At 42.4% G+C, this 288,358-nt stretch overlaps 5 protein-coding genes and 1 pseudogene across 11 annotated transcripts in view; 4 read left to right on the top strand and 2 right to left on the bottom strand.

The window, feature by feature from the left end:
- Positions 1-68,129, bottom strand: part of myo6a (myosin VIa) — a 91,344-nt gene extending 23,215 nt beyond the window's left edge. For 3 of the 5 annotated variants that reach the window (XM_038962994.1, XM_038962996.1, XM_038962997.1), the window contains exons 1-25: positions 67,964-68,126; positions 47,950-48,084; positions 40,886-40,955; positions 40,555-40,628; positions 38,310-38,439; positions 37,198-37,303; positions 36,894-36,949; positions 36,708-36,805; positions 36,377-36,541; positions 30,384-30,464; positions 27,230-27,410; positions 24,470-24,614; positions 20,622-20,779; positions 20,272-20,363; positions 17,081-17,153; positions 8,774-8,901; positions 8,487-8,582; positions 8,012-8,182; positions 5,889-5,927; positions 5,499-5,592; positions 4,342-4,472; positions 4,109-4,186; positions 3,498-3,627; positions 2,179-2,269; positions 1,425-1,575 (exon numbers count right to left, since the gene is read on the bottom strand). In XM_038962994.1, coding sequence (XP_038818922.1) covers positions 1,425-1,575; positions 2,179-2,269; positions 3,498-3,627; positions 4,109-4,186; positions 4,342-4,472; positions 5,499-5,592; positions 5,889-5,927; positions 8,012-8,182; positions 8,487-8,582; positions 8,774-8,901; positions 17,081-17,153; positions 20,272-20,363; positions 20,622-20,779; positions 24,470-24,614; positions 27,230-27,410; positions 30,384-30,464; positions 36,377-36,541; positions 36,708-36,805; positions 36,894-36,949; positions 37,198-37,303; positions 38,310-38,439; positions 40,555-40,628; positions 40,886-40,955; positions 47,950-48,066 — 2,655 coding nt within the window. In that variant the 5' untranslated portion in view covers positions 48,067-48,084; positions 67,964-68,126. Of the gene's footprint in view, positions 1-1,424; positions 1,576-2,178; positions 2,270-3,497; positions 3,628-4,108; positions 4,187-4,341; positions 4,473-5,034; positions 5,175-5,498; positions 5,593-5,888; positions 5,928-8,011; positions 8,183-8,486; positions 8,583-8,773; positions 8,902-17,080; positions 17,154-20,271; positions 20,364-20,621; positions 20,780-24,469; positions 24,615-27,229; positions 27,411-30,383; positions 30,465-36,376; positions 36,542-36,707; positions 36,806-36,893; positions 36,950-37,197; positions 37,304-38,309; positions 38,440-40,554; positions 40,629-40,885; positions 40,956-47,949; positions 48,085-67,963 lie in introns of those variants that run through there. The other 2 variants (XM_038962995.1, XM_038962998.1) reach the window with 2 other exon arrangements.
- Positions 68,130-72,866: 4,737 nt separating this feature from the next.
- LOC120019638 (sentrin-specific protease 6-like) lies at positions 72,867-91,968 on the bottom strand. 3 transcript variants are annotated; one of them, XM_038962992.1, is made up of 23 exons: positions 91,645-91,968; positions 88,881-88,974; positions 88,339-88,405; positions 87,621-87,736; positions 87,326-87,481; positions 86,419-86,498; positions 81,558-81,658; positions 80,527-80,974; positions 79,928-80,178; positions 78,582-78,719; positions 78,379-78,412; positions 77,884-78,072; positions 77,481-77,665; positions 77,159-77,319; positions 76,868-76,984; positions 76,571-76,693; positions 76,283-76,375; positions 75,431-75,801; positions 75,161-75,252; positions 74,980-75,068; positions 74,752-74,820; positions 74,443-74,593; positions 72,867-74,020 (listed from the first exon to the last, which is right to left on the bottom strand). In XM_038962992.1, the coding sequence occupies exons 1-23, from the start codon at positions 91,670-91,672 to the stop codon at positions 73,790-73,792; spliced, it is 3,384 nt and encodes a 1,127-aa protein (XP_038818920.1). In that variant the 5' UTR covers positions 91,673-91,968; the 3' UTR covers positions 72,867-73,789. The 3 variants fall into 3 exon arrangements, with proteins under 3 accessions (XP_038818920.1, XP_038818919.1, XP_038818921.1); XM_038962991.1 differs by having other exon boundaries at positions 77,884-78,087; positions 91,645-91,966; XM_038962993.1 differs by lacking the exon at positions 88,881-88,974 and having other exon boundaries at positions 77,884-78,087; positions 91,645-91,953.
- Positions 91,969-110,169: 18,201 nt separating this feature from the next.
- LOC120019637 (filamin-A-interacting protein 1-like) lies at positions 110,170-134,810 on the top strand. Its single transcript, XM_038962990.1, has 5 exons — positions 110,170-110,601; positions 114,615-114,791; positions 115,339-115,517; positions 130,112-132,956; positions 134,128-134,810. The coding sequence occupies exons 1-5, from the start codon at positions 110,305-110,307 to the stop codon at positions 134,326-134,328; spliced, it is 3,699 nt and encodes a 1,232-aa protein (XP_038818918.1). The 5' UTR covers positions 110,170-110,304; the 3' UTR covers positions 134,329-134,810.
- Positions 134,811-146,002: 11,192 nt separating this feature from the next.
- On the top strand, positions 146,003-155,427 carry LOC120019533 (annotated as a pseudogene).
- A 324-nt stretch (positions 155,428-155,751) lies between these two features.
- On the top strand, positions 155,752-157,522 carry LOC120019546 (cytochrome c oxidase subunit 7A2, mitochondrial-like). Its single transcript, XM_038962848.1, has 4 exons — positions 155,752-155,848; positions 156,197-156,286; positions 157,044-157,128; positions 157,291-157,522. Exons 1-4 carry the CDS (start codon positions 155,831-155,833, stop codon positions 157,347-157,349), a joined length of 252 nt encoding a protein of 83 aa, XP_038818776.1. The 5' UTR covers positions 155,752-155,830; the 3' UTR covers positions 157,350-157,522.
- Positions 157,523-161,565: 4,043 nt separating this feature from the next.
- On the top strand, positions 161,566-250,606 carry LOC120019258 (collagen alpha-1(XII) chain-like). The gene is made up of 64 exons (XM_038962573.1): positions 161,566-161,635; positions 166,964-167,080; positions 167,353-167,496; positions 168,864-168,923; positions 170,169-170,429; positions 170,595-170,759; positions 171,336-171,509; positions 171,670-171,960; positions 172,075-172,677; positions 174,345-174,623; positions 174,751-175,026; positions 175,963-176,235; positions 181,909-182,178; positions 185,563-185,829; positions 186,517-186,709; positions 186,849-186,973; positions 189,286-189,432; positions 189,609-189,728; positions 190,281-190,445; positions 190,636-190,782; positions 191,559-191,698; positions 196,012-196,144; positions 197,864-198,009; positions 198,751-198,880; positions 199,478-199,614; positions 200,776-200,905; positions 201,495-201,634; positions 201,800-201,932; positions 202,066-202,086; positions 202,717-202,856; positions 205,076-205,205; positions 216,956-217,105; positions 220,181-220,303; positions 221,538-221,680; positions 222,821-222,950; positions 223,204-223,346; positions 224,068-224,197; positions 224,853-224,972; positions 226,607-226,753; positions 226,957-227,077; positions 230,687-230,832; positions 231,003-231,077; positions 231,957-232,096; positions 232,249-232,372; positions 232,660-232,803; positions 232,980-233,144; positions 233,277-233,315; positions 233,445-233,583; positions 235,623-235,765; positions 236,385-236,494; positions 241,679-241,837; positions 242,112-242,189; positions 243,819-243,905; positions 244,355-244,408; positions 244,821-244,916; positions 245,501-245,554; positions 246,850-246,903; positions 247,015-247,068; positions 247,442-247,513; positions 247,650-247,685; positions 247,780-247,846; positions 247,981-248,166; positions 248,854-248,922; positions 250,428-250,606. The coding sequence occupies exons 1-64, from the start codon at positions 161,566-161,568 to the stop codon at positions 250,604-250,606; spliced, it is 9,204 nt and encodes a 3,067-aa protein (XP_038818501.1).
- Positions 250,607-288,358: the final 37,752 nt, after the last annotated feature.

Below are 288,358 nucleotides of genomic sequence, written 5' to 3'. Positions count from 1 at the left end.
CGGTGATTGATTCGAAAGCCTTGGCCAGGTCGATGAAGACGGCTGCACAGTACTGTCTTTTATCGATGGCGGTTATGATATCGTTTAGGACCTTGAGTGGCTGTGGTGCACCCATGACCAGCTCGGAAACCAGATTGCATAGTGGAGAAGGTACGGTGGGATTCGAAATGCTCGGTTATCTGTTTGTCAATTTGGCTTTCGAAGATTTTAAATTTGTACAGCATTGTTGGCTAGGGGCTCGTAAGTAAGCATTTCACTGTAAGGTCTACACCGGTTGTATTCGGCGCATGTGACTAATACAATTTGATCATTAACCCTAACAATGCAAAAAAAGAAGTCAATTTAATATACATGGCTCTCTGAGACAAGATGCATTTCTTCTCAAAATGCAGATCATAGCCCGTGGACTGAGGCATCCTATTAAATCCAGCCTTGGCTATGATGAAAAATATCTCCCATCGTTAAAAAAAAAGCCACGATGCCAACGGGTAGAGACAGAGAGAAGGCCTGATTCAAAGGCCTGATTCAAATATCAAATATATATATATAGCTGCCAAAAAAAACATCAGATCCTGTGAATAAATAACAAACCCTGTATCATACTACTCACAAAATGAGAGAAAATGAATAACAGGGGAATGATTTACAGCAGTCAAAGCTGCCCTCATTTAAAAGTCTTAAGGTTCCCTAGAGGTTCCCCAAAAATTCATAGTCTGTACACTGAGCCTGCCATAATTGCACACCATCTGGCTGGCTGAAGCCTATTATTAACAGGTAGAGCTTCCCTCCAACTATCAACCATGTGTTAAATATTCCACACTGGGATGAATGTGTTATATAAGCGCTATGCCTGCATCCCAAACCGCACCCTATTTCCTGTATAGTGGACTACTTTTGACCAGGGCCGGTCAAAAGTAGCGCACACTACAGGGAACAGGGTGCTGTTTGGGACACGTCTTTGACGCTGAGCGGATTCGATGCACATACTGGCGTAACGACATTCAGAAAACAAAATGTTGAATGTAGAGAAATAATGAATTATGAAATATCTTGACGAAATACTATTTTTGGACAGGAGCATTTGGATAGAAGTTTGACATTCAAAGAAGGAATGATGAAACAAAGAAAGGTGAACGAACATGTCTGATGTCTGATCTCCCTTTACCAAACTTAAAACAGACTTGTTTTTGGTTTCTTAGAGAACTGACAAGAGGAGAAAGAAGGAGTTGTATAGAGGTCTTCAATGTCGAACGTGGAGAAATAATTTATTTGGAAATACAGAGAGTTTCAACTAACTTGACGAAATAGACTTTTGTTTTTGGATTCATAGACAAGAGGAGAAAGGGGTTATGTAGAAGTTTGACTAAAAAAGCATTTCATAGAACTCAGAGAGGTTACAAGGCTGGGGGTATCATCTCACAGACCTTGATTTTGATCATGGTTGCGTTGATGGAGGCATCCAGCTCCTGGATCTGCTTGCTCATCTCCTGTTTGCCCTCCTTCAGGCCGGCGATAACCTCGTTGAACTTATCCATCCTGTTCTTCAGGCTACGAACCTTCACCAGCCCATCGATCCTGTACCATACACACACACACAGTTAGTCGAAGACAGTTGGTTTTCAAATAATTACAAAATCGCATAGTAACCCCTATCGCACTGGCCTAGAGGCTCTGGGCCTGGTTGTATAAAACATCTTTAGGGTTTACCTTAAGGAATAATGTTCCCCTACCTAAGGGAATTGTTTAAGGGCATTGCATATAGCCCCTCAAATATCTCCTTAGGTACGGGCATACTTAAGGGGTTTTACGGTAGTTTGAAGGCATGTATGGCAGAAACTTCACCTTAAAATGTTTGGTGCAACTGACCTAAAGTTAAGGACAATTAAAGGGAAAAGAAAAGAGGAAAATGAACGTTGATTAATGTGCACTGTCCCTGTAAAAATAAACTCAAACTCAACTCAACTCAACTTAAGGTGTTTTATGCAACCGGGCTCTGTGGTAATCAGTACAGATCTCCTGGAGCTTTACAAAAGGTAATAAGACAGTCTTGTGGCACCAGCTGGTACAGATAAGACAGTCTCTGTGGAGATGCATGCATCATGTGCTAAGCAGCCTGGCACCCCTGAGCTGTGAAAGTGCAGTATAACGAGGAAGAGGGAGGTATTAGAGGATACCCACCGGGGCTTGTGCTTCCTCCTGCACAGCCACATGCGCACCGTCTTCTGCATCTTGATGCAGGCACTGGCGCGGTACATCATCTTATTCCTCACTGCGGGAGACATGGAGTGTGAGAAAGAGAAAGGAAAGAGAGGATGACAATGAGAGACCAGACATGTGGCGCACCGCTGCTAAATGAATATAGGGGACACGCTGCACAGTACACACCAGTGGTAATTCACACAGAAAGAGCATACGATATGGAAATGTTGCCTCAGTGAGGAGGTAAACCCAATGGGTCAAAGACTATGTGTGACTGAGTGTATGTTCCAAATAGCACCCTATCCCCTTATTAGTGCACTACTTTTGACCAGAGCCCTATGCACTACTTAGGGGATAGGGTGCCATTTGGGACACAGACACGGAGTGTAATATTGAGTACCATCCACCTTTTGCACTCAGAAGACTCAATTCGTCAGGGCATGGACTCTACAAGGTGTCGAAAGCATTCCACAGGGATGTTGGCCCATGTTGACTCCAATGACTCCCAGAGTTTTGTCAAGTTGGATGTTGGTCGGGTGGTGGACCATTCTTGACACACACGGGAAAACTGTTGAGCTTGAAAAAGCCAGCAGCGGTGCAGTTCTTGACACACTCAAATCAGTGCGCCTGGCACCTACTTCCCAGTTCTAAGGCACTTACATTTTGTCTTGTCCATTCACCCTCTGAATGACACACATACACAATCCATGTCTCAAGGCTTAAAAATCCTTCTTTAACCTGTCTCCTCCCCTTCATTTACACTGATTGAATTTACCTTGTCAGTCCATGTCACAGAAAGAGCAGGTGTTCCTCATGTTTTGTACACTCAGACAGTGTATACTGTCTGGGCAGGTAATAGATCCTACCTGAAGGACTGAGGTGAACGGTCTGCCAACACGTCCCCACAGCACGTTAGAGTAATGGAGGAAATAGCAATACCTTGGTCCAAGATGAAGAGGTTTAAAATGACTGTTTTATGAGGCGGTCTGATTATATCAGAGGACATCGCCACACAAAACAGATGGCCAGAGCCAGTTGGCGTTTTATGGTCAGAATTGGGTCGGAGCAACTGGTGCAAATCACTTTAAACCATTTGTCTCCTAAAACACGTGTTCACAAAGCATATCAGCATAGTCGAGCTGATCTAGGATCAGGTCCCCCCCCTGTCCATATAATTGTATTCATTATGACTTAATTGGGAAAACTGACCCTAGATCAGCACTCCTACTCGGAGACGCTTTGAGAATACAGGCCCTGGTGTATAATGGTGATGTGGTAGGTAGCAGGATGTTACTCACATTTGATGACAGAGAGGGAACACCACTGGACCTTCTTCCAGCGGCTGCAGATGAGCCACTGGTTGACCTTCTTGACCAGCTCTGCCAGGTGGTCTGGGTCGGACTTCATGATCTGATCAAACTCCTTAAACTGAGGTGAGGATGGATGGAGGAAAGAGGAATGAGACAGACACGGGTGAGGAGAGAGGAGAGAGAGAGAGAGAACAGAGCAGTCAAAGGCACTTTCCCCTCTAAAACAGCCATCAGTATGCGGATGTTCCCTGCTCAGCGGACATGACAATAGCGGGTGGATATATTCATTTAAAGCCATAACAGCAGTTCCTGTCTGGTCAGGGTCAATAGAGGATAACATATTGATTTACTCATACGCACCAAACTACAGAGCTTCAATGTGAAATGCCAAATCGCACATTTAACGTCACTGACTAATTCATCTGGTGCAGAAATTAATACCCACAGTGTTAGATGGTTTATTATCAAAATCCCTTTCCCCCCCTCACAGTCAAATGACTAATGCTGCTTCCTTTGAAGTCCATTCAGTCAGAGGAACATTGTAATGATGAGAACCAGCGCAATGACAACAGCACAGAGACAGCTCATGGAGTTCTCACCTTCCCAGGTCTGAAGAACACTCTGGTCAGCCCAAACTTGTAGTCGTTCTCGTTCAGACCCAGCGCTTTGAATAAAGCCTGCAGCGCAAAGACAAGAAGTCAATACATGTCATATCAACACGTCAAACTGTGTTTGTAGAGGAGCCCAGAGCAGGGCTCGTGTGTGTGTGTGTGTGTGTGTGTGTGTGTGTGTGTGTGTGTGTGTGTGTGTGTGAGCGCCATGAGGCGCTGACCTTGCAGAAGAGCCTTGGGTCAAGGCGAGTCAGCTTGGCAGGCATGTACTGCTTGTACATGTTGTAGAGCTCATGGAATGGCGCTCTGGAGGGGAAGCCTCCCTGCATGAGATCTAGCACAGACACCATTCCTACACACACAGACAGACACAGGGTCACTCCAGCCCAAAGAGAGAACTCAACATCTTGGCACTTGTAACTAATGGTAGATTTATTGTCGAAGGGAGAAAAAAAAAATCGAATGATATCATCAAATAACCTTAAAGGATCAAATATTGCATCACAAGTTGAGGAGTGACACACCATTTCAAACATATATTTATTGTAAAACCATAGTTAAAGCTTCAATCTTCTCCTGTTCAGTCAGAGGTCAATTTTAACACACATTCATTCTTCCCATGTTTCAAACTAACGTTTGCTGACTCCATTCAGTATAGTTAATGCACTACCATTTGTATTTAAACTCAGAGAACTGGCGCATAGTCTCTCCCTTTATCTGTGGGATCACTAACGAGTTTGTGTAGATTAAAAAATATATATATATAATCTGGCATCTCCAAGGATACAGAAGAAAGCATGTCAAATGCAGTACGCAAATTGACCAGGAGAATGGGAGAAACAGTAGAAGTAGAACAGCTCTTGGCCGTTGTCCCCAGCGGGCCCCCCAGCGGGCCCCCCCCCCCCCCCACGTAAAACCATCTAGGTCTAGGACGAAGAGGATTGCTGTGGAACAGGGCACTGTCAAGTTCAGGTCACTGGTAGGAACTTGTGATGAACAAGCAGAAACGTAGATGCTATACAGTAGCTCGTCAACTGTAATTGTGTGCCAATTTCTGGAGAGAAAAGAAAACCGAGTTTTCAATAAAGGCATGTAAATCACACTGGTCATTTTGCATTTGATCACTTATCTGGCAGATTCAAAATCCACATCTGTAGTCATGTCTCCCAGTGTAGTTGTACGCAAGTTAAATATAAACAAATGAATAATTAACGCTTTACAGTACGGTGGGGAAACTTCACGTCATCCATCACCAATGTAGAGTGTGTGTTAAATGGCACCCTATTCTCTTTATAGTGCACTACTTTTGACCAGGGCCCACAAGGAATAGGGTGCCAAGTTGATTAGTCCTTCTCTTTAGAACTATATATACACTGACCTGAGCACTGCAGCTGGGAGAGGATCTGGGCCCCTTCAAACTGGTGGCTAACCATCTTCAGATTGGGCTTGATACAGCGGATGAAACTGGAGCCCTGGGGGGAGGGGAGCGAGAAGGCTGTTAGCCATAAAGACCCTATTCAATTGAAGTGTTCTATATGCAATTTCAAGCTGTTAGCCCTGATAAAAGCCACACTGAAGATGGCCACAGCGCACTTCTTTGGTGACCCAGATTGGTTGGACATCGGCATAGGCCTCAGACTTACAAAAGAAAACATTTCCCTGGGAGATCGATAAAGTTATATTATAGGAGACCTGATCTCAACTCAAGTTAGATGCCCTGTGAGTGGGGTGAAGCAGTAAATCGTTTAGCACTGTAGTAAATACTAACCGTGCTGCGAAGCTTCTCCAGTAGAATGTTCAGCTGGGTCTGTCGAGGTAAAAGTAGAAAAGAAAATCTTTGTTTAGTGACACAGACAGGCCTGTCTAGTCTAACAACATGAACACATGCTTACTAAGGGTACTTGCTCGCTCGCTCTCTGCCTCCAGCGCACCTGTCCAAAACTCAAATCAACAGTACAGCCGTGAAAGGCACACGTTTTATTGTTGAAGCGCATTGAAACTAAAACAAAAAGAGATTCTGTTTTAATGTCATTCATGCAAACAGGTCCAAATACAACCCCGGTAGGACCACAGGAACAGAAGGACAGACACAGACGGAGGAACGCATGGTAGCCGACTAACCGTGCATTGAGGGATGGCAGACAGACAGACAGATAACCGCTTGCTGGCCCCTCTCGGTCACTGTTCTAGAGCTCTTGTTGCAAATCCCCTGTAATTTTCCCAACTGGTCCAGGTTTCCCAGAAATCCCAGTTCAAATTAATTCCTGTGTTTCAGGAATTATCCAACCAGTATTTCTGGAAAACCTGGGAATTTTGCAATCCTAGTCTGCAAAGAGCTGTGTTTAACAGACTGATTGCTCTAGGGACCAAGAGTGGGACATTAATATTCATACACCCGGCAGGATCGCACATCTCATATATTCAGCTGCTAACACTTTCTATCTCACCTTGTTACGCTGAGAACAGACAGGTACTAACCTGCATCAATGATCAGGCCCGAGTCAAGCTCAAAGACTTCTGATCTATATCACTATTTCTAAAGTAGCTGCCTTATTTACAGTAGCCGCATAATATTTACAGTAGCTGCTTAATATTTATAGTAGCTGCTTGGCAGGCAGTCATATTGAGTGAAACTGCCAACTGGAATGCACATAAGTCTTGTACTTGTCAGAATTTCAATGTGGCATCGTAATTGGATCGATGGTCATTGATCCTGTCAGTAAAGACTGATCTGATCCTACAAGCTATGGATCTCGCTGTGGTCTATAACAAGTTGCAAAAATATTGACACTACACTGGCAATACTGATATGAATAACATTACAATTAATTGGAATTGAAAGCTGCCAACATCCAGATATCATTAGCAAGTGTTTGCCGTGGGCTGAATTCAGATTCAAACCCAAAGTATGCGTGTTGTGTTGCAGGGGACAAATTATGGAGGGAGGCAGCACAGGGACAAGACTGGGGAGGGAGGGGACAGGGGGTGGCTGGAAGCGGTTAGCTGGATTATTCACTGATGCATTGTGGGATTCGTCACACACAACAGCACAAGACGAGTTACCTTATTTCCCTGGCTGTTTCTACGAGTCATCACGATTGATTTAACCCCCCCCCTACGTTTCTGCTTTTCTCCCTCTCGCTACACAACTTTAAAATCACAGCTATGATGGGGGGGGATAGGCAAAGGATGGAGACACAGAAGGAGGAGGAATGAAGAACAGAGCAGAAAGGGAGGCGGAACAGTGGGAGGGAGAGGCATTAGGAAGAACACCACAGGTAACAGGATAGAGAACATGAACTCTGTGGAAACTAAACGAAAGGTAGATTCAATCAGACAACACCATCAAAACACATTATGCAACCGAGAACCCTGTACAAACCCTCTTAAATTGCAATAACTTTTGGCAACGCTCTTTGTGCTCTTAACCTTTCTGCTTCTCTCCACTGTCTAGGTGCAGTGTAGTTCCGTGACAGCTAACAAGAACTGCCTATTAACATGACTAAATATTTCCCTCGGATTTCACTTAATAATAATTATGAATATAACAACACTTCTCACAGGATCAATATCACTTAGCATAGAGTAAGGAAGGACATGACTGTTATGACCATAAAGTAAACATATAGCCTTGATGCTACCGTTTTGCCTATAAAACACAGGATTAACATACATGAACATAGGCAACGGTGGGTGCATCCCAAATGGCACCCTATTCCCTATATGGTGCATTACTTTTGACCAGAGCCCTATGGGCCCTGGTCAAAAGTAGTGCACTATATAGGGAATAAGGTGCCATTTGGGATACCTACCATGTTAAGCAGCATAAGAAGAAAGTGTGGTCATAAAAAGCGTGGTAACAAAAAGCGTGGGATTAACATTCGTCCTCACCTTGAATTTGTTGCCGACGCTGATGAAGCTGAGTTTGCCGGCCTTCTGTTTAGAGTCCTTGGCGTTGTTGGAGTTCTCAAAGAGATCCCGGATAAACCGGTCTTTAGACTCACTCACCAGGCACTCCAGGGACATGTGCAGCGCGTCATTATTCTTCTCCACAAACTTGGTCTGCAATTCAGAGAAAATGTAAAACCTTGAAGACGCAGAAGTACCCCGTTCAGAAAAAGGCTACTCTGCTTGGGAAGATAAGTGGGGCACTTAAATAAAAATAAACATGCTTTGAGTTCCACCTGCTGGGTTTTGTGCAGGTTTCAAAGCAGGAGAATGTTTGGTTGGAGATGCTGCAGTAAAGGCCTACCACAAGGATATGGTGGATAACATAAATATACATGATAAAAATCATAAAAAAAGGTGTAATGTTTTTTTGCCTTCAGACATCATGCTGAGTCATTGTGTGTGAACCTGAACATACCGTCTCATAGCACACCGCTCCTGCAAAGTGTCTGACAATGAATCCCTCGTCATCCCTCACGTTCCTGTGGACTTGCAGCTTGGATTTCCTGGGCACCTGAGGGATGCATCACACACCATCCATTTTAAATAAGTGAAACACAAATACAACCACTGAAGCATGACCTTTCAAATGGCTTAAAGAAAGAAACACAAATGACTTTACAAACGCTAAAATGCACACGCACACACGTGCACTGCCTATAACAGACAGAAAGGACATGAATCCTGATTAATGTTAAAACTCACGGTTAGTCGGAAGTGGTTCTTGTGTTTGTTGTGTACAGTCTCTGCAAAGTGCTGGTCGCTTGGCTGAGGTAGACGATTCTCTTCATCCAGGATGTCCAGGATGCCCACCAGCTTGGCCTCCACAAGGTCTGTAAACAGAGGTCAAAAGGTCAAGGTATCCAAAATGACTATATCCATTCATCTATCAGTTTGAGCTATACTGTTGCTTCTTGTATTTCATTAGGGGTTTAGCCTTTGTATAGCCCAGGGCTGGATTACCAAATGCGGTAGTTCGGCCATGCCCAGCGCCACTTTTATGTAGAAGGACTGAGAAGCTCAGTTCTTGTGACTTTTTAAAAAAGGACATTCTACTACAAAATGTATTAAAATAAAATGATGCCGCCACAACCTAAAATATAATTTCCACCTCCCAAAATGAGCCCAATAAGAAATTGGTAAAATGACTAGTTAAAATAATTTTTACATATAGTACCATGCATATATATACACATACATCTCTATGTATCTATCTCAGGTCTGCTTTTTTTTTTTTTTTTTTTTTTATAAATATAAATTTTATCCCCTTTCCTCCCCAATTTTCGTGGTATCCAATCGCTAGTAATTACTATCTTGTCTCATCGCTACAACTCCCGTACGGGCTCGGGAGAGACGAAGGTCGAAAGCCATGCGTCCTCCGAAGCACAACCCAACCAAGCCGCACTGCTTCTTTAACACAGCGCGCCTCCAACCCGGAAGCCAGCCGCACCAATGTGTCGGAGGAAACACCGTGCACCTGGCCCCCTTGGTTAGCGCGCACTGCGCCCGGCCCGCCACAGGAGTCGCTGGAGCGCGATGAGACAAGGATATCCCTACCGGCCAAACCCTCCCTAACCCGGACGACGCTAGCCCAATTGTGCGTCGCCCCACGGACCTCCCGGTCGCGGCCGGCTGCGACAGAGCCTGGGCGCGAACCCAGAGACTCTGGTGGCGCAGTTAGCACTGCGATGCAGTGCCCTAGACCACTGCGCCACCCGGGAGGCCTCAGGTCTGCTTTTAGCAATTACCTGTAGCCCATCTGATAGCAACATAGTGGCTATAAATAAAATGGCTGAAGCATGGGGTTGCCTATCTGCATTTCCCCTATTGAACTAATCATTAGCTAGATCCCAAATGCGATTATTTAATTTGTTAGCATCTTATTGTTGATGAACTTGAATAAACGCAGTAAATCTATAATATAGGTCTACCTGTTACGGCAACTTGGGGTAACACGCCCCCAGCCTGTATCTCTCACAGAAACCACTTACATGTATATTTCAGTCATTTAGCAGACGTTCTTATCCAGGGTGACTTACAGTAGCAACTAGGGTTAAGTGCCTTGCTCAAGGGCACGTCGACAGATTTTTCACCTAGTCAGCTTCATTTCACCCCCCAACACATCCCCAGTTGCCATTACTCATGCTGAACAAAAAAATGTAATCCGTCTCATCACAAGTTAAGTCACTCACAAATACTTATTTATTTAAGGTAGGTTGGCGTTTAACCCCAATTCACCCTACAATTGACTCGTGTTACATTTAGCCCCACTCTCCCCTTTTCACTAGCTGCAAATTGTTGAGCGGTAACATGGTAACCAAAGACTGGACCTAATATTGTGTATAAGAGGTCCTATGTAAATAATATGTATATGTTAATATGTAATAATAATAATAATATGTAAATAATATTTGCTGGTCTGTGGTGTGTAATGAGGAGCCACAAGACACTGCACTTGACAAATTTATGAAATTGCTTACTCCAGTTACTAATATGCATGCAACCATTAAGAAAATGACAGTAAAAACTAAAATCCCCATGGATTGATAAGGAATTGAAAAGTGTTGACAGGGATGAGGAAAAGGAATGGCAGTCTTTCTGCAAAACCAATTGGCAAACCTACTGCAAATTAAGAAATCATGTGACTAAGAACAAAAAGAAACTACACTATGAAACAAAGACAAATGATATAAAGAATAGTAAAACGCTTTGGACCACCTCAAATGAAATCAGATGGCTCATTCATCACAACTTAAATATTTTTTTTCATGGCAAGATTAGCAAATAGGCATGACATGCCAGCAACAAATGCCAAACCAATCCAAGTATAACTGACCAAATTAAGAAAGACAAGCATTGTAATTTTGAATTCTGTAAATTGAGTGTGGAAGATGTGAAAAAAATGTACAAACTGACTACCAACTTGGATGGAAAATTACTGAGGATAGCAGACGATATTGCCACTCATACTCACCATCCAATCTAAGCTTACAAAAAAGTGTATGCCCTCAGGCCTGGAGGGAAGCAAAATTAATTCCACTACCCAAGAACAGTAAAGCACCCTTTACTGGCTCAAATAGCCGACCAATCGGCCTTTTACCAACCCCTAGTAGACTTCTGGGGGGGGGGGGGGGGGGGGGGGGGGAATGGTGTTGGACCAGATACAATGCTATTTCACAGTATCTAAATTAACAGACTTTCAGCACACTTTTGGGAAGGGCATGGCACTTACACAAATAATGATGATTGGCTGAGAGAAATTGATAATAAAAAGATTGTGAGAGCTGTTTTGTTATGGCTTGAGATAATGTGGATTGAGAGTTAGCCGTCTAACAGAACACATATGGTGTTCTTTAATGGTAGCCTCTCTAACATAATCCAGGTAGAATGAGGCATTCCCCAGGGCAGCTGTCTAGGCCCTTTACTTTTTTCAATCTTTACTAACGACCGCCACTGGCTCGGAGTAAAGCCTGTGTGATGTATGCGGATGACTCAACACGTCATCTACGACAGTGTGTGAAATCACTGCAACACTTAAGAGCTGCAGTCAGTTTCAGAATGGGTGGCAAGAAAGTTAGTCCTAAATATTTTCAAAAAACTAAAAGCATTGTATTTGGGACAAATCATTCACTAAACCTCAACTAAATCTTGTAATGAATAATGTGGAAATTTAGCAAGTTGAGACTAAACTGCTTGGAGTAACTACGGCTTGTAAACTTATGGTCAAAACATATTGATGCAACAGTAGCTAAGATGGGGAGAGGTCTGTCCATAATAAAACGTTGATCTGCCTTCTTAACAGCACTATCAACAAGGCAGTTTTGTCGCACCAGAACAACTACTGCCCAGTCGGGTGGTCAGGTGCCACAAAGAGGGACTCGGGAAAATTACAACTGACCCAGAATAGGGCAGCATGGCTGGCCCTTAAATGTACATGAAGAGCTAACATTAACAACATGCATGTCAATCTCTCATGGCTCAAAGTAGAGGAGAGATTGACATCACTATTTGTGAGAGGTATTTACATGTTGAATATACAGAGGTGTCTGTTTAAACTACTAGCACATAGTGCTGGGTGATATGGACAAAAAATTGCTTTATAAGTAGTGCATGACCTCAGGGTGGCAACATATACATTCTAAGTGACTTCAATGTCACACTAAAAGCATATCCCCATTCTGATTGTTTTATACTGTTCAATTCAACCCAAAATATATTTTTTAGCATTTTTATAAATTTCTGCATTTCCTGCACTCATTTGAGATAATTTCCACACTGCCATGTAGGGCTACACGATATGGGCAAACAATCTAAACCTTATTTTGAACCAAATGTTGCAATAGCAAATGTTGAGTCGTGGCTTAGGAAGGCCAACAAAAAAAATCTGAAACTTCCATCCAATTTCAACATTATCCGTCAAGACAGAACTTCTAAAGGGGGTGGAATTGCAATCTACTGTAGAGATAACCTGCAGAGTTCTGTCATACTATCCAGGTCTATACCCAAACAGTTCGAGCTTCTACTTTTAAAGATCCATCTCTCCAGAAATAAGTCCCTCACTGTTGCCGCTTGTTATAGAACCCCCTCAGCTCCCAGCTGTGCCCTGGACACCATATGTGAATTGATTGCCCCCCCATCTATCGTCAGAGTTCGTACTGCTAGGTGACCTAAATTGTGATATGCTTAACACCCCAGCCATCCTACAATCTAAGCTAGATACCCTCAATCTCACACAAATTATCAAGGAACCTACCAGGTACAACCCCAAATCCGTAAACATGGGCACCCTCATAGATATCATCCTGACCAACTTGCCCTCTAAATACACCTCTGCTGTTTTCAACCAGTATCTCAGCGATCACTGCCTGCGTCCGTGGTCAAACGCCCACCCCTCATCACTGTCAAACGCTCCCTAAAACACTTCTAAATCGACCTGGCCCGGGTATCCTGGAAGGATATTGACCTCATCCGGTCAGTAGAGGATGCCAAGCTGTTCTTTAAAAAGTGCTTTCCTTACCACCTTAACTTCTTGCGAATATAGGGGGTGCTGTTTCGCATTAGCATAATTTGCACTACAGATTAAACGGCTTCCTACTCAATTCTTGCTCGTACAATATGCATATTATTATTATTATTGGATAGAAAACACTCTCTAGTTTCTATAGCCGTTGGAATTTTGTCTCTGAGTGAAACAGAACTCAATCTACAGCACTTTTCATGATAGGGAGTCAGATTTCAAACATTTTGGCCACTGATCTGGAGTCAGTTTAAAGGTCCGTGTAAATGCTATGAAGAAACAGACACTTCTTACGTCTTCCCCTGGATGTCAGTGCGTGATGACGCTTTGAATGGAGTCGATTGCGCAATCAGGGGCTGTATAAAACAGCAAATACCGGAAGTAGCTTCCCTTTGCTGCCTGCGCCTTGCGCGCGAAGGACATCGGACTCGCCTCCTTCCAAGCGTTAGTTTAGCCAGTAATATTTCTCCGGTCATGTTTTTACCCGTTATAGGTGTTAACAGCATCATAAGGTAGTTAATTTGAACCGTTGTATAGCAATTTATATCCTTTTAGTGCGATTTTGAGGCATTGCTTTGTTGTGCACTTTGAAGCGCTGGGCACGTTTCGGGGTCCCGGTCGTACGTTAGTGGGCATTTCGACGGACAAGTGGACATCTTTCGACCAAAAGAAGATTAGACCCAAGAAAGGATTCTTTGCCCAAGATTCTGATGGAAGAACAGCTCACAGTAAGAACAATTTATGATGATAAATCGTGTTTGTCGAAAAATGTTAAACGCTTACGCCGCCATTTTGTTTTGTATAGCTTCGCTTGGCGCAACCTGTATTGAAAAGTAAGGATAATTTAAAAAATGTAAATCAGCGATTGCATTAAGAACTAATTTGTCTTTCGATTCCTGTCAACCCTGTATTTTTTAGTCAAGTATATGATTAGCTATTGATTAAACTAGATCACTCAAAGATGGCGACCGACATTTCCAGGCTTGTTTTGCTACTATTTTCATTGTATAACCACGGTTTTTTATGGCTAAATATGCACATTTTCGAACAAACTCTATATGTATGTTGTAATATGATGTTACAGGAGTGTCATCTGAAGAATTCTGAGAAGGTTAGTGAAAAAATTTATATATTTTGGCGATGATACGATATCACTCTCTTTGGCTAGAATCAGTGCTCGGGTAACGTTTGCATATGTGGTATGCTAATATAACGATTTATTGTGTTTTCGCCGTAAAACACTTAGAAAATCTGAAATGTTGTCTGAATTCACAAGATCTGTGTCTTTCCATTGCTATGTGCTGTGTATTTTTAAGAAATGTTTTATGATGAGTAAATTGGTAATACAAGTTGCTCTCTGTAGTAATTCTAGTCGCTTTGGTGAGATTTGTGATGGTGGCTGCAATGGCAAACTATGATTTATACCTGAAATATGCACATTTTTCTAACAAAACCTATCCTATACCATAAATATGTTATCAGACTGTCATCTGATGAGGTTTTTTCTTGGTTAGTGGCTATCAATATCTTAGTTTAGCCGAATTGGTGATAGCTACTGGTGGAGAGAAAAAATGGTGGACAAAGAAAAATGGTGTCTTTTGCTAACGTGTTTAGCTAATAGATTTACATATTGTGTCTTCCCTGTAAAACATTTTAAAATTCTGAAATGGTGGCTTTATTACCAAGATGTGTATCTTTCATCTGGTGTCTTGGACTTGTGATTTAATGATATTTAGATGCTACTATTTACTTGTGACGCTATGCTAGCCTATGCTAGTCAGCTTTTTTACTGGTGGGGGTGCTCCCGGACCCGGGTTTCTGAGGAAGTAGAGGTTAACAGCTTCTACCCCCAAGCCATAAGACTGCTGAACAATTAATCAAATGGCCACCCGGACTATTTACATTGACACACACCCCCGTTATTTCTTAATTCCATTCTTTTACTTTTAGATTAGTGTGTATTGTTGTGAACTGTTAGATGCTACTACACTGTCGGAGCTAGAAAATAAACATTTTGCTACACCCGCAATAACATATGCTAAATATGTGACCAATAAAATTTGACATCGGTATTGACGCACGGACCGGTTTGGGTTTTTACTTTACCTTCTATAGCGGTATTTCAATGTTTGGTTTGCTAAATGTGATAAAATAAACATGGCAGTGTGGCGTATTTATTAGGGATTCCCATTAGCTGCTGTCTTCCTGGGATCCAGCAACATTAATAAGGCAGTTAGATACAACTACAAATATTACATAACACTTTTCAAAACACATTGTGTCTGCCCTCAGGCCCCTACTCTACTATCACATATCAACACAAAATCCATGTGTACGTCTGTGTAGAGTGCGTGTGTTATGTGTAACGTGTCAGTTTTTATAGTTCACTCCGCTACTTGAGTCGTCTGTCTCCCCCTCTCTCTTTCCCCGCCCCTAGTCACTCAAGGAGCGCAGTTGTTGCTTGGACCGCAAGACCACTTGTCTTTCACTCTGCAGTCTGCATGGTCAATGCAGCGGATGCAACAAAGTGTTGACAACGAGGCTGCTTTCCACTTTGCATCTTAATATAAATCCACAAGGATTCTATAATTACACTATTAGTTTGTGTATCTTACTGTGTGCAAACAGTTTGTCGTTTATTAGCAAGTGGCGGCAGATAACCTAGTGACTAGAGTGTTGGACTAGTAATCGAAAGGTTGCCAGATCGAATCCCCGAGCTGACAAGGAAAAAATATTTGTCGTTCCGCCCCTGAACAAGGCAGTTAACTCACTGTTCCTAGGCCTTCAATGAAAATAAGAATTTGTTCGTATTGACTTGCCTAGTTAAATAAAGGTTGAAAAAAATATATTTAAAATAAGTTGTGGCTAAAATAAATCGTGTTAGCTGCTAATCGCAAGTAAGCTAGCTAGCTAATACATTTACTGAGACAGAGAAAACGTAGCTAGCTAATACAGCCAGGTACCAGTCAGCATTTTGTTTGTGCAACAGTATCTTCTAAATCAGACAGGAATAGGCAAAGCATGCATATTTTAGTTAGATCAAGTAAGAGAAAACATTAACGTAGCTAACATCTAATTAGGGTCCGCTGGGAAACACTATTCAAAGTGCCCATTATTATATCTCTAGAATTAAAATAATTATATATTTTCATGATTTCAACAGTTCACCCAAGTATTTTGATGTAAATCACAAGTCAAATAGCAATCGCAACATTTGTTTAAAAATAAGGCCTCCATTTTTTTTGCCCATATCATGCAGCCGTTCGTGGCACTGTGGACATGATCTCAAAACGAGAGCAAGAAATGCAGACATATGAAAATTACATTTGTTTGAAGTTTGATTTAACAGTATAAAACAACCAGTATTGAGAAAGACCCATTGAAATCAATGTATGTGTTGCCATGCTAAGGTCATGCACTACTTAAAGCAAATGTATAACCTGTTCTATTAAAAAACATAAAACTACAACAAAAAAAAGTGAAATATTGTGATATATTTTGGCTATAAACGCCCAACCCTATTTGATGGAACAGAAAGTAAAATGTCTGGTCTCAGAGAGTGAGTCTACAGGGCATGCTTTGCGCCAACGGCTTCTTCTCTTAAACGCAGACCCAATTCTATCTAGCGTTAACCCCGGTCACCTCCATTCCACTCTCTGGTATCCTGCCGCCGTACCCCACACATCTCAAACAGAGGGGTTTAGGTGTGCTCTGCAACATAATCAATCTACCTCCCATCAATTGCTTCATTTCTGTTGACCATGAAACATAACTTGGGGTCAGGGTCAAGAGTAGTGTGCTCAAAAGCGTAACCTCTCTCAGAGAAAACAGCTATTCCACCTTCCCACACATACGGAAGCCAAACCGATCTCCAGTCAGAAGAACATTGAAAGGCAACACATTGGGAAAAAACAGGGGAAAAACACTGGAAACTAGGCGGAGGACACTGTGTATGTCAAATGATGTGCATGTAATGATACGAAGACGAGACAAACCTATGCAGTCCTGATTGTCGACATAATGGACCTCATTTACTCCAAGACCCTCCTTCTGATACAGCTCTTGTTCCTAGAATTCAAAACAGAACGATTCCAATAACAAGCATTTATAATGACATTCAGAAAATAACTTTAGTCTGTTTACTTACACTACCGTTCAAATGTTTGGGGTCACTTAGAAATGTCCTTGTTTTTGAAAGAAAAGCTATTTTTTTGTCAATTAAAATAACAAATTGGTCATAAATACAGTGTAGACATTGTTAATGTTGTAAATGACTATTGTAGCTGGAAATGGCAGATTTTTAATGGAATATCTACATAGACGTACAGAGGCCCATTTTCAGCAACCATCACTCCTGTGTTCCAATGGCACGTTGTGTTAGCTAATCCAAGTTTATCATTTCAAGAGGATAATTGATCATTAAAAAAACCTTTTGCAATTATGTTAGCACAGCTGAAAACGGTTCTGATTAAAAAAGCAATAAAACTGGACCTTCTTTAGACTAGTTGAGTATGTGGAGCATCAGCATTTGTGGGTTCGATTACAGGCTCAAAATCAGAGGTCGACCGATTAATCAGGGCCGATTTCAAGTTTTCATAACAAAAATAACAATCCACGAGGAGTGCGTGGCAGGCTGCCCACCTGCATATTTAGTTAAGAAATTCATGTTAGCAGGCAATATTAACTAGGGAAATTTTGTCACTTCTCTTGCATTCAACGCAAGCAGAGTCAGGGTATATGCAGCAGTTTGGGCCGCCTGGCTCGTTGTGAACTGTGTGAAGACCATTTCTTCCTAACAAAGACCGTAATTCACTTGCCAAAATTCTACATAATGACATAACATTGAAGGTTGTGCAATGTAACAGCAATACTTAGACTTAGGGTTGCCACCTGTTCCCTTATAATATGGAACGGTTCCGTATTTCACTGAAAGAACAAAACATTTTGTTTTTGAAATGATAGTTTGCAGATTTGACTCTATTAATGACCTAAGGCTCATATTTCTGTGTGTTTATTATAATTAAGTATATGATTTTATATTTGATAGAGCAGTCTGACTGAGCGGTGGCAAGCAGCAGCAAGCATTCATTCAAACAAGCGCTTTCCTGCGTTTGCCAGCAGCTCTTCGCAATGCTTGAAGCATAGCGCTGTTCATGACTTCAAGCCTATCAACTCCCGAGATTAGGCTGGCAATACTATAGTGCCTATAAGATCATCCAATAGTCAAAGGTATATGAAATACAAATGGTAGAGAGAGAAATAGTCCTATAATAACTACAACCTAAAACTTCTTAACTGGGAATATTAAAGACTCATGTTAAAAGGAACCGCCAGCTTTCATATGTTCCCATTTTCTAAGCAAGGAACTTAAACTTTAGCTTTTTAACATGGCACATATTGCACTTTTACTTTCTTCTCCAACACTGTGTTTTTGCATTATTTAAACCAAATTGAACATGTTTCATTATTTATTTGAGACTAAATTGATTTTATTTTTGTGTTATATTAATTTAAAATAAAAAAGTCTTCATTCAGTATTGTTGTAATTGTTATTATTAAAAATATATATACAGTTGAAGTCAGAAGTTTGCATACACTTAGGTTGGAGTGATAAACTTTTTCAACCACTCCACAAATTTATTGTTAACAAACTGTAGTTTTGGAAAGTCGGTTAGGAGATCTACTTTGTGCATGACAAGTCATTTGTCCAACAATTGTTTAAACAGATTATTTCACTGTATCACAATTCCAGTGGGTCAGAAGATTACATACACTAAACTGACTGTGCCATTAAACAGCTTGGAAAATTCCAGAAAATTCTGTCATGGCTTTAGAAGCTTCTGATAGGCTAATTGACATCATTTGAGTCAACTGGAGGTGTACCTTGTGGATGTATTTCAAGGTATACCTTCAAACTCAGTGCCTCTTTGCTTAACATCATGGGAAAATCAAAAGAAGTCAGCCAAGACCGCCGGAAAAAAAAATTGTAGACCTCCACAAGTCTGGTTCATCCTTGGCAGCAATTTCCAAATGCCTGAAGGTACCACATTCATCTGTACAAACAATAATACGCAAGTATAAACACCATGGGACAACGCAGCCGCCATACCGCTCAGGAAGGAGACGCGTTCTGTCTCCTAGAGATGAACGTACTTGTGTGAAAAGTGCAAATCAATCCCAGAGCAGCAGCAAAGGACCTTGTGAAGATGCTGGAGGAAACAGGTACAAAAGTAACCAGCGTTATGTGAGATCTTCAGTTTCTTGGCAATTTCTCGCATGGAATAGCCTTCATTTCTCAGAACAAAAATAGACTGACGAGTTTCAGAAGAAGGTTCTTTGTTTCTGGCCATTTTGAGCCTGTAATCAAACCCACAAATGCTGATGCTCCATATACTCAACTACTCTAAAGAAGGCCAGTTTTATTGCTTCTTTAATCAGAACCACAGTTTTCAGCTGTGCTAACATAATTGCAAAAGGGTTTACTAATGATCAATTATCCTTTTGAAATGATAAACTTGGATTCGCTAACACAACGTGCCATTGGAACACAGGAGTGATGGTTGCTGAAAATGGGCCTCTGTACGCCTATGTAGATATTCCATTAAAAATCTGTCGTTTCCAGCTACAATAGTAATTTACAACATTAACAATGTCTACACTGTATTTCTGATCAATTTGATGTTATTTTTAAAAAATGGATATTTTTTTTTGTTGCTTTTCTTTCAAAAATAAGGACATTTCCAAGTGTCCCCAAACTTTTGAACGGTAGTGTATATAAGATTGGCCTCATTAGAAGAGAGAACAAAGCCTCAAATGTATTCAAATAAAGTCTATGAGGGCAGAAGCTTTGTCCATTATAGCTATCCAGCAATAATACATTACGTTAGCAAGTTCATTAATCTTAGAAATATCAAGGTTTCCTTTTGCTTGTTGCAAACATCTGGCCTCTTCCTCAGTTCATCTTTCCTAGATGTCTCGCATCCGCTCTCCTTCTCAGGATGCGTTGGAGAAGGACCCAATGGGAGGGTCATTCCCCTCGAACACAGTTGAGGAGGAGGCAAGGAGATAGGACGGTAGGAATCACAGAAAGGGCAACTTGAGATCGAGCTCTTGGGACAGCTGGGATGTCAACCAAGGAGAGAGGGGGCATCGGGGTCTACAGACAGACAGTGGAAGAAGTGCTCACCTCTTTCAGGATGCGCTCGTTGAAGAACTGCTGCAGCTTCTCGTTACAGTAGTTGATGCAGAACTGCTCAAAGCTGTTGTGTTCAAAGTACTCTGGAAGAGGAAATGAAAAGACATTAAAAAAAACACTTCGGCTGTAAACCACCACTGTCTCTGACTAATGAACTCTAGCATGCGTGTGCAATGTGTGGTTTGCGTTATGTTGTGTATAATGTCCATGGCGAAATGTCTGTTTGATGTCGTTTTTAAATGGACAATTAGGCTGCAAAACCATTTTCCGCCTGAGGGATAATAACGTTTACTACTGCTATCATATATCACGTAGACATTGCACATAGAGGCGGTACAGACCAAAGCCTGCGATATCCAGAACCCCGATGAAGTTGGCGGAGGAGTCGAAGGGGAAGCACTGGTTGACCCTGGTGACCACGTGGTCAAACAGCCGGCTGTACACAGCCTTGGCCAGGGCGTCCCGGGCGTTGTTTGCCTGCTCCACTTTCAATGGCACCCTGGGAGAGAGAGAGAGAGAGAGAGCACATAGTTCCTCCTTCTAGCACTGGTCCTCTGTAGCTCCGTTCGCGAGCACCATACTCTGCAACACCAGCATAGCGGGTTCGATTCCCAAGACCAACCATATCCAAAATGTATGCAAGCATGACAGTTGCTTTGGATAACAGTAGCTGCTAAATAGCATACTGTATATTATAATTGAATACTTGCCTTCTCTGTATGCAAAGTCAATTTAAGTATATCTAATCTAAAATCTACCATGGGGGAATTGGATTTGTCACCAGCAAAGAAACATAGCGCTAAGGCAACTACACGCATACATCAGAGACGGAGACTTGAGCAATGACGGCTGGTGTAATCAATAGCCTACAATTCATAACAGCGGCAGAGTCAGTTTAAATAATCCTACGCATTCATCACCGTGGGTCTGCAAAAATACTGAGGGTCTGCTTGGTTTCCCAAGCGGATAATTGGGTTATTGACATCTTGGGGAAAGAGTGATTGCGGTGTGATAAGGAGCCATGACAATGAGAGAAGGCATGAGCATCACAGCTCTGTGAAGGTATTGTGACGTCCCCAGAGCTCGGACTGCGGTCAAGTGCTCAGCTGAATAATCCGAGGCCACCGAGAGAGGGCTAAGAATGCAGGGGAGCGTGAAATGTACAACATGACTACCACGTGGACTTAAAAGTTCCTCGTCAAGCTTCACCTTCGCTTCAAACGCATCTTTATCATGCACTTAAAAGGAAAACTCCACTCAAAAACTATCTTTCGGTATTTTTCTTCATTAGTCCACAATGTTTTGCATGTCAAGTTTTCAAGCTATTGGACTTCAAGATGCAAAGTGTCACTTGTCACATCAAGATGATGTAAAATGAATCATGAGGCAAAAAGCATCATTGTGATTAAGTGGCAAGTGACACTTTCCTTCTAAAGTTGATCCTTTCAGGCTGGAGAGAACCGGGATAATGCTGTACAAGTAGCACTTAGCAGTTCTCTAAGTACTTAATGGCTATGTCCAAAAGCCACCTCTAATGTCTTGAAGTGAGAGTTGATTTAGAGATTCTCCTCACACACACACCTTCCCCTCCATCCCTCACACCTACACACAAACTCTTTGGGCAGGACTTATCCATTATCTCGTCCCCCCCTGTGGATCTCCATTTAGCACATCCCACAAGACAAGAACTCCCCATTATGATACCAGCATCACATCACCTCGTCTTACACCTTTGCCTCCTTAAGCTCTCAGTACAACTGGGCCCTCTCTCGCCCTCTCTCAACCACAAACCATGTTTCATTTATATTCTTCCAGCCAGTGAGAAACTACCGGTCCACAGCTAAAACATCTAAATACCAGGGTTAAGCCCTGGCCTCTCATTCACAAACCAAGAGGTATGAAATGCCAGAACACTAACAGCAGCGGGGATGTGTGTATTCCCTACGAAGCTCGAGGTTATCCACCTTGCTCAATGATCTCCACAAAATGATCTCCGGCAGCATGTTATCAGGAAGTTGAGGGGCACACATCTTATTTAAAATTACCGTTAAGAGTCTGTACTGCACTGTGCATATGGGTAAGTTGAGAGAGTGGACTGACCCCACCTGGCATCGCCGAGATGCCGAGTCCGTTAGTGAATTCACCATGGTGGGGTCAACATGATTAACATCTCCCCCCCCCACCCACTCTGCCTCGCACATAAACACCTTAAAAGCTAGTCCCTAAACAGGCTAACATTTAGATACGGCTTTCCCCCTTACATAAGTCATAAAAATAGGCCGCTTAGTGGTGGAGCCACAGACAGAGAGAGCCTGTTGAAATCCTTACCCACCCTTTATAAGTCTTAATGTAACTGTACTCACATTGCGATTGCTGCTATTAATTAAACAGAAATTAAACAAGCCACGGCACACCACTAATTAATTGCTTAATATTAAGCCCTCAGAGGGTGCGTCCCAAATCGCACCAGATTCCCTACATTGTTCTTTTCACCAGAACAATATGGGCCCTTGTCAAAAAATAGTGCACTATGTAGGGAAAAGAGTAGGACTCACCCATAGACACAGACAGGCCCGTATAAAGCAGCAGTTAAAGCTTAACTACTGTGTGAAAGTGTCTCTCTCTCTCCACAAATGAGACAAACATTAGTGAATGGACATAAGGGTAATTGCACATAGCGACTGGCTTGGCATTCAGCTTGGCGAGCTGAGGGAGCGCCAAGCTGCCCATACAACAATCACTGTCAGGCATAAGACAGGCTGGGCCACGGCTAAATGCACACAGGGCCTTGCCATAGATCAAGAACGAGGCATGCATCCCAAATGGTTCACTATTCCCTGTATAGTCCACTGCTTTTGGCCAGGGCTCATAGGGCTCTGGTCAAAAGTAGTGCACTACAGAATATAGGGAATAGTGTGGCATTTAGGACACATACAGGGACTAGGGAAGGGCCCGTATTCATTCAATAGTGGCTAGTTCCTGATTTTACTCAGAGGCACAGCACTACTGTTAGTGACAACTGCAGCACACACACACAATAGAAATGCTCACACACACGCATCTCTTGGTTCCTATGGTAACTGGCATGTGACCAGTAAGGCATTTGTTAACAGAGCATGAGTGCTAAGCGTGTGGACCTGACACCATCTGCACAAAGACAAGCCTTCCAATACAAATAGAAATATAGGCTAGAATCATCACCATATTGACACACATACTGTCTCACATCGGAACGTTTAGGAATTCAAACACGTGTCACATGCAATTAAAGAACACAGGCGCTACCTGTTATTTTGCCTGTCCTTTCATAAAAGGCAGTGCATGGTTCCCAAAAAACACCCTATAGGTTCTGGTCAAAAGTAGTGCGCTATATAGGGAATAGGGTGCCATTTAAGATGCACCCGCAGTCCTCTCTCCATGCAAGGCCGTTGAGGAGAAGGAAGTGACTTAAACAGAAATGCTATAGCGCTATACAGTACCAGGCAGAAGTTTGGACACACCTACTCATTACAGGGTTTTCCTTTATCTTTTACATTTTCTACATTGTAGAATAATAGTGAAGACATCAAAACTATGAAATAACACATATGGAATCAGGAAGTAACCAAAAGAGTGTTAAATCAAAATATATTTTAGAATCTTCAAAGTAGGCAGGCACCATTTGCCTTGATGACAGCTTTGCACACTAGGCATTCTCTCAACCAGCTTCATGAGGTAGTCACCTGGAATGCATTTCAATTAAACGGTATGCATTGTTAAAAGTTAATTTGTGGATTTGTTTTACTTTATTTCTTAATGCGTTTGAGCCAATCGGTTGTTGTGACAAGGTAGTGGTGGTATACAGAAGGTGGCCCTATTTGGTAAAAGACCAAGTCCATATTATGGCAAGAACAGCTCAAATAAGCAAAGAAACGACAGTCCATCATTACTTTAAGACATGAAGGTCAGTCAATCCGGAACACTTCAAGAACTTTGAAAGTTTCTTCAAGTTCAGTCGCAAAAACCATCAAGCGTTGATGATGAAACTGGCTCTCACGAGGACCATTTCATAGTTTTGATGTCTTCACTATTATTCCACATTGTAGAAATTAGTAAAAAATAAAGAAAACCCTTGAATGAGTACGTGTGTCCAAACTTTTGACTGGTACTGTATGTAATATGTTCTACAAGTCATTATATGGTGACTTACTTGATAACTGTTCCTTTGGCGCCCCCTGCTGTGGTGAGCATGACCCTGGAGGTGAGGCTGACTCGCAGGTCCGACTCCTCCAGACCCAGCAGCTCAGCACAGTACTCCACAGTCTGGCTCGACTGGTTCTTTATGGTGCAGCCACCTGGTGGGACAGACATACAGAGTGGTTACGTTGTAAGTAGCTCGTAAAGTTGTTAGTAACGTTGTAAGGATGACGTGTAGAATGTTGTGAGCGGTTAGGAAGAACGTCAGTGATTTTATTGAAGACTGAGTAAGCTCTGACCCTGGGTAAATATGCATACAGTGATTGCACATATTGTACATTACAACATGGTTTTGACATACATGACATGGATTACAGTTCAATACTGCTCATATCGATACTTAACATCCATTCCGGCTATACAGTCATTGATTCTGACAGACCGTCAATAAGGAAACAGCACGATCAAAGTCTAATACTCTTACTAGCTACGGGACTACTGCATTTTTTAAAGAACAAGCTACGTACAGCAATCCAGCTTCACCCTAGTCTGGTCTCAATAGTATTAGGACAAAGCATACAATCAAATCTCGCATGATTTATCAGCACAGACGTAACCTTTTTGCCAATCTATTTCATAATGAAACAGGCTCCATTATTCCTGGTGTCCATTTTCTGGACATTACAGGAAAGCCCCGTACCAACCACCGCCATAGATCTCTCAGCTAACCCGTTCCTGGCGATACTGTCTTCATTCTCTTATAAAATGGCCGTTTCCAGTTGCAGGTGGTTCTACAAAAACCAGCAAGGAGGTTCCTCGCCATCTTAGCTGCCCAAATCTAACATTTCCCAGCATCTTCGCAGTCGTTTCTATGCGACGCGGCCACGTGTAGAAGATGACACAGTGCGACCAAAACAAAGATCTACAGATACGTAAGAGGCAAATCTCAATGGATACAAAACATGGATTTAATATTTCAGAAAAATAATGTATATGTTTTTTTTGTAGAACCACATGCAACTGGAAACTGACATTTCTAAAGAAACTTTTTAAAAACCGAATCGAGAATGAAGAAATAAAAAAAAACACCAAAAACAGGTTAGTTGAAAATTCTATGGCGGTGGTTCGTGTGGGGCTTTCCTGTAACTAACACCCAAAAATCTTTGGTTATATCACATTATCTGGCGTACAGTCTGTAGATAGACAAGAAGCAGGATAGTGGGAAAGTAATGAGGGAATAAAATGGCTAGTTCAAGGGCGACACAGGATAAGGAGGACAGTTTTGGGACGAGACATAGGAGGGGATAATGGAAATTTTAGGGGCGACAGGAAGGAGGTGATAAGGATGTTTGGTTGGGGCAACACAGGAAGGAGGGGATAAGGGGTACAGTTTGGTGGTAACGATGGAAGGAGGGAGATAAGGGGGAGAGTTCTCCGTGCGACACCAGATGGCGCTTCTCTCAGGAGGAGCTGAGGCAGGATATCATGTGTTTCATGTCAGGGACAGGGAGCAGCTGGACGGTTCCCATCCTCATGATCATCATCTTCTCTGACTGGACTCTTTGCTTCAGTTCACAGTAAAAACGCACCACGGGAGACTCCCGCTGAGTACAAAGTACTTGTTTTAAAATGCTGCCATGCTGTGCCGCTCTCACTCTCACAGAAGGGGGAAAAGATGAGAATTGAAAGGCACTACGTTCGCGTTTCACTTCGATGTTCAAAAGGAATGGTCTATTCTCAAAATGTGACCTTCCTCTGGGTTGTCTGAAACAGCATGTTGTGTAATGTGAAGTCAGTGGGTGGAGGAGAGCCTAAAGACATTCACATCGTAATGAATCAGCCTTGCCAAACAAAATAATATACTTGCCCTAACAACAACAATAAAAATATGAGATTATTCTGTATGATATTATTATAACCGTAGGGTACTACAAAGAGCGACATTCACAAAGAGACATGTGAAACATTTCATCAATTAATCCAACGGCTTTGTATCAATAATAAATGAATGGGAGGAGAATGACAAGTCCCAAGTGTCCTTGTGTCGGTGGCTCTTTGATCGGGAATAAAATGAATTTCACAGACTACAACAAGAGGCCACACGGGCCTTTAGAAGAAAGCTGAAGATCAAAGTAATTGATCACAGAGCAGAGTTTCCTGGGGACAACAGCAAAATGGCGCACCTACTGCAAGGACACAAAAGATAGTTTTTCTGGTCAGGGCCCCTCATGATGAGTTCAGATTTTTTGTGGTTCCCCCCATCAAAATTTCCCATACCTGGACTAGACAGATGACTTATTGAGGCAACACCACACAATGAGGAAAATGCAAAAGGTGTCTGCCAGCTCTCTGACAAAACGCTACCACTTCCTCAGCATCCCTTAGACTTCTTGTCCTGTGCCCTGGTGCTTTACTCATATTGTCACTGCACTGAAAGAGAGACAGTGCTTTGTTGTTGTTTAGTGTACCAAATAGTGAGTGGGGTGATATACTCTGACATCTTATAAGCCAGCCATCTGTTAAGAAAGCTTGCAAACAAGCATGCAAAAAAACAATGAGGAGCGAGCGCGAGACCCGGCTCACATGTGGAAACTATAATGAGCGCTGAGCGAAAGAGAGGGAGGGAGAGAGAGACACCGAGACCCTGCTCACCTGATGTGGAAGCTATAGAGAGCAGTGAACGAGTGAGAGACAAAGCGAGAGAGTGTGAGAGAGAAAAAGGACAGTCAGACGAATAGAGACTGACAGAAAGACCGACAGACACCCTGCTCACCTGATGTGCTCCCTGCCTCCTCAAAGTCGATGTTGCCTAGGTGCAAAACCCCGGCCACCACTCTGAACAGGTCCAGCTTTTCCGTGTCATCCAGGCCGATCTTCTTCATGGCCCCACACATCCTGTTGAAGTCCCCCTGGTCGTCCAGCAGAGGGTCCTTGAGGGGCCCAGCTTTCAGGTGCTGAGGAACCATGGGGAGAGAACGGGTCAGTGGTCACCCTAAGTAGGGGTCAGCCTTTCTCTACAACCTTAACCCTTCAGAAGCCCAGCTTTCAGGTGCCGAGAGACCATGGGGAGAGGATGGGTCAGTGACCAGGGTCACAAGCTCTTTACAGAAGGGGTACCGTCTCAAAGATCGAAGGCTTGCATTGTAGCTGTGTTAATGTTGTGCCCCAACATCAATAAAATAAATAAAAACATATTACCCATAAAGTAATAAAAATACCATCCATTTCCCTCACTGGCAAGAGTTTCTTTGACTTGGTGAAAGTGTTTGTTTAGATCTGAGATGAGGCAATGCTATTGGACTTCGAGCTAATTGGGCTGATTTTTTAAAATGGAATTAGCACATTAAACCTGCATGGAAGATAAAGTACATAACATCTCCTGCGGTAGGAAGAGGAGCAAGGATAGTAAGGTAGAGACCACACCTGGAAAACCAGCAACACAAAGAAGAATGTTACAGTACGATGGTATACTTGGCATAGCAATAACAACATACAGTAGCTTCAAACACCAGATTAGAATGGCAGATAAACGGCTTTTATGATAATTGGGTTACCTAATATTAAACTGTTTTTTTTTTTAAAGATGTAAATTTGAATGGGTTCGTGGATAATGAGACACTAATAAGAATCCATCTCATCATTCAACTTAACTCTTGAATTCATTTTCATTAAAGGAATATCAACTGAAGGTGGTTGCACTAGTTTATGAATTAACTACGGCAATGAGTAATACTTTTCTGCATACAACACAGTACAGAGCAGACATTGCCTTGTAAACCACAACCATAAGTTATAGGAGTGCTAGTGTGTCAAAGCGGTTTATTCTTCTCTACAGTCAAATTGATGGCCTAAGGTGATAAGAAACCCAAGCCATTACAATAATGGAAACCAAGCAGTTTGTTAAAAGCACATTTGAGCACTTCATTCCCAATTATACAGTAGCTGCTTGGCTGCATTTCATGTACTGAGTAAAGTTCCTTGGCCACAAACTTCCCAGTAACTTTCGGATATCAACTAGAAGGATAATATTGCCCCGAGTTTATTTATTTCATTAGGTTTATTTGGCAGGGACAATGCACAACAAAAAAAATAAGTCTCAGCGCACTTTGAAATGATGCGTCCCACCAGATTTCGCTAATAGCTACTTTGCATCTGTAGTCCTCAAATATGCCATTAAAAAAATAAACATTGTACACTGACATTCTGGTCCAACTTTACGCTGGACACAAAATGTGGTCATTTTGACCTCAAGTCTTACACTCCAGAGAAAAATCCCATCATGCACTTAAAGAGAGAGAAGGCATGCAAGGAATCCACCACACTCAGCACCAATGTGAACCCAGACACAAAATAAGAAACTCCCCAAAATTCACATCATAATAAAATAGAAAGAAAATAAATAATCCTTGTAATAGCACAAAATCTATAATCACCTGATCATCCTGTATTATATAGAGCAGAAGCAGTGCAAAGAGACATACAACCTTGATCAACAACAGTGACAGTAAACAGTATAAAACGAGGGGTCCGTCCCAAATAGCACCCTATTCCCTAGTTAGTGCACTACTTTTGACCAGGCCTCACAGTGAATAGGGTGCCATTTGGAACACAAACAGGGTATGGGCCTATTATATCCACAGGCAATGAGCATAAAGGCCATATTCAGCATTCGTCATAACATGATTCTCTCCAATAGGCCAAACCCAGCATTTATCATGAACAGGTGCTTCCTGTGATCAAAAAAAGGTACAATCCTCCATGATCATATAACAAGCTACACGCCTCTCTGGAGACTGCCTTCTCCTGGTGTGAACCTAAAAAAAGGGGCCAAAGGTATCACCTACATGTACTGTACCTACCGTCTAAAAAGAGTCATCTTTAGACCATCTGCTTAGGTAAAACAGACGCTGAAAAACTCTGCCCAAAAAGTACTCAACATTTGTTTGCCTACGGTGTAGTTTTAACTATAATAATGGAAGTCATTCTAATTGTATGGTTTTAACCTACATGGTAGTATAACCTCTACTAAAACATACAGCATCAGCAGCACAATTACAAAACATGATATTATCGGATTGAAAACGTCCACGTTCTTTTCTCCCACATGGCCCTGACTACATAGAACGGATTAATCATCAACGTCCCTCAAGGGGAGAGCAAGAGAGGCACACTGTTGTCCAGGGCATTTCAGAATAACAATAATAATTCATTACACTTGTGAGTCCTGAAGGGGTGTTGCAATAATGGAGAACTTATGCATAATTAATCAAAGGGAGAAGGCAAAGCAAGGAACTCATTTCGACGGAGCATAAAGAATTCTCATTGATACGGTACTTTCATCTATTCATACAGTCCTCATCTCATTGGCTCCTTTCTTAAATAAATTGTTTGCATCACATCTCAGATGAAGTTTCCATAGGTGTATGTATGTATGTATGTATAAATAAGGGGGTTTATCTGACCAGAATGAAAATAAAACAATTTGTAGGCAACCGGTGGGAGTTCTAAAACTTGTAAAAAAAAATATATATTTTTAAGTGTCTTGTTCAGTAAAAAATGTTTATTTTTATTTTTAAATCACTACATCAGTGCATCCGCAGACCAAGAACAATGATCGTTATTTGACTGAGCAGGCCGTTTAGTAAAAGTAAAAGACATTTTGACAGACACAGCGAGCAAGATAGGGATGGAAGAGTACGTTCTGTTATTTTCTCTCAGCATAGACAGTCGTGCCTAAGTGCATTTCCAGTTAGTTCTGGAGATGAGAAACCATCTGTCATTAGACAGCCAAAAACTAAGGATCAGAGGGAGGATTTCCTTTGTGGTTGTCCAGATATCTGGGAATACCCAGAGTAGCTGAAGACAATCAATATGGAAGGTACATGAAGAAAGAAAGGAGAGAAAGGAGATTAAGACATGCACTGTACCTCTGGGCTCTTGCGGTTCTGAAGGATCTGTTTGTCTGTGTCCTTGTTTGCAAAGAAGCGAGTGCATCCTCTGTTCAAATACTGCAACACAGAGAAATATAACAATCAACAGAAGATTGCATGGATCAAGATACTGCAGTATGATATATATGCAACAATTTCAAAGACTTTAGTGAGTTACAGTTCATAAGGGAATCAGTCAATTAAAATAAATTCATTAGGCCCTAATCTATGGATTTCATATGACTGGGCATAGACCCACCCACTTGGGAACCAGGCCCAGCCAATCAGAATTAGTTTTTCCCCACAATGGGATTTATTACAGACAGAAACACGCCTCAGCACCCTCTCAGACGACCCCACAAGTAAGAAGCCGGATGTGGAGGTCCTGGGCTGGCATGGTTACATGTGATCTGTGGTTGTATAGCCAGTTGGACGTACTGACAAATTCTCTAAAACAACACTGTAGGTGGCTTATGGTAGAGATTCCTGCAGTCAGCATGCCAATTGCGTGCTCCCTCAAAACTTGAGGCATCTGTGGTGTTGTGACAAAACTGCACATTTTAGAGTGGCCATTTATTGTCCCCAGCACAAGGTGCACCTGTGTATTGATCATGCTGTTTCATCAGATTTTTTTATGCCACACGTCAGGTGGATGGATTATCTTGGCAAAGGAGAAAAGCTCACTAAGAGGGATGTAAACACATTTGTGCTCAATTTGAGAGAAATCTTTTTTGTGCATATGGAACATTTCTGGGATCTTTTATTTCAGCTCATGAAACATTGGACCAACACTTTACATGTCGCATTTATATTTTTGTTCAGTATAGTTATAACTGACTCTAAATCTATTGAATATCCCATCAACCTTGGTACAGGATGGTTTAAAATGATTGTCAACACATCAAACACAATGCATTAGCAGTAATATGGGAAACTATGACTTTTGAAAGCCATTGGTAAGTAACAGTGCCTAGTCAAAGTCTATACACCCCTTGAAAGGTCTTCACATTTTGCTGCCTTAAAATGACATTAAAACATTTTAAAATTAGATTTTTGTTCCTACTGATGTACACAACCTACTCCACATTTTAAAAATGAAAAAATAATTTTGAATAAGAATCTTTGCACAACTCTTAGGGCAAAATATATACATTGTTCTTATCAAAATTGCTCAAGCTCAGTACATTTGGTTAAGTGTCATTGATGACAGAACCATTCAATCATTGTCTCTGAATTTCAAGCACAATTAAGTCAGGCCTGAGACGGGACCAATCAGGAACACTCAACACATATAAAGCCATTCTGGTGTGTCTTTAGCAATAAAATGTGTGTAATTAGCCAGCTGAAAAATAGAACTCGATCCCAGGTTTAGGTATTCAGAAGACTGAGGCAGGATTTCCTCTAACTTTTTGTCTGGCCTTTGCTACTTTCATGTTTATTTTTATCCTAACAAACTCCCCAGTCCCTGCAGGAGATCGGCATACCCATAATGAAGTCCGTTTAAAAAAATATCTGCTCCAAATCACCCATTCTGTTTGCAACAAGGCTGTTAAGAATACTGCAAAGAAATTGACTTTTGGGTCTTAATTAAAAACAACAGTCTTGGGTCGAATCAAGTACAACAAAACAGAGTGAAAGACTCTGTATTTTCAAGTAGTGTGGCGGCAGCATCATGTTATGCATATGCTTGTCACTGGCAAGGAATGGAACGTTTGTCAGGATAAAATAAAATATGAAAAAGGAGCAAAGCCCAGGTAAAAAGTTTGAGGAAAACCTGCCTTAGTCTTCCGAAAAGCTAACCCTGGGATAGAGTTAAAAAAAATTTGTGGGACAATAAAAAAAAAAATATATATATATACACACAGTACCAGTCCAAAGTTGACACACCTACTCATTAATGAAATAATACATATGGAATCACGTAGTAACCACTTTTTATTTTTTATTAAAACATGTTTTATATTTTAGATTCTTCATAGTAGCCACCCTTTGCCTTGATGACAGCTTTGCACACTCTTGGCATTCCCTCAACCAGCTTCACCTGGAATGCTTTTCCAACAGTCTTGAAGGAGTTCCCACATGTGCTGAGCACTTGTTGGCTGCTTTTTCATCCCTCTGCGGACCAACTCATCCCAAACCATCTCAATTGGGTTGAGGTCGGGTGATTATGGAGGCGAGGTCATCTGATGCAGCACTCCATCGCTCTCCTCTTTGGTCAAATAGCCCTTACACAGCCTGGAGGTGTTGGGTCATTGTCCTGTTAGTCCCACTAAGCCCAAACCAGATGGAATTGTGTATCGCCGCAGATTGCTGTGGTAGCCATGCTGGTTAAGTGTGCCTTGAATTCTAAATAAATCACAGACGTTGTCACCAGCAAAGCACCCCCACACCACATCCTCCATGATTCACGGTGGGAACCACACATGCGGAGATCTGTTCACCTACTCCGCGTTTCTCAAAGACACGGCGGTTGGAACCAAAAATCTTCTTCTTATTGGTGTCCTTTAGTAGTAGTTTCTTTGCAGAAATTCAACCATGAAGGCCTGATTCACACAGTCTCCTTGGAACAGTTAATGTTGAGATATCTTTGTTACTTGAACTCTGTGAAGCATTTATTTGGGCTGCAATTTCTGAGGCTGGTAACTAATGAACTTATCCTCTGCAGCAGAGGTAACTCTGGGTCTTCCTTTCTTGTGGCAATCCTCATGAGAGCCAGTTTCATCATAGCGCTTGATGGTTTTTATGACTGCACTTGTAGAAACTTTCAAAGTTCTTGATATGTTCTGTATTGACTGACCTTCATGTCATAAAGTAATGACAAACTGTCATTTCTCTTTGCTTATTTGAGCTGTTCTTGCCGTAATATGGACTTGGTCTTTTACCAAATAGGGCTCTCTTCTGTATACCACCCCTACCTTGTCACAACACAACTGATTGGCTCAAATGCATAAAGAAAATAAATTCCACAAATTCGTTTGACAAGGCACACCTGCTAATTGAAATGCATTCCAGGTGACTACCTCATGAAGCTGGTTGGGAGAGTGCCAAGAGTGTGCAAAGCTGTCATCATGGCAAAGGGTGGCTACTTTGAAGAATTTAGATATAAAATATATTTTGATTTGTTTAACACTTTTTTGGATAGTACATGGTTCCATGTGTTATTTCATAGTTTTGATTTCTTTACCATTATTCTACAAAGTAGAAAATAGTCAAAATAAAAACCTGTAATGAGTAGGGGTGTCCAAACTTTTGACTGGTACTGTATGTCAAAGACACACAAGAATGGCTTTCCATGAGGTGTTGAGAGTTTCTGAGTGGTCCTGCCCCAGAACGGACTTCAAAAAATGTTTGAATATTGCTGTCCATCAATGACTCACCCAAATTGATTGACCTTGAGCAATTTTGACAAAAACAATGGATAAATCCTGCCCTAAGAGTTGTGCAAAGTTAGTAGAAGTTCATAAAATAATTATTACCGTTGTAATGGTTACGAAAGGTGCTTCCACCAAGCATTAACTCTGGTGAGAAGCATTGAGCAATAAAGACATTTGTTTTCTTTATTTAATTAGGAAATGTTTTGATAATTTTAGTTCAACTTTGAAAATGTGGGGTAGGACAAAAAAAAAAAAATCGAATGTATTCCCTTTTGAGGGTTCATGTGAAGGCTACAAAATGTAGCGATTGCATTTCCACATCACTGTCTCTCTATTTCCATGTAAGTCTGTGTGGCCTGCACAGGCGTTCCACATGATGGATTACACTTCGCTGTGAGCGGATTTGTTGTTTACTTGGGTCTTGATCATTCACCATTGTTCATGGCAAAGAGTGTATTTGGCACAAAATACGTTACTCCTCTCCGTAATTGCCTTCATGCGACTTTTAATGACTTCTCAGTCGCTTGCTCCCTTCCTGCCTGTCACTAGAGATACGGGCCTGATGAGCGCGACGACAACGTCCCAGGTGGGTAGGAGAGAATAACAAAACAGAACCCGGTTGCTTATCTTGTTTGTAGGAGACGAGTCATTTTCAGCTGGCCAGATGGAACGGAACAAAGACTTTAATTACAGAGATAGGCCTTGAGGAGGATTGTATGTCTCTCTCCTTCTCTTCCCTGTGCTCTACACTCCAGACAGGGCATATTCAGTAACGCAACACAAGGCTACAGAACATAACAGACATCTTACAAAGCTCCACAAAGTCCTGCTGCTAACCCCACTGGGTCTCTGCTGTGCACAAAAGTAATTGGTGTGATCAATAAATAAAATGACATTTTAGTTTCCAGATCATCAGAAAAATGGTAGGACAGATAAGACTATTCGAGGAAGCAAGGGACCACGGTCGAGCAGAAGTACCTGGCTTACGGCGCAGAAGAAATGCTTTCGCAGGGGAGAAAAATCACAGAAATACAGGGAAACTATGGCCATACGCAGTACGGCAAATGACACAAATGAGAGGAAGCTGAAGAACATAATTCTGACATGAAAGTGATGTCCAGCTGAAGAGAGGGGAGATGTAGGCTACCTTGGGAGCCACGCTGAAATGATGTGTCCGCAGCAAGTGATGTTGAAGGTACTGAAATCCCTTTTCCCTGCAACTTCCTTCCTGTCTAGCTGCTCAAACTCCGTTTCAATTCCATGCGTTGCTAATCTGCACTGGATGTGAAACAGAGCACATGAGTTGTCTGGGTGTTGTTCTATATATAATTCTATATAATTTCCAACGGTCAATAGTAATGTCCAAGTTGAATTGGAGATCACAAGAAATGTCACTGCATCCCTCAGTTTGACTATCTCCATTACAGTGGACGATGTTCCTGTCAGGAGCTGGAGTCAAAGCACTTCAACTTCCTGATCAACCACTGGTGGTATGCGGGGGCACTGCAGGTAGTCCACACATTTTTTTGATGGAGTATTAATGCTATTATGCTATTATGCAATTTTACATTACTTTTTACAATGACAATTGTTTATAATAATAATAATGCCTTTAATCTATTACATTCACTGATTAAAATATCTTGGTGGTCAATTTTACAAAATGTGGCAGTTGATCGCAATTTGGTGGTCCGCAGAACGGAAAAGGTTGGGAACCACCAGCCTAAAAGAGCCCTGGCAGGGAGGGAACTTTAAAAGAGGGGACCGATATTGGACAAAGCAGGAGGGGAGTTTGTACAACTTCCCTAAAAACCTGCCAGTTAACTACAACCTAATTGGGTGTCTTAAAAGTATCTCATCCCCCTGACAGGAACCAGACGGGGATCTTTAGACCAATGGTGGACAGAAATGGAAGGCACTGAGTTAGTACAACTTCTCGAAACACCTGCCAGCTAATAACAGCAGAATTGGGTGTCGATAACACAGTCTGAGGGAAAACCAGACAGAGAATGTTAAGGATGAACGATAATGGACAAGGCAGGAAGAGAGTTTGTACAACTTCTCAAATAATCTGACAACTGACTATAACAGAATTGGCTTTCCTTAATTAAAGCACAATGCAATGGATTGTTATATTTGTGAAGTTTATGGCATGAAAATAAGCCCTTCTTAAAGGATGGCTGAGAATGCCATCTAGTGGTCTCAGAGGTACGGCGCAACAATAAAAATTCATCCAAACATGTATCATGACTTGACATTTTCATAGCATCGTTTTATGTTAATCCTAAACACCAAAACGAGTGAGTTTCCTTAATATTTAATGAGGAGCTTTGGTACCCCCCGTTGAGCTGACTGCTTGGGGTGGAGGAGCCGAGTCCTCACTCCCTCACACTGATACGAGTGTCAGGTAGTGTTTGAGGGATCGCCCTTAGCAAGGAGCTGCGCAGATTCACTAATCTCAATCCCACGACTCGTTATTTGAGATGCAAGGTGATTTGTAGATCAGTGATTCTGCGGAGCTCCTTACTCAGGTTGATCTTCTTGAGCGCACACGCTCCAAGGAGCTAGCAAAGGGTGAGTGAGTGAGTTTTAGGCCGGCCAGTAGGCCCCACTTACCCTGAAGGCATCTGGGGATTCCAGATGGAACTTGGTCCTGATGTCCTCTGAGGCTCCGGCACACAGCCGGTAGAAGATGTGGTAGTTCCTCTCCTCCTGGCTCTGCTGGCAGATCCTGGACTTCTCCAGCAGGTAGTGGGACACGAAGCCTCCCACCACAGTATTCTGACCAGACAACACCGGTTCAATTAGTATCAGACGTAGCCAAAGCAAACGCTCAAAGTATTTGAACAATTTCAAATAGCATTTGAACACTATTATTATGGTGTTGTCTGATGATTTTAATGATCGTGAAATATGGTACAGCGGTATGATAGTGTTGCTGCTGTACCTTTCCGTTGAAGTGGATCTCTACAAACTTCCCGAAGCGACTACTGTTATTATTCCTGACAGTTTTAGCATTCCCAAAAGCCTCCAGCAGGGGATTGGCTGTGGGATTGAGGAAGAGAAATCAAAACACAAATCCATACAGTGTGGTATTAAGTCACGCTGCTGGGAAGTGAGATGTTTGATGTACCTTCAACTATTCTCTCGTCAATATCTTGACCTGTTCCATAAGACGTTGTTAAGTATCTACAGGGCAGAAGAAAAAAAAATCTGAGTTAATGTGAATACTCTGACTGCACTTTTTTTTACACAAACCAATAGAAAACAGCCTGCCAGATCAGACTGGGATACGTCCCAAATGGCACCCTACTCCCCTATATAGTGCACTACTCTTGACTAGTTCTGGAAAATAAAATGGTGCACTATGAGGAATATGGTGCCATTTGGGACACAGCCTGTCTGTTGACGATGCACAGAGAACGTCATAACTTTACCGGAGGACAAACTTGGTGTTTTCAGTCTTTCCGGCACCAGATTCCCCGGACACGATGATGGACTGGCTCATCTTCAGCACCCTCATGTCCCTAAAGGCCTTGTCAGCTGACAAGAGACATCCAGCCATTAGACAGTGTTAACAGTTTATTTACCCTCTCCGTTACCTCAGTGACACAAACAAAGTATCTCAATGGGATCATAAATGAAGTCTACGGTTTGCAATAGCCACGCAGAAGGTACAATGAATGCTCCTTGTACTTCTAAATGATTACAGTGTTCACATCAGTAACACACACACAACATAATCCAAATGGGATCCTCAAGATGGATGTTTGCATTAGCAAAGTCAAACTGTACATTGAATGCTCACTGGAAATAGGTAGCGAAATCACACTGAAAATATGCCAAGACACAGGAAGGCCAAAAAGATCATCAACCACCCGAGACACGGCCTGTTCACCCCACTATCTTCTAGAAGGCGAGGTCAGTATACAGGTGCATCAAAGCTGGGACTGAAAAACATCTATCTCAAGGACATCAGACCTAAATAGCCATCACTAGCCGGCTACCACCCGGTTACTCAATCCTGCGCCTTAGAGGCTGCTGCCCTATATACATAGAATCACTGGTTACTTTAATAATGGAACTCTAGTCACTTTAATAATGTTAACATACTGTATTCTATTCTACTGTATTTTAGTCAATGCCACTCCGACATTGCTCATCCTAATATTTATAAATTCCATCATTTTACTTTTAGATGTGTGTATTGTTGTGATTTGTTAGATAACTGCACTGTTGGAGCTAGAAACACAAGCATTTCACTATGACCGCAATAACATCTGCTAAATGTGTATGTGACCAATAGAATTTGATTTGACAGAGCAGAGAAAATTACTATAGACTGCCCTCTAGTGGACAGATGTGAAAGTGTAATGCATTGTCAGCCCAACAGTGGCACAGAGACATCCGTGTTTCTACGTCCCAAATGGCACCCTGTTCCCTACATAGCGCACTGCTTTTGACGAGATCCCAATGGGCCCTGGTCAAAGTAGTGCACGATATAGGGAAGAGAGTTCCATTTGGAAGTTCCTTCCTCCCTAGTACTCACCGATAGCGTAGACGTGGGGCGGCAGGGTGCCAAGGGACCTCCCATGGTACTGTTTAATGGTCTCTGGAGCGTAGAGTTTTGGGAGGTCAACATACGGGTTCACGGCAATCAGGATATTGGCTACAAACGTCTGGGAGAAAAAACAAAGGGAAACCTGAAGTCAGAAATACTCTAGCACAAAAGGTAGTTTTTAAAGCAAGATACCATACTAGTGCTGAGCGATTAGTGCTTTTTGAGGTCGGTTCAGTGTCGCACATTTCTTAAAACAATATAATGCACCATACATTATGTGGGTTGAATGATGTAACACAGAATAAAACAATTAGTAAGTCCCATGACGGTAGTGACTACCCATTACAGCTTTTCACTTATTAACCATCATTTATTCACATTACTTAACTATATTTTCTTAATGTATATTACATTTTGTTTTATGACTTTATTATTTCATTCTAAGTCAGCATCTCATCTCTATAGATTTGAGTAGTTCTTCAAAGTAAATAAGGCATACTGACTGCTGAATATCAAATCACTTATATCATGTATTTTCAGGTAGAGATACCAAGCAAAGCAACAGCACGTTCTGTCTCTTTTCTCCCTCTCCATGTCTGCCACACACAGACCGGACACGTAGGCATGCAATGGATTATGGTTATTGTAGTTAATATTATTTCCGCCATGTTGGAAACCACAACTCCTGACTACGTCGCACAGTTCAGACTTCAGATTTCTCTCTAGAGAAACTGCGCATTGAGCTCACAGAAAAAAAGAAAATAAATGGAATTCAAATAATTTAACCGATGTCAGTAAATTAGTCGTTTAAAAAGCAAAAAAAATGACCAACATTTCAGTTAATCGCTCAGCACTAGATACACAAATGCTTTTGGGGTGAACACTTCTGATAACACCCAGTTTTTCCTCAAGTACCTAACAAAACACAAGTCCCATCACTGCTAAAAGGAATTGCCTCACTGCATATCAGCCAAACACTTCCATAGAACACAGCAACCCGTTCAGCAGTTTCTCACTGCAGCCACTAGATGCCACCCGTTGGAAGACAAGTGTCCCATGACTCCTCTCCCCACCAGCTGGCATCCATGTCCCCCTGCCTGCCTGGTTGGCTGTCACCTCAGAGGACCTAATTAAGTTCAGTAGGGAACAGGATAGCGCTCCCTGGCTCTGCTCTGCTCCCTGGCCAATTACAAAGGGGTAGACAGGGGCCAGCAGGGAGACTGATGACAAGCGCTAGCTGTGTCTGCGTGTGTATATGTGTTGTGTCCCCTCCCTGATGGACGGTGTGAAGGCTTTGTCGTTGTCACTCTGGGCTGCCTGTCAGGTGTGCGTGCGCGTCAATGTAGCTGCCCTCGCTCCCATCAGCCACCTGACATGCAGCCCAGAGTGACAATGATAAGGCCGTCACGCCATCCATCAAGGAGGGAACACACCACAACACACACATGCAGTAAAGTACAGTAGGTGAAGAGAGACAGAAGTGGCTGAGGTGACAGGGCTTTAGCATGATAATGAGTGAGTGTTCTATCGGCCTTGCCCCTACTGGTTCAACCTGTTCAGCTGTTGGAACAAGACAGCAGGATATACACTACCGTTCAAAAGTTTGGGGTCACTTCGAAATGTCCTAGTTTTTGAAATAAAAGCAATTTTTTTATTTTTTATTGTTCATTTAAAATAACATCAAATTGATCAGAAATACAGTGTAGACATTATTAATGTTGTAAATGACTATTGTAGCTGGAAACGGCAGATTTTTAATGGAATATCTACATAGGCGTACAGAGGCCCATTATCAGCAACCATCACTCCTGTGTTCCAATGGCACGTTGTGTTAGCTAATCCAAGTTTATCATTTCAAAAGGCTAATTGATCATTAGAAAACCCTTTTGCAGTTATGTTAGCACAGGTGAAAATTGGCCTTCTAGGCAGAGTTCCTCTGTCCAGTGTCTGTGTTCGTTTGACCATCTTAATATATTTATTGGCCAGTCAGATATGGCTTTGTCTTTGCAACTCTGCCTAGAAGGCTAGCATCCTGGAGTCGCCTCTTCACTGTTGACTTTGAGACTGGTGTTTTGCAGGTACTATTTAATGACGCTGCCAGTTGAGGACTTGTGAGGCGTCTGTTTCTCAAACTAGACACTAATGTACTTGTCCTCTTGCTCAGTTGTGCACCGGACCACAAACTTTTGAACGGTAGCGAAAATACAGGTTATGTCTGTTATAAAGTACTTACATAAATTTTGTCTTTACTATACCGCACACGGACGTTGTTCAATAGAGTGGCTTCATTCAAGTACATCAAAGAACCTGAAAAACAACAGTAAATCACAAGCTGTCAAGAAGAGGATGGATCAAAATGGCATTCCTCAAACCTCAGTGGATTTTTTGGGGGTAACAGTTTCAGGGTTGTAATTCAGTTCATTACTATAGTATACTATAGTGCTGCAAAACCACTTAGGTGCCCATTAGGGCAACTTTATGTGATGGTAAGAAACATAAAAACCTTGTGCTGGAGACTGCAGACTTCTGCTAAAACAATAGCAGTGTTTGTGCTATAAACTCACAGTTGTCTTCCACATGTTTGTTGACATCATCCTCAGCTGGGAAAACTTGGTTGATCTGGGCCGTAAAGCTCTGTCAAAACAAGATGGACGTGAAACAGGATTAAATCTGTACAATTTAAGCATTTCACCATGCTGTTCTCTTTCTAATGTATTAAAAGTTGAAGAGTAGGTCACTAAGCACATAAAAGTATGTGGCCTAAAATACCAAATAATGCACAAAGGAGAGAGACACGAGTAAATAAACCCATGAAGTCTATATAAGTCAGTAACCTTTTCCAAGTATGTCAACGTGTTCTTTTAGCAATCCCCAAGTTTCCCAACGGCCACTCAAAACACTGACTGTTCAGAACGCCATTGCTTCAAAGGCCCGGGTGTATGCAGCAGTGAGTGACAAGGGACAATGAATTATTTGGAGAGGCAGAAACAGGATCTGGGAGTTAACTAGTGAGGTGCTGCGGAGTCTGACTGCAAGCTGCAGCCCCTCCCCTATTCAGGCCCATGGTTGTCGGTCAGCACCTCCACTGCAGAGGCCAGCCACCATGCATTATTCACCAGCATTATCAGTACACATGCATGGCCTAGGACAAACAATACTGCTAGCTACATGTCCCCATAGGCAGGGCTTGAGTTGTGAGGCTGGTGTTAGTGTGTTACTCATAGCATGTGTTTAAGGTAAACACATCTGGTGAGTACTACGGGTTATTTCAGAATCCTAAAAGCACATTGCAATTGCAAGTTAGCGTGACTCCGTATGTGAAAGCGCACTAGCAGTTTAGCGTAGTTGATGAGTTTCATTATTCAATCTACCAATATGTTCCCTTCTTTGCGAGGCATTGGAAAACCTCCCTGGTCTTTGTGGTTAAATCTACCTTTTAAATCCACTGCCCGACCAAGGGACCTTATAGATAATTGTATGTGTGGGGTAGAGATGAGGTAGTGATTCAAAAATCATGTTAAACACCATTACGTGGGGCGACGCACAATTGGCATAGCGTCGTCCGGGTTAGGGAGGGTTTGGCCGGTAGGGATATCCTTGTCTCAGTATGTAAAATGTTTAGTAATGAAATGTAAAAAATGTAATAAAATGTATGCACTCTACTGTAAGTCGCTCTGGATAAGAGCGTCTGCTAAATGACTAAAATGAAATGTAAATGTAAATTACGGCACACAGAGTGAGTCCTTGCAACTTATTAAGTGACTTAAGCAAATGTTTACTCCTGAAATTATTTAGTCCCACCATAACAAAAAGGGGTTGAATACTTGGACTTAAGACATTTCAGCTTTTAATTTATTTGGAAAACATAATTCCACTTTGACATTATGGGGCATTGTGTGTAGGGCGGTGACTAAACATCTCAATTGAATACATGTTTAATTCAGTCTAACAACAGATGTGGAAAAGGTCAAGGTGTGTGAATCGTTTCTGAAGATATGCAGTGCATTCATGTTCATGGAACTATGAACAAACACAGTGGGCTACTTGGCTAACCAAAGCTAGTGAAAGATGGCTGGCTGCACCTTTCTCCTTCTGCATGGATACATTCTTCTTACCCAATTCATCGACGCCAACTGCTTTAGCGCCTATTGACGACGGTATCTTCTGACCGGGGGAGTTTTGGTAAGAGCCCAGATGTTTGCGGTACACATTAACACGCACCACTTGTGTTTTAGAAACATAAGGAAGGTATCTTTCATATCAGCGAGAAAATTATATATTTTTTAAATATACATTTTAAAAAACCTTTAAATTACTACACACCTTTATAGGGTTAGTGTTCCCACATGGCCATATCCCAATGTTACAGCGCTTTTTTACAGGAAACAGATGGACACACACAGCCTTATGGGTCTGTGCATAACTGCTACAGTCAGTGTATCTTTTTTATTTGAAGGGTTCTTTCTCGCTGATGAAAGACAAGTGCCATATGTTGTTTCGAAAGCCGTGTCGCAAGCGATGATTATCTAAACATTAAAAGCTCATGTGAACTACAATCCCGGCGCTGAGTTAACTGGTGAAAACTGTAGGGAGAAGGCAGAATGCTGCCTGGAGTTGAGAGCTACATTCTCCTGGCCTGCCCCTAACACAGCACCAGCTAAAAGCCTTCTGCAATTTTACCTTGTCCATTCCACACGTGGCAAAAACATTTCTTCACCAGGGGAAAAAATGTACATGCTTAACAAATATTTTAGAAGTTCGTTTGGGGAACATCTGTGGGGTGACCTTAGACTAGTAAGCGGGTCAGGCGGGCTGCAATGTGTGTAGCTAGCGAGGCCAAGCCAGACATAGCATTGCGTCCCAAATGACACCCTATTCCCTACATAGTGCTGGTCAAAAGAAGTGCACTACGTAGGGGATAGAGTGCCATTTGGGTCAACCAGCTAGAGCCAGCTCCCTCCTGTGGGCCATGGGGACCTGTTGGCCTCTCCTCTTCTGGGCCAGCAATTTAGGTATCATCTCAATTGGCACCCTATTCCCTATTTAGTGCACTACTTGTGAAAGTATTGCACTATACAGGAAATAGGGTGCTATTTGGGATGTGTCCTTAGTGTCTCAAATAAAGGCACTGCAAGAAGGTGTTAAAACTTCCAAGAGTGGAGATGCCAAGGTGACGTACAGTCGGTTCATTCTTTCCTGCACTGGTATGTGCCACATTCTGGGCCCAAACTGGCAAGATTCCAAAGCACTGAGCCACGTGAGGTGACTGAAGGCAAGAGGAAAAGGAGAGGGAGGTGGGGAGGGACGGACGGTGAGGCAATGCCCCCTTGAATTTAAATACGTCCCTCACCCCTCCTCCCCCCCTCTCTCTTTTCACACACACCAAGGCAGAGCAAAACAGTGAAAAAAATGGTATCCCTATTCCCTTTATAGGGCACCAATTTCAACCAAGGCTCTAGAGTTCCATTGGGGACACAGGCCCAGTCTGGGACACATTACCTAACGTTGTGGGCCACAGAGTCAGCCATTGTGGCTCAGGCTGTGTGTGTGACACGGTGTCATGCACTGAGCAGCCCCTCTCTCCTGACATCCCCCCTCAGGGGTCTGCCAGGCTGCGTACGCCGCTGCTGCTCTGAGCGGGCTGGGTGTGGAGGAAGGGAGCTGTAGACTGGCACTAACTGGCTGCTGCAGGGACAGAAGACACATTGTGCCCCTCAGACTGCCTTTTACAGCACAGAACGGACCATAAATGCCAGAGAATGGACACATCCGTTACAAATGACTGGAACACACACACACACACACACACAGCTTCCTTCATAATAAAAGATCTGACGGAGTCTGATGATTTATGGGCCGGATGTAAACACTATAAGTGAGCAAATTGAGGAGGACGTTCACTTTATGACAAAGCCACACAAGGAAGTACGAGTTACCATAGAAACTGGGTTTCGCTAACATCAAGAGCTTTAGCGTAATACATTATCTAGTGAATTAGCAGTGACTGGTGGCTTCGAAGGGAAAGCCTACTTGACCAGGTAAGAGCCACTTTACCTCAGATACTGGGGCTTCATTTTGTACCAGTGGAGGAGGGTAGTATCTATAAACGACTAAACTACAGCCTACAGAGATTTGATGTTTCACTAGTATGTTGGCTATTGGAGGGTCTTCGTATCAAGATAGGTTTCCATTAACTTCTCCAGCGATTTTTGGTAGACTTTTAAAAAGTTAATAGAAAATAGATGCGACAATTGACTGTCGGTAAAAATTATTTTAAAACTATTTTACAAAAACCTTGCGTCAAATAAAAGTAGTTGAAGTGTTTCCATTAACCATTTATGCAAGGGATCGGCAACTGGTGGCCCCCCTTTTGAAAGCCCTCGGATCAATTCCCCGCCCCCCCCCCCCCCCCAAATAAAAAATATATACCCTACTTGACCAAAAGTATGTGGACATCTGCTTGTCGAGCATCTCATTGCAAAATCTTGGGCATTAATATGGAGTTAGTCACCTCTTTGCTGCTATAACAGCCTCCACTCTTCTGGGAAGGCTTTCCACTAGATGTTGGAACATTGCTGCGGGGACTTGCTTCCATTCAGCCACAAGAGCATTAATGAGGTCGGGCACTGATTTTAGGCGATTAGGCCTGACATGCAGTCGGCGTTCCAATTGAGGTCAGGGCTCTGTGCAGGCCAGTCAAGTTCTTAAAAAAAACAATCCTGACAAACCATTTCTGTATGGACCTCGCTTTGTGCACGGGGGTATTGTCATGCTGAAACAGGAAAGGGCCTTCCCCAAACTCTTGCCACAAAGTTGGAAGCACAGAATCCTCTAGAATGTCATTGTATGCTGTAGCTTTAAGATTTCACTTCACTGGAACTAAGGGGCCTAGCCTGAACCATGAAAAACAACCCCAGACCATTATTCCTCATCCACCAAACTTTACAGTTGGCACTATGTAGTCGGGCAGGTAGCGTTCTCCTGGCATCCACCAAACCAGATGGCGAAGCGTGATTCATCACTCCAGAGAGCACGTTTCCACTGCTCAAAAGTCCAATGGCAGCGAACTTTAGTCCACTCCAGCTGACGCTTGGCATTGCGCATGGTGATCTTAGGCTTGTGTGTGGCAGCTCGGCAATGGAAACCTATTTAATGAGCGTGTGTGGCCTACCCACTTCGCGACTGAGCCGTTGTTGCTCCTAGACGATTCCACTTCACAATAACAGCACTTAAAATTGCCCGGGGCCAGCTCTAGCATGGCAGAAATTTGACAAACTGACTTAAGTAGCATCCTATGAAGGTGCCACGTTGAAAGTCACTGAGCTCTTCAGTGAGGCCATTCTACTGCCAATGTTTGTCTATGGAGATTGCAGGTTTGTGTTCTTGATTTTATACACCCGTCAGCAACGGGTGTGGCTGAAATAGCCAAATCCACATACTTTTGTATATATAAAACATGCATATACACTGAGTATACCAAACATTAGGAACACCTTCCGAATATTGAGTTTGCCATTGCACACTCCCTTTTGCCCTCAGAACAGACTCAATTTGTCAGGGCATGGACCCTCCAAGGTGTCGAACGCGTTCCATAGGGATGCTGGCCCACATTGGCTCCATTGCTTCCCACAGTCGTGTCAAGTTGGCTGGATGTCCTTTGGGTGGTGGACCATTCTTGATACACACGGGAAACTGTTGAGTGAAAAACCCAGGAGCGTTGCAGTTCTTGACACAAACCGGTGTGCCTGGCACCTACTACCATACCCCGTTCAAAGGCACTTAAATCCTTTGCCCATTCACCCTCGGAATGGTACCCATCCACAATCCAGGTCTCAATAGTCCTTCTTTAACCTGTCTCTTCCCCTTCATTTACATTGATGAATTGGATTTAACAAGTGACACCAATAAGGGGTCATAGACTGACAGCTTTCACCTAATCATGATCTTAATGTATTGTATACACACACTGTGTGTGATAAAACGCTAGCCAACTTCTGTACATTTGACCTTATTTTAGTACGCCAAAAATGTAATACTTCCAGGTCAACTATAATATGAATACCATTGTAAAGCACAATTTCTCGCCTTCCCAGCAAAATAAATGAGACCTTAATGCTGCCCGTCTATGGAGGACTGAAAAAGTCAAAGGAGCTCAGCCAGGTCTTGTTAAAAAGGGCGGACGGGGAAGCGAAGGCTACTGAGTGATAGTAAAAAGGGGGGAGATGTGTTGTGCGGGGAAGCTTTTTTCCCCCACTGGATTTCTCCAACTTATCACCTGTAAAATGTAAATAAAACACTATAAAGAGATTCTATAACGTCTCATTACATACCCATTTGAATGTTTGTGTGAGTTTGAGTAGGGTGTTTTAGGTCGGCGCTAAAGTAATCTTCACAAGTAAACCGCGGCTGCCGCGGCTTTTGAGAGTCATGATGGCTCGCAGCGATGACACAAACATTTGACTATTGACTGAATTAACTATTGATGAACTCACGAGGAATTAACTCACCATTGATCATTTCTTGTTTTTATTCTGCGAGAGAAGCGTTACTCGTGGAAAGAGGTTGTACGGCACACAGCGAGTTGCATAATGCGTGCCGTACGTAAAGTACCGCGTCAGAGGGGTCCGTTTTCTCATAGTTTCTCCAATACTATTGGTCCATTACCATGTCAATCAACATTTGAATAGAAATGTAGTTTACACCCCGGATTTTGACGCCAACACAGTTTCTACAGTCCTATTAGTTTTCATTGCAGCCTTGTTTGAATGCTGTGGTTACGCAGAATGTATATGGAACAGTGTTAGGAACTCAGTTGGGGTCTCAACTTACTGCTGAGAGTTAGAATAGTAGAATACACCAAGTGCAATTTCAAAATTTGGTTGTGCATCAGTAGTTTCTCTTGTTATGTCAGTAATTGATAGTCACTCAATTAGCCTATGTCAGCTAACATTTTTTCTATAAAATCGGTAAGATATGATTTTGTTAGTCTTACTCATATGTTAATACCTGCAAACATTTCTCTACGCCCCATGGCAAAATGGGCACGCAGACCCGCTAGCAACTGCGGCCCCTCGAGATGAGTTCCGATTTTCTGTGGCCCCCATCAAATATTTGCAATTTTCAAAATATTACCAAGTTTCAAGGTATTGCCACGGTCTGTGCCATGGGGAAACTTGCACTCCTGTAGATCTGAAATAATTGAATGGTGGAATTTGCATCCAGAAAAGCAAAGCAATTCAGGCATTCTTGAAAGTCAGGACAAGATTTATCAAGCAGTACACCTTTAAAATAAATTGCAGAGTGGTCTGATTCATAAGTTATTCAAAAAACAGTTAATCAAAATTTATCACAATAGTTAGAAAAAAATCCACCTGTCGAACAGATAAAAAAATAAAATAAATTATTGATCTTTAGAGCATTTATCCTATAGCTGCAGTTACCAATAAACATGTCACAATGTTTTTTTTAGGGGGGACATTGCTTTTGTCATATTAACCTGGTGCAATAGAAACCTGCCTACTGATGACCACCACCACAATTACGCAAATTCTCTGTTCAAAATGTTATAGCGATGGACGTCTGTTTTCGCGAGGGTGTGTGTATATTTTCTGGACATATGATCGCCTACCTTTTGCCCCTGTTTCAGCGGCTCGATGGTCAAGCTGTTTGCTCCTATGTCCACTATGGTCCCCAGCTGGAACCCATCTGCTGGGTGGGGCGCCCACACCGGCTTCCCATCCTCCATTGGACCGCTTGAAGAGCACTGCAACACAAAAGGAAAGAAACAGGAGACCGTTAGAGGCCTGTTCACGTTCCTAAAGCCATGAAACATTTATTCCATTTTGAAGAACAAAAAACACACACTACAACGAGGAGTGGGAGGCCCCGGTGCACGACTGAGCAAGAGGACAAGTACATTAGTGTCTAGTTTGAGAAACAGACACCTCACAAGTCCTCAACGGGCAGCTTCATTAAATAGTACGCGGGTATACCAGTCTCAACGTCAACAGTGAAGAGGCGACTCCGGGATGCTGGCCTTCTAGGCAGAGTTCCTCTGTCCAGTGTCTGTTCTTTTGCCCATCTTTATCTTTTCTTTTTATTGGCGAGTCTGCGATAAGGCTTTTTCTTTGCAACTCTGCCTAGAAGGCCAGCATCCTGGAGTCGCTTCTTCACTGTTGACGTTGAGACTGGTGTTTTGCAGGTACTATTTAATGAAGCTGCCACATAACCAGCATGACTAAGTGTGCCTTGAAATCTAAATAAAATCAGTGTCACCAGCAAAGCCCCCCCACACCATCACACCTCCATGCTTCACGGTAGGAAACCTACTCCGCGTCTCACAAAACATGGAGGTTCGAACCAAAAATCTCAAATTTGGACTCAGACCAAAAGGACAGATTTCCACCGGTCTAATGTCTATTGCTTGTGTTTCTTGGCCCAAGCAAGTCTCTTCTTCTTATTGGTGTCCTTTAGTAGTGATTTCTTTGCAGCAATTCGATCATGAAGGCCTGATTCACACAGTCTCCTCTGAACAGTTGATGTTGAGATGTGTCTGTTACTTGAACAAATTTATTTGGGCTGCAATTTCTGAGGCTGGTAACTAATGAACTTATCCTCTGCAGCAGAGGTAACTCTAGGTCTTCCTTTCCTGTGGCGGTCCTCATGAGAGCCAGTTTCATCATAGCGCTTGGTTTTTGCGACTGCACGTTTTCCCATATTGACTGACCGTCATGTCTTAAAGTAATGATGACTGTCGTTTCTCTTTGCTTATTTGAGCTGGTCTTGCCATAATATGGACTTGGTCTTTCACCAAATAGGGTTAAATTTGGAATACCACTCCTACCTTGTCACAACACAACTGATTGGCTTAAAAGAAGGAAATAAATTCCACAAAGTAACTTAACAAGGCACACCTGTTAATTGAAATGCATTCAAGGTGACTACCTCATGAAGCTGGTTGGGAGAATGCCAAGAGTGTGCAAAGCAGTCAGCAATACAAAGGGTGGCTACTTTGAAGAAAATCTCATATATTTTGATTTGTTTAACTGTTTTTTTGGTTACTACATGATTCCATATGTGCCATTTCATAGTTTTGATGTCTTCACTATTACTCTACAATGAGTAAAACAGTAAAAAAATAAAGAAAAACCCTGGAATGAGTAGGTGTGGGGACCTTCATTCATTCATTCATTACCTCTATCCATTCAGCCCTGTGCCAAGAGCAGAGTCTGCTTTCCACATTACCCTAAAAGGGACTCACTATGATTCCAGAAATGTCCCTCTATCCAATCAGGCATAACAACACATCAGTCAAAGGTTACTAGTAACTTATTGGCTGGGCTGTAAAACTCACCTGCCCTTGTAAGTTTTACACAACCTCATGCTGATGAGTACTCTTGAGAAAGATAGGCTAACTCCATCGGAAATACTAGGTCTATAAAGACTTTTTTTCTTTTGTCTGTCCATAATATCTTGCTACACTTGGCCAATAACTCTTTGGCATCTGGCTAACGTCACTCTGACCAGTCTATTGAGGAGAAGGAAGTTATCCCAATACGAAGACACGTGACATCAGAGCTGATGATGCAGGATCATTTGAATTGCAAGTCAAAGGTTAATTCCTGAAACCACATCAGGAGGTGGCAGGTAAATGGAGTATTGCTACAGACCAAAAGGTTGCATATGTTCGAGTGACAGACAACGGTAGCATTTTAGCTAACCCTTTCCCTAACCTTAAGCAATCTTTAAGCAAAATTAACCCAGTTAGACATTACCTCAACACATACTACCACGTACTATACATGCCCGCCCACTGTTAAAACGTACAGCAAAGATTTGCTGATGCAGTACTCTAATATAGTCACATGAACCAAATGTGTTACTAGAACTGCCTGGAGGGTCGTTCCACCTCAAAAAACACAAGAAAGAAGATTGACCCCCACCATCTCAGATTGTTCCGAAATCGTTCTCGTTATTAGAAACAGATAAGATTCTTGCAGCATTTTGTTGAAATAGTTTGATCTGAGAAATTCATCTAATTGTTTGCACCCAAATTGGCACTTAATTTAGAGGATTCGTAATAATATTTCACTAAATATAGTACCTAACATCCGATTTGGACCAAACTTTTTCCTAACAATGACTTAGACATGAGGAATCCAAAGAAAGTCAAGTTACCCATGTAGTACGCAGCTGCGGCTCTGAATTTTGATTCTTCATCCTGTGTAAAATGTATTCAGTGAATTTGGAGATGTTAATTTGTTTATTTTTTCCCCTATTCAGAGAAATTATTAATTTAAAAGTTAGATTTGTCCCCTCCAACATTCTAATATTACCAGGTTCTGAACACTAGACGGCACTGTTCCTGCTATAAAGTGAAAAAAATAGTTTGAAGATTTCCCCCCCTCCCCCTCCCCCGCACACATTGTTAAAGTGATAGTTCAAACAAATTACAAAATAAGTATTGGTTTCCTTACCCTGGACAAGTTGACAGCAATCCATGCTTTGGTTGGGCACTTATCAAATGCTAACTTTCTGGCATTTGTGTCACAAATTCATTGCAAGTCAATGGTACCTAAAAAAGCGTCCTCACACTGTAAACTGCGTTTATTTTCAGCAAACTTAACATGTGTAAATATTTGTATCAACATAACAAGTTCCACAGACATGTGACTAACAAATGGAATAATGTGTCCCTGAACAAAGGGGGTGGGGGGGGTCAAAAGTAACCGTCAGTATTTGGTGTGGCCACCAGCTGTATTAAGTACTGCAGTACATCTCCTCCTCATGGACTGGCCCAGATTTGCCAGTTCTTGCTGTGAGATGTTACCCCATTCTTCCACCAAGGCACCTACAAGCTCCCTGACATTTCTGGGGGGGAATGGCCCTAGCCCTCACCCTTTGATCGAACAGGTCCCAGACGTGTTTAATGGGATTGAGATCCGGGCTCTTCGCTGGCCATGGCAGAACACTGACATTCCTGTCTTGCAGGAAATCACGCACAGAACAAGCAGTATGGCTGGTGGCATTGTCATGCTGGAGGGTCATGTCAGGATGAGCCTGCAGGAAGGGTACCACGAGGGAGGTTTTATGTCTTCCCTGTAACGCACAGCGTTGAGATTGCCTGCAATGACAAGCTCAGTCCAATGATGCTGTGACACACCGCCCCAGACCATGACAGACCCTCCACCTCGATCCCGCTCCAGAGTACAGGCCTCGGTGTAAAGCTCATTCCTTCGACGATAAACGCAAATCCGGCCATCACCCCTGGTGAAACAAAACCGCAACTCGTCAGTGAAGAGCACTTTTTGCCAGTCCTGTCTGGTCCAGCGACAGTGGGTTTGTGCCCACAGGCAACATTTTTGCCAGTGATGTCTGGTGAGGACCTGCCTTACAAAAGGCCTTCAAGCCCTCAGTCCAACCTCTCAGCCTATTGCGGACAGTCTGAGCACTGATGGAGGGATTGTGCGTTCCTGGTATAACTCGGGCAGTTGTTGCCATCCTTTACCTGTCCCGCAGGTGTGATGTTCAGATGTACCGATCCTGTGCAGGTGTTGTTACACGTGGTCTGCCACTGCAAGGATGATTGGCTGTCCGTCCTGTCTCCCTGTAGCGCTGTCTTAGGCGTCTCACAGTACGGACATTGTAATTTATGCAGTCCTCATGCCTCCTTGCAGCATGCCTAAGGCACGTTCACGCAGATGAGCAGGGACCCTGGGCATCTTTCTTTTGGTGTTATTCCAGAGTCAGTAGAAAGCCCTCTTCCGTGTCCTACGTTTTCATAACTGTGACCATAATTGCCTACCGTCTGTAAGCTGTTAGTGTCTTAACGACCGTTCCACAGGTGCATGTTCATTAATTGTTTATGGTTCACTGAACAAGCATGTGTTTAAACCCTTTACAATGAAGATCTGTGAAGTTATTTGGATTTTTACAAATTATCTTTGAAAGACATGGTCCTGAAAAAGGGACGTTTTTTTTGTTGCTAAGTTTATATGAGCATTTATACACTTCATGTCTAAATCATCCTAATGTATCAACAAAAAAAATTGATTGTGTAACAACGATGTTAGTTTAGATGACTTGGATATCAAGCGCAAAAATTCAAATCTAGGTACCATTTTCTTGCAATGAATTTGTGACACAAACGCTAAAAAAGTTAGCATTCGAAACAGTGTCCAACAAAACCACAGCATAGATTGCTGTCATATGAATCCTATAAATAAAAATGTGGGTGCTATGAAATAGCTTAATTTCTCAGGAATCAAATTATAATTCAACAGAATAATGTTTCTGTAATTCTTGTCTTATGTTTCCAACTACAGAAACTATTTCAGAAAAATCTGAGACGGTCGGCGTCATGGCTTGCTGAAATGACATGGAAAGACACTGGAGCCTTGGAGAGCCATGCAGAGCGAGGCAAGACTGAACCTGACACCCACCCACAGAAGCCTACACACTGCAACTGAACATCTGACAGTTTAGCTTCAGCAGAATTATTGAAGGTTCAACGAGCACCTAAAAATGCATGTAAGCCCATGTGTTCACAAGCAGAATTGTGGTCACATTGTAGCTCGTAGTCTAAAAATAAGGTCCCATGGCAAAGGGCTCTCCTTCTGTATGTGTCAGAGAGAGTCCCATCACAGGACTGACTGGCATACATCATGCACGCTCATTACCACATCCATTGGCATGTGAAATTAAAATCAGAAATGCAAACCAAGCACTGACTGCACATCTGCGAACGGCGTTTTCCCGATGCAGCTATTAATGATGGTGTGAAGGACTATCAGTCTAGCGTACAGACAACATGATAAATTGGGCAGATATCACATACGGCTGACTACAATTCCACCCTCCTGATAACTGAGGGGACAGTAAACACAGTGATCGAAGCCATCGGACTCTGTCTGCGCCCCAATACTTTATTTAGTGCCATTTGGGTCTCCGTTTATATGATGGTAACACAGAAATAGAGTCACGGCTGATCATGTGATTTCAACATGCCGTTCTGGAGCGAGTACGAGTTGCTACTCTATTCAGGCAATCAATTAAAAGATTTCTGAACGCACTTGAGGTATGCCAGTCAATCTTCACAGCTCACGCCATTGAGCGTCAATAAACTACTGTAAGGCACTCTGGCACATCTGAAATAGGTTGAGCAATGTGCATTTGAAGAAAATATGTTACCAATCCCTGGGCAGAGGAAAGGGCACGCCGAGACTTATTTGCCTGGCCTTGTGACAAGGGCTGCACCTTATTCCCTGTGTAGGACTAGTGCCTAGCCTGGCTCATATGGCTGTGGTGTAAAAAAAAAAATGGTGCACTATATAGGGAATAGGGTGCCATTTGAGATGCAAATAAAGTCCTGCTGTGATGTATTGCTGCATCATGGCAACTCCAGCACGGAGACCGGGCAAATGCCTGGCAACTAAGAGAAGACATTTTCACAGGAATTGGGGGGGCACGACACGCTGGCTCGACACACCTACTAGGACAATGCTTGCGTAACAAGGAGGTATTCGCTTATCAGCCCACGTCTTACAATTTACATAATAAGCAAAGAAATTTGAGGTAGACATCAAGGCCAGTAATTGGTTCTGACATGAACAACTTGAGCAATGCACGGCTCTTTTTCAGTAACATTCCCTCTTCAAAATATAGGCCTAACTCAAAGAAGCTCAGCATACAACATGGAAAATGACATGGGAACTGAAGGGTTGACAGCCTAACTAACTAAACCACAACACTTTGCTTTACAGTCATAATGAGCCGGAGTCGGGTACACTAGCAGCAACAAGGCGACATATGCACTACCGTCATGAAGAGTTAGCACAGCATTATGCCATCGTGATGAACCAGTTGCATCAGTGATTGTGTTGTGTGTCCGCGTGAAATGTCAGCTGCCCCAAAGTATCTTGGAAGCCGACAAACACAAAATGTAAAATCCTCAAAAAAGTTTTGGCGAGGAATCTGCACCGTTCTGCCAGAGCTTGGTGTTTATTATCAGATAACAAAATTTGACTTATTGGATATAACATTTTAATATGTTAGAGCAGCAGTTCCCAAGGGCCTCCCGGATGGCGCAGTGGTCTAGGGCACTGCATCGCAGTGCTAGCTGCGCCACCAGAGTCTCTGGGTTCGCGCCCAGGCTCTGTCGCAGCCGGCCGCGACCGGGAGGTCCGTGGGGCGACGCACAATTGGGCTAGCGTCGTCCGGGTTAGGGAGGGTTTGGCCGGTAGGGATATCCTTGTCTCATCGCGCTCCAGCGACTCCTGTGGCGGGCCGGGCGCAGTGCGCGCTAACCAAGGGGGCCAGGTGCACGGTGTTTCCTCCGACACATTGGTGCGGCTGGCTTCCGGGTTGGAGGCGCGCTGTGTTAAGAAGCAGTGCGGCTTGGTTGGGTTGTGCTTCGGAGGACGCGTGGCTTTCGACCTTCGTCTCTCCCGAGCCCGTACGGGAGTTGTAGCGATGAGACAAGATAGTAATTACTAGCGATTGGATACCACGAAAATTGGGGAGAAAAGGGGATAAAAAAATTAAATTTTTATTTTATTTTTTATTATAATAATAAATAAAAAGTTAAAAAAGAGCAGCAGTTCCCAAATTAGGGGTCGCCTGATAAGAAAATGAGGTTGCAGGAAAATTTCCCAAATCCAGAGAAACTAATATATATATATACACACACACAAAAAAACCTGATTGTCTTTGTATCTCAAAATCATTGTAAATGTGGTTAACCTTAATGAAAATTATTCAAATCTAAAAGACACAATTAAACCAACCAATGGGAATAGTCCACTTGACCATTGCCCTTGAATCATTCCCACAGTTCATGGCTAGGCTTGCTACGAAACGACCCACTATGACAGAGACTTTCATATTACTGCCCAAAATAATGTATGGGGAGGCAGACGGCACAGAAACTCACATCAATACTAAGGGAGGCTAAGACGCCCATGCATTGTGAGGGAGGCTAAGACGCCCATGCATTGTGAGGGAGGCTAAGACGCCCATGCATTGACTTCTGTTTGCTATACATGTCGGGGGATACTATTCACAAAGAAATATTGTTCGGTCTCACAATTCACAAGCATGAAACAGCACAGGGGATGTTCAGGGTGCTGCCTGGCTATATTGACGAAAAACAGATCCCATGGGGTTAAATGGTGGGCTTCCGCAACAGATGGGGCTCCATCTATGGCGGGACGGCGGGCCGGCATCTGCACTCTAGTTATGAATGGCGTCTCCCTCTGTCATATGGACGCAATGTATGATACAACGAGAGCAACTGTCGGCAAGAGCTGATCACAGAACTGAGATTTATTAGCTAGCTTGCTGTTGCTAGCTAATTTGTCCTGGGATATATAAACATTGGGTTATTTTACCTAAAATGCACAATGTCCTCTACGCCGACAATGAATCCACAGATGAAAAGGGTAACGTTAAACCGAGTTAGTTTCTAGTCATCACTCCTCTAGTATTCTTTGGACTTCATATGACGGTTGGCAACCAACTTTGAGGTGCATTACCACCACCAACTGGAGTGTGGACCTCAGTTCATCTTTCAATCACCCATGTCGGTATATCTCCTAACAACCAATGAGATGGCACGTGGGTATATGCTCCTAAATACCAATGAGGAGATAGGAGAGGCAGGACCTGCAGCATATTGAGCGTCTCAAATAGAACCAAGCACGCAACGCGGTCGGTGTGGTCAGCATGTTAGAATGTTTTTCCATTGACTGCTATAGCCTCAAAAAACAAAAAAAACATGGGCTGTTCATCACAAATGTCTTCATATTTTTGAGATCACGAGAATTTTTAGATATGAAAATTGGGTCGTTGGGAACCCCTGTGTTAGAAAGACCCCACAAAGATTCAGAACATGAAAATCATACGCATCTTCATAAAATGTATTGTATTACATAAAATATATTGTATTACATAAAATGTATTGTATTACATAAAATGTCATCACCAAAGCACGTTTTCACCCACTCTGGGCAGAGTGGGTGGACACGCTACTCTCCCTCTTCTGAGGATTCCACAATCTGACAAACAGCAGGAGGCAAATATGGAAGAAGAGCTTAGGAAGGATGCCACGAGGGGTGGGAGTGTGTTTGTGTGTGTATTTGTTTTGGGAGACATAGCCAAGCCTGTTCACTCTAAAAAAAAAAAAAAAAAAAAAAACATTTGGTTAAAGGGACAGTTCTGTGAAGACAGTTAACCAATGGTATTAATTTGAACGTTCAGGCCAATAGCAGCTGCTGGTTGAAGTTTCTTGTATGTATCTGAAGAGGAGCTGGAGTTCAAGGCAGACTGTAGCCTTTCCATTCTAAAGTAAGACACTGCTACCTTAGCAGAGGAAATAGTTGAGAGCAGTGTTTGAATGGGCTGCGAGTTATGCATGTTGGGGCCTACTCTTCACTCTGCCACAGCTGGAACAAAACAGAGGATTGTTGGAGTATTGTCTGGACTGTCCGCTGCACACAGAGCTTACTGTCATGGTAAAGCAAAGTCACGTGGTGAAGAGACAAAAAGAGAGAGGCTGCATCCCAAATGTTACCATACGCATTACTTTAGGCCAGAGACTAGGGGCCCTGGTCAAAAGTAGTGCACTATACCGAGAATAGGGTACCATTTGGGACACAGACAGCTTCTGAACACAAAACCCTGTGATAGGTTCAGAAACAATGGGCCTGGAGGCTGTGCTGAATGTGCCAAGAAGAGCAAAAGAGCTGAGCCTTCAAAGCCTTGTGAATCTGCCTGCAAAGCCTCAATTTCTATGACACTCAGCCTTCCTATGGTTATGCGTAGCTCTCTAAAGATAGCATATTACTGGTATGAACTATCGTTTCCTGTTTAATATGATTGGTTATCAGATATATCAATTATTGCAGCCTGCAAAACGTAAGCTAATGGTGGTATGAGCTCACAGTGGGAGAGGCCTACTCCTGCAGACTAGTGTGTACTTTAATACCATATGTCATGCTTAATAACTCTCTCTCAGTTAGAACTTGCATCACGGAGTAAGAGTCAGGTGGTGGTGGTTTGTCGAGACATGACCCATGTCCCAGAGAGAGAGACTATAAAAGTATGACTTCCCTGCCCTGAAGGGTGCGTCGGTTTGCCCTAGAACACAGTCTGTACATACCTGACAAAAACAGGTTTTGAAACTATAGAGACCTAATGATTTAAGTTAACACCTTTAGGATACATCTTGTTATAACTATGTAGGGAATTCAATTTCTCACTGTCATGCTCACGCAACAGAAATGTTTTTTTTCCTCAGACAGGGTTCCACCCATAGAAATAGAATGAGTAGAACCGGTTCGAAACCTCTAACCTTGGAAATTGGTCTGGTAAACTCATTCTAAGGTTCCTGACTCTGATGGTTCCTGACTGCAGGTCAGAAATAGGGCTTTCATCCATGCCCTGTTAACTGGAGCTGACATAGGCTCAGCAGGAGTAGTTCCCTGATCCTGGTTCCAGCCAGTCTGGTCTAGGAAGGCAATGCCTACGAGGGTCACACTCGCCAGTCTAGGGTTTAAACAAGGGTTTTAAACTCAGGAGGTAGCCAACAGTAACTGAACTTGGCCTGTATTACTGCTCCCGTTTAAATTTGACAACATTTCTCCAGTTTGTGTGCCCAGTGAGTGATTGACCCAGTATAGGCAACTGTACAAAAGCTGAAGCATTACTCTCCTAAAGCCAAGCCTTGCCCAAACTAGGAGTGTAAAAGGATAAGAAGATTACCAGCTTTTTGCTATTGAAGTGGACAGGAATCTCCTCCCCTCCCGAGTCCCCCCCCCCCCATAGACTCCATTTTGTGAACTCCCTCCCAGTCCAGTGAATTTGGTTTTGATGAGGTCAGCAGATGCAGTGAATCCAAAGCCTAACTTCAACCTACAACCCCTGTTACACAGCTTAAAGATTGACAAGAATCATCTTCCTCAAGTCTAACACCATTAAAAAGGTTCTCAGAGGGACTCTACAACTTAAAAGTTAAACATTGGACAAATTCTACAGGTCTAGTGGATCGAATCCATTCCTTCCTAATTCCTATTTCATACAGTTGTTTAGGGGTGTTGGGCATACAGTGCATTCGGAAAGAATTCAGACCCGTTGACTTTACACATTGTTACATTACAGCCTTATTCTAAAATGGATTATAATTCTTCTACACACAATACCTCATTATGACAAAGTGAAAACAGGTTTTAAGAAATGTTCAATTGAAAATAAAATTACATAAGTACTCAGACTCTTCACTCAGTACTTTGTTGAAACACCTTTGGCAGCGATTACAGCCTCGAGTCTTTTTGGGTATGAAGTTACAAGTTTGGGACACAGCTGTATTTGGGGAGTTTCTCCCATTCTGCTCTACAGATCCGCTCAAGCGGATTGTATGGGGAGCGTCGCTGCACAGCTGTTTCCAGGTCTCTACAGAGATGTTTGATCGGGTTCAAGTCCGGGCTCTGGCTGGGCCACTCAAGGACATTGAGACTTGCCACTTCTATGTTGTCTTGGCTGTGTGTTTAGGGTTGTTGTCCTGCTGGAAGGTGAACCGACACCCCAGTCTGAGGTCCTGAACGCTCTGGAGCAGGTTACCAAGGAACTCTGTACTTTGCTTCCTTCAGCTTTGCCTCGATCCTAACTAGTCTCCCAGCTAAATTGAGTCTCATAGCAAACGGTCTGAATACTTATGTAAATAAGGTATTTGTTTATTTTTATACATTTGCACAACATTTCTAAAAACCTGTTTTCGCTTTGTCATTATGGGGTAAATTTGTGTAGACTGATGAGGAAAAACACATTTAATCAATTTTAGAATAAGGCTGTAACATGACATGTGGAAGAAGGGAAGGGGCCTGAATACTTTCCGAAAGCACTTTAAATAACAATTGTCCAAATTCAGTCCAACTTTAATCCACAAAAAGATTAGCAAATGTTTTGCCCCTAATGAACTGAGCAGCATTTCTGCCTAAGCATAGACGAGAGGATTTGATCACCATTGCACTGCACTAGATCTAGGCTACATCCACTGGTATTATTGAAAAGTCAAACTGACTAAAGGGCCAGGGTGGCTTACAGATCACACATTATTACCAGAAATTAAAGTATCAGTAAAACAATGAAAAGGAGCTTAACATGTTCACTGTCAATTCACTTCTAATGTGCCCAGCCTTATGGCACCACAGCTTCCAGGAACATTTCAACTCCTCCAGCAAGAAGCCCAACACTATTCAATTTCATATTAAAAGTTCACATTCTCTTGTATTTTATTTCCAATCATGCTTCTCGAGTCGTGAGCCTTCATCTTTGATTCCATCGTCACATACAACGATTCATGCCAATCTTCCATTGACATACTGTATGCATAGGCTAATTGTGGTGCGAGTAACTCAAATAAGGATTCCGCTCACTGAAAACGAGACAGCACTGGGGCCCTGTCTGTGCAGTCGGTCTTTAGTCAACTAACCCCTAAGATAACTTCCTCTACCGCCAGTCCCTCGAGACACAGACAAAATCTCTTCCCCACAATCTTGTCTTTTCAGGCGTACAGTAATCTCTTTGCTGTGTGAACACCACTGATTATTCTACGTGCACATCCCAAATGGCACCCTATTCCCTTTAAAGCGCACTACTTTTGACAGGGCCCATAGGTCTCTGGCCATAAGTAGTGCACTAGGGTGCCATTTGGGACTCAGCCAGAGACTCTACAGACACCCACAATGAATAGAGGGGAAGCCTCGGTGGCGCCACGGACGGAAGACACTCCAATAGCAACAGAGGCACACTGCCGACCAAAGAACCAGGAGAGGAGTCCCCACTTCCCCCAGAGGCCATCAATCTTATCCAGCGAAAGAGAACATGGAAAACACATGGAGACACTGACTGAGCCAAATGGGCCTGGAAGGGAAACAGTGGTGGCCTCTCACACACACTAGGCCCAGGAAACCCAGACTGACAAACTCACAGTAGAGTCTGGAGGCCCCAAGCTGCTTATCCCACTGTGTTTCTTAGAAGCACTAGTTGAGTATCAGCAGCGGTACAGGATGGAGAGCAACACAGTGGAGAGCTAAGTTTAGTAAAAAGCTATACATGATTAAAAGCGATAGAGACACGTGAATAATGGATGCTGTAGCTAAATGCTGATTTAAATTTTTTTTTTTTTTTTTTTTTTAAAGAAGTGAATGCTGAATGCTCATCCCATGGGCGAGGCAAAACTTTCCACTACTCTATAGAACCAGAATGTTTCTGTGTAGAAAAATTGCCTAAAAAAAATGTCCCTCAATTAAAAGCAAAAAAAAAAAAGCACTGGTCTATTATTCCCTTTTATGTCACAGGGTTGGGATAAGGGAGCGGATGGAATAATATGGGTCAAAGTTCACCTTGAATAAGCTTTACCCATACATAGCCCACAAGACATGCCACCAGGGGTCTCTTCACAGTCCCCAAGTACAGAACAGAGGCTAGGAAATGCACAGTACTATATAAAGCCATGACTACATGGAACTCTTCCACCTTGAGTAACTCAAGCTAGAAGTAAAACCTGATAAATAATTTATTTTATTTTTTAAAAATTTTAATTGATGAAACACCTCATGGAACCACACGGACTGTGGGGAGACACCTGTAAATATTTTATCAATATAATGCAGTACATTTGTAATATTGGAGCAATGTAAACATGTATAACGCAATGTCTTGTATGATGTCTTGTTTTATTATGATGTAATGTTTTATTCCTATTTGGACCCCAGGAAGAGCAGCTGCTGCCGTGGTAGCTAACGGGGATCCTAATTAGGGTTGTCACGATACCAGTATTGCGATACGGGATTTTCCATGGCATAAGAGGAAAACACAAAGAAGACTAAACTCTTTGGTCTATTAAAGTACTGTATGCAAAATAACCCGGGGGAAAAAACGTGACTCAGGGTGACAACATAAGGCCGCTTGTTCCAACATTAGAACTTTTTCCTCAAGAAATTCAGTCCGCTTTATGTTTTGTTACCTTGCCACGATACCTCACCCCTAATATATACAATACTGAAAAAAAAATATAAAACAACATGTAAAGTGTTGGTCCTATGTTTCAATGGCTGAAATAAAATATATCAGAAATGTTCCACCGATACAAACAAATTCTCAAATTTTGTGCACTCATTTCTTTACATTCCTGTTAGTGAGCATTTCTCCTTTGCCAAGATAATTCATCCACCTAACAGTTGTGGCATATCAAGAGGCAGATTACACAGGTGCACATTGTGCTGGGACAACAAAAAAAGGCAACCAAAACATGCAGCTGTGTCACACCTCAATGCCACAGGTGTTTCAAGTTGATGGAGCGTGCAATTGGCACACTGACTGCAGGAATGTCCACCAGAGCTGTTGCCAGAGAATTGAATGTTCATATCTCTACCATAAGCCACCTCCAGAGTCATTTTAGAGAATTTGGCAGTACGTCCAACCGGCCTCACAACCGCACACCACGTATAACCATGCCAGCGCAGGATCCCCACATCTAGTTTATTCACCCTCGGGATCGCCAGAGACAAGCCACCCAGACAGCTGATGAAACTGTGGGTTTGCACATCCTAAGAATTTCTGCACAACCTGTCAGAAAACATCTCAGGGAAGCACATCTGCATGCTCGTCATCTTCACCAGGATCTTGACCTGACTGCAGTTCGGCGTCGTAACCGACTTCAGTGGGCAAATGCTCACCTATGATTGCCACTGGCACGCTGGAGAATGTTGTTCTCTTCACGGATGAATACCGGTTTCAACAGTACCAGGAAAATGGCAGACATGTATGGCGTCATGTTGGCGACAGGTTGCTGCACAATTTCTGAAAGCTGAAAATGTTCCAGTTCTTCCAGACATGTCACCTTCCATTGAGCATGTTTGGGATGCTCTGGGTCGACAACACGTTCCTGTTCCTGCCAATATCCAGCAACATCTCACAGCCATTGAAGAGGAGTGAGACAACATTCCACAGGCCACAAACAGCCTGATCAACTTTATGCGAAGGAGATGTGTTGCGCTGCATGAGGCAAATGGTGGTCACACCGGACACTAACTGGTTTTCTGCTCCACGCCTCGATTTAAAAACAAAAGAAGGTATCTTTGACCAACAGATGCATATCTGTATTCCGAGTCATGTGAAATTCATAGATTAAGGCCAAATTAATTTACTTCATAAGGAAATCAGTCAATTGAACTGTAACTGAGTAAAATATTTGAAAATGTTGCATCTATATTTTTGTTCAGAATAAATACCTAATGAGCCTACAGGGATGGCAATGGAAGGAATAAATAATACATTAATATATTACAAATGGAAACTCCTCATGCTTGAGTCAACAAGCAACTTTAGTCTAAACTCATAGCTTAGAGCACTAGCTGGCTGCAGACAGTGAAAAGAGAAGCAAATAAATTGATTTAATAGGCCTCTGTCTAGCCTGTGCGTTGTGGCTGTGTGTACAAGGCCTATTCAGCCTTGGGCACTGGTATAAAAACGATCAAGCTGATACTCAAATCACCAAATATTGCCGAGATAGGAAGTGTGTATCAGCAACAACACTAAAACATACATACGGGTACTGGGCAATTCCATGGTAACAGAAGGACAAGGAGACAGATTTTTACCTTACACAAAACATCCATGTAAAATTGACAAAACCACATTTTAGGTTAATTGAAGAACAGTGCATATCTCGTGAAAATCTCCCTCAGTTTCTCTGTGACCAAGTTGTCCAAAAACTCTTAAAAAAATGTCTACACTGAATTAAGATTGAAAGATGTCAGCAGAAAGAATGGAGTGTCAAATATGACACCTTGAGTTTGAAAAGAAATCTATTTTGGTTATTGAACTACAGTAAATGAAGTGGATTAACACCTGAATGACATCATGGGTCCCTGATGTGTACTATACAGAAATGCATACTTATTCAGGATGCATCACAATGAACACATATCTATAAGTACACAAATAGGTAGAAACATGCAATATCCTCCTTCTGCATGTTTGGGTATTATTTGACACATTGGCTATTATTCTAATTCCAAAATGAAACAAAATGTTGATGTTAGTTGGCAAGGGTCTTAACGTCAACATTATTGGGTTTAGAGGCATTTCTAATAGAAAACAGCAACCAGAAAGTCTTAAAAGCAAAGACCCCTTTTCCATCTGTTAAACCAGAAATCAAAATGGCTTTGCTTATTCAAAATCTTTAGATTGGAAAAAAAGTATACATGCCTTCATTTCTCATAGATAGACCCTTTGCTTTCATTTGACACCAAATTGTATGCTCTCTTATTAACTTCACGTTGGTGCTCTTGGGTCCTTTTACATGGAAATGGCCTACGTTAACTGTAGCGTGCACTGTAGACTAAACCATGTAGGCTATTGTCCTTACAGCAATAGTACAGACTATCTGGTACAGAGACACACAGATACAGAGACTAACGCCATTTCTGAGGGCAGCCTTGGCTTGAGGTTCCAAAGGTCAAAAACTTGTGATCTCTGGCATCAGGGACGAGGTATAATGCAATGTATGTTACACTACCTGCCTTAATTATGTCTGGGTTCATTTGCATGCGTGTTAGGCAATAAGGCCAAGTTCACAGCTGAGCTATGGAGGGAGAAAAACAAATGAACTGAAGATTCGAGCCCACTCCCAAAACGCAACAGTGGGATGTGGTAAAAGTGTCATACCAAATGTGCCATGGGCAGTACTAAAGATTCAGTCAGTACAGAGGCTCAGCCATTTGATTCAGGAAGGAAAGAAAGAAAACATTCCTCAATGGTATCATATAGATATGTGACAGATTGGGGGAAAAAAATTCTTAATTAGAAAGATGAATACAATTCCACGCTTATTCACAATGCGAATATGGTCATATTGCGTATGACCTCTAGGGGGCAATGAAGTTCTATCTACCGCAGTCAGTCTGAATCTCAAACTGAACAATTTGCCCATAAGCCCTTTATCGAGTGGGCACTTGCTGTTTTGTTCGATAGTGATCACTAGTCTGCAAGTGTTCTGGCCAAAATGAGCATGGAGACGATGCACACTTGATGTCCCAACTGCCACTTATCAATAGTTCAAAATCCATTCGCTAGCATTGTTTCCTGCAACCCGTTGTTGCATGCCTCACTCGCTATGAAACACAGATACTGGGGCAGAGAAACTCGCCCTGAGAAAGTTGTAAAGTATAAAATCGGTCACCAGTGATTTCATCAGCTGATTTAGTTTGCTGTAGCCTGTCCGCTGCTAGGTAGATTCCCTGACAAACACAGGGATGGAATTTTAGCTAGCTAGCCAAGGATGTTGGGCACTGCACTGATAAACAGCGTGTAACTTGTCACGTATTTACAATAGTTTAACAGCTTGCTGATGAAGTTGTAGACATGTTCGCAGCAGTCAGTCTGTACTTCAGCATGTTTCCAAAGCAACAATCGATACGTTGTAACATTGGGCCCGCTAAAAGCACAGGCAGCAGTATTGACTCAGGGCAGAGCAGGCTGTTCGCTGCGGTTGCTTGCTTTTCTCTGCCATTTTTCCAACGATTACGTGCGGAGTGCTTTCTATCCATGGCAAATCATTTGAAAGATGTCTCCTACTAACGTTACAGCACTGATGTGTTAAGTATTCACCTGTTAGTGGAAGTTCTGATAACTGCGCTGGGATTTTTATTTTGTGGAAGAAAAGGTTTTGGTTAGGGATTTTTTAAATTAACGTTAACATCCCAATTGCATTTAAAGGTGAATGTTTACACCCCTACACATCAGAACATACTTTGTTTTACGTGCTAATAGCACAACGAAAGAAAAACAAAACTTTCCTTTCACAGCTCCAACCTCCATTGCCCTTCAATCTACGTCTCTTGTCCTGCACAACAAAGCTAGTTTGGTGGACTTATTATGAATGTGTGTGTACGTACAACAGACACTAGTCAGACACAGCACCTGGAGGAGAGGCTCGATAGCCTACACCGCAAACTGTGTAAGGTGACACTCCTCATCACACTAAACTGAGACTTCAGTCTGATCACTGGGGCATGACTAATTCAGCTCACATTACACTAATTACAAAAGGTGATGGGGTCTGGAACCTTACATAGAGCATCATACCATCCAGAAACACGATCTATTTGCGCAGTCCCGTCCCCATTCTGTCATCACTGGCACCCACCACACTACTGTGGTGGTTAGCCTTAAATCTGCTTCGGTTATGGGTGGAGTCAATGGCTGCGTCCCAAATAGCAACTAATTCCCTATATAGGAGCACTACTTTTGATCAGGACCCCGGTCTAATGTAGGGCACTATCAAGGATGCAGCCAATGCCTGATGAAAGGGTCACAGTAACCCTGGCTGGGCCAATGTGTGGGATGTTGTTTTAGGAAAACGTCTCCAAGTTTCACAATCAACACAGTAATCAACGATGACAGTAATCAAATAAGTAACCAGTGAGATTGCATTTTACAGCCTCAAAAACCTTGTGTTTTATAGTGTACGCGCAGCACCAGTAAATCCAGAGGCCTTCATACAGGGTATGGCGCCATACCATATCTCAAGACCAAGATGTAAAAGTAGGCTACAATCATTCCAATCCCAGTTAAAATGAAACGGCTGTTAATAAGCATCTAGGAAGGTTGGCTTTAGGACCACACGGAGCATTGCCTGGAGAGAAGCTGCCAGCCTGCCACGCCTTTCATAAAAATTAAAAAATGCAGAGAAGGGGCCAGATGGCTGACCAGCAAAGAAAACTGTTTAGGCAGTGCGCTGATTGCTTGAAATTTAACATGGCATTTGAACTTGGCCTTGTATGCCTCATCCAGATGTTTTATGCACCGGTTACTTTCAATATTAATGTCAGCATAGGAGGCGTGTCCAATAGGCTAGTGGCTTACCCTAAAGTAAATTTAATGAAATGTGCGAAGATTTCCTATCTAATTACTCGTGTCTATACAGAAATAAAATAATTCAAATACTACACCAGAGAGCATGATTTGGCCACAGAGCATCATTAGTCTTATAAAAAGTGAGCTGTGGATTGCTTTAAGCGCGCAATTTGGGCAGCGCTCGCCACAAATCGTCTATCAAATAGCTGATTGTTGAGTTGCAGAGGTCAATGAAAAGCAGGTAAATAGGCCTAGCTCAATATTTTAAAATACAATTGTTGGAAATACTGTTTGCTGTAAGGAAAATACTAATCTGTCTCTAGTTATCTTACTTCTCAACTCCCAACTGAGCGCACAGTAGCCTATCTTATTGGCACCAGCGGAAAGCATCAGCCATATGCCAGGGAGTGCATGCATATTCACTGTCTTCATCATTGGATCAGTACCACTGGAACATTTCCCAGCTGAACTGACACCACTGCCTTCATATGAATCAGGTTAACTTTAGTGAACTTCTGAAAAATTGAGAATGGTTCTCCCCTTCCTCCTATAAGGAGCCTCCACTGGGTCTCGCCAGTATGGTCTTCAAAACAAACAAACAAAAAAACAGGTTAGTTCAGGAGCTGGGTGGTAAAGTGAGCATTTCCTGAAAAGGACTCTGAAGTTTTAATTCTCTCAACTTTTACTAGCAGGATGTCACAGGTACTACACCTCTGTGGCAAAAAGCAGCAGTATCACTGTGACATGACTCATACCAATTCACTCTCGTAAAACCAGTTAGGGAAATGACCAAAGATCATAGTGCCTCGAAAAACGATGACAAATAATGTTCTGTAGAAAACGTCCCTCCATAAACAGTGGGATCAATGGGAAATTGTCAACTTGACAGTTCTAGTTCTTTCCATCATCAGTGGTCTGTCTGGTCTAGTTGTCAGACACGAGAACAGCGTTGCTTAAACTGCACACACACTGAACTCTTATGTAATCATTAACAGAAAATGTAGAATTTTCAGGACAGTAGGCTACACATGTGAAAAGAACATAGGCATTAGTTGTTGCGACCATAACGAGAGCACGCACACCTGTGTGTCCATATATGACATCTGTTTCTATTTTCAACACTGTGTACTGTAAGATATGCGGGCCTAGGCCCATACTTCATTAGCACTGTGGGAAGACAATGAATACAAAAACCGGTACACCGCGGCCAGGGGACAAGTAAGGGTTCCATTAATCATCGAGTTGCGTTGATGCATGATTGACAGGATTATATTGGAATAGAACTATTCGTTGGAACGGTTATAAAACAACCGTCTGGCATCGCCTATAGTGCACGCTCTGAAGCTGGGAAACGACTGAACTGAAGAGTGGTGTAATGAACCTTCAGTGATTCCCACATTGTTCGGTCCTGGAGTGTTTGTCAAATGTCGAATTTTCCAGATATATGTTCATATCATTCGAAACCTGTAGTGTTTTCTGAAAGGGAGCATTGCTTTCAGCGACAATGGCAACACAATTCCACATTCCAAGATGCTGCGTTTACGGTTTTCGAAAGTAATGATACATTTGATGACAATCATCGCTTTCTGTGTTGACAGCCTCCATTGGCATCAATGTAGCCTGCTAACGTTAGCCAGCTACGGAAAACTACCACCATTTCCAAAGCTTTCAACAATTACATTGGATTCAGTTTGTGGAGGAAAAAGACAGTCGCGGACGTTACCTACCTCGTATGCGTTTCAACCTGTGCAGTCGGACACTTATTGTCTATAAAAAATGTAAAGTTTCCACGATAGACTGCCGGGTGCAGATCCAACCTCCGAGCTCTCCCAGAGCTCCCCTTCCTGCAGCAGCACCCTCCGACTCCCTCAGAAGTCCTGGTGTGTATTCATTACGGAAACCATTTACCGTTTAAGAACCAAACGGAAGCAAACAGAGCAAAACGAGAGTTTCTATTGGACAAATTCAAGTAGGTCCCGCCCGTTTCGTTTCGTTCGCTTCCGTTTAAGAAACGTTTTGCAACAGAATAGGCGGAATGAATACACCCCAGAGAATTGCTCGTGACGTCATGAGCATCACAAGCAGTAGCATCCATTGACCATTGGGAGCGCTTAACACTGAGTGTCAGTTGTACACATTTAACATTCTTCACCGAGTATACCAAACATTAGTATCACCTTCCAAATATTGAGTTGCACCCCCACCTTTTGACCTCAGACCAGCCTCAATTTGTCGGTGCATGGACTCTACAAGGTGTCGAAAGCGTTCTACAGAGATGCTGACCCAACTCCAATGCTTCCCACAGTTGTGGCAAGTTGGCTGGATGTCCTTTGGGTGGTGAACCATTCTTGATAGACACGGAAAACTGTTAAGTGTAAAAAAAACAGCAGCCTTGCAGTTCTTGATACAAGAACTGCCAGTGTGCCTGGCACCTACTACCATACCCCATTCAAAGGCACTTAAATCTTTGGTCTTGCCCATTCAACCTCTGAATGGCACACATCCACAATCCATGTCTCAAGGCTTAAAAATCTCCTCTCCTTCATCTATACTAATTGAAACGGATTTAACAAGTGACATCAATAAGGGATCATATCTTTTACCTGGTCAGTCTATGTCATCGAAAGAGCAGGTGTTCTTAATGTTTTCTATATCCAGAGTATGTATCCCTTAATCTTTTTTAAACTGTCTATGCATCTACTGTTATGTGGCTCAATAGCCATAATTATTTCCAAGCAATTATGCTGGGTTGCTAAGAAAAAGGAAGACAGACAGCATTGCAGACCAAGTTTCCACACAACACCACAACTTGGGCATCATACATTTTTGAGTGACCTAGTAACATTAAACTGGTGAAGTTTTCCCCCCTAAAGAAGTCATCCAATACCAGATTGAAAGGTGATACCTACATATCATTAGAGAATCACCTGAGAGGAGGCCAGGGCTACATCTGCTTCATGTTTCTCTACACACAGACAATGGGACAAAATGGTGCCTCAAGTGTACTCATATCACCTCACCGGTGGGTCCCAATAATGTCTCGTGTCTCCTGAATTGTTTACTACCTCCCATAATTCTAAAAGCATTGGATTGGTGGAGGCATTGGCTAGTGGTAGGTTCCACCATGTTTCTTATTCTACTAATTTCCTTTAAAGGTACAGGGAAGGGAACAAGTGCACACTTCGGGAGGAAGGAGAGCCTACCAGATGAGCTAAATTACTTCTTTCCCCCCTTCAAGGCAAGTAACACTGAAACATGCATGAGAGCACCAGCTGTTCCTTTAAACGGGTCAACATTCACAATGCCGCAGGGCCAGACGGATTACTAGGACTAGTACTCCGAGCATGCGCTCACCAACTGGCAAGTGTCTTCACTGACATTTTCAAACTCTCCCTGTCTGAGTCTGTAACACCAACATGTTTCAAGCAGACCACCATAGTCCCTGTGCCCAAGAACACTAAGGTAATCTGGCTAAATGACTACCGACCCGTAGCACTTATGTCTGTGTCCATGAAGTTCTTTGGAAGGCTGGTCATGGCTCACATCAACACCATTATCTCAGAAACGCTAGACCCACTCCAATTTGCATACCGCCCCAACGGATTCACAGATTATGCCATCTCTATTGCACTCCACACTGCCCTTTCACACCTGGACAAAGGAACACTTATGTGATGCTATTCATTGACTACAGCTCAGCGTTCAACACCATAGTGCCCTCAAAGCTCATCACAAAGCTAAGGACCCTGGGACTAAACACCTCCCTCTGCAACTGGATCCTGGACTTCCTGACGGGCCACCCTCAGGTGGTGAGGGTAGGTAACAACACATTGGCCACGCTAATCCTTAACACGGGGGCCCCTCAGGGGTGCGTGCTCAGTCCCCTCCTGTACTCCCTGTTCACTCATGACTGCACGGCCAGGCACGACTCCAACACCATCATTAAGTTTGCCGATGACACAACAGTGGTAGGCCTGATCACCAACAACGACGAGACAGCATATAGGGAGGAGGTCAGAAACCTGGCCGTGTGGTGCCAGGACAACAACCTCTCCCTCAACATGATCAAGAATAAGGAGAAAAAAAAAGGAGCACCGAGCACCCCATTCTCATCGACAGGGCTATAGTGGATCAGGTTCGAGCGCTTCAAGTTCCTTGGTGTCCACATCACCAACAAACTAACCAAGCATACCAAGACAGTTGTGAAGAGGGCAAAACAAAACCTTTTCCCTCAGGAGACTGAAAAGATTTGGTATGGGTCCTCAGATCCTCAAAAGGTTCTACAACTGCCTGGTATGGCAACTGCTCGGCCTCCGACCGCAAGGCACTAAAGGGTACATCACTGGGGCCAAGCTTCCTGCCATCCAGGACCACTATACCAGGCGGTGTCAGAGGAAGGCCCAAAAAATGGTCGAAGACTACCGCACGGCAAGCTGTACCAGAGCGCCAAGTCTAGATCCAAGAGGCTTCTAAATAGCTTCTACCCCCAAGCCATAAGAATCCTGAACATCTAAACAAATGGCTACCCAGACTACTTGCATTTCCCCCCCCCCCCCCCCCCCTTTACACTGCTGCTACTCTGTTATCTCTGCATAGTCACTTTAATAACTCAACCTACCTCGACTAACCCGTACCCCCTGGATATAGCCTCGCTATTGTTATTTTACTGCTGCTCTTTAATTATTTGTTACTTTATTTCTTTAGGTATTTTTCTTAAACTGCATTGTTGGTTCAGGGCTTGTAAGTAAGCATTTCACTGTAAGGTCTACACCTGTTGTATTTGGCACATGTGACAAATAAAACTTGATTTTATATATTTGGGACATAAGATATGGAGGGGAAAGCACACATATATTACACTCCACACCTGGTGAGGTGAGCTAGTTCATTGGCCACCTTGCATGATGTACATAAGAAATGCAAATTCAGGTTGTGCTGGAGGAAATGTGGTTTTGTCTGTCTATTCACCATCCCACTAGGGCCAGCCCTCATGAAAAACATAGCTAGCTGTGCAAACAGCATTATGGCCTATACACCATGGAAACTATGGTGACTGGCAGAATAGGTCTGGATGCACTTGACATTTCAGAGGGACAATAGATACTGTCCGTCACATTGGAGAGGGCAGTGCGAGGATGCATTGATACTACTTAAGCTTCTAAAATATTTACACAACATTGTCTGTGACCATAACCGCAGTAAAGACTTAAAAGGCAGCTCCAGGTTATTCACTCCTTGTCTGCATCCCAAATATAGTGCACTACTTTTGACCAGAGTACCATGGGCCCTAGTCAAATGTAGTCCATTATATAGGTGCCCTGGTCGGAAGTGGTGCACTATAAAGGGAATAGGGTGCCATTTGGAAGGTAACATTGGTTTCTAAGGACATGTTGGGAGGGAGGGTCGGAATGAATGCAACGCTTCTCTGAACTCAAAATGCTACACACGGAGAGGAAAGCCTCACGCTGCTATTTTAACATACTTGTTCTTCACATACAGTATATTTAAGATCATTATGATAACTGAAAAAAGTAGATACAAGATTTTTTTTAAAGACAATAAATAAAGCCTATGAATATGCCGTTAACTGCCAAAATAAAGGAAACACTTGAGTAAACGAGGGATACAAAGTATATTGAAAGCAGGTGCTTCCACATAGGTGTGGTTCCCGAGTTCATTGTGCAATTAAAACATCCCATCATGCTTAGGGTCAAGTATAAAAATGCCAAGTTGCCCATTATTTTGGCTACCATGGCTAGAAGATATCTCATTGACTTTGTTTGTCTCAGTCATCAGGGCCCAGTTTTTAAAAAAGTTATTTATCTGGATTTCACCTATTGGATAGGATAAAATACATAGAAATAGAATGAATAGAACCGACAAATAATTGACTTGGATGGGGACTCTTGTTCTATTCATTACATGTAATACTATCCGATAGGTGAAATCCAGATAGATATCTTTTAAAAACTGGGATCAGATCTCCACCAAATTGAACACTTACGGGAGATTCTGGAGCGGATCAACGCCACCACAATCAACGAAACACCAAATTATGGAATTTCGCGTGGAAGAATGCTGTTGCATCTCAGTTTCACACTTGTAGAATCTATGCCAAGGCGCATTAAAGCCATTCTGGGTACACTGGCGGCTCATGGTGGCCCAACGCCCTATTTAGACACTATGTTGGTGTTTCCTTTAATTTGGCAGTTACCTGTAAATGAAACTTTTTGAGCTAGGGTAATAGAAAATAAAATATTTTGAGCAAAGGAAGATCAACTAACTGTATATCGCTGTATTAATGACAAGACCCAATCATCCCTAAATGATGGATAATAGCAGTCATTTGTTCAAACAATAGAGGACAGACACATCTAGATGACCACCTTTTCATCCTATCAGCCCCGGGTCGACCAGATGATGAAACCTGGCACAAATGCACTTCTACAACAGAGATATTGAATATGGGATGACATCTCATGGAATTACATGAATTCTATCACAGTAACAGTGTCCCAAATATTTTACTAAAGAAAAGGTGCACTCAACTCATGTTTTATGCAGAGGAAAACCAACAACAGGAGGGAAGAACGCTGACCAACAGTATGTTATAAAAACTAAGGCAAATGATGTGCTCTTGCATCTCTGTTTAATGCTCAAGATCCATCCACTCACATAGAGACTTAAAAAAGTTCAATGCAGCCGTTTTTTTATCTCAATATCAAATCATACTTGGGAAACAAGTAAGTACCTTACTGTGATTGTTTTCAATTAAAAATGGTCAAAAAGCAACAAATAGCTTCTTAGCAAAGATCAATTTCTCAGGCAAGAATTTAGCTAGGACTATCTGGGAGGGGTCCGAGTGGGGAGGGAAAAACGGAAATCTAGCTGTGATGTCTTCATCCCATCAAACAGCTATTACACTAAAAGGGCATTATACAGTATTATCATACAGTATTATTCCAACCTCCTAGTGTGTAAAAATATATGAAACACAGGATAATCATGTTTTTGACTGCACTGGGCCTTTAACAAGTACTTGTTAAGCAATTCATGAGAGGTACTGGGATTTTGAAAATGATACTTTCTTCCAGACCGGTATGGCTATAAATGACAAATAACAGCAAGTTCTCTACACAACTCAGATGCATAAAAAATATGATACAAGAGCGGAACAGTATATTCTGCACCCGAAAAAAAGAACATCTATGAAGAAAACAGATATGGATGATGATCATCCATGTGTAGCGCGGCATCAAAAAAACAGTAAATCTCAAAGGCAGCAAAAACATCCAGCATATATACATGTTTTATTCAATACAAATGTAAAATGTTTTGTTTTGTTGTAAATGGAAGGAATAGGACAGTTAGGAAATAATGGGGGGGGGGGGGGGGGGTAATCCAGCAGCATGTAATCAGGCCTGGCCCTGGCAGCAGGAAGGCAGACGGACCGACCTCCAGGCTTGGCCAGGCAGCCCCACCCGATAGATAGGACCGTCATGTCAAAGTAAAAGAGAGTAGGTAGGTAGCCGTGTCAGACCAGACACTGCACCTCAGGGGCTGACGGGAAAGTTCTGAATCTGTATCTCTACACCTTCCTCTGTATCCTCTCCTCCCACCTCCTGTTCACCAGGAGAGCCTTTGGCTGAGCCCTGGCCTGCCTCCTTCTGTTGGGATTGGATCTTTCGAATGAGCTCCTTGATCTCCTCGCGTTTAGTCTTCATCCGCTGCTGCAGGAACCATTCCGCCAGGTTCAAGGGGAGATGAAAGCTGGCAAGTGGACTCTGAATGGAGGGCAGAAAAACGTAATTATTATGGATTCACTCCTAAGCAATGTCCCATCTATTTTTGGAGTGTTGTAAGGTAGAAAATGAGCTTCAAAATCAAGAGTCTATAAAGGCCTGGTTTGGTGCGATTGCTTTAAAACAGTAGCTGGTATCCGTATTTGGGATTCACTTCTGGTTAGCAGAGTCGGCTATCAGTAGTTGTTACAGTAAATCAATTCGGTAAACATTGCCAATCTAAAAATACAACCAATAGAAAATGAAAATGGACCACGTCTCATTATATGGCCCCAGGTGTCTGTTATTTTATACACTGCACTGGTTGTATTTCTCGCCGTGTGCATCCTAAAAATCGCACCCTATTCCCTATATAGTGCACTACTTTTGAACAGAGCCACTTTGCATTCAGCCTATGCTCTCACCTCGAAGAAGCTCTCCACATACTGCAGGATGTAGACTCCACAGTCGCTGAAGTTATCTTGCTGAGGCACACGTGGGTTGGAGCCCTTCATCTGATCCTTCCCAAAACTCCTCTGACTTCCTTTCCTCACCTCCCACTCCACCTCCAGGTACCTGCAGTTACACACGCAAATCACACAAACAAAAACACTACATTTAAATGGCTTGGGAAGGTTTGCTTTGGTGCGCCAATGCGTGTAATACTTAGATAACGTACAAATTAGGCAAACTAAATGTACAATATACAGAACAGTATGAAAGAATTGACTTACTCTCGTAATGTTTTAACTACTGAAGATCTGGAAGGGCCACGTAACGAGTCCATGATGAGAATGCAGGGCCTGAGAAAACAAACAAAAATCACTCAGCAAATGCTTAAACATTGTGATTCTGAGGTAAATATGAAATGGACAATCACCTCAAATCACACTAGCCACAAAGGTGTCAGGAGAGCAATATCGCCATCTACTGGCACAAGTAGAACATCCTCTCCTACTCACTGTTTACAGGTGGTGGGTTTGGAGGTACACTCCGAGCTCTCAGGGGTAACCGGGTCCTCAGCAAGTGCACCATCCTCACTGCACTCATCCTAGACAAAAGGAAAAACAACAACGTGACACATAACATTCATTTAACTTCCTCAGAAATGTCACCAAACAGAGAAGCAAATTCCACCGTTACCTGGCAGGAGCTTTGATCATCAGAAAAGGTATGGGTGTCATCACCATTGCCACCTCCTGATCCATAACACACACCGATTCTGTGCAGACCATCTGCAAAACATAATTAAAAGGCCAGTGAATCACAGATTCATTTCCCGTCAGTTCCCACACAGCTTCCAAGAAATCGCAATCAAAGTTTATTTGCCATATGCGCAGGATACAACGTAGTGTATTGTACACAGTGCAATGAAATGCTACTTGCAAGTAGTGACATCTGCCTGTGCCTTACCTGTGTACTGTGGCTGGGCGTTGACCTGTCCATTCACCCTGGCTCCAGAGGTCTTGGGAGGCTCTTGGCGCCCATTGGGACAGGTGGACACCCCCTTTGGCTGCTCGCTGTGAGAGTGTCTCCCCGAGGAGGCCTCAGTGGCACTGAGGGACAGCTTCTCTGAGGTGGCCACGGGTTCCTCTCTGTCTGGGGACAGAGGCTCAAAGTGGTCTGGCTCTGGAGACAGGGGCCGGCAGTGGTCAGGGGGGCTGCCCTGGGGGGCAGCCTGTGTCGGCCCTGGTGCTGACTCCGGGGCCTGGTATAGGGGGTTGGTCACAAACTGAGGGCCCTGAAGGCCTGGGAAGCAGATCACTGCTAAGTACCAGTGGGCTCTGAAACACATACAGCAATGGGTTTGGTTAAGAGAGACAGTTAGGTCTACCATCTTTGTCTATTATTTTGTATCAGTCTGTTCACCTTCATCATTGCACTTGAAACAAGAAAACAGTCAATTCATTTCCATGTTGAAATTTGCATCTCAAATGGCAGGTAGCCTAGAGGTTAGAGTGTTGGGACAGTAACCGAAAGGTTGCTTGTTCGAATCCCGGCAAGGTGGAAAAATCAACCGTTCTGCCCGTGAGCAAGGCAGTTAACCCCCACAACAACTGCTCCCTGGGCACCGATGACATAGGCGTTGATTAAGGCAGCCCCCCGCACCGCTCTGATCCAGTTGGGTTGAATGCATTCAGTTGTGCAACTGACTAGGTATCCCCTTTCCCTTCCTTATATAGTCGGGCTCCACTCAAATATAGTGCACTACATAGGGAATAGGGTGTAATTTGGGCGCAGCCAGGGATATTGAGCAGCACTCACGACTCGTTAATGGGAACAAAGATGAAGTCCTTCTGGAACAGGTCTACATGTCGGGTCCACGTCTTCACCCGATTGTGCTTCCTCTTCTGGATCCTGGCAAACAAGAGACATGGTTTACTGAATTCTGTCTGAAATGTGTTGCCCTTGCCTGGTCCCACATCAGTTTGTGCCGTCTCGACAACTAAAACAATGTTTGCCGTGATAATGACCAAATGAGTTGGCAAAACAGCACAAATAGATCTGGGAGCTGTCGGGCCGGCCGCTCTCGGCAGAGGAGAGGAGACTCACGTTAGGTTCGTGGTGTCTGGGATGCTTCTCCTCTCTCTTTGGTTGAGCCTCTTGTAAAAGAAGGAGCTGAACACGTGACTCCTTTGTGAGTCTTCTTTTTTCAACTTCTCCAAAACTAAATATCTAAAGGGAAGATGCACACAGAAAAACTGTTAATCCACTCTCCTTGTAAGGTTGGCAAAATTCCCAGTGTACTACAAATGCAGGCACTTTGTGTTTCTATAGAATATCAAACCTAGAATGTGACTTCAAAAAACAACAATGGGAAATATACAACGGAACGCGAAAGCCACTAACTTTAAATAAAAGTCTATGATGACGTCGTTTAGGAACTCTCCATCGTTAAGGCAGTGGAGGTCTTCGTTAGTCACCGACATGCCCCCCTTGGCTGGAGGAGGTGGGTACACCATCAACCTACAACACAACCATCCAATTACCATTAGGCACAAACACTTTAGAATGATACTTAGGAGGACAGGGCACACCGAAGTGAAATGGTTTACAACAGAAAACGAGTGTTAGCCCCTTCCTATTTCAGCCCATTTTCTTGAACATGACCCAGGTGTAGGAGATAGATAACCCTCGTACTTTACGATTGGTCCAGTGAAGGTGGGTTGGAGCTCAGCCATGTCATCGTCTTCATCATCGAAGAACGTGCTGGTCTGCTGCCGTGTGGCCATGCGTGTCCGCACTGTTGGTGGCGGTGTGTTGTTGGCATTACCGCCATTGTTGTCGTTATTATTCTTTACCTACAAGAAAGTGATGCAACCAAAATATCATGGTCAAGGGATTGTTTAAAAGAGACTGTTGAAAACCTGAAGCCAAGGAAAGGCAACACCGGCAACACATACTTTGTTTGCTAGTCTCAAAAGGCTCCAAGATGCTAATCTTCCACGGAGAGAAAGCCCACCTTTTCTTTTGTTGCTTTGTTGTAGTTGACCAATCTGATGTTAGCTTCATCAAACGGCAGTTTAGTGGGGAACTCGTTCAGTTTGTTGGCTCGGCCGATCTCCTGTAGAATCTCCTCTAGAATCATCTGCTCGTGCATCGACAGCCCGTTCTCAAAGATCAGCACGATGTACTTCTCGTCAGAGTCTGGGGTGAGTAGGGAGAGCAATAAGACTTGACATTTTGTTGACCGTGAGGTCACAGACTTGATTTAGCAAAAAAATATGTCATAGAAAGTCTTCTCCAAAACAGAGGGACAACGTTGACGAGTCTTGTAAACAAAAAACATATTCATCCAACTATTTTACAGACTACTGATGTTGCAACTGGCAAGGGTGTTTCACTTTTCGATTGGCATTTCTCACCGTTGCTGGCACAGTCGTACCACAGGCCTCCCTTGTCGCGGGTCATCTTGAGCTGGGTGCGAAGCCGCAGACATTCCTCTTGGGTGGTCTGGAAGAAGAGCACGGGTAGCTTCCTCACGCTGCACCACTCACAGCTGATAAGCCCAGACGCTTGCAGGCGCACCTTCTCCAGAGAATCCACTTCAGGGCCTGGGATACAAAGCACTAGAACATCACATACTGTTAGGTTTGCTAAACTTCAGTAACGTTTCCACAATTCCCAGGTTGTCCAGAAACCCTGGTTGGAAGATTCCCTGAAACAGGAGGGAATAAGCAGGAAATTCGGAATCCTCCAACTACGATTTCTAGAAAACATGGGAATTTTGGGAAATGTATTGGAATTATGCCACCCTTCATACTGTATAAGAGTGTGCGTATAATGCATCTACAACATTTTGTCATTGGAGAGCAGAGGGAAAAAATGCGTAAGACATTTTATGTTCTTATGTCTCTCACCTTCAGTTTCAAGTTGAATGTAATCGCCCGTAAACTGAAAGACAAAGAGATGGTTGAATGATACATTATGTCAGTAAGACAATTAGTATAAATAATTTCAGCTTTGACCATATTGCTATAGGCTATTTTTTTTGGCACGATTTTTGATAAGCACGACAGTGTCTGTACAGAGAGAGAACAGAGTACAGGAGCGGAGTACTTACAATGACAGGTTTGGTCACCATCCTGCGAAGAGTCCCTACTCTCACGCTCCTACAGTCCAGGATGATGCTGTCCAGCTTGTAGGGGGAGGTCTTCTGTTTTTTCCTGGGTGTAGAGTCGTCGGGTATTTGGTTTCCAAACTGAAAAACACACGGTCAGCCTCGAAATCTGCCGCCTCGTATCATTCATTCCTCTTAGGGACCAATCATGTACAGTACTCGTCTTGCCAACAATATCGGATTCTTCCTCAACTGGTCATTTAGATTCAGCTGCATAATTAGTTTGAAAGCTAAATGTCAGGAGCGGTATGTTTCTCAAAGGAAAACGATCCTGAACACACAAAAAGTAAATTAGGAGACATAATCGTGAGTTGTTTTTGGCCATTGGGAGTGGGACTATCTTAGTGAATAAAGAAACACAGAGTAATATAACTTGCTGCCAAGCAAAACAACCCACAATGTTACCTTGAGAGAGCAGATCAGGAACATTGAGTTCTCAAGGACATTCTGACGGACAGGGTCAATAAATCCAGACTGAAATGTTCCAAAACAGCTCACTATCAGACTGGCTCACTATAGCTAGGCCTGTGTACTAAATGTGGCCGACCTTTGAGAAGAGAACTGCGGAAACATCCTTGCGGGATCAACAACATTTCATTACGTATCCACACAAGTGCCATCCTATACACAGAGGCTGGTGCAGCACATATACACTACCACAACATGGGTACAAATCCCAGCCCCCGACACTACTCATTTCATGCTATCCCAGTCTGAATAAAACAAAAAAAATCATTTTAAATATATAGAGAGTATACCAAATATTAGGAACACCTTCCTAATATTGACTTGTCTACCCCTCCAGCCCTAAGAACAGCCTGAATTCGTCAGTGCATGGACTCTACAAGGTGTCGAAAGCGTTCCACATGGATCCTTGCACATGTTGACTCTAACAGTTGTGTCAAGTTGGCAGCTGGATGTCCTTTGGGTGGTGGACCATTCTTGATACACACAGGAAATTGTTGAGCGTGAAAAACTCAGCAGCGTTGCAGTTCTTGACACAAACCGGTGCGCCTGGCACCTACTACCATACCGCGTTCAAAGGGCACTTTAATCTTTTGTCTTGCCCATTCACCCGCTGAATGGCACACATACACAATCCATTTCTCAAGGCATAGAAATCCTTCTTCAACCTTTCTACTCCCCTTCATATACACAGATTGAAGTGGATTTAACAAGTGACATCAATAAGTGATCACAACTTTCACCTGGTCAGCCTGTGTCACGGAAAGAGCAGGTGTCCTTAATGTTTTGTACACTCAGTGTATCTCAAAGAAGCGGACACATACCTGATCTTTCATGCGGTTCCTTTTGGGTAGTGAGATTCTGCTGTCGACGTCGGAGAAGAAATCAGAGGTGATCTCCTCCTGCTCCTCTCCTGCGCTACTCTTCACTGCCGCCTCTACCCTGCCTCCGGAGGGCGCTGGCGAGGAGTGGGCCGAGTCAGCGGGCAGCGGGGAGACGCTGTCCAGCCTGTTGACGCTACCAGTGCTGCCGTCGTCTGCTTCATCCTCCTCATCATCGTCACTGGACAGCACGACTGGAACACACACACATTACAGACATTTCATGACTGAGAATGAGTCACTCGCTCCACCATAGTTGAATGTATTCTTTCAAGAAGAGCAGGAGATTTAGATTTTGAAAAGTGGCATTCGTTTGCAAACAAATGTGACCTTGTGTGAGAGAGGTAAGATGTACAGACAGGTGCTAGTGGTTTTGAAGTGTGTGGTTTACTAGCAAGAACATTCTGTACTGCCAATTTAAATGAAAACTTCCTGCACTACCTTACACAATGCAAAGCCCTGAGGTAAACCCTGACAATAACCACTGTAGGGAGATGCGAGAAGTGAGTACTTAGCAGGTTGGGATGGATCAGTAGACTTACTGGGGTCGTTGATCTTGTGTAGCTTGGCGGCCGCCGTCCTCCTGCCTTTGTTGGCGGCGACTTTCCCGGCGCAGCAGCTCCCCACTAGCCCAGCCCCCACGGGTCTCCCGTTGTGTGGCAGTAGCAGGCCGGCCCGGGTGGTAATGCGTACCGGGATGGGCGGGTTCATCACAGTGTCCACGCGCAGCGGCGGCGCCCTCAAGGTCGAGGCCGAACCGTAGAAGTTGTTCTTCCTCAGCTGTAGATTGTTGGCTCCTGGGGAGGGGTGCTGGTTGGTATGGGGGTGGGGTCGGATGGGGAGTCTGGGCGTGGGGGACGTAGGCTGGGCTGCAGGGGGGTGGTGGAGGTGGGGGGCCTCCAACGCCAAGGGGTTCCCGCAGTGTTCACACATGGTGCTGTTTTCACTGGATTTGCTACACTTCCCGCACACTACGTTTGGATGTAGGGCCTGCAAAAAAGACGAGAGACAATTTCATTTCAGCAGCAGATACATTCACATTCAAATACTTTGCTTTTCTTCTCAACACTATCTGTCAGGGGTATCGTCTTAAAACCTGTCTGCCCTTTTGGGTTGAAATGGTCCACTGAAGTGGAACTGTTACACATGCTTCTTTCTAGTCAGGTATTTATTCATCTCTGGCTCTAGGCCCAGCACTAAAGGTATGACTCAGACAGGAAGGAGCAGGCTGGATGGTTTGATAGTTGACTAGCAAGGCCTGAGAGAAAGGCCCAGAGGGAAGTAGCTGCCACTCCAGCCCAGCAGGGTCAGAGTCCTCTCATATGGAAAGGCTGCATGGTAAACACTAAACAGTCAAATCTAGATGACCACAGAGACATGCACTTACTAAGCAGGCACAGGTCCTTTTCCACCTTCAGGACCTATACATAAAGCATCTCAGAGTAGGAGTGCTGACTTAGGATCAGCCTCCCCCGTCCATATTAACATATCCATTATAATGTAAAAGCAAAAACAGATCCTAGATCAGCACTCCTACTCCGAGATGACAAAGTGTATAAGCAACTGCTCTTACCTCCTCGGTCTGAACCTGCAAGGGAAAGCTACAACAGCCCTCCGCCGAGGCTCTCCGACTGTGCTGCTGGACACGCCGTTTGATGCTCGAGTTGTCGTTGGCTATAAAGGAAACAAAAGATAACATGGAAAGGAAAAATATGACTTATCTGTCATATACAGTGTGCAGTAACAACTGGTTAAGAACCAGCCTCATCTTCAACACAAACACAAATTGCCAGAGTGGAAAAAATTGCCCTTGGGGAAAAGTTTCACATGGGTGCAGTGTTCCAATGTTCCAAGGTCACCTTGCTGCACCACATGTGATCATCATCACTCCCATAATATTTTGCTGTGCAGGAGTTGGCTGGCTGGGCACAGTGTGCTTTATTAGCCTGACTGCCTGTGTGTGCTGCTTTCCTCCCCATGCTCATTTGTGACCGCCAGGCTCTCTCTCTCCTTCCTCTCAGAGGAGCTTTGCAGGCGGAGTAATCTGTGAGGCCTGCTGCAATCCCCCTCTGGCAGACACAGGCAGGAGGCTCAGCACAGATCTGCTGCCCCGCAGACCCTACAGCCTTCACTGCCAGAGACTGAGACTGCAAAGCCACATCCAGACACCCTCTACCACCTAGTACCAAGTCCCACATTACATCACATTACATACACTAGCATTTACCCATGCCATCTTAGTACAGTACACTTTGTCCACATATAAAACCATGCTGGGTGATTCCATGTCAGGATGGTTTGGGCATCTCAGATTGTTCTAGCAATTCTCACACAGAAACTTGACATGCTTTTTACATTTGTATCACAAACATTTTGTAGAGAAAATCATGATGTTGGGCTGCATGAATTGTCCACCAGAGCTGTTGCCAGAGAATTGAACGTTCTTTTCTCTACCATATGCCACCTCCACGTCATTTTATAGAATTTGTCAGTACGTCCAACCAGCCTCACAACGTATAACCACGCCACCCCAGGACCTCAACATCAGTCTTCACCTGCGGGATCCTCTGAGACCAGCCACCCAGACAGCTGATGAATCTGTGGGTTTGCACAACCCGAAGAATTTCTGAACAAACTGCCAGAAACCATCTCATGGGAGCTCATCTGCGTGCTCGTCGTCCTCACCAGTGTCTTACCCGGACCGAAGTTTGACATCGTAGCCGACTTCAGTGGGCAAATGCTCACCTTCGATTGCCACTGGCACGCTGCAGAAGTGTGCTCTTTACGGATTCATCCTGGTTTCAACTGTACCGGATGGCATCATGTGGGCGAGCGGTTTTCTAAATGTCAATGTTGTGAACAGAGTGCCTCACGGTGGCGGTTGGGTTATGATATGGGCAGGCATAAGCTACGGACAACAAACACAACTGCATTTTATCAATGGCAATTTGAATGCACAGAGATAACGTGACGAGATCCTGAGGCCCATTGTCGTACCATTCATCCGCTGCCATCCCCTCATGTTTCAGCTTGATAATGCACGGCCCCATATAGCAAGGATCTGTACACAATTCCAGTAGACATGTCACCCATTGAGCATGTTTGAAATGCTCTGGATTGACGTTTACGACAGCGTGTTCCAGTTCCCGCCAATATCAATGCTGATACAGGAAAGGGCCTTCCGCAAACTGTTGCCACAAAGTTGGAAGCACAGAATCGTCTAGAATGTCATTGTACATTGTAGCGTTAAGATCTCTCTTCACTGGAACTAAGGGAGCTAGCACGACCCATTAAAAACAGCCCCAGACCATTATGCCTCCTCCACCAAACTTTACAGTTGGCACTATGCAGTCGGGCAGGTAGCGAATCTCCTGGCATCCGCCAAACCCAGATTCGTCCGTCGGACTGCCAGATGGTGAAGAGTGATTCATCACTCCAGAGAATGCATTTCCACTGCTCCAGAGTCCAATGATGGCGAGCTTTACACCACTCCAGCTGACACTTGGCATTGCGCATGGTGATCTTAGGCTTGTGTGCAGCTGCTCGGCCATGGAAACCCATTTCACGAAGCTCCCGACTAAAAGTTACTGTGCGGACGTTGCTTGAAGAGGCAGTTTGAAACTCAGTAGTGAGTGATGCAACCGATGAAAGACATTTTTTACGCGCTGCGCCCATCAGCACTCGGTGGTCCCGTTCTGTGAGCTTGTGTGGCCTACCACTATGCGGCTGAGGCGTTATTGCTCCTTGACGTTTCCTCTTCACAATAATAGCACTTACAGTCGACCGGGGCAGCTCTAGCAGGGCAGAAATTTGACGAAATTACATGTTGGAAAGGTGGCATCCTATGACGGTACCACGTTGAAAGTAACTGAGCTCTTCATTAAGGCCATTCTACTGCCAATGTTTGTCTATGGAGATTGCATGGTTGTGTACTCAATTGTATTATCTTATCAGCAACGGGTGGGGCTGAAATAGCAAAAATCCACTCACTTGAAGGGGTGTTTACATACTTTTGTATATACAGTGCATATACAGTGCATTCGGAAAGTATTGCGACCCCTTGACTTTTTCCCAAAAAAAATTCCGTTACAGCCTTATTCTAAAAATTGATTCAATAAATTAAAAAATCCTTATCTACATACAATACCCCATAATGACAAAGCAAAAATTGGTTTTTTAGAAAGTTTTGCTCATTCATTAAAAATAAAAACCAGAAATTCTTAATTTACATAAGTATTCAGAGCCTTTCCCATGAGACTCGAAATTGAGCTCAAGTGCATCCTGTTCCATTGATCATCCTTCAGATGTTTCTACAACTTGATCGGAGTCCACCTGTGGTGAATTCAATTGATTGGAAACGATTTAGAAAAGGCACACACCTTGTCTATATAAGGTCCCACAATTATAAGTGCATGTCAGAGCAAAAACCAAGCCACGAGATTGAAGCAATTGTCCGTAGCGCTCCGAGACAGGATTGTGTCGAGACACAGATCTGGCGAAGGGTACAAAAAAATGTCTGCAACATTGAAGGTCCCCAAGAACACAGTGGCCTCCATCATTCGTAAATGGAAAAGTTTGGAACCACCAAGACTCTTCCTAGAGCTGGCTGCTCTGCCAAACTAAGAAATCGGGGGAGAAGGGCCTTGGTCAGGGAAGTGACCAAATAAATAAACAAATCGGCCGATTAATCGGCACCGGCTTTTTTTTGGTCCTCCAATAATCGGTATCAGCGTTGAAAAATCATAATCGGTCGACCTCTAATTGAAACCAGTAGCCTATTTCTCTCATGTTCTATTGGTTATCAACTTTCTTTCATTGTCCAGTAGCCAAATGCACATTCGCGCGTAGCCTACTGCCTTGTGCACATTGCTGCACTAAAAAAGTTACATTATAGTTTAGCAACATTTTAAGCTGAATGTTCTGATATGTTGCAGATTCATTGCTTCAACTTTTTTTGTTTGTTAATGTAGCCTAGGCTTACTGGTTATATGAATTTGGGATCTATCGTCCCATAGCCTATTTGGGCTATTTGTTTCTCGACAAGCTGACAAATAGAATAGGTAGACTTTTCTACAAATGGGGATAGTAGATTGGCATAGGCTCATATGCGGCATGTCTTCAAGGCTAGGGGAAGCTAAGCCTTCCCTTAGTAAACCATATTAAATTGGCAAAATTATATAGCCTAATTAGCCTACTCCTGTCGATACATAAATAAATACCATACTTCAAAATAGGTTACTAAAGCAAGATTTGACCACAGAGGATCATTAGCTTCTCCTAGCCGTAAAAAAAATGACACCTTGTGGATTTTTAAAAATCGCATTGCCTACAGTCGGGAGGAAAGGCAACCCGCGCAATTTTGGCAGCGTGCACTGCAAATACCAAATAAATGATTGTTGAGTTGTGACTGTCAGTGAAAAGTACAGACACCCAGCAAGGCATATCACAAAATTTCTACATTCAATCACAAGAAAACATAGCTATTTGCTTTCAAAACTATTGCTGTAAAGAGATGACAATGAAAAGACTAAACTGTCTTTTAGTTGAGCGAACAACAGGCCTATAGCCTATCATATTGGAACCAGCGGAGAGCAACAGCCATATCCCTGGTGCACACTGCACATATTCACACTATCATTGTTGGGTCAATGCCACTTAAAAGTTTGTTTTTGGACAATAATTACCTCCTCCAGTTTAGATGGACGTCATATTCTAGTTGTGTATCCCCTTCTCATAGGCCTATCATATGGACAAGAAATGCTTTGATTGTTTGTCAGTGTTAGAGTAGGCTACCCTGTAATTTGTTTTATTTAACAAGATTCTGCTAATGTCTCCAGTCATATAAAGTGCAGTAGAATCGCAAGAAATGTGTTTCACGTGCAAAGAAAGAAGGAACGTACCCGATATGGCCTATAGCCCAGGCCTCTACGCGCTCAGCCATGCATTGAACTGTCTTTTTTTGCGAATAGTGATCGAGTTATATTATTACCCTACATTTTGACTATCCAATCTACTCATCACATTACGAATAGTAGGCTATCTTACATAAGTCTGCAAATGCGATGATGCATGGAATGCTTTATTATAAAAGGTGCATTTTTACGGTGAAATGTTATTCTCCAAACTTGAAACTCACGTGCCGCCTATACATAGGCTAGCGATTTTGCTACTCATTACTCATTTTGTCGTCTGAGGAAAATGTAAATGTGGACAGTTCTTCTAACGACTATTTACCATAATCTAAAATGTGACTTCTGTCATTCTGAAAACGGTGATTGGACACCCTAATCAGGTTACGCACCCACTGCACATGGGTCCGGTACATTACTCAAATGTCCGGTAAATTTAAATGCTGCCGGTCAAATGTCCGGCGCCACATTTTCATAACGGAAACCCTGAAATACAGTGAATGTAAGGGCACAGTGTCGTCTTACCTGGGCTCTCTGGACAGGTGAGAATGATGCTCTCTACTTCTACTGGTTGGATCTGCTGCTGGGTGGTGCTGTACTCTTTTCTGCGGGAAAAATGGCACAGTTTGGTCAGAAGCACAGCCATATATCTAGATATGTCTAAATCTATGGCTCTGGTCAGAAGCACAGCCATTTAAAACAAATACTTTTTTTGTCAACAGCCATAAATTAGGTAAACAACTCAAATCCGCAGTGGATCATTGGAGATAAGCAAAATATGCAATATGAAGTGTAGGAGCGCAAATGAAGCTATTTCACAATGGAGTAAGGCTATGATGAAACACATGACATGGGATATTCCATGCAAACAGACTTCAGTCAGTGCCCTACAGATCCAGACCAAAGGTGGGTGGATGCAGGTTGAGCAGGGTATTAAGTTAGCTAAAAAGTACAAACGCACATCGGCACAGGCACTACTGCTTTGACTACAGCATGACATGAAATGCAAAGTCAGAACAGGACAAAGAGAGCAGACCATTCAGCTCACTACGAGTGGTTGCAGCACAAAGCATGGCTGAGAAAGTCCTCTGGGTTCAATGTCTTACCTTTCCTTTAAGTCAAGGTTGCTTAAGAAAGGAAAATGGAGAGAGTAAGTCTCATCTAGCAATACAATCAAGTCTAACACAATAATTGTGATGATCCATGATTAAATGGGCTGCACCTCCAACTTGATGGCAATTAGCCAAACGGAATTGATCAACCCCTTACATAAAAAGGGAGAGTAACATGTTCTCTCTTCGATCGACTAGAGATCCAGCCCTACCTGGCAACTTGGGAGAAATCAAGCGTTCTGACATACAAAACCACAGAGTCGCTTTCGATGCTTTGTTTTGCAGGACGACTAGAGTGTGACTTCCGTGAGGGCTCATACCTTTGGACAGTTTTCCTCATTGCAGCAGGAACATGGTGGGTGTGCTGAAAGTGTCTCCCCTGTAGAACGACCCCTTGAGGCAGTGTTGGGCTGCCGATTAAATAGTCTGTTCTGTTCGGCATTGGCGACGTCGTTGCTACCGGGTATGGAATTTCACTAGAGAGGAAAGCAGAGAAACAACATCCGCCGGGTTTCACTGAACACAGGTCGAATTTGTTCATTATCATATTTGCCATTGTCATCAAAACGTTCCAACTTGGACAGGAGAGATACTAGCAACAATGATGTGCCATACCTTAGCCTCTTGCCAGTTCCTAGTTTGTTTAGAGCCCTTATGTGATTATTTGTATTTGGCCTGTTTTCATATGTTTTCAGGGGATCCGCAGAAGAGAAGTGCCTAAGAGCGGGGGACTGGTGGAGAGAGAGACAACAAAGAAGAGAATTAACAAAGAGGATCTGATTACATAAAGTATGTTGCAGTGCATTTCGGGCTGAGAGCATACAGTATATGCCTGAGTGATGCTGCATTAAACACTGATAAAGTCACGGCAAAAACAGCACTGAGCTGATGTTCTTGTTCACTGTTCAGTTGAGACAAGAGAAACAGGTTTTGAATATTTAGTAATAATACCCCTAAATAATATCACATTCACAACAAATTTCACCGGATTAAATGTTCTGTGTATTCTAACAGTGCAGTTAGCATCAAAATGTCACAACATTTACTTTTCACCAGCAGCAGCACAGAACATTTTTGCTGGTACAAAGCTGGAGTCCTCTGGATGCCTTTGCCATACAAGATTTGACAGAGCGAGAGAGAAAGAAAAAGAAAGGAGAGAAAGAAAGAATAAGGACATATAAAAAGGGAGGGAGATGAGACAGAACGGCAGAGGGCACCAACAGGACAGAGCAGAAAGCCTGTAGCCTGCTGCGAGCAACAATGCCATAGATGTGAGTAACGCGGAGGGGTGCACGATAAGGATTTCCTTCGTGAGGGAGGTAGCCTACAGTACCTTCTGCCCCTCTGGGGAGGAGTGCTGCTGTCCATCCATCTCCTTCGTGGTCACCACCGATGTGCAACTTAGGAGAAAATAAGAGAAAAAGGGGTGGAAGAGCGTGGTTAGATAATGCCTTGGTTTTATGTCCACTTAGACCAAACCATCAGACAAACATATTGGGTAGTTCCTTAAGTTACTGGACTACATCAATTATTGAATTACAATGTCATATGATGTCATATGTAACCGCATGATTCTGTGATACATGTAGTTTTACAGTAACATCACTGTCAGTTTGTATCCCTGGTGTAAAACACTTCTACAGTCTACACACTTCTATTACAACACAGACTCTGCATGCAGACAGTGCGTGTGCATGTGGCCATATCTGTATATTAAGCTGGTGGCAGGCAGGCTCTCAGGTGGGAATACTAATAAACAGAACAGAAAGAATCGTGGGGTCTGTCAGTCTGGTGGATACGGCGGGTGGCAGGGTGAAATTGATGCAATGCAGCGATGCCGAGTGCTGAAATGAGGTCCGGAGGAGAAATGCTTACTCATGTCTCCTCTCCTCTTCACTGCCTTCAGAAAGAGAAAAGCTCCAGTTCTGCTTGTACCCTCCATCTCGCCTGGCCTCTGATCTATCCAGAGCTTGAATATAATAAACCACAACTTGCATGAGTTCAGTTATACGACGGGAAAATGAGGGCATCAGTTGAAATGAGCATGTGTACTTCTAGGAGTTGCACTAATCATTTCAACACTGCTTGTATTAGCACCATATGCATCATTCAAATCATCAAAGAGAACTTCGATTCATGAGTAATCCTAAAACTAAATTATGAATCTGATGTTAAGATGAAGCCAAATAGCCTCAACCTAAAGTCAAGTCAACAAAGAAATAACTGAATAGCCCTTCTATGTTCTTTGATGAATAAAGCTTAAATCATGTCTGCGATAAAACTGTAAGCAGAGGAGACACATCGGCAGCTGACAACAGAGCAGGTGTTTGCCAAGGAGCTACTCCCCCTCTCTGTGGACGACAAGACTCATTTCCTATGGTGACTCTCATCATAAATGTGTAACAGGCTTAGAGGCGTAGCACCATGCTGCTCGAAAATGAGACACGGTGGAGTCGTAATATCTCACGACAATCACAATAGCTGGTTTAGAGACGGCAAAAACGTTTTTGGGATGGCGGTATTTCACAAAAAGTTATTTGCATGATGCTTTGAGTAGGTGTGTTTTGTGCAATCACATAACTGTAGGCCTCTCCATATCAATGTCTGAGGATAGACATTTCACCGCTGTAGGAAACCATTTCAAGGAAGCACTTAAAATGTTTTCCAATAAATACTATGTGGCACAGCAGCAGGGTACGCAGTGAAGCTGGGGATGTGGCAGTTAGCCAAAGGGTCTATATTTTGCTGTCAAAAACTCTGTCACTAAGTGTTTAGGCTAACAGTTAGAATGTATTTATACCGGATCTTAGTACACCAACTGTAGCCTAGATAATTAGGTAATGGCTTGACCACTGAGCTCGTTCCATTTTCACCCGACTAGCTATGATTTGATTTCCTAACACTGTAGGCTATCCTTACAGTGTTATGAAATCAAGGCTTCCACCCTACATGTGTTAGCCCACCTTCATAACACCATCAGCAGTCTAAATGAATGAGGCTGGTCAGTCATAGATAGGCACAGCAGTTGAAGGATTGCTTTGAGTCTGGCTCAGTGGATCAAACCCATGGCTCAATGACACAGTCACTGCAGCTTTGTTCCCTTCTCAACACTGTGGGCACTGTTGCCAGACAGACTGCCGCAAGACAGCCCAAACCAGTCTATGCTAGGTACAGCAAGATATTTCCCACTTAGCTGACCCACTGTAGGCACTTACAGTTATTTATAATGGAAGAAGATTGTCATGTGTTTTTAGAGTTTTCTAGAATTACATTTAGGCTCCCTTTAGAATCTGTCAGATTAATGTCTCAATGTACTGACCCCTCTCCCAGGATGTGGTCTATAAAGCTAGTAATTTAGTATAGAAATAACTAATAAACAAAGTTATTCCAGGAGTTGCCTTTATCAATATGCCTTTGGGTTGCATACTGTCCTCATTAACTACTTCCTTGCGCCACAGTCTGTGGCACAGGCAATTAAATACTTATGCCTATTACTTAATTGGTCATGACTACGAGTGTTAACAGCAAAATATATTTAAAGTGTTCGTCTTGTTAAGAGTTATGTGCAGATGATATACCGTAGTTATACCTATAGCCTCAACTCCCCCACCCCCAACACACTGAATTTGGAGACACCACATTCCACACTGGCATGGTGCTTACAGAAGTGTTCCCTTCCTTGTTTTTGAGCAAGTTAGCACTTTGATATAAGAATGCATATTATAAAGTTGCTCATTTATTTGCTGGCTATTTACATGAACACCATCAGACTAGCTACTTTGTTATGCGCTGTCTGAAATGGAAACTGACAACCCTTCTCTGAGTTTTAAGACCTTGAAAAGCATAAAGAATGTATTGTTTATAACTAACGTTAGCTTGATTGCTAACCAACAAATAACGTTAGGTTGATCCACTGTTAAATATTTTCAAATGAAAAACAAAAGGACATGTAAAAGTATAGCTGACATGAAGGCCTGTCAACAATTATGTCTAGGTAACTAACGTTAGCCAGCTAGGCCTTGCTGTCTGACTGTTCAATCTTGACCATTATCTACAGTACATTCAGTACCTACGTCCACAAGTAAGTTACAACTTTACCCCATGGCGCAGCAAGCTATAATTTATGTAAACAAATTACTCCTGTAAAATACTGCGCAAACTTATGTCAGTAAAACCGTGTCCCATTTCCTACGACATTTGAGGCTAGCTAGCTTAGCTAGTAGGTAGTCAGATAGCTTCTGGCTAGCTAGTCAGACATACACGGACAAGTTAGCTAGCTAGCTTAGTAGCTAGCATAACTATAGACGGCGTTCAGTAAAGCAACGTGACTCTGATAATTCCATTGTAATCGTATTAGGTCTTTTTAATTAGGTCTTTTTGGTTCTGAAATGTCCATTCGCGGTGAACAATGTAGCTACAGATGTAAGTTATGTGAATAAATGTAGCTAGCTAGTTCTGGAAGGAATAGCTAACTTTAGCTCGCTAGCTAGATGCTAGCGCTCTCCGAACAGGCTTGAAACCAAATTTGAGGCACGCGCGCTGGATCCGACGTCTCGTTTAGAGACCTGGGAATACGATCGCTAACAAACATTGCCGCCTTGCCTTTACAATTAGCTAGGTAAAATAAGTCTCACTTTACCTTCAAAAAAGCTTATGTTGTGTGCCATGTTTATTCCATGTTCTCTTCCTCTTTCAGATGGTGTTTGCTGCTCACCAGCGACCCAATCTCGCAGAGGGATCGCGAGTTGGCTTTTGTGGTTCTACGCACAACGCAGAATGTGTCGATTACTTTTTCAGCCAACAAACAGTTAGTTGCCAAATGTACCGTAATGGTCTCAGAATAATTGTGCTAGCTCTACACACATTGTGCCCATTCGATTGTTACAAAGTACCTAGCTAGTTGTAAATGGGGTAACATTGTTTGGTAGCTAGAAAAGCCCAACGTTATTGATTTGCCTATTACTCAGAGGTGCTAGGTAAAACATTATCAAAATAATACATGTGGGTCTACTTCGGCACCTCTGCTGCTGTTGCCTCATTGTAGTATTATTCGGCCTGTGAAGGTAAGGGCTGGCTAAACAACTGCAAGTAAGTTGAACCATGGTTACAGTCATCTACCATGATAAGCCTGTGACTAATTATTGCTTGAAAATAAGTGCTTATGTGCGAAGTGACAAAATATGTGATGTATTGACGAAGACAAGAAAAAGCTATCTTCCCATCCCTACTATTCAGCAGTGTTCGCATAACTGATTTCATTCAGAAATACCACATCCCTAAATTCCCATTCCCAAACCACAGTGAACTGCTAGGTGGCGACAACTCTCTAGGAGAAGCTGAACCATCCCCGAGTCCCCTCTCATGTCACATAGCCGACTCACTTCTCAGTGCTGTATTGTTGCTCTGAATGAAATCATTATACCCCAGAATAAATGAGCTGCTGTACAAATATATGTAATAACTTTCCATTTCATTCAAAAAAAAGTATGCATTTATCTTAAATAATCAGATACAAATCTGTCAAATGTGTAGTGGCATGCCCTGAAATGCCTCCTGATTGTTGTAATTGGATGCAGCCATTTCTCCAATGCATAGGCCTACTACATCACATACTCCCACTGTAAAGGCCCAAGGTCAAGTAGCCTATTCATTGTCTCCACTGAAACTCCATTATGGTAAAGCCAGTGCCATGAAAATATAATTAAATATTCATAGCCTAACAGCCTGTACCATTGACGTGTGATATTAACTGAAAGGGTCCTATGTTCCCCATAATGCAAAACAGATGAGGGCTTTCATACATAAGGCTAAATAGACCAATGTAAAGGGGGGTGGGGTCTCCTTATTTAAGCACAAATCTCAGCTAATGTGTTATTACTGAAGCTCCACTACTACTAACTGATGATTAATGATTTCCTGAAACAAATTGTGTGTGTTGCAAAATCTAACTCCACTGCTCTAGCCAGCTCCCCACAAGCTAGACATTACACATATCGGAAACATTATGTTACATTATGTTGCAGCTCAATAGGATATTATTTTGTTTGGCACATTATGGCGCGCTAATGACATTAGCATGAAATCGCTCACCAGAAAACTGCAAAACAGATGTTGCATCATTTATATTTTGCAATAAAGAGGACAGAGATCTAGCCTTAATGAAAGTCACAAAACATCTGTTTCCAGACACCTAGAACGAACCGTGTAAATGTGTAAATAATTTGATACATTTTCCTTTGCCAAACGTGACACGCTACAGATGCTGAACCCATCTCTTGTGAAGATAGATATATGTAATCTACAGAGGGCAAAATATCATTATGAACCTCTGGATACCCATGGGGGGGAAAACTCATATCTAAAACAAGTGTTGAACCTCATCCAAATACGTAGGATTCAATACGGTGTATCCAATGTTGCTTTGATTTTACTTGCCAATAAAAAAATGACATGGACCTTGATTTTACAAGCACATTTAAACACCTCCCCAAAATAGGTCTGGGTTGCTATGTGACAGAGAGCTGCCTTGCTGCCTATTTGCTCATCCTGCCTTACCATGGATGAGTCTGTTGAGGGCCGTATCAAATTCTACACTTAGCATTTCTCACAATGGAACACACCAATGTCTCTATTAGCTAGATTGAATGACAGAGCTGGATTCAATGCACCTTGCACTTTGATTTGGCTTGATTACATAGAGGTTGTGGAGAGTTGTACACATACCTTTCTACATGTATTGTCAATGGTAACGACATGAAACGCTCACTATATTTCTTTGATTGATCAGAGGAACTGTACAGTTGCAAACGATAAGATCTTGAGCAAAGGTATTGGGTCCATACAAAAGGTGAAGGGCTCTTACGTTGGATAAGGTAAACAAACATTTTGAAAATGACTTGAAAAGGTACTGACTTGATCAGTATCTTAGTAACCCCAGATGAAATGCCCAACAGAGAGGTTCTGACCATGATAACCATCTCGGAGCATTAGGGAGCAGAGAGAAGGAGAGGCCCTGACTCAATTGTCAGTAATGTGCAGTGCTTTGGTTTCCGGCTCCCTGTGCATTAGGAGAGAATGGAAGACTGTAACCATAGCCACAGTTATGAGCACACCATCACCCTTCGTGTTCCGGAAAGATTTAAAATAATTATACAATAAACTTTCAGTTGTCATTTTACTGTTGTTATGGTACATGTCAGGATGAAGATCAAACGTGGACATAATAATTAGGAAGGATATTAGGATAGAATTGTAGGGAAACAGCCCCCCTTTTGCCTCAGAACAGCCTCAATTTGTCGTGGCGTGGACTCTACCATACCCATTTCAAAGGCATTTTTTGTCTTGCCCATTCACCCTCTGAATGGCACACATACACAATCCATGTAACAATTGTCTCAAGGCTTAAAAATCCTTCATTAACTTGTCTCCTCCCCCTTATCTACACTGATTGAAGTGGATTTAACAAGTGACATCAGTAAAGGATCATAGTTTTCACCTGGATTCACGTGGTCAGTCTATGTTATGGAAAGAGCAGGTGTTCTTAATATTTTGTGTACTCAGTGTATGTCATCTACACAGAAGAATTATCTCTAACCACTAGATTACTTAATAAAATACTTAGACTTTGAAACAGTTTGGTCACTTTCACAGCCGTGACTCATGTTATCCACAAGTGCAACACTGAATCTTAATGTGAGGACCACCATCAGCTCTGGGCTAAAAATATAGAAGGATCCATGTTTTAAAACAACAACATCTTTCACACCAACTTTATGACTTCATTGGGGCGTGTGGTTCAAGTATAATGAGTTGTGCATTAATAAGACCTCTGTGTGAACATATACTGCACATCTGTTTCCAAAGTATTGAATAGCATTAGGGGTGCGTACCAAATGGCACCATATTCCCAATGTAGAGCACTACTTTTGACCAGGGCCCATAGGGTTCTGGTCAAAAGTAGTGCACTACATAGGAAATAGGTTGCCGTTTGGGAGACAGCCAGACTAGATAACATATTTCAACAAGGAGACCTAGCAACTTAGCACCTGTCTGAAGTTCCAGCTTTCATGTGTCATTATAGAACCAACTTGATTGATTGAGCTTTAGGCTAGTTTTATTGGAAAGAGTTGCCAAACGTTTGTGATTATTCCTTTCTATATCAATGGTGACTGGTAATGCCGCTGGAGTTACTCTCACAATGAATGTTTATGTTTCTTAAATGCCATCACTTTAAAGAAAGACGTGTTGTTCAAGTGGCTCCGGTGCGAGAGCCATTGTCAATTACAGCGTGAGCAAGGTCATACACCCCTAGACAATGACATTTACAACACTTTGGTGTCAACGGAGCCTATGTTTGTCAAGGCTAGATGTCACGCTTGTAACACTACAGCAGCAGAACCCTCACAGGAGTGGATCACTGCTTCTCATTTGTAATGCTTTGTTTTGACTTGGTTTTATTGGGAACAAATGTTCTCATATTTATGGCTCTCAATAAATCATTTTTGTTTGAAAAGGTTAACTTGGCCCCTGTACGGTATCAGTGGTCTATTCCTTCTAGGGAAAAATTTGCTGAGCAAGCAAATGGATGCATAAAGTGGAACCACCTTTACACAAAAACAATAAACTAACTTCTCATACTCAAATGGTTGAAGGCAAACTGGTGATCTTATATTATTTGCCTGCGATTTTCTCATTTGCTTCTTAGAAAAGATGACTGTGTATTGACTAACCAGGCAGAGACTGAGCCCTCCTTGCTAACCCTGCCTCTGCTCTGGCGGGAGTGGTAGAGCTGGACTTCCCCTGCCTGCTTCAGAGTGGGATAGTTCAGCTGTCAGAGGGGCTTGGAAAAGCTTCCCTCAATCTGCTCAGCTGCTAACAGCCATGAGTGACTGAGAACACTTGTTAAATATAGCCCAGGCAGACTCTGCTACACTCAAAGCTCTACACTCTCCTGCCCAGGAACAAAAGGGAAAAGGCAGGGTCCTGGCTACTGACAGGCTATATTCCACTTATCTACCCTCCTCTCAATCTAACTTTGGATATCTCCATTTGAAGGAAAAACGGACTTTTCAAACAAAAGCAGCTCTGACCACCTCCTCTTGCTTGCTGGTCTCTCTCTCTCTCTCTCTTTTTCTTTCTCATCCTCTCAGTTTGTGAAAGACTGCCGGCCCAAACTCCTGGAGAGGACAAAGCTTGGTGTTCATCTTCAGACGCCTCTTGCATTGCCTCTGTTACCTTGACAGGAGAGAAGAGGAGAAACAAGTTATTAAAAGAGAAAAGTAAGAGGTGAGAGTATAGATCATCTACGTTTGATATGATGTCTCTTATTGACACACACAGTCAAGGTAACTGAAGAACACTGAGACATTGAGGAGAGACGGTTTTTACTCTGGGACTTGATTCTCAGTAACTGAGATATTCCTTTTTGACCTGTCGTCACCTGTGATGTGGTACCATTGAGAACAGGTAAGGGGAAATGATTCTGCTATTCTTCATAGATTTGAATAGCTTTTCTTTTCCTTGCAAAAATAAACTTGTATGGACTAAATGTTGGGACATTTAGATGCCCAATTATTTGGCTTCTAGTTCCCTTTCTAGTTCGTAAAATGGAACACATTGTGAATCAGTGAGTTGGGAAAGAACATTAGTTGCTGCCATCTGACGTCCGGTCCAGACTCAATTCAGGAAATGGTACATTAGGAGGCATTCATTGATTACATCTTTTACCAGAAGAACGCTTTAGCTCTCTCTCTAGAGGATATATTAAATGTACTAATAGCTGAGTAACAACACAGGAAACGTAGTGAAAATGATGCAATAATACAATGATAAATCAGGGTCTAACATACTGTAGTTGCTCAACTTTCTTTGGACTGTGAGATTTGTCTCTAAACATGTCAACTTGTTCACGTTGGATGAAAGTTGAAGTAATTAACATTAAAGAATGTCTCTCTTATTAATAAGCCTGTATGGCTCTGTTGGTATGGCATGGTGCTTGCACTGCCAGGGTTGTGGGTTCAATTCCCAGGGCCACCCAAATGTAATATGTACGCAAGCATGACTGTAAGTCACTTTGGATAAAAGCGTCTGCTAAATGGCTGATATTATCACTATCATGTCTGTCCACTTTGACGTTTTCCCATGTCAAAACAATAGATGTTCCCAGTGGGTTTTGTTCTGATAAGAGGTTCCATGAGAGACCCCGCCATTTGAAGGCACACAGTAAACAGAGATGCTATCCCACCCTCTCACTGTTATTCCAGTGGTAGCCAGTAGATGTGTCCTCTGCCAGCTTGTGGTACCATACATACATACCCAGGCAGCACATGTGGGTGGCACCTTAATTGGGGAGGACTAGTTTCATGGTAATGGCTGGAGCAGAATCAGCGGAATGGTATTAAACACATGTGTTTGATACCATTCCATTTACTCCCTTTCAGCCATTATTATGAGCAGTCCTCCCCTCTGCAGCCTCCCGTGCCAGGCAGTCACATCCCTAGGGACTAGGGAACGTTCCATTAATAACTTTTTCCACTGTTTCAATTGTAAGTTATTTTTAATCCGATCAAAATATTTTTCCCTCTGTGATGATACAATAAATGTCTGCTCTCCGTGTGGGTAAGGGAGGGCTTCAGTGGCGTTTGCGTCATCAAGTCATTGTCATCGGCTTTAGGAACTCCACACAGCTATCCTGTGTGTTATGTGGAGGATGATCAAGGGTTAAAAAAATCTATTGTCTTTTGTAATGGACAGGTCAGAGGTCAGTTTGTTTAGAAATATTTTGGACAATGCCAATAGTGTTCAGAACAACTGAAGGAATAGTGAGGTCCTGTTGCATATCAATGACCATTTCTCAAAGGGCAGTTTATACAGATATTATTCTTGGACACTTTTATACTTCCTCCTTAATCTCTATTAACAAGCCTGAATTACTTTAATGGAGTATACCTTTCTGGACAGATTATTGACAGGTTGGGTAGGTATCAGGTATTATGTATGAGAAACTAAATTACTGCCTGTGGAGCCTCTCTTTTGTCCTCCCCTTCAGTCTGTAACTCAATTGATCCCACTGCATTCCCTGGTGCTCTTGTAAGTTTCTCTGGCAGCGGTTGTCTTTAAATCATCTGCTTCAGTTTGTGCCTGTGGCATTACTTCACCGGCAGCCAAGGCCCAAGTGATAAGACAGTGAACCATGAGATCACTTAGCTAATTCAGCTCAGCAATCTCCCATGGAGGGAAACAGCAGGGCCTGTCCTCATGTTTTGTTTCGTAACAACAGCACCGCTGTTCCCATGACAGCAAAATAAGGGACTAGAGAGAGATGGATTACATTTGTTTGGGTGCTTTGCCTTGTTGACGTTTTTGGGATGAGTCTTGTCCTGGAGGCAGAACTGAGCGATTTTCACTAGCTGCAAAATCTAAAATGCCGATATAGTACAAATTCATGAAAACAAAAATGTCCTTCATGGTCTTAATTTAAGGTTTGGGTTAGGCATTAGGGTTAGCAGTGCGGTTAAGGTTAGGTTTAACATCAGATTTTATGGCTGTGCCAGCTAGTGACTACTGCCGAGCTGCCTCCAGAACAAGATTCATGGCGAAAACCACTAACCTGCTTGCCAGATGATAGGACACAAAAAACACCGGCTGAGATCACAAAATATTGTGAATTAAATAATACTATATATCATCTCTATCACAGATCGTTATGTGCGCTTCATAAAAATAGTATATCAGGAAAAATGTTGAATGGAGATGACAGATAAACACATTTGACTGAATAACCCATTGTCAGCATTATGCTGTGGGTGCTTTTACATCCCACAAAGGGTGTGTCTCTTTAAAAATGACCAAGGGTAACCATGCATTACCACTATGCTATTTAACATTCCATATCAGCCCACACTTAGTGGAATCATCCAGCCTGCCCACACACTGAAGTAGAGCTGAAGGTGTGGTGCATGGGTCGGACAGCATGCACACACACACACACACACACACACACACACACACACACACACACACACACACACACACACACACACACACACACACACACACACACACACACACACACACACACACACACACACACAGTGATTTGGAGTGGTGCTGGCCTCACACAACGTCTCTGGATTATTCTCTCATTATCAGCTGGAACAGCTGCATCTGAAGCACCCCACAATCATTTCCAGCCCTTGCTATTGTACTGCTCCTAACAAGGGGAATCAAAGGATTTCAAATGATAGCTGGTCAGCTGGTTTACATAATTCAGCGTTGTAAGAGCAGATGTACTGTATGTATTTAAATCCAAATGCTCAAATGCTCACCCCAAATGGAGGACCATTTGTGATTTGTGTTCAGAACATAACACATCTCTCAACTCATATTTACCGATATAAAGCCTTTAAAGTATGTTTACTGTAAGATAAGGCTGATCTACCTACAGACTGTTCTGTGAGCTGTCTTTTTTTCTAATTGCAAGAATTCTGTCTTCACCCCATTTGTCCTGACATTCCTTGATGTTATGACAGCATGTGTTTTCTGGGAAACTGATGACAAACAAATAGTTGAGTGTTTCAGGCTCAGGGAGAAAATAGTCTGTAAAAATCAAAATAATAAAACACAGTCAGCATTAATCTCTCCCCTCTCTCATAGGGTCTCAAACTCTCACACATTCTTCTCTCTCTCTCTGTTCTCTCTCTTCCCCTCTCTCTCTCTCTCTTCGCTGTCTCTTTGTCTCTCGCTTTATGAGGGAAGTGACTTCATCGTCATTCCACCAGAAAGGCATTTGAGACTGGCCAGCTCGAGAACTACATCTGGCTAGTGGTGTCAGTTTGCTGGATCCATAACCACTGATGAGGACTCAGCACAGAGGCTTGTGAAGATAGAAGCAAACCTGCCATATCTTTTGCTCGTTCATTTTCACTGCTGATTGAACATGTAGGACTGAGAATTGATTCGGACTGTGAGAGTTTTGATGATGACAGGGAAGTCAAGTCACGGCCAATCTTTAAGACACCCTATTAGGCTTGGCAATGGAAATAGGACTATTGAAATAACGCCACAGTTATAACAAGTTATAGTGCTATTTAATTAAGTGTACTATATTCCATGTCCTTTTATGATAGCAATAGTTTTGAATGAAACATTTCCTTTCAGCACTGCGCCTCTTTTAGACGCACGTAACATTGTGATTTGTTATTCCGTTTTAATATCTAGCCCTAGGCTTAGGATTGACATTGCAGCTGAACCTCCTCTTTTCAAGTGAGATCCACTCATATGGCTTTAGTCCTGGATCCAGTCTGGTTTCTGAGAAGCCCTTTCCAAGGCCTGCTTTCTGCTAAAACCCTAATAAAAAAAACCTGGCCTGGCTTCTTGTTGTGTGCAACTTTGAACTTGCTCAAGAGTCCGATTTCTATTTTTATACCAGCGTTCACATGAACCTTGCTGCTCACTCATTTGTCTGACTTCAGATACCCTTGTAAGGTGGCAGATAATGATGTCATGTAATGTTGCCTAAGGATGTGGGTCACTAACTCAAATGTAAAGACACTAAACCCCTCTACTGTATGAATCTCAGGTGTCCCTTCCACGACTCAGACTACCAGATAGCCTTGAATGAGCACGGTATAATGCAGCTATCTTGACAACCCAGACATTTTAGGAACCATTTAATCTTCCTATTTGATTTTCTGATAAAAGTAAAGAATATATTCCAATCCAGCGTTGGAAGCCGTACATATCATTTTAGAGGTATATGTATGAGTGTGTGTGGGGGTCCAACACTAGCAGGTGGGTTCTACATGTGCCACGGGCCAGGGGGGAAGTTGTCAGTAATGAGGTTACATTAAGATTGCTATATTTATGTCATCTGCATGAAATACTACAGATTGGAACCCGACACAGTGATATTCCACTCTCGGCTGTATACGTACATCAGCACTTGGGGCAGTAAATGTTTGATATTAATAGTGGACGTTGTACAGTACAGTGAGGTCTGCAATATTACATTTACACAGTGGTAAGATGTCCATAGAGGTTTAGTCAAATGTACATCAGTGGTCTGGAATGTTTTATTTGGTGTTGGAGCTAGGAACACAAGCATTTCGCTACACCCGCAATAACATCTGCTTAATATGTGTATGTGACCAATAAAATTGGATTGGATTTGATTTGAAAGTTATAGCCTCTGTGAATAGAACTGCATGGCCATCTGGTTATATGCATCTGTTTAGGTTACATGTACTGTATCGTTTACTGCTATGGTTTGTTTTGTGGAATAACACCAAATTAAACATTCCCGACCACTGATGTACATTTGACTAAACCTCTATGGACATCTTACCACTGTGTAAATGTAATATTACAGACCTCACTGTACTGTACAACGTCCACTATTAATATCAAACATTTACTGCCCCAAGTGCTGATGTACGTATACAGCCGAGAGTGGAATATCACTGTGTCGGGTTCCAATCTGTAGTATTTCATGCAGATGACATAAATATAGCAATCTTAATGTAACCTCGTTACTGACAACTTCCCCCCTCGCCCGTGGCACATGTAGAACCCACCTGCTAGTGTTGAACCCCCACACACACTCATACATATACCTCTAAAATGATATGTACGGCTTCCAACGCTGGATTAGAATATATTCTTTACTTTTATCAGAAAATCAAATAGGAAGATTAAATGGTTCCTAAAATGTCTGGGTTGTCAAGATAGCTTTCTTATACAGTGCTCATTCAAGTCTATCTGGTAGTCTGAGTCATGGAAGAGACTCCTGTGATTCATAGACTAGAGGGGTTTTGTGTCTTTACTTTTGAGTCAGTGACCCACAAAAATATTGTGATCAGATTACAGATACTTTTTCAAAACTAGATGATTACTTCGAGGATTACTTTTCAATTCAGAAAGGATATTTGCTAAATAAAATCTTCTCAAGGACATTCAAATCAGCATAGAAAAAAGGCGCAAATTTAAATTTGTTCAACGTGAGCGAGTCTGACTTAAGTCAGAGACCACTTTGATGACACACCAAATGTGTTTGATGGATCGCGGGAAAAGAGCAGGAATAGTCTTTTGTTGGCTACAGTCCAAGCTACAGTGCCTTTTCCTATTTTGTTGCATTACAACCTGTAATTTAAATGGATTTTTATTTGGATTTCATGTAATGGACATACACAAAATAGTCCAAATTGGTGAAGTGAAATTTTTAAAATAACTTGTTTCAAAAAATTATTTAAAAACAAAAACTGAAAAGTGGTGTGTGCATATGTATTCACCCCCTTTGCTATGAAGCCCCTAAATAAGATCCAAGCAACAAATTACCTTCAGAAGTCACGTAATTAGTTAAATAAAGTCCACCTGTGTGAAATCTAAGTGTCACATGATCTGTCACATGATCTCAGTATATATACACCTGTTCTGAAAGGCCCCAGAGTTTGCAACACCACTAAGCAAGGGACACCACCAAGCAAGCAGCACTATGAAGACCAAGGAGCTCTCCAAACAGGTCAGGGACAAAGTTGTGGAGAAGTACAGGTCAGGGTTGGGTTATAGAATATATCAGAAACTTTGAACATCCCACGGAACACCATTAAATCCATATTAAAAAATGGAAAGAATATGGCACCACAACAAACCTGCCAAGAGAGGGCCACCCACCAAAACTCATGGACCAGGCAAGGAGGGCATTAATCAGAGGCAACAAAGAGACCAAAGATAACCCTGAAGGAGCTGCAAAGTTCCTCAGCGGAGATTGGAGTATCTGTCCATATGACCACTTTAAGCCGTACATGCCACAGAAGGGCTTTACAGAAGAGTGACCAGAAAAAGAAAAAAAAACATGTTTGGTGTTTGCCAAAAGGCATGTGGGAGACTCCCCAAACATATGGAAGAAGGTACTCTGGTCAGATTAGACTAAAATTGAGCTTTCTGGCCATCAAGGAAAACACTATGTCTGGCGCAAACCTAACACCTCTCATCACCCCGAGAACACCATCCCCACAGTGAAGCATGGTGGTGGCAGCATCATGCTGTGGGGATGTTTTCATCGGCAGGGACTGGGAAACAGGTCAGAATTGAAGGAATGATGGATGACACTAAATACAGGGAAATTCTTGAGGGAAACCTGTTTCAGTCTTCCAGAGATTTGAGACTGGGACGGAGGTTCACCTTCCAGCAGGACAATGACCCTAAGCATACTGCTAAAGCAACACTCGAGTGGTTTAATGGGAAATATTTAAATGTCTTGGAATGGCCTAGTCAAAGCCCAGACCTCAATCCAATTGAGAATCTGTGGTATGACTTAAAGATGTAAAGATTGCTGTACATCAGCGGAACCCATCCAACTTGAAGGAGCTGAAGCAGTTTTGCCTTGAAGAATGGGCAAAACTTCCAGTGGCTAGATGTGCCAAGCTTATAGAGACATACCCCAAGAGGCTTGCAGTTGTAATTTCTGCAAAAGGTGGCTCTACAAATATTTGACTTTGGGGGGTGAATAGTTATGCACACTCAAGTTTTCTGTTTTTTGTCTGATTTCTTGTTTGTCTAACAGTAAAAAATATTTTGCATTTTCAAAATGGTAGGCATGTTGTGTAAATCAAATGACACAAACCTCCCAAAAATCCATTTTAACTCCAGTTTGTAAGGCAACAAAATAGGAAAAATGCCAAGGGGAGTGAATACTTTCGCAAGCCACTGTATGTCTTCCAATGGTGCGACTGCTGTCGGCATCCAAAGATTATCCAATTTGAATAAACGCTTGGAGGTAAGGATGGCAGCAGTGGTGTAGTCTACGGCGATACGGATATCACTTATTATTGATATCTACATAGCGCATTGACGTGAATCACACTGCTGCTCTCTTGTTTAGTTATTTGCACCGTACGGATTGTGGTTGTTGTGGATAGCTGTTCACAAATCTAAATGTGTATTTGAACCCAATAATGGTTGAATTCAAGAAGTTTAAGCCGCCTATCAATCATTATTTTTGAAACCAGTGAAAAATGCGCTCTTGCAACAGCTGCATAGTGCGGATCCCAGCATATGGAATAAAAGTGAGGCTTTTATTGCTCAATCTAATTCATGCTGCTAAAAAAATTATCCATAGGCCTAATGGACACATGCTCAAACTCGCACACTTCTAATAGACTTGAAGGGGCAATCTGTAGTTGCTACATCCAAGAAGGAAAGATATTCCACAAATTAACTTTTAGCAAGGCACACCTGTTAATTTCAATGCATTCCAAGTGACTACCTCATGAAGCTGGTTGAGAGAATGCCAAGAGTGTGCAAAGCTGTCATCAAGGCAAGTAGTGGCTACTTTGAAGAATCTCAAATATAAAATATATTTTGATTTGTTAAACACTTGTTTGGTTACTACATGATTCCATGTGTTATTTCATAGTTTTGATGTCTTCACTATTATTCTACAATGTAGAAAATATTAAAATATAGAAAAATCCTTGAATGAGTAGATGTGTCCAAACTTTTGACTGGTACTGTATATATATCGATTAATTCTTGAAGAATATAACTTATAAATGCGCCTCATGAGCTTAGTTTAACTGTCACACTACATGAGAACCCAAAATATAAACTTGTTTTTCTCCAATAATGTAAACATTGTAAATGTAAACAAACACTGTATAGCCTCATAACATGGTTAAAACAATAATTTGCATCCATAGTTCTGTCTATTAATCTGAGAGTCGTTACATTTTCCAGGCCCATCCCTCAGCTTTTTACCAAAACAGAGGTGGGGCGGCCATTTTGGTATTGATTAATCTGTGGATTTTCCCTTTAAACAGCTGCATATTAGATATCAAAGTGTCACCAACAAAAAGGTAAACAATAGGCCTATTGCAAATGCAGGATATGGCATTTATTTTTCACATGTAAATAGCACTTTTCAGCAGTAGGCTTCTTCCATGAGCATGCCATTCCATGAGCATGCCATTCCATGAGCATGCCATTCCATGAGCGCAGCATTTATTTTTCAACTTGTATCAATGAGCCCAATCAGTCCTCCATGACAATAAAATCATAAACAACAGAGTAGGACTGGCTTATAAATCCTTAGTTTTGGGGTTATGCTCAGGTAAAACAATTTAGCTAATCTATACTTCCATATTTCCAAGTCCTATTCTTGAAGATCAAGGGGTATACCATTTATTGGCATGACTGGAATTCTGATCGACTTTGGTTTTTAATGTGAAGATATAATTTAATCGTATTATTATATGTAGTAGAACGCGATGGGTTAGAAGAAGCCTACATAACCAACCCATAAAGTAAAATTTAGCATCCATGTATGGCCAGCCATGTAAACTTTAACATTGATTTATCCTGCAATAGATGTTGTTCAATTGGTAACATACTTTTTTGTCTTCTTCTAATTCCTCTAAAGGGGAAAGTAATCTAAAAGTAACTGAATGTAATCAGATTACGTTACTGAGTTTGGGTAATCCAAAAGTGATGTACTGATTACAATTTTGAACAGGTAACTAGTAACTGTAACAGATTACATTTAGAAAGTAACCTACCCAACCCTGGCTCTGAGTGACTGAACCCTTGTAGACAGTTTTCCTTCCTGTTTCACAGAGTTTTGTTTTACCACCCTGATCTGAACCCCCCCAGTCACCTTTGACCCTACCCTGACCTTTTGTCACAAACTTGTCTGGGTTGGTAGGTAGCAATGGTAGGAAACTTCAGGAAGTGCCTGTTTTACACTGAATTTACAGAGAGCTGTGACATTGAAAAGACAGATTGACCTCCTCCTGTACCTATAAACTCTCAGTGGTATTCACCTTACAGTGGGAGACTGAATATAATATACTGTAGCTAATCACAGGCTACCCAGAGGTAACCGAGGTTTGGAATGCACACAGTGTCTCTCACTGACAGAGTCAGATGGGTTTGAATTGAGTGGTATTTCATTAGAGGTGACTTATCAGAACTTTGTTTTAGTTTTTATAGCTTTGTTCAGATTGTTTTGTCCCCTGCTGGCGGGGGTTTTTACCGACAGTGGCAGCTGAACTCATGAATACAGCATGGTGTGAAGCAGACTCCCAGAGGAAGATTACTCAATCGTCTGATAAACGAAGTGCAAAGCTGCATTAAGTTCTGATGTTGCACACAGCTCTCTCTACTGTCTACCCCATACATGGTTGCCAAGACAACCACAGCATAATATTTTGCTTTTGGAAATGAGGTGAAATCTACTCAGCATATTGTCACCAGTAAAATTCTCAGAGGAGTATAGATGTGGCAAGTGTATGGTCCCGTTACACGAGTCGGGTTATGCTGCTTTTTCTTCCCTTTACTCTGAGTGAGTTGCTGCAGCAGGATAGGATTTTCGGTTTTCAAAATAAAAAGTCTCTCCCCTATGTTCGTCTTCCCATATTTAGTCACATTGGGAGTCTTTAGTCGCATGCATGACTGAATCGAAATTCCATTTCAAAGGGACATTTTTGAAGAGCTACAAAATCAAGTAGTGGGGGATTTGGACAGCTGCCGGCACCAACCAGTACCTCGTTTTACTGGGGCTAAGTTGGCTGGTCTGTGAGACCGTCCACAGGGAGCCTTCGCCACATTCAAGTAGCCTTGATTGGACGAGACAATGTGTCAGATCTTCCTTTGTAACTCTGTAAGGAACCAAATTAAGCAAAGAATACATCTGAAAGGCGTTGTGTGGCAAAAGGAAGTATTGGAGCTGAGAACAGACACGCTTGAAGTTAAGCATTTAAACACTCTCCCTTTCACTGCAGTATGTGGTAATGCACCGTGAGAGAAACTAGCAGGTGGACCTGCCATAATACCAAGATGTGATACTGTCAGCCTGCCAGAGAGATGTTTATACATATCATATAACATATCAATTATAAGAGTCATTGCTGACTGCCTTGGCCAACACCACCAGTCTTTGTTTCCCCTGATTAGCTGTGCTATCATTATGCCCATGGAGGAATGTGTTGTTAGAGAAGCCAAGAAATGATATCAATATCCGCCATTTTATTTCTATAAATAGCAGAGGTCTTTGAATATCAAAGGATGTTGCATACCTCTTGAAAAAATGTGTGCAGAGGATCGTAGGAACGAATGAGGAACTGTGTGATGTGCATTTACTGGCGTGTGTGAAAACCTACAGCTGTGGAGTAAAATAGAAGTATTGACAGCTGTTTAGAATGCTGATGGCTTATAAAGTGATCACATTTTGGCATTTCCACTTCTGGGTCCCACTGCACAAGTTGAGGGACGGGGCTCCTATAAATACTCACTGAAAACTTCACCAGCAGACAGCTGTGCATGCCGCCCAGCCAAAGGCCCAGCTCAAAAATAGGGACCCTGCCCTTATTTACCTCCCTATTTTCATGGGCAGAGAATTCACATAGGGTGCATTCCAAATTGCAGCCTATTCCTTATGGGCCCATAGTCAAAAGTTGTGCACTATGTAAGGAGTAGGGCTCCATTTGTGATGCGCTTATGCTCTACCATCAGCTATGGGCCACAGCTGTCCCAGGTTTTAGCAAGGCTCAAGTGTAAGTTGAGGAGACCAGCCTGGCACGATCACATCCCCAGAAATACCTGGGCCCTGCGAACATTCATCTTTACGTACTTAAGCTGCATGATCTTCGTGATGATCAACATGTGATATTGGGCAACGGGAAAGTTGTGCCTTGTAGCATAGTCATTAGTAATGAGGGAAAGTGTGATTCAATGTGTGAACAGACACCATGTTTATAGTGAGGGTTTGCGTATTAACCTACCATTGGATAGTGCCTGTGAATCAGTGGAGGCTGCTGAGGGGGGGACGGCTCATAATAATGGCTGCAACGGAGCGAATGGAATGGCAGCAAACACCATTACACTATTCCGCTCCAGCCATTACCACGACCCCATCCTTCCCAATTAAGGTGCCACCAACCTCCTGTCCTGTGAATCCACGTTTAAAGAGAGTTGTGAACAACAGTATTGCCAACCACCCTTTTTATTTTCTGTTCTAAGTTTACTGTTATTGAAGGGTGGGCATGAGACCGAGAAGAACATGTACAGTAACTTGTAGTGGGTGACTTTCTATGGTATGAATCCACTTCAGAATAACATCGTAAATATTATTGCCACTCTTTCCCCTGAGCCCATTTGAGATATTCGATACAGAACCTTTAGGTAAACATTCCAATGTAATATTCTGCCTGCTGTTACCCTGGGCTTGTCATGGATTTATTTTTTTATACACAACTCTTCATTTTGGTTCGAATCAAACTGACACTCAACATGAAGACAGCTCCATGGCTGCACCCGATGGAGTGCTTGGCTTCTCCCCTGAAACAACTATTAATAACGCCCAACTCTAAAGTGGCTGCTACCATTTGGCTGCCAGGATTCTCTCAGCCTGAGTCACACGCTGCTTTCATCAGAGACTGTGCAACCTTGGGGAACTTTGGCCCCATTCATATGCAATGGCCTCATCGTGTTCTTTTCCTGAGCACCCCCGCCGTGTCCCTCCCTCCCTCCCTCCCTCCCTCCCTCCCTCCCTCCCTCCCTCCCTCCCTCCCTCCAATGTTATGGATCCCCTGTGTCTAGGTCTTCTGCCTGGGCTGTTGTGTTGATGTGACCATCGTCATAACTGGCATTGTCTCAAAGCTCGACCCCTGATATGACCCCTGAGCAAATTATTTTGATTCACACAGAACGAACCAGTTATCTATCATCCAAATTCAATTAAAATTGCCCATCTGTTATGACTATATTCTGGGATCTGCATTTTCACAGCATATCGGCTTTGATTATGATGCTTCTGATGGCGATGCGGACTTATTACAGACACAGACAACTAACACTGGTCTGATCAATGTCCAAACAAGGCCAGCCAGGCCAGGCATACTGTAGCAGCTCCGCTGGTGTGACATGATGGAAAGCGTGACTCTGGCTCTATAGATTCTAGGACAATGGAAACAATGGATCTGATTTGGCACAGTAGGAGGCGAGAGCTCTTGGCCAGGAAACGTCCTCCCTGCAGTAAAAGCAGTAACTAACCCACTCCATATACTGTAGTTAGAACTACGCTAACCTCATCCCTAGGCTAACTGCACACAGCGAGGAAGTGTATGGTGAAAGAGGTTACAAGTTACACTAGAATACTAAAAAGTCACGGTAGTCATGTATTTATTTGTATACGTTAGTTCACATAGCCTACCATTCAAGGACACACATGTTTTTTGATGCATTAACGTCACACTGAATATATTCGTTTATTCAGGTTAGAATAACACAGTTGCTATTATAGCTACTTGCTTCATAATATACCTTTGGTTCCAGATGTTTTTAAAAGTCCCTATGAGAACATTCTTCTAGACCATTCTCACTCCCAGAGTTGGGTCCCACACCTAATTACAATCAAGTATAGCAATTTAAGAAACAGAAAAAGGGAGCAGTGTGAAATACTAGTACAGCGGGAATGACATAGGCCAAAGGGCATTAGTCAGAGGTCAGAGGTTAAGTTATGTGAGATCACAGGGGAAATTCTGAACATGTCTTGAGGTCATATTTAAATGTGGCTGAGATGACAGAGATGTTATTTACTCTCTATTGTACAAGCTTTCTTACTGGTCTATGTTGTATGTATGGCCGAGGGAGATCTCCACTGAGAAATGTTAGCAACACTTTCAACTTGTTCAAAACATATGCCATGAGAGACAACCCCATATAATTAATGCTCAGAGAATATTAATTGAACAAAAACATTATGCTAGGGCAGTGTTATATAAGGTTTTGTATCATTTCAGCCAGTGGCTTCGAAAATAACACTAACGAGCTACAAAACGGGTCCCCGGAAATTGTGCACTATTGTGTACAATGTCATCCATTTTGTATGATATGTTACGATTTCCAATTCGTACAATATGTTACACATTTGTAAGTGCTTAAGATCCCGTCACTCGCTTTAAGAAGTGATCTCATGGCATATTATTTGTCATTCAATACTGTCAAATGATTATGTTGCTCTGCAGAGATAATGACGCACTACATGACTCAGGCTTGGTAAACAAAACATGATCCTGTTATGCCAGGAGTGGAGGAGCCACTGACTATTACCTCCCCAATGGCCACTGTGATCAAAATAGCTGCTATCCAAAGCCAGGGAAGAAAACTGATAGAATCCTCATCGTCTCTAAACAATTTACAGCCACCAAGAGGGCAATTTCAAGTTATTTATTTGGATAACATAGTGTGAACTATTTGGGCTGTGGATTCAGTGTCCCTGTTGTCTGTCTCCGCCCTGCAGGTGAGAATGCGGTCCAGGTGCAGCACAGCCATGGAGGGCTCAGACGACGGACAGATAAACCAGGTCACCCAGCCCACCAAAGCCTTTCCCAAAGAGGAGGGGGAGAACACACCAGAGCTGGTGAAGAGGAAAATGAAGGTCCAGCGAGAAGAGAAAGAGGGGAAGTCAGTGGTGTCTGGAACAGCGAAAAGGCCCCAGACAACCACAGAGAGCAGCAGAGGACAAAAGAAGGCAGCAGGGCTGACAGACCTCTCCAAGGAGGACCTTCTCCGTCTGCTGGGAGTCATGGAAGGAGAGGTGCAGGTGAGAGGTTCTCCACTAACATTGTGCTGCTGTGCCCTGGTCAAAAGTAGTGCAATATATGCAGTGGTGTAAAGTACTTAAGTAAAAATACTTTAAAGTACTTCTTAAGTAGTTTTTTGGGAGTATCTGTACTTTACTATTTAGATTTTTAGTAATTTTTACTTTAACTTCACTACATTCCGAAAGAAAATAATGTACTTTATACTCCATACATTTTTTCTGACACCCAAAAGTTTGACAGGAAAATGGTCCAATTCACACACTTATCAAGAGAACATCACTGGTCATCCCTACTGCCACTGATCTGGCGGACTCACTAACAGCAAATGCTTTGTTTGTAAATGATGTCTGAGTGTTGGAGTGTGCCCCTGGCTATAAGTAAATGAATACAGCATGGTAATATAGAAACAAGAAAATTGTGCAGTCTGGTTTGTTTAATATAAGGAAGTTGAAATGATTTATACTTTTGACTCTTAAGTACATTTGAGCAATTCCATTTACTTTGATTCTTAAGTATATTTAAAACCAAATACTTTTAGACTTTTACTCAAGTAGTATTTTACTGGGTGACTTCCACTTTTACATGAGCCATTTTCTATTAAGGTATCTTTACTTTTACTCAAGTATGACAATTGAGTACTTTTCCCACCACTGTATAGGGAATAGGGTGCCATTTGGGATGCATTCAGAGAGTTTCTCCACTGACACTGTGCTGCTGTGTGCTAGGTAACAGCTAACATTGTGGTAAGTGGTTTGTGTTATATTTGGCAGGTGGTAACATCTCAGCCTCTCATCATCTCAGCCTATGTGTCTGGCTTGACATGTTACTGTAACCAGGAGTGCGTAACCCAAGAGTCATGATGCTGACTCACTGCTGTTGAGAGTCAACCTCAGTGTCAGCAGCCATTAACTCTGGTACCTTCCCACGCTGCCCCACTCTGTGGGTCCTAATGAAAGTGTTAAGCCTGCTGTTCATTATTTTCTTAATGGAGTTCCATTTATAAACAAGCCTCAATAGAGTACCACAGTGTGAGTCGTAAAACCCACAAAACCTAGCGGTCAAACAGGGAAATGGTTCCAATCGTTTTTCCACTATTCATTTTTCCCATAGGGGATTTTAGAAACACTTAAAATAAGGGCTGGCGTGACGTTTTGATAACCGTATAAATCTCTCTCGAATTTGATCAATATATTCGGCTGTATTTACCCCCCAAAAAATGAAACGCTAATGAGCTGCTAATGTGGCTATCATGCAGAACTACAAATACCATGACGATCTCCACGAGACTGCCGACTCGAGGCAAAGGTAAGTATCTCTGGATTAACTATCTAATGTTAGCTAAATGTAGTAATGAATAAATTCGCTACATTTCTTTAAATGGACAATTCTGTGAACTGTCTTGGGCAAGTTTTAAAATACACAATACCTGTTAGCAAAGGTGTCAGCTAAAGCTGACGTGAAGGAGCTTGCTGGGATTTGCAGTCTTGCATGATGTCTACTTTGATGCTAATTAGCATTTTCAAATCTGAGAAAAAATAGAGCCGAATATATTGATAAGTCACCTTGTCCGAGAGAGATTTACATGGTTATGAAAACATCACACCGGGGCTGCGGTTCAAACTCATAAAAGACACACCCTCGTTCACTTACCCTCACCTTATGCCCTCAACATCTTGGAGGGCGGTCCAAATGATTAGCCAAGCAAGGGAAGTTTGCAATGTAAGCCCATCAGCCCTCGTGTTTAGTCAAGTTTGCGAGTGTACAATTACAGTATGTTCACTTTGGGCCTGAAACTCCCCATAATTCAATTCGCGACGATTGTATATCCGCTAAGTAAAGTCAGACAAAAATGAAAACCTCAACGTCAATATATGGAGTCAACATACAAGTGTAAGTAAAAACTAATGTAAATAAGTTTGAAATTGTGCAACTAATGCACATGACAGCTCAAACACATCTTGTAAAAGTAATGATATTTTTGTTTGGTTAGCTTTTGGAAATTGTAGAAATTAAACATTTTCCTTCTTCAGAAGTTCCAGCTAGGCAGGCTAACATTATTTAACTAATTCATTTGCTAGCCATTATACAGTAGGTGTATATTCATAATTATATATTTAATGTAAGTAGACATGCAATCATAATTGACTGTAGCGCATATAAAGCACCGACAAGGTGGCTGAAAACACAATCATCGTGGGATGAATAAGTGCCGAATTTCCGGGCATTCCTTCCTCCTTCGCCCCTTGCCCTGCAAGTGTATACTCGTCAGACGTTGTGAGTCGTCATCAGAAGTGTCCACTTAATTTGAGGGCTGAGGGGATAGGGCGTCTTTTAAGTGTTTGGACTGCAACCCAGGGCAAGCCTACACAAAACACAGCACTTATTTTAAGTGTTTCTAAAATCCCCTATGGGAAAAATGAATGGTGGAAAAACAATTGGAACCATTTCCGTGTTTGGGAGCTAGGTTTTATGGGTATTATGACAACTACTGTGGGGCTCTATGGAGGGAGTGATGCTGCTGCCATCAGTGCACCCTCATCCCTTTCTCCATCCAGCTGAGTTGTTTAGGCATGTTGATGACTTTGCAAAGTTGCAACTTGGGATAAATAACACACGTCCTCCTACACCTTATGTTGAAATCCAACCCTGAACATGTTGAAATCCAACATGCTTAGAATGTCTTATCAACACTCAAGGTATTGTGAAAACAGAAGAATGGTCTTGTTTATACTAAATTACTTGCTAATTATATTCTAGCACAGTGGTATGGCAATAATTAAACTCTATTAATAATTTATAAGGAGCGAGATAAAGGGTCTTGTGTCCTTCATCTCTATGCAGGAATGTATAATTATGTCCCAAATGGCAGCCTATTCCCTATATAGTGCACTATTCCAACCTGGGCATATGGGGTCAGTTGAGAAAAAAACCTGTGTTTTGGATTGCATTTGTATGAGAGGAGACACTCAGGGGTCTAGCTAAGGAGAACAGCACCCCCCTGTGGGGAGAGTTGAGCTCACAGTGCAGGAAAACCACTATGAATGTGCTGTTTATTTTCAATAGTTACCCCACCCTGTGGTCATTTAAATATTTTACAATGATCATACTTCAAAAATAATTTTATATGGTTGCCCATGTATATTCTCTTACCCAGGGCTCTCCAGCCCTGTTCCTGGAGAGCTGCAACCCTAATCTAGCGCACCTGATTCTAATAATTAGCTGGTTGATAAACTGAACCAGGTTAGTTACAACTGGGGTTGGAGCGAAAACCTACAGAAGGGTCTCTCTCCAGGAACAGGGGTGGTGAACCAAACTGAACTTTTACCAATAAATTCCTTTGACGGAGCTGGCTGTCACGCCATACACATAAGAAGTTAAAAATACAACTGAAAAGTTATCAAAAATGTATAAATATTTATTAAAAACAGATCACAGAGGATAAAATATAGAACATGCAACAACAACATAAAGAAGGCTACAAAAAGAAGTAACACTTGACCCTTAAGATACATCGCATGTCTAGCTTCTTACCACATTGTCAAGAACTCCCCAAACTCTTCTCAACCTCCATTTTAAATGAGAAACACAATCAGGTGTGGGCAATAACCAATTAGGGTTGTGGCCCACACACCTGCATACAATTAACTAGACCCGACAATTGACCAAACAAACTGAAGGAGATGTAGTTGAAAGATTAAGTGGATTTACATGGATAAAGTATGGAATAATGATTAACTTGGGCCCAGTTCAACAAATATAGTTCACAACAACACATTTAAAACAGTTAAAGGGGGAAATTGTGTCCTAGTGAAGATACTATCTTCACATTTCCCAACTCAAAAACAAAAGCAACCTCCAAGTGTCACTACTCACAATAACAAAGCCACATCCGTCAATTTGAAGTGGTTCAAATGTCATCGAGAATAAAGAAGGTAATAATGTTATTGTCTTTATCCCCGTGTAAATGATTCTTAGGTGACCTAACGTGTCCCCCTGCTCCTTGTGCCCGTAGGCCAGAGAGGATATCATCCACATGCTGAAGTCAGAGCGTCCGCGACCCGAAGCCCTGGAGGCCCATTACGGCTCAGCCGCCCCCATCAAACCCCTCCAGGCCCTGCAGAGAGACAGCCTTCTGACCAACAACACTACAACGCTAGGGGACAACGTCTATGAGATGCCCATGCAAGAGGTGAGTACCACTATAGACAGTTTGGTCTCATAGCATAGTAAATGTAAATCTGGGACACTCAAATTTGTATTATGTTTGGTATGCTTACATAAGACAGAAAGTTACATAAGGCAATATCGTCACAGACGATGTTAGCTAATTAGCAACTACGTTACTTATTACTTTTTAGCTACTTTGCAACTTCTTAGCATGTTAGCTAACCCTTCCTCCAACAATCTAGTTCCTAACCTTAACCCATGCCCTAGCTATGTTACGTTTACCCCAGAGTCCAGGTTGCTATAGAAGTTAATACCAAAATAAATATAGATGAACTATAAATCGCTATATAGTGTTGATAATGTTCAATGTTTTTAATGAACATACTGGATGGATAGATACGTGTTTGAATGACTCAGACATGGCGTGTGCTCCAAATGGTACTCTATTCCCTAATAGCGAATTCATTTTTATCATATGGGCCCAGGTCAAAAATAGTTCACTATATAGGGTGCAATTTGGAATGAAAACATGGTGGATGCCATTGAAAACCTTCTAATATGTTGATCAGTTGGACCGGCTGGAGGAAAAGCATCGCGAGACGTACAGGCGTATGCTGGAGCAGCTACTGCTGGCCGAGAAGTGTCACCGCCGCACGGTTAATGAGCTGGATAGCGAGAAACGCAAACACACAGACTTCATGAACAAGAGTGATGACTTCACCAACCTGCTGGAGCAGGAGAGGGAGAGGTGAGAGAGAGTTGCATGTTCCTTATTCCATGTGTGTAAGTACAGTGGCGTACCGCAGTTTCGCTAACTTCCTGCAATTCTACATATATTGCCATGGGGCAGAGAACAATGTACAGTTTTATAGCTTATAGATTTTATAGTTTAGCTCATGCTATTCTAAACGTTTTGCAATGAGGCTAAGAGAATGTAGAATTTAAAACCAATTTTCCTGCAATTCTACACATTGGCATGAGAACTTTTGCAGTTTTATAGCTAATCTCATGCTATTCTACACATTTTGCCATAAGTCAGAGAAAATGTTACTGTTTTAAAGCTAATTAACTGCAACACATATTGCCATGTTTTGCCATGACTATTTTACACACTTTTCCATGGCTTATGACGTGTTTATATATTTTTGGGGTTTGGGGCCCCCAGAGCCCCACCTTGCGGTAGCTGCAGTACGCAAATTAGTTATTACATCATGTTACAATTGGTTGTGTGCCAATCTGTCACTGCACTCTGCAAATCACAAGGCCCGCAGTGCTCTAAAGTGTGACCATTTTGATCTCATATGCTCCTAGATATTTTGCTGTGTGACCTGACATTTTATTTTGGTAGCACCAGTGCAACCAGGAAAGAAATCACCCAGATAATATTTGTTGTAATGATGGGCTTCACTGTGCAGTTGTTTCCGAGTGCCCTTGAGAAAAAAACTAGCGCAGATTCATACAATGCCTGTGTCTACCACTTTGTGTCGCCGGTTAGCTGAAGGCTTTCCCATAAAACGAATTAATGTTAACGGCAAAGTAGGCTTACCTGGAAGAATTATATGATGATTTGTATCAATCGGGTGGTGTTTTGCAAACTCTGCTATTGCGCATGCAGTACAGAAACACTGCCGGCCAAACATACCTCATTAGCTAGCTAACAACCAGGTTACTTTACCGGTATACTGTATCTAAATATTTGGGGGCACAGAAAGAAAGGAAAAGGGATAGCTTTTTTAGAAGACCAATGATCATAGCAATGAATGACTGATCTCTTGCATGTCATCACTCACAACTTGACGCTCTTAGAGAGACAGTGCAGCATTTAATGTAACACATCTCAATATGTAGTACTTTTCCACAATGTAGAAACCTAATATTCCATGAATTACTTTGTAAATTCCATGACAGGTTTTTGTATCAACATTTTTATACAGCGTTATTAGTTTATAGAGCATAACATGCTTCAAAAGTAGCTAGAGTTCATATAGGTCCAATATGCTATATCTCATTCCCAAAGCATATGTTCTGGTGCTCCTAGATTTTATGTTGTGCTCCTAACCTTCAGTTGGGAGCACCAGTAAATGTTTTTAATTTAGAGCACACGGGGAAGCAAGCCCAAACAATACCAGACAAAGACACCGGGACAAAGAGGCAGTTTCAGAGCCCAGATGTAGCATGTCGACACCCAAGCTAGAGAACCCCTCAAAAGGGCTTGAACAGAGTCAATGCTCGATAGAGTGATGAATAGACTCAACCAGTGAACAATGATAGTGCCACTCTGTTACAGTTGTTAGGTCATTAGACCACAATGGCCTAACAATTGTTATTGGACACAGCACATATGTAGAAGAGGTACTGACATGATGAAGTATACATTGCTACAACTATGATTTACAGTAATATGGCAGTATTACATAGAATATATCATTCTTTTATGGCATGGTTGTTAAAAAGTTATGATACCCATTTGCCTTCATAGATATATAATAACTGTCACGAGCTGCGATTTACCCATCAAATCATTTTAGCCTCCTTGGAGACCAACTGAGTTTGACTATGGCTTTAAAACAAGGATGAAGAAGAGATAAAAAATCCGATACCAGCAAGATGTTCCCAGGTGGAATTTATGAGGCTCATAACAAAGGTGGAATCCAGATGTCAAATCTAACCTGGCCTCCAGTACAGTGCCTCAGTGGTACCCAATTCCCTATGTAGTGCACTCCTTTCAACCAGGGCCCGTAGGCCATGGTCAAAAGCATTGCACTATGTAGGAAATAGGGTGCCATTTGGGACACAGACTGTCTGACAGTACCTCAAGACCTGCAAGTCAGGACAGAGCACTGACATCATCTATACCCAACACTAGAGTAATCTGATAAGGATCAGTCTATCTGATAATGCATGATGATGAATGGTTCCTCACCATCAGAACACTGCTAGCTCACACAGCACTATGCACAGCTAGTTCTACTCCAGGTGTAAAACATTCCCCAATTGAAAGACCTCATGCCTCACTGAACCATTTACCCACAACATGAAAATATTGGAGTGTTTTGACAGTGGGTTGCATGCTAATTGATTAGTAGTCTTATGTAAGGAACAGATGGATGTCCCAGTTCCTATTTGAGGAACAAATGTTGTGTATGACCTCGTCCACAAGCGAAAACCTGCCCAGCATTGCCAAATTAATCGCTGTGTATGCAAATCATTTGTCACTTATAATTGACCTTGTTTTACTTGTGCTAGAATGAATTGCCTGTTCATATGTTGTTCAGGACATTTATATACCTTCAGTGGTCACATTTGTATCTGGGCAATTCCATGGTAACAGAGTTTTAAATGTATGCCAAACAAACACCATTGATTGCAAAGTTAAACAAACCATACAACTCTATACACAATGACTATATTTCCGAAATGTCCACTGAAAATTTTACAAAAACACATTCAGAAAGTTTTCACACCCCTTGACTTTTTCCACATTTAGTTAAAGCCTGAATTTAAAATTGATTACATTTATATTTTGTGTCACTGGCCTATACACAATACTCCATAATGTCAAAGTGGAATTATGTTTTTAGACATTTTTATTCAACCCCTTTGTTATGGCAAGCCTAAATAGGTTCAGGAGTAAAGATTTGCTTAACAAGTCACATGTACTCTGTGTTAAATAAGTGTTTAACATGATTTTTGAATGACTACTTCATCTCTGTACCCCACACATACAATTATCTGAAAGGTCCCTCAGTCAAGTAGTGGATTTCAACCACAAAGAAAGGCACCTATTGGTAGATGGGTAAAATATAGCAGACATTGAATAACCCTTTGAGCATGATGAAGTTATTCATTATCTGAAAGGAAGGAAACTGCTCAATTTTCACCATGAGGCCAATGGTGCTTACAGCATTTAATGGCTGTTGACTGTGATAGATGACAACTGAGGATTGATCAACAACGTAGCAATGAACTATTTCCTGAATTCAAAGCGTTATGTTTGGGGCAAATCCAACACATCACTGAGTACCACTCTTCATTTTCTCAAGCGTGGTGGCTGCATCATGTTATGGGTATGCTTGTCATCGGCAAGGACTAGGGAGTTTGATAAAAAAATTAACGGAATAGCGCTAAGCACAGGCAAAATCCTAGAGGAAAACCTGGTTGTCTGCTTTCCAACAGACACTGGAAGACAAATTCACATTTAGGCAGGACAATAACCTAAAACACAATTAAGGGATAATGCCCGAGAAGCCAGTGTTTTGAAGCTATATTGGCATGGGTGTTGTGCTCTCTCATTAGGACACTGTTCAGAGGAGCTAGGCAACAACACAGCTAACACAATCACTTCAAACTGAAGCTGGAAAGACTGCAAACTAGCTGTACTTCGTTTTACCTTTTTTTCCAATTGACCTTTTTTTCTATATATCCATAAAAATTATGCCATCTGATTCATGATTTCGACTGGCTGAGAAACGCTGCCTGCCTTTCTGTCACGTTCTGACTCCTGACCCCTACACGTTCATTACTATGGGACAGTTGGAGATTGAATTTGAATATTGAAACAATGTTACAAATGTCGGAGAGACCTACAGCAAGGTTTATACAAATCTCCGCTGTTGAAAACTAAATGTTAGTCGAAAAGAAATGTGAGAATGTCTAGATGCTTTTTATAGTGGAGATTAAGTTTAGAACTTCTCTGCCTGGGCTGATGAGACAGTGGATTGCGCAGTCAGATGGAACAGAGTAAATAGGCATTTTAACATTATAGATTTAGCCGGTGGTAACTTGTGGAATAGACACCGGCTGGAATGCGCTTTCAACCAATCAGCATTCAGGATTAGACCCACCTGTTGTATAAGGCCAAATATACACTGGAGTTGCTTACCAATAAGACATTGAATGTTCCTGAGTGGCCTAGTTACAGTTTTCACTTAAAATAGGCTTGAAAATCTATGGCAAGTCTAGCAATTATCAACAACCAACTGTACAGAGCTTTAATAACTATTTTAAGAATGAACATTTTGTACAATCCAGCTGTGCAAATCTCTTAGACTTACCCAGAAAGACTCAAAGTTGTAATCGCTGCCAAAGGTGATAATAACATCTATTGACTCAGGGGTGTGAATACTTATGTAAATTAGGTATTTCTGTATATCATTTTCAATAAATTAGCAAAACATTTTAGAAACATGTTTTCACTTTGTCATTATGGGTTATTGTGTGTAGATGGTTGAGGATTTTTTTTTTTTTAATTTTGAATCCAGGCTGTAACAACGTTGAATAAGTCAAGGGGTATGAATACTTTCTGAAGGCAATGTAGTTGAAGAACAGTACAGGTGTAAATATGTGTACAGAATGATGTTTAAAATCTTCCTCAATTTGTGACCAAGTTTTCCAAACACTCTAAATATCGAGTCTGAATTAAGATTAAAAGATGTCTGCAGAAAGGCGGCTGCGTAGGCACTAGCTATTATCAAAGCCAGCTTTACAGATGTTCAAGTCCGGGCTTTGGCTGTGCCACTCAAGGACATTCCAAGACTTGTCCTGAAGCCACTTCTGTGATGCCTTGCCTGTGTGCTTAGGGTCGTTGTCCTGTTGGAAGGTTTTCATCAAGGATCTCTGTACTAGAGGTCGACCGATTATGATTTTTCAATACCGATTATTGGAGGACAAAAAAGGCCGATACCGATTAATCGGCCGATTTATTTAAAAATATATATATATATATATATATATCATACACAAACACACATTTTTGTAATAATGACAATTGCAACAATACTGAATGAACAATGAACACTTTTATTTTAACTTAATATAATACATAAATACACACACACGCACACAGCTCTGAAGTGACAATGATACTGAAGAGTCTGCTTAGGAGACAAATACTCTCAACTGTTTGAATAAAAATAGAGTTTAAGTTACCTGTGATGAATGTTGAAAACCAAAAACTTTAATTTCTATATGCAGGAAATCCTATTTTAATAATGGGCATGGTAAGAATTGACAACCAAAGTGCGAGTCATAATTCCCATGACACCTTCTAGCAAAATCTGAAAAGCGGTTCCTTCATTTATTCCATAGGATATTTTTAGATTCACTTAAAATAAGGTCTGTGTTTCGTGTAGGCTTACAGCACCGTGCCAATTTTATAACTGTGTAGATATCCATAGGACAAGGTAACTCTGATCAATATTGGCTAAATATAAGCGAAGATAAAACAATTTGTAGAGTGGATTTATGAAAATATGTTGACAAACGTTACCGTGAGATTTACACGGGTATCAAAACGTCGAGGCGGTTTAAGCCTGCACGAAACACAGACCTTATTTGAAGTAGATCAAGACATTCTCTATGGAAGACATGAACGGTAAAATAACGAAGGAACCCCTTTCAAATTCAGCCGCAAGTTATCACAGGAATTATAACGCGTCGACTATTTCTCTCTAAACCATATACCTTTGACTAATCCGGAAACTATTACCCTGAAAACAAAACGTTTATTCCGTTCCGTATTTTATCTAACGGGTGGCATCCATGAGTAAATATTCCTGTTACATTGCACAACCTTCAATGTTGTCATAATTACGTAAAATTCTGGCAAATTAGTTCGCTAAGAGCCAGGCGGCCCAAACTGTTGCATATACCCTGACTCTGCGTGCAATGAGCGCAAGAGAAAAATGACACAATTTCACCTGGTTAATATTGCCTGCTAACCTGGATTTCTTTTAGCTAAATATGCAGGTTTAAAAATATATACTTGTGTATTGATTTTAAGAAAGGCATTGATGTTTATGGTTAAGTACACATTGGAGCAATGACAGTCATTGATTGTTTTTTTATAAGATAAGTTTAATGCTAGCTAGCAACATACCTTAGCTTACTGCATTCGCTAACAGGCAGGCTCCTTGTGGAGTGCAATGTAATCAGGTGTTAGAGCATTGGACTAGTTAACTGTAAGGTTGCAAGATTGAATCCCCCGAGCTGACAATGTTAAAAATCTGTCGTTCTGCCTCGTTCCTAGGCCGTCATTGAAAATAAGAATGTGTTCTTAACTGACTTGCCTAGTTAAATAAAGGTGTAAAAAATGTTTTTTTTAAATGGGCAAATCGGTAAGTCGGCGCCCAAAAATACCGATTTCCGATTGTTATGAAAACTTGAAATCGGCCCCGATTTTAATCGGTCGACCTCTACTCTGTACTTTGCTCCATTCATCTTTGCCTCGATCCTGGCTAGTCTCCCAGTCCCTGCCGTTGAAAAACATCCCCACAGCAAGATGCTGCCACCACCATGCTTCACTGTGGGGATGGTGATAGGTTTCCTCGGCATTCAGGCCAAAGAGTTCAATCTTGGTTTCATCAGACCAGATAATATTTTTTTCTCATGGTATGAAAGTCCTTTAGGTGCCTTTTGGCAAACTCCAAGCGGGCTGTCATGTGCCTTGTACTGAGGAGTGGCTTCCGTCTAGCCACTCTACCATAAAGGCCTGATTGGTGGAGTGCTACAGAGATGGTTGTCTTTCTGGAAGGTTCTCCCATCTCCACAGAGGAACTCTGCAGAGAATGGTGCTGAAAATCTGTAGAAATCCTTTATTTTATTTGTGTTAACTTAAATTCCAAATTCTCACCTGATGACCTGTTCATCCTCTCCCTGTGCCTCAACATGGGAGGTGCGCTCCCCCTCTCTACTGACTCTCTGACCCCTGCCATGACAATCAAATGAAATCAGAATGCAGGCAACAACTGTAGAGATGAGGAATTTAACTGATAGTGCCCTTAACTCAAATTCTCACATGATGACCTGTTCGTTTTTACACTGCCTCAACATGGGCGGGGCTTTCTCTCTCTCCACTGTCTTTGAACCCTGCAATAATCATATGACCAAATACCATCATATGACACATATGACACAAATGTCTGGCCTTAACAATGATGGGGTTAGCTTATTAACATGAATTAAGTTCTGCTTTTATTAGCTAAATTATTGATTTACTGTCTGACAATATAGCTGGCTAGCTGACTACATAGTACCAGTCTATTATACATTATTCCATGTAGCTAGCTAGCTATGTAGCCATTCATTTATTTACTTAGTCCTCTGCACTCCCCCCAAAAATCTTTTGTCCTAAACTTTTCTCCTCTTTGGCATTTCCCTCTCTACTAGCTACTTTTTCAGAAAGGCAGACACTGACTCACTGAGTGCTGTTCATCTGAAACTGCAGTTGAAAAGGGGAAGATCCAGATACAGTGCTAGCTTAGCTAGCTAGCTAATGTTAGTCTAGCTAAAATAGCCAACCAAACCGTTTTTAGTATCTCATATCCAATAGTTTGCTAGTTACACAACATAGCAATACATTTATGAAATGTTCATAAACCTTTACTCGTTTTCAACATTCAAAACATGTATACATTGGAGCACTCGTGAATATAGATACCCAGGGCTTGAGAATAACTTTTTTTCATCACCGTCCCAGAATCGTCCCGAAGTGCAATTTCAAGCATCCCAAACTGAAGATGACCATCCCAAAATAAAATACTTTGTTTTTAGCTTTGATTTGCCAACGTGTGTCTACTCCAGACCCTAGGTCTGGAGTAGGGATTTAAAAGGCTAATAAGAGTACTACTAAAATAAAGAAATAGGGCTGTCAACGGAGCTAGAAATTAACACACGTGCCTCTAAAAAGGCCAATTAGAATAACATTCAAATCTATTTTGCATAAATGTACAGTTAACGGACAAAATAATGGAGAACTTGAGGAAATGAGGGATACAAAGTATATTGAAAGCAGGTGTGGTTCCTGAGTTAAGCAATTATGCCTAGGGTCATGTATAAAAAGCTTTCCAAACACTTGTAGAATCTATGCCAAGGCACTTTGTTGGTGTTTCCTTTATTTTGGCAGTTAGCTGTACAAAAATTAAAGTGTATCCTAGGTGATGTCCACACCGATGATGATATGAGGGAGGTGCCAGGAAATGTAGCCAGACTTTTAGTTACATAAAGGCTAAACTGCAGTAATGTTTGACAAATATAATGTAGGATTATTAACATTAATATTTAAAGGCTTGATTCTGACATGCGAGGCATGGTTAGTTCACAAGAGTGGAGAGAGAGGCCACTGGCCAGCGCATGTTGCACACTGCACACATCACCCACCCTGCAATCAGAGCATAGGCAGTCAACAATTTTGAAAGTATTAAACCATAAACTTAATTGGATAAAACCTGGAGGTTATATGTCATTTTATGAAGCATGTCTTACCTTGTTTAAGAGTACACTAGCCAAAATCAGACCACAGAAATGTTAAGGGAATTATTAAACTAGCATTTCTATCAAGTCCTATTGGTTTTCAAATCAACCCTCTTTCATTGTCCAGCAGCCAAAGAGACAATCCTAATCATATTAGCAAACCATGCTAGTTGTTGCATCTTTAGATCTCCCCTCTTTCTAAAATTCTAAAATATTTTCATCTCTGTCACAGGAAACCACTGGCATATGCAGTGTGCTTTCCAGAACAGTGTGTTCCCGCTAATTGCATTTTGGAACAATGCACACGTGGCGTAGCCTATTTAAACACAACATGCAACAATTTCAAAGATTTTGAGTAACAGTTCATATAAGAATCAGTCAATTTAAATAAATTCATTAGGCCCTAATCTATGGATTTCACATGACTTGTCACAGATACCTTAAAAATGTAGTGGGGTGGATCAGAAAACCAGTCGAGTTGATCAGGCTGTTGATCGTGGCCTGTGGAATATTGTCCGACTCCTTTTCAATGGCTGGATATTGGCGGGAACTGGAAAATGCTGCCACATAGCCGCAGGAAGAATTTTGGGGATGTGGGGGCGGAGAATTTTTTGGCACACGCTACAGATGTCTACAGTATCAGTCCGCTAATACCGCTAATACAGGACCAGTAAAGGCCTTAGTGAACTACTTTGGTTCTTTTTTTTGTTATTAGGAAAAGCATTCCTCATGAAGCTAGTTGAGAGAATGCCAAGAGTGTGCCAAGTTGTCATCAAGAAAAAGGGTGGCTACTTTGAAGAATCTAAAATCTTTTGTTTTAACACTTTTTGGTTAATACATGATTACATATGTGTTATTTCATTGTTTTGATGTCTTCACTATTATTCTACAATGTAGAAAATAGTAAAAATAAAGAAAAACCCTTAAATGAGTAGGTGTCCAAACTTTTGACTGGTACTGCAGCACCCTCAGCGCCCCTACTTCCCATGGCTATGCGCTGTCGTACATGTCGATCCAGAGCATCCCAAACATGCTTAATGGGTGACATATCTGAGTATGCAGGCCATGAACGAACTGGGACATTTTCAGCTTCCAGCAATTGTGTACAGATCCTTGCGACATGGGGCCCTGCATTATCATGCTGAAACATGAGGTGATGGCGGTGGATGAATGGCACGACAATGGGCCTCAGGATCTCGTCACGGTATCTTTGTGCATTCAAATTGCCAACGATAAAATGCAACTGTGTCCGTTGTCTGTAGCTTATGCCTGCCCACACCATAACCCCACCGCCACCATGGGGCACTCTGTTCACAACATTCACATTAGAAAACCACTCACGGGGCTCCCGAGTGGCGCAGGGGTCTAAGGCACTGCATCACAGTACTAGAGGCGTCACTACAGATCCGGGTTTGACCCCAGGATGCATCACAGCCGGCCGTGACCGGGAGACCCATTTGGCCCAACGTCGTCCGGGTTAGAGGTGGGTTTGGCCGGCTGGGATGTCATTGTCCCATCGCGCTCTAGCGACTCCTTGTGGCGGCCAGGCGCATGCACGCTGACTTCTGTCACCAGCTGTACAGTGTTTCCGCCAACAAATTGGTGCGGCTGGCTTCCGGGTTAAGTGAGCAGTGTGTCAAGAAGCAGTGCGGCTTGGCGGGGTCGTGTTTCGGAGGACGCATGGCTCTCGACCTTCCCCTCTCCCGAGTCCGTACGGGAGTTGCAGCGATCGGACAAGACTGTAACTTCCAATTGGATATCATGAAATTGGGGAGAAAAACGGGATAAAAAGTACCAAAAATAAATAAATGCTTGCATACATGCTGTCTGCCATCTGCCCGGTACAATTGAAACCGGGATTCTCCAGCGTGCCAGTGGCTATCAAAGGTGAGCATTTGCCCACTGAAATCTGTTTCGACGCCAAACTGAAATCAGGTCAAGACCCTGTTGAGGACGATGAGCACACAGATGAGCTTCCCTGAGGCGGTTTCTGACAGTTTGTGCTGAAAATCTTCTGTTGTGCAAACCCACAGTTTCATCAGCTATCTGGGTGGCTGGTCTCAGATGATCCCGCAGGTGAAGAAGTGGAGGTCCTGGGCTAGCATGGTTACACGTGGTCTGTGGTTGTGAGGCTCGACGGATGTACTGCCAATTTTTTTTTTTAAATGTGGTGTGACAAAACTGTAAATTTTAAAGTGGGCTTTTATTGTCCCCTGCACAAGGAGCACCTGTGTTTAGGAGAAATACTCACTAACAGGGATGAAAACAAATGTGTGCCCAGTTTGAGAGAAATAAGCTTTATGTGCATATGGGAACACTTCATGGATCTTTTACTTCAGCTCATGAAACATGGGACAAACACTTTACATGTTGCATTTATATTTCTGTTCAGTGTAATTGGAAGGTCAACCTTTACTTGCGGACATTATCTACACTGCCAGACAGTAAATCCTAACTTTAACTATTAGTGGGGGAAATGCAAAACTGACCCACGATCAGCATCTAGGGGCAATGTCACCCTACTCCTGTTCTCAACATGAGATTCACTTTGTTTTTCTGTGCTGAGGACATGTAGAATGGCTGGTTCAGTGAACTGGTGAATAAATCGACGTTTAACGGTCTGTCGGACGTAGCATGGAGATGACGGCCGATGACCTCAGTCTTATTACCTTGTTGAAATGGCCAGTGTTAAGAAGGTTGGGAACATCAAGCTGACCAACAACCGTACATACATTTAGTTAAAGCCTTTAGCTAGGTTTATGTGGATGGAGCCTCTAGGCAAATAGTGGAGGGAGTGTTGAAAATATGGAATGTTGTAATATTAGATTTGGAGGTTTTATATTCATATTTTGTTTGAGTGGGTCACATTCAGAAACATGTGAAATAAGACTTGTGACCTCTGCACAATTCAAATGCATGCCAATTATTATAATCCATCTCCAAATGTATTGTCACCTCCAAAAGCATTACTCATTTGGTGAGTAGATGTCCTTCTCGGGTTCAGTTTCGAGTTTTGAAAGATTTTTATAAAGTAGCATTCTACTTTATAAATGTGAGCTTTGTCTGTGAGTCTGTAGCAAACTATATACTTGCATGCTCTTGTGCTCGCTGATGCACAGATTTCTAGTTGCCCCCCCCCGTCACCGATGACCTCCCCCGCTCTGCTCGCAGCACCATGTGATAACACATTCCTCCCAGCTGCAGTCATCTCAGAGATTCACTGCAGGTGATGTCATAGTGGACAACCCTGAGCACCTGTGAAAGGATGCTAGTCAGTCAGGGGAGTGAGAGAACTTTGCTAAGCCACTTAGATCTTTGTTTGTTTCATTCACCATGGTGGAACCTCTCCCACTCCTTTTCTATGAGGTCAGTCAGTCGTTCTTCGTACGTGGAAATGATACTGTATATTTTCCCTAAATTAAAATATATTGATATGACCATATCTGTTAATTAAACTGAAACAAAAAAATCCAACAAGCTAATTCTGTTCCAGATGAAGAAAGTATTCCAATTAGAGTTATTTTCAAATGTGACTTCCTTTCTGTTTGAAGATTCGTTATAGTGATCGTTATAGTAACTGTAATTGGTATGACATTAGTTCAGTCTCTGCTGTGAGCTTAGCTTGGCCACGGACATGTTGTGTAGGAGGTTTTGGACCTTCTTTGCCGTCACTGATAGGCCTCTGTCAACAGAGAGGCTATGAATAGCCCTGACCACCAGGAAACATGCTGGTCACCTTCTAAAGGACTTATTCATAATGCCACGATAATCAGTGAAATGACACCTGGCTCATATTCTAAACACTATCATCACCACTGAGAATGGGGGAATAAAGGGAGTATCTTGTTGCAGAACTATACGTCATATCATAATTGGGCCTATGGGCTCTGGTCAGAAGTAGTGTACTATAAAGGGAAAAACGTGCCATTAGGAACGCCAACTTGGTCTCATTAACATTATCTGGATACTTTGAAGTAGCCTTGTATACTCTTTCCTGAAATGCAGTGGTAGCTAATGGTAAATATTTGAGGTGGGTCATGCAACCATTGACTCCTGTATTGCTGTTAATCTGAAGCATTTTCTGCTTGACAAGCTGCCAGGCAGATTGTGTGAGGGCCACCCTGGACCTAGTGACATCATCCGTGTGGTATTTGCATGATTACACTTTAAGACCACAAGTGTTGCTCCCAGCCAGGAGTTATGGTCTGTGTCTGAAATGACACCCTAATTCCCTATATAGTGCACTACTTTTCATCAGGGCCCATAGGGCTGGGTGAGTGAGCTGCAGTGCTGTAAATATCTGAATCCACTGCAGGATTGGGCTTCTGGTGCAGCAAATTCATCCCGTTGTGAAAAAGTACAAGTCCACTTTTACCTTACCACCTTAGGATCTGGCATCTATTAATTACACGGTTTTATTTCACCTTTATTTAACCAGGTAAGTTCTCATTTACAACTGCGACTGTAATATGTCTGTAGCCGTAGCATCCTACAAATATCGAAATTTGGATTTACTTCTTTGCATTCAAGGGGCAGACAATTATGAACTAGTCTGGCACTAGTCTGACATTGTTCCCAAAACAACAACAACTTTCCCCTTGCATTGTTGCCTTGTTTCTATGGGAACATGGTTGGTCACAAGATGGACAAGAACCAATTGGGTCAGGCAAGACAACAGTTTATGTGTTGGAAGTGGAAAGAAGCCCTGCTAACATAGTATAATTCTATATACATTTACCTTTGGTCTAAAAGGCTGCTGCAAATCTACTGAATCTCACAAATACAATTCCCCTTCTCTGTTGGAGGAGAAAGGGGGGGGGGGGGAAAGAGAGCAGGGGAACAGGAAAGATAGTGTGAAAAGCCTCCCCCCCCTGGCTTGAACCCCTCTGTGGCCAAACAAGGGCAGTACCATTCTGTGGCATAAATGGGAGGAGGGATGACATCACCACCAGCTAGTGGAGCAGGGATAATTTTACACAATTCACCTTTCATTGTCCATCGATGACATGTTTGGAATTTGATGGCCAATTCCTCGTGGATTGGGGGCCTTCTCACTACACAGTGAGAGGGAGCAGATGCCTGCCTGAATACAGCTCAGCACTATCTAAAGCACGCAAGGACCTAGTGAATCCATCCCGACTAATACTGGGTAAGTCTGAGAGTTTTAGCTGTTGAAACTTTAAGAAACAGAGTAGTCTGGCTGTTACAGTATCATGTGCATTGTTAGACCGGCTGCTGGTGGAACATTTGTTTGTAATGCAAAGCAACAGCGGACAATGATCAGGACTCGCTCCTGATTATGCACTGAGTTTCTAGTGTGGTTGTGTGAGAACCATATGGAAGGGACCTGTTGTAGGCAGCAGACACACTATAGCAGTTGCACAGAGAGAGAGACTCCCACAGAGATTAGTTAAACATCTACTCACATTATTCCGTTAAGGTTCACTCCGTGTTAAGGACACTGGTTGTGTTTTTTACAGTTTAGCTAGCATGTCTCTATTGTGGTACTTTGCTCAGTGTGAAGGGCAGTGTTGCCCCTGTTGGGGAGAATCATATGAGGGTTCAGGCTTCTAATCTGCCCCCCACCCCCTCCTTTGTTTCCTCTTCTATCATGCCTTTTCTTCTGTTTGCCTACCTCCCATCCGGGATCTCACCACTGCCCACGGGGTTTTGGGCTGGGGATAAGGCACTCATTCTGAGTCTGGTCAGGCTCCTCTACTCTGGGAAATGTTACTTAACTTTGGAGATTTCTAAGACATTTTAAGAGTTAAAATACTTTTTATTTTTATTGAAATGCTTTTTTCCCAGACTATTTTTAGTTTACAAAATCAAAGGTTCAATATTTGTAAGTACTATGTAGCAGTGTACAGGAACAGGCCTACATTGTTCCTGTATACTGTAATTACATCAGCAGGAACAACGTAGTAGATACAGTTTCACGGTCTCTTAATACAGAGGGGGATTTATTATCATCAGGTGAAACATCTGAATAAAGCCTATCAAATTGAGAATTTACATTTCAATCACACTTCATCTCTCTCGCTCTCTGTGTCTGTCACTTTCTCTCTCCCCCCTCTTCTCGCTCTCTCCCAGATTAAAGAGGCTGCTGGAGCAGGAGAAGGCGTACCAGGCTCGTAAAGACAAGGATCACAGCAGGAGGCTAGAGAAGGTCCGTGAGGAGCTGGTCAAACTCAAGTCCTTTGCTCTGATGCTGGTGGATGAGCGGCAGCTCCACATTGAGCAGATCGACCAGCAGAGCCAGAAGGTCCAGGACCTCAGCAGCAAGCTCCAGGAGAGAGAACAGCGTCTGGCCGCTGTACGCGGCACCGCCAAAGAGGACGCACAGAAGGTCCTTAGGCTAGAGGCGGAGCTGGAGTGCAAAGCTGCCAAGTTCACCCAGGAGCATGAGGAGATGACTGCCAAGCTGGCCAACCAGGAGTCCCAGGGCCGTCAGCTCCGCCTGAAGCTGGCAGGCCTGGCCCACAGGATCGAGGAGCTGGAGGAGAACAACAAGGCACTACAGAAGTCAGAGGAGGACCTCCTGGAGCTAAGGGACAAGATCAGCAAGGGGGAGTGTGGGAACTCCAGCCTCATGGCGGAGCTGGAGACCCTGCGCAAGAGAGTCCTGGAGATGGAGGGCAAGGATGAGGAGATCACCAAGACGGAGAGCCAGGCCAGAGAGTTGAGGAAAAGGCTGCAGGACGAGGAGACCACCGGCCGGGAGCTGAGGCTGGAGGTGGAGAAACTGCAGAAGAGAATGGTGGATCTGGAGAAACTGGAGAGGGCTTTCAACACGAGCAAATCAGAGTGTGCAACACTTCATATTAACCTAGAAAGAGAGAAAGGACTGGCAAAGGACTTGGCTGGTGAGCTGGACACAGTGAAAAACCGTGTGAAAGAACTGGAGAACTCTGAGTCGAGACTTGAGAAGGCAGAGATGGGCCTAAAAGATGACCTGATGAAGCTGAAGTCATTTACAGTGATACTAGTGGATGAGAGAAGGAACATGACTGAGAGAATAAAACAGGAGGAGCTAAAGAGCGATGATTTAAATAAAATGTTCAAAACTGAGCAGAGTAAAGTTATGGAGGTCACAGAAAAGTTGATTGAGGAGAGCAAAAAGCTCCTCAGACTGAAATCAGAAATGGAGGTAAAAGTGACGTCTCTTACTAAAGAGAAAGATGAACTGAAAAGTAAACTAGCAAGTGAAGAGGAAAAGTGCAGGGATCTTAGCTCCAAGGTCGGCGTAATGAAAAAAAGAATGGACGGGCTAGAGGAGGCAGAAAAAGTATTGTTAAAAATCAAAGCCAATAAGGACAGCAAGAGACCCCCAGACGAGGAAAACAAATTCATGGAGCTAACGCAGGAAATTGAAAGGCTAAAAAAACACCTCAAACAGCTAGAGGTGGTGGAAGGTGACCTGATGAAGACAGAGGACGAGTATGACTTACTGGAGAAGAAGTTTCGAATGGAGCAGGACAGGGCCAATGCCCTCTCTCAGCTGCTGGAGGAAATGAAGAGTCAGACTGCCAGGAACAAAGCCATAGAGAAGGGAGAGGCGGTGAGCCAGGAGGCTGAGCTCAGGATGCGCTGCAAGATGGAGGAGGCAAGGACCAGAGACCTGCAGGCAGACGTCCAGGCCCTCAAAGAGAAGATCCACGAGCTGATGAACAAGGAGGACCAGCTCTCCCAGCTGCAAGTGGACTACTCCCTCCTCCAGCAGAGATTCCTGGAGGAGGAGGACAAGAAGAAGAGCTTGAGCCAGGAAGTGATCAACCTCACCAAAGAGCTGGAGGTCACCAAGCGCTACAGCCGCGCCTTGCGTCCCAGTATGAATGGAAGGAGGATAGTAGACGTCCCTGTCACCTCCACCGCAGTCCAGACAGACGTGGTGGTCAGTGAACCTGCCGAGGAGGACACGCCTGCAGTGTTCATCAGGAAATCTGTCCTGGAGGAGAACCATATCATGAGCAACCTGAGGCAGAGGGGTCTGAAGAAGCCTGTAACTGTGCTGGAGCGCTACCCCCCAGCAACCACCGAGCTGGGCATGAGAAAATCATGGATCCCCTGGATGAAGAAGAAGGATGCAGTGACGATCACTCAGACCACCCCAGAGAAGACCCCAACCCCTCAGGACAACGGGAACTCCTCCCCTCGTTCACCAGAGCTGTCCATGTCCCAAAAGCCAGGCCAGCCGTTGCACATTCGAGTAACCCCCCATCACGAGAACAGCACTGCCACTTTGGAGATCACCGGCCCTCGTGCTGAGGACTTCTTCTCCAGCGCCACCATCATCCCCACATTGGGCCTGCAGAGGCCTCGCATCACCATTGTTCCCAAGCCCACCACCGTGTCCTCAAAGAGCAAGCCGGGTGAGGGCGTGATGGGGGGGCCTGAGCGGTGCAAGTCTCCAGTCACCATCACCACCATCTCCAGGGCCAAGTCCCCAGATAGGAGTAAGGGCTCCTCCTACTCAGATTCGAACAGACCCCTCTCCCCCGTCTCCATCATCACAGTGAGCACCACTCCTGTGACGGAGGCCTTTGCCTCCGCATCCCCAGAGCCCCATGACATGAGCACCATGGGCCGGGCTGTGTTCAAAGTGACCCCAGAGAAGCAGACATTGCCTATGCCCGTCAGAAAATACAACTCCAACGCCAGCATAATCACCACCACGGAGGACAACAAGATCCACATCCACCTGGGACCTCAGTTCAAGAGGCCATCAGACGTCAGCAGTAGCAGCCCCACAGTGACGGTCAGGCCCCTTAGTGTGAGCACAGAGAGCAAGGAGGCACCCCCAGGTACGGTGCTGCGCTCCCCGCGTCACCCCAGCAACATCACCACCGCTCCTGGGAAGACCACCCCTAACAAATTGACCAGCAGCATCACCATCACCCCCATCACCTTGGCACCATCCAGGCCAACTCAGTCTGTGGTGAGTAGTCAAAATCGAGTATATTTACATAAGTTCTTTCTGCCGTTTAGCTCTCCCTCTCCCTTTAATGATGATTTGAACATCGGCTGTCTCACTAAAAGAGAAGCTTTGTAATTGTATATTTTCTGTAACCGTTTTCAGCTGGTATGCTGAATACATTCCATATCGTTGTTAGTAATACAGTTTTTCAATTACGTGACTTTCTTTTCAGACAAACCATCTAAATGATATCCAATCTTTTATATTTCAGTTGCTTCTGAAATGTTTCAAAATGATATCAGGTGGTGTCTGCTCCCTAGATAGCACTCTTTCCAGGTATACCGAAATCAAATGCACTCCTTTTACCTATGACCAATACTAACACTGGAATGAATTGACACGCATATCTCCACCTTAAAAAGGCCCCTCTCAAAGGGTCTTGTGTTGACACATCTGTTTCTACTGGCACAAACTGACATGTTCCTCCCTTTTTAACTGAAAATGGACCAGTGATGACCAATTTGGATGTTTGACTTCTAAAGTGGGCTGACCCGCACATCAGCAATATGAACAGCATACTGTAATGTATAATCTCCTCTCCCAAGTTCTGTGAACGCTAGCTTTGCAATGCTCTTTCTTAATACTGTGAAGGGTTAAAGGTGAGCTATGGTAACATTGTGGTTTTTCATACAGCTAGATTTAAAGAGGCTCTGTATGGATGGAAGCTTTTTGAAGGATAAGAAATGCAGCACTTTAATCCTATTGCAATTCTAATCACAATCAATATCCAATATGGCCAACTCTTGTCATCCCTCTTGAACCTGTAAATTGATTTCTTTAATTTACATGTAATTCTGCACCACTGTTCTAACAAGTGTTAACTTTTTTATTAGTATTTTTATATATATTTATTTTTTACTTCAATTTATGTAGTAAATATTTTATAACTCTTTCTTGAACTGCATTGTTGGCTAAGAGCTTGTAAGAAAGCATTTCAGGGTAAGGTCCACACCTGTTATATTCGGCGCATGTGACAAATAAAATTTGATAGCTTACCATCCTGAATTTGTTTTCACCAAATGTACACAAAGTAAATCATTTATTTTTTTTGTGCTAGTTTACGATAATACTTTAAAAATATATATTTTCTGTCTGTGCTTTTTTTTGTCTTATGTTGTGTGATTCCTTTCAGCCCGGGGCGGATGTGCAGTCAACTCGTGCCGCAGCCACACGAATCCCTATGTCAAAAGGTATGAAAACAGGCAAGGCAGTTGTGACAGGTGTCTCCACTGTGACACGGTTAGAGTCGCGAGCCGAGTGCCAGTCTATGAAAATTGAACTGAGGAGGTCGACAGTCTGCAGCTCTACCTCCACAGGGGGAGGGAAGTGCTGAGGGCCACATGCTGCCATGGAAATGTGGCCCCGCTATCTATCTATGGACTCAGTCACCGATCATTCAATTCTGACCAGTCTGTTGCCAGCCAAAAACATATAGAATAGGTGTTGCAGGCACCTTAATCTGCTCAGATAGAAACAGGAACACAGAATAGCTATATCACAGACATGTCCCTTTCCTCTTTAAACATTGGGGTAAAAAAGCATTGAAATTAGATTGTATTGTAATTATGAATGTTTTCAAAAAATATTTTTCTATCCATGTTGAAATGATTTTTGTTTTGATTGACACGTTACTAATCCCTCACCTGGGTTGTTGTCGCACTAAGTTGTTTATTTCATAATTCATGTTAATATTCTTGTTTATTTCACAATTTCTTATGGAGGTTTCCGAATACGGTCGCTCTAATGGGTTTTGCATATGAAATACATTTTGGTTGTCATCAACGTCACTAATTTGTGGCACCAAATTCTTAAAAAATAAACATTATTTGGAATAAAGTTTGACACTGTTTTGTTTATTATTCATGTGGAGATATGACAATGCAAAATCTTCTTGATGTTCACTAAACAAATAATTTAGTGAATGCAGGCGAGTAACAATCATGGAAACTTCCATAGTGCTTTATCCATACATCTATAAAATTGCTTACTGCATGTTTGGCATACTAAGCAAAAGAAACAAAAGCCTAATCTGTAATCTTGCTTGTTCATAATACTAGTACTGTATATCCATACAAAAGGAATGAAATACTTTAGTCAATCAGAATAAAAATGTAAACTAGAATTTTCATACCTGATATTTTGGAGTAGGCTTTTATTTACATTGTAAAGGCTTCCTCACAGCTGCAGAGCCACAATCTGAAAGTACATAAAATCCATCACAAGGTTTGATTACCTAACGAGCAAATAAAATTAAAAACATAAGTGACCTGCAATGACAGTAAAGTGATACTGTTTGTACTTCAAACCGTTTGTTGATTAGAGTCATGCAGAGTGCTGATGGGAGAGGCTTTTCCTTGTTGAGTCATTGAACTTTACTCAGTGACTGCATCACAAATGGCAACCTATTATCTACACTGAGTGTACAACACCTGCTCTTTCCATGACAGACTGACCAGGTGAAAGCTATGATCCCTTATTGATGTCACTAAATGCACTTCAAATCAGTGTAGATGAAGGGGAGGAGACACTTTGGTCATGTTGAGAAACTGATCTGAGGAAGGGTACCTAAAAATGTCTGCAGCATTAAAAGTCCTCAAGAACATAGTGCCCTCCATCTTTCTTAAATGTAAGAAGTTTGGAACCACCAAGACTCTTCCTAGAGCTGGCCGCCCAGCCAAACTGAGCAATCGGGGGGAGAAGGGCCTTGGTCAGGGAGGTGAATGTCCTGCAAGGAGCTTGCCCCCAATGATGTATTTGGCTATCCACACCACCCTCTGTAGAGCCTTGTGGTTGAGGGAAGTGTAGTTGCCATACCAAGCGGTGATGCAGCCCGTCAAGATGCTCTCGATGGTGCAGCTGTTGAACTTCTTGAGGATCTGAGGCTCCATGCCAGAGGTTGAAGGGGAGTTGTTGTGCCTTCTACACCATGGTGTCAGTGAGATTGGTCCATGTCAGCTCCTCTGACGTGCACGCTGAGGAACTTAAAAGCCTTTGTCCCTCTCCACTGCATCCCAGTCGACGCAGATAGTTCTGCTGGCTTAAGATATGGTCTGATGTTGGTCTATAGCTCCCTCACCTGGACAACGGACAGCTGTATCTGAAATTGCAGAATTGGAGTGTCAAAAATAACTGAGCAGTCTTTCTGATCACTAGATGTAATGTCATTTCTATGGTAAATTATCAATGAAGTCTACATTTACCTGGACTATGGACTTACAGTAAGGTCCACTACATTTGGCTAGCGACCATTGAGGCCTACAGTATTTCCTCCAAATGGCTCCTGTTCCAAAAACTAATTAAGCAAGGATGTGAAAAGGAAGCGCTGAGGGAAAGCAGGTCACAGGTCTGGATCTCATAGCCATGCACCACTTGATTAAACACCCTCTAGACTAGAGCAATTAAGAAATACTTATTTTTTAACAAGCAGCCTTCCACTCTCTAAACCGATAACACAAACCACAGACTACCACTCCCATGAGAACACATCCTACTATCCTAATGAGCGGATGAACAAAGGTTTACATAAGTGAAATGAGGCAGGAAGAAAAATAACTTGCTTATGTCATGGTGCATTGGAGTGCATTCCTGAATATTCTGTCGAGCCAGCTACAGATGGAGGGTGATGGGTACCAGACCCAACTCCACCGTCTCTGTGGGGATGTCCCAAATGGCACCCTATTCCCTATATAGTACACTACTTTTGACCAGGGCCCATAAGGCTCTGGTCAAAAGAAGTGCGCTACATAGGGAATAGGGTGCCATTTGGGACATCCTCACAGAGAAGAGAAGGTGGAGTTGGGTTCATGTAGGGTCTCCCTCCAAAGAGAAGCATCTGGAAACCAGGCCAGGGACAGTAAACATGAGATAGCTGAAACACAGATTCACAAGTGAATTCCACTTTCACTCAGCTGCATCCTGATCCTGCAAATGGTCGGCTGCCTTCACTCCCCTGGGGTTGTTTGACTGACAGATTTTGGTGGATCAAAGTGTGGATGAATCTAATTTTGCACATACAAAAATCAGTAATGTTTATAAAATGTGTTACAAAAATACAAAGCTAAACAATACTCGAAATAATTGCATCGGTTGATCGACAGACTCATTCCTTGCATCCCAAATGGCACCCTATTCCCTATATAGTGCACTACTTTTGACCGGAACCTATGGGCCTTGGTCAAAAGTTGTACACCACTGTATATAGGGAATAGGTTGAAATTTGGGACGCAACTCATACCTCTCTATTTGAATAATGACCCTCATGTCTTCATTGGTTGGTCTGAGTGAGGATGCAATGGCACAGTATCACTCATGGTCCTTTTATTGATTTCTTGTCCCCACAGGAAATATTGTGCACCATGTGATAGTTGAGCCCAGATGATGAGACTGTAATGTGGAACTCCTTCCTTCACCTATGACAAGCATCCCTACTCTACTCTTACAGTGTGCCACGGCAACCATAGGGTCAAGCCAACAGACGACAACCATCGGAAAACAGTCAGAACTCCGCATGCAGACTGTCATGGAGATGATTTCTAACCTCAGGGCACCTAACAAGGCTCTCTTCTCAATTCTGTGGGCTTTCTAATAGTATTACCTCTGGATTCTGGCTTACATCACTATGAGAAATAGCCACATGGAGTTGTATAAAAGGGGTATGCAACGTGTACTCTACAGTAGCTCTGGTTCAGGCTGTTACGTGCGGCTTGAGCGTTCTTCAATGGAAGGCCTGAAGACTCAAGCCGCACGTGACACCCTTGACCCGAGCTAACGCTGCAGCGGTTTGTGTGAGAGGACAGATACATACCGTACCAGTCAAAAGTTTGGAAACACCTACTCGTTCAAGGGTTTTTCTTTATTTTTTAAAAATGTTCTACATTGTAGAATAATAGTGAAGACATCAAAAGTGTTACACAACTGTTACGCTCTCCCTGCCTGCTCCTCTGTGTTTGTGCTTTTACTTGCAGATTGGGGACAGGTGGAGCTGATTGGGTCGTTAAGGTGACAAGTTGCACCTGGGTTTGGGATCAACTAGGAGATAAAAGTTCCTGGTGCCCAGTCCTGGCTCTCTCTCTCCGCAAGCACCATTTTGTTTTGTGATCGGCTTGATTATCTTTTTTGATTAGGCGCACCCTTCAACACATTTTACCTTCATCCATGCATCTTCATTACACACCTCACATGCCTACTTTCATACGTCACAGGTTAGTTCGGTGGAGAGAAGACCACAAAGTCTCTTTTTCCTGTATTGTCTAGAGACACTTTGTTCTGTTCCTTGTTGGGTCATCGGATTATGGAGGGGAGTTGTCTTTGCAATGTATGACAGTGAGAAGTTGAGGCAGACAACTTATCGTCCAGACCTATGGTCTTTCCCCCTGTTAGGTATAGTGGCGTGTTCCCACTGGGAGCAAGTTGTGTGTCGTTTTGTTATTTTTGTGTGGTGACAGCGGTCAAAGCAGTTGTCTCTGGAGCACATCTGTGGTTTGGGGTTGGTTACTAGCAAGCTGGTTCCTCCTTCGTGCCAGCGGGCTCTAGTGCATCAATACCTGCCGCAAAGCCACCGAAGACTAGGGTTAAGTTTAACAATAGGATTTGGGGAAACTCAAGTAATACTTATCTGTTTTTGCACTGATCTGTTCATTTGGTAGTAGCATTATGGCTTCTACTGAGGATTTTGTCCGTGTTCCTTCTGAAGAGTTGCTTATGCAGTTTACCAAGGAACAGTTTTTGAAGTTGAGTGAGTATTATCATGTTGAGATTAGTGACAAACGTCTCAAGGATCCAGTGAGGTCTATTCTGTCAGCTAATTTGCTTTCAGCTGGTATTTTGAAGGCAGAATTGAGTGAAACTAGTCCAGCTGTATTGGCTGTACCAATTGTATCTAGTGCTGGTTTGAGCAGAAAAATGAGTTACTTTTATTGCAGCGAAATCATGACAAAGATCTGGAAAGATTTAAACATCAAAAATAACTTGATTTGAAAGGTTGAAGCAGGATACAGAGCAAGCTAAACTGCGGTTGCAACATCCGCGAGAATGATGCTACAGTGTATTTTGACCGGTAGGGCTCACTCATCTCTTAGCACTACAGATGGCGATGATTACATAAAGGTTAAAACTGCTGTCCTGCATACTTAAGAGTTGGTCCCTGAAACGTATCGACAGCATTTCAGAACATTGAAGAAAGGTGAGAAACAGTCCCATCTTGTTTTCACTGGATTTGTTAACTCAATTCAATCTTTGGTGTACTGCGTCAGCAGTCACTCGTTTTGAAGCTTTGTACAACCTGGTTGTCCTGGAACAATTTAATCTGTCCCTGATCGTCTTGCTACCTAGATTAAAGTGCGGACTGCATCTGAAGCTGCTGTTTTGGCAGATGCGTACGTACTGACCCCCAAAGGCAGTTTGAGGGTCCAGTTATGTGAGCTTCGGGGCAGAGGAACCATTCAAGTGAATTTCAGTCAGCAAATTCCTTTGGTTCTGGTAATGAAGCATTTCTATCTAGATCCGAACATGTTTCATGTGGACAGAATGATGTAAGTAAAATCTGTATTATGGAAAAGGCCACTGGAAGAGCTAATGTCCTGTCCTTGGTAAAAAGGTCAGCAGATTGGCCAGCACAAATGTAAAACCTGTTGCGTTAACTGGGCCTGTTCATGCTAATCCTGTTGCTCAAAAATTGTCCGAACCTTTCAGTATTTATTATTCACCGTTTGTCAGAGGGTTGTTTCACTATTGGGATGTGCCAGTAGAGTTTCTGCGAGACACTGGTGCCTCTGAATCGTTTGTTTTGGAGTCTGTTCTGCCTTTTTGTCTGGAGACAGATACAGGAACCAGTGTCCTGATTCAAGGGATAGATTTGAATACATTGTCTGTACCCTTGCACAAATGTCAAACTTATATCTGACCTAATGCAAGGTGATGTTTACCTTGGGGTGGGTCCCTTTCTGCCCGTTGACTGTGTTCATGTGATTTTGGGTATCAACTTAGCCGGTAGTCTGGTGTGACGCATCTCCTCTGGTGGTTTCTCATAACCCATCCCATGTAGGGATTATCGCTTAAAACCTACAGAGATTCCCGGAGGTATTCTCTACATGCGCTGTGACTCATGCTATGAGCTGTGCTGACACTAGGGTCAAAACGGAACTTACACAACACAGCTGAACAGTTTGATAATCGATTAAGTAAGGAGTGCTGCCCAGGGTTACAACATTCAAGATCAGTTGTTGGTGAGGAAATGTACACCTCACAGCAAAAGTTGTGGGTGACGCTATTGTTCAGATCGTGGTTCCTTCTAAGCTTCGAGATCAAGTTTTGAAAACATGACGTTTCTGGTTCCTTAGGGGTTAGTAAAAACTTAAGATAAAAATTGTCATTTTTCTTGGCCTCGTAATCGGAAATGTCTTTCTTTAAACATCTAAACATGCCATGTTTGTCAGCTGACTGGGAAGCCTAATCAGATTTGAAGGCCAGTCTCGCTACATACAACCTATTCCTGTTACAGGCCAGCCATTTGATTATTGATGGTGTTGGACCCTTACCCTGTCCTAAAGCTGGTAGCACCTACATGTTAACTGATTTGTCAGGCTACGAGATATCCTGCAGCCTATCCACTTCGGAACATAACCACTAAGTCTGTTGTGAAGGCTTTGTCACAGTTCATCTCAATTTTTGGAATACCTAAGGTGATTCAGAGCGATCAGGGTTCCTACTTCACTTCGCACATATTTGCACAAGTCTTGCAACAAATGCATATAAAACATAATCAGGCCAGTGCTTTTCATGCGTGGAGTCAAGGGGCCCTTGAGCGTTTATCAGACTTTGAAGTCCCTGTCACGTGCGTACTGCACTGAATTAGAATGTGACTGGGATGAGGGGTTACCCTGGTTGCTACTCACTGTTAGAAGTATCACAAGCGCGCACGGGGTTCAGTCCTAATGACCTTGTTTTTGGTCATACTGTGTGTGGTCCCCTTGCTGTATTAAAGGAGGATTGGAAGGTGGTTGAACGTCCCCCAAATTTGTCATGTTAGTAGTTTCCAACACAGGTTGTACAAAGCTTGTGAAATAGCTAAAGAAAAACTAGCATCCTCTCAGGTGAGGATAAAAAGGTTGTTTGACCGGTGAGTTGCGCCGTGACAATTTAGTCCAGGGGACCAGATTCTGGCCCTGCTGCCCGTTGTCGGTTCTCCTTTTCAGGCTAAATTCAGCAGCCCATACACAGTTCAGATCGGACAATTGCCGAACCACAATCTGATTGCTACCCCTGAGCGCAGAAAGGCGAATCCGCTCTGCCGTGTCAATTTGTTAAAGCCCTATTATGCTCATTTGAACTATGTCCTAAAACTGACGTGGTTAGTCCTGTTCTTTTGGTGGAATCTGTTTATCTGAGGTGAGCCACTCCACCTTCACATACAGTGGCAGTGTGAGGAAGAGGGGCTGCCGGGCCCTGATGGTATTTTACAGGGTAGGTTGATGAATTCAGAGTTCCTTTGCAAACTTGGCGCGTTTGTTGGGTCACCTGTCTTATTGTCAAGCAAAGTTAACTGATTTGATCACTCACTTTCAGTCTTTGTTTGCTGACACCTTCTTGTACACATTTGGAAGTGCACGATATTGATGTTGGGGATGCTGTCCCTATTAAACAATGTTTGTATCGTGTCATTGGAGAAGCTATGCCACTTGGACTCCAGATTAAGTACATGCTAGTTAATAATATCGCTGTACCATCATTCTCCAGTTGAGCCTCCCATGTCTCTTGGTGAGCAAGTCAGATGTTTCTAAGATTTTGTAATGACTACCGGAAGGTTAAGTGTGACAACCTGACTGTTACCCACACCCATGGATTGCTGTCATGGGCATCCGGTGGGCCTCTATATGGTTTGTATAGTATTTGTCAACCTTTATTAGTTATGGTTTTTGATCAGTTGTATTTGTGGTTTTGTTTTTGGGTTGTTAGTGCTCAATTTATGGGATGGGGTGTTACATCCCCCCTTGCTCTCCCTGCCTCCTGTGTTTGTGCTTTTATTTGCTGATTGGGTCATTAAGGTGACAAGTTGCACCTGGGTTTGGGATCAACGAGGAGATAAAAGTTCCTGGTGCCCAGTCCTGGCTCTCTCTCAAGCACCATTTTGTTTTGATCTGATTGTTTTTTGATTAGGTGCACCCTTAAACACTTACACACATTTTACCTTCATCCATGCATCTTCATTACACCCCCCACATGCCTACTTTCATACTTCACAGGTTAGTTTTCCTTTTGTAGTTTTATACTTAGTTAATTATTGAATAAATATTTGTTACTCCTTAACTGCCAATGTGTGGACTCCCTTTGTCGCCAGGTTGTGACAACTCAATTTTAGATTCTAAGTAGCCACCCTTTGCCTTGATGACAGGTTGCACACACTCTTCCAACATATGCTGAGCACTTGTTCGCTGCTTTTCCTTCACTCTGCGGTCCAACTCATCCCAAACCATCTCAATTGGGTTGAGGTCGGGTGATTTGTGGAGGCTAGGTCATCTGATGCAGCACTCCATCACTCTCCTTGGCCAAATAGCCCTCACACAGCCTGGAGGTGTTGGGTTATTGTCCTGTTGAAAAACAAATGATAGTGGGACTAGGTGCAAACCAGATGGGATGGCGATTCGCTGCAGAATGCTGTGGTAGTCATGCTGGTTAAGTGTGCCTTGAATTCTAAATAAATCAGTGTCCCCACCAAAGTATCATCACACCACCTCCATGACTCCCAGTGGGAACCACACATGCGGAGATCATCCGGTCACCTACTCTGCGGCTCACATAGACACGGCAGTTTGAACCAAAAATCTCAAATTTGGACTCATCAGCCCAAAGGACAGATTTCCACCGGTTTAATGTCCATTGCTTGTTTCTTGGCCCAAGCAAGTCTCTTCTTATTGGTGTCCTTTCGTGGTGTTTTATTTGCAGCAATTTGACCACGAAGGCCTGATTCAGTCTCTGAACAGTTGATGTTGGTGTGTCTTATTTGAACTCTGAAGCATTTATTTGGGCTGCAATTTCTGAGGCTGGTAACTAAAGAACTTATCCTCTGCAGCAGAGAGAACTCTGGGAGGCAGTTTCATCATAGCGCTTGATGGTTTTTGAGAAGTTCTTAATGTTCTGTATTGACTGACCTTCATGTCTTAAAGTAATGATGGACTGTCATTTCTCTTTGCTTATTTGAGCGGTCCTTGCCATAATATGGACTTGGTCTTTTACCAAATAGGGCTATCTTCTGTATAACACCCAAACCTTGTCACAACAACTGATTGGCTCAAACGCATTAAGGAAAGAAATTTCACATTAACTAAAGGCACACCTGTTAATTGAAATGCATTCCAGGTGACTACCTTGTGAAGCTGGTTGAGTGCCACTTTTGTTTACTACATTATTCCATATGTGTTATTTAATACTTTTGATGTCTTTGCTATTATTATACAATATAGAAACGAGTAAAAAATTAAGTTAAACCCTGGAATGAAATGAGTAGGTGTGTCCAAACATTGGACTGGTACTGTACATATTGGGACCATCTTAACGACTGCATTCAGACTTCTCCAAAAGTTGCATTGCATGCGTGCCACTAACTTTCTCATAAAACCTGAACAGTGAATCATTATAATAAATTTAGTTTTAATAAGATTTTATGAAGAAAAAAAAAGCACTGTAAAAAGTGTTTTAAATACATTTAAATGGAATGATATAAAATTGCCAGCATAAAAAAAGATGACGCATTGCTGTTGAACCGGACTTCGTTATAGTAGGCCTAGAGTAAGGGTAGCTTACAGAGGGCTTGGGTTTTACAAATATGAAATGGGGGAAAATAAACAATTGTTACAGGAGATTAACTTCTAAATACGAGGTTCACCGGTATGAAGCGTAGGCTACATGATGGGCATGTAGCCTACGTCATGGAAGGGGTTTTACGCACGTCCAAAGCATAGCTAAAATAATTTAGGCCTGCTTATAAAAAATAGATAGTTAAAGGGAACGTCAGCTCACTGTTTTGCTTCTCACAAACATGATATTTGAATAAAGCTTTGGTGATTTAAGATTCATTTCCAAGCGGTCTCACGAGCCAAACACTTTATCGATGGTCTTGACAGGACAAAAAGAAGACTTATTCAAATAAAACAAGTGGTGGGAAAGGTGTAATGTTTATAAATATGAAATATATAGGCCCCAAATCACATGTTCCTTGCGTGTCACAGCTGGATAAGTTGCGACTCTGCTGTCAAAATGTATGCCATAACCAACTGTTACCGCTAAAACCAGCTCTTGGTTGGCCTGAAATATCCCAACCAGTGCTGCCTGAAATTAGTACTTTGGATCATGTTAACATGCCTCAAATATTTCCACCCTTCCCATCTGAGCGCAAGCATGGTGATGTTTGACAGGTAAATTGTCAAACCTGGCATTAGGGCTGGAAAATAAGGAAGTCCTGAGGACATATGAATAAAAATATATATTCCCTCGTTATTTCGATCACTAAATAACAAAAGTAATTTTGTACGATCACAAGATAGCTTGTTACATAAAACAGGCATCGAGGCATTGTTACTTTTCGATTGAATGTTAGAATGGGCTAAACGAGTGCCTTAAACGACAGTGTGTTATGATCGTTGGTGCCAGGCGCGCTGGATCCAGTATCTCAGAAACGGCCGCCCTCCTGTGCTTTTCACTCACTACAGTGTCTTGGGTTTACCGAGAATGGTGCGACAAACACAACATCAGCTCCAACCTGTGGGTGAGAACAGCTTGTTGATGAGCGGGAGGTTGAAGAAGGGCAAGTATCGTGCAAGCTAACAGATGGGCCACAAACAGACAAATAATGACGCAGTACAACAGTGGTGTGATCCTGGTCATGGATGGGGTGTTGCAGCAGAAGACCACACCAGGTTCAACTCCTATCAGCTAAAAACAAGAAGAAGCGGCTCCAGTGGGCACACGATCACCAACCCCGAATAATTGAGGCGTGGAAAAACTTTAACTGGAACATTACAGCGAGTTCCATTTACTTGAGTCCCCAGACCTCATCCCAATAGAGCATCTTTGGGATGAGATGGAATGGGTGGTTCACAGCATGAATGTACCGCCGTCCAATCTGCAGCAATTGCGTGATGCCATCACATTAGCAAGGACCAACATCCCTGTGGAACTTTTCAGGCTGTTCTGGAGGGAAATGGGGATCTGACCCGGTACTAGACTGGTGTACCTAATAAACTGGCCAGTGAACGCATCTTTCTATTACGTGTGGGAATAGTTTGGAACAGATTTCCAAAATTAAAGTAACTTGGGGCTGGTTTGCTGGTGTTTTTACAGTATTTAATGCCCAAAAATAAATAAAATAACATAGGGGGGCAAATATCAATCAAATTCCACTTGCGGTCCACCATTTGGGGAACTCCGCAGTATGCTCTAAATGGTCATTTATGTTAAGAATCCAGATAATCAGGCACAGTTGTCAAAGGATGACCCATGTATGCAATATCAGCTGGTTATGTTTGCAACAATTAACTTGAAAATTCAAATGGTTTGTCATTATTTGAGAGTTCATAAATTGATCTCCTACTAGACCGATAAATGGTTTTGGTCTATTCGGGTCAGGAAAATATTCAATATCAATTTATTGGGAAAAACAAATGAGAATTATAAAATAATTATATAATTCATTGACTTTTAATTAATCTCCTGAATTGAATCAGACATTAGCTATAGTATGAATGATACTATTTGCCACAAATAAACGTTTATCATATTTTATGTAATCACGTATTTTCGCTTCGCAGTACGCAAGTTTGTAAAAACTTTCTGACTTGGGTGTTTAACGTCGGGCAAGCCATCTTTTAATATAAAACATAGTTATATATGGAGAAATAACCTATAGAAAACGCTGATATATTTGTGCTAGTTTTCTCAGCTAAACTGTTAGCTTCTTCAGCTTCAGGGAGACGACCCAAAATAGCTGACACACTGGTTGTTTTCGGTCAGAAGCCATGATGGCGTCGAGCTACGACGCGAAGGAGGAAGGCGGAGGAAGGCGGTTACATCGCCGTACTTGTGGGACCATCAATAAAAGTCCGATAACACAGCGTTTTAACAACAACGATTACCTGCTTGGCAACCCATTCTGACAGCAGGCACAGTTCTCCCAGCTTTCTTCGTTATCCGTCTCATCTAAATCCCCATTGGTATAGGACTCTACGTCACGTCTAACAACATCAAGGAGTTTGAGGTAATGGGGCAGGTTGTCACTAGTTACCACTATTCTGGGTACCAGTCTTTAGCTAACATTCCACTCCTTGCCATTGCCAAGGTGACTGACCATTCGGCAAATTCAACGTGCAACTTGATTTACGGCGGAGTTGGTTGTTGGAAATAACATTAAAGTAATATTTTTCATGACCACATGTGGAGCCTCGAAATTAGAATTGTAAGTAAAAAACATTTAGCTGTTAGCTAGGCAAGTTGTTGTATTTTGATGCTTAAAGTGGCACTGACAGCGTTTTAACTACTTTGCAGATATGAAACAATCATATCAGTCAAAAATATCATTCTCAGTATGCTTAAACCAACTTTATAAGCGGTTTTAAAAATGGATTGATTCAAAATGCCATTATACAGTATAGAGTAAGGCATTGTTGGCAGAATATATGGATGCAGTTAAATGCATGATTAACATAATTGACCAATGCATTTCTTGGTAGTCCAATATAAATATTGCTATCAGGTTCTAAATCACAGCTGGCCAGGTACATTGTTTACTGCCTCCACCCATTCAGGATGCACTGTTTCAGTTTCAATGACTCAATATTATTTTACAAAAACGGACGATTTTAACTAAGGCTGGAAATGTCAATGCGATGATCGCAAGTCGTTCATAACGTGGCTAATGGGCTAGCGCACATGTGTCAAACACAAGGCCCGCGGGGCGAATAGGACACACAAACAAGCATAAATTAGTAATTTACTTTATGAAATTACATCCTGATGCGCTCACGTAGGTGAATTCAACTTCAATTGCACTGCTTTCGTGCGTGCATGCAGTGGAGGGAAAGTGTAGACAAATGCAGTCCTAGCCAGGCTACTAAAATGTTGCAGTGTGTCATCGATATTTTAAAGCTTGACAATCAATAACCAAAACTAAACCTGCAACAAAACACCATGAAAAGGAGAAACATGTAGGCCTTTTACAGCAATATTTGAGGAGTAACCTAGGCAGGCAGCAATGCTGCATTCAACTACACCAGTGATCCATGTAGTGGAAACATTTTTTCAAAAGTTCAAATGTTACAACAAAACTATTGTTATGTTTTTATTTGGAATTATTAATTATTTTTTGATTAGGGTCGTAGCATATTATACACATCTGCAAACATAGCAAAGGCTGGACTAATATTTATTTTGTTTTAATATGCAAAAATGCTATATACAGCCTCTTATGTACATAAGTGGACATTATAAAGGGCCATATAATTTCTAATAAATCAATGGCCAGTTTGGGTCGCAGTTGCACGACCCAAAAACAAATAGGCTATATCTGGCTCGCGAATTCAGTGTTTTTTTTCCTCCATAACCCCGTGCGATGATTGAGTTAGGCTAGCTCAGGGGTGTCAATCTATTTATGTAGCTATTTATTTAGCAAGCTTTTAACACAGAGCCTAACTTTAGTTAGCTAGCTGCTGGGAGGATGTCATTGGAAGAGTGGGTGAGTGACCAACTTTTTCCCCTCATATGTTTTTTCGGTGGCTACAGCTAGAGATGCAGGTGTGATTTGGTTAGCTAGCAAGAAATGTGAATCGCTTTGCTAGCGATGCTGAACTTGAACGACTGTTATCCATAGTTAGCATACCTCTTAGTTGTCAATCAAATGTATTTGGCATTGATCAAATGGTCAGGCAGGCAAGTTCCCATTCAGTTGTCAAAACGTGGGTTGGGACAAGAATGCATTTGCAGGCAGGATGCAGAAGGACGAGCAGGCTATTATTCCCAATCGTTTCAGTGCAACTTTGACGGCGAACTAGTGGAAAAGTTTGAGAGCTTATCTAATTATCCCTTTTTAGATTTTAGCTGATCTCACTTTGGCTAGCATTAGTTGTTGATGTGTATAGGCAACTGAGGGAGAAGCCTACCTTCATGTTTTTATAATCAATAGGACTGTGAAGTTCCCAAATATAAGAGGACTCCCGTGGTATAGACATGTTTGCAGAAATCATTCAGATTGCTTTTAGCGAATACATTCTAAAGTTGCGCTGTTGCTACTGCCTGTAAACACACAGTCCAGTTCAAAGTGAATGTCAGGCCGGTGTAGCAAATTGATATTTTTGATATTTGCATATAGGCCTACTGAAGCTCTGATTGGCTATGGGTCACCGGTCTGCGTAGAGTACGGCCCTGGACAAGACAGGTTTTATTTACTGAAGTGTCTTCATTTTGCAAGAGCATGGCCACTTTCTCACTAATACTATATCATCTTCACCAATGCCTTACTAATAGTAATTCCCAAACATTCTATGAATTTGTGAAAATGACCATATCTAAGTGCTCTCCTCAGAAGATTTTAAAAAGGGTGTCATTTTTCCTGGAGGTGTATATGAACAGATTTTTACAAGATTTCATGTTGCCAAAACGCTATCAGTTCCACTTTTAAATCAAAGCATGAAGGTTTGATGGTTGGAATTGCAGTATGTATTTAGGTTGAGAATTTAGATGTTAACTAGCTACTTTTGACAGACTGGTTACCTCTGTTCTCCTCAAACTCATTATAGAATGTTCATATTTGAAAATGGCAGAAAGGCAAATCTGTTTAACAATGAAAAGGAGTGGAATGTTAGCCAAAGAGACTGGTACTCAGGCTGTTGCCACAAAGTCAAAATTGGCTATAATTGTAAGTCATAAAACCCCCCAGCTTTTTTTGTCTTAATTTAAAGTTGCAATATGTAACTTTTGGGCAACCTGACCAAATTCACATTGACAGATCTATAACATACATTTATTATTGAAAGCAAGTTAAGAAGCGGTAGATCTGCTCTATGTGCGCTATTTCTATTAGAGGTCGACCGATTAATCGGAATGGCCGATTTAATTAGGGCTGATTTCAAGTTTTCATAACAATCGGAAAATTGTATTTTTGGACACCGATTTAAACATTTTTTTTTTTAAAATCCTTTATTTAACTAGGCAAGTCAGTAAAGAACACATTCTTATTTTCAATGACAGCCTAGGAACGGTGGGTTAACTGCCTTGTTCAGGGGCAGAACGGCAGATTTTTACATTGTCAGCTCAGGGATTCAATCTTGCAACCTTACAGTTAACTAGTCCAACGCTCTAACCACCTGCTTTACATTGCACTCCACGAGGAGCCTGCCTGTTACGCGAATGCAGTAAGAAGCCAAGGTAAGTTGCTAGCTAGCATTAAACTTATCTTATAAAAACAATCAATCAATCATAATCACTAGTTAACTACACATGGTTGATATTACTAGTTTATCTAGCATGTCCTGCGTTGCATATAATCGATGCGGTGCACATTCGCGAAAAAGGACTGTCGTTGCTCCAACGTGTACCTAACCATAAACATCGATGCCTTTCTTAAAATCAATACAGAAGTATATATTTTTAAACCTGCATATTTAGTTAATATTGCCTGCTAACATGAATTTCTTTTAACTAGGGAAATGGTGTCACTTCTCTTGCAACAGAGTCAGGGTATATGCAGCAGTTTGGGCCGCCTGGCTCGTTGCGAACTGTGTGAAGACTATTTCTTCCTAACAAAGACAGCCAACTTCGCCAAACCGGGGATGATTTAACATAAGCGCATTTTCGAAAAAGGCACAATCGTTGCACGACTGTACCTAACCATAAGCATCAATGCCTTTCTTAAAATCAATACACAGAAGTATATATTTTTAAACCTGCATATTTAGCTAAAAGAAATCTAGGTTAGTAGGCAATATTAACCAGGTGAAATTGTCACTTCTCTTGTGTTCATTGCACGGAGAGTCAGGGTATATACAACAGTTTGGGCTGCCTGGCTCGTTGCAAACTGATTTGCCAGAATTTTACGTAATTATGACATAACATTGAAGGTTGTGCAATGTAACAGGAATATTTAGACTTATGGATGCCACCCATTAGATAAAATACGGAACGGTTCCGTATTTCACTGAAAGAATAAATGTTTTGTTTTCGAGATGATAGTTTCCGGATTCGACCATATTAATGACCTACGGCTCGTATTTCTGTGTGTTATTATGTTATAATTAAGTCTATGATTTGATAGAGCAGTCTGACTGAGCGACGGTAGGCACCAGCAGGCTCGTAAGCATTCATTCAAACAGCACTTTAGTGCGTTTTGACAGCAGCTCTTCGCTGTGCTTCAAGCATTGCGCTGTTTATGACTTCAAGCCTATCAACTCCCGAGATTAGGCTGGTGTAACCGATGTGAAATGGCTAGCTAGTTAGCGGGGTGTGCGCTAATAGCGTTTCAAACGTTACTCGCTCTGAGACTTGGAGTAGTTGTTCCCCTTGCTCTGCATGGGTAACACTGCTTCGAGGGTGGCTGTTGTCGATGTGTTCCTGGTTCAAGCCCAGGTAGGGGCGAGGAGAGGGACGGAAGCTATACTGTTACACTGGCAATACTAAAGTGCCTATAAGAACATCCAATAGTCAAAGGTATATGAAATACAAATCGTATAGAGAGAAATAGTCCTATAATTCCTATAATAACTACAACCTAAAACTTCTTACCTGGGAATATTGAAGACTCATGTTAAAAGGAACCACCAACTTTCATATGTTCTCATGTTCTGAGCAAGGAACTTAAACGTTAGCTTTCTTACATGGCACATATTGCACTTTTACTTTCTTCTCCAACACTTTGTTTTTGCATTATGTAAACCAAATTGAACATGTTTCATTATTTATTTGAGGCTAAATTGATTTTATTGATGTATTATATTAGGTTAAAATAAGTGTTGATTCAGTATTGTTGTAATTGTCATTATTACAAATAAATAAATAAAAATCGTCCGATTAATCGGTATTGGCTTTTTTTGGTCCTCCAATAATCGGTATCGGCGTTGAAAAATCATAATCGGTCGCCCTCTAATTTCTATGTTTCCCGTTAAGTTTAGATTTTGCGTCTTACTTTTGGTTTTGTACACCAGCTTCCAACAGCTGAAAATACAACATTTTTGGTTATGGAAAATATTTCACTGCTGTTTGATGGACAATGATTCTCGACACTATACTTGCTTGTTTAGTGTAGAGATTTGTTGCAACAGTCTGCTGCAACCTGAATGCAATACGCAACATCCGGGACTAGCATTCCTAGGCATTAGCCACTCTAGCATGGTTTTGGAAAATGGTGTTTCATAAAGAAAGCATATTTTCCCAGTTCCCCCTCACCATTAAATATAGTTTGAGTAAATTGACACCTTGGCAGCCTGAATGGAGAATGTTTTAGGTATGAACCGGTCCACCAGGGATATGAGTGAATTGTCTGCTGCATACAATGCGTTTGGACTGTAAAATGAAACTACTCATTATCGCCATCTGCCGGCCTTTGGGATAACCAGCAACCTGCTCCCATGTGTAGCAAGCTAGCTACTCAACAAGCCCAAAGAGAAGGGGTCCCAAACTAGCTACAGATTGTAACACCAGATAATTTGATTTAACCAAGAACATTTGGTATCCATTATCCTGGGAGTTACAGGTTAGGTACTGTTTGGTGTAGCAAAGCACATGTTTGACCAACCTTAACTCGATGATACTGTTTTCGTCCTCGAGTCGTGGAAACAGGAGTTTAACAAAATGTCTGTCCAGTTGCAGGGGTCTGTTTTGAGTTTGGAAAATGCTCCATTATTAAAATATATACAGTATATATATATGTTTTGCTCTATGAAGTAATCCAACAATGTGTACGCCGCCATCTTGTCTATTTCAAGTTCTCTCATTGATCGAGACAGGTCTCTGTCATCATGACATATGGCACTTTGGGGTGGACCCACCTGTCTAAATCGATGAGAGTAGACTTCAAATAGACAAGATTGCGGAATGCACGGTTGGATTACTTCATGGAGCAAAACTTTTGAATTTACATATTTGCTTGTTTGAACCTTTTGCCAATTTTAGCATCAAAATATGTGCCATTCACTTGTATATATGCTTCTACCACTGTCGTTTTAAATGATTGTTATCAATAAAGAATATAAACTTGAACAAGTCCGATCAAGCTTATGTATTTGACGCCAGGTGCACCATTAAAATAATGTTAATGGCTCTCATCATTCCCCCAGAGGCAGCAGATTGCTAGCTATTTGGAAATGATGTTTGGATGTACACATCACATCTAATTACAGATTGATTATACTGGGACTGAGAAGTCCAGCCCATGCTTCGACTGCTCCCAGAGCTTTAGTTGGAACAGCACAAGACAATGCACCTGTGCACTGCCCATCTCTGGAACAGCCTTTTGAAGTAAGTCTAAAGCATGACGTCTCAATCACTCAGTTTGTGCTGTATTCATATGTTGCACCTCTGTCACTCGGTCGCGTCATGCCATTGTTATGAACTTTCTCGAGCCGCCCTCTACAGGTGATGCCATAGCTGTGCCCTAAAGTCGCGATAAACCCAGTCTTTCTGGACGGAGGCTAACTACTGTTTTGTCTAAATTACACTAGTGCCAGGAAATACAATGACATTGTTAAAGTAGTCCAAATATTTAGTAGGAAACAACTTTGCCAGCATTATCATGTCGCAAAATTTACTTCAGACAGATGACCGTGTAGTCATTAGCTAGCAAAGTTTGTCAAAAATAGCTAGCAATGCTTATACTGCATATAAAGTCAATCTGGCGACATCAAAATATGTTTTTCCTACTAGTTATGTCTCCTTTTGAATGTCATATAGTTCCAAGCCGTTGTAATGCGCTTTTAAAGAAATCTTCATCCGCGCTCATTGATGCATTGAGCAGAATGCTCAGTCGGACATCAGTCCAAAATGAACAATATTGTAACGAAACATGCAACCCATGAATACAGGTACCCTTCAATTGAAAATGGATCATCATAAACATCTAATAGAATTTTGTCTCAACAGAGCAATGTCTTCATGTATTATTGCCTGTTCAACTTCTACCAATATCACCGGCGCTATGTCAAGTCCAGGGATGATAGCCAACTGAATGGGGACCCCACCTCTCTAATGGTACATGAACAGGGGTTCTGTACCAATGTAACATTTTGACACTGCATTCCTGAATATCTGCAATGACTTTTGACTGATCATCATCAGCTTTACGTGTTCAGTTATTTGACATATCCCTCAAATTGTCAAGATGTCATGTTCTGTGCTATGACCTACATGCAACATTACCTGTCTGCTTGTAATGTCCACAGAACCCTAGTAAGGAGTGTGAGCCTTACGCTCGCAATGAAAACATGCCCATTGCGCCATGTGGTGCCATCGCCAACAGCATTTTTAAGGGTAAGACAGTTCTGTCCTTTTTTAGGTCAGAATTACAAGGATTGCAATAAGAGCAGCTCCGTTTAATCAGGATCTCTATCCTCAGACACTTTGGAGCTGTGTTACATTGACCCTAATGGCACAAGAATCCAAATTCCTCTGATGGGCATCGCTTGGTAGACAGACAAGCATGTGAAGTTCAGGAACCCAGGAGGCAACCCCAACCTCACAAGTGCTTTCCAAGGTAAGCAAGCATTCAGAAGAATTGTTATCATTGAAGTTGATAAGGAGTCTCACTGTCTTTTCCTAGGAAAGTCACGGTAATTTCCTCCCCCAGGAACAACCAAGCCGATCAACTGGCGCAAGACTGTCTATGAGCTGGACACAGACGCTGAAAATAATGACTTCATCAATGAGGACTTTATTGTGTGGATGCGCAAAGCTGCCTTCCCCGTCTTCTGTAAGCTGCACCGTATTATCCAGAAGAAGAACAACGTGACGCCGACTCTTCCCCGGGGCAACTACACCCTGGAAGTCACCTACAGTATCCTTTCACAGGCAGCTGTTCAAATGATACAGATTTACAGGAAGTTTGGGTTTGTGGAATGATGGCTTGTGATGTAGTAGTCTTTTTTTTCTCCAAATCAGTCATTGTCATAATAGGTCAGACAGACCAGGTCGATGTCCAGCCGTGTGCAGTAGGTGGCCGTTCCTTCACTTGCTATAACAATAGGTACCACCTGCTGGATGTAGATGGATGCTGGCTTTCTTTGTCGTTTCCACTAATATAGACTAACATATTCATAATGAGTCCACATTTTTTTTGTATGATACGTTAAGATCCTTATTGCTACAGAGTTCTTCGGTTAGTCAGATGTTAAATGGGTCTGAAGTTTAACATTTTTTTCAACCTTAATGAGTGGATCCCAGACTATCCTGTTTGTAGCTTTGAGGGGTGGAAGCGTGTGATCCTGAGTACCGTCTCCTAGATGGGGGGGCAAGGACCTTTTCCTGGGCATCGCCTACATCACTGTGGGCTCCGTCTGCTTCTTCCTGGGGGTGGTCCTCCTCATCCACCACAAATATGGCAGCCGCAACCACAGCGCTGATATCCCTAACTAAAGATGTCCTATATGCATGTTGCATGCTGGCTAGCAGAGGAAGTGAACATAACCAGTAGCTAATTTCAAGCTCTGGTGGGACCCTTGTGCCTGGCTTGTGTACTGTATGTAAGAATGGGCTGCTTGTCAAAAGTGCTGTGCAAGTATTGGATGAGTAAAGATGTCAGGGGAAAGTTGCGATAAAGTGGAAGTTCTCTCGTATTTATTTTTCATGGTCAAAGCTATGCAGTTGTGTACTGTAGGCAGTTTTGCTGTCAAGTCGTTGTAGTGGCAGTAAGTTGAAATTGAATGACGCTACATCGACGTGAAAATTCTATTGGAGATCAGTTTAAATGCAGAAATATGTGTATGTCAGTCATAGATGTTTAGTTCTAAATGAATAAATTATTAAAAGAATGTTTGAATACAGTCAAGCAAATCTGAACTTTCTGTTAGGCTAGAATTGCTTCAAGTTAAGGCTATAGACTTTTGGTTTTTCGTACAAGTGTTATGGAATGCTTGCGTTGTATGTACTTCTATTCTCAGTATATATAGTAATGATGTTTAGCTGCCTGGAATATGCGGAGCTTGAGTCAAGTTTGTCATATTACACAACCTTGAAAATGACTTTCTTTTTCAGGGACCAAAGCTTTATTCGTGTACAGTAGCCTGGGTGACAGTCTCTCTGCTCTCTTGCCAACTCCTTATGGAATTGTCATGCCAAACATGTTTGGCTTGACAATGGAGTAGGGAAGAGCACAAACAGATCTGGGACCAGGCTACTGTTCATGTTAGACTATGTAAAAACCTACATATTCGTTTTCTTACTAAGACTGCTGCAAATTGAAATATGTTTTGCACTTTAAAGTTGCCATGGATTTATTACCTGGAGATTCTATGTCTGTTGCTTGACAAATAAAATGTCTGAACAACTCATAATTTTGTTTAGTCACCTGCTTTTATTTAGAAATGTTTTGAGATGTACCTTTGTTGTGAAATGGAAAAAGTGAATACGTATACAAACAAATCATTTGTCAATCTTGAGGCAGTTTTTATTTTTTATTTATTTTTTAGCCCAGAAATAGAGAATGGTGGTTCATGTGTTGGCTACTCTCCAAGTACCCACTCCTGACCATTATGTGGCAGCATGCACAAGTGTTCGTGATGCGTCAGTAAATCTTTTCAAAGAAGAAAATAGTGGATGCGCAGTCTTCCGGTGTCCTTGTACGACCGTACGACGATTGTTGACGTGGAGCTATGTACCGACACATTCAAGTAAGATGCGATTTAGTATGGTTTTGAGTGTAGTTCTTAATATAATTGTTTTCCATGCCATCGGTCTGCCTTTTTTTTAAAGCATTCTAAAAGGTCAAGAGAAGCCAGCATCACGAGCCTTTAGCGGTCATGTGAGGACATATCCCATCAGACTTGCGTTGAGTGCCCGTTGCTTCTCTATAGCTTATGTTCTGACAAGTCTTTATGGCAGACTAGCTAATTTGTTCAATATTCAGATAGACAGCGGCCTATTCCAAACCAGCGTTGATCTTAAAATCTCCAAATCTGTGAAACTGCAGTGCTGGTGAGGGGCTTAGAAATGGATGCTTCTTTTCCGTTAATTGACAGGCGCTCCAGCAGGTGTCGCGGCGGACACTGAGCACCAGTGCGCGCAGGCAGGTGGAGAACAAGGTCCCACATAAACAGAAGCATTTCCAGGTAATTGTTTACACTTAAAATGTCTATTTCAAACTTAATATTAAAACGTACTCTGATTTCAGTTCAATGTCAAGGAAAATGTAGTTTCAAATCAATGACAATGTGATATGTGTTTTAATGACTGGTGACATGTCTGCTCCTGTAGTTTCTTTACACACGATGAAGCCTGAGACCCATATAGTTGACAGATAAGTACATCTGAAAGATGGCTCACTGGGTTGGAGTTACTTATTTGCATGTAGTGTGTAAAGGTATGGCTCCTGGTCAAAAGTAGTGCACTAAATAGGGAATAGGGTGCCATTCAGGACATAGACCATGGCGTGAGATGAGAAACCCATGTCTGACTCTGATTAGCGATTGCCACTGGCACATGATCAAGGGAGGGTGATGCCACTGCCTCCTTGGCTGCTTTTCAATAACTGATTGTGCAAACTGTGTTGCTGTAAATGCTTTCTAAAACGGGTGCGTTGCAGGTCTTGCTGTCAATAATGACACTCGTAATGGCAACATGTTGCGTTCTGTGGCTAACTAGAATGGTCCGTTTTGGGGGTATTAATGACCACTCAACCACCTAGAACAGAGGTCGCTGTAGATGCACCATTGAGGCCCTTTGCGCCACTAGAAGCTGAAAGGAATGTCAAGGCAATGTCCACTTGGAGAATACCACAGCTTTGGTGGGCTTAAAGGAAGTAGGATGCTTATAGTGCATGTTGCTGTGCATGACATGCGTTTGATACGGTATGTTTTTCTTCACCAGGAGGACAATGGGATTCCAATTCATTTGAAAGGGGGTGCCAGCGATGCTATCCTGTACAGAGCAACAATGACACTCACTATCCTAGGTGAGTACAGATGAACTCAATGGCAAAACATTTTTTTTTTTTTTATCCATGTAGACACCAGATCTTGGTATAGTCTGGTTGTGCATTACCACTTTAAATTGTTCAACACCTTTGTAATAACACTGTATTTAATTAGTAATGATGTTTTATATGTTATTGCAGGATCTGCATATGTCATATATGAACTGGTTTGTGCAGCTTTCCCCAAGAAGAAGGAGTGACGCCAGCTGCTGGGCTCACCTGTTCTACATGACACCCTATTAGTTGTAAAAAGTTGTCTCTGTGTCATCAGGGGGTTGATTTGTCATGTCATAATGGCTTTTGTTTCATGTTCATGGGATCAATATTTATTTATTTATTTATAACTGAGGATGATTAAATATGCCTCTCATTACCAAGTGGTCTTTGTTGTTCTTTTTGTATGTGTGTAAATTTTATATTTTAAGTACAGGATACACCATAACAAACGTCGGTAGTGCGCAGCGGGCGGCCATCCTATCGCCTCTGACCACAGAGCATCGGTTGTCATATTCTGTTAATGTGCCAACAATTCTGCATGTGGTATCGCCACCGTTCGTTGAAACCCAGCAGGTGATCTATTGGGCATGGCTGACGTTTGTGTTGGTCTCTCTTGTCCTTTAAACTACACTGAATCAACAATGCTCACAATAGTCTGTGTAGAGGAATGTTGGTGGTAGCCTACATCTGGATGTCTGGTAAGTGTTCATTATCATCAACGCAGGCAGAGGAAGAAAGGCCGTAACAATGTTGTTAATCTGGTTTGCTACTAATGACGTTCTCATGATGGGAATTATTATCCGTGCTGTAAATGGAAAGTCATCTTGTCTTAGAAATTTCCTGAATGGATATACACACTGATCTTATTATAAACAGCATCAAAGAGAACAATTATGCTCCAATTTCAGGGTTTATTTACATTTTATTTAACCAGGCAAGTTAAGAACAAATTCATATTTACAATGACAGCCTATGAACAGTGGGTTAACTGCCTTGTTCAGGGACAGAACCACTGATTTTTACCTTGTAAGCTCGGGGATTCGGGCCCAATACTCTAACCACTAGGCTACCTGACTACGCTTTCCCCACTTTGTGCAGTTTGGCTGCTTTAAAGCCAGTCTAAGATTACTAGGCTACATTTGGCCAAGAGCAGTCTTAAATGTGTTCATCGTGATACTTTGTAAAGAAATTAGTCTACGATCAGAAAATGATGCTCCTATTTTGAAATGTGCCTTGAGCTCTAGCCTACAGAAATCAGGACTATGTCATGGGAAAATGTCATGAGATGCAATTTGCTGTGTATTGTTTATTTTAAAAAATGGTGATAGGCTATGTGTGCACGTTACGAAGTTGAGTAGCAGATAAAGTGTTTTTATCAGACATTTAACTCATGAAATGTAAGTAACGTTTTTTAATGAACTTATTTGCCCAAGGAACCAGCACTGCAGGATTTTTCTTTTCCATGAGCATTTTGCTTCTTGAGTCACTAGAGGGCTATGTCTTCAAGGGAATTTACATTTAAGTCATTTAGCAGACGCTCTTATCCAGAGCGACTTACAAGTACATACATTCATACTTTTTTGTACTGACCCCCCGTGGGAATCGAACCCACAACCCTGGCGTTGCAAACGCCATGCTCTACCAACTGAGCCACACGGGACCTATGGATTGGAATGGATTGGGTCTCACATTATGATAGGTCTATGGTCAGGTAACTGAATTCTGTCATATAAAATAGGTTAAACGTGACGATCTCTTTTTATTCCATTTAACATGTCAATTATCAACAAAATGTTCATTTGGAAAAGTGAATCTTCCAAATGATCTGTAGGGCTATAATCTGTATTTCATAAATGAGGGTTTATTAGACTACTCCAATAGCCTATTTTTAATAGGCAGGACAAAGGGTTTGTTTTATCTTGGCCTAGGCCTTAATTCAGTTAGGCCTATCAATTCACTTTTTTCACAGAGATGAAGGAACCAGGACAGAAAGCATCACCCTTTCCCCGTGCCTTGCCTGTATAATTCTGATTGGACTGTTAAGAATTTATTGACATTTTCTGAGTTGAATCCAAAGACCTATTAAATACTTCAATAACATAATACGTTTCTAAATATTTATCTACTGACATAAAGCACATTAAATTAAAAGGACATGGTTACTGACTCTTAAACTTGGTCACTTAATAAATGCTATTGGGCTGTTGAGGATTTTTCCATTGTTCCATTGTCCCAAAAAAAAAAGAAACGGCTTAACGGCTGCCAGTAAAACATCTCCTGGTTTCCAAACGCAGATGCTATCCCTTTAATTTGCAGTGGACTTGTGGATACAACACATAGAGGGGCATCATTGTAAAGGAATGCAGAAAACTATGCAAAGTTTCCAAAAGTAATCCCCACACTTTGAGAGGCTGCATATGTCAACCCATGGCAGGGTTCCATGCTTGCTGGCTGTCGTAAGAGCCTACGATGTAAAAGGGAGAGTTGGGAACAGCCCCCTATTAAGTAGCAGATTGTGTAGAGTCTTCCCACTTGGAAAAAGGCTTCTTATCTGGGACCTCCGCAAGAGGAGCACTGAGTTTTCGTCTGTGCTTAGGCTACTTGATTCCCCTCAAGTTAAACTTTTATCCATCATTAGGCTGAAGAGGCATATCCAAAGAGGCTTTACTTTTTTATATTCTGAGACGAGAGAAAACATCATTTCCACAGGTCAGTATTGAATTAATTGAATATGGATTGGACTGTTGCTTAGGCTATCTGAGAGGAAGATGGGGAGAGTGAGGTGAGTTGTGGTCATCCGGAGACCAGGGAAGTAGGCTAGGGTGTCCCAAGATTGGCCTCTGGGCAAGTGTTTTAGCATTTGCCTATTGTTCATTTGCCTTATTATCATCAGTGTCATGTTGGTTTGAAATGAAGTATAGCCCATAATTATAGCCCAACAACCATGACGTAAATGCCGTGCCTGTTGGAATAGTTAACCGCTTCTTCGTGTAATAATGTATGTGATGTAAAGTAGAATTTAACTCGAGAAGAAACAACATATTGATAACTTGGTTGCGTATTCAGTTTTCGCTATAACACTTAGATTAACATGTAATGCAGGATAAAGACGGACACGTTTTTGGAATCGATTGCTCTATCAGCAGCAGAGTGATGGCCAGTAGCCTGCATCTGGCGCACCTGCATTCTGGCGCCTTTGAATCTTTTATTTGGATTTTGTGTTGGGAGACCACGGAATGCTATGCATTGTGTTTTCATAGGCTTTGTACAAGTTTGTGAAAGTTATGGTTTTTGTGTTTTGCTAGTGAGGCACAGCATTCCCATCTCCATCAATTCGAATGCATTCCTCAAGGCACGTTTTGACTTAATGGGGGCAGCCTTTTTGATCAGATACTACAGCAGGCTCCCATAGAAAAGTGTAGACCTACAAAGGACTCTTTTCCATTTGTAGCTGTCATTTAAACCGCATTGAAAGTTGATTGTGAGTTTTTGAGGATATTTGAATGCTATTTAAGGTGGAACAATATGTTAATTTATAAAGCCAATGCAGTTGGACGATCAATGGTCTTGCCTTTTGTCTTTGAATTAACTATGACACTCTTTGAGAGTGGGTATCATAAGTATCCCCTCCCTTGGATTTTTTCACATTCTGTTGCTGTACAAAGTTGAATTGAAATGTATTTATTGAGATTTGTTTTCCATTGATCTACACAAAATTCTCCATAATGTCAAAGTGAAAATAAAAATTCAATAATTTAAAAAAAAAGGAATGGAAAAATTAAACACCTGGATAGTGCCCAGTGTTCTTTTCAAAATTCTTCAAGCTCTGTCAAAGTGTTTAGGGATCATCGATCTTCAAACAGATTGAAACAGTATTTCACCAGAGTGAGTCCATGTCATTTATGTGATTTGCTAAGCCAAATTTTACTCCTGAACTAATTTAGGCTCGCCTAAAAAAGGAGTGAATACTTTTGCAATATTTGAGCTATTAAATCTTTATTTTATTTGTTAACATTTGTCTAATTTTCCTTTCACTTTGACATTATGGAGTATTTTCTTTAGATCAATGACAAAAAAATCACAACTAAATTGAAATCGAACCCACTTTGTCACACAACAAAAAATCCAAGGGGGATGAATACTTATGATATAATACCCACTGTATGTTTAAGAGTAGGCTATTGGATGATAGGACATCTGCGAAAAGGTACACAAATGTATGCACTCACTACCCGTAAGTCGCTCTGGATAAGAACGTCTGCTAAATGACTAAAATGTCAAATGTAAATGTTGCTTGTGGTCATTAAAGGTAGACTGTGTGTTGAAGGATGGCGCATTGCTGAGATCCTTGTGTAATTGCCCGTGCCTTTTGTAGCCTCATTCATGTTCTGCTGAGCCAGAGAAAGAGAGCGAGTCGAAATGAAGATAAGGCTGTCTCTGGCAGCGGCTGCCTTCCTTGCAGTGCTACTATCCTCCGTCGAGGCCCAAGGTAAAGTTACCCCTCACCCGCTGTCCTGTTCTCCCTCCTCCCCTCCAATGTTCCTACTGTTAATTAAACACATCTGATCCGAATGAAAAATATGCAGCCCCCCCCCCCCTCTCTCTGTAGCTAGTTGTGTCCGTTTTTAAGCTCCTCATGGTGAAATTACAATACTTTCACCAATGCAGTTTTATTTTATGAATAAATGTTTTGCTGAAATAAAATGTCTACAGTATTTGTATCTCATGTAGGCCTTTGCCTATAGGCCTATTTCATCGGTAGGCCTATGGATTCTTGTATTTTTGTTGTGTTTGAATAGGTTGGCTATTTCATTTGTCTTTTGATCCAATTTTCTCTGCCTATTAATTGTGACAGGTTGAATCAACTCAAACAAGTAGCCTAGGGTAGGTAGGCTAACCTTTTACTTGGTCGTCACTAGTTACCACGGCCACACAGTCTTACTTCTCACTAAACCCTGCCTATTTCTAAAATGTATATATTCTTAAAATCTAGTTTGAAACCTAACCTTAACCATAACCACACTGGTAACCTTATGCCTAACTCTAACCTTAAATTAAGACCAAAAAGCAATTTTTTGTTGTCATGAATTTTTACAATAGCCAATTCTGACTTTGTGGCTGTGGTAACTAGTGACAACCCCTATACTTCCAAACATCACACTTTAAACTTTTGAGTAGCCTTGAAACACAATTATATAAGCACAATTATATTTTTTAATCTAAAACTGGTTCAAATAGATTTTTTTTAATCTAAAAGTTCAAAGTGGAACAGGCCCCATCATACACTCTTAGAAAAAAGGGTTCCTAAAGGGTTTTGTGACTGTCCCCATAGGATAACCCTTTTTTGGTTCCAGGTATAACTTTTTGAGTTTCCATGTAGACCCCTCTGTAGAAGGGTTCTACATTGAACCTAAAAGGGTTCTAGCTGGAACCAAAAGTGGTTCTTCAATGGGTTCTCCTATGGGGACAGCCGAATAACCCTTTTTGGTTCTAGATAGCACCTTTTCTTCTAATAGTGTTGTAGGCTAGTCTGGAAATTAGTGAAGGGGCGACTCCCTAAGCATGATAGTTGTAGTGAAGTCTTTCTTGCGCTAGGAGGGGCACTTGCTTGATATTTTTTTTTATAGGACTTTGTCATCAGTACCTAGTTCCTCTAGCAGGCCCAACTCTCTGGTGAAGAGAAGAAATCTGTTAAAAAATAAGTTAAGTAATGATAATGATAAGGTAATGATAAAGGAGCCAGATAATGATAAAGGAGCCTGATAACGATAAAGGAGCCAGGTAATGATAAAGGAGCTAGGTAATGATGAAGGAACTAGGTAATGATGAAGGAACTAGGTAATGATAAAGGAGCTAGGTTATGATAAAGAAACTAGGTAATGATAAGGGGCTAGGTAATGATAAAGGCGCTTGGTAATGATAAAGGGACTAGGTAATAATAAAGGAGCTAGGTAATGATAAAGGAGCTAGGCAATGATAAAGGAGCTACAGTAGGTAATGATAAAGGCGCTAGGTAATGATAGAGGAGTTAGGTAATGATGAAGGAACTAGTTAATGATAAAGGGGCTAGGTAATGAGAAAGGAACTAGGTAATGATAAAGGGGCTAGGTAATGATGAAGGAGCTAGGTAATGATAAAGGAGCTAGGTAATGATAAAGGAGCTAGGTAATGATAAAGGAGCTAGGTAATGACAAAGGAACTAGGTAATGAAAAAGGAGCTAGGTAATGATAAAGGAACTAGGTAACAATAAAGGAACTAGGTAATGATACATGAACTAGGTAATGATAAAGGAACTAGGTAATGATAAAGGAACTAGGTAATGGTAAAGGAACTAGGTAATGATAAAGAGGCTTGGTAATGATGAAGGAACTAGGTAATGATAAAGGAACTAGGTAATGATAAAGGAGCTAGGTAATGATAAAGGAGCTAGGTAATGATAAAGGAGCTAGGTAATGATAAAGGAGCTAGGTAATGATAAAGGAGCTAGGTAATGATAAAGGAGCTAGGTAATGATAAAGGAGCTAGGTAATCAAATGCTCATCCTGAGGCGGCGCTCCTAGTGGCCGGGGATTTTAATGTAAGGAAACTTAAATCAGTTTGACCTACCGGTAATTTCTATCAGCATGTTAAATGTGCAACCAGAGGGAAAAAAATTCTAGACCACCTTTACTCCATACACAGAAACGCGTACCTCGCCCTCCATTTGGCAAATCTGACCATAACTCTATCATGATAAAGGAACTAGGTAATGATAAAGGAGCTAGGTAATGATAAAGGAGCTAGGTAATGATAAAGGAGCTAGGTATTGATAACGGAGCTAGGTAATGATAACGGAGCTACATTAGGTAATGATAAAGGAGCTAGGTAATGATAATGGAAGATACAGTAGATAATGATAAAGGAGCTAGGTAATGATAAAGGAGCTAGGTCATGATAAAGAAGCTACAGTAGATAATGATAAAGGAGCTAGGTAATGATAATGGAAGATACAGTAGATAATGATAAAGGAGCTAGGTAATGATAAAGGAGCTAGGTAATGATAAAGAAGCTTGGTAATGATAAAGGAGCTTTGTAATGATAAAGGAGCTAGGTAATGATAAAGAAGCTAGGTAATGATAAAGTAACTAGGTAATGATAAAGGAGCTAGGTAATGATAAAGGAGCTGGGTAATCAAATCAAATTTTATTTGTAAGGAAAAAGGTCATCCTGAGGGGGCGCTCCTAGTGGCCGGGGACTTTAATGTAGGGAAACTTAAATCAGCAGTGCAACCAGAGGGGGAAAAATTCTTGACCACCTTTACTCCACACACAGAGACGCGTGCAAAGCTCTCCCTCGCGCTCCATTTGGCAAATCTGACCATAACTCTATCATGATAAAGGAACTAGGTAATGATAAAGGAACTAGGTAATAATACAAGTACTAGGTAATGATAAAGGAGCTAGGTAAAACAATTAAGTGAAGGAAGTAACACATGTTTTGCCCGTAAGGGATGTAATAGATTAGCTAGTACAGTACTATGAGAGATCAAGTAAAAATGAACCGAGAACTCAGTTGTCTCCTCTTTCATTTGGAGAAAAAGGGGGCTTGATTTTCCTTCTTGTGTTCTTTTTCTGTCTGATGGAACAGAAAGACAAAATATGAGTGTCCCTAAAATTATTTTCCAAAAACTGAGAAAAAACATTCTTCAGAAGCTTCCATGACCATTCATATAGATTACAGATTACAACACTGCTTTCTTCTCATTAAATCAGGCTATAATAAGGCTATAATATTTTGTTAGCATATCATATAGACCCCGTATTTTTTAAGAGAAGGCCTCTCTTTTTAGGAGACTGTAGCCTACACTCGGACCTTGATGACCAGAACTAGAGATCACAAACAGAGGTCATAGTAGCACCCCCCCCCCCCCCCCCCCCGCACCCCCCACATTGGTATGTTCCTTGTTGAATGGCTTGACATGTTGAGACCAGGATGCTCACTGATCAAATCTTGAACTACATGGAGAAACCAGAAACGAAGAGAAAGAGTCATAACTCCAACAAAACTTTTTGGCTCATTATTGAGGTTTGTGTGTGTGTGTTTGCGTGTGTTTGTGTGTGCATGCCTTTGTGGACTGTGTGTACATGCGCGTATGCCTGTGCTTGTTTGTGGTGTGTGTGCTTTAACTAAGAGCTTCGTAACAAGGAAAATGTGGGTAGTACTGTATGGTTTTGATGGGTCCATTTGGAAACAGAGAAGGAGCAGACCATGGCCCTTGAGTTGATCTGCCAGGTTGGTGGTTCTCATTTTTGATATCCTGTACTGGACAAGCTTTGCTCAGGTCATTTGCTGTGCAAATTTGCATTCAACTTGTCCTGAGTCATGGCTTTTCAACAATATTTTAGAATGATATTCTTGATCCCCACCAGCTTCCCTTATTTAGAAAACCCTTATTTAGACCACAACCCAATACTTACCCTGCTATGCACCACTGCACTATCCACTGACACATTATCTTGTTATAGTTAATCAACAAGCAGATTCATCTTAAACCACTACACATATTGTCTTATCATTTACTGTATTTGTCATTTTAGACATCTCTAGACATTCTGTTATTACTATATAGGCTACTTAAACGGATACTCATGGATAACGTTTTTATGTCTCTGCATCCAGTATGAAGGAAGTTAGAGGTAGTTTCTCAAGCCAATGCTAACTAGTGTTAGCGCAATGACTGGAAGTCTATGGTATCTACTAGCATGCTAGCAGTTACCATAGACTTCCAGTCATTGCGCTAATGCTAGTTAGCAATTGCGCTAACGCTAGTTAGAAACTTCCTTCAAACTGCCCGTGGAGACATACAAATGGTATCCATGGGTTCATCTGACTCTGGGGAAGTAGATAACGGCCTTCACTGCCAAAGGCATCCCTTTAATACTCTACTCTTGTTAATGCTGTTTTCTCTTAATAGCCTAACTTACTTAAACCCATCCCCCAACAGACGAATATCATTTAAAAATATTTCTAAAATATTTTCTCTGGTCCGTCTTGTACATGGAAACTTTTGTCCGGTTCCATAAGTTGTTACAAACAACTTTTCATGTACATGTGCATGATCTTCAGACAGTCCATTCACTGTGACCAATCACATTTATGGTTTGTTTTGCTTTTCTATTTGATTTTGTGTTTTTCTAATATATTTTTTCATTGTGGATTCTCACTACTTAGCGCTAGAGGGGTTGGAAAAGATGTACCCAATGGTCTTAAATGGCATTGTGTATTCTTTTAAGAGGTTTTCAATGGATGGGAGTCATACACATGGGTCAATCAAAGGACACAATGTACTGAAGGCTATGTATGACTGCATGTCGGCCTTTACACAACCATGGTATATAAAGGTATGAGAAGACTCCATTGTAAAATCCATTTCCACAAGTTTTATGATGTATGTTGTTGCCGGTTGACTCAGTTTAGGCATGACCTTATCAGCATGCAAAATGTTAGTTAGTCAATGTAAACAAAAGTAATTGTGCCCTTGGATATTTTTTTGTTGCCACCCTTTGTTATTCTCCTCACTATATTGTATGTGCTTGAGTTGTTGACTGTGGTCGGACAGCTCAAACGAATGTCATTTTTCTCCAAAATGGCTGCTCGCGTGTCAAATGTTATGTTGCCTTGTTGTCACCTCTTGCTGTTTGCCCCAACAATGAATAGGATAACTTCAACCTTGAAGTGTTGATTGTTGGGATATGTGTTACCTACACCTTATGTTTCATCATAAATACACTTATTTTGCAAAAGCTGGAATAACATTTGCAACTTTTTTTTTCACAGTTGAACCACCTTCAGACTTGAGATTTAAGATTTTAAATGAGAACACAGTACAAATGACATGGAATGTTCCACTAACACGGATAGAGGGATTCAAGATACAAGTGGCCTCAGAAACAGGTTGGTGGACTGTTTTTCTGCAGGCCATCTCTCTCAACTTCACTACCTTTACTGCAACATTACCTGTGTAGTTTACAACAAGCAATCACTGCCATTGACATGACAAAACACCTACATTTCCTGTTTTCACCAAATCATTATGGGATCCACATATTAAGCATTTCCTGCACTGAACTAAGATTGTTAAGGCATAAATTGCTTGATTTTGAGATTCAGAATTGCTAATTTCCCTAACCTTTAATTTTAAACTTGGTACTGTATTATTTCCATAGACGAACCAACAAAACATGTATCCCTCCCTGCCACTGCCACTAAGACCTCCATCACAGATCTGACGCCAGACATGGACTATGTAGTAACAATCATTGCATACTCTGGATCTGAGGAAAGTTTGCCCATCTCAGGACAGCTCACAAGTGAGTCGTTTACTATCACATCTTATGTAGACTATACTGGTGAATGAAGTGAGTCACTTACGGTCACAGCCATTTGTTTAGTCTACTGGTGATTGATTCAGACTAGAGAGAGGAATGGCACTGAATTACTGCATGGCCTTTATCACAGAGTCTGCATCCCAAATGACACCCTATTCCCTATTCAGTGCACTATTTTTTACCAGAGCCCTATGTGCCCTGGTCAAAAGTAGTGCATTTTATATGGAATATGGTGCCTTTTGGGACACACCCCGCCCCCCGCCTCTAATTTCAAATCAAATTGTATTTGTCCCATACCGTGAAATGTTTACTTAAGAGCCCTTTCCCAACAATACAGTTTAAAAGTAAGAAAATTATCAAATAGATAAAAAGAAAATAGTAACACAAAAAAATAACAATAACGAGGATATATACAGGTTATATACTAGGAGTACCAGTACCATGTTAGTGTACTGGGATACAAGGTAGTTGGGGTGATAGTTGGGTAGTTGGGGTAAAAAGCAGAAAGTCCAGGTAGCTGTTTAATGAACTGTTCAGCAGTCTTATGGCTTTGAGGTAGAAGCTGTTCAGGAGCCTTTTGGTCCCAGACTTGGCACTCTGGTGCCACTTGCCGTGCGGTAGCTTAGAGAACTAACCATGACTGTGACTTGGTTGGCTGGAGTCTTTGACAATTTCTTGGGCCTTCTTCTGACACCGCCTGGTATAGAGGTCCTGGATGGCAGGGAGCTTGGCAACAGTGATGTACTGGGTCATACACGCTACCCTCTGTAGTGCCTTGTGGTCGGATGCTGAGCACTTGCCATATCAAGCGGTAATGCAGCCAGTCAAGATGCTCTCAATGGTGCAACTGTATAACTTTTTGAGGATTTAGTCTACTGGTGAATGATTCCAAATGTATAGAAAGAGGAATGACTATCCATGGCCCTAACACAGAGGCAACCCCCCTCCCAAGTCTAACAGTGATTTATGTATGCTGTAATGTAATATGAACTGCTTGGTGGGGAAGCCTCTTTGGCACCGGTCCTTAGTTCTGATACTAAAGTCCGAAGCAGCCCAGTCCGGGTCTTTAGAGATTACTGAGAAAACTGCCGTAACTAATTGCATCAGTCCATTATAATTTGGGAGCTGGCTTCGCCTGCCTGCTCGTTGTGACCCCTAGTGGATTTGATCTTATTAGAGACAACCTCATCAAATATATACACAAAGTATATCTTTATGTATAAATTCTATAATACATTTCCCCCCCCATGCTACTAGTTGACTCTTTTACATTAAGGTGTTGTGGGTAAGGTTAAATATATTTATTTGTTTTTTTGACATTATTTTTTGTCTCATTGCTTGTGTTTCAGTCCAATCAAGTGGCACAGCACACGGAGGTCCCAGGAAACCACAGGTCATAGACTCAGTCAGTAAGTCCATTGCCTCATTGGCCTTTTCTTTTTCTGACACTTAACAGTTAACAACATTTTCCAGTTTGTTCATAGGCTACAGTCTCTTTTTATTTCTCTTATTGTGCCTGGTCTCTTTCCGTTGGTGTGTGGTCGACAGCACAGTAGAGGGAGTTTCCACATATTATTCTATTCAATGCCCCATTGTATAACCAAATCAGTTTTTTTTACTATATAAATCTTGAAAATATTGATCATAACATTGCTGCCTGTCATAGTCAGGCTGTCAATCATGCTAAGTGAAGGAGTTTGCACATGCTCAGTGTGGGGGTCAGTGGTGTGGAGCTAACACCTGTGTCAGGGGGCAGGACCTCTGGTGCTGGAGCGGAAGAGTACACAGCCAGGTTGAGAAAAGTGGAAACCATTACGGATACAGCTCTTTACAAGAGCAATGTGGCCTCCCCCAGATGATGCATGCTTACTGCTACTTGGGAAAACCTCTCTCAGACTTTATTTCTATCCAGAAGGAATAACTGGAAAATACCCTCCAGGTAACCCCCTATTCACCCACTGTACCTTTCGTAGTGTTCCCAAAGACTGTACCCACTATGAGGGCTTACATCTCAAAGTATCCCCCTAATAGTTTGTATAACCATTTGAGCTGGATGTGACTGCTGGGCTTATATCAATCGGATTATTCTTGACTGCACTGTTGATGCCACTATCCCTAACCCGGTATCTGGTCTAGTGAGTATGGTGAATGACCTCCAGCCCATCAAATAAAAGTCTGATGAAGAGCCTGATGAATACAGTGCTGATTCTGGTAGTGACAGTGTTATTCTGTCAAAAGGGATGGCAATAACATCAATATTTTTTATTGCATTCTTTCTTTGTCACCTTAGGGTCCTATCTGAGCATTTGTATTTGCCAATAAGAAATATTAATTGATATTCCATAGTTCCTGTCTAGTATATGAGTGTTAAGAGGGTCGTTTTCCTTGTTTTCTTCATACAGTAATGTTAAAACGCTGGACCAAAGTTTGCACCTGGAGGCTACTTTCATTGTTCACTGTATATATTTGCACAACAGCACTCTTCACTTTGTTTTCTTTGGTCAATGATACAGCTATCTGGGACTTGTAAAGCTACGGAAACAGGACATGCTTCTCCTCAGCTCAAATAATTTGCCTCTCCCATTTTTCCAGTGTATGCTACTTTTTTCATGTTCCTTCTTCTCTCCTTCTCTCTACCTCTCCTTCTCTCCCAGAGTGTTCATTCAGTGCTGTCACAGATTTGGTGTTCCTGGTTGATGGTTCATGGAGCGCTGGAAGAGACTTTAAATACATCCGTAACTTCATCTCTGCCATGGCGGGTGCCTTTGAGATTGGGGAGGACAAGACAAGGGTGGGCCTGGTCCAGTACAGCACTGATACCAAGACAGAGTTTAACCTCAACCAGCACGTGAAATGGGGCGAACTCCTCAGAGCCATCAACACACTGCCTTACAAGGGTGGCAACACCATGACAGGTACTTACCCATCCCATGTACAGTACCTGGCTATACAATACACAATCATAACATAATACTAACTGACAAAGCCGTAGTTCGTCATTAACAACTCTCTGAGGTTGGTAGAGTGAATCAAATGAACAATGTTATAACCAAAAGGGACGTCATGCCACTTTGTTACAGGTGAGGCCATGGACTATTTGCTGAAAAACACATTTACTGAGGCAAACGGTGCCAGGAAAGGCTTTCCCAAGGTGGCCATGATTATCACAGATGGGAAGTCTCAAGACCCTGTGGAGGCGATCGCCAAGAAACTCAAGAACATGGGGGTGGAGATCTTCACCTTGGGTATGTGACTACAGGCTACCTTTCTGTCATCTAACCCTGTTTATGTCTTACTGATACTGCTAATCCTGTCTATATATATTCTATAGTCATGAGAGTAAATTGCCGTATTTATATCACAAAGTAAAGGATCCTGAAACCTACAAGTTAGAATGGTATGAAATGTGTTTCACACATTTTTACCATGTTGTCATTCCTTCCAACTGAAGTTATGACATGGCCTGTTGAAAAATGTATATATTCCATAGTGAATCCAGCTGGTTGTTCTTAAAAGTGGAAAAGAAGGAAAGACCTCTTGCTTCATTTCATATCTTTATAGATCACTTGTTTTATTCAGTATAAGCTCTCGAACCTGAGAAACTATGCCGCAATTAATTCCTACATTCGGAATAATTTTCATGTGCTGCCATTGACTTTAACAAGGAGTGTTTGGACTTTATTGGTTTGAACTATGAATGAGTAAACCTTCTGAAACTGTCGGGAGATCAGGATTACAATGGTGATATGGAACATTTTCCCCAGTTTTTATAAGAGACCATATACATTTTACACCCCTTTTTTGTTCTTTGTCCAATTTAGGGATCAAAGGAGCAGATGAGGACGAGCTAAAACAAATGGCTTCAACCCCCTACAGGACGCACGTCTATAATGTTCTCAACTTTGACCTTATCAAAAATGTGCAGAAAGAGCTCATTACCCATGTGTGCTCGGGGGTGGACGATCAACTCAACTCGCTCGTCAGCGGAGAGGAAGGTAAAATGCAGTTTTACGACTCAAATGTTGGAAGTGGTTTTGGCATGGATAACTTTGAAGAAATTATTAGAGATGCATGAATTAATGGGGGTTGCTCAAAACTTTTCCAGCTAGGGAGATCATTTCCTAACAAATTCCCGTCGTGATTGTTCATTTTCAGTTATTGAACCAGCATCAAACCTCAGAGTCATGGAGATGGCCTCCAAGTCTATGAGGGTGACATGGGACATTTCCTTTGGAGATGTCTCGGGTTACAAGCTCCAGCTGATCCCCATGATGGCCGGCAGCAAGCACCAGGAGCTGTACGTAGGCGCCAGCCAGACCTCAGTGATGGTTACGGGCCTGTCTCCAGACACAGAGTACCAGATCAGCCTGTTTGCCCTCAAGGGCCTGACCCCCAGTGAGCCCATCATGACCATGGAGAAGACTGAGCCAGTCAAGGTGTCCCTTGGTGAGTATCCTCTACAACAATATCTAAAAGTCATACTGTATGTCAGTCATTGTTGTAGTCATCCAGTGTCTGATTTTGTCATTACGTGACAGATGTTTTTGTGTCCTCTTCTAGAATGTTCTCTTGGAGTAGACGTGCAAGCTGACGTTGTCATTCTGGTCGACGGCTCATACAGTATCGGACTGTCCAACTTCGCTAAAGTCAGAGCTTTCCTGGAGGTGCTGGTGAACTCCTTTGACATCGGACAGGACAAGATTCAGATCAGCTTGGTTCAGTACAGCAGGGACGCTCACACTGAGTTCTACCTGAACACCCACCACGAGATGAGCGCTGTGGTCCATGCCGTCCGGACGTTCCCCTACCGTGGCGGTTCCACCAACACCGGAAGGGCCATGACCTATGTCAGGGAGAAGATCTTCTTGACCAACCGAGGATCGCGGCCAAACGTTCCCCGCGTCACTATCCTCATCACAGACGGGAAGTCGTCCGACTCCTTCAAGGACCCGGCCACCAAGCTGAAGAAAGCAGACGTGGAGATCTTTGCCGTGGGCGTGAAGGACGCTGTGAGGTCTGAACTGGAAGCCATTGCTACCGAGCCTGTGGAGACCCATGTGTACACCGTGGAGGACTTTGACGCCTTCCAGAGGATCTCCAAAGAGCTCACCCAGTCCATCTGCCTGAGGATTGAGCAGGAGCTCCTCAACATCAAGAAGAAAAGTGAGTAGGACCCTCTCTATATCTGCATGATGTAGTTATTTTTGTTAGTCAGTAAACCCATGCCAACTGTACTCAAGTGAAGATAATGGCTAAAAATAATAGTAATTAGTTGGGTGCTTACATTTGTCATATTTCACACATGTACATGTTTTTGGCATATCCCACTCCCCCTGAGACACCCTCAGAGAGTGGAGTCAAAGCCAGCGATCAGCCATTATTGATAGCGACCCTGTAGCAGTTAGGATTAAGTGCCTTGCTCAAGTGCACATTGACATATTTTTCACCTAGTCGGCTTTGGGATTTGAACCAGCGACCTTTCGGTTACTGGCCCAACTCTCCAAACTGCTAGGCTACAGTAAGTAAAGTAATTTCTTAGCAAAATAGAATGTCTTGCAAACAAGAAATATGGGGGACATTTGAGTATGCCATAGATTCTCAATGGAGATAATGGCCCAGCACCCAGTATTTCCAAAGTCTAAGATGTTAATGGAAGTGTCTTAGATACAGTATGTTTGCAATACAAAAATAAATGCTAGCATTCATTGAATTACATAGTAAAAGTAAATCCGTGGCACTTCAATTAGTATGATATGTTACGTTTCGTATGGTATGTATTAATTTGTGGGAGTCCATCATCCATGTGACAAATTTCAATTCGTATGATATGTTATGAATTTTCAAAACGTATGATATGTTACGAATTCCAATTTTTTGCTAGGCTAGGGGTTAGGGTAAAGGGTTAAGGTTAGTGTTAAGGTTAGGTTAGCTAGCATGCTAAGTAGTTGCAAAGTAGCTAAATAGCTCAAATGCTAAAGTTGTTTGTGATGAGATTCGAACAGTGTGTAAAGTGTGAAGCTAACATCTGGCACAGTATCATACAGCGCCATATGGCAGCAAGCAAGGAGCACAGTTTTCCGATGTATACCTTACATCCGAAACATTAGTCAGTTTTTACGTTTTTGATTTCTTGATTTTGAGCAAATAACCATGTTTTGAAATATTATACAGTATACTTGGGTAATTTGATGAATTGTGGCAAAAATCTTCACCTTTTTAAAACTTTTTTACACTTTATTAATCAATGTAGTTTTGATCAACTGCTTCTATTTGGACAATTCGGAGAGAATAACTCTTGAAAATGACTCCACTCTACCTTGGCCTTGTTGGTCCATTACCTGAGAAGTAGAAGAGAAAATCCTATGAGTGTATACAACATATGCTTGCAATTACATCTGTCACAACACTCTTTTCCAAAGTTATCATCTTCTGTTTAGCAATGTGTTACACACATGTAAAAACTCTTGCGCTCTCAGGGCAGTAAGATGACTTGCATGTGGAAATATAATACCAAATATTAGTCGCTCTGCATTACATGGCCAGTGTATTGCGTAACTCACACCAGGTTTGATTATTCATGATATATTCCTTATATAATAATCTATTATGACAACATAGAGAACTGTACACATAGAAAACAATACAGAGATTTTCACTAATGGAATAGAGATGTTTGAGTGTTATTGGGTCTCCATCCCAAATGGCACTTGATTCCCTATACAGTGCACTACTTTTGACCAGAGCCCTATGGGAGGCTGGGAATAAGGTGCCTTTTGGGACGCATCCTGAGTGTTGTGACCTAACGCGTAGTCATCTGCCATCTCCTCCAGGCTTACTCCCACCAAGGTCGTTAACTTTCTCTGAGGTGGCCGCCAGGAGCTTCAGAGCCACTTGGGAGACCGATGCCCTCAATGTCCTGTCCTACCTGATCCAGTTCAGACCTGCTGCTGACGTCGACGGGGACTTTGTGTCCATGTCCTTGCCCGGGGACACGCTCACCACTCTGCTGCCTCACCTCACGCCCCTCACCCACTACGAGGTCAACGTCTTTGCCCAGTACACCGAAGGAGACAGCTTCCCTCTGAATGGATTCGAGACCACACTAGATGGTCAGCACCGTCAGACCAACAGATACCAACAGATAAAGAATTTGATGGCAATGCCTTAACTTCTGTTCTAATATTTGTTTAACCTCTAAATTCCTTATGACCTCTAATCCCACCATCTTTGTTGCAGAACAAGGACCAGTGCGTAACCTGAGGGTTTCAGAGGAAACGACAGACAGTTTCCGGGTGTCGTGGGCGGCAGCGCCAGGGGCGGTGGTACGGTACCGTCTAACCTATGTACCAGTCAGGGGTGACAGCACAAGATTAGAGACAGCCACCGTCGGCGATGAGACCACCATCGTGCTGCCAGAGCTCTTCCCATTGACAACGTACCGCGTCATGGTGGCTGCAGAGTACCAGTCAGGCACTGGTGCTGAGATGAAGATCGATGGCACCACCAAAGAAGGTGACTAAATCTCTGCTTATGTAACAGGCATCACTGCGCTTGCTTAATAGTATAGCTTACATCCCTGTCCCTCACTGTGCTCGAACTAGGGCTCCTCTGCTTTGCAACGTCTTAGCCAATTATGCTATAGAAAAGCTATTTGAGACCTTTCATGCTGGGGACTGAGGCTAGGAATCCTACTCCCTTATACCATCCCTCCAGGGGTGTGAACTGAACATGCCTGCCTTTTGTTTCCAACAAAGTTTTAATTTTCTTCATGTTTCATTTTCTTCATGTTCTACTAAGCTAATATTCCACCCAAAATTACTGTGTCATTATATTTTGGCGGGAAGGCATCACAAAGGGGTTGCAGTCTAAGGGGGGATTTTTTCGATGCATATCGGAGGTGTGTTTGTGTGTGTGTGTCCAGTAATGCGGTAGTTTACAGCGTCGGAGCCAAAGGAGCAAGGGGAAATAAACAAAAATGTACTCTTATTCACCACGGCAACCACATTCTTCTCAGTGATTATCAGCTCTCAGAGCATTTAGTGCCCGTGGACGTTCCAGCTCCTTTAAATAAGGCAGCTGTTTACTTCCAGAGCCTTTAAAAGGGTAGAACATATCCCAGCCTGTGCCTCTTTGGCATCATTCACCACCCAGCTGTTTCAGAGATGAATTTGTGTTTTTTCCTCAATCTTCTTTACAATGTTGCCCTTTTTGTGCTATTCACTGCGTAACCTTTCCAAAAATCTGAAGGTTTCTGTAATTATATGACTTAAGATTTGCATTAATGAAGACTTGTGGTCTTTCCAATCTGTCTTGTCTAATAACAGACTATAATCAGACTATATTGGACACCTCAGCTAATTGGTCATATGCCATAGCCTACACACAACAACTTCAACTTTGATTGGCTCCTCATTGACAGCGTGGCTTTTCTCGCCTCTTCTCTCTCAGCGCTGGGATCTCCACGTGACCTGCAGGTCTTTGACAAGACGGTGTCCACCATGAAGCTTTCGTGGGCTGCGGCACCGGGCCGCGTCCTCCAGTACCGTATCAATTTCCGTCCGTCGGCGGGTGGCGAGAGGAAGGAGGTGTGGGTGAAGGGAGGGAACACCAACACCCTTCTGAAGAACCTGCAGCCTGGCACTGAGTACGATTTGGTGGTCAGCGCACGCTACTCCTCTGGCCTAGGAGACCCTCTGGAGGGGAAAGGAACCACACTGGAAGGTAAAGTAGAGAGTTCCTAAAATAGTTTCATTGGAGTGCAGCTAGAGTGGTGTTTGTGAGACAAGGGCGGATCCCGAAAAACAGTTATTCTCACAAAAACGTATGTAAAGTCCGAACGGTTTGAACTGCAAACTATTATGACCCCACTATGAAAAGCTGTAACTTTCATGAATACGCTCTGCTTTGCTATATAATGTTCACAAGCCACACAAAAGTTGTTAGAAGGTAAGGGGTTCGTCTACATAGAAGATCATAGGATATCTGAGGACATAATGTCTATAATACAGTAATAAGCTCACATACACTAACGGGCAAAAGTTTTAGAACACCCACTCATTCAACTGTTTTTCTTTATTTTTTACTGTTTTCTACATTGTAGAATAATAGTGAAGACATCAAAACTATGAAATAGCACATATGTAATCATGTAGTAACCAAAAAAGTCTTAAGCAAATCAAAATATATTTTATATTTGAGATTCTTCAAATCGCCACCCTTTGCATTGATGACCGCTTTGCATACTCTTGGCATTCTCTCAACCAGCTTCACCTGGAATGCTTTGCCAACAGTCTTGAAGAAGTTCCCAAATATGCTGAGCACTTGTTGGCTACTTTTCCTTCACTCTGTGGTCCGACTCATCCCAAACCATCTCAATTTGGTTGAGGTCGGGGGATTGTGGAGGCCAGGTCATCTGATGCAGCACTCCATCACTCTCCTTCTTGGTAAAATAGCCCTTACACAGCCTAGAGGTATGTTGGGTCATTGTCCCGTTGAAAAACAAATGATAGTCCCACTAAGCCCAAACCAGATGGGATGGCATATCACTGCAGAATGCTGTGGTAGCCATGCTGGTTAAGTGTGCGTTAAATTCTAAATAAATCACAGACGGTGTCACCAACAAAGCACCCCCACAACATAACACCTTCTCCTCCATGCTTTATGGTGGGAAATACACATGCGGAGATCATCCATTCACCCACACCGCGTCTCACAAAGACACGGTGGTTGGAACCAAAAATCTCCAATTCGGAATCCAGACCAAAGGACAAATTTCCACCTGTCTAATGTCCATTGCAACACTTTTTTGGTTACTTTATGATTCCAGACCTTATTTTCATTGACATTTGTCAATAAAACTCATGAATGCAACTGTTTAGGCCAAATGTTGTGTTGTACTTGTAGCCCTGGTTGTCCTGAAAAGAACATGGTATACAACTTCAATGTGAGGCTAAATCTAAGGGCAGAGCAAGCAGATGAATGAGGTAGTGAATTTCAGCTTTTTCACTGTGCGAATCCCTGGGACCAACTGGGTTGGACAGACAGCAATGAGAGAGAGAGAGAGAGAGAGAGAGAGAGAGAGAGAGAGAGAGAGAGAAAGAGAGAGAGAGAGAGAGAGAGAGCGAGAGAGAGAGAGAGACAGCGTCAGCCATCTTGTTTTCCTATAGCTGTTTTAGTCAGCTCAGCTCCATCCCTCTGGATGCTGGAGATCATGTTGTGTGCTTGTGTTTTGGCTGGCGGTCAAGCTGTTTGCCCCGGATCGCTGCCACAATAACACAGCTACTGTATCACACCCAGTGGTGCTCACCTAGTTCTTTACCTGCCACTGTGGCCCATTTCCAATGGAATGGACATTGAAGTAGCGTCGGAGCTGACATAAAGCAGAACCACTAGGCTATATTAGACTTTTTCTGGCAAGAGTCACACATGCAATGCAGTAGGAAGGAGCAAAAGAGGATTCTTAAACTGAGAACATCTCATCCCTTTTGCCTTTTCCACTAAATCCTTCCCTTTTACATTCATAAAAAATGCCAAGAGCTTGATGTTAGCCAGCCTTCCTTCTCCAGGCTTTGGACAATGGTGCATATTTGACTGGACCTTGACTTGGTGTGACTGGGAATGGGCCATGGTCCTTGAACGTGTCTGAGCCTGTCATGGAGGTTGGCCGACTGGGGGAGGCCCGGGCCCCTGCTGGCCGACTTTCTTCTCTCCTGAGGGGACGTGGAGGAGTCGCAGAGTCTCTGAGTTAGTTAGTTTGCTGACACAGCATCTGGGACTCTCTCTGCTTTCACTCACGCCGCCAAGCCGACACACACTGATCACTTTGTGCTGGGCTCCACTGGAAGCCTAGGGACTCAACCACTGGGAAGAACCTATGGTATGTTTCAATTCCCAACTGAAAATAGTGGAATTACTGGATTTGGTGTGTTGGAATTTCTCCCACTGTAACAATGTTGTGTGAATTCCTAAAACAAAACTGAACCGTAGTGATATATTGTAGAAAGCACGTACTGTAATGATGAATATGTACAGTATCTAGCTGCAAGTCCTTATAAACAGAGCAAAATCCAATAATGTTGGTCCCAGTGAGGTAGTGGGGATTTGGAGTAATGTTGACCAGGGGAGTCCATGTTGTGATTATTTGTCAGGCCCTATGCCTGGACACCCTTAAGGGGTAATGGACCCTCGCCTTACGTCCCAAATGGCACCCTTGTGCACTGTATAGGAAGTAGGGTGCCATTTTGGCCGTACCCTAGGCCTGCCTATGGGGGTGGCCGTTTCTGCGGAGCGTCCAGCTTGGCCAGCAACACACTCCAGCACAGCTCCAGTCCCTATTGGTGGAAAAGGATGACTTCTGACTTGGAGTTTGCCTCACACTGAGGCGGTAAATCGACGGAGCACACTGTACGTTTTCCCCCCACTAATTTAATATTTCGATGTGGTAGGAGGAGGACAGAATAATTGTAAGAAAACAAATGAAAAAAGGAAAAGTGGTGAGATAATGAATGTCAAAGACAGAGGAGGCGAATGGAAAGTGTTACCTGGGAAAATACTTCAAAGCTGTGTAAACGCTGGCCGCCTCCATACTGAGCACTCACCATCCACTTTCATCAGGGCGTGGTGATGATTAGGAGCCAAGGCTGTGCCGGGAATCAAAAAGAACCAAAGCGAGGCATGGAAATTGAATCAAAAACGAGCATAAAGGAGGTTGCAGGCCAAGGCAAGAGGTGGTTTTCTCTTACTGGGACTCAGGCTCTGTAGTTATATAGTTGTCTTCCTTTAGGATAGATAGCACCTTAGAATCCCCCCTCTCAGTGAGCTGAATGTTTCCTCCCTCCCCTATCTGGCATTTGTCAGAGTTTATAAAGGATTCAAGCTGCTGTTCTCTGATCCTCAGGGATGTCGTTAAGACAAACATGCAGTGGGCAGACTGCACTTCAGGACCTGCGCTCTCCCTTCTATTGGACCAGGGTCTAAAGAATATGAAAGCAAGGTTCAAACTTCAAACATTAAGCTCCAGCTTGTTTTGACTGTGGTACTGAACTTTTAGGCTCTTTTGGCTTAATATCAGTGCTGGATACAAATGCACGGCAGATTTCTCCGCAGGATAGAGTTTTGTCTTGAGTGTAGGACGTTGCAACGTGCTTGATATGTCAAGGCTATTTAGATTTTCAAAGGCCTGAACAAAATCAATGCCGCCTGGTGTTGGAAGGCTACAGTGTGTGAAGATAAACTAGAACAGAACAATAGTGTATATATTTTGTTACGTTTCAACAATTGACTCATTTGATTGTCTTAACAACGTTATTCATTGTTATGCAGGCAGCCGTAAAATCACATAGTTGTTTGATTCAGAAAATATTCCAAGCCAAAATAGTGGATCGTTTTTAGAGAGAAATGTGTGTTTAAAAGAAAGAGAGTTGAATGTACTGTGGTTTTGTTCAGTTTTTCCTTATAATAGGGTTGAGTGGGTTTCAGGCCGGGCCGCCGAGCGCCAGATTCTCTGCGAGAGCCGCCTGTGGTTTGATATTTAGAAAACCTCCAGACTCCCTCCCAGACATTGAACGTGAGAGCTAATGGCAGTGGCTGCTGCTGTGCCTCTGTGGTGGAGACGGAGAGCCTGCCCATGTGGACTGAGGCAGTACATGTCCAGTAAAATGAAGGAAATTAGATTTTAGCCGGGGCTGGAATGGGTTGCTTCAGAGGAATATTATGTTTGATAGATTCTTTTTGGCGTGGCAGTTGGAAAGACTTTTCCTGAAATCAGACGCAGCTTACTTGTTGATCTATAAAATTAAACAGATGCTTAAAGTTAACATCTCTCCCTGTACAATTTTTTGTCAGGAAAAAAACCCCAAATCTTTCTTTCCCCCCCTGAAGTATAACAGTACTTCCATATGTTTGTCTTTCAATATGAAAGAGGACACATGTTCACATGTTGATTTGATGGGGCACCGGACGTTTGCATTTATCGGTTAGCTTGTCTGGCTTTAGTGGTAAGATGAGAAAACGACAAAAGGTAATGGTTTAAGTCAGTATCTGCTCGATGTACTCGTGGTGGCATGGTTAGATTGGTCACGTGTCTTACCAGTAAATATCCACCAGTAGTCCTGCTCTGGGCTACCCTAAAACGATTAAGAGAGTCTGTCTCGGATCCACCACACTATGAACCCGAACACAGGTTTTGATGATTCATGAAAATGTCATCTTGTATCTGGAGAGTAATACTGGCTGTGGTCCACTATAATCAGTTGACTGTGCAGTACACTATCCATTACAATCCCAATATGTCCATTGGCAGAAAGTGAAGTGTTGTATGTCTAATGGCTACTCTCTGTTACATTGTAGTTACATTGTTTAGTTAGATCACTCGACCAGACATTTTTCATTATTATCATAAACAGACAGAGTTTGTACTACTATGCAATGTTTTACCTCTATTCAACTCATGACCAATGTGGTGAGTTTGTTTTGCATCGCTCGGGTTCCCAGGGTCGGTGAGCTATTGCCCTTGGGAGCAAACTCCGCCCGGCAGTGGCACAGAGTGATGCAAAACGAATGCGCCAAATGTAACATATACAATGGCGATGCAGATTGTCACCGCCATTCACAAACCCCAGTCATGTCTATAGTCCCTATAGACTGCTGGCTCTGTGTAGCATAAGCTCCATGTGTCTTTTTGCAGTAACATGAGCCATATGCACAGGAAATTAGTTTTGGTCTTGTTTAATGAAACAAATCTATATGTTAAGGCGAACAGGCTTCCCTTGTCTGCTTCATCAGTTAGGAACAGTGGTGAGAACCCACAACATGACCATGCTCTCGCATAGTCATGTCAGTGTCCTCCCTCCCTCCATCACTCTCTCCATCCATCCAGTATATGAAGCAGATGTGCACTGTTGACCTTTAGTTTATTGGGAGTCTCCTATAAGTCAGCCCATATGTCACAGGTCCAGTCGCAGTGCGAGGCATGTTTGTAATCCGAGATAGATATGTGGTATCTCTGCTGATCTTTTGTCTTTATAGATGTGACTAGCTGTTCAACTATGCTGTCCTCTGGACACGGGTTTCAATGCTTTCCATTTTGAGTAGTCCAATTGGCCAGATGCAGTCAGACAAAATGGATGCTTAGATACAGCTGGGCTGTGGGGATTTGTCAAAGGCACTGTGTTGTTTGCAAAAGTGCATAATGTTTATGGTTCTAAGCACCCTTTTTACTTGTTTACGCAAGATGATTTAGAGTTGAGCATTTTCTCTTCCTTTACTGAGAAGTGCATAAGGGCCTATCCAGATAGTGTGTTGGAACGTTCATTGACTATCATTAACCAAACATTGTATCCTGTATCCTCTCCCAAATCATCACCCAGAAATCTGATCTCTTTTCCTTTGTTTCAGAACTGGGTTCCCCCAAGGACCTTGTCACCAGCGACGTAACGGACACCAGCTTTGCTGCGTCCTGGACGGCTGCCCCTGGAAACGTGAAGATGTACAGGATCCGCTGGAAGTCGTTGTACAGTGACGAGTCAGGGGAGAAGACGGTCCCTGGAGATGTCACCAACACTGTCCTGGATGGTCTGACACCTGAGACCCTCTACCAGGTGTCTGTCGTGGCCTCCTACGGCAGAGGAGACGGGGACCCACTGACTGGACAGGAGACCACCGATGGTAAGACTTATTACACATCATCCTCCGTTCATTCTGTCTGTGGACAGGGAAAGCTCTCAGTGTTGGACGTCAGAGGTGGACACAATGGCCGTATCCCAAACTGCAACCTATTCCCCATATAGTGGAACACTTTTGACCAAGGCCCATATGGCTCTGGTCAAAAGTAGTTCACTAAGTAAGTAATAGGGTGTCATTTGGGACACAATCAATGTCTCATCACTGCTATGGATTACCAAAGTAATGAGTCACGGAAGTGGTGTTAGTTGTGACGGTTTGGATGTATCCATGAAGCATTTTGTAGATCTGTCGAACGGTTTGAAACTCTCCCTGGGCCATCACATATATTTTCATACAATTGCACTATGCCAGTCCCTAGATTGAGATTTTTTTTTAAACAAATTGATAAAATATGAAAATATTCCATTCCAGTGCTCATCATCCTCACTCTCTGGAACTCTTTTGTCTTGGTGTCGGGTATTTTGGAAAAATATCATTTCTAAACTGTGGTTTGCAGTGGAAAGCTGAGGTGGTGACAGTTATTATGCATTATGTGTTCTAGAATCTAAGATAACCTTACTTTTGTGGAGGGGATTTTTTTGTTAAATGATGCATTTGTTGGCACATGGTGTAATGTGTCCTGTATACTGCCGTTAGGGTGCGTGGGAGCAGTATTTAGACACACTATCAAATCCACCACACATCCCTATATCCTACACATGGGAAATCACATTGATGGAAATGTCCTCAAACAATTGAGGAACCAGTGAGATGGTTTGATTAGACATTTCTAGATATGGAAAGTAATTAGTTTATTGACTCTGGCAGGCCAAGTCAAGCATATTTTGAACAGTAAATAACCTTGAGACATTCTCAGGAGACCTCACCTTTCATATCTGTGCTTACCTCATTACGTTCGCACAGCGGAACCAATGGATCTCCGGTAACGGGGTTACAGGTTCATTCAGGTCAATCAACACATTGAGAAGTTGGAGGTCATGTTTTTTCCGCCAATAACAATCCTCCCAGTGAATGAATGAAGACTAGTGGTCTGCCTTTTTTTCCTGGGATAATTAACTGTTTGGAAGGATTGCCTTTGGTTTGACTATTCTTGCGTGCCGAAATGGTGGAACAAATGGACCTTATTACATGGTCTATGGAGCTTAGCTTCATTCACAATAGGGGAAAGGGAAAGTTAAAGGTCCAATGCAGCTGTTTTTTTTCAAAATATCAATTTATTTCTGGGTAACACTTAAGTACCTTACTGTGATTGTTTTCAATTAAAATGGTAAAAAAGAAACAAAAATAGCTTCTTAGCGAAGAGCAATTTCTCAAGACAGAATTTTGCTAGGACTGTCTGGTAGCGGTCTGAGTGAAGGGTCCTAATTGGATGAGCCTAATGGGAGGGATATGTTACCTGAAAACTAGCTGTTATTGGCAGAGAGGTTCGAAACTGTTTATTATTGGTCTATTGACTTATACCGCCTGGTGATGTCGCCAGGCAGGCCAAAACTCCATCCCACCAAAATAGGTTGACATTTCTGGCGGCCTTTTCAAACTTACTCTAAAAGGGCATTATCATAATTTAAAAAACTTCACATTATTATTCCAACCTCATAGTGTGCAAATATACAGTTGAAGTCTGAAGTTTACATGCACCTTAGCCAAATACATTTAAACTCAGTTTTTCACAATTCCTGACATTTAATCTGAGTAAAAATGCCCTGTCTTAGGTCAGTTAGGATCACCACTTTATTTTAAGAATGTGAAATGTCAGAATAATAGTAGAGAAAATTATTTATTTCAGCTTTTATTTCTTTCATCACATTCCCAGTGGGTCAGAAGTTTACATACACTCAATTATTATTTGGTAGCATTGCCTTTAAATTGTTTAATTTGGGTCAAACATTTCGGGTAGCCTTCCACAAGCTTCCCAGAATAAGTTGGGTGAATTTTGGCCCATTCCTCCTGACAGAGCTGGTGTAACTGAATCAGGTTTGTAGGTCTCCTTGCTCGCACACGCTTTTTCAGTTCTGCCCACAAATGTTCTATAGGATTGAGGTCAGGGCTTTGTGATGGCCACTCCAATAACTTGACTTTGTTGTCCTTAAGCCATTTTGCCACAACTTTGGAAGTATGCTTGGGGTCATTGTTTATTTGGAAGACCCATTTGCGACCAAGCTTTAGCTTCCTGACTGGTGTCTTGAGATGTTGCTTCAAAATATCCACATAATCTTCCTCCCTCATGATGCCATCTATTTTGTGAAGTGCACCAGTCCCTCCTGCAGCAAAGCACCCCCACAACATGATGCTGCTACCCCCGTGCTTCACGATTGGGATGGTGTTCTTCGTCTTGCAAGCTTCCCCCTTTTTCCTCCAAACATAATGATGGTCATTATGGCCAAACAGTTCTAATTTTGTTTAATCAGACCAGAGGACATTTCTCCAAAAAGTATGATCTTTGTCCCCATGTGCAGTTGCAAACCATAGTCTGGCTTTTTTTATGGCAGTTTTGGAGCAGTGGCTTCTTCCTTGCTGAGTGGCCTTTCAGGTTATGTCGATATAGGACTCGTTTTACTGTGGATATAGATACTTTTTTACCTGGTTCCTCCAGCATCTTCACAAGGGCCTTTGCTGTTGTTCTGGGATTGATTTGCACTTTTCGCACCAAAGTACATTCATCTCTAGGAGACAGAATGCGTCTCCTTCCTGAGCGGTATGATGGCTGCATGGTCCCATGGTGTTTATACTTGCGTACTATTGTTTGTACAGATGAACGTGGTACCTTCAGGCATTTGGTACCTTCTTGCTCCCAAGGATGAACCAGACTTGTGGAGGTCTACAAATTTTTTTCTGAGGTCTTGGCTGATTTCTTTTGATTTTCCCATGATGTCAAGCAAAGACGCACTGAGTTTGAAGGTGGGCCTTGAAATACATCCACAGGTACACCTCCAATTGACTTAAATGATGTCAATTAGCCGAACAGAAGTTTCTAAAGCCATGCGATCATTTCTGGAATTTTCCAAGGTGTTTAAAGGCACAGTCAACTTAGTGTATGTAAACTTCTGACGCACGGGAATTGTGATACAGTGAATTATAAGTGAAATAATCTGTCTGTAAACCATTGTTGTATAAATGACTTGGTTCATGCACAAAGTAGATGTCCTGACTGACTTGCCAAAACTATATTTTGTTAACAAGTAATTTGTGGAGTGGTTGAAAAAACGAGTTTTAATGACTCCAACCTAATTGTATGTAAACTTCTGACTTCAACTGTATCTAAAACACAGGAAATCACGTTTTTGACTTCACTGGGCCTTTAAGATAAACAGATTTTTCTCAACATCCTCGCTACGAATCGAACATTCTCCTCCTCTCTGTCCTCAGTGTCTGCTGCTGCGAAGGCTCTGACTGTGTCCGATGAGACCGAGCGAAGCATGAAGATAACGTGGATGGCGGCACCGGGGAAAGTCATCAACTACCGAGTGACATACGTACCCACCGATGGCGGCAAAGAGATGTTCGCCAAGGTTCCTGGCACCTCCACCTCCACTGTGCTGAAGCGACTGACGCCCATGACCACTTATGACATCACGGTGCACCCCATCTACAAGCGGGGAGAAGGAAAAGCAAGGCAAGGAGTAGGAACGACACGTACGTTGGTCCATAATTCAACCCCATGAGATGAGAGACAGTAGGGTGCAGTGGGAAACACTGTGGGTGTGGGGCAGGTATCTTTCACTAAGGACACCTCAGAGACTTGGTTAATACACACATATATTTAACACACAAAGTTTTAAAAAAGTATAAAAAAATATATATATGAGAGAGAGAGAGAGAGAGAGAGAGAGAGAGAGAGAGAGAGAGAGAGAGAGAGAGAGAGAGAGAGAGAGAGAGAGAGAGAGAGAGAGAGAGAGAGAGAGAGAGAGAGAGAGAGAGAGAGAGAGAGAGAGAGAGAGAGAGAGAGAGAGAGAGAGAGAGAGAGAGAGAGAGAGAGAGAGAGAGAGAGAGAGAGAGAGAGAGAGAGAGAGATCTTACCACTTACTAACACATGGAATGTCATTGGGTTCTTAGACGCCGGAATGGCACCATATTCCCTTTGTAGTGCACTACTGTTGACGTGCATATGGCTCTGGTCAAAAGTAGTACGCTATATAGGGCATAGGATGCCATTTGGGACGCATGCTGGGACTCAAGACTTGTATTATGGACTAATGAGAAACTGACTGGAATGTGGGTTGGCTGATCCCATTGAAAAATGGCTAGCTTTGCCAAAGATGAAGTTACGATCTCTCTTCATGAGTTTGAACTGATATGTTTGCTCTGTTTGTCCCCTTGTAGTATCACCTTACAAAGCTCCCAGAAACCTGAAGACCTCAGACCCTGGCAAGACCAGCTTCAGAGTCTCCTGGGATGCAGCCCCTGGAGATGTGCGTGGCTACAAGGTCACATTCCACCCCAGTGGCAATGATATCGACCTGGGAGAGCTGCAGGTTGGGCCCTATGACAACACTGTGGTGTTAGAGGAGCTCAGGTGAGAGACAGGAAGTTATAACCTCAGACAGGAAGTCTTCTGCCTTGTGACATTACCTGCGTCCCAAATAGCACCCTATTCCATATGGTGCACTACTATTGACTATAGTCATTTGAATCTCATCTCTCCATCTCATCAGGGCCGGAACCAAGTATTCTGTAGCAGTGTTTGGAATGTTTGATGGAGGCCATTCTGCTGCACTGGCTGGAGAGGAGAAGACTACCCTCTCTGATGCACCCGATGTCCCATTGGAACCTTGGAACGGTAAAACCTTACAATACCATAACGTAACCGACGACCGACAAAACAGACATTTGTTGCATCCTAAAGGGCACCTCATTTCCTAGCTTTGACCAGAGCAGTGCACTATATAGGGAAAAGGGCGCCGTACTGGAGGCAGCCACAGAACAACCACTCAGATAGAAACACAGACCAAACCACAGACACACAGTGTCCCAGCCACAGCCCATCTCTGTTCCCATCCTCGTTAGTAGAGCAGAGGAACGGCTTTCCCACTGCGAGTTACAGTATGACGCTAATCATCCCATTATAGGGAATTATGTGTCTGTCTAAACTAATCCACATCACAAACACATTGGAATAAAGCATCACATCACACTGCCATCAATTCTAATGAGTACTAATCACTTATAGCTGTTTGGCTCCAATGGCCTTTTTTCTGCCTCATATCATGTTAAAGGCACTTTCAAAAATCCCCCTATGATTCGGATCCTGGAGCGTTTGGTACCCTGATGGCGCTTTAAAGCATTTGCGAAACGCGATCGAACACTGGCTGAAACGAATCCTGGACCTGCGTGAGTAGGTGGTCCAAGATCCAGGACCAGAGTACCAGGTACTGTGACGCGGCAGCGCGAGTCGGGTGGAACTTTTTTGCCCGTTATAAACAAGCTAGCTCGCCAACGTCATGGAGAATGTGCGTCTTGCTAATCGCACGAGAAACAATTATTTTTCTGGTCTCTTCAAAGCAAAACATATTCTGTAGAATTCTCACAAACGCTCCAGGTAACTGAACCAGGGTACCAAATTTCATATGGTACATATGATACTCATCACGCATGGTGATAAGCAAGACATTATGATATTTTTAGGATGAATTAATTATGGGTGATATGTCTTGACCTCCTTTTTCTTGCAGTGCCACTGTGTGATGACTTACACTCCCCCACAACTCCAAACGTTCAGCATGCCAAACATGTTTGTGTATCTTTTGCCACAAACCAATATTTCTCATCACTGTGCCCAATTGACCCAGCAGCCATATTGTTTCTTCCTTAATCCTTCCTGACATGCAAAAGTTCATATTTCTCATTTTTACTTCGCAAAAAAAAGTTAGTAATGGAAAAAAAACGTTTCTCTGCTTTTAATTAGAGATGTTTTACAACCAGGAGAGTATGCAGTGCACCCGGGCTGCCGCGGAACACAGCTCTATGCAGCTAGGAAAATGTTTCTCATAAAAGACCCTAAGAGAGCTGCTGACCTTGGCCCGAAATTCCTCTCAGTAATGGGGAGCAGACACACTGACACACAGTGACACAGTGCCCACCGCACCGATCAGAGCAGAGCTAGGGACGTTCCAGTCCACCATGACAAGACTTAAGTCGTTAATACGTCTCTACAGCGTCTTACTGTCTCAGTTGATGACAGGTGGTTTTGATGGGGAATGTCTCATAGACTTACATTGAGCTTACAAGCGTTTTGTTTACCCGCGTTGTGTAACTCAAACAAACTGCTTCCATATATAACCAGATACACATTTTACGAGGGGCTATCCCCCACACATCGTCAAGCACCTGTTTCTCCATGCTGCAGTAAAGAAAGTGGGTAAATGTTTGTCTCCTCTAACCTGTTTTCAATTGCAGATACAGCGGGCAGATTGCATAGCTCCGTGTCTGAACGCCTCTGGGTCCTTTCGCTCGGCTGCAGGGCGAGCGAGCAACCACCCTTTCACCTCCACAGGTGTCGAGTAGCGAGCACAGCCGGAATGTGCGATAACTCGGGGAGAGGAGTCTCTCGTATATCGTCTGTGAGCTGGTTGCTCTTGTTGTTCAGAGGCAGGGGACAAACCCAACGACAGAAACCCCACGAGCATCCCGAAGAGCCGCAGGCCACAAAAGGCCTTTTGGATATACACAGAAAAAAAGAGGGGGGAAAAGAAGATGGACCCCCCCAGGGGAAAGAAAATAGTTGATGCCCCCCCCGCAAGAGAAAAATACTGCTGCAAAACGTGTTGAAGCAATAGATAGTTTATTGTAGAAACATTATTGTATAGTACGTATAGTTTTTGAGTATAGTTATTGTGATATTTGTAATGCCTTTCTGCCTCCTGCTTGTTGATGTCTGTATTTGGTGTGTGTATTTTGCCTGTGCATGTCTGTCTGAAACTGTTTAAAAAATATATATATTCTATTGTTCTTTGGCACCCCTCTCCTCGTCCCTTCCTACACACATCCTCTCTACTGTCACACTACATGGACTGTACTAAGTGGTCACATCCGAGGGGTGTCTATGGTATCAGGCCTCCCTTTCACCGCCCTCTCCTCCACCCCTTACAGAAGCCAAGTGTAAGAGCCAGGCCAAGGCTGACATCATCCTGCTGGTCGATGGCTCATGGAGTATTGGCCGTCTGAACTTCAAAACCATCCGCGCCTTCATCGCTCGCATCGTTGGTGTCTTTGACATCGGCCCTGATAGAGTCATGATCGGTAATCTTTCTTTTGATCAAATCCCATTAGCAATGTGTACGATGGCATAGGTTCATCACCCAACTCAATTGAGTTTGATCTCGACTTGATGCCATAATTGAAAATCAATGTTATATTCTGAACAATCACTTTGATTGGAGGTAGGTATAGTCTCATGCTGTTGTGTGTGTCTCCAGGTATGGTTCAGTACAGTGGAGACCCCAAGACTGAGTGGCATTTGAATGCCCACTCAACCCGGGATGGTCTGCTCAAAGCTGTGGCTGACCTGCCCTACAAAGGGGGAAACACCATGACAGGTGACGTATCATCAAATGAAGGGATAACTTCGAGCTGTCATCTGTTTTTAAAAAACCCAACCTAACTTAACTTACCTTAAAATAACTTCACTTAACTTAATCATGATAAAAGTCCAAGGCAGGTGTTTTTATCTCAATATCAAATCATTTCGGGCTAACAATTAAGTGTCCAGTGTGATTGTTTTAAATGAAAATGGTAAAAAAGAAACAAAAATAGCTTCTTAGCAAAGATTAATTTCTCAACCAATAATTTTTCTAGGACTGTCTGGGAGAGGTCTGAGTGGGGAGGGGAAAACTGAAAACTAGCTGTTATTTTCAGAGAGGTTTGGAACTCTCTTCTTTATTAGTCTATTAACTAATTTACCGCCTAATGATGTCACCAGGAAGGCCAAAACTCCATCCCACCAAAACAGTCTTTTCAAACAGCTCTTACACTAAAATGGCATTATCATAATTTTCATAATTTCACAGTATTATTCCAACTTGTGGAAATGATATAAAATAATATACTGCACTGGGCCTCTAAACAATCTCTCGAATGTCTCTCTGTAGGTATGGCCTTGAACTATATCCTCACGAACAACTTCAAGTCCAACGTGGGACTGCGTAAGGACTCGCGCAAGATCGGTGTGCTCATCACTGACGGCAAGTCGCAGGACGAGATCATCACCAACTCCCAGGTGCTCAGGGATGAGAACATCGAGCTCTACGCCATCGGTGAGTGACACTCCTAGTGTATAACTCTAAATCTGTCATGGTTCAGCTAATCACCAGGTCGTGACAATGTCAAGTGAAAACAGACATTTTACAATGCGAAGGTTTTCAACGCTTGGACAGCATGAAAAAGACAGAGTCTTTTTGTCCAGACCCCACATATGTAAATATTGTGTTGTTGTGTGACTTTTAGGTGTGAAGAACGCTGATGAGAATGAGTTGAGGTCCATTGCCTCCGACCCAGATGAGATTCACATGTACAATGTGAATGATTTCTCCTTCCTGCTGGACATAGTGGATGAGCTCACCATCAACCTCTGTAACAGTGTGAAGGGTCCAGGTACTGTAAGGCCATCTCTCTCTCTCTCTCTCTCTCTCTCTCTCTCTCTCTCTCTCTCTCTCTCTCTCTCTCTCTCTCTCTAATTCTCTCTCTTTCTCACTCTCTCTCTCTCTCTCTCTAATTGTCTAACTCTTTCCCAATCACTGAGAGAAACATGGATTTGTGAAGCAATGCTCAACTTAAAGTTTTGCTATTGTAAAATGATTCTCCTGAGTCAAGCTGTGTATTGTACTTGGTACAGCGGTTAGGGGTCTTTCTAATCTAATATGCCAAAAACAGCACAGATGGCAGAGAGCAGGCATTAGAAAGCAATTTAATCTGTCACCGAGAACAAGCTGTACTGATATCTCCCATCAGTTGCATAAATGGATTAGCATAGAAGGTAGAGAATAGCAATAAGAGCAGCATGATTGATGAGACGAGCCAATAAAAAGACGGATTGAACGCCAACACTTGGATTTGGTCTCGAAGGTTGCCTCACACACTTGATAAATTGAGTTTCTTCACTTAAGTTACATAAGGTCCACCCATTTGATGGAAACTTTAGTTTTTTGGACGCACTCCTGTCCTTAAATCAAATTTAGGAGGAAACACAATGGTGATTTATTACACGGGGAGGGAAACTATTTCCTAAAGAAGACTTTTGTCTGATATATAGAAACAGCTCCAACAGCCCTGTGACAATGAGGCTAAGGTGTTCGGGAGAGATTTGTGAGAGTGTTCAGTGCATGAAATATTTGACGTGTTTGCTCACATTCCCGCCGCTTCTCGTGCAGGGGGCCTGGACCCGCCCACTAACCTGGTGACCTCCGAGGTAACCCACCACTCATTCCGTGCTACCTGGACCGGGCCTGAAGGTCCTGTGGAAAAATTCCGCATCGACTACATGCCCGTGGTGGGAGGAATCACCGAACAGGTAAGCCTATAGCCTACAGTACTGTACCTCACTTACCTCACCTCTCCAAGTTCAGCACATCTCTCCAAGTTTACTGCATTTGAACTGAAGAGCGTCAGCTCTCACAGCTCTCACACCTGGTTTAGATACAGTACACTCAAAATCTAATCAAATCCAAGTTTATTGGTCGCATACACAGTTTAGCAGATGTAGCGGGTGCAGCGGAATGCTTATGTTACTAGTGCTAACAATGCAGTAAAATGTCAAACAGTACACAATAATAATAATAATAATAACAATAATAATAATAATAATAATAATAATACAAATTGAATAAATAAGTCAAGAAATGTCGGAACGAATCCAATTAATATCCAAATAGCACTGTAACAGTAATCCAAATGCAATCTATATGTAAATACACTGGATGAATTTACACAATATATACTACGAATGTTATCTACAGCATTAGATACTGTATATTAGAGGATTCTATCTAAAGAATCCAGTATATAAATAAATATTGCGTTGTGTATAAACAATTGAACTAAAATGCAATGTAGAGTAGTAGAACTAATAGAATGAGCTATGTTGAGAATACAGTATGTGTAAGAGGGTGCGTACTGGCGGCAGAGAAGTCAGACGCAAGGGAGAACTGTGTTTCCAGCGGCGCAGTTTATTAAACAAAAACTCACCGGGAAACATAACAGATATAACAAATGGGTACAATACCCTACGCACGCCAGGACAAACGTGCACAAACACTTACAAATAAAAATCACTGAGGGGAAACAGAGGGTTAAATACACAACATGTAATTGATGGAATTGGAACCAGGTGTGATGGAAGACAAGACAAAACCAATGGAAAATGAAAAGTGGATCAGCGATGGCTAGAAGGTCGGTGACTTCGAACGCCGAATGCCGCCCGAACAAGGAGAGGGACCAACTTCGGCGGAAGTCGTGACAGTATATAAATACGCAGTACAAAACCCCATGTCAAAATGGATAGAATTGCAGGTAATTAGCTTCAAATTTTCGACTGCCTGAGCTCCTGCTGCTCCTATAAAATATTAGCTCAAAAGTATTGTTGAGCTCCTCCACCTAAATATAAACAGTACCAACCATGAGTACCAGCACCTATTTCAGTCCAAGTGAAGCACTGTATGTATGTGAATGGTGTGTATAGACAGTATATGAATAGAAAAGGTGTGTACAGCAGTAGTTATATAGGATGAGCCATGACTAGAATACAGTATATACATATGAAGTCTATCAGTATCGGTGAAGTGAGAATGTTATAGAGGCGTAAATATCATACCCTCAAAAAACATTCTAACCTCCCCTTTTATTGGTAATGGTGAGAAGTTAGCATGTCTTGGTTGGTATGATCTTTGTGCCTCTGTAACATTCTCACTCATCACTATTAACGATTCATTCATCATTATCCGTAATCATGGTAGCATCCACATTCATGTAGAAGTATTCAGAAACATATTATATTGTTATTTACAATAAAAGTTTCTCCAAAATGACACAATTCATTGTTTACCATACATTTCTATTGGGCACAACATAATCTGGAACATAATCTGGAACATAATCTGGAACATAATCTGGAACATAACCAAAACAAACTGCAAATGCATCCAACAAATTTGTAGAGTCACAAGCTGGATGTAGTCATTGCGCTCTGGGAATATGGGAACAAATGCTAAACTTTTGACTACTTTAATACAAATGTAAGACATTTTGTCCAAATACTTTTTACCCAGTGAAATGGAGGGACTAGATACATAAAGTGCTTTCATTTCTAAACATTAAAACAGATATGGTTGAAAATACCCTCAAATTAAAAGGTGACTTTCTGTACTGTCGCCTAATATGAAACATTTGATTGAAATCCTAATGCTGGAGCCAAATGAAATGTTTTGCTTCACTGTCCAAATAAATATGCAGACGAGTGTATGACAGAGAATTGGCTGTATTATTCATTTTGTTCTGAATTCCTCTCTCAGACCTCCATGGTTCGTCTTGCCAGAGTTGATCAGGGCCACTTTGGCAGCGGCCTCATTTCACTCTGTTTATCCAGGAGTTTCTGAAGGAGGAACTGCCTTCTATGCTGCCTAACAGGAGATTTCATGGTTATCAAGTGTTATCCACAGTGAATTGTTTGCTTAAATCCACCTAGTTGTCATCATCGATCCGTTTCATCATGTTGATCAGATTCATTTTGGCTCTCTTCACACCCTTGAGAAGTGGACAACAGTGGCTGAGGCAGACTTGCATTCAGTTTCACTTAACCTTCCGTCATTTATGTCCTTAGAAATACAGGAATGGATCTATTCCATGCTTTGCTTTCATTGGCCCTCGTCAGGGTTTGGGTGGTTCTAGTGAGCCCTGTCTGAAAGCGAGACCAAAGACTTTCCACCAGGCCTCAACCTAAGACCAGACCCAGTCAGTTTAATAATACATTGTATTTTAAGCACTTTTCTTGACTCCCAAAGACACTTTTCATACACAATAAAATTAGCAGGATAAAAAGCAATACGTATTTAAAAGTACACTAAGCATGAGGACAGACTAACCATGGAGTACACTAAACATGATAACAAATTAACCAGGCAAGTGAACAAGACAGAGGATAAAAGCTAAGACAACAGAGAATGTGGGTAAGCCCGTGTGAAGAGGTGTGTCTTTAGTGTGGAGTTGAATATGTGTATGGATTGTGAGGTTCTGACATGGAGAGGGAGGGAGTTCCAGTTTTGGGGGACTGAACTGCTAAATCCCGGTCTCACATGGAGCAGAGCCTGGTGCGAGGGATGGTGATGAGGCTAGTGTCAGAGGAGCGCAGTGAACAGGTGGGAGTGTAGGTGTGCGGAAGTGAGTGCTTTGTAGGTGAACATGAGCAATTTAAGGAGGGACCTATTTTGAACTGGGGCCAATGGAGTTTGATGAGGGTGGGGGTGATGTGGTCTCAAGGTCTGATGTGTGTGAGGACTCCTGCAGCTGAATTTTGAATATGTTGAAGTCTGTACAGTGTTTTAGCGGGGAGTCCATAGAGAATGGCGAACACAGTAGTCCAGGCGTGATAAAACAAAGGCGTGAATGAAGGTTTCAGCATTCGTTTCAGCATTGGGGTCAGTGAGAGAGGGTCTGAGTTGTAAGATGTTTTTGAGGTGGAAGAAGGGTGATGTTCTGGACGTGGGGTTGAAATTACAGAGTGGGGTCAAATGTAACACCAAGGTTCCTGACTGTGGAGTTGGTGTGGATGATGCAGCCGTCGATTGTCATGTTGAGTTCACCCAGTTTCTTGATGAGGGAGTTGGGGCCCATGAGCATGATCTCTGTTTTTGTCGTCGTTTGAGTTTTAAAAAGTTATTGGTCATCCAAGTTTTCAATTCACGGAGACAGTCTACAACAGAGGAGGGTGACATAGTGGAGTTGGGGTTTGTGTGGATGTGGATTCGTGTGTCATCTGCATAACAGTGGAATCTGAGTTCAAATTGACAGAGGATCTGGCCAAGGGATAGCATGTAAATACTAAACAGCAATGGACCTAACACTGAGCCTTGTGGGACACCTTGTGATACAGGGGCAGGGGCAGGGGCAGACCTGCAGTTGCCACATTAGACAAACTGTTGTCTATCAGATATATAGGAGTGGAACTAGGCAAGGAGTGTTCCGGAAACTCCAAGAAGCCTCTCCATGCGGTCAGTTAAAATATAATGGCACATGCTGCAATATATATCACATGCTGCAGACAAGCCCAGGAGGATAAGGATGAAGATGTTGACAGCATCAGCAGCACAGAGGAGGTTGTTCACTACCTTTGCCAAGGCAGTTTCAGTGCAATGCATAGCCCGGAAGCCTGACTGGAAGGGTTCGGAAAGTTCATGAGAGGCCATGTGTTGAAGGGGAGGTTTGAGATAGGCCTGTAGTTTAGACTTGTTACATAACTTCTCCTGCTAGAAACGGATTCTTGGCTATCCATCCATTCTCCCTCATTTCAAATGCTTGCATTGGACCCCAAAAAGCTTCTTCACACAAATAAATCAGATTTCACTTTGCATTTGATGATATGTGCTCCGTTATTTTGGATAGCCCTCTGAAATTTTGAAGAGAGAAGATGTTAGTTTTGTTTTGGGTTTCCTAAATGTGTGCCGTATTAATTGGAACATTTGCTTTTGACCTGCTGTAATTCCAATATAATCCCATGACGAATCTGAGGTTGCTGTTTATTTTCTGCTCAGCTTTTTGGATCATCATCCTGTTATACTTGGATTTTGAGGTGGGGTTTCCTGCATAACGACCGTGTTCCTTTGCACTCCTCAGATGATTGTCGATGGGGCGGTCACCACTGTGGTCCTGACCAAGCTGACCCCTCTGACTGAGTATGCGATCAACGTCTTCTCTGTGACCGGAGGGGAGACCAGCGAAGAGCCACTGAAGGGCACTGAAACCACCTGTAAGTGTTGCAGCTGTTCTGCTCCCTCTCCTCTCTGTTTTGTATTCCCTTTTCTCCGTTTCCTCACACAACCTCGTCCCAATTACCCAGAGTAAATCTTGTAATCACTTCCTGGAAAGGTGGCCCGGTTCAGCCAATCCAATAGCCTTATTTGGAAGTTGAATGACTCACCAGAGCTTCAGTGATACACAGGAAGTGAAATGAGATGAGTTTCACAAAGACGTCTGTCGGTTGCCCTCAGGGATGATTAAAAGGGAGCTTTAATGTGGGGATAGCAACGCCGCTCCAAGGAGTTCCACTGGTGTAGGAGCGCATGTTTCATTACGGTATACAATGCTGAAATTAGCTACATCCCCGCCCTCCATGCTCATTAGGCTGTTTTAAATGGGTTGAACATGGATGGAACTTGTTTATGTTGCTCTTGGCGGCGTATTAAACAATGTTGTTTACACCACCAGGGTTATATTGGGTGTATATCTGATTGGTGGCAGTAAAGTGTTAAAGAACAAGTTCCCATAAGGTTTCCCATTGGAAAAGGCACAAGTGGGGACTTCTTATGAGGAGAATAACCATTGTTCTCTCATTCTTGGCCTCATTAAAAGTGTCTTAAGAAAACTGACATAATTTCACATGATGGTTAAATACACTGACCACTTTCATTGTTCTATTTGTACTTAATAGTGGACGTTGTTACTTTTTGAAATGTGTCCCTTTGATTTACATGGTGGATGTTCTAAGATATTTCTCACTCTCATAAAGCATGGTTATTGTTTTGTCGCCCGCCACTTGGACACCGCAATAGTAGGGTGAGATCACCATAGTTTCCTTTATATGTCAGTTTAAGCTAACACGTTGATCAGTGGTGGAAAACGTATTCAATTGTCATACTTGAGTAAAATCATTTAATAGAAAATTACTCAAGTAAAAGTCACCCAGTAAAATACTAAATGAGTAAAAGTTTTTAAGTATTTTGTTTTAAATATACTTAAGTATCAAAGTAAATGGAATTGCCAAAATATACTTAAGTATCAAAAGTCAAAGTAAAAGTATAAATCATTTCAAATTCCTAATATTAATTTATTTCATCATTTTTATTTACAGATAGCCAGGGGCACATTCCAACACAATTTACAAACAAAGCATTTGTGTTTAGTGAGCCCGCCAGATCAGAGGCAGTAGGGATGACCATGGATGTTCTTTTAATAAGAGTGTGAATTGGACTATTTTCCTGTCAAAATGTAATGAGTACTTTTCAGTTCCAGGGAAAATGTATGGAGTAAAAAGTACATTATTTCTTTAGGAATGTAGATGAAGTAAAAGTTGGCAAAAATATTAGTAAATTACAGATACTCCCAAAAAACAACTTAAACTAAGTATTTTTACTTAAGTACTTTTCACCACTGACGTTTGCATCCCAAGTGGCACACTATTCCCTATAATAGTGCACTATTCTTGACCAGAGCCCTCCTGTGTAATCTGTTAGTGTGGCTCAGCCGTAAACACAGAGATGTGGGTGGCTGGGTTGTGTTGTGAATGTCAATAGACTAGAGTTAGGTGGGTAGCTGTGGTTGTAGGTTTTCCAACATTTCCAGAAGATGGGCAGGGAATCTGCTCTCCTGATGTTAGGGTGGAGCTTGTTCCACTATTGGGGTGCCAGGATAGAGGAGAGCTTCGACTGGTGGTGACTAACTGTGGGTTTCCTACCTGCTCTCTCCACAGTGCCACTACCCGGGGTGATCAAGTTGACTGTGTACGACGAGACCATGACCACCTTTAAGGTGAAGTGGGAGAAGGCTGAAGGGGCGACAGGCTATATGCTGCTCTACCGTGCCATCAATGCCACTGTGCCCACTGTGGAGAAAGAGGTGAGTAGGAAAACACACACACACACACACACACACACACACACACACACACACACACACACACACACACACACACACACACACACACACACACACACACACACACACACACACACACACACACACACACACACACACACACACACACACACACACACACACACATCCTGGTGGAGGACGCGTTGGATAGGAGCTCCATGTGCATGATCAGCATATCCCCATCCAGTTTATAACTCCTTGAAGCCAAGGCCTCTGCTAGTGGGGCCTTACTCATTCCAGATGGCAATATGATGATCTCTGCACAGAGCAGGAAGTGGACGTTTACAGTGGTGTTCAGGCAAGGCCTACAAAAAAACAGACCCTTTGGACCCATAGGGTAATGGGAAGGACGAGCTCATGCTGACCCTGTGCAGATGATTTTTTCACCAGTGAAGTCATTGAGATGATATTAACCAAACAAAATCTCAACAAATGCTGTATATTTTGAACTGCAGGCTTCTGTAAGGGCTGGCAAGACGTAGTGTACCCTTTAGAGGGATTTCAGTATGGACTGAAGGCAGCAAGGCAGGCATACCTTAAGAGACACACAGTTAGTGCTGTTAACCAGGTGTTCAAAAAGTGTCCTTTTGACAAGTCCTGTCTTGTTGTTTTGTTCCCCTTTGTCGTCCGGCCTGCTCTAACACTCTCTCTCTCTCTCTCCCTCTCCCCTTCCCCCCTGTCCTGCCTCCCCTTGCTGTGCAGGTACGAGTTGGGGCAGATGTGAATGATGTTCAGCTGAAGGAGCTTATCACCGACACAGCGTATACACTCACCCTGTTCGCCCTACATGGAGTGGCAGCCAGCAACCCCCTCATAGACCAAGGAGTCACCTGTATGTTCCTCTTTTCTCTCTCTCTCTTTGTGTCTCTCTCGTCTCTCTCTCTCGTCTCTCTCTCTCTTTCTCTCTCTCTCTCTTTGTCTCTCTCTCTCCTTCTGTCTCTCTCTCTTAAATTTAAGGGGCTTTATTGGCATGGGAAACATATGTCTACATTGCCGAAGCAAGTCAAATAAATAATACACACAAGTTAAATATACAATAAATAATGAACAGTAAACATCACACTCACAAAAGTTCCAAAAGAATAAAGACATTTCAAATGCCATATTATGTCTATATACAGTGTTGTAACGATGTGCAAATAGTTAAAGTACAAAAGGGAACATAAACAAACATAAATATGAGTTGTATTTACAATGGTATTTGTTCTTCACTGGTTTCCCTTGTTGCTGTGATGGCACACTGGTATTTCACCCAATAGATATGGGAGTTTATCAACATCTCTTTCTCCCACCATGACCCTATAGAACTGTGTACTACCTTACAATACAAATGGGTCTAAGACTCACTAACTTTCACTCCCTTGCCCCCTCTACCACACTCTCTCCTTCCTCCCTCTCTATCCCTTTCTCTGTCATTCCTCTTACCCAGTGCCCTTGCCACCATCGGGTAATCTGAGGATCACTGGTGTCACCCATAGCGCCATGAAGCTCAGATGGGACGCCTCCCCGGGGAAAGTCCTCAAGTACATCATCACCTACAAGCCAGATGAAGGAGAGCTCAAAGAGGTAACACTAGCACCACACATTTAAACAGGCTCCTGTTGCGAATATAGAATTTTCCTTTCAATTTGAATGGTTTTGAAACACAATCTCCAGCTACAGCAATAAATAACATGTATGGTTAAGACCTATGGGCCCTGGTCAAAAGTAGTGCACTATATAGGGAATAGGGTGTCATTTAGGACACACAGATACTGTCCTCAAGGTTCTACAGTGGTGCCATGAGGTCATGGGAAAAGCTTTAGTGAGGAACTCAACGTTCTCTATGATAGCTTAGCTGTTTAGGGAAGGCCACTGAAGTCAGTGGGTTATAATGGCAGCCCTTTCAGTAGACTGGGATCTTGACTCCATGGGCAGGCCAGCACACGTCGATGTGGGGAAAGAAGCCTACTGGCAGTCAGAGAAGACCCTGGCCCCAGCACCCAGCCACAGACTCAGAGATATATCACTGGCGTCACTCGTCATCATTTCTCACTTACATTTAAGAGACCGCCAAGCTGTGAAGAAAGCTGAAAATTGATGTTGAAGGAGGTGTCTCTTTGGACACCCCCAAAATAACCTCCAGAAATGACTGATGGATGAGCTATGGGTCTCCACTGGATACATCCAACCAGATCCTCTCATGGATAACATCTGAAGGCTGATGTCTCCAAAGTAGCCTCTCTCTGTGGATTTATGTTCTAAGGTCTGCCCTGTCGGTTGCCACAGATTTTTCCTCTACGTTACAATTGGAGAACTATCGCTGTTATGGACACCTTTTTCTTGATTTTTTTTCTCTCTAAGTTTTGAAGTGGAAACTGAATTGAAAGAGACATTTATCCGCATTTCTGCTGGAAGCTTTTTGACTTCAAGGGTTTTTCCTACCATTAAACATCCTCTGGAATTACCAATATAGCCTTAGGACTTTTCTAGGGACACGTACCATTATTCATAAGGCTTTTCTCAAATGCTCTGATGACGTTTAGAAGTAACAAGGAAAGAAATTGGAGAGAAGAAAGAGGGGGATTTTCACTTCGAGAACATTGTATTGGTTAACATCAATGTTCAAAATGGGACAATCAGAGTTTCTGTTAATGTTAGTAGTGGTAGTTCATTCTAGTTGTTCAGCAAAAATACGGTTGTTAATTGTTTGTTGATCCTAAAATCCTAATACCCATTTTCTGCCAGGTTGAAGTCAATGGTGATATAACATTCCTGCCTCTTACCAACCTCATCTCTCAATCTGAGTACGACGTTGCTGTCACCCCAGTTTACGACGAAGGCGTTGGAAACTCGATGCTTGGACAAGCCATTACAGGTACACAATCGTTTGTGTGATTTATCATTTGGCTGACGAGCAGTCGATTAGAGATGAGTGTGTCTGTATGGTGAGAATTGAGTGTGTCTGTATGGTGAGAATTGAGTGTGTCTGTATGGTGAGAATTGAGTGTGTCTGTATGGTGAGAATTGAGTCTGCAGATCCCCCTTGGATTCAGCCTCTCCTCAGTCATTTGTCTTTCTAGATGAAGCCCAAACATGAAGCCACTGTTCCCTGAGGGTGTGTGTGTGTGTGTGTGTGTGTGTGTGTGTGTGTGTGTGTGTGTGTGTGTGTGTATGTGTGAGTCTAGTTAATTGTATATGGGCCGACAAACTTTGTGTGTTTGTGTGTCTGCTGTCACTCACTGCATGGGGCCTTCTTCATCATTAATCACAGATGATTTGAGGACATTTTGTATTCCACACACACACACACACACACGCAAAAACCCATTTGTTGACGATTGATCCACAAAATGGACTCGCAGCAAAAATGTTCCTCACATGGTTCGCAGCCCGTCTGATGAAATGGCTTTGCCTCATCTCTCAGGACTTCCTCATAATAATCACGTCTCCGTCCATGTGCACAGATGTTGTTCCTGCCCCGCAGAATCTGAAGTTGTCCGAGGTGACCCAGACCTCGTTCAGGGCCACCTGGGAACACGGGGCCCCTGACGTGGCCCTCTACCGAATTGGCTGGACCAAGAAGGGAGAGAACAACTTCCAATATGTACGTTGATCAAGTGGCTAGCCGACGGTGATTGTTGACTGGACTATCTACTGCTATAGAGCGGACAGGATTGAATGGAGTGGTGAAATGTGACTGTTTATGCTTTCTCTCTCTTTCTCTTTCCCTCTCCCTTTCTCACTCCCCCCCTCCCCCTCCCCTCTCCAGTCTATCCTGAACAGTGATGAAACGTCCCATAATCTGGAGAACCTGGACCCGGACACCCTGTATGATGTCACCGTCACGGCCATCTACCCAGACGAGTCAGAGAGTGAGGACCTGATTGGCAGCCAGCGCACATGTAGGTTTACCCTTCGCTTCTTCTCCTCTGTCATCCTCCTATCAATTCCATTCATGTTTTCCAGTTAGACCACAGATGTGGTCCACAGCCTATTGAAATAACCTGTTGTTCTCTTAACGTTCTCTTTTTCCAGTGTTAAAGATGACCACACCTGGTATGTTATTTGAAACGGAGAAGGACATTGTCATTGTAATATTCATGACCTTAATTATTATGGTAATGCGAACGATAATGAAAGTGTTGTTGATGGAAAACACACTTAAAAAAATTATAATCTGCATGTGCATTGATGTGCCTTTAAAGAGCTGCAAATTTTCAAAGTGGGACTACTGACCCGCAGGGACCGGACGTTCCACCACAGACACCTCATTGTCAACCATTCGTCATAATATCATTTCTCATGTCATTTAATGTCGTTTTTCATGCCGCAACGTTGTCATTCCTCATGTCTTTAATGTCAAGCCTCATCATGTCACAATGTCTTCCTTATCAATGTCCCCATCATTGGAAATGCATGTGCCATATTTAATGGTAACCTTACCGGCTGCTTCCCTCTCCTTTTGTGTCGCTTATGTGTACTTCATCACCAAATCATGTGTCCTCGTCACCAAATCATGTGTTCTCATCATCTCACCCCCCATCATTACCGTCATTGCTTCATCCAGCTTCATGACCCCCAAGTGATCATTGGGAATTGGTAAAGGCTGTGTCATGTGCCCTGCAGCCATTTTATATACATTACCACTGTCTTGGGTCAGTGTATTGATTTGTAATGTGTTCCTAGCTCCCACTGGACCTCCGCAGAACTTGCAGGTGTTCAACGCGACCACGGTCACTCTGACAGTGAAGTGGGACCACGCCCCAGGCCCCGTCCAGAACTATAAGATCTCCTTCCAACCTGTGGCAGGAGGCAAAGCTCTCTCAGTAAGTCACACACCCTCCAGTAGTTGCTTGAAAAATTTGAATAATTATAACTAAAAGTGTATTTTGAGCAACTGATAAGCTTTGGCCGCCCATGATGTCCTGACTACTAAATCCTTTAACTTGATTAATTATGCCTTCTGGGTATGATATCTCTCAGTTTACTCACCTATAATTTAGAGTAGGTTGTTCTTACTTTCTGGTCTGCAAGTGAGTGGTGATGTTAGTTGTTATCAGTGTAATTTCTCCAATGTGCCTGAAGTAGTTTAACCCCAATGATGAAACTGGGAAAATCTGTGCATCAGTACTTCTTAAGGCCAACAGGTAAACAGCCCAAAACCTTAAAGGGATAGTTCACCCAAATTACAAAATAAAATATTGGTTTCCTTAACCTGTAAGCAATCTATGCGTTGGTTTAGTTTCCCTGGCACTGTTTCCACATGCTAACGTTTGAGCATTTATGGCACAAATCTCATTCAAGTCATGGGACCGATGTTAGCATTTTTTGCACATCATGTTAAAATCATCTGTAAGTGACTTTCAACAATACATTTGAGATACTTTTGGATGATTTGGACATGACGTGCAAAAAAGGCTAATATCGGTCCCATGACATCAATGGGATTTGTGCCACAAATGCTACAACGTTAGCATGTGGAAATAGTGCCAGGAAAACTAAACCAAAGAATGGATTGCTGTCATACATTTTCCATAGACTGCTTACAGGGTAACGAAACCAATATGTCATTTTGTAATTCGGCCAAACTGTGCCTTTAAAGTCAAAGGGCTAAATCCGTGTGCATAGAAGTACTGAAGCATCTCTGAATTGGTTCATTGTAACATGAAATCCCTTTCCTCTTGGGACCCACTAGTGGTCTCCCCCCACTGACAAGAGTAGGAAGTAGTAGTTCCGTGTGGCTCAGTTGGCAGAGCGTGGCTCTTGCAACGCCAGGTCTGTGGGTTCAATTCCCACAGGGGACCAGAACTAAAATTTATGCACTCACTACTGTAAGTGTAAATGTAGTAACAACAGGCTCTTTTGTCTTCCTGCACATCGTTAGTTTGACATTTGATTATGACATTGTCTTCCTATCCGGTCTGTTTGTGTACTTACTGTATCAGGCAGCCAAGCCCACATTCCTAACTGATAAGTTAATTGTGAGCAGCGACGGAAATTGCTTGGGAATTCCTTTAGGAACTTTTTGGGGTCTTTCGGTTGACAATGCGCTAATATGAAAAGAATTTGGCTAGTTAAACATTTTTCTAAGTGTCTCTGAGAAGTTATGACTGGGCACCCCAAACAAGGTGTCAGTTCTCTAAACCGTGATCTCAACATGACACTATGGGACAGAGCTGTTGCATGTATATCCGATCCCATCATAGCACATTATTGCTATCATAGTACTGTATCTCTGTAGACATAAAACAGTATGGAGACATCTGCTGCTGTGGGTCTGAAGACTTGTTGATTTAACATAAGCCATATAAGCCAGGCATGACATTCACACTTGGGTGATATGCGGATCCTCAAGTGCCTTTCTCTGATATGACGGTTTAGGGATGTCAAAGTACAAACAGTGGATGTGTTGCTTAGGGGATATGCTAAGTAGATATGTCAGATATAAGCGAATACAATGGAAATGGCATTGTATGTCTTCCGTTCAATGGCTTCAGCGCTTCCTGCTGTCAATAGTTGTCGCTTACTGTAGTGGCCCATTAATCGGCATGATGTTGCAACGTAAAAGGCTTCCATGATGTCCAGTGTCCCTCAAGACCATTTCATCTTCCCTTTTATACACTACTTGTTGATGAACAGAATAGTGAGAGAAAGGCAATTGTTTTCTCCTAAGGTGTTTGAATGAGCAACCCTATTCACGCAAATGGCATCAGGTAAACAAATGATTCATGTATTGGTTGATTATAGAGAAACTCAATTGCTGCTTTGATAGAGTTGGAGTTGACATTGGTCACGTTTGGATGGCTTCCCCGCGACAGTGTAGAAGAACTCTGCTTGGCCTCAACTGCCGAGGTAGCTAGCCAGTGAGCTTCAGGGCATTTTGTCTCAGAGCCGAGGAAAGCGCTAACCATCGAAACAGTGTTACTTGTCATCCATCTGTCAGCCCTTTATAATGAGCTGCTCTTTTAACTTTGAAGTGAGATGTTCTATCCTCCCAGAGACATAGGAAAAGACTCTGACTGTTGACACGTTGTCTCCCAAACAGACCCAGGTAGGAGGGAAGAAGAACAGTGTCGTCCTCCAGAAGCTAACGCCTGACACTCCCTACTCTGTCACCGTGGCTGCCGTTTACCCCAGCGGAGAGGCCAAAGACATCTCAGGCCGAGGAAAGACCAGTAAGTGTACCCGACGACAGGAACTCTGGAACCATCAGACATATAAAAAGGCCAGAGAACACGCACAACATTCTCCCAATAGATGTATCATTTTAGAGTACAATCAATAGAGAAGACAAGAGGATTTTGACTTCAGTTCAATCAATATAATAACCAGAATATACAGTAAAATATTTGAAACCCCATATTAAAGACATTTGGTTTTATCCAGAGCCTCTTGGTGGAGTGAAGAACCTGCAGGTGACCAACCCCACCATGACCACCCTGAACGTGAAATGGGAGGCGGCCGACGGGAAAGTGAAAGAATACAAAGTCATCTATGTACCTGCTGCTGGCGGAGATGAGAGCATGGTAGGCATGGTAGGACCGGTAGGAAGCCTCTCAGCTTACAGTTAGCTGACTGTGTAGAAAATACTCCAACAATTCACATCCAAAAATAAGAAATAGCATATCAATGTACTGTTTGATATTGTTTGTTTTATGAATCACAAAATATGGTAAACAACTACAGTGTCTTCAGTCAAACAGGGTTGTATAGGCATGTTGGCAGTCGTTAATAGTTGGGTTGTGTTTGTGTAATGTAAAGGAGACTGTGGCTGCCACTGCCACCACCACGGTTCTGGAAGGCCTCTTGCCAGACACCCTCTACACCGTCTCACTGGTGCCTGTCTATGAAGTGGGAGATGGACAGAAACAGTCTGAGAACGGAAAGACAAGTAAGACTGGCTGACATCTAAGTCTAAAGATCGTTAAAGATCTTCTAAAGATCACTTAAACAGTGATCTTTTCAGGGACTGATAATGGCCTTCTTAAAAGCTGATTTATGGAGTGAATCCATAAAATAACCAACAATGCGGAGGATAACTCTACATTGAGTCTGTATTTTAACTTTATACAGACTCCTTGCAATACCAAGTTCAATCAGTATAATGTGATATTATTAAAGCCTTGTTTGGCGTATCCAGGGCCCCTGGGTGGAGTGAAAAACTTGCAGGTGACCAATCCCACCATGACCACTTTGAATGTGAAATGGGAGCCAGCTGATGGGAAAGTCAAGGAGTACAAAGTCTTCTATGTACCTGCCGCTGGTGGAGCTGCTGAGGCCATGGTAGGACGAGTACTGTAGCTGATAGTGTAGAAATGGTTGTCTCCCCATTGCTTGTGTCGTGGAAATTCTACACAGGGACACTCAAAGTCAAATTGAATGAAGAATTGTTTTTGTAAGTTAACTGGAGAGGTTCCAACAAACTTGATGCAACATAGTACACGTCTGTCAGGAGCTCCACGGAGGCTGTCCGTTAGTTCTCTAATATACTGCTTACACAGACAAGTTATATTTGCATGATTCAGTTTATTCATTATTCATAATTAATTCATCATTAATGTTTGGTTCATGCATGTGACCGACAAATACTGGTTCATGAATGTGACAGACCAATACCTCACAAGGCTTCTTCTCTCCAAGCTGAGACCTTGAAACTGAGATATCCTTTCGTTCTCAAAACAAGGTTCTGGGCATACTGCCAAATTGCAGATACTGATAGTGAGGATTCATTCAGTCAGTCACTTGCATGAACACAGAAACTGGTTATTAGAAAAGCACAAACATAGAACACAGAAATTGGTAATTAGAAAAGCACAAACATAACATTTTCCATCACACTTGCCATATAAAACATGTATAGTTGGCATGTTGGTAGTGGGCAGTCGTTAATAGTTGGGTTGTGTTTGTGTAATGTAAAGGAGACTGTGGCTGCCACTGCCACCACCACAATTCTGAAAGGCCTCCTGTCAGACACCCTCTACACCGTCTCACTGGTACCTGTCTACGAAGTGGGAGATGGACAGAAACAGTCTGAGAACGGAAAGACAAGTAAGACTGGCTGACATCTAAGTCTAAAGATCGTTAAAGATCTTCTAAAGATCACTTAAACTGTGATCTTTTCAGGGACTGATAATGGCCTTCTTAAAAGCTGATTTATGGAGTAAATCCATAAAATAACCAACAATGCGGAGGATAACTCTACATTGAGTCTGTATTTTAACTGTATACAGACTCCTTGCAATACCAAGTTCAATCAGTATAATGTTTCAGGGACTGCCTAATGGCCTTAGAACCCATTAGTATCATCAATGGAGAGGATAACTCTTCATTGCTGGATTTTAACTTCATACAAACTTGATAAGATAGTACTTTATTAAGTTCTATCAATCAATATAATGTGATATTATTAAAGCCTTTTTTGGCATATCCAGGGCCCCTGGGTGGAGTGAGAAACTTGCAGGTCACCAATCCTACCATGACCACCCTGAACGTGAAATGGGAGCCAGCCGATGGGAAAGTCAAAGAATACAAAGTCTTATATGTACCTGCTGCTGGTGGTGGTGCTGAGGCCATGGTAGGTAGGGCTGGGAATTGCCAGGGATCTCACAATACGAAATCACAATACTTAGCTGCCAATACGATGTGTATTGCAATTCTCACGAGAGAGAATTGCAGAGAGACGAGAGAAAACTAGTTTTGATCAGTCAGGGAAATAAATGTGCTAAACACATGTTGGCTCACTATTAAAAATAAGATAGAAAACAAGCTATAGGATGAAACATACTGGAATTCTGGAGCAGGTACAGCCAACTACAGTAGCAAAAACATATATACAGTGCTTTCGGAAAGTATTCAGACCGTTTACTTTTTCCACATTTTGTTACGTTACAGCCTTATTCTAAAATGGATTTAAATTTTTTTTATCCTCAGCAATCTATACACAATACCCCATAATGACAAAGCAAAAACTGGTTTTTGCAAATGTATTAAAAATTGAAAACTGAAGTACCGTATTTACATAAGTATTCAGACCCTTTGCTATGAGACTTGAAATTGAGCTCAGGTGCTTCCTGTTTCCATTGATCATCCTTGAGATGTTTCTACAGCTTGATTGGAGTCCACCTGTGGTAAATTAAATTGATTGGACATGATTTGGAAAGGCACACACCTGTCTATATAAGACACCACAGTTGACAGTGCATGTCAGAGCAAAAACCAAGCCATGAGGTCAAAGGAATTGTCCGTAGAGCACCAAGACAGGTTTGTGTTGAGACACAGATCTGGGGAAAGGCACCAAAACATTTCTGCAGCATTGAAGGTCCCCAAGAACACAGTGGCCTCCATCATTCTTAAATGGAAGCACCAAGACTCTTCCTAGAGGTGGCCGCCCAGCCAAACTGAGCAATCGGGGAGAAGGGCCTTGGTCAGCAAGGTGACCAAGAACCAGATGGTCACTCTGACTGAACTCTAGAGTTCCTCTGTGGAGATGGGAGAACCTCCCAGAAGAACAACCTTCTCTGCAGCACTCCACCAATCAGGCCTTTATGGTAGAGTGGCCAGACGGAAGCCACTCCTCAGTAAAAGACACATGACAGCCCGCTTGGAGTTTGCCAAAAGGCACCTAAAGACTCTCAGAAACCAAGATTGAACTCTTTGGTCTTAATGCCAAGCGTCACATCTGGAGAAAACCTGGTACCATCCCTACGGTGAAGCATGGTGGTGGCAGCATCATGCTGTGGGGATGTTTTTCAGCGGCAGGGACTGGGAGTCAAGTCAGGATCAAGGCAAAGATGAATGGAGCAAAGTACAGAGAGAACCTTAATGAAAGCCTGCTCCAGAGTGCTCAAGAACTCAGACTGGGGCGAAGGTTCACCTTCCAACAGGACAATGACCCTAAGCACACAGCCAAGACACTCGCAGGAGTGGCTTTGGGACAAGTCTCTGAATGTCCTTGAGTGGCCCAGCCAGAGCCCGGACTTGAACCCGATCGAACATCTCTGGAGAGAACTGAAAATAGCAACGCTCCCCATACAACCTGACAGAGCTTGAGAGGATCTGCAGAGAAGAATGGGAGAAACTTGCCAAATACAGGTGTGCCAAGCTTGTAGCGTCATACCCAAGTAGACTCGAGGCTGTAATTGCTGCCATAGGTGCTTCAACAAAGTACTAAGTAAAGGGTCGGAATACTTATGTAAATGTGATATCTGTTTTTTATTTTTAATAAATTAGCAAAAAAATCTAAAAAGCTGTTTTTGCTTTGTCGTTATGTGTGTAGACAATTTAATCAATTTTAGAATAAGGCTGTAACGTAACAAAATCTGTAAAAAGTCAAGGGGTCTGAGTACTTTCCGAAGGCACTTGGGTACAAGCTTGGCACACCTGTAGTGGGCAAGTTCCTCCCATTCTTCTCTGCAGATCCTCTCAAGCTCTGAAAGTACCAGTCAAATGTTTGGACACAGCTACTCATTCAAGGGTTTATCTTTATTTTTACTATTTTCTACATTGTAGAATAATAGTGAAGACATCAACACTATGAAATAACATATGCAATCATGTAGTAACCAAAGAAGAGCAAGCATGTCTCTTGGTAGCGCCTCCATGCTCTGGACACTACGCTGACAGACACAGCAAACCTTCTTGCCACAGCTTGCATTGATGTGCCATCCTGGATGAGCTGCACTACCTGAGCCACTTGTGTGGGTTGTAGACTCCGTCTCATGCTACCACTAGAGTGAAAGCACCGCCAGCATTCAAAAGTGACCAAAACATCAGCCAGGAAGCATAGGAACTGAGAAGTGGTCTGTGGTCATCACCTGCAGAACCACTCCTTTATTGGGGGTGTCTTGCTAATTGCCTATAATTTCCACCTTTTGTCTATTCCATTTGCACAACAGCATGTGAAAGTTATTGCCAATCAGTGTTGCTTCCTAAGTGGACAGTTTGATTTCACAGAAGTGTGATTGACTTGGAGTTACATTGTGTTGTTTAAGTGTTCCCTTTATTTTTTTGAGCAGTGTATATATTTTGTAACTTTTTTACAAAACGAGCCAAATATCAAAATAATATCTCCCCCAAATTATTTAGCTATATATAACTAGCGATTTTATTCCCCACATCACTAATTACGACTAGTATTGTAGCTGACAGTGTTGTTAGAAATGGTTGTTTTCTTGCCATATAAAACATGTATAGTTGGCATGTTGGTAGTGGGCAGTTGTTAATATGAGTTGGGTTGTGTTTGTGTAATGTAAAGGAGACTGTGGCAGCCACTGCCACCACCACGGTTCTGAAAGGCCTCCTGCCAGACACCCTCTACACCGTCTCACTGGTACCTGTCTATGAAGTGGGAGATGGACAGAAACAGTCTGAGAACGGAAAGACAAGTAAGACTGGCTGACATCTAAGTCTAAAGATCGTTAAAGATCTTCTAAAGATCACTTAAACAGTGATCTTTTCAGGGACTGATAATGCCCTTCTTAAAAGCTGATTTATGGAGTAAAATCCATAAATAACCAACAATGCAGAGGATAACTCTCCATTGAGTCTGCATTTTAACTTTATACAGACTCCTGCAATACCAAATGGAATCAGTATAATGTTTCAGAGACTGCCCAATGGCCTTGAAAGCCATTAGTATCATCAATGGAGAGGTTAACTCTTTTTTGCTGGATTTTAACTACATGCAAACTCCATAAGATACGATGGTACTGTAATAAGTACTATCAATCAGTATCAAGTTATATTATTAAAGCCCTGGTTGGTGTGTCCAGAGCCTCTTGGTGGAGTGAAGAACCTGCAGGTGACCAACCCCACCATGGTCACATTGAATGTGAAATGGGACGCGGCCGAGGGGAAAGTCAAAGAGTACAAAGTCATCTATGCACCTGCTGCCGGTGGAGCTGAAAGCATGGTAGGACTGGTAACTGACAGTGTAGAAAGTGTGGTAACTTTCAAGGGTATGAGTACTCATAATCCTTATACACTCCTGTTTGACTGAATATAGTTGCTTGTCCTATTTTGTGATTTATATAACATTAGTTATTGTTAAGTTGGGAGTGGGCAAACGTTAATACTTGTATTGTGTTTGTATAATGTAAAGGAGACTGTGGCTGGAACCAACACAGTCCTGAAGGGCCTCACATCGGACACCATTTACACCGTTTCAGTCGTGCCGGTCTACGAAGTGGGAGATGGCAAGAAGATGTCTGAGAATGGAAAGACAAGTAAGCCTGGCTGACATCGAAAGAGGGATGGAAATAATGATAATTTCAGAGTATCATCAGTAGAGGGTAGCTCTTCATTGCTCGATTTTAACTTTAACTTTGGTGTGTCCAAGGGCCCCTGGGTGGAGTGAAGAACTTGCAGGTGATCAACCCCACAATGACCACCTTGAACGTGCGCTGGGAGCCAGCCGATGGGAAAGTCAAGGAGTACAAAGTCTTCTATGTACCTGCTGCTGGCGGAGCTGCTGAGGCCATGGTAGGACGAGTACTGTAGCTGATAGTGTAGAAATGGTTGTCTCCCCCTTTGCTTGCCATATAACACATGTATTGTTGGTATGTTGGGATGGGTAGAGGTTAATAGTTGGGTTGTGTTTGTGTAATCTTTAGGAAACTGTGGCTGCTACTGCCACAAGCACTGTCTTGAGAGGCCTCCAACCAGACACCCTCTACACCGTCTCACTGGTGCCTGTCTTCACCGAGACAGAGGGCAGAAGGCAGTCTGAGAACGGAAAGACAAGTAAGACTGGCTGACATCCAAGCAATCTTTCACCGTGTGTGAACCTTGAATGCGACCAATACACACTTCCACTTTTTCAGAACGCCTCAGATGCCAGAGCAAGCATAAATCCCATAAATTGCATAAATTGTCATTAGTACCCACTGTATGCTGTATTATTTATATTCACTTTTAATATTTTCCTTTTACGGTATGGAGGTACGGAGAATCATTGCTGCCTGAAAGAAAAAAAAATCTTTGTCCGGCCATTTCTTTCTTTTTTTGGCAGCAATAAGCTTCCGTAAACTGTGAGTTTTCAATGTAACATGATTATTAATGAGATAAGAGGGTTATAATGGATAAAGGCCAGGTTTTCTATAGTTTTGGTTCTAATGTTGTTTTCCTCACCAGGACCGTTGGGGGGAGTGAAGAACCTGAAGGTGACTGAACCCACCATGACCTCTCTGAAGGTGGACTGGGACCCAGCCGACGGAGCTGTGCGACAGTACAAGATCTTCTTCGTCCCTTTGGCCGGCGGAACACCAGAGGAAATGGTGGGTCTCTTTCACCTTATGACCTCATAAATAGCGTTTAGGAAATGAAACTGTGATAAAGCATTTCATCTGCAATCACTTTTTCTCTTCGTGTAAATAGGAGCAAGTACCTGGAAGCACCACCACCATTGTCCTGAGAAACCTCAAGCCTGACACACCTTACACAGTATCAGTGTTGCCTATCTACCCTGCCAGAGAGGGGAAACGCCAGTCGGAGAATGGAAAGACACGTGAGTAGCAACATCAAATTAACTGGTAGCCTATACAGCCTATTTTGCAAAGTGATTTGGGAACATTGGAAAAATAAACTGAGAAACATGAAACATGATTTTCTCCAATAATCACAGAATCATAATACCACACTTAAAGTCATGTTATTTTCTATTCCCAGTGCCTTTGGGTGGAGTGACCAATCTGCAGGTCACCAACCCGACCCACACCACCCTAACCACCAGCTGGGACGCAGCTGACGGCAACGTGCAGGGCTACAAAGTCATCTACACTCCCGTCGCAGGAGGCCTTGAGATCATTGTGAGTATTCTACTGTACTCCGAACCACACTGCCTTCTGTCAGGATCGTCGTAACTTTGTAGAGAGGACCAAGGCGCAGCGTGATAACAATACATACTTCTTTATTTATAAGAAGACGAAAACGAAACGAACACTATACTAACTAAACAAAACAACAAACAGACGACCGTGAAGCTATTCAAACAATAAGTGCAGACACTGGCAACTTACACATAGACAATTACCCACAACAGCCTAATGCCCATGGCTGCCTTAAATATGGCTCCCAATCAGAGACAATGAAAGACAGCTGTCTCTGATTGAGAACCACTCAGGCAACCATAGACATACCTAGACACCTACACTGAACACAACCCCATAAACTCTACAAAACCCCCTATACAATACAACCACCCAAGACGAGACAAATACACACAAACATCCCCCCTGTCACACCCTGACCTAACTAAAATAATACAGAAAACAAAGATAACTAAGGCCAGGGCGTGACACCTACCTCCATAAGCCTATAACTCATCACTGATACGGTGATGTTACATTTGTTGACAGTGTAACCCCCCTGAAACACAATGGTTTCCAATCCTGTGGGGGGGAAGAATCCAACTTCGTTGCACGGCATACTTTGTGGAGTGGGCATTTCGACAGCCCGGCATGAGGAGTAGTGTTGAGGAGTTAGCATTGAGGACTTAGCGTTAGCAGTTAGCCTGCTGTGTTAAGCATGACGAGAGGCAGCAGCAGAGTAGTAACGCTGTTGTAGCCTAGCGAGGATGGAGTTCAGGCTGCGTAGGAGCTAACAGAGTGTGAACAGCTCTGTGATCACAACTCTAATGCAATGGACTTTTTGGTTTGGTCGGCTTATATGGAACAAGGTCCTCTAAAGCAGGTATTCCCAAACTGGGGTATGCGTATTTTTAACCATCTAGTGTTCAGAAAAAATAACAACACAATGTCAAATACAGGTAAACTAGTCAAGTAATTAACATCCAATCTCATTAACCGTTACTCTCTCACGGGAATTCCACTAATGGTCCGTATGTAACCAAACATAGCTGCTGCTCCTTCCGTTTGCTCGAAAATGTGTTAATGGTTAAAAAAAGTAAGGGCCTAGAATCAACTACCAGCAGTACTACACCTGCACCTGTCAATGACACAAGTTGTTCTGCTTCCACGAGCACATCCAATGCTAGCATCAGTAATTCTACATTTGTTGTTAGCCCAGCTAGCATGGACACTGACAGTTGTGAATCTGATGCAGCCGAAGAGCTACTGCCCCCTTACCCCGGAAAACACCGAACAACAGACAGGGACATTGGACCATGTCCCTGACCATGTCCCAGAAAGAGGTGCAAATATGATGAGAACTACATTGATTTGGGGTTCACTGTTATTGGGAGTAGTGCCTTTCCTCAGCCACAGTGTGTTGTATGTGCAAGGCCATAAATGTGCAATGTGTATGTGCAAGGCCATAAAAACTATACAGACAATGACCTCATCAAACAACACTGTTTCACGACACATCAGTAACATGGCAAGAGATGTTTTGAAACAATTACTGCTTCGCATACAAGCCAGTGAATTCTATGCGTTACAGCTGGATGAGTCAACAGATGTGGCGGGCCTGGCACAGTTCCTGGTATATGTCTGTTACGTTTATGGGGGGTCAATTAAGGACAACATCCTCTTCTGCAAACCACTGGAAACCAGGACAACAGGAGAGGATATTTTTAAAGTACTGGACAGCTTTGTGACATCAAATGGACTTGGTGGTCAAGATGTGTTGGTATCTGTGCTGATGGCGCAAAAGCCATGACAGGGAGTCATAGTGGAGTGGTAACGTGCGTGCAAGCAGTTGCTCCCAACCTACTTGGGTAGAACTGCAGCATCCACCGAGAGGCTCTTGCTGCCAAGGGAATGCCTGACAGCTTGCAAGATGTTTTGGACAATACAGGGAAAATGGTTAACTTTGTTAAAGCAAGGCCCCTGAACTCTCGTGTATTTTCTGCATTATGCAATGATATAGGCGGCGACCATGTAACGCTTTTACAACATACAGAAGAGCACTAGTTATCAAGGTGCAAAGTATTGACATGTTTTTGAAAAAATTGATAGACTAGATGAAAGTGTTCTTTACTGACCATAATTTTCACTTGTCCGACCACTTGCACGATGACGAGTTTCTCACACGACTGGCCTATCTGGGTGATGTTTTTCTCACCTGAATCAAATGGATATAGGATTACAGGGACCCTCCGCAACTATATTCAATGTGCGGGACAAAATTGAGGCTATGATTAAGAAGTTGGAGCTCTTCTCTGTCTGCATTAACAAGGACAACACACAGGTCTTTCCATCATTGTATGATTTTTTTGTGTGCAAATGAACTCAAGCTTACGGACAATGTCAAATGTGATATAGCGAAGCACCTGAGTGAGTTGGGTGCACAATTACGCAGGTACTTTCCCGAAACGGATGACACAAACAACTGGATTCGTTATCCATTTCATGCCCTGCCTCCAGTCCACTTACCGATATCTGAACAAGAGAGCCTCATCGAAATTGCAACAAGCGGTTCTGTGAAAATTTAACTTAATCAGAAGCTACTGCCAGGTTTCTGGATTGGGCTGTGCTCAGAATATCCTGCCTTGGCAAATCGCGCTAAGACACTGATGCCCTTTGCAACCACGTACCTAAGTGAGAGTGGCTTCTCGGCCCTCACTAGCATGAAAACTAAATACAGGCACAGACTGTGTGTGGAAGATGATTTAAGACGGAGACTCTCTCCAATACAACCCAACATTGCAGAGTTATGTGCATCCTATCAAACACACCCTTCTCAGTAACCTGTGGTGAGGTATTCACAATGTTCTATGAACAAATACGGTTTTATATGTAAGATGGCTAAATAAAGAGCAAAATTATTGATTATTATATTATTATCATTATTTGTGCCCTGGTCCTATAAGAGCTCTTTGTCACTTCCCAGGAGCCGGGTTGTGACAAAAACTCACACTCATTCTTATGTTTAATAAATGTATTGTATAGTGTGTGTGTGGCAGGCATACAATGATGGCAAAAAACAACATTTGAGAGTGCGCTGACCCTGGTGCTAGAGGGGTTACGCAGCTGGAGGTTGAATGTTTGAAGGGGTACGGGACTATAAAAAGTTTGGGAACCACTGCTCTAAAGCATTGTTTGGTTTATCTGTTTAGAATTGGCCTGAACAGTGTGGCGCATAGCTTTCGCTCAAAATCAAACCTGTCAAAACAAACTCCATGGAAGGGTGAGAGAAACTAGAGCAGTGCATGTAGTTTTACAGATCACAGAACAGTGGTGGTACATGGGCCTTCTCATGTGGATCTGGTGTATGAGATATAACTGCGTCCTAAATGGAGCCCTATGGGCCCTGGTCAAAAGTAGTGCACTATGCACGGTAATAGGGTGTCTTTTGGGATGCAGCCATAGTGTTCCAGTATGTCTGTTGGAGCTTCTGTTGGTGTGACACCATCGATTTTTCCTTTGTAGGAGGAAGTCTCAGAGAGCACAACCACCACAGTTCTGAAGAGCCTCTCGCCCAACACACAGTACAGAGTCACTGTGCTGCCAGTGTACCCAGAAGGAGATGGTCAGACCCAGACCAAGAATGGAACAACAAGTGAGTAACGACAACTTATTGCACGATGCTCTCAGTGACCAGTGATAGTTACAGGCAAATTCTACAGTGAAAGACATGAATTACTTAAGCAATAAGGCCCGGGGGGGTGTGGTATATGGCCAATATACCACGGCTAAGGGCTGTTCTTATGCACAGCGCAAAGCGGAGTGCATGCATATATAGCCGTGGTATATTGGCAATATACCACAAACCCCTGGTTACCAATGTAATTAGAGCAGTAAAAATATATATTTTTGTCATACCTGTGGTATACGGTCTGAAATACCACGGCTTTCAGCCAACCAGCATTCAGGGCTCCAACCACCCAGTTCATAATGTGTATTAGCTCATCTGCAGACATACAATCAATAGGCATATAGTAGTAGTAAAACATAGCTGTGCAACAGGTGCATCATTGTTTTCAAATGGACGTGATGGCTAAGCTGCCCTGTTTCCTCTTGGTGCTCAGAGCCCCTGGGCTTCGTGAAGAACCTGCAGGTCATTGAACCCACCACCAGCACCCTGAACGTGCGCTGGGACGCAGCTGAGGGGAACGTGCGCGAGTACATCATCGTCTACATCCCAACTGCAGGCGGGGAGCAGGAAGTGGTACGTCCGGGTCACCTCACCAACACAACACCCCTACTAACGCACTAAAAATGGTGTATTCCATTGGAGACTGGTGGAGGGTGAAATCCATTACAATCAGCCCATCCTTCCATTTAAAGTGTCATAAGCCTATGGTGTTTTCCCCTATAGCTAGTCAACATGGCTCAGGTGTAAGTAAGCCCAGTTTCTGACTGATATTCTCCCTTCTTCTTTCTTGAACAGGACCAGGTATCTGGAACAACGACCACCACTGTTCTGAAGGAACTGAATCCAGACACGGAATACACTGTGACAGTTGTGCCTGTCTACCATGAGATGGAGGGTCTCTCTAGGTCTCAGAATGGAAAGACAAGTGAGTTGAACTGAACGGGGTGAAATTATTCAAAGACCATCTAAGCAACGGATCTTTTTCAAAATGTCTGCTACTTGTTCAGCTTGTACAGTACAGTAAGTGTGATGCTATAACATCGTCTGCTCTGCCTCAGATCCTTTGGGTGGAGTGAAGAACATGAAGGTCATCGACCCCACCATCAACAGTTTGTCTGTTCGCTGGGACCCGGCTGTCGGTAACGTGCGCAACTACAAGGTCTTCTACGTGGCCCAGCCAGATGGGAAGGAGCAAATGGTACGTCTCCTATTCATCTCTCTAGGCATTCTACTGTCAACTCAGCCATGTTTACACTATAAGTAGATTATGTAATTGTCATACAGTACTAACGTTGATCTGCACTTGCCCTGAACAGGAGCAAGTCTCTGGAGGCACCACCAACCTTGTCCTGCATAATCTGGAATCCGATACCCAGTACAACGTGTCTGTTGTCCCAGTCTACCCAGACGTGGACGGCATAATGCAGTCTGAGATGGGAAAAACAAGTGAGTGAAGCGTTTCAATACTTTCTTTTACTCAGAAACCCCATACTATAACACTAGTGAAGCATGTAGCTGTCAACATTTAAGTCAACTTCAAAAATTATAAAATACATCGTTTTTAACATTGACAGAGTGGGGTCTGAAATGATTGACACACATGAAAAGATGAGCAAAAATACAATTATATCTTTTTTTACTAATACGATTGCTCAGAGAAAGAGATTTTGTTTAACAAGTAATATTTATTTTGCTCAAAAAGTTAGAATTTAAAATTATTGCCACCCCTGTTTTCAATACCTAAATCCTTCACCTTGCGAGGATAACGGCAACTTTTACTCAAATGTTTTTTTGGAAAACACATTGGGAGGGATCTTAGACCATTCCTTCATACGGAATCCTTCCAGATCCTTGATATCCTTCATCTGGGGTTATAGACGGCCCTCTTCAATTCAAACCACAGCTTTTCAGTGGTTTGAGATGGCTATTGCAAAATAATGATTTTGTTTCCAATGAACCATTTGTTTGTGGATTTTGATGTGAGCTTGGGGTTATTGTCATGCTGGAAGTTTCAGCTTCTTGGCATGGGCAACCAGGTTTTTTGCACACCAGTGGTGGGTTTGGCATTGAAATGACAATGCAGGAGCAGAAAATAACCCCATATAGAATATGGTGGTAGATCTGGGATGTTATGGGGCTATTTTGCTTCCACTGGTCCTTGGGCCCTTGGTCAACAGCATCATGAACTTTATCCAGTACCAGGATATTTTAGCCAAAAACGTGGTTGCCTCTGCCAGGAAGCTGAAACTTGGTGGCAAGTGGATCTTCCAGCAAGAACATAACCCCAAACACAAAGAAATTGTTAATTGGTCACAAAATCAATATTTTGTTTTTTCTCAATCTCTTGAAACTCATTGAAAACCATTGAAACCCATTGAAAACCTGTGGTTTGAATTGAAGAGGGCAGTCCATAAGCGCAGACAAAGGATATCAACGATCTGGAAGGATTCTCTATGGAGGAGTGGTCTAATATGTTGTCCAACTAGAAAAACATTTAGAAAAAGGCTCAGTCCCATTATCCTCGCAAGGTGAGGTATTGAAAACAGAGGTGTCGCGAATATTGAGTTCTACATTTTTGTATTAGTACAAAATAATATAGTTTCCCAACATCTTTGGAGCATAGTTCAGTATTTAAATTATTTATTTTACACTGTCATTTTTGCTCATCTTTATCAAGGGTAATAATAATTTCAGACCCCACTGTATATGCTTCCATATCAGACTCAGTAACAGCTTAAGCACCTTGGCGCCATTTACTTAGAGGGATGTTATTTCTTCTTCAGAGCCTCTGGGTGGAGTGAAGAACCTGCAGGTGACTGACCCCACCACCAACTCCTTGAGGGTACGCTGGGAGCCAGCTGAGGGGGATGTGCGCCAGTACACTGTCATCTACGCCCCGCTAGCAGGAGGGCCTGAACTCACGGTACAAAGTCAACACTTCCTTTCATAGCGCATCAAAGCGATATCTGCACACTCACTAACTTGCGCACTATAAACATATACGTTGAATAATTGAATATGCTATGTCTTTAGTAGTGTGGTTTTACTTTACGTTCTTGTTAAACTCTTTTTCAGACCACAGTTTCTGGGATGTCAACCAACACCGTTCTTAGGAACCTTGTGCCAGACACAGAGTACAAAGTGACATTGGTGCCTATGTATGGCGATATCGAAGGGAAGAGAACTTCTGAAAATGGAAAGACAAGTAAGTCATGACTTGACATACTACACAATACAGGTACAATACAGTGAGAAAAAGACAAATGTGCAGCAAAATCGAAAAAGTGATTTGATGCTCAACTCGTTGTTTGGTGACTTGTCAGAGGCATTGGGTGGGGTGAAGAACCTGCAGGTCACAGACCCGACTACTAGCTCCTTGAAGGTGCGCTGGGAGCCAGCGGAGGGCAACGTGCGCCAGTACCGTCTCTTCTACGTCCCTGCCTCTGGCGGAGCCGAGGACATGGTAAGACCACCAACTATCTGTGCCTTAACATCTGATACTGTACAGGGTATCGCTTGACCAATCAGAATTGAGTCGAGTACGGCATCCATATTAGGAATTTGTTTACTTCCTAATACGGATGCTGCAGCGTTCAACCAATCAATGGTATAAACATTGATAATGCATCTCAAACACCTCTCTGTGAACAGGAGCAAGTGTCTGGTGGCACCACCTCTACCGTCCTGAGGAACCTTCTCTCAGACACGCCCTACACCATCACCGTGGTCCCCGTCTACCCCGAGGGAGAGGGCCTGCGCCAGTCTGAGACTGGAAAGACACGTAAGTTATCAACTGAGGGATCTCAAGTCATCCATTTTGTTCTCATTGGGACAAAGATGTGCTTTATTCATTTGTTTTGATTCAGTAGCATCTTTTATCTGAAGCCTGTTTGGTTTTTCCAGAATTTGGACTCTGATCTCAAGATAGATCTCAGGATAATAGATACCCTCCCAGGGAAACATTGTTATTCAGGTCAACGTTTAACACAACTGAGTGGAAATAAATATATTTTTTTATTCCAATCCCCAAACCAGATAGCATTTGCACCCCCCCGCAACAAAGGGGCAGCTTATCTCACCATAATAATAATACTTGCTGGTTGGGTTGCCCTGCCTGTGTCTGTGCAGTTTTTACAACCGGTTGTGTGCATCGGTTTTGTTTCTGCTCAAATGGCTTGCCATGCTGAGTCAGCAGAAATCCATCCCAGAGAAGTTAATTGGAAAGCTGTGAATCCAGCGGAGCATATCGGTATTACAGAGCTGATGGTGCATGATGGTTCCACGGGAGGTTCCAGAGACTCCGTTTGTGCAAGGCTAATATGAAGACGTCCAATGGAAGTCAAGCATTTTATTTGATCTCACTATGTCCTTGTCAGTTTCAAGTCTTGATACGGACACAGATTTATGATCATTGATTCACGTCTGATGTGCTCTGATCCTCGGCCAAATGTGAAGCGATGCTTGACAGAGTAATCTTCCTAAAGACACCATATGCATGTGCACTTGTACACGTGTTCAGTATAGAATGAAGCTCACTGTTGGACAAATAGGTTCTACTTTGCTTCTCAATAAGGTGGCTGGGTCTGTCTACCTACTACATCTAGCTTTATTGGGCTAAAGTGCGGAATGCCAGAGGAATATGAACATCTGTTTTAGTTTAAACGGGAAGTTAAGAGTTTTTTTCATAAACCCAAACTGTGTTGCTTCTCTCTATGTGCTGTCTACATAGACACTATAAAATCACTTGGAGACTGGAGAGTTTGCACCCCTCAGCATTTACGTCTTTTTTTTTTTACTGAGCTACGTCCTATTTGAAACTTAGCAGTCAAATAATTCTAACAATTTCTTGTGGTATCTTTACTTATATCCTTTGAAATGGACTCAAAGCTTTGATAAGGCGTTGTAGAGTGAAATCAAAGTTGTTTTGTGTTTTTAAGATAGCTAAACTTGTTAGGGGAAGTCAATCTAGCAGTTCTCTCCTCTTTTGATTTTCTATGACCCTCTGTGACCCCCAGTTCCACGCACCCCTCCTAAGAACGTCCAGGTGTACAACCCTACCACCAACAGCCTGAACGTGCGCTGGGAGCCTGCCTCTGGCCAGGTGCAGCAGTACCGTGTCATCTACACACCTCTGTCCGGAGAAAGACCTGCGGAGACGGTAAGTTCAATGGCTGCATCTCAAATAGCACCCTATTCCCTATGTAGTGCCCTATATAGGGAATAGGGTGCCATTTGGGACATACAAACTATCTCTCTCCATTGTGGTGTGGTGGGAAGTATGTTCACGCTCCCGTTCACTCTCCCTCTCTGCTCAGACCACTCAGAAGGAAAGGGAAAGTAAGCAATGAAAGAGTAGAAAAGGGTTGCTGGGCTCCACGTTTAGCAAAGATATGGAAAAGCCTCTCTGGAAGAGTGTTGTAGGAAGTCTGTTTAGAAGCCGACGCAGATGGCATTCCCTTTGTAATGAGGTTAGTGTTCATTAATGCGGAAATCCAGACTATTTGGCTTTTAATTGTCTGTATATCAGGATTGGTTTCATGCACCGATGTACATATCTTGGATTACAGGAGAAAGGTGGAGCTAATTGCCCTACAAACAGCTTTTACTGCATCACTAGGAGTTTGGAAAATGTGGATATGCACCTTTGCGAGAGATCTGCAAATTCTTACATTTGAAGATTTGGAGGACAAATACTGTGTTATATACAGAGATGTTCAGTTGAATCCCCCGATAAGCTGTAGACGAGGCTAGACCACTTTAAAGAGCAGCTGTGTTTAGCAGGACGTAATGGCATTCCCTCAGACATGCTAATAGATAACGGGCTGCGTAGTGATAGTGATTACCCCGATGATATGACGAGTCTAGGCTCCACTGTTGTTAGAAACAGGGGTGAGATACACGTTGAGGCCTGTTCAATGACAGAGCGCTGGTCTCGTGCTGTTGGTTGCGTCGTCTTCATTTGCCTCCATAACACTAACTGTTTATCAGTCACTTTTAAGCAAAATTAATGCATTTGTTTAGCTTTTTAAACCTCTTCAGGGCGTTGTTAGTACTTCCCGCCAGCCTTTGCACTAGGCTCCCTCCCAGGAAACACTAGCAGGGATTCACAGTGAGCTCATTATGTACGTTTCTAGTGCCAGAGTAGTATGGTTGAAGAAGCTCATTTGAGGGTGCATCTATGGGCCCTGGTCAAAAGTAGTGCTCTAAATAGGGAACAGGGCGCCATTTGGGACACGAAACCAAGATTCCTCTCTTGTAAGCCATCATTGTGATCTATGTCCTGTGACCTCTCCAAAAGGTCTTGGTCCCGGGGAACATCAACAACGCGTTCTTGGATTCGCTCATTCCCGACACGCCGTACTCGGTCAGCGTCCTGGCTCTGTACGCCGACGGGGAGGGACCACCGGTGAAGGGAGACGGCAAAACATGTGAGACTTGAATCCAATCAATCTGACTTTGTTGTATACATTGGTACTACTGACTCATGCCACTTTTGTTTACTTTGATACTACCGGCTCATGAGTGTTACTCACGCTTCCAGGCATACTTGCTTATACTGTAGTCTACATTCAAGCACGTCCGCACACACATACACGTAGCTATTTACAACAAACACACGGTGTAGCAGTGGTTGCTAGGTGCATGTGGTGTGAGTGTAACCCAGTGTTGTTGCTGTTGCAGTGCCCCGTGCTAGGCCTAGGAATCTGCGGGTGTTTGATGCCACCACCAACACTCTGACCATCGGCTGGGACCACGCTGAGGGACCCGTGCAGCAGTACAAGATAGCCTACGCCCCCACCACAGGAGACCCCATCACTGAGTTTGTGAGTTCAAAGTCATTCTCAACAAACTTTCATGTAGCACAGGACTTAGAGTTTGACTCAAAGGATGAGTGAGTTTATGACCTAAACATGTCTCGTTTTATATGTAGCTGAGTGGCAAATCAAATACACATCCATACACTAGCATTAACCTTCTGTTCAACGTGGTAATGTTACTACTGCCAAAGCACTGAAGGCATACAAAGGCATATTACTCCCAACAGTTAATTGCTGATTAGTAAGATGAATTAAATGCTCGGTAAGATCAACATTATCACAGGAAACATTATGTTACATTACATTCTATTATTAATGACTTAAACATGAGCACCAGTTAAGGATAGCACAGCTGTACTGCATCATTGCCCCCTACCTAGCAAGGTAACTATTGTGTTAGCAAACTCTACTTAACTAGAGAAAAATGTAAGGAGTCTTTTAGCATGCTGAGTTTGAAATGAAAGGTCACTAGAGCTAAATCGTCCATTGTGTTTTTTTAAAGAGGACAGGAAACGTTCATTATTAGCCTCCTGGTTACCCCCTTTTTCTCTATGCTGCATTGGCGTAGGAGCTAGCCTAGCATCGACACATAGCTTCCATTAGCAATTACATTCCTTTGTGTGTTGAGGTGCTTTGCTCCGCTAGGAGCTGAAAGGACTATGTCAAGTGTGTTGAGAAGCCATTTTTTGAATGAACCGACAGTTCTTTCTGGTGCTTTTCCTTACAGACCGTTGTCCCTGGCAACAGAAACAATGCCATCCTGCAGAACCTGCTTCCTGACACCCCCTACAACATCACTGTGGAAGCCATCTATGCTGATGGAGCAGGGGGATCGCTGAACGGGCCCGGACGCACAGGTAACGCGGTTAGAAAAGTGGTCAGGAAGTGTTCAGTCTGGTATACTGAACACCTAATGGTCTAGCTAGTTGTACATCATTTCCAAGCCTCATGAGCTGGGAGTGAGACCTGTGCACAGGAGTGGAAAATACTTAAAAGAGCCATACAAAATAGCCAACCGATTCCAACATGTTTCAGTTTGAAGAGTTCGGATGATTGGGAAATTCACAGTAGAGCAACTGGGAAAGCTCAACGACTGGCGAACATTAGCCCCGAGTTACACAAACAATAGAAACTTTATGTCTTGGCTTGGACCGAGGCACCACTGTGCCAGCTAGGCAGTTTGGATGGGCCTCGCTCCAATGGGGAGCTCACGCCGCACCCGACTACCCACCCACCCACTGCCCAGCTCCCTCAGCAAGACCATGGAAAAATCTATCCAATCTAAACACATGTATTACTCATAATAGTCTTCATAAACAGAGGAGGAGGAAAAAGAGCAGTAGCCTAGCAGCAGGCCGGGCTGTGTGCTCTGGTAATGTGGTGCCTTACTGCACTTAGGGCTAGCTAGACTGGAAATGGTGTCATGGCCCTACTTGTTGTTGAGGGTAATTGCCGTGACTGATTGAATGTTGACATGTTTCTGCTCACTCTGTTGCTCTGCCTTGGTTACAGTTGGCCTGCTGGAGCCCAGGAACCTGCGCGTCTCCGATGAGTGGTACACTCGCTTCCGTGTTGCCTGGGACCCTTCGCCGTCTCCGGTGCTCGGATACAAGCTGGTCTACACACCTGCGGGTGAGATGACGTCCGACTCTGGGCCATGTGCATGCAATCATGAGCAGGGACCCATAACACGCTCGGAAATAAAAGTTACAGCACTTCACAATTTTGTCACGTTTTGTCATACCGGGTTTTACTCGTCAAAGGTCCCAGTGCAAAGCCAAAGTTTCACAGCAATGACTAAGTAATGACCCAGAATAATTTGCATGAAATCTGAGGGCCATCTTTACATTTCAAATGAGATGATTTCAGGTTTAGATAGGTCTGCTCTTCTCCTTATCCTCATGAGTAAAGTTGAGATTGTGTTGTAGTGTTGCTGTTATTAATGTAGTGATTGTGTTGTAGTGTTGCTGTTATTAAGGTAGAGATTGTGTTGTAGTGTTGCTGTTATTAAGGTAGAGATTGTGTTGTAGTGTTGCTGTTATTAAGGTAGAGATTGTGTTGTAGTGTTGCTGTTATTAAGGTAGAGATTGTGTTGTAGTGTTGCTGTTATTAAGGTAGAGATTGTGTTGTAGTGTTGCTGTTATTAATGTAGAGATTGTGTTGTAGTGTTGCTGTTATTAAGGTAGAGATTGTGTTGTAGTGTTGCTGTTATTAATGTAGAGATTGTGTTGTAGTGTTGCTGTTATTAAGGTAGAGATTGTGTTGTAGTGTTGCTGTTATTAATGTAGAGATTGTGTTGTAGTGTTGCTGTTATTAAGGTAGAGATTGTGTTGTAGTGTTGCTGTTATTAAGGTAGAGATTGTGTTGTAGTGTTGCTGTTATTAATGTAGAGATTGTGTTGTAGTGTTGCTGTTATTAAGGTAGAGATTGTGTTGTAGTGTTGCTGTTATTAAGGTAGAGATTGTGTTGTAGTGTTGCTGTTATTAATGTAGAGATTGTGTTGTAGTGTTGCTGTTATTAAGGTAGAGATTGTTGTAGTGTTGCTGTTATTAAGGTAGAGATTGTGTTGTAGTGTTGCTGTTATTAAGGTAGAGATTGTGTTGTAGTGTTGCTGTTATTAAGGTAGAGATTGTGTTGTAGTGTTGCTGTTATTAATGTAGAGATTGTGTTGTAGTGTTGCTGTTATTAAGGTAGAGATTGTGTTGTAGTGTTGCTGTTATTAAGGTAGAGATTGTGTTGTAGTGTTGCTGTTATTAAGGTAGAGATTGTGTTGTAGTGTTGCTGTTATTAAGGTAGAGATTGTGTTGTAGTGTTGCTGTTATTAATGTAGAGATTGTGTTGTAGTGTTGCTGTTATTAAGGTAGAGATTGTTGTAGTGTTGCTGTTATTAATGTAGAGATTGTGTTGTAGTGTTGCTGTTATTAAGGTAGAGATTGTGTTGTAGTGTTGCTGTTATTAATGTAGAGATTGTGTTGTAGTGTTGCTGTTATTAATGTAGAGATTGTGTTGTAGTGTTGCTGTTATTAAGGTAGAGATTGTGTTGTAGTGTTGCTGTTATTAACGTAGAGATTGTGTTGTAGTGTTGCTGTTATTAAGGTAGAGATTGTGTTGTAGTGTTGCTGTAATTAATGTAGAGATTGTGTTGTAGTGTTGCTGTTATTAAGGTAGAGATTGTGTTGTAGTGTTGCTGTTATTAAGGTAGAGATTGTGTTGTAGTGTTGCTGTTATTAAGGTAGAGATTGTGTTGTTTTTGCCTGCAGAAGAAGATCAGAGTAAGAGCTTGGACGTGTTTGTGGGTGACGTGACCTCATACACCCTCCAGAACCTGCTCCCTGGCACCACCTACGATGTCAAAGTGTTTGCCCAGTATGATGCTGGCATGAGCGGGGCCCTCGAAGGACAAGGAACAACACGTATGTATCTGATCTACACAAATATCATCTTTCTGAAGCATCAACGTCAGCCATCCCAAATGGCTCCCTATATAGTGGATTACTTTTGACCTGGAGCCCTATGTGCCCTGGTCAGTAGTAGTGCACTATGTAGGGAATAGGGTGCCATTTGGGACTCGGCCTTGAAGTCAGTCTGAGACACTTCTTCTTGTGTTCCGCTCCAGTCTACCTGAACGTCACCAACATCGAGACCTACAACGTTGGCTTCGACAAGTTCTGCATCAAGTGGAGTCCTCACAGGGCTGCCACCTCCTACAGGATCAAGCTCAACCCTCTGGACCGTAAGTCTCAGCCAAACATTCATTTCAGATTGCACTTTTAAGCTTGGCTACATGAGAGACTCTTTGTCTACCCTGAAGAGTTGCTGCATTATAATTGAGTTCATGCTTCTTCTTATGTCTGAAGCCATAAAGGAGATTTCAGAAGGAGCGTCAACACATGCTGCAGTTGGTGTTAGTCAGTCACTAGTCAGAGATGCTATAGATCCCCACTGATCAGAGCCACAGCCTCCTCCGTGTTCAGAACATTGGAGTGGTACGGTGCTGGCTGTTGAGATTGGGTCTAGACATTCACACGACTGTTTATCCTCAGCCCGCCCCTGTGTTTATCTCTTGAAGGGGAATGCATAACTGTGGCGTGTTCTGAACGTATCCGACCACCAAGTTTTAGTTGTCTTTCTGTCTGAAAAGACGAGATCTTTTTTTATTACTGTCGGCCTTTGAATCCATCTGTATTAATGTTCGCTTGTAGACCTAGGGCTGTGACTGTCATGACATTTTGTCAGATGGTGACTGTCATGACATTTTGTCAGATGGTAACTGTCATGACATTTTGTCAGATGGTGACTGTCATGACATTTTGTCAGATGGTGACTGTCATGACATTTTGTCAGATGGTGACTGTCATGACATTTTGTCAGATGGTGACTGTCATGACATTTTGTCAGATGGGGACTGTCATGACATTTTGTCAGATGGGGACTGTCATGACATTTTGTCAGATGGTGACTGTCATGACATTTTGTCAGATGGTAACTGTCATGCAAATAACTGCTGGTCTCATGGTAATTGACTGTTTATTAACATAAACATGTTTAGTATCTCCATGCCTCCACGCATACAAGCTGCTGATTTGGGACATCTACATTTTTTCAAAGTCTAATAAATCCACCATCACAATACGTCAATTATTTATTTTATGCAGGTCTAAAGAAACATTATGATGTGGAGAAAATGTATTTCAAAAGAGCAGAATATGAGTTGGCCTACTGTATGTTATCTGGCTAGGTGCCATGCCAATGGGAGCCTAGGCTGTAGGCTAGTTCATTTAATAGACAAGATATGCTCATAAATTCTGTGCCATTCTTTTTTTATTATATGATTTTATAGTAAACTTTTACCATTCCCGAGCGAGTGCGCATATGAGCTATGTTGAGCGTAAAAGTGATCATTTGAAACAGGTCCTATATGCTAGATTTAAAGTTATTTGGCAACTTTAGTTGTGAATGATACAAACCTTAGAATGACTTAGAAATCCAAACATATATGGGCTGCTTTATGCAACTATATTGATGATTTGTACAAAGTCACAACAAAAAGCTTGCGCTCTAAGGCACTAGCTGTTCCCTCATCAAGTGATACTATTCTAACTCATCAGACTATTCTCAATGTAATCTTGTCTTTATTAATATGCTACATTTGTTTTGATTTAGAATGGGCCATTATCATCCGTATGCATTCGAATAGCGAATGGAGGCTGCGCTTTCCCGTGGTTCCTTTTTCGATCATTCTGATAGGCTACTCCGGTTTTACAGCAGAGAAATGTGCTTAAACTTTTTTACATGTTCAACTTAAAGTTCATAATCTCCAGCACCATCCCAACATCAACCTATGTGAAAATGTCACATTTCTATGTTTTGTTGAAAAAAAGATGGAGGAAGATAAATGTTTCCAATGACATAATCAGTGTCCATCATGTGCTTTTACCAATTATGAGTAGGCATTGCCTACTAATTGTCTACTAATTGGTTGATGATGTCATTGGAAACATTTATCTTCCTCTATCTTTTTGACTACAAAACATAGAAAAGTGCTATTTCCACACACAGTGCATTTGGAAAGTATTCAGACCCATTGACTTTTTCCTAATTTTGTTACGTTACAGCCATTTACATAAGTATTCAGACCCTTTACTCAGTATTTTGTGGAAGCACCTTTGGGAGCGATTACAGCCTCGAGTCTTCTTGGGTATGACGCTACAAGCTTGGCACACCAGTATTTGGGGAGTTTCTCCCAGTCTTTTCTGCAGATCCTCTCAAGTTCTGTCAGGTTGGATGCGGAACGTCGCTGCACGGCTATTTTCAGGTCTCTCCAGAGATGTTTGATCTGGTTCATGTCCAAGCTCTGGCTGGGCCACTCAAGGACATTCAGAGACTTGTCCCGAAGCCGCTCCTGCGTTGTCTTGGCTGTGTGCTTAGGGTCGTTGTGCTGTTTGAAAGGGAATCTTTCCCCCAGTCTGAGGTCCTGCGCGCCCTGGAGAAGGTTTTCCTCAAGGATCTCTCTGTACTTTGCTCCGTTCATCCTTCCCTCGATCCTACCTAGTCTCCCAGTCCCTGCCACTGGAAAAACATCCCCACAGCATGATGCTGCCACCCCCATGCTTCACCGTAGGGATGTGCCACGTTTCCTACAGACATGACGCTTGGCATTCAGTCCAAAGAGTTCAATGTTGGTTTCATCTGACCAGAGAATCTTGGGAACTCTGGAGGTCTGTCATAGTGACCATCGAGTTCTTGGTCACCTTCCTGACCAAGGCCCTTCTCCCCCGATTGCTCAGTTTGGCCGGGTTGGCCAGCTCTAGGAAGAGTCTTGGTGGTTCCAAACTTCCGTTTAAGAATGATGTAGGCCACTGTGTTCTTGGAGACCTTCAATGATGCAGACATTTTTGGTACGCTTCCCCACATCTGTGCCTCGACACAATCCTGTCTCGGAACACTACGGACAATTCCTTCGACCTACTAGAGTTTGTTTCATTTTGGAGAATCATATAGGCTAGATCAATTTTTTACCAAAGACATATGAAATCGTAAAAAATAATAATATTAATTCTGCCGTGCGTAATACGCGGTAGACTATTAGGCTATGTATTGTATAACGGCACAATCATTATTTTGTTCCCAATTTCTTTTCAGTAGAGGTATAAACTTTTAAAAACAAGAAGCATTATCTCAAGGATTTAAATATGAACATGGTAATCATTACCCATGACACATTTCCAAACTTAAGCAGGCTTTGCTTGTGTGAGAAAGACAACTGCTGTAGAGAACACTCACCGAAAGTAAACAGTCCCCAAGGTTTGAAAAGCTAGCGACCTTTTAAAGATGCTTCCCAGACAGACTGAGCTTCCAAGTCAGTATTAGAATGCCAATTGTTTGTTACTGAAGTGGAATGTGGTTGAGGAATGAGGATCATAGGATACATCTCTGCGCAATAATCTTGGTCTTCTACCTTGAGCAGCAAGGGGTCAGCCCAGGAGAAGTGATTGAGGGGATATTTGCCCTTATAAGGCCATTGTCTTGGTCTCATGGTTCATTTGACCAAAAATACGACATTTTGGAAAACTTTCTGCATTTTCCCCAAAACAATTCATATTGAATTACATGTGTAGCGTGACAACACCGATATTACATCTATGTGCTTTACCGCAGCACTGTCATAGCCCCAGCTGAATGGCATTAACTCTGCTTTTCGTACTCAGAGAAGACCCGTGATTTTTACGAGGAGCAACGTTTCAGGCAGCGGCCTCGGCAGTCAACACGTGTCAACATGTTTCTCTTCTCAACATATGTCAACATGTCTCATATTTCTCTTTGTTTTGTCTGTGTGTAGCCTCCAGTAAAGGTCAGCAGGAGATCACCATCACTGCAGCTCAGAGTCAGTACTGCTTCAAGGGGCTCTCCCCTGACGCTCTTTACAGCGCCACCGTGTTCGTTCAGACCCCTAACCTCGAGGGCCCTGGAGTCAGCACCAAAGAGAGAACATGTGAGTATTTACATTTGAGTAATTTAGCAGACACTCTTATCCAGTGACTTACTGTCAGGGCAGTTACCTAAGTAGTCTTCAGCTTTTTACAAAAGTGGTGCCAATGTGCTGTCCGAATTTGTAATTTCTTTGTTGATGTTTACTGACACTTTGTTGTCTCTTTCTCAAAGTGGTCAAACCTACTGAAGCCCCAACGCCACCCCCTACTCCTCCACCACCACCTACCATTCCACCTGCATGGGCAGGTAAGAACCAATGGCGCCATGATGACTATGATATACAGTATCCATCACCTCCATAGTGCCAAAGCACCAAACGGCACCACATTCACCAATGCTATATGGAACATTTGAAGCCTTCCTTGGAGTCCAAACTAGGTGTCAAGTGCAAAGTCACGACATTTGAATTTGAGTGTGTTTTAGTGCGATTAGTTGAGAGTCATAAAAAACCAGGTTCAGAAAACATGCAATGCCATCAAAATCTCACTATTTGGCAGAAGCAGAGACCTGCAGACATATTTCCTCTAGATCAGAGTGGTGCCAGTGTTATGGCCGCCACATGTTATGTTATGGCCGCCACATGCTCGACACAGACTGTCCAGGGTTTTCAGTGGGAACTCACCCATTGACTAATGACTGACCTAGGTGTTGAGAAAGTCCAAAGAAGCTGTTTGTTTGATAAGGTATTGTGTAAAACTTGTTTATGGATTCTGACTTTGAGGAAGGGGATTGCAAGAGATACAAAAATAAAGTGCTCTATCACATCAGGCAGACATTATCTTGTGTTTTGCCAACTCGTTTTTTGTGCTAAGAGAGAAAGACATTAAAGAGCAGTTCATTTCCAGCCTTTATGGTAACCAAATGTTCCTAGTTTAGTTTTTTGTTTTCAGGAAAGTGTGATCAATTAAACCAATAATTGCCATGTATAGCTTCATTATGTAATTTCTTTCTCTCAATGATTTTGTTTGTGAGATTCATGCAGACGTTTTTATTTTTGAGGTTGCCGACTCTCATTATCATGCCTTTCTCTGTTATCGGGCCTGGTGTTCCAGGCAGCCCAGAATCTGGTGCCTGCCATGGAATCTTTTAAGTGCAGTTCACTGAGTTCTTTTTCTTTTGCCTCAGTGTGCAAAGGTGCCAAGGCAGATGTGGTGTTCCTTATTGACGGCTCGTGGAGTATTGGAGAAGACAGTTTCCGGAAAGTGGTGCAGTTCGTCTTCAGCATGATTGGAGCCTTCGACGTCATCGGATCGACAGGAATGCAGGTGTGTAGTGCTGTAAATAGAGGGAAAAGCACATTGTAATAGTGGGAAAAGCAAGTTGTAATCGTTAGTCAACTTGGCAAACTGTTTAGAATAATAGGTGCGGTATGAAATCATACTATAACTCCTTGTAATGCTTTCTACTTTGGAAACAGGTGTCGTTTGTGCAGTACAGCGACGAAGCAAAGACAGAGTTCAGGCTGAACTCTTACTCGGACAAGGGCAACGCTCTCGCTGCTCTACAGCTGATCCAGTACCGAGGAGGGAACACTAAGACCGGTGAGGCTCCCCAAACCCAGCTTCCACCAACTAGGTTGTCTCCCAAATGCCCCCCTATTCCCTATACAGTGCACTTCTTTAGCCTCATGGGCCCTGATCAAAAGTAGTGTACTATTAAGGGAATAGGATGCCATTTGGGATGCAGCACTAGTCTCTGGTTGTAAAAGTGACTTTACACCAACATGTTTCATCGGAGCCAGGCCTGCTTAGTCTTGAAATATCCATCCTTTGAATATATATTGTTGTCTATCACCTTAATGAATCTACCTTTCTTTGTTCTTGATCAGGCGCTGCTTTGATGCATGTCAAGGAGAAGGTGTTCGCCCCAGAAAATGGAATGAGGAGGAATGTCCCCAAGGTTGTGGTAGCTGTCACAGACGGTCGCTCTCAGGATGAGGTGAAGAAAAACGCTGCCACACTGCAGCATGCTGGTAAGGGTTACTCAATTTGCTGCACAGCCATCTTCAAGTCAACCCATTGTCAATCATATCCCATAATGCTTGTAAATGCTGTCATTGAGGTATTAGCACTCTGTAGCATTTTAGCATCACCCCATACACATAGTGTAGTTGACCTAGGTCTGAGAATGCAGGTGCTCCTTCTCCAGGTTACAGTGTGTTTGTGGTTGGTGTTGCCGATGTGGATTTTGCTGAGCTGCAGAACATTGGCAGCAAGCCAAGCGACAGACACATCTTTGTTGTGGACGACTTTGACGCCTTTGCAACTATCCAAGACAACCTTGTGACCTTCATTTGCGAAACAGCGACGTCTAGTAAGCTGTTTTGTTGTTTGCCATTTTGGATACCACTTATAGTATTTAGCAGTAAGCGATTTCATTTATCGCCCAAGATAAAATTCTCGAAACAAATTGAACTGTTGCTAATCTTTGATATTATCTTCACAGCTTGTCCCCTGATCTACCTGAATGGATTCACATCACCTGGTAAAAATGCTCAGATGATTATTTATGTACATCCCAAATTAGAACCATCTGCAGAAACCGCGTGCATCATTCCCTCATTGGTTTGAGAAGTTCTAGAACTTAAAATGAGTTCTTCACCTTGTGCTGTAGGCTTCAGAATGCTGGAGGCGTTCAACCTGACAGAGAAGACCTATGGCTATATCAAGGGAGTGTCTATGGAACCTGGTTCCTTCAACAGCTACACAGCCTATAGACTCCATAAGAACTCCTTCCTGACCCAGCCCACCACGTGAGTCGGAGATACCATTGTCTTGGATTACAAAATAAAATCTGTTTTTCAGAAATCCTGTTTGGAAGATTCCCGGAATCAGGAGGGAATAATCAGGAAATCCAGAATTCTCCAACCAGGATTTCTGGATAGCACGTGCATTTTATGAAAGTTACTGGAATTTTACAACGCTATCATTGTCTTTGGCTTTGAATGGTCAATTCTTGTGGTTGTACACTGCATAGCCAAATGTACGTGGACACCTGCTCGTCGAACATCTCAATCCAAAATCATGGGCATTAATATGGAGTTGGTCCCCCATTTGCTGCTATAACAGCCTCCACTGTTCTAGGAAGGCTTTCCAATAGATGTTGGAACATTACTGCGGGGACTTGCTTCCATTCAACCACAAGAGCATTATTGAGGTCGGGCACTGATGTTGGGTGATTAGTTCTGGCTCGCAGTCGGCGTTCCAATTCATTCCAAAGGTGTTTGATGCGGTTGAGATCAGGGATCTGTGGAGGCCAGTCAAGTTCTTCCACACCGATCTTGACAAACCATTTCTGTATGGACCAAAGCTTTGTGCACATAGGTATTGTCATGCTGAAACAGGAACAGGCCTTCCCCAAACTGTTGCCACAAAGTTGGAAGCACAGAATAGTTTAGAATGTCATTCTATGCTGTAGCGTGGAGATTTCCCTTCACTGGAACTAAGGGGACTAGCCCGAAACATGAAAAACAGCCCCAGATCATTATTCCTCCTCCACCAAACTTTACACTTGGCACTATGCATTCGGGCAGGTAGCGTTCTCCTGGCATCCACCAAACCAGATGGTGAAGCGTGATTCATCACTTCAGAGAACGAGTCCAATGGTGGCGAGCTTTACACCACTCCAGCTGACGCTTGGCATTGCGCATGGTGATCTTCGGCTTGTGTGTGGCTGCTCAGCCATGGAAACCCATTTCATGAAGCTCCCGACGAACAGTTATTGTGCTGATGTTGCTTCCAGAGGCAATTTGAAACTCTGTAGTGAGGGGTCCCGTTCTGTGAGCTTGTGTGGCCTACCACTTCGAGGCTGAACCATTGTTTCTCCTAAACGTTGCCACTTCACAGTAACAGCACTTACGTTAAAAGTCACTGATCTCTTCAATACGTGTCATTTTACTGTCGATGTCTGTTTGTGACATCGGCTAGTGTAGAAAGGGCCTTATAAATACATGTGATTGATTGATTGACCTATGGAGATTGCATGGCTGTGTGCTTGATTTTATACACCTGTCAGCAATGGGTGTGGCTGAAATAGCCGAATCCACTAATTTGCAGTGTATGTCTGCACTACTTTTGTGAGCTAATGGATTTAAGGGATAATTGAGTTGCAGCACATTATAATGATAGTCTCAGACTCTGAAAGCTTGTCTCCGCTCGAATCCAGGAAGACTGAGGAGATGTCGGTCAATGCAGGGAGTGCGGGCGTTAAGAAATGACTTGTTTTTAAACATTACCTTTTTGTGGGCCTTTCCCATGCAGCAAAAACTGTATTAACGTTGGTTTGGCACTTTGAGATGACACGTCATACTCAACTATGTTCAGACAAAATGTTAGACCCCATTCCCCTCTAAACTAGGTCAATAAATGTACAATGTTCTGCTTATTGTGATTGGCTGACCCAACAGGTCCCAACATGTCAGAACATGGACTGCCCTATAGCAGTGTTCCAGCTCAATCTGAAGTTCTGGCATGCTGCTGGGTTCACTCATCCCACGTAGCTCCGAGACATCCAACTACACTGTCTATCTCCTACACCGTACATCTCTCATCGTTTTATCAGCCGCACAGTAGGCCTATCAAATACTGTATATCTCCAGTCAGCTTAACCTTCCGCCTCAGAGTTTTACCTCTGCTTGCGACTCTATGGAAAAACATCAGCCACATCACGGGGGTTCATAGGCATAGAGTAATACTGTACACATGTATATTAATGGTGAATTGATTATTGTGTATTTCGTCTTTTTTTTTAATGGTCAGTCTTATTGTTGGGGTTTTGTGGGGGTTTGAACAGGGAGATCCACCCAGACGGACTACCTCACTCCTACACCATCATCATGATGTTCCGTCTCCTCCCGGACACACCCAACGAGGCCTTTGACATCTGGCAGGTGTCCACCAAGGACGACAAGCCTGAAGTCGGGGTCACCATTGATCGTAAGGCTCTGTAGCTCTGGGGATTTGAAGGGGTCAAGGACAGAGGGTTTACAATGAGGGTTACAAGATGTTACTGGTGTTGCATCCCAAATGACCCCCTACTCCCTACATAGTGCACTACTTTTGACCGGAAGCATATGTATCCTGGTCAAAAAGTAGTACACTTCATGGGGAATAGGGTGCCATTTGTGACACAGCCATAGAGGAAGGAGGAAGTAGGGTTGTGTGAGGAGGAGATATCATATCCAGCAGCTGTAGATAGATTTATGTTGTTCTGTCTGATATTCTCTCATGGGAGCAGTGAAGGGATCGTAATGGGCTCCAGAGCACAGGGCTGCTTTGGTCTCCCTCAGTAACCACACTCACCCTCCTCCGGTTCCAGCATCCTGTATAAGCTATCTTCAGCTGGCCTTTATAAAGCACCGACCATGTTGTTTGTGATGCAGCTTTCACAAAGCATATCTACTTTATGATAAACTGCCCATTGATGATAATGGTATTGGAGTCCTGTTTCTAGTTTAGGAGCTTTGCATGACACCAAGTCCTAATGCGACGTTGGAGAGCTATCTGTAACCTCTTTCTTTTCTCTCCTCAAACTCGTTTTTTTTTCTCTATTCAGCTTCCAGCCAAACGATTTCGTATTATAACAAGGATACGAGGGGGGAGATCCAGAGGGTCACATTCGACAATGACCAAGTGAAGAGAATCTTCCATGGAAGCTTCCACAAGGTAAACCCTGACTGCCTGTCTGCGTGACTGTTGGGATTGGAGGAATATACTGGGTGTAGTGAAGTTAATGGCCAGATTATAGAACATTCAAGGGCTTGGCGACTGGACTTGAGGTATGGCACATCAATCACAGTTGTCTCTTTTCTTCTTGCTGTAAACTTGCATGTCCTGAGGATACACAGATAATGAGAAGGGATACCTGGCATTCCTGATACATTGTATATTACAGGAGGTGTACCTCCTGATACAGCTACAGACATGTGTTCTGCAGAACAGTGTCTGCTCATGCAAACAGATGGTCTTTGGCTGTAAGTTGTATAAACCCCAATGTTACATGACGCATAGATTGACGTTATTGATGGTAATCAAAGCCTCTCAAAGTAATCAAGCGATAGAAGTGGCCATTGATCTTTTACCAGTTTGTTTGGACTTTGAAGCTAATCAAATGACTGGTTTCATGCTAAGCTGAAGTGGTCATGTTTGGTCCAGCTCCAACTCCACATTGGGCTCTAATTCGATGGCTGTTGGTTTCCAGAGAGAAACTGGACTAAGTGGGGCAGAGAAATCAGACTCTGTTGACATATTTGATCTCTTGGATCTCTTGGATTAGTGCATTAAGTTGTAACCTGAGGGAGGGAGACCACTAAAGATTAACCATAGGCAGTCCGTGTATACTCTGTGCATTAAGAGCTATATGGAAGTACTTCCCGCTGGTACTTACTGGAGTTTCCATTTACCATAAGGTCAGAGCCGTGTGCTCATAGGGGCTGTGGACATAGTCATTTCACAACGCTATCACAAACGTTCACTAGAATCTATAAGTCCTTTTGCGGAGACCATTAAAATGTACTGCTAGTCGCTGCTGGCGTGCTAGTCTGGAAAATATTGGGTCACTGCTATAACTATTAAACAATTACATCAGAGAGGCAGTGGAATGCCAGGCTGGGGGGAGGTTTTTCTGCCTGCCTTTCTCTCTCTCTCTCTCTTTCTCTCTCTTTATCTATCGCTATCCCATTTTTGGCTCTGCTGCCGTTTCTCTGCCTGGATGTTGGATGCAAGCCTTGCCTCTGTTGCCTCTGGTAGCCGACCGCAGGGGAATTCTCGCCGTTGCTGTAGGGGCGGCGACTCTGTTCTGTGGTTTACCTCCCAGCATGGTTATGTATGCTGTATCTGTCCCAGTCTTCCAGCATGGTTATGTATGCACTATCTCTCCCAGTGTTGTCCAGCTGGGCTCAAAAGTAGTGCTCTAAGAGTTTGTTCTTAACTGACTTGCCTAGTTAAATAAAACATTGAAATAAAGTGTAAGGAATAGGGTGCCATTTGGAACGCAAGCTAGGCAATTTCCAGCTCCCACTGGGGACAGGGCCTCAACCACACTTCTTACAGTGACAGACTCACAGACAGACAGTAATGAGTAGGGATTGAGTAGTGTAAGCGCTTTTCACTTGTAATTTCCCTCAGTCAGTATAGCGGTTGAAACTTTCCTTTGCAGAATGCATAATGTGTTTTTAAGAAGTAGATGACTGTGTCAGTTACAGAACTGGTGACTTATAGAACCCACTCTTCTCTCCCTGCTGCCAGCATATGCAGCATAAACAAACACAATTTAGATGGGCTAGCTTGAACCCAGACTCTCACTCCCTTATTTGATTGATGTCCTGGTTTGTTTTCTTAGCCAACTCTGGCAGGTTTAGGAAAGTGTTGTGTGGTGAGGAGGGCTATGGGCTTTGAAACAGCCGCGTTGCACTGCTTCACCGCAAGGCTGATTTACCTCGACCTAAGCAGTCAGGAAATTGCTAATTCAGCGTTTGAAAGGTCTTAGTTACCGCCGATGATACAAAACTCGCTAAAATAGGTTTAACAGATGTGCTCCACTCAAGGAATTGGGAGCCTCCTGTGTGTATATTGGGTCAAAATACAATTCCATTATATCAGCCAATAAAAAAAATCCTCACTGTGACTATTGTATAAGCCACTTGTTTTCAAACTTTTCATGTCCAGGGACCCCTGCCCAGGCAAACCGGCGACCCAGGAACCCCCATCATATCTTAGTAAAAAATGCAATCACATTGTGACTTATTATCAGGTGAATGATAATGGCAAATAAAAGTAATCAACATTTTAAAATGAACAGATTAGGTAGGCAGTTTCTTTATTTTGACCTCCCCACAGTTCATTGGAAGAGGAAGTGTAAACTCAAACATAGTCTATTAGCTAGACAGATAAAGGTATCTTGGCGGTTTGGAGAAAATCGTACTGAAATTCAAACAAACAGAAATCCTCAAACATTAGAACAAAATCAATAGCCATGTGCCCTGAATGCAGTTTTTTATTTGTATTATTCTCCCTGACTGTCTAGCTTTTATTTGATTGTTAGTTTTCAAAGATGGTATTCTAAAAATATATACGTAGTTTAATATCTTTTATGGGTAACACGAATTTAAGCTTTCTGCCCATATCAGATATGTCTATGTCCTGGGATTTGTTTTGGTTTCTTACAACCTCATGCTAATGAGGTTAGCACGAGGACGGGTCACCGATTCTGTATTAAACTTACTCTTGAAAGTTGTAATAGTAGAATGCACAAGGGGCAATTTCGAAATTGGGTAGTGCATCATCACTTCCTCTTGTCATGTTAGTCATTACATATCTTAGAGAGCTATTTATAATTTGTCATAAGTGTCCAGTTCTAGAACTAGTTTTTTTAAATTTAGTTTTGTTAGCCCATAGATATTGTTGTAATTTGTAGTCACTCAAATATATCATGAATACACATTAGACATAGCAAAATGTATAAAATTGTGAGAAAATTTGCTTTAAAATAGCAACATTTTCTTTGCACTCCATGACAAAATGTGTAGAATTGCAGGAAATAAGCCTAAGAATTTTCTATACAGAAAACATTTGGTAATTAGATCCTATTACTGTAATTTTCTCCATATTAAAGGGGTAGTTCGAGGTTTTGGCACTGGAGCCTTTTATCTACTTCCCCAGAGTCGGATGAACAGGAACAGCCAGCATGCTAATTGTTCCTGTAGACTTCCAGTCATTGCGCTAAAGCTAGCTAGAATGGATGCAGAGAAATTAAAATGTTATCCATGGTGTTATTATGTTGCAGCTAGCAAAAAAATATATATAAAAAAATTGCGGACCCCGTTCAGTACCTATTTGGTGCAATATGCAGACAGTCTGTAACCCAGTTTGAAAACGCCTGTTATAAACCATCTCTATTTGCCTGTTTCTGATGACAGTTTGAATGCTTTGTTCTCTCGCCAGTAACCCTTTCTTTCCACTAAGATTACGGTAAGCATACAGTAGGTTTAGCAGACCCTCAGGAATCAAACGCTAAAGCGGTTTCTTAAACCATGATTAATAGTCGTTAGGAATTCGTTTAAATATCCACAAAGATGATAAATGAGTGTTGACATACCCTGACCGTATGGACTCTGCTTTTCACCACGCTGAACGTATCAAACATTTAATTCATTATCAAAAACCACCGTCTTGTGTTTGGATAATACAATAACAACCTAATGCATATTGTACCAAATAATACTCAAATAAAGGCATATGGGTTTCATGGAAGCTTGAGTCAGTGAGCAAAACGCAAACCATATGTAGTCCGAATGGATAGAGAACACCCAAGACTTGTGAATGAAAAGGCTAATACGTGTTAGACGATGGTCATGTCAGAGAGAGAGAGAGAGAGAGAGAGCGAGAGAGAGCGAGAGAGAGCGAGAGAGAGTGAGAGAGAGCGAGAGAGAGAGAGAGAGAGAGAGGATATGGTCATATGATGGTAGAAGGTCTGGGAGGAGCTGTATAATCTGTCCCAGTCACTGACCAGAGGTCAAGGGAAACTCCAACATCTGTAACGTGGATGTCACATCAGTGAGCTCACAGGGAATGCCATCTTCGCGGTGCTGCCTGCTGCACACCACATTTTGCCTTTTGGTTACGATAGCATCTTGGTATCCCTTTTCTTAGGGTCGAAGGTTTAGTGTGTCTGATTCTTGATAGGCGACAAGGTGATTTGTTGTATTGCTGTGTTTGAATCGCTCAGCCAGAGGTCTTAAACTGGAGACAGTCTGAGGCTGTGTAGAGCATTCCTAGAGGTGCTGCATTTCTTCTTCACGTTAGAGCGCTGACGATGATGTCATTTCCCTGAGCCGAGTTGCTTTCTCACAGTACCGTTACCTTATTTACCCTCTTGCCGTCCAAAACAGACTCACAGTTTCCATAAATTGCGGCGCGTGCTCCGCTGTCTGTCTGCACGCTCTCCGAGAAGAATCCTGAGATCTGAGTTTCCTCTGCTCGCGGTCGGCTAAACATAGCTGTACATTTGTTGACCACAATGAATTAAACAGTGTGTGGTTGTCAAACCTCTGGGGCTGACTCCATGGCTTGGTACTGTACAGTATCATTTTGCATGCTCAGTAAGAATGTGGTCACTGGGCTACAGCTGAACTCCCCAGAACAGCAGCTAGCCTCTGAACGTTTGGCAATATAGGGAAAGAGTAGAAAGGGAGCACTTCTTACGTCGCGCCACAAAACAACATCATCAGAAAATGTGGTGAGGTCGATCTGAGTAAGGACGAGCGACGTAGTGTGTACATTGACTCTGTGAAACACAGTGGTGGAAAGACTCATCCTTGGTGTGCACCACATCACTTTAAACCCATCACCGCAAAGTAAATGAGACAGATGAATGGATGGCGGTGTTCTGTAAATCAGTAGGCAACCAAACAGCTGATCCGGCATTTCCTACAGTGTTCTACCACACTCGCTAAATCTTACTGATGATATGACATGCCATATGACTAATGTTATGTATTTAACAGTGAATGGAGATGACATCGATGGAACTTTGGTGATTATCTTATCCTGAGCGTATCTTATCCTGTGTGCACTTTTAGGATGCTGTACATCATCGGAACACATTGACATCATGTTTGTGTGCTGCTCTTGTTGTTGTACTCTGGCCTATCTCTTTTGGAGAGATTCAAGGCACAACACATCAAGGAGAGGAAATAACACATCCAAATACACCCTGTGTCTCTCTGTGCTCTGTTGCCAACCCCAGATAACCCAATGATTTGCGGAGTTTTAGGATAGACAGCAGACGGTCCTAGACGAAAGTATGTCCTGGACGAAGAATGTAACAAATCTAATCTTTTCTGTCTGCAGCTCCACCTCCTTGTTTCCCCCACCAAAGTCAAGCTGAACCTCGACTGCCAAGAGGTGGCGGACAAGGAGATTAAGGAAGCTGGAAACACGTCCACAGATGGCTATCAAGTTCTTGGCAAAATGTCCAAGTCCATTGGCTCCAAGGGTGAATCTGCAACTGTAAGTGAACTGTCATACAACATGAAAGGATATGGACCTACAAGCCTACTAGCATGACGGTTTTAGTGCTCCTGTGTATCTGAGTGCTGTTATGACAGGAGGAAGCCTTGAAGCTCACTCCCTCCAACACAGTGCATCTCAAGTGGAATGTGCCTGTTATCCTTATCTGATGCTCCGCGGGCTCTCTGTCTGCACGTTCTCCTTGTTTTCTTATTTTATATTTTGGGATGCGGAGGAAGTATGTAAGTTTCCTTTTTTTTATTCTGTTCCACAGTTCCAGCTCCAGATGTTCGATATAGTGTGCACCCTGGGCTGGACGAGCAGAGACAGATGCTGTGACCTTCCGTCTATGGTGAGTACGAGGAGCCTCAGTGGACCTCCGCTGAAATTTCCCCACGGTACAGATCTAGGATCAGCTTCCTCTCCCCCAATCCTAACCTTAACCATTAGTGGGGAAAATGCAGATCAGTGACTAGGGGAAACTTCACCCTACACCTGGACCTCCCTGGAGGGGAGAGGCGGGACAACGTAACAGGCTACAAAACAAGCTCTTGAGCAGTCTGTAAGCATCTTTACTGACCCAAATCCATAGTCCTCTTGACACCCGTTGAGCCCCTGAGTGTGTGTGCCTTCAGCCTGGCATGAGTGTCCGTGACTGAGATCAAGTCCAGTTGTGTGTGTCTGCATGCGTGTGCACATGTGCGAATTAGACAATGCATCTTGCTTGTCTCATCTTTTAACACGGCAGTAAACAAATGCATATCCATCGGACATCTCTGCTTTAGGACATGCTTACCTCATCCTGAACACGTGAAGAGGAACAATGGAAAAACAAGCCTGTATTTTATCAGCTGTGTCTTGGATTCTAACGCTGTCCTGATAACTTGTATAACAGATGCAGTAAAAGTGAAACTGCATCCCTGCAAATCTGATTCCCAATGGTCAAATCATGTGCAGACAGAGGGCTTAGTATATTTCACTCAACCTATGGAAAGGGGAATGGCGAGCAGCTAGTATGGCATGATTAGCACTTCACTGACCACCCATATGCAGTTGTTCTCTCTAATATGTCAAAGTCGAAGCTGAATGAAAAAGTGCCTCCAGTACAGAGCACATTTTGGCAGCAGAAAAGGAACGTTAATCAGTTTGAACAGGAAATCTCTGTTTTTTTCTTCTTTGATTATTCAAACTCTTGGAAGACTCTCAATGGATGTTTGTGAGGCACATTCATTTTACAATCCTAGTTGGCCATTCTATAATTATGGTCTCCTGTCCTGACTGTTAAAGAACCATGACTGTGTTTAAATGGCCCAGCTGCAGCTTCAAACACCTTTTGTCAAGGAGAGAGTGTTGCTGATTTGCAGATACGCTGCCCCAGAGCCCGGCCGGTAGGCGGAGAAGCAACGGCTATCGACTGTAAAGGCATCACAACTTTGAACGGCCTTCAACAATACGTACATCCAACAGAAAACAATGCCAAACTGTCAAGACAATGCCCCTGTTTGATCTGGACTTTTGTTCCGCCAGAGATATCCAAGAACACGCCTCTGTTTCAACAAATCAGAGCTGCACAATTTCTGTTGGTTGGACACCCAGAATGTGTTTTAATGTGTTTCATGTCTTGTGGGTAGGGCTTACAACAATGGACTTCCTGGAAACTCAGGCTGTATAGGGTTGCATGCCAACACATCTGCCTGATTAGAGTTGTTCTATAAAATATTGCTCTTATCTAGTGAGCATGTACTTCATCGGTTTGTCTTCCTTGAGATATACCGTACTGCTGGTACAAACTAATAACATTAGTTTATCCTGTAACCTCCTGACCCTTCCTCTGCTTACATTTACATTACATTTCGGTCATTTAGCAGACGCTCTTATCTGGAGAGACTTACAGTCAGTAATGGGTCTGTGTTTCAGCCCAACTCCTTCTAGTTACCGCAGCTCACCCCGTCTCTTTGTCTGTTCCCTCCCCTGTTATCAGAGAGAAGAGTCCAAGTGCCCGTCCCTCCCCAACGCCTGCACATGTACCTCGGAAAGCACAGGACCCCAGGGAACACAGGGGGCAGTGGTAAGGACCAGATACGCCCACTACACTCTCTGTTTGTCTCCAAAATGGCACTCTGTTCCCTTTTTAGTGCACTACTTCTGATCAGGGCCCATAAGGCACTACATGGGGAATGAGGTGCCATTTAGGACTTGTTTTCCTTTCATCTCTATGCTGCAGGCCAGGGTTTCTAGTGAACTCATTGATCTGCCGATCGGAAAGTCTCTTTTTGACCCATTTTGATTTATGTACTGTACAGTTGCCTCTGACATGCATTCGTTATGTAGGACTGACTGTACACTGCACAATAGAAGTTGGCTTGTATTTCATTTTAAAAGGGCAAGCCAGAAGGAAACTACAGTGATGATTATGAAGCCCCCAGGGAGGGAGTATCCATCATGAGTGTGGGTCAGAGCTTCTGGACACTCCCTTCTCTCCCTGTGTTAACTTGACAAATGATCTTTCTTCACCAGGGCGCACCCGGTAGCAAAGGTCCCCGGGGCGAAAGAGGAGAGACTGGCCCGGCTGTAAGTACCTCACTAACCTCACCTCTCACATTCCCTCTTTAGGACTGCAGGGCTGTAACCGATGGCAGGCAAGTCCTAAAGTGGTCATGGCATTTGACACAGTTTGGAGAATGTGGGATATTTTAAAGCTTTTTCTGCTCTTGATGAAAACTGAGAAACTGTTTACAGTTTCATGGCTTTGAAGAGGAAGAAACACATCTGAATTCACTTATTAGGAGTATGTTAGTCTTCTCGAAATTTCAGGGAGGCTTGGTTTGACAGTGTAGGCATTCCACGGTTTCTGGTGCCTTCTTCCAGAGATTGCAACAGTAGCATATTTGACTGCACTGCCATTTTCAGTCTGGAGATCTCAAGAGCAACATTCTTTCCAGGTCTAATTGATTCTTATCTCTTGTCTTTGTTTCTCTGGTAGGGTCCAATTGGACCGCGTGGAGATACAGGATTGCCAGGACCTATGGGTCTGCCTGGCCCTCAAGGATCTAGCGGGCTGTCTATTCCAGGAGAAGCTGTGAGTCTCACTCTTACACTGAACACTCCGCACTCACACATTCCACACGCCACACACACTCCCCTCTCCCCAGCCACAGGCGTTGCTGCTGCACACGGCTCGTTTCCAGCAGTTACACGTAAATCCCACGATACCGCCACACACCAAATAGGAATAATTTTGTCAGTTTATTATGTAAGGGAATCACAAGCTGCAGAGTAATTGTGGCCTGTTGAGCCTGCATTTCTTCATGTCTAGGGACATGTTAAACCAGCCTAATCTCAATGCTCAATGCTCAATGCTACATTAATCACCACTGGGATTTCCTTCGCTGAAAAGCACCCAAACTCAAGACGAATGTTTATCCACTTCTTCGCAAAAAAAAAAGAAGGAAATTGCCATTAGACTGTTCAGACATCACCAATACACTTCCACACATCTCGCACAGAACTCTCATCACAGCGTGTTTATCTTGGGTTAAAGGCAGATTGGCACGACACATTTTCTTAGATCTGTCACCTAAAGGTTAGCGAGTGTTGAGTTTGGAGGAAGTATTATGTTGTTATACACTGAGTGTGAATGTGTTTCTCCCTCCGCTGTTTCAGGGCCGCCAAGGACCGAAAGGAGAAGCTGGTGATTCTGGGCTACCTGGACAGAAAGTGAGTGCTGCTTTGGCTCACCGGCCTGGCTGTGGTTTAGAACAGTAAATCAGGGATAATTCACAGGGTACAGATATGCTGCTTCTCTGGCCTCTCTTCAATCCACAGACAATATTTCATATGAGGAGAACTCACGAAGAGGCAGGTTGAGATTCCCAAATCTGTATTCAATCTTTCTTGTAGTTAAGAATAACTGAGTGGGAAACAAATCACCTTGATATACAATGCTTCTTGACCAGGGGCTTCTGGTTAGGCCGTGCACATTAGGCCTTCCTCTTTGTGTCAGTTGTACTATGGTCCACACAAAGCTGATGAGGTGATATAGAATGGAAGAATGGAAAATCCAGTTTCATGGACTCCCATCTTTTTAATATACTAAACCTATATGATAGATGGCATCGCTACGCAGAACATAATGGTAAACGAGCCTTACTCTGCTCACATAACATAGCTGGCTCTTCTATTTCACCAATATTGACAACATTATGGGAGCCCATCAATGATTACCAGGCTTCGCCTGTGACGTTTTACAGGACAACGATGCACTTCCATGTGTCGTCATACGTCTGCATTTTAGAGATCCTCTGAGATGGTTTCCATTAAACTCACAACGCCATGAACAAATAGCCCCCTCCAGTCCTCATACATGAAATGGCATCTTTGTATTTCTAGAAAAAGCCTGCCCCTTTTATTTACTGATAAAAAATGAGAAGCCCCCTTTGTGTCTACCAGTAAACTCAGAGTACTTCTATGCAGAGGAGTCAATTGGGAACAAAGCCTTCCCCCTCCCTACATTTTTGTTTTACCTCTGTTTAGAATTGCAGGTTTGTTGATGCCACAAGACACTGGAGAATGAATTACCAGTGTAAAATAATGATCAATTCCAAGATAAAAGCCTTGGTGAACCCATCGCTTAAATAGATTGTGGGTAGTGTTTGCAGGTGACCATGATAGAACAGATGATATAACAACATGCATTTAACGACTTGCAGAGTATGCAGTCCTGATTTATAATGGCCAATAAAACAGATCTGGAATATATTATGTTCCCTGTACATTTTATGCGAAGCATCAAAGGCTAGAGAGGATTTGACAATACAAAAGTGAGCAGGGTTTAAAGAGGAAATTTGAAATAAATGGGAAATGTACTGTTTGACACACAGAAAACTGGTGGTTAAATAAACTGGTTTGAGTTGGTTGGTCAAAGGTAGGTGGCCTGTGTTAATGTGAGCTGTGAGGAAGCAAAAAAGAAAGTCCAGCTCTGACGTGGGCTGTGTTTCCGCCTTTTTCCCCAGGGTCCACCTGGGAAAGCTGGGACCATCGGCCCAATCGGACCTGCTGGACCGAGGGTAAGTAAAATCAATGGGCCATTGTCTAATGATCATGCAATGTCTGTCAAATGAACTTCATCCCATCAGCTCAACTTGTTTAACTCTATTGTCTGTGTGTTGTGAATGCAGGGACCCCAAGGAAAGGAAGGACAGGCTGGATCCAGAGGTCCAACAGGACCAATGGTATGCTCAGTCAAAGTAAAGTCAGGGAGAATAAAGACATTTAAGAACTGTCAAACTCAGCCTCTCCTACACTATAGTAAAGACAGACCAGAAGTTTCTTGAGTGTAATCTGAGTGGTTATTTTGTTTGTGTCACTGTATCTGATTGGTTCTTTTGTTTGTGTCACTGTATCTGATTGGTTCTTTTGTTTGTGTCACTGTATCTGATTGGTTCTTTTGTTTGTGTCACTGGATTGATTGATTGTTTTATTTGCGAGTTAAAAAAAAATACATACAGGGATAACACAAAGTCAATGACTTCCCATTGTGGTCCCTTGAAGAGCATGGTGCAATACATGTATTTGATTGGTTATTTTGTTCTTGTCACTATTCAGGGACCTCCTGGATCTCCTGGAATGCCTGGGGCTTCAGGAAAACCAGGAAAGCCTGGTGACACAGGTGTTTCGGTAAGCATCCATCTCACCAAATCTCATAAAACAGTTCTGTATGTCATGCACACCACGGAAAGGTACATTTTTTGTGTCATACAGTACATACATCTGTGTGCAGTGAGATGTAACGGCCTTGTATTTTTCATTTCAGGGAGCCAATGGTATTAAAGGGGACAGAGGAGAGAGAGTGAGTAACATCTCCAGGGTTCTAGCTCCACGTTTTGAACCTCAGTAAATCATGTATATTCATCACCAAGCCTTTCCTCTCTGTTTGTTTCTAGGGCGACTTTGCTCCTCAGAACATGATGCGGTCCATTGCCAGACAAGTGTGTGAGCAGATAGTAAATGGTGAGTGGGCCTTTTTTCAGCACTGCATTTGTAAGTAGTACTTTCACCAGAGAGAAATCAAAGTCCTAACAGAGTCTGCCTTTCATGAAATGTCTGTTGCCTTCTCAATGTTTATGTTTATCATTGTTTTTCAGGACAAATGAGTAGAGTCAATTCCATGCTGAACCAGATTCCCAGCGGTTACCGTAGTAGCAACAACCCAGGTCCCCCCGGAGCCCCTGGGCCCAGCGGTAACCAGGGTCCCCGTGGAGAGCCCGGACAGACAGGCAGGAATGGATTCCCAGGAAGTTCAGGACAACCTGGCCAGCAAGGAGAGAGAGGTACGTCGTCAGGATGTCCATGACTGTCAGGAGCCCAAGAATTCCACTATGTTAACTGATAAAGCGGTTTATCAATAGGTTTAGCTCTAGGGTGTCAAACTCAATTCCTGGACGGCAGTATGCCAGCGGATTTTCTCTCCTCCCTTGTACTCGATTGACCAATTAAGGTTGTTGATTATTTAGGAACTCCCCTCACCTGGTTGTCTAGGTCTTACTACAAATTGAAAGGAAGTAACAAAAACCAACAGACACATGGACCTCCAGGAATTGACACCCCTGACCCAGCTGTTCAGTAGCAGTAGGCTTAACTAGTGTCTCTTGCTGTGTGGTATTGTCACGGTTGGAACAAAGACTGGACATTTTCCCATAGACATACAATTCTGTCTTAGAATTGCTGCGATAGCAATGGAATGAAGCCTTCACAGACCTTTTCCAAAGTCTCATCTTCACAACATATTCCATTCATCTCAGTGGTCATGTCTGTATTTCTGTGTGTCTTTCCATAAGCCTGCCTCAGACTGTTTTCAGTGGCTCAGGAAATGTCTATCCCCGCCCCCCCCCCCCACCCCCTGCAACTTCTTGAAAATGTTAATTCCTGTGCGCTCATAGTGGTTGCATTAGGGTTTCCTCTTTGAGTGTGTGTCCTTGTCTTTGTCGGCTGTGAGTGATTTTCTATTTGTTTCCCAGGCCCTGCAGGAGAGAAGGGTGATCGAGGGACAGCAGCAGTCGGACAGCGAGGACAAAGAGGACCACCTGGTTAGTTTCACATTTTTGCTCCAGATCCATAACAATCCAGTCTTTGTCTTCTGTCCTGCATTGCGTCACATCTGTCTTAATAGCAATACTGCTCATTCATTAAGCTTAATCTCGCCGAGTGATTCGCATGGCGTCATATTCTTTGGTAGAATCAGGGGAAATCAATCATTACTTTACTTTAGCTGCAGTAATGGGGGTCTTTCTGGCCACATCTCTCATTTTAAGCTGGATGTGTCACTATGAATTGAACCATTTCTCCCAGTTTAAATCTCCGTAGCTGTAACTACAGGCTGCTAAACCAAGCGTTGCTAAGCTCAGAGGTGTTGCCTGAAGCAGTGCTGGGGCAGCTGTGTTTAATAAATGACTGCCGTTCAGCATTTTCCCAGGTAAACACTCTGCCTTCTAGGGGATTTATGTTGTCTTTGTGTGTGAGATGCTCATACGCACAGATGTTGAAATACATTTTCTATCCACAGGTAAAATGTAAAGTACAGATAGCCCCCACCCAAAACGACTTAAGTAGTAATTAAAATGCTTTTTTACTTAAGTACTTTACACCACTGGGTTTATGTACATCACAGATTTAATGTACCAAACAGATTAGCAACATCAAACTTGATATGGATAGTAACCAGAGTTGGTCCATTTCAGATGATGTGCTCGCCTTAGTCCTCATCCATTCTAATGTCTTGAGCAGTACCACAGTCATTACAAGCTGTCACTGACAGGACCAGTGCGCTGACAGAGATCATAGATTGAGTTCTGAAACCAGAGATCAGACAGTGGGATTCCCATTGGTTTAACCCTGTAATGGAGCTACAGGAACAGATTCCAGCCAAACTGCCTGCCAGGACATCCAACAATAATATGAGTTTGTCTTGCCATGGGCCATAGAGGTGCAATACAGCTAATACAGTTGCCGTTGTAATTCAGCACGCTTCACTATAGCCACCCACTCCCTCTGAAATTCAGCACTGCTTGACTAAAGTCACCCACTCCTACTGAAATTCAGCACGCCTAACTATAGCCACCCACTCCCACTGAAATTCAGCACGCGTAACTATAAAGCATTGGGCTTCAAGGTCTACAAGGTCAAGACTTGGAAAGTGGTCTTGAATCAGGGAAAGGGAAATGCCCAGATTACTGGGGAAGCTAGCTGATGGTGAGTCATTGTTCAGGGGCCAATCAGATGTATGTACTGACGTCTTCCTCTCATGGTCACATTCACAACACATGTTTAAAGGACTTAGAGGACCACGGATGAGAGACTGAGGGAAACATTCCAAGCTTAGCTTTTCTAAGCGTCTAGACGAAACAGAGGGGGAAAAAGGATCAACGAATGAATTCAGGGTTTTCCTTCTTCAGTAAAAAAAAAGAAAAGAAAAAATAATTTTCCAAACCGTTGTGGCAGAAACAGTTACTACACTTATAGCTCCCACTGATGTCACAGGGTGATGACATGCCTATGCCTTCTAATTGGTCGATTGTGATTTCTCTCTCCACAGGCCCAACAGGCGAAGCTCGGACCGGCCCTCCAGGCCCCGCAGGCTCCTCCGGGCCCCGCGGTCCTCCTGGGCGCCAAGGGTTCGCAGGTATTAGGGGCCAACCTGGCACTCCTGGCTACTGTGACTCTTCCCAGTGCGTCAGCATTCCGTACAATGGACAAGGATACCGAGGTACATAACTGGAAAGGTTGATGGGCATGACATCCTCAATGACTGCATGTCACCGAAGCATGAAACATGAGTGAAAAGCATGTGTAGTTACTACATAGTTATTACGTAACATAAGTGAGTACAGTATAGACTGATGACAAAATGGATATATTCCAGAAACGGCTATATATAAATTGTGATAATTCATTTGTTAACATTTGGAGAGAAAGTAAATATTCCCATACCAACTGAAGACTAACACTTCGTTTGACCTATTTCAGGTTCACCATAGTAAACTTTCCTAATCGCCTGTGCTGCTTTCACTTTGAATTCCTGAGAAAAAAAAGGTCCTGTTACTGAGATGCTTGCTCACGCGCTCTAGAGCTGTTTGAGGATACACCACCAAAGGATAAGATTAACAAACTATGTTGAGAAAGACAAGAACAACGAGGACCGGTACTAACAACATTGTAGAGCAACTAGATCAGACAAGCGCCGGTGATGACCACAACATAGTTGCCTGTTTGCATCTTGAAGCCAGAGAACGAGCAGACAAAGACCTTCTATCAGGTGGAGAAGCATGTGCAAACAAACAAACAAAAACAAACACCCAAATACTTCCACAACAACATTAACGTGGTTACTCGAGGTGACATCTGTAAATAAACTAATGATGCCTTGTAAATGATGTTGAAATCACATCCCACTCAATGTGGTTTTTAACACTTGTAGTTATGCTTTTGCCTTGTAACCTTGCTGCTTGGTGAATGCCAACGCGAATGCTTCTTTTTCTACCACGTGTCCCTAAAAGGGATGTTTCTGTAGCCTAAACACACACAGACAGCTCAGGGGCCATGTTGAACCACGTGCCTTTTGTGCCGATGTGACCTTGGAGGTTCAGCTTTTCTATCTATGTACACGGTAGTAGCATTCTGAGAATCATCATTCGTTACGCTGTAGTATTCATTGGTATTCTTCCAGTGCCAGCTGGTTACCTCTGTTATGTTATGAGGAATAACCTCCCAATTCCAAAATGTATGAATAGGCTGGTGGTAGAACTCTTACTTGATTTTTGATATTTTGTGTTGATAGTTTAGACATGAATGAGTTGCAGCGAATGGCAATGATGATTCTGTTCAACGATTGAACCCACCCACTACTCAAACTTTACTAACATTGTATTATTAACATCACATAGACATAGAAAATGCACTGAACGATTCAACCCACCCACCACTCAAACTGTATTAACATTGTGTTATTAACATCACACAGACATAGAAAATGCACTGAATGATTGAAACCACCCATCACTGAATTGTTTACTTACTATCAGTGCCTTTGAAAATAACATAAAGGGATATGACCACGTTCCACTCAATTGTCATTTCACCAGTATACTGTATGTCCAAGCCTGAAAAGAAAACCTAACACAACAATTCATTTTTGTGCATGTTGAGCCTGACATACTCTGCAAATTACACTCATGTTCAATTGGCATAAAACACTATTTCCAAGCAGACCCATATCCACCTGAGCCTGAAACCTACGTAGTCCCAATACCCGAAGAAGAAGACGACTCACAAAACAAACGTCGAAAGAGGTCACTATCAAGAATGGAATCCAAAAGTATAGGTTCATAAAAAGGGGATGTTCTTCTTTTTTTGTTCTTCTTGTTTTTGTTGTTGCTGTGTTCACATATGGTGTCATTAAGGGCTATGCACATTTCACTAAAAAGGGGTTTGATACCTCTATATTTGGAAGTACCTTAAATCATATGTTGGGGGAGGGGGAAGCAAAAACATGACGATCTGTAAGCTTGCTGTCTTTTCCCTATTGTGTCTTTTGCTTGTAACATATCTGCATTAAGTGTTATTGAATTGCAGTGTTGGACAATCCACTCTTCATGACAAAACCAACATTCAAAGGTATTAAAGGAAAGCAAATGTTTGTTCACACAGTGTTGGGGCATCCAACAAAAAAACGCCTCTTTTACGGTTCATCCAAAATTTCTGATAATCAAAATGTTGTTTTATTCCTATTTTATACTTTTGCTTTTTTTTCTCACTTGAAAGATGGCCATTTGTCCACCATCTATCTACAGTTTTCATCTTCAGTACTGCAGTTAAACATGGCTTCCATTTTGTAACTTCAGACAAAATATTTATCCGTTTTCTTATATCAACTCACAGCTGATTTTACCAAAAGGTGGAATTGCATGTCTGTGCTGTATATTTAGTATGGTTTGTTAATCAGAATATAGTTGTTGTCATTTGTTGTTTTATCAATATCGAATGCAGTTGGAATTTGTGTGCAAGACTATGGATATGGTATTGCTGCTTCATGTTTTAACTGCAAATTGTGAATTCCACAGCCTTATTTTCTTATTTATTTCTGAAACACAAGAGGCATTTTTCAATAAAACTACTGAAAATGTACTGTCGTGTCAATCATTATATCACAGCAGCTAAATAGATGATTTAAAGATGGATTGTTTTCAGGGATATGTATTGAAACATCTACAACAATCAAATCTAGAAAACTATAATAACATGAACTTTGTTCTGGGACAAATCTGCCTATGAGGACAGGATGTGAACTAATTTTGATTGGATGCCCTGAAGGCAGAACTATTTATTTGGTAATAAAGACAAAGGTCGTGAGAGGTGTGGTTTAGTTTGAACAAAGGAAAAGTCAAGTGGTGAGAGAGAAAATGGCAACAAGATTCAATGTCCAGTTAATGTAGAAATTGTTAAACCATCAAGTCATGCATTTCTAAACATGTTGTTTTCTGACAAATTATCAGAGTGTCTGACAGGAATTTGTAACGTGAGGACAAGTTTAGCAAATTGAGCTACTTCTTTGCCCTGAGATTGAAATACGGAAGGAATGAGGGGACTAGGAACAGATAAGAAGAATTTGGAAAGGTACTTAACTTATCAATGGTGGATGTGTAGTCAAGAGAAAATGAGCATGCTACTCTGAGCATTTTCTTTTATATGCCACTTACAGTGCCTTCGGAAAGTATTCAGACCCCACTTTTTCCACATTTTGTTACCTTACAGCTTTATTCTAAAATTGATTAAATTGTTTTTTCCCTCATCAATCTACACACACTACCCCATAATGACGAGGCAAAAATAGGTTTTTAGAAATGTTTGCTCTTTTATAAAATAAAATAAACTGAAATATCACATTTACATAAGTATTCAGACCCTTTACTCAGTACTTTGGCAGCGATTACAGCCTTGAGTCTTCTTGGTTATGACGCTACAAGCTTGGCACACCTGTATTTGGGGAGTTTCTCCCATTCTTCTCTGGAGATCCACGCAAGCTCTGTCAGGTTGGACAGGGAGCGTTGCTGCACAGCTATTTTCAGTTCTCTCCAGAGATGTTCGATCGGGTTCAAGTCTGGGCTCTGGCTGGGCCACTCAAGGACATTCAGGAAGCCACTCCTGTGTTGTCTTGGCTGTGTGCTTAGGGTCATTGTCCTGTTGGACGGTAAAGTTTCGCCCCAGTCTGAGCTCCTGAGCGCTCTGAAGCAGGTTTTCCTCAAGGATCTCTCTGTACTTTGCTCTGTTAATTTTTGCCTCGATCCTGACTAGTCTCCCAGTCTCTGCTGCTGAAAAACATCCCCACAGCATGATGTTGCCACCACCATGCTTCTCCATTAGGATGGTGCCAGGTTTTCTCCAGACATGACGCTTGGCATTCAGGCCAAAGAGTTCAATGTTGGTTTCATCAGACCAGAGAATCTTGTTTCTCGTGGTCTGAGAGTCTTTAGGTGCCTTTTGGCAAACTCAAAGCTGACTGTCATGTGCCTTTTACTCAGGAGTGGCTTCCGTCTGGCCACTCTACCATAAAGGCCTGATTGGTGGAGTGCTGCAGAGATGGTTTTCCTTCTGGAAGGTTCTCCCATCTCCACATAGGAACTCGAGAGCTCTGTCAGAGTGACCATCAGGTTCTTGGTCACCTCCCTGATCAAGGTCCTTCTCTCCCGATTGCTCAGTTTGGCCGGGCGGCCAGCTCAGGGAAGAGTCTTGGTGGTTCCAAACTTCTTCCATTTAAGAATGATGGAGGCCACGTGTTCTTGGGGGACCTTCAATGCTGCAGAAATGTTTTGGTACACTTCCTCAGATCTGTGCCTCGACACAATTCTGTCTTGAAGCTCTATTGACAATTCCTTTGACCTCATGGCTTGGTTTTTGCTCTGACATGCACTGTCAACTAAGGGACCTTATATAGACAGGTGTGTGCCTTTCCAAATCATGTCCAATCAATTGAATTTACCACCGTTGGACTCCAATCAAGTTGTAGAAACATCTCAAGGATGATCAATGGAAACAGGACACACCTGAGCTAAATTTCAAGTCTCATGGCAAAGGGTCTGAATATTTATGTAAATAAGGTATTTCAGTTTTTTATTTGTAATAATTTAGCAAACATTTCTAAAAGCCTGTCATTATGGGGTATTGTGCGTAGATTGCTGAGGATTTTTATTTATTTAATCCATTTTAGATTACAGCTGCAAAGTAACAAAATGTGGAAAAAGTCAAGGTCTGAATACTTCCCGAAGGCAGTAATTAATTTCATCTGACCAATTTGCGCACCACTTTTCCTCATCAGATTTTTTCCTCCTGAATCATTTGCCTGAGCCCTGAACATAAATCGTAATGGCTAAGTACGCAAGTCAGACTCACAACTTTGTATTTGTTACAATCATCAGGTCAGAACCTATTAACTACATGGAAACACCTCGTCAGCTCTGGCTTAACTGCTTTGGAGTTCATTTCATTTTTGTTTTAAGGGTACGTTTAGCATGGCCTGAATCACACAAGCCACTTGTTGCTATGCACTTAAATACATCCATGTAGGCACTCAAGCTGAGCAACTGGAAGCCGGGAAAATATAGATGATTTTTTTCAACTGGATGCAATGTGGATGTGCACTGCACCATTCCATTAGATGTAGTTCCAACTTTTGGACTGAAAGCGATTTCCTAAGGATACACAGAAAATATTTAAGGAAGTTCTCTACGTCTATACGCAGCTCTGGCATTTTTCATCAGCACAGTACTGGTACTTTATTGAAAAGGGATGAGCAGGGAGGGAAGAGGAGTGGGCTTGCTGCTTTCGTACCACTCTTATCAATAATGAGCCTTTGATGTGAATCCCTGACTTGGACCGTTGCTACAGAGGTATGCAGATGCTGCTCTTTGATGCCGGTACATTTCTAAACAGAATCCCTGCAGAAATAGTTTCAAGTCACCATTTTGTCTGATAGATGATATAGCTAAGGTCAGTGAGTATAAAAGCAATATCTTGTGCCCTCTTCTTGAACCTGTCCACCGAAAAGTTAATCAAAGGGACGACTCGAATTCACATCCAATTGTTTAAACAATATCCTTGGTCCTTGAAGTATTCATGATTTATGGTCGATCTACATTGTAAGCACTACATGGTAGGAAAAGACTGTGTCATCATCGTCGTGTTATGGATGCATAATATTACTGACTCTATAAAAAGTAATCCACCTCTCAAAAGCCAGCCGTGACTCACCTTTAGGGGTCAGAGACGATACTATTGGCACAGGTGCTCTGACTTTGAGTGCAGCACGTTGTCTCACAGACGCCAGGCCAGATGAAGGAGAAGCCGTTTGCACATTTGCCAACCATTCCCGATGCAGTGTGTGCATCCCAAATGGAGTCCTATTTCCTTTATAGTGCACTCCTTTTGACCAGGGCCCATAGGGCTAAAAGTAGTTCACCATATAAGGAATAGGGTGTCATTTGGGAAGAATCCCCGTGTCTGGTGGATTGTGGGGTCTGCAACTGGGGCTCACGTTTGAGCTGGTGCTCAAACCTCTCACATCTGCAGAATATAATCAAACACCTGAAGCCTCATTTGTCAGTGCGGACTTCTCTGATTAATGGAACTCGGGTACTGTAGTGTTGCATACACACAGGGCTTGAGCACTTAAATCTGTTTGAAAGTGATTAACACCTTAGTATCGCAATGACTCGAGTGTGGATGGAGAAATGAACAAAAGTATGAAGTTACCCCGCTTCACCTGGTCATGTGTGAAAAAACAACAGTGAATCCATACGATTGGACCTTATTGCTTTTAGCAAAGAAGTTAACATTTCAAACCATTCAGTCACAGGAGACACAGATTTCAACACAATGTCGAGACCATTGTTTGTATGTCGCTGTGAAGTGCAATAAAAAACGATCTTCTGTCTGGCTTTTGAAGGCACTTAGCAGAACTATAGACACACAGCATCTCCCTGGCTAGGGATGACCTCATGGATGAAGAGGCAGCAGCAGCTAGGAGATAGTCTGGCAGAGGGGCTCGTCTGCACAACATGAGGTGTTCCTTGAGCAGCCACTCCTTTTCCTGATAGTTGCTTCATCTGCCTCCCTCACCACCCCCACAGAGATGATCCCACCTATCTGTTATGATGAGGTTTCTCCTCATTCCTTTCACCTTCTCCTCTGTTTACTTACATTCCAATAGAGTATTCCAATGTGGAATCAGAGGACGAGCACCTGGAATTCAAAAGAACAGAGTAACTCAACATGGTTTTGTAGCAGTGGCTCTTTTTCCAACTGATATTGTATCGCCTCTGTCGGTGATTGAACTGAGGCGATACACAAATGACATCATCACATAGAGACAGTCAGGAAAGAGCAAAGATGAGTGTTTAAGCCGTGATGTGAGACGCTCCTTCAAAACATGTAGTGACAGATGTTTTCCTGGGAAGGTCAACGGAAAGTCCATGTCAATTGTGGAATTACCCATGCAGTAAATCATACTTATACACAGTAAAAAGATATGCAGTGTCATTAAATTGGTTGTTATACCATCATAATATGGGAGTGTAGTAAATGAAATGGTGAAAGCATGTTTCACTGTTGCGTGTTATGGCAGAGAAAGACAAGAAGGTCAAATCAAAGTTTATTGGTCATGTATACAGATCTGCAGATGTTATCGCAGGTGCAGTGAAATGCTTATGTTTCTAGCTCCAACAGTGTAGTAATGTAATATAACACAATAACAATAAACACATAATCCAAACGGTTAAAAAAAAAATATGAAGAAATATCAGAGCGAGCAATGTCAGAGTCCGGAATTGAAATATATCACAGGAGGTTGGTGGCACCTTAATTGGGGAGGACGGGCTCGTGGTAATGGATGGAGCGGAATTAGTGGAATGGTAGAAAATACATCAAACACATGGTTTCCATGTGTTTGATGCCATTCCATTTACTCAGCAGCCTCCACTGAAACATATACTGTATATATATATGTGTGTACAGACAGTATATGAATATAGGATGAGCTTGGACTAGAATACAGTATATACATATAAAGTGGGTAAAACAGTATGTAAACATTATTAAAGTGACCAGTGTTTATAGGTCAGCAATTTCTAAGGTGTAGGGTAGAGTACCGGGTGGTAGCCGGCTAGTGACAGTGTCTAAGATTCAGAGCAGTGATGACTAGTGATGACTGTTTAACAGTCTGATGGCCTGGAGATAGAAGCGGTTTTAAATTATGAGGTAAATGATGATATACTGTCATCTTGTGTGTTCTTGATTATACACCACAAACAAGTATAGATCATAGTTTAGTGTCAATTCAGCTCTAAATACTGTTTATACTGAAGAGTAAGGAACTTTTATGGACATTTTGGAACAGACGGTAACCCTTACTGTACAAGGGAATCTTTTAAGGTATCCACAGTACACATACTACATAACGCATATTTGAAAGAAAGTACTTGAGAGAACCTGTGCTTTTTGTGTTTACGTCAGAAATCCGTCTTAGATTATAGCTAAGCTTGCGTTCATCCTACTCGCTTACATACTGCATGCATTTACTAGCTCCACATAGCTGTTCACGCATGGTTGGAGGGCCAACTGAGACACTGTTCTTACTGAGACACAGTCCAACGAAAATTACTCTTTAAACAATCTCCCCTGACTCCACATTTCTCCTCTACAGTGTCTCTAGAGATAAAGACAGCATTACACGGCTCAGCAGTCTAATTTTCTCCCTGTTTTACAGTAAATGCTCGGTAAGACTCCTTAGTCATTTAGCATACAGACAACATTACAACAGACAGTAAATTGTTCAAGAAGAGTGAGAGTTTCAATTAGAAACCTTTAGTTAGGCATGCTATTTATACAGCCCTGTGTATTGAGTTTCACCAGGAAACAAGCTCTGCTGTCTCTCCATGGCTCCCGAGTGGCGCAGCAGTCTAAGGCACTGCATGTCAGTGCTAGAGGCATCACTGCAAACCCTGGTTCGATCCTGGGCTGTATCACAACTGGCTGTGATGGGGAGTCCCATAGGGAAGCGTACAATTGGCCCAGCGTCGTTAGGGAGGGCCGGGGTAGGCAGTCATTGTCATTGACATGCCTAGTTAAATAAAAGGGTAAAAATAAAATACATTTAAATGTTTGTGAGATCATTGTTCCGTTACTCCGTGGGGTCACATTTATCATGTTCCTCCATGAAGGGCTTTTGTGTGACTTTTACTTTGAAAAAGGGCAAAAGTAAATGACAATCCCCTTTTTCATTATTATTATTATTATTATTATTATTATGGACAGGACTTTATAGAGCGAAGCAATAAAGAGTAAAATGTATTACTTTTGTTTGTCTGCAACTTGCCTGACCTGCCATCAAGTCAGGCACTAAATACATTCCTATGGAATTATATTATTATATTTCAAAAACTTTGAAGTTGGCTCCATCTTACTCTTACATCACTTCTTGTCAATATTTAGAAATGCATTTAGTTTGCTGATTCTGCACTCTGTGACCAAGCACATGAGGTTGAAAATAAAGCCACAGAAACATTAAACTGGATTAAAGGCCCTGTGCAGTCAAAAACATGATTTTCTGGGGTTGTATATACATTTCCACACTAGGAGGTTGAAATAATGCTGTGAAATTGTGAAAATGATGATACTGCCCTTTTAGTGCAAGAGCTGTTTGAAAAGACTGACTGAAATTTCAGCATGTTTTGGTGGGATGGAGCTTTAGCCTGCCTGGTGACATCACTAGGCTGTAAATTAGTTTATAGACCAATAAGAAAGAGAGTTACAAACATCTCTGTCATTAACAGCTAGTTTTCAGTTTTCCCATCCCCACTCAGACCACTCCCAGGAAGACCTAGCAAAACTCTTGCTTGAGATATTGCTCTTTGCTAAGAAGCAATTTTTGTTTCTTTCTGACTATTGTAATTGAAAACAGTCACAGTAAGGCAGTTAATTGTTACCCAGAAATGATATGATATTGAGATAAAAATGGCTACATTGGTATTTTAATGCTGCAATACGAAAGTTTTTGGATGACCTGAACAAATTCACATAGAAATGTGTGCTATAGATATGTCATTTATTGAAAGCCTAAGAAGCGGTAGATCTTTTCTGTGTGCTATTTTTATGCTTCCCATTCTTAAGTTTTGTTTTTGCGTCTTTTACCTTCGATTTTGTACACCAGCTTCAGAAAGCTGAAAATACAATATTTGTGGTTATAGAAAATATATTTCACAGCGGTTTATATGGTACAATGATTCTCTACATTGCTTGTTTTGTCACAAACTGAAATTAGACGAAATATTCACATTTTTGCAACTAGGAAATGGCGGAGCGATTTCTGCGTATTGCACCTTTAAGGTTTTTATGTAGGTAGACAATATTGAATGGAATGGCGTGACAGGAAGCAGAACATCCTGGAAGAAACTGACTATATACTAAATATAAGAAGACAAATGATGACCAGTTCTCAAAAACATTGATTATGTTGCTCCAACACAGATTTATTCTGTAGTTGAGAAAGTTCTGTGCCTACCACATATGTCCAAAGATGCAAATATTGAGCGGTTGCTCCCCCAGGATTGCCTTGTTTGCCTGAGTAGAAAAGTATGCTTGAATAATTGTGCGTGACCACCACTTATGCCTTTCAAATAAATAGCTATTTTGGTGCTAAATCACTTGGAAGAAGCTGTTACCCAAATAGCAACAATTCCTGATTATTGTAGGAGACATATGCTGTGCTACTCTGTGACCACGAGCAACCAGGCTAAGCAGGTCTTAGTACAGCATGCTTTCTGCTTTACCATGCGCACACTTACAGGTGTGATGGTATTTTGACAACTGTGAAGAGTAGAGTATGTGAATCATTAATCATTTCATGCCTGTCCTTTGTCAGTTTCGTCAGTTTCGGAAAGCTTTCAAAAGTTAACCAAACATGACATAACCCTATTGTTTAGCAAGTGTAAGTGTTACAAATGTACTGCACATCCAGAGCCAACAATGCAATTAACTTTGTAGTGTGAAAGACACATGTTTCTACTGGCACCGGTATCACTTGATGACATCACTAACTGCTCTTAGGTCTAGGCCTAGATTCAATCTGTATCGTGGAAGATCCGTGCTACAGCGCAAATTATATTGAAAGGCAAAACTGCATATGTTGGCTCAATTGGATATCACCTTTACATTTTAATTGTGCTATATCATGGATCTTCCACGAAACGGGTTGAATTAAAAAATGTAAATATTTAAATTTAAAGGCAATGCTCCCGCGTTTGTGGAGACTGCATTCACTCAATCGGAAATGACCTTTAAATTTCAATCACGCTATAATGCAGCTCTTCTGCGCTACAGATTATATCATAACTATAGTTACTGTAAGGTTTGTATGGCCCTCTCTCATTGGTTTTGTCAATTGCAGTGGCACATTGCCACAGGGAAAATAAATGGATCTTGGACATGAGCACAGTGATGACATTGTAAAGCTGTGTGGTTGACGAAGTAAGGATGTCTCTGAAAGGATGAATTCAACTGGAAAGACTCAAAAGCCAGAAAAGATTTCATATCATCTGATTAGTACTTGACATTGATTGCGTTTTGAATAGTAAACCTTGTCTTGCTTACAGATCCTCGTGCAATAGGTTAAAAAGGGAAGTTCCTCCTTTCTATTACAAAGAGAGACTAGCATCTTGATTCAACTGCAGTGTACATTGTTCACATATTTCTTATTAGTGCCAACAAATGTAATGGCTCTAATCTGATAATTAAATGCACGGAGATCAGCATTTCTGTTGTTGGTTTAAGGAGTCTGCAGTCAAATCTTATTTGTCACATGAGCTGAATACAACTGGTGAAATACTTACAAGCCCTTTCCCAACAACGCAGAGTTAAAAAGTAAGACAAATTAGCAAAATAAAAAAATGAAATATTAACATAATAAAATTAAAATAACGAGGCTATATACAAGGAGTACTGCTACTGAGTCAATGTGCAGGGGTACGAGGTAGGTGAGGTAATTGAGGTAGGGGTAAAAGTGACTAGGCAATCAGGTTAGATAATAAACAGAATAGCAGCAGAGTATGTGAAAGTGTGTGTGTGTGGGGTGTCAATGTGCATTTGTGTGTGTGTGTGTGTGTGTGTGTGTGAGCATACAGTATGTATTGTGTGTGCGTGCGTGTGTTGGAGTGTCAGTGTAGTAGTGTGAGTGTGTCGGTAGAGTCCAGTGAGTGTGTCAGTAGAATCCAGTGAGTGTGTCGGTAGAGCCCAGTGAGTGTGTCGGTAGAGCCCAGTGAGTGTGTCGGTAGAGCCCAGTGAGTGTGTCGGTAGAGCCCAGTGAGTGTGTCGGTAGAGCCCAGTGAGTGTGTCGGTAGAGCCCAGTGAGTGTGTCGGTAGAGCCCAGTGAGTGTGTCGGTAGAGCCCAGTGAGTGTGTCGGTAGAGCCCAGTGAGTGTGTCGGTAGAGCCCAGTGAGTGGGCATAGAGCCAATGCAAAAGAGTCAGTGCAGAAAAAAGGGTGTCAATGAAAATAGTCTGGGTAGCCATTTAATTAACTGTTCAGCAGTCTTATGGCTTGGGGGTAGAAGCTGTTCAGGAGCCTTTTGGTCCCAGACTTGGCGTTCTGCTTGCCGTGCCACCCAGTCTTTGACAATACCCTCTGTAGCACAATACGGTCGGATGCCAACCAGTTGCTATACCAAGCGGTGATGCAGCCAGTCACGATGCTCTCAATGGTGTAGTAGTATAACTTTTTGAGGATCTGAGGGCCCATGCCAAATCTTTTCAGCCTCCTGAGGGGGAATAGTTGTTTTTGTGCCCTCTTCAACACCGTGTTGGTGTGTTTGGACCATGATAGGTCTTTAGTGATGTGGACATCAAGGAACTTGAAGCTCTCGACCCACTCCACTACAGCCCCGTCGATGTGAATGGGGGCATGCTCTGACCCCCATTTCCTGTAGTCCACGATCAGCTCCTTTGTCATGCTGACATTGAGGGAGAGGTTGTTGTCCTGGCCCCACACTGCCAGGTCTCTGACTTCCTCCCTATAAGCTGTCTCATCATTGTCGGTGATCAGGCCTACCACCGTCGTGTCGTCGGCAAACTTAATGATGGTGTTGGAGTCATGCGAGGCCATGCAGTAGTGGTTGAACAGGGGAGTACAGGAGGGGACTAAGCACGCACCTCTGAGGGGCCCCGTGTTGAGGGTCAGTTTGGCAGATGTGATTTTGCCTACCCTCACCACTTGGAGCGGCCTATCAGGAAGTCTAGGATCCAGTTGCAGAGGGAGGTGTTCTGTCCCAGGTTCCTTAATTTAGTGATGAGCTTGGAGGGCTGTAGTCAATGAACAGCATTCTCACATAGGTGTTTCTTTTGTCCAGGTGGGAAAGGGCAGTGTGGAGAGTGCATCATCTGTGAATCTCTTGGGGCAGTATGTAAGGGTTCAGGGTGTCTGGGATGATGGTGTTGATGTGAGCCATCACCAGCCTTTGAAAGCGTTCTTGGGCACAGGGACTATGGTGGTCTGCTTGAAACACGTAGGTATTACAAACTGGGTCAGGGAGAGGTTTAAAATGTCAGTGAAGACACTTGTCAGCTGGTCAGCGCATGTTCAGAGTACGCATCCTGGTAATCCGTCTGGTTTGTGAATCTGGACCTACAATCTGGACCTGTCAAAGTAAAGAGAGGGGCTGGAGAAAAAAATAGCAAACATTTAACAAGCAGTAAGTAGTTGGATTATTCTTGAATGTTTGTTTGATTATTCACTCTTTTCCCTATAGTGCATTACTTTTGACCAGAGCCCTATGTTGGCTAACCTGGAACACTAGCGCAACCCCATAGCAAATTAATGGAATCAAACGTTCGCAAAGCCTGTTTTGACTGGAGTGATGCATAGAATTCCATTTCGCCTAAATGGCACCAAAACATGTATCTCTTTTTATTTTACCAGTACAATCTGTTCTTAGGACGAAACTGAAAAATAACAACTCATGTAGAAAGTAAACATCCGCACCTCGATGGTGCCAAGTGTGCTTATGTCCGCATACAAGGAATTAGAAAAAAAAAGAAAAGAAATTACAACTTCTGACTATTTCTGGTCTAGCGTTTGATGACAACGGAATACAGTGCCCAGCCTTACATAATTATAAAGAGGAGATTCTCATGACTAAAATGGTGCCCGACTTGAAAAAATGTAAATATACACATTCGAGATATTTGGCGAAATATACCAGCATGCCTCTCCATAGGAAAACAATGGGGGGAGCTCAGCGTTCCAAGGGCAAAAGATATTTCGTGGCTAGCGTTTCATGACAACGGAATACACTGCCCGTCCTGACATAATTAGAAAGAGGAGATTCTCATGATTAAAATTGTGTCCAATTTTTTTAAAATCTAAATCTACACTGAGATATTTGGAAAACAATGGGAGGACCTCAGAGTTCCATGTTTAACTACAAACAACGTGGGCAGGTCTCATTGCCAACAATAGCAAAGCAGGCATTGTGACGTAGAACAATAAGTTGGGAATAGAACTTCCGGAAGGCGAGTTGGTGCCACAGTGCTCAATAGAACTAATAGGAGCTGGCAGGGTGAAAAATGCCCTAAAATAATGCCAGTTTTTTCATGATTACTTCAAAACTAGGGCAAGCAGCTGGGACATATGGTAACATTATGAAACTGGGCTCCACGGCAGATGCAATGAACTCGTTTTTATCAGAAAAAAGCATTGTTAAAAATGTAATGTGTCCAGCCTGCTGTAATGATATGCTATGCGGTTCGCAAGGCTAGCATAGCTAACAAATTGTCAGACAACATAACGTGTAACATAACTTATTTGAAAAAGAATTACTTTATTACATTGCTCAACATTTTCTTAACGTTTGTCATCATTTGTTAAGCAATGATTTTGTATCTGTATATTTCTTCAAATCTGAAAATGTGATTCAAATCTGAAAATGTGACATTATGGGCCCTAAAAGCACAGGAATCGTTTCCTCTGCTTGTATACTTTGTATTTTGGCAAATGCGGGAACAGCTAACAGTAGTCAGCTGAAAGCTAACTAGCTAACAAACAGGCAAAGAAACTAACTAACATTAGCTCGCTCGCATCCCAATGCCAGTCATACATTTTTCCACAAAAGATAGCTAGCTAGCTAACATATCAGTTAAAAAGCAACACCAAACTCGAGGAAAATTGTCACGCTGCTACCTTACAATGTAGACAATGGGCTTTTGCAACACTAGCTAGCTACTACTCCATAGTACAAGCTACGGTAAGAGCTAGCCACATTTTACTATCAGACATTGCACAACTCAAACTGCTGAGAAAACAAATTGCACTGTTCAACCAATAGCGCCTATGTTGTCACTGACTGCAGTGTGCAAATGCATGCTTGCTAGCATTTTAATCCAAAGGTGTGCTGATCAACAGTGCCAAACTAACAACTCTGCCATGTGTTGGATATTTGTCAACAACTCTGCCATGCACGGCCATTCCAGTGGCACAGCTCTAGGCATGGTGGAGGGCTAATGCCCCCCCAAAACCAGATTATACCAATATAAAATAAACAGGCTGTAAAATACACAAGAAAGATGCGGTTCAAGTGTAAATGGGATATATTTTAGTCTCTATGGCCGATTTATACAACCTTCAAAAGTCAATTACTTAAAATGGTTTTCTTTTACTTCGCTTTCAATGGAAATTGAGTCTTATTTTACAATGTACGACTGTCACAATCAATTGAGCTACTCAACTTCTGAAAACTGCAGACAAAATCTTTTGACTATCCATGGTAAATTCTACACATACCTTAATAGCTAGTTCAAAACTGATTTGAGCTATTAGAGGGCAACAGCCAGGCTTTAAACCGGCAACCCTTGCAGTTATGCAAGCACACCACCTATGCCAATAAGGCCCAGGGGCCTCATTTATAAACGTTGCGTAGGCACAAAAGAAGGCTTACGCCACTTTCTAAGCAAACTTTGGGATTTATAAAATACTAACTTGACGGGAGAATGTGCGGTCCTCCACGGACACTCTGACCCATACTTACGCACATAAACTGGAGAAATTAGAAACTGACTCCGATGGCAGAAGGATGAAAATTGAAAAACGTTTGAAATTGATTCCATTGTGTAAAATAAATCGAAATACTACCTCTCATGTATTATATATGAAGAGTTCCCTTGAGTGCACAAAAAAAAACATGATTTAGGATAATAAATACAAACGGAGATATGTTTTTACAAAATAACCCCTCAAATATGTTGTACAGTTTAATCGGGAATCATTTAATTGGATCTGTAATTATTAAACAGTACTTGCATGTTATGAAATGTATTCTCATAAATAATAAGGTGAACAGTAGGACAAATTACGTTTAAACTGATGCCGTTTTAGACGCCTCAGTCGGGCAGATAGCAGTGCAGTTTCATGTATTGTTCTCATGTTCGTTGCGCAGAACTGTCAATGTGACAATGGCCCTGTCATTGTCAGTTACAATCAGGGTAATTACCACACCTGAAGGTGTTACGCAATTGGTAAGCTTTGACAATCAAATGGGTGGGTATAAAAAAGGCATGCAATTACAATACGTAATGACGCAAAATGGGTGCTTTGGCACTGTTGGACGATTTGGCGAATGGAAGAATTCGGAGAGAGCGAATTTTCAGAGACCAGCAAGATTTACTGGCCAATGAGGAGTGGCGTATGAGCCAGTTCAGATTACCAAGAGATGTTCTCTTGGATCTCTCTGCTGTAATGGGCCCAGCTTTACAGAGAAGCACCCGCAGAAAACAAGCCATGCCTGTCCCACTTCAACTCCTTGGCAACCTCGTTAATAGCGTCGATGGTGTCTCTTTGCATTTGTAGGATTGCATCTGTGAGGACACGGCCTCTGGAGAGTTGTGAGGTGCAGTGGAGACCCCAGGGCTGGGCGCACTCAGCTCCTGCTCAGCTGCAGCACCAATAGAAAATGTCACAATTGTTTGTCAAATGTTTAAACTTGAATGCATTTAGTTAACTCTTTTCAAACGAGGGGAAAACTAATTACATACCTGGATCCTCCGGTGCGTCTTGCATGTCCGTGTCCCTCTTCATCACTACTCAACTCAGGAGGGATCCCCCTATAATACAGCAAGTCGCTTGATTTCCGGTGGCACAAACACTTTGTCTGTGTAAGGCTATGCGCCTTTTGGCCTCCACTTTTATGTCGGACCACTTTTTTATTTCTGAGAGGGTCTGACATTCTGAGCCAGCAGCATACACAGTGGCAGCATGTGGTTGGACGCTAACGCCTTTTTGGTATTTATAGTGTCGACCAAACAATATTTTTTTTCTTGCATCAACCTCCCCTACAAGAACTTCCATTTCACACTGGGTGAAATTAAAAAATTTTGCCTTTCTGTCGGGATTTGCCGAATATTAATTAGGGGCGTTTCACTGACTATTTCTAGGCTATTTAAAAGGGTTAAACGGGTGGGACAAGACGCTCGCACACGTGCGCAAAATTTCGAGTTCATTGTGATTTATAAAGGGAAACCAGTTTGGGACGTGCATGCGCACTGTGTTATAAATCAGAATATTTTAGTGCGTAAGCACTTTCTGTGTTTTGTCTGTATGCCACCTTTTGACATGAATCCTCCGCACAGTTTTATAAATGAGGCCCCAGACCTTTTAGCAGAGGCCAAATTAAAGGTTCCAATAGCACTGCCAATTACAGACTTTTGGTTGCAAAAAAATATCATTTTTTGCATGTGGAAATGTTTAAAGAGCGACTGCCCCTAAAAACCAACTAATCCCTTAAAAATGGCTATATGACATCGATAGGAGTCAGAAACATGTATTCTAGTCTCAAAATGTACTACAAAATAGGTTAAGAGTTTGGATCCTCAGTGTGTCACAATGAGTAAATGAAGGTTGGGTTTGGATTACAATTATGTGAACAAATCATGCCCCTTTTTGCCAAGCTTCACGTGCAAATCACCCCTAAGCCCACTTTGCTTCCCTTCATTGAATTTGTTTTAAAGGATCACGGCCGTTTGAGACTGAAAAGCTTTATACAGATTGACCAACTATGGTTTGCATGCCCTGCCGAAGGACCCTATAATGCGGAATAGGTGGTTGGAGTTTGTTGGTCTCCAGCACAATGGTGGTGAGTATATCGGTAGCTAGGTCATAGACTGCAGGTTATGTACCTGGTTATGTATATTTTAAAAGTTGTATTCAAAAACACCCTGCTTGATGAACTAGTAGCCTAATTCCCCAGCCAAGCAGATGCAACTAATACAGTCATTTTGGTTGTGAAGTGCATTAGCAAAAATCTTTGTCCTTTCTTTAGAACAAAATGCAATTAATAACTTGGCTGTCTATTACATCACCCTGTCACAGGCCCTCCTAGTCAACACCACCTCATAAGATTACCTGCTGCAGTTGTTCGAGAGATGTCCAGTTTGCAGCCGGACATGCAGCACGGAGAAAACCAGCAAGGGGGCCCTCATCAACATCATGCAGACATGCCCTCACTGTGAGCATTCCTATGAATGGACCTTCAAGGTTGCTGGCAGGATACTTGCAAACATGAGGCTGACTGTTCCATTCATAGGAATAACTATGGGCGTTAAAACCAACAGCTTTCACAGGCTCATCATTTATACAAACACAGAAGGCAACCCACTTCATTACTTGGATACATTTGATAACCCAATTCAGAGACATCATTTATGTAAACTGACATTATTTGTAGCTTATTTTCTACTTCTTACATGCATACAATGTCCAGGGCATAACTGATAAGAGAATTTCCAATCCCAATGATAATAACAATCAATCAATAGCTCTGACCAATTCCCGAGGTTTGTAAGACCATGGGTATAATACTAATTAGTCAAAGACTCAACTTAAACAAAAGGTTAGTACAGTTTATTCAGAGAACGTTCTAAAGTCAAGAATACAAAACAATACATTTTATACTGACTTCTCACGCCCACACATTCACACAACCATACGCCACACATACACACAAACAGACGCACACACATGTCCTGCTACCCAGCCGACAGAGATTAGTGACCTTGTCCTTGACACGTACTCCCTGTTCTCTCCCAAATCTCTAGTCAGGTCGGCACCAAGCTCAGACAGTCTGTGTTTATAATACCATAAAGACATATTGTCTTTACCCTAATTCTGACTAGGACTACACATTTATTGATTATGATTTTATACATTCTAATCAATTCCATACAATTATATGTTTCAGGGCGGAATATTCTAATCATTCAATTAACAGATCATTCTCAACTAACAATAACCTAGCCTGATTGCTGTGTTCCCCATTCTATTTCACTTCACATTTTATGATATCTGAAGTGAAATTAAAAGGTGAATGCAGCAATCAGGTTGGTTCCACCAGGCTACTCATAACCACCATTGATAATTTAATCAGTGCTCTGTGTGTGTGTGTGTGTGTGTTTCTGTGTGACCGACCAGTATCTTTGATGAGGGGCCAGAAGCTGATCTATGCTGTTCTGGCAAAGACCTTACCTCCAGCCTCACCTCTTGCCTGCTCACCAACAGTCGCCGTGGGGAGAACAGAGTTAAGTAGGTTTAGTTTGACCTGTTCAAACTTCAACATAATATATGTTTGTCTGTCAGATATCACCCATCCCTAACTGCCATTGGTAATAGAACAGTGACTGTGTATGTGTTCACCGATGCATGAGATGCAGAGAGACCTGGTACTCAACAGAGGTGATTACTATTAATACAGTACAACACAAATGTCCAGTACTAGCAACACCCTTTTCATTCCATGTGTCACTGATGAATTCTGCCTTAACTCTGCCTATTTCTACAGATGGACTGGAAATGCTTTTGCCAGACGACAGCTTCAGTCATTTGATAGGGAGACCATAATTGGGTAGGTTTTATCTGACCTGTTCAAACTTCACGTTTGTGTGTCAGACACACGTTTGTGTGTCAGATATCACCTATCCTAGCTGCCATTGGTAATAGAACAGTGACTATGTGTGTACGTGTTCACAGAAATATGTATGGAGTCAGCACATGGAGATTTGCAATATTATGTGATTTTACTACACAAAACTTTTACTTGTATTACCATTCAATTCAATAAAAAAAGGCATCAGTCAATATGGAGAGGGAGAAACCCTGTGTATTCTGCACCAGGATCAGGGAACTCCTGTTGTATACGGGTCACCACACAGGAAGGTATGACCACTCTGACATGTTTGCCAAGGTAGCCCCATTACCACTAGACAAAATGCTGATAGGCACAGTAGCTGTATCAGTAGCTGTATCGGCTCACAATTACAATGAAAGGTGCACATTGTTATATTAACAGAACACTGCTTCTATGGTATTATGTAAAGGGTTGTATACTCTACATGGAAACGTTACTACAAATCTCATATTACTCTGTACGCTACTGACCTACTCAAAGCTTCTGACCTATTCAAAGCAGCTCACTATACATTTGCCTGTATTTATTGAACTTAACCTGCAGGAGGTTTGTTTGTTGTGGCTGACTGGGGGGAAACAGCTTTGGGCAAGGTTCTGACAGATGGGTATGTTTTGGTGGTGTCAAGGACACATCCAAGAAACACCCATATCAAACCACACCCCGAAGCCAACACACGTTTGGCTTCTGTCATGGCCGCCAGCATTTCTTAACTTTTACCGAACCTCAACCCCGTATCCGGGATCACCCCCCACCCCCCACACACTGATTAGCATAGCTAGCATAGCTTCACAAGTAGATAGTAGCATCTAAATATCATTAAATCACAAGTCCAAGACACCAGATGAAAGATACAGATCTTGTGAATAAAGCCACCATTTCAGATTTTTAAAATGTTTTACAGGGAAGACAAAATATGTAAATCTATTAGCTAAACACGTTAGCAAAATACACCACTATTCTAACTCCATCAGTTTCTTACTCCTTCAGGTGCTATCACCAATTCGGCTCAACTAAGATATTGATAGCCAATAACCTATAAAAAAAACCATCAGATGACAGTCTGATAACATATTCATGGTATAGGATAGTTTTTGTTAGAAAAAAGTGCATATTTCAGGTAGAAATCACAGTTTACAATTGCACCGACCATCACAAATCGACTAGAATTACTAGATAGAGCAACGTGTATGACCAATTTACTCATCATAAAACATTTCATAAAAATAGACAAAGCATAGCAATGGAAAGACCCAGTTCTTGTGATTTCAGACCATATTTCAGATTTTCTAAGCGTTTTTCAGCGAAAACACAATAAATCGATAAGTTAGCATACTACATGTGCAAACGTTACCCCAGCATTGATTCTAGCCAAAGAGCGCGATAACGTCAACATCGCCAAAAGATATTAATTTTTTCACTAACCTTCTCAGAATTCTTCCGATGACACTCCTGTAACATCATTTTACAACATACATATACAGTTTGTTCGAAAAGGTGCATATTTAGCCATACAAAACCGTGGTTACACAATAAAAATACTAGGAAATCAAGCCTCAATATGTCTGACGTCATCTATCAGAGTGATCTAGTTTAATTGAAAGCTAATCATATACTTGACTAAAAAATACAGGGTTGACAGGAATCGAAAGACAAATTAGTTCTTAATGCAACCGCTGATTTACATTTGTAAAATTATCCTTACTTTTCAATACAGGGTTCGCCAAGTGAAGCTACACCAAACAAAATGGCGAAATATGCGTTTAAAATATTTCGACAGAACAACAATTTATCATATTAAATATTGCTTACTATGAGCTGTTCTTCCATCATATTCTTGGGCAATGTATCCTTTCTATGTTATAAACGTCTTTTGGTCGATAGATGTCCTCTGTCCTTCGAAATATCCACTAACGATCGAACGGGACCTCAAAACGTGTCCAAAGTTTCAGAGTGCACAACAAAGAAATTCCTCAAAATCGCACTAAACGGATATAATTTCCTATAAAACGGTTTAAATTAACTACCTTATGATGTTTCTAAGTCCTATATCGAATTAAATTACAGACGGATACATTTCAAGTTGATAACCGAGCCTGTGAAAATGGCGTCCGGAGGTCCCTTCCTGCGTAAGGGCGAGCGTCGAAAGGGGGGCTACTCTCACTCCTTGGTCTTTTATAACCTCTGAGAGCTACGGAGAAGGCCCATTCCACTTCTCATTGGTTACTGACATCCAGGGGAAGGCGGGTGCAGTTCGTGTCGTTCCATAGGATAGACAGAGACCTTAAAAACTGATCTGAAACCAGAGCTTCGCTCTCAGACCTTTCACTGTCTGTCATGGATTTCGCTGTAGAAAGAGTTCTGGGTCACCCACAGACATCATTCCAACTTTGTATGAAACTAGAAAGTGTTTTCTTTCCAATAGAATTAATAATATGCATATTGTACGAGCAAGAATTGAGTACTAGGCAGTTTAATTTGGAGACGACAAAATGCTAATTCGGAACAGCACCCCCTGTAGTCGCAAGAAGTTAAGCAAGCCAAAAAACGAGGCAAAGTCAGCAGGTGCAGTTCCCCTTTAAAAGAAAATCATCTTCCAGTGTAGAAACCATGGAAATTAAAAACGAAAAACTATGTTTTAAGTTAGAAGTAGGCATTGGTCTGTAGCCGAAAAATTAAAAAAATCACGAGCACCACAATGACTACTCCATCCATGCTCTACTAAGGTTTTCAAGCACATAGCTTTGACCTACCACAGTAGCTATGTTGGTCTGTTGTATTTCCAACAATGTGTATGCAGGTTGCTCAGGATTCAAACCTTCTCAAACAGCCTAATTTATACTCTTCAGTGGAATAATGGACTATACGGTGTCCTGCTATTAATATATATATATATATATATATATACTACCGGTCAAAAGTTTTCGAACAACTACTCATTCAAGAGTTTTCCTTTATTTTTTACTATTTTCTATATTCTAGAATAGTAGTGAAGAGATCAAACCTATGAACTAACACATATGGAATCATGTAGTAACCAAAAAAGTGTTAAACAAATTAAAATATATATTCAAATAAAGGTTTAAAGAAATACAGACAGGCACCACATTACTGCAAGACAAAACAGCTCACTCGCTTAATCAAATGATGGTGTTGTAAGTTTAAAAGCAAAGCTTATTTTCAGATCATTTGAAAAAGTTTGAAACGGTAGTGGAACGGGATTAGTCTGGTGTGTGAAGAATCCAATACTTTAAAACTTCTCCTGGCTGCAAGCCCGAGGTCGGTACACTTATGACAACAGCCAGCTCAAGTGCAGCGCGCGAAATTCAAAATATATTTTTTAGAAATATTTAACTTTCACACATTAACAAGTCCAATGCAGCAAAAAGAAAGGAGGACCAAGGCACTCTTCATATAATTAATTAAAATGCCTTTATTGGTATGGCATGTTCAATAGAAACAAAGTTGTTTAAAAACCGACGCGTTTCGGCTGCATGGCCTTCGTCAGGGAGTACAGTCCAATACAGCATTTGAAAGATAAACATCTTGTGAATCCAGCCAACATGTCCGATTTTTAAAATGTTTTACAGTGAAAACACCACGTATATTTATGTTAGCTCACCACCAAATACAAAAAAGGACAGACATTTTTCACAGCACAGGTAGCATGCACAAAACCAACCTAACTAACCAAGAACCAACCAAACTAACCAAGAAACAACTTCATCAGATGACAGTCTTATAACATGTTATTCAATAAATCTGTTTTGTTCGAAAAATATGCATATTTGAGCTATAAATCAGTTTTACATTGCAGCTACCATAACAGCTACCATCAGAAATCGCACCGAAGCAGCCTGAGTAATTACAGACACCAACGTCAAATACCTAAATACTCATCATAAAACATTTCTGAAAAATACATGGTGTACAGCAAATGAAAAACAGTCATCTTGTGATTCCAGCCAATATTTCCGATTTCTTAAGTGTTTTACAGCGAAAACACTATATAGCATTATATTAGCTTACCACAATAGCCAGAAACACAAGCCATTCCCCAGCAGCAAAAGTTAGCGATCGTAACAAACCAACAAAAGATATATAATTTTTTACTAACCTTGATATGCTTCATCAGATGACAGTCCTATAACATCAGGTTATACATACACTTATGTTTTGTTCGAAAATGTGCATATTTAGAGCTGAAATCAGTGGTTATACATTGTGCTAACGTAGCATCTTTTTCCCACAACGTCCGGATATTTTTCTGACACTCACATATTCTGACCAAATAACTATTCATAAACATAACTAAAAAATACATGTTGTATAGGAAATGATAGATACACTAGTTCTTAATGCAATCGCTGTGTTAGAATTCTAAAAATAACTTCATTACGATATGCAGTTTACGTTACGGCGAGAGCGTGCCCAAAACCTGGCCGCAAACTACTAGTACACATGTACGACAGATATATGAAATAACATCATAAAATGGGTCTTACTTTTGATGATCTTCCATCAGAATGTTGTTCAAGGGATCCTTTGTCCAGAACAATCGTTGTTTGGATTTAGAATGTCCTCTTCTCCAGTCAATTAGCACGGAAAGCTAGCAAAGTGGCGCGAAGCTCTCCTTCCTGAACAAAGGCACACAACGCAACACGCCTAACGTCCCGAAAAAATTTCAATAATCTAATAAAACTATATTGAAAAAACATACTTTACGATGATATTGTCACATGTATCAAATAAAATCAAAGCCGGAGATATTAGTCGTCTATAACGACAGCTTTTCAGAAGGCAATACCAGGTCCCTTCTCGCGCGCTCCAGAAAACAGGAAACTGGTGACACGTCATACCAAGAGCATTTATTCGACCCCAGATCAAGTTATACACTCCATTTCTTCTCTCACTGCCTGTCGACATCTAGTGGAAGACGTATGAAGTGCATGTATACTAATAAATATCAAGGACATTTATAGGCAGGCCCTAGAACAGAGCATCGATTTCAGGTTTTCCACTTCCTGTCAGGAAGTTTGCTGCAAAATGAGTTCTGTTTTACTCACAGATATAATTCAAACGGTTTTAGAAACTAGAGAGTGTTTTCTATCCAATAGTAATAATAATATGCATATTGTACGAGCAAGAATTGAGTACGAGGCCGTTTGAAATGGGCACCTTTTATCCAGGCTACTCAATACTGCCCCTGCAGCCGAAACAGGTTAACTTGATTGTGATACAAATCACATTATTGTGGAAGCACTTCCTCTAAGAGTATGAATTAGGCAGTTTGAGAAGGTTTGAATCCTAAGCAACCTGCCTACACATTATTTGAAGTACAATAGACTAACACAGCTACTGTAGTAGGTCAAAGCTGGGTGCTGGAAAACCTTGGTAGTGAATGGGTGGAGTAGGCATTGTGGTGCTCATGTGAATTTCCTTTATTTTTCAGCATCAGACCAATGCCTTCCTCTCAATTAAAACATAGTTTTTTGTTTCTAATAGGGATCAGTGTAACACAGTTTATTGTACCTTTCCCTCTTAAGTCTTGAGATTTATCCTTTAGAGAAACAGAACATGTTGATTGATCCATGCAATTTGTTTAACAGCAACCAATTTCTAATCTAGACTTATTTAGTGAATTGTCTGCAGGTCACTAAAGTGAGTGTCCATTTGTTTATCGAATGCCTCACGAGAGCAGCCTCCCTCTATCAGTCCAAAAGGCAACTTTAGTTGCCATTGCAATTAATTAAGACCCAACTGAAGGAAACATGTCTTTGTACTTATAATAATGACTGACTAATAACAAACTTGACTAAATGAGTTTGAAATGAGCCGTAACTAGTTTTGCAGCTGTTCCAATAGAAAAGCCAATTGAGCTAGTATGGGGCAAATACTTTCGAAGTACAAGTACAGAGAAATGTTTAAGCGCAGTCACATTGACAGACCTCAAAACCAGACATTAAACCCTTGTCAACTCCTCATTACTGATAACCTTAATATGGCATGTTTATTAAAAGAGGACAGACGCAAGCCCAGTGTTTCAAATGGCACCCTATTTATTACATATAGTGCACTAATCTTGAATGAAACCGTATGGGCCCCGGTCAAAAGTAGTCCACTACATAGGGAATAGGGTGCCATTTGGGATGCATGTCGTGATTTCTTCCTTTATTAAAAAAAAAACAATTCAAAAGAATTACTTCTCAGCCACATCAGAGGGTCCCATGTAAATAAACAAACAATCTTTTCAACGTTTAACGAAGGCCATATGTATGTCACAGACTGGTTTGGTGACTTATTCAAATCAACACCTCCTTTATTAAGACAAATGTTTTCTTTAGGATCAGGAATTCTGAATGTGTTGTTGTCCATTAAGAGTTTTATGTCTTTGTTACCCATTCCTGCCTGCATGTGAGTCCTTCTCCCTGTGCCATGAGACTGTGCCTTCAATGGGCTGGGGCACATAGGGGCATTGGCTAAACTGTAGCCGCTACAGTGCAGGTTGCCCCAACTAGCAGCTCATGTAACCCAATATTGCAAGCTCTGACAGGGGTGGACTGGGAAAAAAGTTAGGGCCTGGCATTTCAGCCACACAAGGCTGAAACTCAGAACAGCCTCAATTCATCAGGGCATGGACTCTACAAGGTGTCGAAAGTTCCACAGGGATGCTGGCCAAAGTTGACTCCAATGCTTCCCATAGTTGGCTGGATGTCTTTTGGGTGGTGAACCATTCTTGATACACACGGGAAACTGTTGAGGGTGAAAATCCCAGCAGCGTTGCAGTTCTTGACACAAACCGGTGCGCCTGGCACCTACTACCATACCCTGTTCAAAGGCACTTACATATTTTGTCTTGCCCATTCAACCTCTGAATGGCACACATACACACTCCATGTTTCAAATGTCTCAATCCTTCTTTAACCCTTCCCCCTTTATGTACACAGATTGAAGTGGATTTAACAAGTGACATTAATAAGGGATCATAGCTTTCACCTGGATTCACCTGGTCAGTCTGTCAGGGAAAGAGCAGGTGTTCATAATGTTTTGTAAACTCAGCGTATAATACCTAACAGCCTAACTACATATTTCAAATTAGTCATGCCAAGTGTTCTCCCCTGCCCACTTACCTAAGTGTTTAAATATTAGGCTACATATAATTCAATAGAAGAAAACAGAGAGAGAGAAGGAGAGAGAGAGACTGCCAGTTCCTTAATGTTTTGGCTGTATAATACGGCCAAAGGCTACATTAAAGAACTGGCAGTCTCTCCCCCTCCCTCTCTCTGTTTTCTTCTATTGAATTCAATATGCAACCTTCTGTTTGTCAAAGAACGATGCCGGGACTAGTTTATGTGGATGCGGATAGATTTCCAGCGTTGTGCTTCGTTTCACATACATATGCATATTCTTTTTGTCAAGAAGTGACGGGTCTTTGAATTAAGCGGGAGATAGGCAGGACTTTCCAGCCTTCAGTGGCGGTGGCTATGTAATGTAATCCGACACAAGAGTCACTTGTTAAAACAGCTCATAAACCCACTCGCTGGGCTGAAGAGACTGAGATTCAGAGGCAAATAAATATTGATAAAACAATTTAAATACACAGACAGTCCCCGAATTGACCTTGTATTTAGTAAAAAACACTATAACTGCCTAGTAGATGGCTATTGACAGTTAATTTCACACATTTAGCAGCGTCGGCCTAAATAGCTCTCTTTTTTGGCACCACCTTTCAATTTTTCTGTGGTTGAATAGCCAACTTTCCAAGTACATTTTGCTCTCATTTAGTGCTGTATGGTCCTGCCTGGCAAAAATGCATACATTTACACATGTTTTTTGATGTGTAACTGAGCCTCTTTGAGCATCAATGAGGCAACTGGGAGGGTCCAACGAAAGGAAAGAGAATCCAACCCTGGACTCTGACCACCCTATCCCTAGCTCTACAACAAGTGACATCAATAAGGAATCCTAGCTTTTACCTGGATTCACCTGGGCAGTCTACACTGAGTATACAAAACATTAAGAACACCTGCTCTTTCCATGACAGACTTACCAGATGCATCCAGGTGAAAGCTATGATTCCTTATTGATGTCACTTGTTAAATCCACTTCAGTGAATGTAGATGGAGAGGAGGAGGATTTTTATGCCTTGAGACATTTGAGATATGGATTGTGTATGTGTGCCATTCAGAGAGTGAATGAGCAAGACAAAAGATTTAAGTGTCTTTGAACGGGGTATGGTAGTAGGTGACAGGCACACCGGTTTGTGCCAAGAACTGCAATGCTGCTGGGTTTTTCACGCTTAACAGTTTCCCTTGTATATTAAGAATGGTCCACCACCCAAAGGACATCCAGCCAACTTGACACACCTGTGGAAAGCATTGGATTCAACATGGGCAAGCATCCCTGTGGAATGCTTTCGACACCTTGTAGAGTCCATGCCCCGACGAGGCCGTTCTGAGAGGGTGGGGGGGATTGCCGTCTGGAAATTGCTGGCGTGCATTGTCCTCATATGTACCTATTTTGCTACCAACCATGGCTGCCCAGCCCATGTGACACCTGAACTGGACTCAAAAAAAAAATTTAAACTAAAAAACAAATAGAACAAATGTTTATTTAACTAGGCAAGTCAGTTAAGAACAAATTCTTATTTACAATGACAACCTACCGGGGAACAGTTGGCTTACTGCCTTGTTCAGGGGCATGTGAAGAATGAGCTTCATGCATTCACGCATTGGTCTTGGAAACTGCACTAATCCCAACATTCCGAGAAGGACATATGCCATTTATTACAAACAAGAGGCACTTTAGGATGGTTAAACATGCTGTATGTGATCGTTTATGTTGGCTGGGGATTGGCTGTGAGACAGTTGCTTGATCATCTCCACCTCCTCTGCAAACCTTTTACTGTCCATCAAAGCCCAGGGATCATCTTCAAATGTATATGGGTGTGGAGCTGTGCTATGTCCCTCACAACCAACGCTTCTTAGTCATAGTCTATGACCTAGCTACACTTACCAAACTCTAGGTAACCTCAGGTCACTCTCCACATCTCCTGCTGGCCGTGCCCCAGTCCGTAATCAATGTTAACCACCCATGTGGTTAACATTGGTGGGGGCGGCAGGGTAGCCTAGTGGTTAGAGCGTTGGGCAAGTTCGAATCCACGAGCTGACAAGGTACAAATCTGTCGTTCTGCCCCTGAACAAGGCAGTTAACCCACTGTTCCTAGGCCGTCATTGAAAATAAGAATTTGTTCTTAACTGACTTGCCTAGGTAAATAATGGGCCAAATTATCATCCTATGTACCTGACTTCTGAAGGAATATAAGGAAATATGCAGGATGTGACCTGCAGGACTTTTAGCCACATTCAACATATAAAACTCTACCCACAGGCCAATTTGGCGTTGGAAAGATCTTTAGACAAGTCTGTTTGTGACAGCCCTTTCACATACTTTCCTTCACAACCAGACAACCAACCATTCCACTACTGGAGTATCCCCAGCATCATTCAGGCTGGGATAACATTCCAGCTAATAAATGGGTCTCTTTTGTATGCAAACTGCATCTGCTGACTGCCTGTAGTGAACTGTAGAAATGGAAACGGATCACCGCTCAGCCCCAATAACCCACCAGTCACACAGGAAGGATACTACCCACCAGTCACACAGGAAGGATACTACCCACCAGTCACACAGGAAGGATACTACCCTTGTTGCTGCAGCTTTCCCAGGATGACAAGTTAGCTGTGCAAACTGGTCAGGCCCCAGAACTACAACTGGTTACTTTGTCCCCTCACCCTTTAAGGATGCGTTCATGTCCTGGTCACCTCAAATACTTTGAATCAACCTTGCAAACTTAGTTTTAGTGGGGAAAAGAGGGCTTTACATAAACACTACTAGAGTAGCTGACTGTTGTATTACGGTTGCTTTGTAACTTGGTTACGCTACTGTGTGCTTGTGTCGTGAAAGGCTTGTGGAATTACTTTGTGGAATTGCCCATTGTTGATATGCTGTCAGTGTGTGAATGAGATTAAAACATGAATACACATTGAACAACTTGTTGGCTCTGCTGCTCCCGAGTCGTGTGGTGGACTAAGGCACTGCATCTCAGTGCTAGAGGCGTCACTACAGACCCTGGTTCGATTCCAGGCTGAATCACAACCGGCCGTGATTGGGAGTCCCATAGGGTGGCGCACAATTGGCCCAGCGTCGTCCGTGTTGGGCCGGTGTAGGCCGTCATTGTAACTAAGAATTTGTTCTTAACTGACTTGCCTAGTTAAATAAAGGTAAAATAAAACATAAAAAATATTCAGACAACAGAGGCATGGCAGTGCCACTCATAGTCCAAGATATACCAACAGCCTTATGAAACGATTTTAAAGACAGAGTAACACAATGCAAAATGAAGAAGGGCAGGCTAAGGTAATTAAATGTAATCATGTTGGCCATATTGGATTCAGAATAAAATTGTTTAACATCAACAGTCTTTATAGGTGTGAGTGTTGTACACAATTCCGTAAAAAAATCCTCTCATTTACAAAATTCATATTTACAGGGGATTTAACCTCCATCAAATGCTATTATGGAAGCTATATTTGATTTTGGATGTCATATTGGATTTGAGGCAAAATATAAAGATAATCAGTGATTGACACTTTGACTTAATTGCAAGACTAGGGGCTAAAGATACAACATCCGTTAAGGAACCTTGGACCCCAAAAAACATTTAATTTCGATGTCTGAGCCCACTTGTTTCCTTGGAGCCAGTTACAATAGCCGAAACATAACAGATGTGTAACTATATGCAAATTAGAGCTTGGGTGTTGGGTTACATGACAACATGTTTAAATGCTCCTTCAAGGCCTTTTGTTTTCCTGCCCTCACAATGTTGAGTTGAGAAATAAAATGGCCGTTCATGCATAATGTGTTTGGTCAAATGCATTACTTAATCCAGCCCCTAGCAAGGAATACAGTGCCATGTTTAATTATCATAATTCTTGTGCAACCGCTAATGGGTATGAAACACCTGCTATGTGTTTTATAGTGAAAGCTAATGCATTCTAAGGCTCTCCATGACATGATGAGAGACTTGAGGTAGTTCTGAGCAATTCCTCATCCATTGCAGGGTTCATGTAATGTCCATTATGCAATGCTCTCCTGGGCATCGTTACACTCCGACTTCATTAACAAGTTCACATTGACTCTGTGGCAACTTCCTAAAACTAATACAGCCACATTGTGCATTGCCAGCTGTGAGTGAATAGGGATTTTTTATTATGGGAATCGATATCCTAGATTTCCAAGTGTTGGAGCTCTCCAAGCCCTCTGGGTCTCTCTGCAGTTCAATGACGGTGAAATGGGCAACTCTGTTTTCAACATGTTTTAATTTAAGCGTCTGAAACAGCACGTGTGTATTTCACCCTTTCCCAGTATGAGCAGAACAAGAGCAGAAACACTCCTACTCATCTGGAGATTTCGGAGGTCCGTCCAGCCCAAGACAGAGACGAGACATGGGAAGCCTGCTGCAAGCCCAAGTTTTGGGTTAACAACAGCATTTGTTGTCATGGAGACAGGATGACATTGACTAATTTGAGGGGAATTTGGACATCTTTAACCACTGAGTGAAGAAGTTCCACTTCCAGCTACTTCTTGACGTGACTAAGAAAGAATAACGTCTTCTCCAAAATGAGACCCAGGCTGTTCCTTTTTGATTGATCTGGGTAATGAAGTCATGACGTCAGCCTATGTGTGAGAACTGCAGTACTGTTGCCATAAGGCACATTTTCCGCATTAGCACTGTATTAGTGTTATAGATTGAATGAATCATATTTAGTAATATAGACCTATATTCACAGGGCAGACGGAGGCCAGGTGACACACATTTGACTGAAATCTAAAGTTATGTTGAATGTAAGGTCTGGTAATGCTGGAAACAATCCCCATATTATGAAGGATTGTGGTGTGGATGGAATATGGAATATAGAATAATCAGTGTCACTCTGAAAAGGGGTTCAAGTAAAGCCACACTTTTTGATGGACATATGCTTCCTTTTTTATTATTTGAGGGTAACCAACAGTGACTGGAGTATAGACTAATCTGACTGGGAATTGGAATCAATTGCTAAGGCAAGATTCAGAACAGCCATACACGTGGCTAGCCAGTATTGAGTTATGGTTTGATTCTTCATATTTGGTTGAATTTATATTATGAATTGCTATGATAGAAAAAACGATGGAACAAAATACGACAATCCAATTCAGTCAAAACTAGAGAAGACCGTGAAAGAACAGAAGCCTATAGAGTAAAGGCCAGGGCCCGTATTCATATTGCGTCTCAGAGTAGGAGTGCTGATCTAGGATCAGGTCCTCCCTGCTTTCTAGAATTTGTCTCAGACTAACCTAGAGGGAGAGCAATGCAATTTTCCATATACAGTGGGGAGAACAAGTATTTGATACACTGCTGATTTTGCAGGTTTTCCTACTTACAAAGCATGTAGAGGTCTGCCATTTTCATCATAGGTACACTTCAACTGTGAGAGATGGAATCTAAAACAAAAATCCAGAAAATCACATTGTATGATTTTAAAGAAATTAATTTGCATTTTATTGCATGACATAAGTATTTGATCACCTACCAACCAGTAAGAATTCCGGCTCTCACAGACCTGTTAGTTTTTCTTTAAGAAGCCCTCCTGTTCTCCACTCATTACCTGTATTAACTGCACCTGTTTGAACTCGTTACCTGTATAAAAGACACCTGTCCACACACTCAATCAAACAGACTCCAACCTCTCCACAATGGCCAAGACCAGAGAGCTGTGTAAGGACATCAGGGATAAAATTGTAGACCTGCACAAGGCTGGGATGGGCTACAGGACAATAGGCAAGCAGCTTGGAGAGAAGGCAACAACTGTTGGCGCAATTATTAGAAAATGGAAGAAGTTCAAGATGACGGTCAATCACCCTCGGTTTGGGGCTCCATGCAAGATCTCAACTCGTGGGGCATCAATGATCATGAGGAAGGTGAGGGATCAGCCCAGAACTACACGGCAGGACCTGGTCAATGACCTGAAGAGAGCTGGGACCACAGTCTCAAAGAAAACCATTAGTAACACACTACGCCGTCACGGATTAAAATCCTGCAGCGCACGCAAGGTCCCCCTGCTCAAGCCAGCGCATGTCCATGCCCGTCTGAAGTTTGCCAATGACCATCTGGATGATCCAGAGGAGGAATGGGAGAAGGTCATGTGGTCTGATGAGACAAAAAATAGAGCTTTTTGGTCTAAACTCCACTCGCCGTGTTTGGAGGAAGAAGAAGGATGAGTACAACCCTAAGAACACCATCCCAACCGTGAAGCATGGAGGTGGAAACATCATTCTTTGGGGATACTTTTCTGCAAAGTGGACAGGACGACTGCACCGTATTGAGGGGAGGATGGATGGGGCCATGTATAGCGAGATCTTGGCCAACAGTAAGAGCATTGAAGTAAGAGCATTGAAGATGGGTCGTGGCAGGGTCTTCCAGCATGACAATGACCCGAAACACACAGCCAGGGCAACTAAGGAGTGGCTCCGTAAGAAGCATCTCAAAGTCCTGGAGTGGCCTAGCCAGTCTCCAGACCTGAACCCAATAGAAAATCTTTGGAGGGAGCTGAAAGTCCGTATTGCCCAGCAACAGCCCCGAAACCTGAAGGATCTGGAGAAGGTCTGTATGGAGGAGTGGGCCAAAATCCCTGCTGCAGTGTGTGCAAACCTGGTCAAGAACTACAGGAAACGTATGATCTCTGTAATTGCAAACAAAGGTTTCTGTACCAAATATTAAGTTCTGCTTTTCTGATGTATCAAATACTTATGTCATGCAATAAAATGCAAATTAATTACTTAAAAATCATACAATGTGATTTTCTGGATTTTTGTTTTAGATTCTGTCTCTCACAGTTGAAGTGTACCTATGATAAAAAATTACAGACATCTACATGCTTTGTAAGTAGGGAAAACCTGCAAAATCGGCAGTGTATCAAATACTTGTTCTCCCCACTGTATATATAGTATTTTTCCAGAGGAGACGCAGATTACTAGTTAGTCAAACATTTAAAGGATCAGATGGACCATTTCATCAGATAATATTTGCAGGACTTGGCTTCCATTACTGACTGATTTTACAATGCCCAGAGAATTCCTCCCTAGCTAATGTCAGGCCTTATTTAATACCGTACTTCAAGCATGTATTTTTTAAGTGAAAAGAAACATCTGTGTTGCCTTTATATACTGGAGTAATATATACTACCGTTCAAAAGATTGGGGTCACTCTAGAAATGTCCTTGTTTTTATAAGAAAAGCACATTTTTTGTTCATTAAAATAACATCAGAAACACAGTGCATACATTGTTAATGTTGTAAATGACTATTGTAGCTGGAAACAGCTGATTTTTAATGGAATATCTACATAGGCGTACAGAGGCCCATTATCAGCAACCATTACTCCTGTGTTCCAATGGCACGTTGTGTTAGCTAATCCAAGTTTATCATTTTAAAAGGCTGATTGATCGTTAGAAAACCCTTCTGCAATTATGTTAGCACAGCTGAAAACTGATTAAAGAGCCAGTTTGCGCTGTTCTGTGAAGGGAGTAGTACACAGCGCTGTACGAGACCTTCAGTTTCTTGGCAATTTTTCGCATGGAATAGCCTTAATTTCTCAGAACAAGAATGGACTGATGAGTTTCAGAAGAAATGACTTTGTTTCTGGCCATTTTGAGCCTGTAATCGAACCCACAAATGCTGATACTCCAGGTACTCAACTAGTCTAAAGAAGGCCAGTTTTATTGCTTCTTTAATCAGAACAACTGTTTTCAGCTGTGCTAACATAATTGCGAAAGGGTTTTCTAATGATCAATTAGCTAATCCAAGTTTATCATTTTAAAAGGCTAACACAACGTGCCATTGGAACACAGGAGTGATGTTTGCTGATAATGGGCCTCTGTACACCTATGTAGATATTACATAAAAAATCAGCCGTTTCCAGCTACAATAGTCATTTACAACATTAACAATGTCTACACTGTATTTCTGATCAGTTTGATCAAATCAAATCAAAGTTTATTTGTCACGTGCGCTGAAGACAGTGAAATGCTTACTTACAGGCTCTAACCAATAGTGCAAAAAAGGTATTAGGTGAACAATAGGTAGGTAAAGAAATAAAGCAACAGTAAAAAGACAGACTATATACAGTAGTGAGGCTATAAAAGTAGCGAGGCTACATACAGACACTGGTTAGTCAGATTGGTTGAGGTAGTATATACATGTAGATATGGTTAAAGTGACTATGCATATATGATGAACAGAGAGTAGCAGTAGCGTAAAAGAGGGCTTGGCGGGTGGTGGGTGGGACACAATGCAGATAGCCCGGTTAGCCACTGTGCGGGGGCATTGGTTGGTCGGCCCAATTGAGGTAGTATGTACATGAATGTATAGTTAAAGTGACTATGCATATATGATAAACAGAGAGTAGCAGCATTTTAATGGACAAAAAAATTAGCTTTTCTTTCAAAAACAAGGACATTTATAAGTGACCCTAAACTTTTGAATGGTGGTGTACCTTCTTATTCAAGAGATCATGGCCTATACTCTATAGACTTTTATTCTTTCACTGTTTGTGAAAAAACACTTTAAATAAAATGTTGTTCCAAAACTCAAAGTTACTTTCGTAACCCCGGTTCTCTGATAATATGAGTGAGATGTATCACTACGGGATTCCCTCCAGGCGGAACACTACTGGGAAGAACCAATCACAAAACGTCTGTCGGGGACAGACAGGTCGAGTGGCAAATGGAGTGAGCCCCTCTCCCTTTATAAGGCGTCACTCGCCAGTCCTTTGGTTATTCTCAAGCATGCCTCTCTTCCTTGCACTCTTGTGAGCAGGGAAATGCGGTGATACATCTCACTCATATCAGAGAACTGGGGTTACGAAAGAAACCCTGAGTTTTCTTTCAAATACTCATTTCAATGTATTACTATGGGATATGGCCAACTCCCGTATTGCAGACATTGTCTCTGAACCCAGGGTAGTCCCAACAGTATCATTCATCAGAGGCTACGACACTGAGGACAGCATGCGCCAACAAAGGTGCAGTGACATCCAGTCGGTAAAACCTCAGTAATGTATGAGGGGTGGCCCAACATGCCCAATAGGTGGGCAGTAGGTGCCTATTAGGAAGAGCGATACCTCTGGTGGAATGAGCCCTCAGGCCCACCGGGGGCTGTAAACCCTTGCTATTATAAGCCAATATAATAGCTTCCACTATCAAACGGGATAGCCGTTGATGACGGAGGGGCCAATCCTTGCAGGGAGGCACCCAGAAAATGAAGAGTTGGTCGGTCTTGCGTAATGCTCTCGTTCTATCCACGTAAATATGCAAAGAATGTACAGGCCATAAATGATGGAGACACTCTTCTCCCGCAGAAGTGAAGGGCGACGGGTGGAAAGACACAAGCTCTAAGGCGAGACCATTCAAACTATTGCTGACCTTAGGTATAAAGGTGGGGTAGGTAACAAGGTCACCTTGGATAACCCCGGGGCAAACTGTAGGCATGAATTGTGAACTGACAGAACGTGTAGCTCACTCACATGTTTTTCAGAAGTGCAATCACTGGGAATCATCCGGACCTCAGGAATCTCCCTGCTACCGTATGAGTCCAGGGAGACATCTGGGGTGAGATACGTTCAAGACACGCACCTGATGTACGTGCACCCACTTACATACTGTGTTTGTAGAATATTCTAACTCCGGAAAGGGTATGTCACATGCTGACATATCTAAGCCTTTATACTTAGGCATGAACAAATCCACATATTTTGAGAAATGTATCATATCTGTAGTCATTACCTGATAATTTTTGTATCCGTACTAAAGAAAAATCCTAATTTCAATAGATATCCTTAAGTAATATTCATCCTCGTATGTCTGAGTGAAAACGGGCTAAATTCGACTCATGAAATGTCCAGGGCCCAAATTATTTTACCTGTTCAGTTGTTGAAAATCACTGTGCTTCTTCACATGAAGGTGACATATCTGAGCTTACATTTGCAACATATTCAGTAGTAGGCACAGAAAGGCAAACATCGTAATACTTAATCCAAGTTGCTATTTCCGAAGCACATCTCTGCTATTTCTATTTTTTAAATGCTGCATAGCAAATCCAGATTTTCTGTAAAAATGCAAACGTAGGCCAATCTTTGTATTTCATTTATTTAACAGAAAATTTAAGTTGTACACCCTTAACACCCCTTGGGTCGTCAGCGGCGGTCCCTCGCAGTCCAGACCCAATGTGGTGTGTCACGCCCTGGCCTTAGTTATCTTTGTTTTCTTTATTATTTTAGTTAGGTCAGGGTGTGACATGGGGGATGTTTGTGTGTTTTTGTCTAGTCTAGGGTGTTTGTATTGTCTAGGGGGTTTTGTAGAGTTCATGGGGTTGTGTTCAGTGTAGGTGTTTATGTAAGTCTATGGTTGCCTGGATTGGTTCTCAATCAGAGACAGCTGTCTATCGTTGTCTCTGATTGGGAGCCATATTTAAGGCAGCCATAGGCATTAGGTAGGTTGTGGCTAATTGTCTATGTTTGACGTTAGTAGCTTGTGTCTGCACTTTCGTTTTGTAGCTTCACGGTCGTTTGTTGTTTTGTCTAGTTTGTGTTAGTGTTCGTTTCATCTTCAAATAAAGTGAAGATGTATTTATATCACGCTGCGCCTTGGTCCTCTCTTTCACCTAAAGACGATCGTGACATGGTGGTAGTGTTAGTCTGTGATCCACTCCAGACTGAAAATGTATTAATCAGGAATCAAAATTGTGTCGATATTGCAAGAAAATATTATAATTTCACAAAACCCTACCACAAGGTAGCTACTCTACCTACTTCATTCATGATGACAAAAATAACTGGAACAAGCTTGCTAGCTAAGTTAGTTTATATTAGCCAGCAATACAAAATACGCCTAAATGTTTTAAAACGTTAGTTGTCACCTTGAGGCTTTATAGGGAGTAGAAAAAAATCCTTGAAGGGAAGGAAATTTTGTTATTTGTTAGCAAGCTAGGCTACCAGTTAGCGTTTATGCCACTATCAAGCTTAGAAGGCTAGCTGGCTGCTGGCTAAATTAGCTAACACTCTTGATTCTAGTTACTAAGATAAATACACATCTCAAATTAGCTACTCACTTTAGCATTAACTTCTTGTAGGTATTTTCTGGACAGCTTTTCACTTCTTTGTTTCTCCAGTTCTCAGTTCGACCACCCACCGTTTACACACTCATTTGTGGACCCCAAATAAAAGAATGACAGTTGGAACTCCACATGAGCAAAACCTTTATTATTCTTGCAAGACTACAGTGCTTTTAGCTTGTGGCTGAAAGAATAGTGGCTGAAAGAATTATATGGATTTAATATTTGTCAAATTATTGACCATGTCCTCAAAACTCAAATAAGTATCATAAATTG

Source organism: Salvelinus namaycush, chromosome 24, assembly GCF_016432855.1.
Source record: "Salvelinus namaycush isolate Seneca chromosome 24, SaNama_1.0, whole genome shotgun sequence".
NCBI classification, from domain to species: Eukaryota; Metazoa; Chordata; class Actinopteri; order Salmoniformes; family Salmonidae; genus Salvelinus; species Salvelinus namaycush.
Note: the sequence above shows the minus strand (reverse complement) of the source record. Positions and strands in the feature narration are given on the sequence as shown.

Bases quoted from the DNA above. Each gene is read 5' to 3' on its own strand.
- LOC120019638 (XM_038962991.1), bottom strand. From the start codon at position 91,672: ATGGCACACAACATAAGCTTTTTTGAAG. The intron at 77,320-77,480 runs GTGGGCTTTCTC...ACTTTCTTGTAG, and splicing joins ACAAAGCAACAAAAGAAAAG to GTAAAGAATAATAACGACAA. The intron at 75,069-75,160 runs GTAACGGTGGAA...CCTTTTGTCTAG, and splicing joins ATGATCAAAGCTCCTGCCAG to GATGAGTGCAGTGAGGATGG.
- LOC120019637 (XM_038962990.1), top strand. From the start codon at position 110,305: ATGCGGTCCAGGTGCAGCACAGCCATGGAGGGCTCAGACGACGGACAG. The intron at 110,602-114,614 runs GTGAGAGGTTCT...TTGTGCCCGTAG, and splicing joins TCATGGAAGGAGAGGTGCAG to GCCAGAGAGGATATCATCCA. The intron at 114,792-115,338 runs GTGAGTACCACT...TATGTTGATCAG, and splicing joins ATGAGATGCCCATGCAAGAG to TTGGACCGGCTGGAGGAAAA.
- LOC120019546 (XM_038962848.1), top strand. The intron at 156,287-157,043 runs GTAATTGTTTAC...TTTCTTCACCAG, and splicing joins ATAAACAGAAGCATTTCCAG to GAGGACAATGGGATTCCAAT. The intron at 157,129-157,290 runs GTGAGTACAGAT...ATGTTATTGCAG, and splicing joins AATGACACTCACTATCCTAG to GATCTGCATATGTCATATAT.
- LOC120019258 (XM_038962573.1), top strand. From the start codon at position 161,566: ATGAAGATAAGGCTGTCTCTGGCAGCGGCTGCCTTCCTTGCAGTGCTA. The intron at 220,304-221,537 runs GTAAGTTATCAA...TGTGACCCCCAG, and splicing joins GTCTGAGACTGGAAAGACAC to TTCCACGCACCCCTCCTAAG. The intron at 221,681-222,820 runs GTAAGTTCAATG...CCTCTCCAAAAG, and splicing joins GAGAAAGACCTGCGGAGACG to GTCTTGGTCCCGGGGAACAT.